This window comes from Rhinolophus sinicus, linkage group LG02 (assembly GCF_036562045.2).
Source record: "Rhinolophus sinicus isolate RSC01 linkage group LG02, ASM3656204v1, whole genome shotgun sequence".
In the NCBI taxonomy this organism is placed as follows: Eukaryota; Metazoa; Chordata; class Mammalia; order Chiroptera; family Rhinolophidae; genus Rhinolophus; species Rhinolophus sinicus.
This window is the reverse complement of record NC_133752.1, coordinates 6,232,094-6,520,451: the sequence shown is the minus strand read 5'-3', so window position 1 is coordinate 6,520,451 and position 288,358 is coordinate 6,232,094. Positions and strand designations below refer to the sequence as shown.

Sequence of the window (288,358 nt, the reverse complement as noted above, 5' to 3'; positions counted from 1 at the left end):
GATCAAGGGACTGCTTTCTTAGCAAGTTTCCAGTGTTTGTCAGCTAACAGTTTTTGTTGTTGAATTAACACTCACATCTAAATCCATCTTTCTATATTGAATCAGACTGAGACCCAGAAAGTAAAGGTGACTGATTCTGAGTCAGGCCGCATGCAATCCCCTTAAAAAACTTTATCCAGAAGCAGTGACAGATGCAAACTGCAGGTCGTCAGTCTTTAGCATATTAATCTGTTTGAGTCATTTAAATGGTCAGCTCACAAAGACTTTCAGATTAACTCTTAGAAAATCAATTGACTTGCAAGTTCTTAATTATAATTAATTCCTTTAATAATTTAAGACCATGATACTTTTGAGTCACCTCTCTCCTTTTTAAGTCACTAACTTAAAGTGGGTTTTCTTCTTCTTGGTCTTTAGTTCTATCCAAAAGCGTTCTGCAGAAGCACACATCTGAAATAAGCTAAGAAAAGGAGTGGGGTAGAACCTGCTGTCAGATGAAGTTTACGACATGGCATGGGACCTTTGTGACATTGGAATAGAATTGTTATAAGTAGGAAATGACTGACAGCAAAGCAAAGCAAATCTGGTCTCATAGATATCTTTCATTTTGCCTACCTGGGACATATTCATCCTCATTCTGTCTCCATCACTCTGTGTTTCATTATGTTGACTTCCCCTCTACCTCTCTTAGATCAAATCATTTGAATGAGCTATTCCCATGTAAGGAAGCCCCAGGAGGGGTGTGGGACTCCAGTCTTGGCTATAAGTGTGTCTACTCCCTGGTCATGAAGGAAGGAATGCTGGACTCACACTGTTCCAAAAAATTCTGCTCCATAGGCTTTACCCGGAACTCTAGCAACAGGACATCATCCTTTCTGCTGATCTTGAATATAGAAGTATACACTTTTAGCAGAACAAGTGACTTCTCTCCTGTTACCATTTTATTCCATCAGACTGATAGTTGAATTAAATACTTTGAAGCCAATGGATATGGTGACATCTGAAGCCAGACCACTGACAGGAATTCAAATGTAAGTGAGCTAACATTTCCCATTTTTTCTTACATGAGATTGAGTTGGCTTTCTGACACTTTCAAATGTGAGTGAGGTTTCTCCCTGCATCTGGGAGCTATCCAAGTAGGTGTCAGAAGCTTATGAAAGACAGCCCGGCCAAGAAGGGTGGGTTAGGTACTGAGCCTGGCAACAGGCATATAGGGAAGGCCCAGCAGGCAGGAGCTGGAGGTCCACAAGGTCTGATGGATGAGGGAGAGCTCAGCAGGGGATCCAACAGGGGAATGTGACAGACAGGAGATGACAGGAAGCAGAGAGCAGTGAGTCTGAAAGCAGATAATAACCCTCAACCCTGGGTGTGAATCTATAGAAAACATGAGCAGCCGAGTGGGACATGTATATTCAGGGATTATGGCAGAAACCTAGTTATTGAAAGTGGGAAACAAAGTGAGAAGTTGAACACAGAAATAGAGTAAGAAATTCCATTTTAAAAATTGTTGGATTACTAGGGACTCTGAGCCAATTTTTTTCAAAACTAAAGTGTTTAAGATATAATGGGAATCGAGGCTCATGATTTTTCCTGTAGAGCAAAAACAACGGAGAAATTAAAGGATTATCACATGCAAAGTTGCAGAAGGAGAAAGTAATATGGCAAAAGTTTGGGGAAGTGAGAAGTAGACTGGGTGCAAGTAAGGTAAAACACGTGAAAAAGAAAATGAAACATGACGAAGAAATACCAGTTGAGGCCGGGTGGTGAAGGTACATGAACGCACTGTTAAAGGGGTTTACTATGTTCTTGAGGAGATTGAAAAACATTACAGTTAATTTCTTTTTTTTTTCTTCCCTTCCTAAATTTAAGTCAGGGCTCATCCACATCAAATATAAATCATGCTTCCCCTAGGTCAAAACTGTCACTTTTTACCTGGTAGGAAATAGGGAGTTGGGTCATGAAATCATTTTGGCAGTTTTTCTTTTAATCATTTGCTTAATATAATGTGTTCTACTCATTCATCAAAGGGAACAGTAGAAGTTATTTCCTCATTTGGAGTCTATTTGTGATCCGTTGTGGGAAATCTAACAGTCTTCATGGGAGAATTTTGAAGCTAATTTTCCTACACAGCATAGTTCAGGTTTGCTGCAGAGATGCTGTATGATGTTGGGAAAATCATCTTCTCCTTCTAGACTTGAGTCTCATTACATCTAAAATAAAGGACTTGGATTCAAATGCGACCGCAATAAATGGTCCATTCCGTGTCCAATAATCTGAGCGCCATTGTAATTAGGAGTAAATGGAATTTTTGTTGTTAACGTGCAAGAATTTTAAGGGTGAAGAGGCAGAGAAACAGCCCCCAAGGTCCCTGGGCATATCAGTTAGAGCCACATGGACTCCTCTGTGTGGAGAGGTGATCCCAGGATTGTGTGCAGAAAAACAGCTGGCTTGTGAGGACCGTGGGGAACTGACTACACTCAAGGTCGATTCTTACTGAAGATTTGTCTTTGTTTGATTTTTTTGTTTGGCTGGTTGTTTTGTTGACTGATTGGATATATTGTTCATGTAAATGAACATAGATTTGTAGAAACAGGTCATATGGTATTTTGTTGTTATTTTGTTATGGCAGCCCACAATGGATAAGAGAGGTAACTACTCTACTAAATTATTTATACTTCCCCTTATTTTTTTTTTTCAGGGAAAATATATACTTTTGTTTGTTTTTAAATAGGCAACTCCCCTTGATTCATTTTATTAATAACCATGGGCAGACAGCTTTTAAAACTTTTATCAGTTTCCTAATATAAACTTTTTCCCATTTGCCGGATAGCCCTCTAAATCTTCTTTTGATTTGTTTATTTCTGTTTCTTAGTACCCATTACATTTTTGTTTGTTTGTTTGTTTGATTTTCTCTTACTCTCCTGTGTCCTAGACTGATGTTTGCAAACACTCCAGGGCCGAAAGATTGATTGCTTGTAACTCCATGATGGCAAGTCATGTTCAGCCTGCTTAGTTAGACCAACGCACTCCTGTGTTACAGGATCCTGTCCAGCTTAGAATTTGTCTCAGACTTGTGATTTTCAATGAGCCATTGGTGTTAATATTTTCATGAAATAAACTCACATTGGTTCCACAAATGTCCACATTCTACTTTTGGCTTCTCGCATGGTCTCCTCCACAGGTGTGTGAAATACAGGTACAGTGGAGAGAGTCTCACTCAGTTAAACCAATAACTCCGCCCCCTTTCCTTAGCCTTTCCACTTGAAGCAAAATGAACACCTCCTTTCCAGGACGGTTTGCAGGGCACTTGGTACACATGCCTAGGGACAGTTTTCATTCCTTGTGTAAGGTGGTGGAAGTTTTCAAAGTATGCACTTCTGCAAAGCCTTGGTGTAGCTGGGAATGTCGACAGCCTTAACCCTCCTTGTGGTCACTGAGAAGCATAACGGTGTCAGGCCATAACCCCATGGAACCTACAGAAAATGGGTAAAGCTATAGGTTACCTGTCTGTTACATACAGACAGAGATCAAAGGCTGAGAATCCCTACCATACAGTATACAAAGTATGCTCTGAATGTTCTCGCTACAGCGGTTATGTTTCCTTACTACACAATATAAATCTAAAAATATTAATCAATTAATGAGTTCATTGGTAGTACTTCTTTTGTATTTGTTGAATAAGCTGCTTTGATCTCACAAAGTGGGAAAATGAAAGTCCATTTTTAATGAAAAATTGATTTCTTAATTTCCATTTATCAAAAATGTTGACAATGAACCAGTAATTTGCATAAAATGTTTATCAAAACTGACCACCAAGGGGTCATGGTCTGTCTGTGCTCACAGGAATTCTGGAAGATGTGTCAGCATCTACTTCAAAGAATAGTTTTTCTTGTCCTAAAACTGCATCCAAAGACTTCAAATAAAAACTCAGGTAACTCAGTTCAATGGGTGTTATCTGTATCATGGAGTCAAGTAAAGCTTTTGGAATATTTTGTTTGTTTAAGAATAAGCACTTGACAATGTTGCAAATGCCATTGTAAATTCAGTGTAAACTGCAATGTTATAAATGACATTATGTTTTCATGGTAATGATATTAATATAAACATGGGTAGGATACCATGTTATAGTAGAAATATGCTGTTTCATAATTCGTATAATTAGGAGACAAAAATGTATTTGCAATGGTTTGTGGCACACCTGCACATTATACTTGCCTCCAAATAACACATTCTACTGAGTGAAATAAAAGCTGTACTTGTCAAAAGTACACATGTATACCATACACATTTAAAGCAATTGTACACATTTACACATTTACAGTAGTTGTACTACAAAATTTCTGTTGCAAAACTGGTATGGAATAAACAAAGATGTATCCTTAAGTGTGGTATATATCTGGTTTCTCTGTGCTACTCAACTTCAATCTGATTTTAGGAATGTTTGAATCCATTTTATAAATCAGTCCTAAAGTAAAAGTTAAAATGTTTAAAATAAACTATTTGAACTTTTTTTGCATGTTTTCTTTAAATCAATTAGACATTTGTATCCGTATTTAATCATTGGAACTTAAAAATGCAAACTTCGATTATTGGGGCTTTTAGCCAATGGTTACCTTGCAAACAAAAAAACCTTGAATTTATTTTCACAACAGCAAAGGAAGGCATGAATAAAATAAACAAGGAGTACAATGTTTAATGTTGATGTTAAATAATTGCACCCCAAATATTTCAATTCAGGGGAAGAATGTTTAAATGCAGCTCTTACAGTTTATTGGATGAATTTATATTCTTTATTGAATGGGGTGAATGGAAGTAGCCTATGCTTCCTTTTATAATTTGAAGTAATTAGAAAGGCAGTGGGTTCCCTTGGAGAAAACAAGACAAACGGGATAATGAAGGGTAGGAACAGTGGGGAAGGCAGCAGAGGCAGAGAAGTGCACGGACAGGAAGTCAAGTGGAGGCCAAAGCTTGATTGTTTTCAAAGAGAGAGAGAGAGAGGACTGTTACAATGTCACTCTGCGAGGTCCTTTGGGAATTATCAATGAACACTTTTCTAACTGAGTTTTTATTGACTACTCAAGAAAATCACTAGATTTCAGGAGGTTAACAAGCCTGTGCTGTTCCCCAGGACACAAATGCCCATGAGCCCTGTGGTTTTCCCATGAGAAACCTGGTGATGCTGGTCCCTTTTTTGAATTGACCAACAGGCTCCACCTGGGACCAGAATGATCATGGATCACAGACGCTCCTTTGTTTTTGATTTCATGGCAGGACTCACAGTATTTGTCTCTCCATCCAAGATGGAAAACGCCTAGACCTTCAAATGGTGAGTGACTTGACGAGGGGAGCAAACGAACTTGAAGTGCCTTTTATTTCATTTTATTTTTAAGAACGTCTCCACATGATGGGGGGAAAAATAGACCCTCTGCCGTAAGTGGTTCACTGGGCAGTTTTTCAAATTAATGCAGTTTAACTATTACATTAACTTAATGGCTATTTTCCCCTACTTTAACCATGTTAAATGTGCCGGCAATAATGAGCTTCTAATGCTGTCTCTGTTAAGTCTCAGAGGCATCTTTAGAGCTGCTGCTTATCTCCTGGATCATAAAGCTGCATAATTTAGTATCCAAACAATTCATTTAAAACTGAAGCCCTCAGAATTACTGTAAAATTAATCAGAACAAAGTCATCTTAACCCATCAGTTCGGTTTGTCTCCAGTTAGCAAGTTTGCAAATGAAAGTGAGATAAATAAAAATGTTGACTGAGCTCCAAATACATTCTTTTGGAGAGAGTTGTTACCCTCAGAGATTTCAACAAAGCTTTGAAAAAGGTGATGGCTCACAGTTCTAAGGATTCCTTCCTAATGGTGAGAAAACAAGACTTTAATCTTGTTCCCTGTTGTTAACTCCAGAACTACTTCTCAGCTGTGTATTGTTTTACTCTCACTTTATTTAATTTTTTCATTCATTTATTCATTAAATTTCAAATTTGACAACTAGGGGAAATTATGGTGCAAGTTGGAGTGATCAATACCTCTGAACAGCGTTTTTTTGTTTTGTTTTGTGTTTTTTTTTGTTTTTTTTTTTCTAAAACAGCTTTAGAAAATGTTCAAAATGCTTTGGGAAAGTTTTCTAATTGTTAAGTTCATGCTGGAGACCCATGGACTTCATTTTCTAGAATTTTCAATTAACAAAAGGAACTATAGTATAGTCATCTTAGAACGTACTGAATCTCTAAAGGTGTTCTAAACTGTTCCAGTGAGTTGTTGCTTTAAAGAAATTCTCCAGTTTCTCAAGAATATCTATAGTTCATGTTCAGTAACAGTTGAATTTCTTCGCTGAATTTTAAAATTCTATTTTGGAATGTGAGAAACAACCCAGCTATGAGTTGTATCTACATCCCAGGGAAGTAGGCTGGTCTGTTAATGTAAGCCCCAGAACTCAAGAGTGGCATTTCTCAGATCCCCATTGTGACAGATGGGATCTCCGTAGACATTGCAAAAATAAAGGAAAGGTGCATGTGCAGATGTAAAAGTGATGTGTTAAGCTTATTTTTCCAAAAATACTTTGGCATGCCAGATCCTTGAATTGTCTAAACCACAGGTTAACAAACTTTCCTAGTAGTGTCAGAAGAAAAGACTATTTATTCCCTGTGGAAACAACTCTCTCAACTCTGCTCTTGCAGTTCTAAAGCAGCCATAGACGGCGTGCAAAGGAAAGGTCATGGCCATGTTCCAATAAAACTGTATGTATAAAAAAGCTGGCACTTTGCCAAGTCCTGGGTTAGAGAGCATGAATCTCTTACAGGAAAAAGTTATTGAGATTCAACCACTGTTTACCATGAAATATTTTGTTTCTTTTGTTTGAGAACCCTCTTGCAAATCTATTGTGTTAAAGAGTATCCATTGGGATATGGAAGTATAATGGGAAGAACAGGCCTTAGGATCTAAATGGCACGTGCCAAAACCTTAGTGCTTCCACTTGATAACTCTATGACCTTTGACAAATGGCTCAATTTGTCCAGCTACAGTGGAACCACTTGTGAAGCAGGAATAACCATCCGTACTTTCTGTGGTAGGCGTAACGGTTAAAGGAAAATGTATATGTAAGGTTTATGGCATGTGCGGACCTTCAATAAATATTAATCTTCTTCTGATGGATACTTACCTCCTTTCAAAGATTTCTTTTCAAAGAAAATCCTTCATCACTTTCACCTTTTGGGTACTAGACTCATCAGAGTGATCCCTTTCTAAGGCATATAAATGTCTAATCACAATGTTGTACCCCTGAAACTAAAATAATTTTTTATATCAATAAGTGAAAACTAAATTTAAAAACAAGCAAACAAAAACACCCCAACGACTATTCTTACTGGATTTAATGCATTTTACTTTTACTTGTGGTCACTACTCTCTCCCTTTAGTGCCCAGCGAGTGAAGATAAAACCTCTTAACATGTACTTTGTAAATGAGTGAACCCATTCTTGTCTCTAGTTATGAGTCATTTGGCATTTCTCAGTGTGGATAAATTTCTGTTTGAGCAATTTGGACCTTTTTAAAGCTGGAGGATTCTCATTAAAGTGGTTTTGTTAGTGACAGCTGCAGGCTAAAATCAGGGCTCATGTCACTGTCTTCTCATTGTCATTTTCATAATAGTACCAAACATTTATTAAGGGTTCACTATATAACAAGCCTCGCTTTCAGGTATTTCTATGTATTTACTCATTTAATCCCTAAAATAGCCCTATGGGGTAGTTACTAATTTAAACCCAGTTTTAGAAATAAAGAACCTAAGGCACAGAGTGAGTGAGTGTGTGACTAACTGGCTAAGGCTACACCGCTGATAAGTGAAAGAGTCAGAATTCAGAACCAAGTGGTCTGCTCAAAGCCAGCTCTCCCAACCACCCGCTATACTATTTCTACTTTGGAGAAAAATTTAGCATCTTCCTTCAGAAACTACTTTCTGAGCATTTGCTAAGATATTTTGGCTCCTTTAAATGAGATCATTTCGGTACTCTGAGGCAGTGGTGTGTATTATAAAGGACTCAGGCTTTGAGATTAGATAAATCTTGATTGAACTTGACTCCACCACTCACTGCTTCAGTGACCTCGCACCGCTTAACATTTTGAAGCTTTAATTTCTGCAACCAAAGAAATGAAGTTAATTATACCTACCTTATGCATCTATTTCAAGAATAAAAGATCAGTTATAAAAATCACAGTTCCAGGTACTGAAGAGGTCTCATAAGTGCCCTTTGCTTTGCATCTCTTTCCTCACTATTACCTAAGGGGTCTCAAATGGATTCATGCAAGCCAATAACTGTTATTCAAGGATTGCACTTGAGAAGAAAAGTGGGCAGTCTGCCTCTGACATGCTTTCTTTTCTCTTTTAAATGGCTCCCTTCTTTTTTTCCCCCCAAGAGACTCAGCGTTTTCATGCCAATCTTCAGCGAATATTAATATTTCTTTCGTGTGATTAGTCCTGCACTTACAAATCTCTGTTGTAATGCCCTTTTGTTTCAGCCTCCCAAAAATTCTGTGAAGGAAAACATTGCTACCCTGTATGTAAATAAGAAATCTGATCCTTAATCACATAAGTTACTTACATGACCAACCACTAAGGAGAGGTGACACCAGGGTTTAAATTTTCTTCTCATCCCAATTTTGAACAGTAGCCATGATACCAAAATGGTAGTGATTGTTTCTGCCTACTAGACCTAGAAACTGTGGTAGGTGCTATGGTGGACACAAAGCTGGAAGACAGTTTTCCTTTATGAAGCTTTTCTTTCTGTTAATATGAGATCCCCATTCCTCCCTTCCAGTCTTCCTCAGGATTGATCTTTGAGACCCTTTTCCTATGTACGAGAGAGAGAGAGACATACATCCAAATAGAAGAAAGATTGACAATGCATATATAAACACAATATAAAGAAAAAGCCACAAAATAACGACACCTTGTTTTTTGTGGCCTTTAACAAAGCATATTCACATTTATTCATTTCTTGGACCGCATATAACAATCTGGTAGGATGAGAAAGGTGTATATTTTCCTATTTGCAGGGGTGAAACAGAGGTTGTGCCTTTATCCAAGGCCTCATACATTTTACATGTCAAAACAGAAAACAGAAATGGCAAAGGGAAAGAAAAAGTTAAAATTGGCTCATTCATCATCCATTCCCTCTTCTCTCAAGTTGGAAAAGTTGGGAAGCTATGAACTTCATTTGTACAGCCTCTCTTGCTGCTAGGGTTCTAGGGGAACTCAGGAGATAATTGGAGGGCAGCACTGGGTCAGAGGCCATCATCCTGTGGTCCAGGCTATGAGCGCTGACTAACAAGATAGTGGATGCACAAGGTCTTCTCACAGCAGATTGCCAGTATGGGTTTTCCAGCTCCCTCAGTGTTGAGAAGCGGAGGACACAGGGGTTTCCTCGTCTGACTTCCTGATCCCAGGGTTTCTTCCCTGCTTAGTGGTGTGTACTTCCTTCCAGAACAGCCCTCCTGCTGCTCACACAGGCAGTAGCTCCCCCTAGTGGATGAGTTGTGATCGCTCTGAAACTCACTCCAAAGTTGCTCCCTTAGGCTTTCCTGTTTTGCAAGCACCTAATTCCTTGAATTGAATCCTTTCCTGGTGAAGGCTTTCATGGTTTCTGTGTCCTGTACAGAAATCATATATGCTCCCGGCTAAGAGATCTGTATTTTTGCCAGCAATGCTTTGATGCATTTGAGATAAATGGAAAGCTAATACCTAAGTATATTGAGAAGCAAACACCTACTTTGCATTTTCTTAAAATCAGTCCAGTTTCTATTTGACTTGCCTGAAGAACTTAAAGCCTTGTTAGGAATATATATATATATATATATATATATATATATATATATATATATATATATATATGGGTTATATATATTTTAACCCTTGGGTTTTTGTTGGTTTGCTTGTTTGACTGAATATATAAGGTCAAAAAATACAGACATAAAGAAAAACATACAGCATGAACCTCTCCGATTTTGGGTACCGTATACTTGTAATAATCTTTAGCTTTATATACCATGTTATGTTTTATGAAGCATTTATAATATCTCATTCAGTTAATGCTATAAACCTCTGAGGTAAGCATAGCGGAAATTATAAGTCACATTCCACCCATTAGAAAGCAAGGACCTTTAGGAAGGTGTTATTTGCCCTCTCTGGGGCCATATATTTAGCCCCTGGTGGTGTCTAGCACACAATAAGCACATAATAAGAGCTCAATGAATTAATGAATCTGTGACTTAATGAATCATGCCATGATCACAAGAGAGTAAGTGGTGGAGCCTAGATTTCAGAATCCAAACCCTACACTCATGCGATTACATCAGAGCAAACTTGTTAATTACATTTACTTGATTCCTCTAGAGTCTGCATATGCTTTCAGACAGGAAAGAAAAACAAAAAAAAACTAGGGACCAGGTTTGGTGATCCCATTACAATCATTAGACTTAGAGTCAAATCCTGGCTCTGTCATTATTGGCTTGTGACAATTTCACTGAACCTCAGTTTCTACATGTATAAAATGAGACTGTTCATTGCTCCTTTACATTTAGTAAATAAGAAACCAGGTACGGTAGTCCTCCCTTATCCACATTTTAACTTTTCACAGTTTCAGTTACCTAGCCAACCATGGTCCAAAACTATTAAATGAAAAATTCCAGAAATAAACAATGCATAAGTTTTAAATTGAACTTTGTTTTAAGAAGAGTGATGAAATCTCACACCATCCTGCTTCATCCACCCCACTCCACCCCGGACACAAATCATCCATTTGTCTAGCATCTCCACACAGAATACACTCCCCATACGTTATAGTCACTTAGTAGCCATCTCAGTTATCAGACTGACTGTTGCAATATTGCCTTATTTGTGCTCAAGTCACCCTTATTTCACTCAATAACGGCCCCAAAGCACCAGAGCAGTGATGCAATTCGGACATGCCACGAGGAAGCCATAAGTGCTTCCTTTAAGTGAAAAGGTAGATATCTATGTATAGGAGAAAACATAATGTATATAGGGCTAGGTGCTATCCTCAGTTTCCGGCATCCACTGGGGGCCTTGAAATGTATCCCCTGCAGATAAGAGGGGACTTCTGTAGGGATTTGCTTATTGTTAGCCATGGACAAATCTTGCAATTTTTATCATTTGCATTTTTAAAAAGCAAATTTACAGTGCATAGATCCTCATAGGCTGAGTGCTGCTTTGGATGCACTGGCATTCTTCCCCAGTCTTCATTTACTGTTTATAATTTATATGGAGCACACGCGCCCACAGCATTTTGGAGCTTATGCAAATGTAGTTTAAATGTATCGCGTATATTGAGGAGGTTGCTCTCTCCCACATGTCTGTCTTACTGTAGCAGGGAAAATCACTCATCCTCGCCAACACCCTCACTTAGTGCCTCCCCGGAATGCCATCCACATTGTCGCAGAAAGTGAACTGCAAGGTCAAGTGACGGGGCACCTGGGGACAGATCTGCTCGGGTGTCCCAAGCACCTCAAATGCCTCGTCGGATTGAAATTTCATTCTTCGCAAAATGAGGATGGCGGAGTTGATCTCTAAATTCATGTTCTGCTTTGAAATTCTTAGATTGTGTGTGTGTGTGTGTGTATACAGTTTCTTTGTTTTTACTTTTTTCAGGGGTACTTTCTAGATGTCTTCATACAAAATTCATTTATTGGCAATCTCAGCGACCACCTGAATCTTACAGCAAATTCGAAATTCTCACTGAAACTGGAAACACTCTCTGAAAACAATGAGCAGTTCCTCTACAAAGGTATATACATAGGTGAACAACCTTGCCTAGGTTATCTGAGATTTGAAACCCCTAAATTATTATCTGAAACAATCACTTGCAGGGTGTAGCTTCTGTAAGACTGTACACGTGGAAGCTGATCTAATCTTCCAGACTCAGTTACGCCCAATAACCACCAAATCCCAAGTAAATGAGTAGGTAAAAATGTCTAAGATTACCGTGTTTCCTCCAAAATAAGACCTAACTAGAAAATAAGCCCTAGCATGATTTTTCAGGATGACATCCCCTGAACATAAGCCCTAATGTGTCTGTTGGAGGAAACCTTAATATAAGACCGTCTTATTTTCGGGGAAACACAGTATCAAATTCAGTGGTGTTAAACCCATAACTTTATTATGTTACATTTCAGCTTGTTCTCTTTTTCCAGTCAGAAACTTAGTTCAAGCAAAACTCCGACCTGGGTATTCTCACTTCCCTGTTGTATTCAGAATCCCATCTAACTTTTTGAGCAGATGAGCGGTAGGAGTTAACTTAGAATTTAATCTAAATTCCCAGGTAGTGCCGCGGCACTGAGCAGGAGCATGCATCGGGCCTGAGGTTGTCACATGTCCTCACCTGGCACCTGCTGAGGTGAGCGGTGCTGTCTGTTGTTCTCTCTCCTGCAGCTACTCGTGCAGACATCACCTGGGGCTTCTGAATTCCCATCTGCTTTCCCGTCTCAGAATGCATGTTGACATTCTCAGCGGGATCACCTTGTCCTGCTCACAAAGCCCCTGAAAGGCCACAGACTCCTTTTCTCAGCTAAGTTTGCTCCCTCCCCACAGACCTGGCCGCACCTCTGACCGAGCACAGCTGTCTCTGCCTCAGCCTGTCCCCAGGCTGTGATGGTAAGGATACTTTGTAAGAACTACAGGTGACAAGATGGTGTCGGCGCGTTCCACGTTCGTCCCCATTCTCACCCAGGGATCCCATACCCTTTCCCATCCTTGGAGCTGCATCCTGAGGTAGGAATAAGATAAGACACATTGCAAACTCACTAGGCAAATCTGGCTCTGCAGACTTCTGATCTGAATGTATCCATGCTCATTTTTCTGGAAAGGATTTATTTCTTCTTGGGCAAGAGAAGACCAGCTGTCTCAGGAACTATTCCAATTCTCTCGTGCGTGTCAGAATGTCTGCTGTATGAACGCAAAAGCCAATAATTGAACAATTTTGTTCTTAGAGAACAAATTCCCCCTGATGGAGGTAAAGTGTTCTCATAGACTGGGATGGCCTTGGGAACAGTTTTTGGACAGTGCTTTTGGGGTTCATTCCCCTACCTAAGTTCTCACAGTGTCCAGCAGGGCATGTGAAGAATCAATTGGTATAGGCTGGGGTGGGGGGTCTTCCTCTTAGCACACCCAGCCTCCCGTTTTAGTGAAGTTGAGCTCGGTTCCTGCTGGACCTTTTTTCCCATTGCAGCATTTATTGTGACTAAAATCTATCCTTAGCACTGCAGTGCCCGGCTTTGTTTATCTTGGACCCTAAACAAGACAGAGGTACAGATGCTGTGTTTAGAATCTCTATACGTACCTCATAGCCACCTGGTGTGTACCATGGTCCACAGCTTGCCTAAATTATCTGCCCAAGCTGGCACGCTAATAAGTGCCAGCGGGGACATGAGCCCACACAGTTGAATTCAGTCTACGTGCCGTCTACCATTCTGTCCCAGTGCTTGAACCCAAATGCTGCTTTAGAAACATACAGTCACGTAAGGACTTGGGATGTGGTGCTAAACTCTCCACCTTTGGGAACAATGGCTCCCAGGGAAAGCAGTCTCAGTGGGGGCTAGAGACAGGAACTAGGCTTTTACCTTGTCTGATGAGAGGGAAAGAGACAAACTCCATAGTAGTGTCTGGGTATAGGGGATGCCAGGCCAAAGGAGAGCTAGTGTATTTATTTACACTTAAGAAGGGCTACCGTATGACCCAACAATTCCATTCCTGGGTATTTATCTGAAGAAAATCAAAACACTAATTTGAAAAGACATATGTACCCCTATGTCACTGCAGCATTAATTACAATAGTCAAGATTGGAAGCAACCTAAGTGTCCATCGATAGATGAGGGGATAAAGAGTATGCGGTATCAATATGTATATACAATGGAACATTATTCAGCCACAAGACAGAATGAAGCATTGCCATCTGCAACAACATGGATGGACCTAGAGGGTATTATGACAAGGGAAATAAGTCAGACAGAGAAAGACAAATACCACATGATTTCACTTATATGTGCAATCTAAAAAGTAAAATAAATGAACAAACAAAACAGAAACAAACTCATAGATACAGAGAACATTTTGATGGTTGCCTGGAAAAGGGATTGGAGTGATGGAAAAGGGATTGGAGTGATGGGTGAAAAAAGTAAAGGGATTAAAAACTACAAAATGGCAGTTATAAAAACAGACACAGGGATGTAAAGTGCAGCATAGGGAATATAGTCAATAATACTGTAATAAATACATATGTATGGCGTCAGATGGATCCTGGAGTAAGGTATAGCAATGTCTAATCACTATGTTGTATACCTGAAACTAATATAATATTGTGTATCAATTGTAATTGAAACACTTTTAAAAATGCAACTAAAAAGGATAGCCTTGCTTTGAGAGAAAGACCATTTTACATCCCAGTGTATATACCGGGGGTGCAAAAAAATATATATATATATACACATGCCTTGTAGTCATCTTTTGTTATCGGTATATACCAAGTATTACAATTTTAATACAGTTTTTTCCTGTCTTAAAATGTGTGTACTTTTTTTTTGGCACCCTCTATACTTAACAGAATGGAGAAGTGCAGTTAGGATAGATGGACCTGGAGCAAGTCATTGATGACGCTTTCTGGGCACATAGCAAGTGAGGTCAAATTCTGATTTGCAGGAATTTGAAGAGGAGGGAAATTAGTAAATTAGTAAAGACTCAAGCTAGCAAGGAGATTAAGGTGAAGTTAAATCACTAAAGAAAGAAATTAAAGTTCAGATTTGAGAGCTTTGGTATCTCACCTGTTTCAAGACTTCCCGAATGCATTTTTAACTTGAACTACATTATTCTGCTTTTTCCATTCTATTTTTGTTGTCTGCTTTTTTCTAGATCAGCTGGCCATATATCAGCAATTTCTTGTCATTAAGAATTCTATTAATAATATTAACCCTTGCAATATTTTACCTTCCAATAAATTCTTGCTCACAAATTCATTATATAAAATAGGTAAAAAGGAAACCTTTTTTCTATATTTGAGGAGAAGATGGGTGACCGTGACTTCTGGGAGCCCAAACCATCTGTGATCTGCCGTATTCCCAATGCACGGTGGTGCCATTTCGATGGCTCCAGTCTGAAAGCACACTGCTGTGGGAGGTGAGTGTGATTTCTCTGGGGATGAGGCAGGCCGGGTCCTGACATCTGTCTCCACCTAACAAGTGAGTCACCTGGAACAATTCCTTATTCTGAGTTTGTTTCTTTGGTATAAACAAGAAGGGTTGGTGAGGTGACTTCCAGGGTCATTTTCATTTTCAAAATGTTCTACCTTTTGAGTAAACCCCAAGATGGAAGAAAACAGTATGTTGTGTATGAACATGTCTCATTGCTGTATAGGTTAAACTTTGAGTATTTCTCATTCTGATTTGGGGAAATGCAAATTGGCAAACTTCTGTAGAGGCTAATTTCAAACCCAGATAGGTGAACTTTGATCTAATTGAGCCTGGAGACTTTCCTGAAGTTAATGATTGTTTCTACCCTCTGAAATTGACAGAAAGGCTAAAGGGAGGAATTGTTACATATTTCTTCCAGTTCTACATTTCACCACCCTATGTTTCTTCTCCTCATCTATCCCAAACCCTTGTACTTCTGGGCGGAGTTACTCTACTGTTCACTTTGCTCTTTAATTCTCATAAACAAAAGATGGTGTGTGTGTGTGTGTGTGTGTGTGTGTGTGTGTGTGTGTGTGTGTGTGTTTTGATCCTGGTTCATGAAAATCCTCAACATCAATTATTGTGATGCCTTTCTATAAAAAGGAAAGAAAGCAAAAACAAAAACAACAAAAAAGCTCTCTCTGCTTTAACTTTTCACATTACACTTGGCAAAGAGAACATGTTTTATAGGAGGAAAATCTTTGTTACTGATTTCAAATTAAATGTGGACCAGGTTAAAGCTTGTTTTTCCCCCTAACCAGATTTGGGGGTGAGGAGAGAGTGTTATAATGAATAATTCATACCTGAGACCCATTTGTTTAACCCTGGGCGCATAAACACCCATTTCTACAAAGCATATTTTCCCATGCAGAGAACACATATTATAAGACTTGTTCTGCTCTATCAGTTATAGCAAATGTATGTTCTGAAAAATCCCCTGAATACCTAATTTCCTGGCAACAGAGACTATCTTATTAAAAAGTCATTTTAATTTACTGTGTATTGGTAGAAAAATAACGGTTATTAAATAAGCAGCTTACTGCTCAGTTGAGAATCCCTTTCAAAAACACAATTAATAGAGAGGGAGAGTTGGAAAGTGTCCCAGGGCCCCCGGTCACAGAGCCCTTGATGTGCTCCTTGGAACATCAATGTCTAAAAGGAACATCTGATTTAGTAAACCCGAAGGACCTTGGTGGGGTCTTGACAGGTGACACGGAACAATTTAGGTCATCACCTAAGCCTGCGTTTTCCCTTGTTCTCTGGAGCTTGTTATCATCATTATGCTTCGTGGGAATCACCGGGCTTTTAACTTTGTTTCATTTTATTTTCTAGGTAATGTATTTATAAGTTTCAAAAAGTCAACATTATAAATAAATAATAAAATACGTATAAAATATAATAAATATGTTTCTTCATTGTAAACATTCCCTGCCCCTTAGTTTCCTTACCTATATTGGAGATCTTCTCACTAAGAGCAAAAGTTATTCTTATTTTCCTTTATATCCCATTGTGTGGAGACACCATGACTTATTATAGTAAACCCTACGTACGGGTCTCTAGGAGGTTTTCAGTCTTTCATTATTTTTTTGAAGATAATGCTGCAATGAGTGACCTTGTACATATAACGAATATGCAAGTATATAAGCAAAATTCATTTCTAGAAATAGAAATCGGTTAAAACATTTTGCTCATTTTTCACTTTGATATTATTTTCAATATTCTCTCCAGAGTGGTTTTACCAATTTCCACTCCTACCGACACATTTCCCGCCCCGTGGCCAACAGAAAATGTTATCAAACTTTGACATCTCTGTCAGCCTGACAGGTGAACCACTGGCTTGCCAGTGCAGTTTGAATTGGCATTTATTTTATTTTTGACTAAACTGATAATTTTGTTAAAATGTTAATAATGTATTAGTGTTTTTTTAAATTGATGAACAGTCTACTCATATTCTTTGCATGCATGCTTTTCTGTTAGGTTGTTATTCTGTTGGACGTTTCATATACTATATTATGTTATGTTATGTTGTGTTATATATTGCATATATTATATATATTAAGAAAATTATTTTTTTGTTTGTGATATAAATTACAAATGCTGAATATGTCAAAGTTACCACAATCACTTTTTAATTTGATATAGTTTTAGAAGTTAAATGCTTTATGGCATATTATTTGCACAGTAAAAAATCATTTCAGAAATTATGCAGTAATTCTTCCATTGTTTCTTCTATTGCTCTTTAGATGTATTTTGTACATTTAACTTTGTTTTTCCATTTGGAAATTTTCTTGGTTAATGTTTGAAGTATAGGTACAATCGTTTTTATTTGTTTGCACATGTCTACCCAGTCAGGCCAAGATGTAATTTTGAAAAGCCAACATTTCTCCCTATTATTTTATATTAATACTTTACTTCTATGATACCTCATTTCTGTATAGACATGGTCTATTTCTTGGATATCTATTCTAATTATTCAATCTCTTAAATTCATGTAGCACATCTGTACTGTTTTAATGATAGTGGCTTTATAATAATTTTAATGTCTGGTAGGGGTAGTCTGTTCATTACTATTTTTGATTCATATTTTTTGCATGCTACTCTAAATTACTTTGTGTTACATTAAAAAAGTTTAGAATCATCCTTTCTAATTGCCATTAAAATACAAAAAATAAATAAAATTGGTATTTTATGAGTATAATATTCAAGTATTAAATGTATTGTCTAATTTTGAAAAATTTGACTTACTTACAATGTTTAATGTGCCCATCTAAAATTATAATGTGCCTTCCATTTGTCAAGCTTTCTTTTATATTGCTTCAAAGACACTTAAAGTCTTAAAGTTTATTTCTTGGCATTTTTATCTCGTTTCCAACATTAAAAGGATCTTCTGTATTCCATGTAATTTCTAATTGTCTATTATTTCTACTCATTCATGTGTATCTATTTTGTGTGCCACAACCTTACTGAATTCTCTCATTGGCTACAATTATTTTTCAGTTGATTATTTTGCATTTTCCAGATAAACAATCATTTTACCTGCAGGTAGTGACAATTTTAACTCTTACTTTACCATTTTTATACTTATAATGTATTTTCCTTTGTATTTATATCTGTTCATGTTTAGAAATAGAACAATTAATAGTCAGCATCCTTGTTCTAGACTTTAGTTCAAAAATATCCTCATTTTCCTTTTGTGTCTGTTGGTTTGGAGGCTGAGGTAAATATCTATTATGGTAGCAATTCTTACATTTCTATTTTATTGATTTTTATCTAAAACCAATAATGGGTGTTTAATTTTAATGTCACATTTTAAGGTCACTTTAATGTCTATAGATGTAATATTTTATCAAGATGTACAATTAATCATATTAGAACATCTGAATAATTCTTATCTCCTGAATATCATGCAATGATGGTATACTAAATTTTTATATATTATGTTAAAGCCGGCTTGCTGAAATTAAATTTATGATTTTTGCATCACATTATTTATTTCATTATTTTTTTGTTATCTATATTCCCCCCATTACTATACAAGGTTTATAAGGGAAAATTTTTATCTCTTGTTTTCTGCTAAAACCCCAGCACCTAAAACTCTGCCTGGCATATAGTAATTCTCCAAAAATAAATTGATAGTTATTCATTCAATAAATTGAGATTTTTCTGTTTTTCCTCTTTTGTTACATTAGTGTCAAGTTACATACACTTAATGAAAAACCCTGAAACAATTTAAATAGCATTGGAATTATTTCTGTTTAAACTTAGAGTTAGTTTAAATCAGTTGGAAAGCTTAACTTGGAATTCTAAACATGGTTACACAGCAGTTAATAACCTTTGTGTGGCTGGGTTAAGAGGCATTTATTTCCATTTAACATTTAAAAACAATTTCTATGTTATCACAGTTTATTTGCTATTATAAAAATGGAGTGTTTTTATTCTTATGTAATATTGAATTATATTGTCTATCTATCTATCTATCTATCATCTATCTACTATGTAAGCTATCTGGAAGTAATCTATACCCAATTTAAGAACAACAATAAAAATGATACTTATGTCTGATTAAACAATATAACAATGTCATAATTTGTGGGAATGAAATCATACTGCTTGTGGTCATCTATGATATCTTAGCTCAATAATATTTTTCTAAATTCACTCTTGCACTTGTGTATGGTTGCAATTCATTCATTTCATTGTAGTATACTATGCCACACATTGGGTTGTCAGCAGTTTCTTGCTAGTATAAGCTGTACTGCTGTAAATGTTTTTGCCTTTGTCTGCTGGTATACAAGAGTTCTCTACAGGATATTTCTATAAATAGGACTGCTGGTTTGTATTACACACCCATTCATGTGTATAATATAACTCCCAATTATTTGTCAAAATGTTTGTTTTGATTTACAATCCCATCAGCAATGTGCCAAGGTTCAATTTAATGAATATTCACAGCTAATATTTGATATTATTAGACATTACTTTTTTTCCAGTCTCATGGTACAAAGTGATATGTAATTGTTGTCTTAATTTAGAGTTCCCTGCTTTATGAATAAAGTGAGCATATTTCATAAGTGCTTTTGACCGTGTATGTTTGTTGCCCATTTGTCTGTCCTGTTCTGTGCAATTTTACTTAAGTACTAATTTATTTCATGGTTATTAATACTTTTCAGGCTTATTTTGTGTGTGTGTGTGTCAGTAATTTATAATTTCTAGAATTTCCTCTGAGTGTTAAACATATCAGCATATGGTAATTCATAGATTATTTTAGCTTTTATTTTAATTTGCTATGTCTCTATTTATGGTTTCCTTTTTTATTCCTAATATTGTTTATTTGTGCCTGATGTTTTTATTGACTCTCACAAAAATATTTATTTATTTAGTCTTTATTTTCTTTTACCAGATTTGATTTGCTACCATTGGATCTCACATGCTGATATTATCCAGAGGCTACTTTATCCCTCTTGAGGGTCCCAGCTTAATTGAAGAATCTCAAGTTCATCCTCCTACTTTGTATAAGGTGGATTAGATGCTCATAGTGGTGTCTACATTCAAGAAGATTCTACCTCATTTGATTGTTTATTTCTCACTGTCCTGTTTGATTCTACTTGCACTATTGTTGTCATCCTTTTTTCATTATTTCTCTATCTCTCACTTTCTTTTTTTGTATTTTTTTCCTTTAATTTCTAATGAGCCAAGGAATACCCTAGAAATCAATTTTATTATTTTTGCATGAACTAAGTATATCTTAAAAAGAGTTTTTCAGAGAATCCAGCCTTACTTGTTGTTAGAAATCAAATTACCCAAGCAATCATTTTCAAAAATTTATGAGTACTTAATTTATGTGCATGTGTTATAATAATCATAAACTTGGGTTTTGCTTCATTATAAAATAGTTTTTTTTCCCTTAAAACTGAGTTTGGTGTGTGTGTGTGTGTGTGTATAATTATTATTATTATTAAAGCTTAGCTTTGTTAGCTTTGTGAGTTCATTATATATTCTATTTGTGTAGACTTTTAAAAATCTTAAATTATGAGGCCTTTCTGTCTTTTCTTTTCTTTTTAGTTTGTTGTTTACCTCATATTTTGTAAGATTTGTATGTTTGTTACCTTAATAATTATAATTTGTATATGTGTATATGATATGCTTAAATTTACATTTCTTACTATATCTGAAATTCCTATTTCTTAAGACATTTGCACTTATTTCCTACTCATTGACTTCAACAAAAGATGAGCTTACAATTAGTAATTGTCAGACATGTGAGGCAATTGTCCATAATGACTGGGAGCAAGCAAAACTAATAAAGAATATATTTAAGCCTCCCGGAGAAATTCAGATATTGGAATTATCAGATGGAAAATATGGAATAACTGCTGTATTTAAAGGCTAAATATATGATTTGGAAGCAAAAAGAATGACTAAATAAAAAAAAGAACATCAGAAATGCAAGGCAAATATAAAAAAATAGATCTAAATGGGACATTAGAAAATAGGAAACAAAATAAAACTGTTGAATTACAAATTCGATGTATGTTTAGCAGCAAATGAGACATAGGTAAATAAAAAAGTTCAATGTTGTTTATTTATTTTTTAACTCAGAACACAGCACTGTGAAACAAGTAGGTAGATAATATGACAAAAAGATTAAGGATAGAGAGGGAAGACTGAGAAGGTATAAAATGCCCACATTTAAGTCTTGGAGAAAATTGAGAAAATGAGGTAGAGAAAATATTTGAGGAGATAATAAGTGATAATTGTACAGATCTGATTAAAGACATTATTCTACTTATAAAGAAAGTAACTATGAAAATAGTTTATATGTGGTGCCTATAACAAAACCTGAGCACTCGAAGACAGTCGGAAGCTGTTAAAAGCATTGATAAAGGTAAAATTCTTCCACATATTCAAGAGGGACAATTAGACGGACAACAGGCTTACAACACGCAGAAACAATGAGATCTAGAGTGTGGGCCACTATTGTCAGAGTGCTGAGAGAAAAGAACTATTAACTTAGGTACCCAATGAATTATAATCTATCCTTTGGAATTGTTAGCCTTATTTTTAACATTTTTAAGTTTTCGCAAAATCATTCTGAGAGGTATTTCCTGTTTGTATAGACAATAGTCTCTCTTACAGTAAACACTAATACAATACAAATGTCATGTAGAAAACAAGTGAAAAAGGACAATGACCTTTTATGTAGCACTTAGGCCATAAGATGGTTCCCAATGATCCCTGACCGAATAGCTCTGATATTTATGACCTGATGTAGTCCCCTCCCATGTTATATTCATCTGATGAGACATAGAATATGGCAGAAATGGTGATATTGTAGGTTATGTTTCTCTCTTTTGGATCAGTCACTCTGAGGAAGCACAATGTCATGTTGGAGATGCTTGTTTCTTGAGTATAGGAGACCCCTAGCCAAGAGCCAGCAAAGAATGGAGGGCTCTGAGAAACAGCCACACCAATGACTATAGACATTGATCCTTCAGCCTCAGTCAAGACTTCACATGACTGCAGACAGCTAGACTTCAACCTGAGCCAGAACCAACCAGATAAACATCTTTGGAGTCCCTGAGCCACAAAAACGGAAGATAATAACGTTTTGTTGTTTAAGCAACTAAGTTTTGGAGTAATTTGTTAGGTAGCAATAAACAACTAACATGTTGTGTAATATGTGCGTTAGCTCAGGCTGCCATACAAATACCATAGATGGGGTGGCTTACGTGATGAGAATTTCTTTCTCACAGTTAGTTCTGGAAGGTGAGAAGCCCAAGATGAAGGCCAGCCTATTGGGTCTCCAGTTAGGGCTCTCTTTCTGGCTTGCAGATGACCCCCTTCTCTCTGTGTCCTCACACAGTGGAGAGAAAAAGGAAGCAAGCTGTCCGGTGTCTCTTCTTATAAGGCACTAATTCATCATGGGGCCTCACCCTCACTACCCCATCTAAACCTAGTTACCTTCAAAGGGCTCATCTCCAAATATCATCACATTGGACATCAGGGATTCCACATATACATTTTAGGGGGAGGGCAGCACAGTTCAGTTCAAAGCAATGTGAGAAAAGCATTGCCGTTTTGGTGGATACATCAGCAGTATCTGTTAACTGCAGAAACTCCTTCAAAGCCATAAAATTACAGATGACATTTCAGGCTACCTGGGATATGACACAAATATTCTCTTCCAGAATCTGCTTGACGTCTTTTTCTGGAACAGACTCTTGTCTACTTCTTTTTTTTTTTTTTCTCTTACATACACAGATAATTTTATGTAAGGGACATTATCCCATTACTTTTCCATTCAAAAATATGTGATTCTCTCTAACTCAATGTAAAAAACAAATGTGCATCAAATTTTGTACATGTTGCAGAGTATCCCATGACTTGAATAACCATCATTTATGTAATCTATCCAATATTGATGCACATTTAGCTTGTTTCCATGCTTTGACTAACAAAACTGACATGAATATCTTTGTACATTCATCTTTGTAGTATTGCTCAATTACTGCCTTTGGAAAAGTTTCTAAAGTGCAATAGCTTTGCAGAGAAGTGGACACCACACTTCAAATGATTGATTTTCTTTTTCTATTTGAAATTATATGCTCATCTTTTCTGAAGTGATATGTTTATCCCCTGCCAAGAATGGGAACCAAGCTAAATCCCTCCCGACATCATCCCAAACATATCCTATCATTCTAGTATTTTCTAACTTACTATCGCTGTTTATTTAGACAAAGGAAGAGTGTTATTTGAATTTTTCTTAATGTCACACTTTAAAATCAGTGTTAACTTAATGTAACATTAGATTGATTTTTTAGCACAATCTTGCTTTCCTCAACTTTATTAAATTTCCTTTGAATTACAAAAGTAATACTTCTTCTCTGTGGTAAGTGTAGCTATTGAAGTATAAGTGACTTATATGTGGCTATAGGCACCTCGAGGCAAAGCTGCTGTTCACGGCCGGGGGTGGCACCTGTTCTCCAGCCACTGCCTGGACTCACCTTCAAGAGGGGCAGAAGAACCCGCAATCCTCATTTTTCTTTCTTTTTTTTCTTCTTTCTTGTTTCAGAGTAAGCATACACATGGTGGTGGGATAGCCTTGAACTCTTTTGACAGCACTAGATTGTGTTATCTCAGAAAAGTAAAGATGTGCAGAGTTTAAAAAGTGGACTGGCTCAAATTTGGGAATACCTGGGGAATGTCTGAGGAATGACAACGAACTGACTGCAGTCAAACACCACAGATCCAGATTGGGCCGACATCACCACGTGGGTGACTCGCAACCCTGGGCCCTAACACTGAGGCCATGAGAATGCAGGTGGAGGTCCCAGCAGCCAAACTAGGGAAAAGGGATTTGGAGATACCAAGCCCAGAGTCCTAAAGAATGTACTGTCACAGGACAGGCAGTGGTCCTTCCTCATTTCCCTGGGAAAATCAATGTCTAGGGATGGGAAAAGGTCCTAAACATTTTTGATTTGGGACTTTTTTTTTTTTTTTTTTCGTCCTTGGGTAGTGAGGACACCAATAAAATTGAATTTTATGTTGTAATGTTTTTTTTTTTGTTTTTTTTTAAATGTGGCATCTATTGCATCATGACTGTCATGAAATAACTGGTGCTGATAATGTTCAGATTGTTTCAATCATTCATTCATAAATTAATGTATTCATTCCTCCAGTTGTATAAGGCCAGCCTACAAAGAATAGTGTATAATAATGAACAGACATAGTCACTGCTCCCACAGAGCCTCCAGCTGACTATGAAAAGTAGACTTTAAAATATCACAGAAATACATATATTAACTATTATATTCTCCAGAATGAGAAGAGCATCCGATCAATCAAACTCAGTACCAACTGTGGCCAGGGTTCTCTGCTTAGAATGTTAGTTCTAAACCATTCGAGAGAGAGAGAGAGAGAGAGAGAGAGAGAGAGAGAGAGAGAGAGAGAGAGAGAGAGAATCTCTTTGGCGATGCTGGAGCACAAAAGGACTTTGCCAGTTCCTGTGTAAAATAGTGACCCTGTTAGTCATCCCTCAACTTGTCTTTATTTTTACCCCCTGCAAGTATCGTATCTGTGTTTGATTTAAATGCACGTGCCCCTTTGTTTATTGGCTCCCTTCATAATAAGGATGCCAGCTCCACGCGGGCAGGGCCCTGCTTTTGCCCACTATATTTGCAGCGCCTAGAAAAGTTCCAAAGACAGAGCATGTGCTTAGCAAAAGTTTGCTGATAAGCAAATGGATGAGTCAGGGCTGCTTAGATGTCATCTCTGGGCTGTCATGTAACAATGTGAAAATCCTGAGCACATATTGCATTTATTTCTATCAAAGCTAGATGTTATGACCCATGACACATATAACATTTGACTTCTCAGTCCCTTCTTCTCCTGAAATCCAGAAACATTTTTCTTCCCTTCAGCCAGTCAGAAAGTCCTGACAGGAAGACCCTCTCTAAGCCCTCAGAATCGGGGGCTCTTTGTGTCAGCAACTTCTTTCCTCTTCTCTGAACCCCATGCATTTACTCATCCCTCCTTTCCTTTCAGGTATAAACACTGCTGATACTATTTATATAGAAGCGCAGGGTAGCTTTGCTGTCATATCAATGTTTCCATTAAGGCACAGGAGAAACATATCCAAGGTCACATAGTGAAAATGCCTCTGTCCTTATCTATTAAGAAACCATTCTTCCTCTTTTCAAGTCTTGCGCTTAGAAGGAAAGTTTCCATTAGATATTCCCACAGCTTTAGTTATTTGCTTTCTCATTTAATGTTTTTGCTGAAATACAGGATTTCTCCAGGTTTTGCTCATATCTCCACACAAAAAAACAAACACACACACAAAAAAAGCAACAACAACAACACTCAATACAGTTGCCTGCTATCCATGGTCTCCCCTCTTACTCAGCTACTGTAATGAGTGACTCCTTTTCATGGTGGATGCCCCCTAAAAGGGACCCTCCCACTCCTTATACCTAAACTACAATAATTTGCATTAGTACCTTCAGTTGCTCACTCCCACCTCAGCAGCGGGAATTAAAGCTGTCTTCTTCCTCCCTGAAGTTTTGCTGTTTAACTCTTTCATTTCCTTTAGGCAGATATCATGACTGTACACCATCATACAATTAATAGACACAGTACTTATTTACCTAGTTAAGATTGAATGAGAGAACTTTCCTTTGATTCTGAATCCCTCTAATGCAACTGATTTCTTTTTATTCTGCTTCTGATTTTCACCCCTTACCTTTTCCAGTAGATGTAGCCATCCAATTTGATTCAACTCACCTTGACCACCACGGACATTGGTTGAATCTAGACTACAGATTCATTGTGATAAGTCTGATAGAGACATGTATGTACTACTTTCCTTCTTGATCCAATTAATATTCTTGGCCTCAAACCAGATTCACGCATATTAGCCAAAAGCTTTTTTTTGTTGTTGTTGTTGTGTTTTTAAATAAACACAGAGCAGCCATTTACTGGTCCTGATTATATTCCAACATTAACCACATAGTTATTATATACATGAAATTGCATTCATAGGCAAAACAGAGACGGGGCACCTATGCCAAACTTCAGGACTGAGGTAGTACCTTCATTTCTGAGTTAAACTTTGAAAGCGGTACATTTCTTTTCTCAAAACAACCAGCCTCTGGGAGTCTTCACAGTGTTTCTGGTACAGGATAGATGCTATGTCATGAGTACAGAGGATTTGTATTTCAGCCAGATTGGAGGCCAACAAAGCACAGAAATCCATGATTGTCTACAATGCCTTTTGTCCCTTAGAAGAATCATGAGCCCTAACCTCTGAGCACCCCACACTGTCAGCTAATCTCCAGAGAATAACACCAAATGCCCCAAATAAATCCATACAAGGGATGGTGATTATAAAGAGCTCCTTTTGCGTTCCCTTCACTTCACACAGAGTCACTCTCTGTTGTTCAGGCATTGACTACCCATGTTGTGAATGCGTCCCTCTTTCATCGCCTCATCTTCCCCTGGAAGTCTGACTTCTGCCCTTATTCAAGTCTTTAGAAATTTCACTGAGGTGGACAAAGAAATGGAATCAAGATTAGAGAGATGGGTAGTTCGTGCCTGTTAAAAGCAGATCTGTTAGGAAAAGTACTAATATTTTGGATAACAGCATCACATTTTTTAATATGTGTGGTAAATAAAGCAAGATAGTGAAAGTAATCAAATGAACAAAAGCAGTGTCTAAGATTTTCAGTCAACAAATATGTGTTACGTGTCAAGCATTAAGATAGTTGCATATTGTGGTTGATATGCTAAAAACTACTGGTTTGTACACTTTAAAAGGGTACATTTTATAATATGTGAATTACAGCTCAATAAAGGAGAGTTTGGTGATTTATGTGTCTGTTTGTTAAAAAAAAATAAAAAAAATTATAAAACAAAATCTGAATATGTCACTCACCAGTTTAAAGAAAGACCTCCTCTGGACCTGGATAAAATCCAAACATGCTGGGTCAACACACATGACCTTTGTCATTTGGCCTTTGCCTAAGTCTCCGGCCTAATCTCCAGCCATTTCCATCCAGCCATTGCCAGCCATTTCTATTGAGTCATAGAAAACACTTGCCTTGGCTTTTCCACACCACGAGCTCTTCTGCACTTTATACTTCCTCCCCTCATGGTTCTTAGAATAGTTTATGCTTCTCCTCCTTCACGAGTTAACTGCTCTTGTCCTCCAAAACAGAACGCAGATACGGCCGTAGTGACCTCCTTTGCACACCCCAGGCTGTTTTACAAACTCTTACCCTCTGGTCCCAGGGAGTCCTCTCCAGATCACAGACCCTCCCCAAATTGTGTTTTCAGTGCCTGTTTATCCATCCATATCCTCCTTGACACCACACGCGTTGTGAGAGCAGGGGTCACTCTTATTTCTATGTGTCCTCAGCCCTTGTCAGAGTGAGTGAGTTTTCAGTAAAATTGTTGTGACTTGAATAACATGTCCATTTTCAAGCCAAAAAAAGCAAATGAAGTCATAAATGGAGAGAGTTTAGAAAAATCGATATAGAATGTGGTCTGAACCTTGGTAAAAGCCTGGATGTATAGCAAGGAAGGGAAAATCTAGGCCATCAGGGTAGGAAAATGATGTTTGTCAGGAAGAAAGAGCGCTCCCGAACGTACTACGCATGGATCTGCTGTATGAAGGTTGTCCATACAATCGACTGCCCCTACCAGGCCATTTATGAAAGTAAAGTAGGTTACTGCTATACTTCTGGGTCAATAGGGTAAACCACAACCTTTGTGGGCAAACCAAAATGATGTAACCATATCAAATTTTATTTTCCCTTTGTATTATTGCTGGGTAATGGAGTGGTTTACAAAGTTTCGCTATTATAAGTGTTTCTCCCCCAGGGATCTCATGAATCGCTTCCTCATTTCATTCAATCTCTGCTAAAGTGTCATCTCGGTGGCAAGGTCTCCCCTGATATGTAAAATATCTACCACCATAAGATTGTGTGGTGGCACTAATGACTGTCAGACTCGCTGGCTAGAATGTGGTCTGTAAAAAATGGGTGTTCTTCAAATCTTAGAAGGGTGTCCAGCTCATAGAAGATGCTCAATAAATACTTGTTGAGTTAATTAATAGGCAATGCTGTGATAAGCATTCTTGGGTCTAAATATTGTGACTTCCATCATACAAAAGATTAATGTACAGTAAGTTGGGGAGCTCTCTTTCTTTCTGACAAATAATAACAGAACCAATAAAAAAATGACCTTTGTATTAAACTGAGGTCACACTACGTTGATCACAAAAAACAAACAAATGAAAAATAGCGTTTTTTAATTTGGAGACTAATTTCACATACATTAACCTTTGGGATCTATATGTGCTTATGAAATAAGCAGTTCAGGCGTGTATATCATTTTACACATAAATGGAAATGACTCTCCAGATGACAGTAGAGACGCCAAGGAAAGGGTAAGGCTAAAAACATTTATGAAATAGAAATAGAAAAAATTAAATCAGTTACTTGGGGAGAAATGTATTGATATTCCAGAATATGGGGAGATAGAAAGAATAAAGTTTATAATTGGTAAGAGTGAGGTAAACCAAAACTATAACAAAAAATATCATCAATTAAGTAACATTGATCAAAACTGTATATACCATCCTCAGTTTCCCTAGCAATGGGTTCCCCATCTGGCTATACTTACATTACTATTTTTTAATTATGTGACAATGTCGTAAACAGTAAATAAATGGCAGGGCTCTGTGGAAAAGGTGGTGGGGGATGTGAAACAAAGTAAAAACTCATGAAGGGAAGAGTTCGAGTTGTGTATATACAAAGGTTGTCTCCAGCTTGCATGTGTGAAAGAGCTTATGTCAAGTATGTCTTGACACTTCAATCATATGGTAAGAGCTCGTGGGTGTGGACTATAATCTGGACTATTTGATACAGATGTCTTCCCTCACCTCTAGCACAATCTCACCAGAATACAAATAGCTCTCGTGAGCTTGCTCATCCCATTCGGTCCTTGAAGTCACTAAAATCACACCTTGCAAGACCTGAGGACCCCATCCCTATAAGTGACTGGTCTGAGAAGAGCCATCCATCCCCATGTTAGTGGAAGAGGCAATGTGCAAGATCCTAGGTACCAAGTGTCTATCGAGCTGCCACTTTCCTATCCTATCCCTATTTCACGGGTCAGTCACCATGACCCACCTCTGCCCTTGACCCTGCCTTCTACTTCCCATGGTGGCTTCCTGCTAACACCGGAGCTTGACTTGTCACTTCATTCCATGATACTTGCTCTACCTAGCCACAGAGCCAGTGTCTACACAAATTATGCTATGCCCTTCAATTCACTAAGCAAACTTCCATCATTGATGGCTTACCTGCCACTGCTTAAAAGTCTTAATTTAGAAACATGTAGCTAGGGCTGCTTAGGTGGTGACAGTAAACAACATACATTGTAATAATAGTAAATAGTAGCACAATAACAATTTAATGGACACAACTCCTGCATTTGCTTGTGTGTCTGTGATGTGGTGTGTGGCTGCACATTTTTGTGGTCAGTTATAAAGTGTTTCCTCTCAAACTGAAATCTTTGCCCTTATTGAGCCAGTAAACAAAAACAAATGGGAAAACCTCTTACATTTAGCTCTCTCCTAGTTCTAGAATAAAACTGGAAGGCCACAGCTCAGCATTAATCACCCTCCATGACCTAGATCTCCCTTACCCTTCTAAGCTTACCTAATTACGATAAATAGGGTATAAATACCCTCCCTGCTTTTCGTTGGGTGGGGGAGATCAGGTATTCTAGTTGCCTTCTCTTCTCCAGGTACTTTAAACATAATAATCTGAATTTTTTCCTCCATGAAGTCTTACCTCACATCGTTCTCTTAACCTTTCTGCTCCTCACCATCTTAGCATTCTGCAAAGCTCAGCTCAGAAAACATCTCTCCTATTGTCCCTTTGCAATTCTCTGATTCAAATTAGTCCCGTGTACTGAGGCTTTTCACACCAGCCTGCCAAACCTCTCCCTAGGACTCGTTTTACTTCATCTTCAAGTGTGTTTGCATGTGTGCCTCTCCCAGTGAACTGAAAATTCTATGAAGTGAGAGATAGTACCTCGCCCATCCCAGGCGACATTCACATAGAAAGCTCTCAAAAACATGGCTTCTTTTGGAGTTAAGCAAATATAATATGAAAGTTTATTTTACAATAAAGAAAAAAAAACTAATGTTTACAAACAAATATTCATGTCAGGCATTTTATAATATACTATTCATCTCCCAGTAGGAATTTCTCATCCTCACGTGTATTTAGGAAACATAAAGGATTCCCTTGGCATTGAAGACGACTTGCGTTAATAGTCAATCCTTTTCCTTCCAGTCCATCCTCTCATGTTTTCACCATCGTATTTTCCTTACGAGGCACTGGTTGAGAGAGAACAGTATGTTCTCACATCATTCTTAGAAAGGTCCCCAAACGTCACTTATCGCTCTGGTGTGTGGGCTGTCTGGGGCTTTCAGCAGACAGCACTGTCTAGGAATTATCCGTTACTTTGCCACCAGTGACTCATCTGCCACAGACTGTTTCAATTCCAGCAAAAGGGTGAAGGGTAAAGTCCTCAAGATATGACAGTGTTTAAGTGTGGGCTCAAGTCCATCATGACCCACTAAGCTGAAATTTGAAGCAAGAAGCACACAACTACGACGCAGGAGATTGTTAGGTATGGCCAGCTGTCCTCTCATTACTGATAGAACTTAGTTTTATGAGGGAAAGAAAAATGAGGCCATTACCCTCCTGATGGAACGTCTGCACGTACCCCCAGAAGCAGACAGACATGCAGGAAAACTGCATTTCCTCCAGGCAGCTACTACTGGAATTATATTTCCCCAAGATTCTGCCTTCTCCCAACAAGACTATCCACTGGAGTTTCAAATCACAGACATAGGTTTTGGACTATTGAAGTATATTTTACCTAAAGTAATTATTGACCTAGTACATGCTGATGTTTTCCACCGAAACAGGATAAAGCAAAAGACACACACAGCCCCATGAAAACATGTAAGACTGTATCCCTTTTTATGACAGGGAATGCGAGGTATAGGTTTATGGATGACTCCACGAAAAAAAGGAAAATGGAAAGCTAACGGTTTCATTGCCTGATGGTGCAAAATCATAACGCATTTTCTGTTTTATGATGGAGGGGTCATGTGGCATTAGTACTCAATGTTCCTGCCAAAAGCATCGATCCAGATGGGAACATTAATTTATCTGACCAGATGTGTGACAATGTCACTCTGAAAGGTGGTTCCAGTATGCTGAACTGACATCTATCATCACAGAAATTGCACTGCTAATAGAATAGATCGAATTAGCAGCTCTCTAGTGGAACCTCAATCATCTTGAACCATAAAGAATGTAGGATTTCAGAGTTAAAAGAGACTTTAGATTTCATGCACTCTGAAAGTCTCATTTATTTGAGAGAAAGCTGCAGCTTAGGGAGTTGAAGTATATATGTCGCCGGAACTTCTTAACCTGTGTGTGGCCAAGTTGAGAATTGATTCTGGACCACCCCGGGACCACCTAACCAGACTTCTATGCTCTATGAACATAATCTCGTTTTCATATATTCCTCCATTTTAGTCAACAACTAAGTATTGAGCACCCACTGTATGAGAGACATTACACGATGCACCAGGTAAACAGTGGTGCAAAGACAAGCAAGATTCCTGCTTTTGAGGCGGCTTACCTTCCAGTGGCCAGCCTCAGACATACACGAAATATGTTTGATCAAAGAGAAGCACCGTGAAGAAATCCAACAGGAGAGTGTTGGAGATAGTGACCGGAGGGGGGCAGCAGGTTTGGGTAGGGTAGAGAAGAAAGGCCGTGTCATCCCTGCTCGTATTGATAACTACAGAAAGAAGACAATGGAGGGATGAAAGATGTGTGTAAGAGGTAGAAATAGCACGTGAGAGGCTTGCATGAGCTTGGAGGGGACAGAGGCTGCTATAGCTACAGCACAAATGGGCAAGGTGGCCAGCTCGTACAAGACCCAGTGAGCTGGATTTTATTCTAAGTGCAATGGGAAACCATTGGAGGGATTTACACAAAAGAGCAATAGACTCCAATGGTTAAGCACCTAATTGCACATAGTCTATCCCAGGACAGGTAATTGTTCAGGCTACAGAACACTCTAGTAGCAGCAATATCTACAGAGAGCCACTCATATCCAATCCTACATTCAATTAAAATATCACTCAGGTTCCTATTTGAGTTCACGGTAAGGTTGAGACAGCTCAGAACAACCCTCAATCAATCCAGTTTTTTTTAAAACAAATAGACTTTATCGTTTTGAGCAGTTTTAGGTTTACGAAATTGAGCCAACACTACAAAGCATCCTCACATCCCCCGTCCTCCCCCCACTGTCCTGCAATTAGTAACATCTTGCATTAGTGGGGTACATTTGCTAGAATTGATGAACCAATATCGATACGTTATGATAAACTCAAGTTTGTAGTTTACATTAGGGTTCACTCTCGGTACAGTTCTATGGGTTTCGACAAACACATAATGTCCTGTGGCCACCATTACAGTGTCACCCAGAATAGTTCACTGCCCTAAATATCCCCTGTGCTCTGCCTGTTCATCCCTCCCTCCTCCTCCCCCAGATCCCTGGTAGTTAATCCTGCTACTGTCTCTACAGTCTTGGCTTTTTGCAGAATGTCACGTAATTGGAATCACATAGTATGTAGCCTGTTCAGACTGGTGTCTCCAGGTAACGTGCAGTAAAGGCCCCTCCATGTCTCTTCATGACTTGCTGGCTCATTTCTTTTTTATTGCTGAAAAATCATCCCAGTGTACAGATGTGTCTCCATTTGGTTGTCCATTCATCTTTTAAAGTACATCCTGGTTGCTTACAGTTTGGGGCAAGTACGAGGAAAGGGCTATAAATACCTGTGTGGACATACATTTTCAGTGCATTTGGATAAATACCAGGGAGCATGATTCCGGGATTGCATGGTCAGAGTAGGCTGAACTCCATAAGGTACTGCTAACCTGTCTCTTCCACAGTGGCTGTTCCATTTTGTACTCACACCAGCAATGAATGCGTGTTCCGGTTGCTCCGCGTTCTCACCAACATTCAGTGTTGTCAGTTTTTTGTTTGTTTTATTTTTGGATTCTAGTAGATGTGCAGTGGTATGTCATTGTTTTAATTTTCAACTCCCTAATGATATATGACGTTGAATATATTTTGATTCGTTTTTAAAAAGTAATGTATATATCATTCATTACTATAATAATATCATATGTACACATATATGTATACGAACTGTGACCATAAAAACGGTGAGTGTTTAAATTAAAAAATATATTACAGTAAAAGACACATTGCCATTAATCCCCCTCAAAATACTCTCCCTCACTTCAAACACACTTAACCCATCATTCTTGCCACTTTCTGTAGCAGTTCTGGAAGTCCTTTTTCATGAGTGTCTTTACTTCATCTTCCATCATGACAATGCTCTGTGTCACACATCACTTCTGCTACAGCAATTTCTGTCAAATAAAAAGATTACGATGTGTCCTCATTCACCTTATTCACTGGGTCTGGCACCATGAAAGGTAAACATTTTGAATCCATTCAAGACTTTGAGGCAGCCATGACAGCGCAACTAAAGACACTCACGAAAGAGGACTTCCAGAATTGCTTCAGAAAGTGGCAAGAATGATGGGACAAGTGTGTTCAAAGCGAAGGGGAGTATTCTGAGGTGGATTAATGGCACTGTGTCTTTTCCTGTAATTTTTTAAAAATTTAAACATTTATTATATGTTTTGATCACATCTCGTATGCGTATACATGTATATATATGCATACATGTATTCATGTGTATATATGTACGTGCATATATATATATGCACTATATATACAGTTAGACTATGGTGATGCTCCATTCTTTCAGTTCACCCAGCATATATTTAGTACTCTGGTGTCTGGACCAAGCACTGAGGAAGCAGGTTATTCAGACTGCCCTTCCCTTCCTTCTAGCAGTTTCTGGTCTAACAGAGAGAACCAACCGATAAACAAAGCTGTGCTTAAGGAGAAGAGGGGGGCTGTGAGAGCCCTGAGGCAATATGTAACTCTTCCTTGATGGGATCAGAGAACTTTCTGAAGTACGGGATTTTAGAACTGAGTTAAAATAAAGCAGCTGATGGTAGTGGGTTGGAGGACTGGGTGATCCAGTCTTCTCTTTGAGGGAAACTAGAATTTTAGTTCAGTGGTGCTATCATTGAGAGATGACAATGGAGGAGTTGGTATAGACCAATATTAAGAAGATTTTATTATTGTAAAAAGCATTGATGTTATTCAGCTCTGAAGGCAATATTCCTAAGTCAGTTTCCCAATAACATAAGATTATTTGTTTGTTAAGCCTGGTCATTATACGAGCTCATAACATATAAAATACAAAGAGTTTGATAGCAGTTTCACATGGTTTTAATGATATTATACCACTTATTAAACACAGCTTGTGTTTCTACTTGTCTCTTTTAAAATCAGTTTTAAAAATTATTATTTTTTTACGTGGTGGAAACATAACAAAATACTAATATGTATATGCAGAGTTAGGTGATTTCACACTCATAAATCATAATTAATATTATAGTTTATAATATTTCATTCTTTCTCTATATATGTATAGGCATATGTATTAACAAAATTGATCACTAAATGCTATTCCATTTCATTAAGTGGAGGTTTGCAAAATCATTTTTAATGACTTCGCAGTAATCAGTCTATGAAATGAACAAAGTATGATTTATTTACCAATTCTTCCTTGAAGGTTAGTTCAGGTACTTCCAGTTTTTCATGTTATAAATAGATCTATGATGAAATTATGGTATTAAATTTTGGGGAATTGATCCAATTATTTTACTGGAATATTTTTATGAGGTTAAGTTTCTGGGTCAAAGTGTATACAACTATTTAGTAGGGCTTTAATAAATGTTGCTAAATAATTATATAAATCTATAAACTATGACAATAAAGTATGTACATATCCATATATATAAGTATATGCACAATACATATATATGAATGTCCATTTTTCACACTCTCTTTGCCAATATCATTAGTAGAAAATGTGTCACTTTATTCCGTCACAATAATCTCTTGTCTGCTCCAATGTTATACTTCCTAACTCTTTACCTTCCTTCAGTCTTGTCACTGACAATCCCTTCTCCACAGAGCAGCCAAGGGATCTCTTAATAAAGTGAATCCATTCTGTCACCTTCCCCACATAAAATCCTTCAATAAGGTCTTGCGGCTATTAGAATAAAATCTAATTGGTCCCATTAGATGGGGTTCCTTCCGACCTGCCTGACCTAATTTCATACTCTGCCTCTTAACTCCTTCTCATGGCTCTCTCCTGTCCCTGACACCACTCCCTTAAGCTTTATCCACACCACTCTTCATTTTCTTGAGGAGTTAGCCTGCTCCTGCCCTGCCTGAACACACTTCCTGTGCAGCTCACGAGACTGGCCCTTCTCCTGATTCAGTCTCAGCTCACATGTCACCACCCCAGAGACTCTTCCCTGGGGACCCTAACCAAGGGGTCCGTGCTCCAATTCTAGGGACTCCCGGTAACGGTACCCTGTTTTGATACATTAATAGTACCTACTATTATCTGAAAGGATCTTGTATTTTAATGTTTCCCTTTTGTAAACGGAGACCTGGGGCATTGTCCATGTTCTCCATTCTGCCTTATCTCAAGCGCCTTGGTTGTTCTCACTACATCGACAATTAACAAACACTTGTTGAATGATTGAACGGGCTGAATGTTCAATTTTTGTTCTTTCTATAATAAATTGTGTTCTCATAACTTTACCCCATTATTCTATTCGCTATTCATCTTTTCCCCCTTTTACTGATAAGAATTATCTGGCATATGGGCAATACCAACTCTTTTCCTGACATTTATTTTACATGTACTCTAATTAATTATAGGCTTTTAAAATTTTAAATAATATTTCTTAGATTTTTTACCTAATCAATACATTCTTTTTTTTTTTTTTCTTTCTGACTTTGGAGCCCTACTTGTAAAGTTTTTCCTTATATATTGTTTATATTATTTTATACAATTGTTTTACTTACATTTTATTAATATGCTAATAAATCTGCACATTGATTTTGGTATAGTGAGATATTAGTCACATATTATTTTTCCAGAACAATATCATCATTTCAAAGTTGTTGTTGTTTTTTTGTTTTTTTAATAATCCATTCTTTTTAGTCATGTGAATTACAACCTTTGCATATTCTAAATTCACAAACGTGGTTCAGTTTCTGAGTTTTCTTTTCCATTGAATCATTTTGTCCATTTGTTTCTGTACTGTTGTAACAACATTTTAATTATTTCAACTTTACACATTTTAACAGTAGTAAGACACGTCATTCTATAATATTTCTTTGCATTTCTGCTCTGTGTATTGAAGCAGAAATGAAGATATCATTGTCAAACTTGTCCAAAACCCCTGGACGTTTAAGATTCTGTGGTTTTTTTTTGTTGTTTTTTTTTTAGTTTTTTTTTAAGTGTTATTAATAGGGATAGAATTAAAAACTTTGTAATGTAATTTTCTCACTTAAATCCACAATATAAATATCTATTTACATCTCTTAAATGTACCTTGACTATCCCTAGTTTAATGCCTCTTTATATTTTTAAATGATAATCACTTATATAGTCCCTAAAGATTTCCCGATCGATTTATTCTTAATTATTTACATTTTTGTTTCCACTGTGTCTAGAATCTACTTATATTTTGTAACAAAGGAATATGTAACATAAGAAACAAAAGAAATGTAACAAAGAAAAAATCAATTTTTGCACTGAAAATTAACAATTTCACTACTATTAATTATTGGTCCAAATGTTTTTTAAGGTGAACTTATTGGATTTCCCTGATAAGCACCCATGTTCTTTCCAATAAATAGCATGTACCCAAATGATAAAGGTGATCTTTTTTACATATAATAATTATGCCATGTTATTTTTTCTTCATACTTGGCCTTAAATTTCTAGGAAAAAAAACAAAAACAACTGAATACCAGAGGTGATAGATTGCTTCTTTTGTAATTGTTAATTTAGTCTTATTTTGTCTCATTTTTAAACAATAGTTTCTGATCAGAATTATGCAGAAACACTTTATTATAGATTCAAGACCCTGATTATAAATACAATTTGTTAAAATCTGCAGATTTTTTTGAGGACTGGAGAGCTCTTTGCTCTTGCATTAAATGTCTCCAAACTGCTGTTTGTAAGGTTTTTTCCCCTCTCCTCTGCTTTTAGAGCTTGTTAGTCTTTCATCCATCTAATATCATCTGTCACAATCCTATTATGATTTCTTTACAGTGCTTCTAAACCCTCTCAGCTACTTCTCTAGGTAAAGATGTCTCCGCCTTAATGTAGACCCAAGTGCATGAACATTTGAAAGCCATTTACAGCTCATATTAATCTTAAAAATAAACTTAATTTCCTACTGTGCTTTTGGTGGGTATGTTTCTCAGATATGTAACATCAGATAAATGGAGAAGTGGTTATATGAGTGGAGATGACCTAGTATGTCCACATAGATCATAGATCAGTTGAGAAACATTGCTTTGAAGGCGGGTCTAAGTTCAAAAATCCATCCTCTGTATAATAACCTGGCCCGGAATCTACTCTGCTAGAAGGAACAATTCTGCCCATTCTATTTTCTATGGCACTCTTACTAGTGTACCAAAAATTAACTTTAATTTATGGCTTACCAATCAGAGTGGATAGAAAAGAGAAGTTTAAAAACAAAGAACACGTCAGTTTAAAAATGGGTGAACTGATGGGGGGGGTGGGGACAAAGGAAGGAAGAGGTAAGAGACAGAAAAATATAACATCATATTTTCATTTGTTGCAGAAAATTAAAAGACCAGTAGTGACTCTCTATTGAATCACCTTGATAAAACTAGCCTGAATAACTTTGAATTCATAAAAAACTAAATCAAGGCAAACACACACATACACACACACACACACACACACACACACACACACACAGAGCAACCATCGGAAGTTAAAACTGTATTCTTATGGGGAGAGCTCTCGGGTTCCACTGCCAAACTAATTCATTAAAAATCTTCATATCAGCATCTCTGTTAACCTTCTCTCAGTGCAAGTTTTTTTAAAAAGCTCACAAAGGAGATCAATGCTAAATACGACAAGTGCAACTTCGTACTTCTCTTTGAAATCTAACAAAACGGGTTCCTCAACAATGAATATACAGTAGAAACAATGCCAACAGATTGAAACAGCCATCTGGAGTAATTATTCATGCTCCCTAAAAATAGGCTGTTTGAGAACGTGCACAGTTCCTTGCTGATATAATTCAGTGGTCTCTAACAACACTGGAGCTGGCTGGCTGACTAGGAGTTAAAGATGCTTTCAATGGGCAAGCCTGGTTGTGTATTTTTATTGTCATGGGAAAAAAAAGCACCTGGAAGTTGAATCTCAAAGTCAGGGGTACATTTCCATCCTCCAAGATCAAAGTACTTCTGCCGGTGCCCCTTCTTTCTGTTGCTATCCTACTGCTGCTGATGTGGGTGCTTATTTCCTCCACATTATGCCGGAGAAACAGAGCCCTACTTCACCTCTGACCTCAATGAGCTACCTCTTCAGTCTCCACGTCGTTTTGCATTCACCACTTCCTTTTTCTGTCATTCAGCAACTTACATTGAGACCGTATTAGTAATACCTTTCTTTTTTGCAATAACAATTCTCTTTCTTTTACAATGGAGACAATTAAATATCACAAACTGATTTGGCCCCGGGTTCTTAGTTACATATTGGTAGAACTCCAAAGCAGAATACAAGTCTCCTGGCAGGTGTTGGTCTATTTCTAAAGTTGACCCTTTGGTTATTTGCACCCGGAACTGACAGAATGAAAATCACTCTCCTTGAAGCGGAGAGGCTAGACCCTCCGTGAGTGGATTCCACTCTGACTTCTAATGTCCTGTCACCTACTCTTATGCATGCACCGTTGCCATCTACTGTTTCCCTCACGTGCTTTCCTATGTTAATGAGTTTAACTGAGAAGACTAAACTCTTTAATAGAAATGCAGGCAGCTTTACTTTCTCAGGGCAGTCTTGACTTGAAGCTCCTACAGCCTGGCATCTAGATGGAGGCATGATCCGTTCTTTACTATAAGCCACTCTTTCTCTCTGCTGACTCCATTTCTAAAAGGGAGGAAGAAGTCACCTTAAAGACTCAGTCACATGGTGGAGGTGACAAGGTGTCTGCTTCTTCCAGGATGATGTCTAGCACCGCTGGCTTATCGCCTATGGATTCAATGTAGATGACTAAGAACCTCGTTGGTGGTGAAAGGTTTCAGCCCAATCCTTTCTTCTAGGTATCTGTGATGTTAAAGAAAAAATTGTTCATGACACTTGTTAAAGAATGGGCGGGACTTCACTCAAGAGGAGGCATCAAGACAAAATAAGGATGTTGACTTCATGTCATCTCTGCCATTGCAGCCGTGGCCGGCATTGCTAATCAGTCAACTCTTTTCTCCTTCTGAGCCAAGATGGGTCTTCTGAACACTGTACCTGACAGCATTCCACACAGCCCTTACCTACCCATCAGTCAGTGTGGAAGAAAGCACTCCTGAATACTACTTGGCCACCAGAAAACTTCTACTCTGCTGTCTAATAGTTGTGTCAAACTTGGTAAACCCGAAAATGAACTCCTGACCTCCCCTCAAGGCCAGCACCCCAACTTGCTTCCAAAGTTCAAATCTCAGTACATGGATATAGTACAATAAAATTGCAGTAACTATACATGGTACCAGATGGGTATTAGACTCATCGGGGTGAGCATTCTGTAAGTTATATAAATGTCTAATCATTATGCTGTACACCTGGAATGAATATAATATTGTATGTCAACCGCAATTGAAATATATATATATGAAAAACAGATTCAGATCTCATCACGTCACATCTCTGCTATCAATTCTCCTGTGGATTCCTCTCTCACCAAAGCCCTTGAGATGGCCTGCCTGGCCTGCAGGACCCTCTTTGTCATCCAACTACACTTTCATTGTCCTTCGCTCATCTCAGTTCAGCTGTGCTGGCCTTTCCTGCTTTGTCCTCTGCCAGGAAAATGTTTTCCCCCAGATAGCACGGGGCTGACCCTCGCCCTGCCTGACTCAGTGGCCCCCTTCTAAGACTGAACTTCCAGCACACCCTCCACTTACCCCTCACACTGGCTCTCGCCCAGGCTCTTAACCCCCTTCGTATTTTTCCCAGCATTTATTACCATCTGACATACCTTATATTATCATAGTCTCTGTTTACTATCTTCCCTGTCTCCCCAAAGCATATAAATTCCATTCTAACAAAGCAGAGATGTTTACCAGCAGTCAGTTCCCAACACCTAAAGGCGTCCTTGGCACATGGAAGGTTCTCAAAGAATAAACAAAAGGATCATTGAATTCGCAAACCCTGATCTAAGCAATGTCCTGAGCACCATTACTTTTGAAAACGCTATGTGCTTGTGGAGTTTGACGTGATCCAGTTTGCAATCAACTGAGCACAGAGTTTCCCTTCTGGAAGCAGTTGCATAAGCCATCAGCTCCCTTGACGGTGCTTTTATCAGCTCTGAAAGCAAGATTTGCCATTCCTCAGCTGTTTACAGGATTGAATGGGCCTCTCTGTGCTCAGCACTGGAACCCCTCCCGTCTCCCCCTGGGAAATGACCATTTCCAGGAAGACCTCTGCCTGCTGCTGAGTGCCCAGCAGTGGGCTGTGTCATCGGCAGCAGGAGAGGTGACCTTCAGTCACTTGTTATTCCAATATGCATCCACTTTGTCCATTTTTCTCTTTTTTCTTCCTTGACCTGAGTTAATCCTCTCATTATCTGTCTCCCACTTGGATCAAATCCCGCTTCAGCTTTAGTTCTTATTCTGACCCTGCTTTTGCCAGCCTCCCCAGGGACTTTGTAAGAGCTGCTGTTTAAAGACCACTCTTTCAGGCCCGACCCAATAGGCAGCCAAAGAACAAGAAAGAGTGAACCACTTTCCAAGAAAATAGCAGAGTCGCCCTCTTGACTGCGGAAATCTAAGCCTAAGTATTAAATAAGGGAAGGAGGCAGGCAAGAACCCACATTTGTAAAAATCTGCTTTGTGCCAGGAACAGGACTTGGGGCCATTTGCAGTCTGCCTCAAAAAATGGTGGCATGCAGCCCATAAATTAAATGATCTCCATGTAAAATGTCACATTTTAAAAAGAAAATAAGAATATGTCATCCCCACACCCCCCCAAAAAAATTGCTTAGGTGACTTCCCATCATGTACAGACTAAAACCCTAAGTCCTAACGTGACCAACTGGGCCTGCACACCGGCCAGTCTCATGCCCTGGTCTTCTCCCCACTCCATACCCTCCTATCTAGCAACAGAACCTTATGTCTTTTTGCAAAAACTCTAGGGTCCATGCATTTCCTGTTTATTCTGCCTGGCCTGCTCTCCCTTCCTTCCCCATATAATCACATGATTCCCAGTCTCTATTCATTCAAGGCTCTCTCAACTGTCATGTTTCCAGAAAGTTCTTAGCTTATCAGTCTATAGGGTGGCTTCTAAGTCTGGAAACAGGATAATCCATGAGGATAAACAGAAGATAGATGCATAATCCATGGCTTACTGACATTGCATTTCACACAAGATAAAATAATAGTATTTTAGTTACAAGTCTTTCTGGCCAGCTTGTTTGTAAGTTCCATTCCCTCCCTCACCCCCTGCCCTGCTTTATTGTAGACATTCTTTATATTTGAATGTATTTTTTTATTATTTATGTGCCCCCTGAGAATATCAGTTCCCTTAGGGTAAAGCTCAGCTTTGTTTACTGCCAGCTCTCTGGAGCCTAGAAAGATGTTGGTGAAGAATTGGCACCAGATGAACATGGTTGGGGGGAATGAACTGAGTAAGTGGACGCAAAGAAAACATAACGTATTCATGGTGACAAAGCTACTAAACGGTTTGGACAGAATTTGAAGACATTTTTATTTCAATGCCTACATTTGCCCTGCTGCTCTAAAATGAACTCTTTGTTTTGTCGTCAGGTCATTTAAACAGTGAAGGCAACAGGGGACAGGAAGGGGTTGAACCTATGACCAGACCATTGGCAAAGTAAAGAAAGCAGCCCTGGCAGCGCTGTGTAGGGAAGGGGCTCGTGTGGGCGTCCAAGGAACCACGTCCATCACTGAACTCGCCCACCTCCCGGCTTTTTTGAACTTGGATAATTTTGTTGAGCTTCTGTTTCTTAGTCATACAATGAAATTAAGAGGAATCTGTAAAAATGATCGTAATATGCACCCAGGCTCTGAAATTCAGACAGCCTGGAAACAAATTCTTACATCCTGGTATCATCCCTGATCTTGGGCAAGTTATTACCTGGTAACTCAGCTTGCTAACCCTCAATGTAAATTAGAGATAAAAACATCATAAGGTAACTGTGAGTTTATCCATCTAAATCCCTTATAAATTCCAAGCAAGGTGCTTAACACAGCCCTCAATATATGCAAGCAATTACTTGCTACCACTAATTTTGTTCCTCCTCCTCCTCTTCCTTCCTCTTCTCATTCTTTTTTTCTCTTTTTCTTCTTCTGTGTAGTAGTGGTAATTGTTTCTACAGTAGAGATAAAATCGTGACCCTTTCTCACCACAATGTCAATGCTCCTTGAAGACAGAAACTATATCGTACGTATATCCTTTGTCAAATACTCTACTGGGATAATTTATAAGTGTTGCAACATGCTTACAAACCTTTGTGCTGATGAATGAGAAGCAATTAAATAATAAAACCAATGTAGTTTTTTAATATGGCTTCACGTCAGCTGTTATCAATGCATACACCTGGCAATGTTAGTTGAGAAACTCCAGGAATTTTTCATGTTCAATACAAGTAATGAAACTGATTTTTTAGTTTTAGAATCACTCATTTCCACATTATTCTATTGATCTTCACAAAGCTCTGCATGGTCGGCAGGCAGCTGGGTGGCCATTATTTTCTGTTTGGTCCACACGGAAGTCTTGCTGTGCCTTACATCCGATGCCTGCCATCGTCTTCCTTACTTTGTAGTGTTGTGTCCTTCATTTATCCACCTGCTATGTTTCAGTCAACACATATTTACATTCAATAAAACATTTACTGAACATTTCTTAAGTGCCCAGCATAGAGGATCTAGAGCTCAATTAGCACAAATTTTGAAGCAGGAAGACTTGGATTCTGGGGAGAGAGGTACACAAACAACATGACCCAAGATTCCTCACACCGCTGTTGCCAGTGGGTACAGTTGGATCAATATAACAGTAAGAGCAGAAAAATCTCCCTGACTCACGTCCCATCTGCACAGTCACTGGAAATGCAGCCCCAGAGATTCTTAGTCCAGATGAGTCAGTCAGGTTTATAAATTCTGTGCACCTGGGCAGGGTGTTTTTGCAAAAGACTGAGCAAGGCATGGATTAGGGCAATGTGCAGCAATCCTTGAAATTCATGGAAAAGAAGGATAGTTCCTGGAAGCAGCATTTCAGTAAAGCACAGGCTGCTGTGTGGGAATCAGTTCATCAATCCAAATGGAGCTAGGAATATAGGAATAAAGAGGAATTCCAAGCAAGGTGCTTTCAATGATAGGGGAAAGGTAGAGGCAGAGATGTTTTTCAAGGAAAGTGATACCTATTGCTAAGTCAACTTCATTGCTACGTAAAAACTAGGTTTCTTCACATCTCCCCCTAGGACATTTTCACCTAGATAAAGACACATCTTTGTAGACTTAGAATTTGTAAATGTCCCCTTTAATAGAAATAAGTATACCCTAGGTCTTCTGGGATGGTGCTGTGAGTTCTGAGTTTAGAAAAGGACATAGCACAGTGCAGATTCAGTCATTTTTCCAAATCTTTAAGGATGATTTGTGCACAGAGAATTCACTTACTAGCATCTATGTTTTCAATATACTTGCCTCAAAATGTGGGAGTTTATTAGTATGTGTGTATGTCTTTCCACCAATCAGTGACACATCTGAAATGCCTTAGCAGCCAAGTAAGATGGAGATTAAGGGCAGCCACTGAGGAAAAACAAGGAAAATGATGAGGAACGAAGCCGCTTAAGGTTTACACAAGTCAGCAGCCAGCAGCAAATGTTCAGGGCAGCGTTTTGTCCTCGTTCTAAGAATGAGGACGGATTTAAAGCATTTCAACCAGCAGATGCCTCTTTTGTTTGTTGGTGATTGCCTCTGCCAGCCCTCCGCCATCATTTCACGGCTTCTCCCTTACCATCCTCATGTGATTTTCCCAAACCATTTGTGAGATTTGTATCATTACAGTATTTTATAAGAGAAGAGAACTGAAGTTCTAAGAGTCTTTTTAAACGACCCAAGTTTCCAGAAGACAGTTAATGGCCACATCTGGATTCGAAGCCCAGGTTTTTCTCACTATGAGCATCAATGGTACATATTTGTTCGTTGTGGAAAGCAGCCTTCAAGAGAGTCCAAGATGCCTGTCTCCTGACATTCACACGCTTGTGTTACCCCTCCCCCCTTGAGTGTGGGTTAGATGCAGTCATTCACTCCTGATGAACAGAATGTGGCATAAGTGGTAGCTTTCCACCTCATTATTAGGTTGGCTTCAGTGTTGGATGTTCTCTCTTTGATTATTTGCTCTGGACGAAGCAGTTTCCCTATTATGAGGGAACTCTGCAGAGAAGCCTGCAAGAGTCAACCTCAGAAGATCTGAGGCTTTCTACTAGCTGAGTGAACTAGAAGGATCTTCCAGGGCCTGCCAGAGCCACAGAAACACAACCTCTTCAGTCAAGGCTTGAGAAGACTGCAGCCAAGGCTGAGGTGGTTGATTGCAGACTCATGCAAGATCCTGAACCACGGAGACCCAGCGAAGCCACTCTCAAATCCCTGATCCACAGAAATTGTGAAATAATAAATACTTGTTCTCAGTGGCTGAGTTTGGGGTAATTTGTAACACAGCCACAGATAACCGATGCTCTGTTCACTCTAGGAACCAAGCTAGTTTTTTTTTTTTCTTGGTAGAATTAATGATATGTGCCATTTCCCAAGAATTGCATTGTTCTGATGTATATAAAGTCATACCACCAGTTTACAAATAAAATGAATTAACACATTATAAAACATAGCAGTAAATGGTATGATGCATAGGAACCATAACATGTTCAGCACAGACATTTTGATTTCCAAATAAAACTTGTTTTCCTCCTCTAATGGTTAATTCCATGTGTCGGCCTTCTCAGAGAGCTGGTAAACATTATTTTGGGTGTGTCTGTGAGGCTGTTTCAGGAAGACATTAGCACTTGTGTTGATAAGCTGAGTAAAGACATCTGCCCTCACCACTGTGGGCGCCATCGTCCAATCCACCGAGGACCCAAATAGAACACAGCAGTGGGGGAAGGGCACATTCACTCTCTCAAGGTGAAGGGGACACCCAGACATCGGCTCTCCAGTCCTTGGACTCAGACTGAACTACACCACGAGCTCCCCTGGTTCTCCAGCTCACAGATGGAAGGCTGCAGGACTTCTGGGCCTCTACAGTCATATGAGCCGATTCCTGAAACAAATCTCCTTAACACATATATACATATATAATCTCTCTTCGTATACTCATATATATGTATGTCTATGATCTCTAATTGATTCTGTTTCTCTGGAAAATCCCAATGAATACACCTACCATGATGATAGTGAAATTTAGAGCATAGGAATGAATGACAGATTCATTCAAAAAATTAAAAAAAATACAGACCTCAGAATAATTAATTTGATGGAAATGTAGAACGGAGTATTCCAGAAAAAAGAGTAGATTAAGGAGAATATTCAAATTTTGATCCTGGGTACCTGGGGAAATGGATTTCAGAAACAATGCATAGATAATTATGATAAAACTAACATGTATTATCTAGCGATCAATAAGGATGGGCCTATTTCATTCATTTTCCAATTACGTCCAATTTCTAAGGCTTCTCCCTCTCTTAATTATTATCTCTCAAGAAACCTAGATTGTAAGTATCCTTTTGTTGATTGAATAAAGTATGTCCTTTCCAAGAATTTCATCAAATTTACATCCGATCCCTGGGAGGGAGGTGACTACCTCTGCTGCACAAGCATCATGAGTCTGCACGTTATGAAAAAGTAACAAATGTTGATGTAATGTATGTGGATAAAGACAAGGTTAGCAGTGACATTTTAATTTCCAATTAAAGATTGTTTGTCTTTTATGCATATTTACATAGTGCATAGGCTGACTAGCTTATTAATGTATATCACACTGGAGGTTTGAAGGTCTCCGGGATTATGTTATAGCTTATTTCCTTCTTGGAAACCATTACTTTTCTTCCAAGCTTTAAGTCCAGCTCAATACTTGAAGTAAATTAGAACTGAATGGCTGGCCTGGCTCCTGTACAACATTCTCCTCACCATGCAAATTGAGTCAACCGAGGGACAGGTCCAAAACATTAAAACAATCTCTGGTAATGATTTTGAAGTAAAGAAACCCCAGGCTGGGACTCTGTCTAGACTTGGCTACCCAACCAGACATGGCTATTTCAATGATTTCTGCCATCTTGACAGTTGCCCCAATCAAATCCATTGTGTGATGATGTACTTTAGATAGCAAAGCCATCCAGACATTAGGGTAGCATTATTATTTTAATAGATGTTTTATTGAGGTAAAGTTCACATAATAGCAACCATTTTAAAACGTACAACTCAGCAGCATTTAGCATATTCACAATGTTGTGTAATCACTACCTCAATCAATTGACAGAATATTTGCTTCACTCAAAAAAAAACCCTCCTGTCCCCTAAATGGGTCACTCCCTAGTTCCCACTCCCACCTTCAGCCCCTGGCAACCAATATGCTCTCCATTTCTAGGGATTTACCTATTCTGGACATTTTATATAAATGAAATCAAACGATAGGTTGCCTTTGTGCCTGGCTTCTTTCACTGATAATTCTGTCAAACTTTTCTGATATAGCACTGTGTCAGTACTGCATTACTTATTACGATGAATAATATTCCAACGCATAGATAACATTTTGTTTATCCATTCATTTGTCAATGGATATCTGAGTTGTTTCTACTTTTCGAGTATTTTGAATAGAGCTACTATAAACATGTGTGTGCAAGTATTTGTTTGAGTATTTGTTTTCGGTTCATTAAAATGTCCCAGAGGATTAAAAAAAAAAAAAGTGGGAGGGTAGGAAGGATTGAAGAAGAAGCAGTGACTAGAAACGGCTGGAGGCTTTGGGTTGAATGCACTTTCATATGCTCGCTAATTGACTTGTATCTTTTATTTAGGTTTTCACCATTGCTTTATCAGGATCTAAGAGATCCATGACACATAGTAGGTGTTTCATAAATACTCTTGGAATAAACATTACATGCTTTATTTTGCTGCCTAGAGCTGTTAATATTAACAATCAATAAATAGTTTCCAAATATTTTTTCTTAAGATGAAAGGACACGAGTACTTCCAGAAAAATAGTTTCCACAATTTGCTTAAAATATTTACTTTTTTTCTCTCGCATTTATGAGTCTACACACTTGATTAGATCACCTACCACCTACTACTTTATTATTTGAAACTTTTTTTCTTTCAGGTCTTGGCATCTCTCTAAGAGAGTCTCTTACTAAGAAGTAAAGAAGTGTCTTGACGGGATTGAGAGAGAGATTTCCATATTTCCTGTTATTGTTAGTAATTTCCCTTGTTATTAGCCTGTTTTATATGTGTCTGTCAATTATGTGCCATGTGTTCTAAATTACACAAGCAGGGTTTCACAGCTACAACTACAACAATAGGAGAGCTACAATGTTCTGTTCTTATTCTGCAATTCATTTGTTATTTAAATTGATCCCAGTGGGGGAAAATAATTTGTATTATTTCCTCTTAGTTTTATATTGTCCCTGCATACTTATAACACCAAAAGATTTCTTTGGAATGTAAGACTATTATTAAAGAAGAAAAATAGCAATAATATTTAAGTTCTCACAAAAATACTTCATTTCAAAGTAGTCTTCCAATAAATATTCTTTTTTTTTTTTTTCATAATGGTTAAAATCTGCGCTTGGTAATTCACTTGAGACATAGGGAAGTAATTAATAATCTTCCTGCACCTTGGGCCCAAGGTTTCTATTTGTCAATTTTTCTCCTCTGGTTTGAATGGAAAGTCTAAAATGTGGAAATAAATGGGACTGAATCTTACAACTTACAGAATCAGAACTCATGGAACAGGTGTTCATCAAGCTGAAAAAAATAAGAGTAAATAGAAGCTTTTTTTTAGTACCTGTAGAAAAGCCAAGATTTGTATTTTAGACATCTATACGAGAACGATGTCTCAAAATACTTTGTTCATTTGTTGGTGGGTAAAAATAAAGGATAGAAGAGTGTTTTAGGTCTCTTTTTAGAGTGTCCCGTTGCTGATGCTGGGATGGGCTAAACATTTTAACTATGGATGAATAATGATTTGCATATTTCAACGACCTTGCCAAGTGGAATCTCCACAGACTTTAGTGATGAGTATTTAATTAGCAGAATGAATGTGTTCAGATGTAAATCTTCTATTCCAAGACCATCCCTGTTTTCTCTGCTTTTCATGGCAAGATCAATGAAGGTTTTATGAAGAAACTATTTGCCTCTAAACCACAATGGGCACAAAGCTAACCTTCCATCTGTCAGCTGCTGCCTTCCCCAGTGAGATGCACTGTGGGTGTGGAGGGGCTCCATCTGCACTGCAGGTCCACCCAGGTCCTACCCCAGCCCTCACCTGTGCTTGGAGAGTATTAGGGGCCCTACAAACCCAGTGTGTGGAGCCTGGGTGTTCCTGGCTTCTTGACACTCCTTACACCCTCTTACTTCAATTTAGAATGCCAATTTGATTTTAGATCTCCCTGGAAGGTGGCAATCCAGCCTGGAGGATTTTCCAGGAATGATGAGAAGGGCAATTGCTTCAGCTTTAAGCAGGCTGCCTACGTCAGTAGGCACTATTTCACAAAGTATGAAACATCTATCATACGTGTTCAAATTTCCTTGTCAGCTGTTTGAAGGCTAAGTTCATCAAAATGCTGTGGCTATGATGTAGGTATGTGGGCTTATGTTCCCCTTCCCGGAAGGCCCCATGTGTAGCCCATCCCTATTCTCCATAACCACTACTCCATCCATCTCCTACTTGTTCAGCTCTTTGTATTTTCTTTTGTTAATGGCCCTGTTGTTTTCTAACTAGTGTCCCTAAATTGAAGCCATCCTGACCCAGGACAGCTCCAGGTTGTCACAGGCGCTGCCCTATTATCTGTTCAGAATATTCACCCTTCTCTGGCTCTCCCAGCTTCCAACTTGGTTTTATGTATGGCTCTCCTGTGACAGTTTTGCTTGTCCAGTCATGCTGACAGTCAACCCTGTTTATTTGTCTTCTGTTCCAATCGTTGCCTCTTATATCAACACCTTTGCTTCGCATTCTGAAAGTCAGTGTTTCCCAAATGTCAGCCCAATTGAGTATCAGAACAACCTTCTTTGCTTGTACATGGTACCACAACGCCACGTCTGAGAAAAAGATGGGTCATTGCTGATGCAATTGCCTTTCCTTGCTCTCAACCTTCTCTTCCTCATCCCCTTCCCTCCTTTTTTTCTCCATCTATCTCTATTATGTACATTCAACAATTGCTATGTGTCAGATACTCTAAAAGACACTGGATAAGTAAAAACAAACACACAAATAAGTGAAAGCACAGTTCTTATCATTGTGAGTTTCCTCGGAAACCCAAACTCTGATAGAAAAGTATCATAAAACTTGAGCATTTAGGCCACAAAGGCAACACCCAATAGGTGGAAAGCTAGACATTGTTTTTGTGAGAAAAGAAGGTTAAGGAGAGTATAGAATAGTTCTAACCCAACCTGCTAATGAATCTCCACCTAGTGGGAAGAATAGAGAAAAACACATGGCAGTTTACAGCAATGTTTTAGAAAATTAAGTGTGGTTGAACTGGTGCTTAATAAGGAAATCTTAATATGCTAGCATAGATGAAAAGTGTTTCCTGACAAAGATAACATTTAAGCTTACTCTGGAAGAATAGATACATTGGATTTCATTCACTGAAGGAATGGGTGAATTTTCCAGGCTTGTGATTTCCTACATAGGTTTTTAAGATCAACTTAGTTTTAAGGTGTTTTAAATTTAATAATTCATCTGCAAAAAAAGGGAGATTGTTCTATTGAATAAAGAGAGAGTTCTGTTTCAGTTTATGCATCAAAGCAAAGTCTTTGGCGATACACAAAAATCAACTCACTGAAGGGTGGACGGGATACCTCGAGGAAATGACCATGCCTTACGAGGAAGGGATGCCTTAAGGAAATCGGTTGATAAGGTTTACAGAAGAATTGGGGCAGATCTTACTGTCGGGCAAAGCTATGTCATTGCGACTTGAACACTATGTGACTGTTTCTTTGACAGCAAACTTGCAGAGAAAATATTTTCATATCTAGTTCACGGATGAGAAAAGCAAAGCAAAAGAAGGTATGTTTTATTGTTTGGTTTTGTTTTGTTGCTGAAGGTCATAAACCAGTCTGGAGCAGAATTTACATTAGAACAAGCTCACCTCACATAGCAATTCAATTATTTTTAAACATAACCAATAGTTTGGGGTTTTCCCTTTGAGAATCAGTGTGCCTCTCTCCTTAACTCACATTTATTGTTTTATGCTACATATGTTATGCCCTTCCCTCTTAATTCTCCCTGATGAGGAAAGTGATGCTTGAAAATATGAAATGACTTTTCCAATGTCATCAGTCTTCTGCGGGACAGAAAAGGAAGGACGTTGAATACTTTCACTGCAATGCAGGATTCATTCAGAGCTTCATTTGCAGCAATAGTCATGATTAAGTTTCAGAATCAACTGACAACTTTTTACTTTATATTTAGACAAGCTTTACGGAAAAATTGGAACGGTAATACAAACGGTTCTTATCTATCCCCCGATGTAGTTTTTCCTGTTATTAACATCTTACATTAGTATGGAAATTTGCTTCAATGAACAAACTAATATTGATATATTATTATTAACTAAAGTCCATATTCTATTTGTATTTCCTTACTTTTTACTTAATGTTATTTTTCTGCTCTAGGATGCCATATTATGCGTAGTCTTCTAAGGTTCCTCTTGGCTGTGACACTTTCTCAGGCTTTGGCATGATGTTGACCTTGACCACCTGACTGAGGTGGTATTTGTCAGACTTCTCCACTGTGAGGTTATGCCTTCCCCCTTTCCACACTAGAGGCAGCTCACACATAAGCAGTAGGGGGTTAGGCTCCACTAAGGGTGGAGTATCTGCATAAATTACTGGGAATTCTTCTGCAGGGAGATTTGTCCCTTCACCCCCATTTGTTTATTCAGCCATTTGTTTGTATCAGTGTGGACGCCCAGATATTCATTTTATACTTTGGGCTATAATTCAACATTATTTTGTTGCTCAAAATGTTCCAGATTTAGGTAGTGGTATTGGTTTCTTTTCCAATCAAATTTTAATTTAATTTAATTTCAAAATCGTCCTTTCCTGGTAGATAGGCAATCAGCTGAATGATCTATCATTAATCTTATATTCTGCAATCTTGCTACAACTGTCTATTAGTTCCAGGACTGTTTTTGTTCATTTTTATGGACTTTCTTACATAGGCAATCGTGTAATCTGTGAATACCTTCTTTTATCTCTTACATTTAAATCCATGTGTTTTATCTTCTTTTATCATCTTATCGCCTTAGTAAGGACTTCCGGCACAATAGGGTAGGAGTGATGTGAAATTGAGAGGATCTCTTTGCCTTGTTTCCAGTCTTAGAAAGCATCTAGCTTCTCACTGTTCATTAAGATGTTAGCTATAGACTTTTTATGGACGTTCTTGTCAACTGGAGGATGTTTACCTCTATGTTTAATTTTCTGAGAGTTTTTCTCGTTTTCATCATTAATGGATGTTGGATTTTATCAATGCTTTTGATGTGTCAATTGATATTATCTTCTGTTTTTTCTTCTTTAGCCTGTTGATTTAATTAATGACACTAATTGATTTCCAAGTGTTGAATAACTTTCCATATCTGGAATAAATCTCACTTGGTCATAGTGTATAAAATTTGTTTTGACATTCTTGGATTATAGCTGCTACCATTTTGGGTACATTTTTGCACCTATATTTATGAGACATATTGCCCTGTAGTTTTTCTTTTTTTATCTTTATCTTGTTTTGATATTAATGTAATACTGGTCTCATAGAAAGAGTAAGGAAACATTCTGTGTAATTCAATTTACTGGAAAATAGTATGTAAAATTATATCTATCTATCTATCTATCTATCTATCTATCTATCTATCTATCTATCCCCTTAAATATTTGGTAAAATTTACTAATGAAAAATCTGGGCCTGGTACTTTGTTTTTTGTTTTTGTTTTTGTTTTGAAGGTTTTTAATTATTGATTCAATTTCATTAAGATATTTAGGCCTATTCAGATAATGTGTACCTCTTTGTGTGAATTTTGGTAGTTGGTGCCTTCCAAGGAATCCAGCCCTTTCATATAAGATATCAGATTTGTGGGCATAGAGTTATTCAGAGTATTCTGTTTTTATTCTTTTAATATCCATTAGATCAATAGCAATGATCCCCTCTTACTTCTGATATTGATAATTGATGTCTTCTCTCTCTCTTTTCCCCTTGGTTAGCTTCCCTAAAGGTTTATAAATTCTATTGCTCTTTTCAAAGAAACAGATTTTGATTATGTTAATTGTCTCTATTGTTTTCCATTTAATTGATTTTTGCTTTAATTTTTATTTCTTTTCTTATGGTTTCTTTAAGCTTCAATTGCTCTTTGTATGATATTGTTTTTAAATTTCAGTTGCAAATAAATGATATGTGATACCCCAGACTCCATTAGATGGCAACTCAATGCTCAGTTTTCAACAAAATTATTTTTCCTTTGATTAGTGAAGATCACAAGCCCAGTGACCAAAACCTCCTCTAAATTTCCAGAGAAGATGTCATCTCTCCTTTCTTGGACATGGATCAAACGTCAAATTCGATTGCAGTATTCCATAACTATATACTGTTTCTTGTATAAGATTGGTCATTTCTTCACTTAAAAAATATATATGTATCAAAATTTGCAGCTTCAACCACACCTAACACTGTGTTTGGAGTATAAAAGATACGCAATAAATATTTATTCAGTGATTCTGGATTATGTACTCTGCTGACCTTGATACAAAGTAAATCAAACAGTGATTTTTCCGAACTAGAATTAGCGTGTCTGGTCAGCTTATTTCTAGAGGGGGCAGAAAAGAAAAACCGAGCGAAAGAAGGAAAGGTTAATGAGGACAGTAAATTCAGTAAAATGCTTCCTCCTCTAGAGTCAGAGGAAACCTGTGCTAGGGTGATAAAGCCACCACACCTTTACCCCAGTCAGATAGTGATAAATATTTTGATATGTAACCCAGAGTTTGTTATGTTTCTTGTACCATGGTTCGGCCAACCCTTGATTATCTGGGCTGAATGTGGGTCCAAAGTCCATATCTGTTTCCTTTGAGGATAAGAGAGGAAAAAAAAAAAAAAAAGAAAAAAGAAAAACAAAACAAAACAAAAAAAAACAAAACTCTGCAAAGAGGAAAATCAGGCCATGTACAAAATCAGGGGCTTTTGGAGGACAGCATAACCTGTTATTTTACTTTTTTTTATGTTAATACTACCGTGTTTCCCCGAAAATAAGAGCCAGACAGACAATCAGTTCTAATGCGTCTTTTGGAGCAAAAACTAATATAAGACCCCGTATTATATTATGTTATATTATATATAAGACCCGGCAGTAAAATAAGACAGGGTCTTACCTTAATTTTTGCTCCAAAAGACGCATTAGAGCTGATTGTCAGGCTAGGTCTTATTTTCGGGGACACACGGTAGTCTGCTTCCCGCCTCTGGGAGGCTAGGAGCCTAATTTCATAAGCACCAGTGAGCCAACGCAGGTGGTCTAATCGCATTGACCAGGCCCCCTCCTAATAGCCATCGAGGTGTGTTTCTCCCCTCCGACGTAAACAGTACTGACACATAGATGGGGATCTATGAACACTTGTGGAGTGATTTATAAATGAATTATTTTATTACGGAACACTGCTTCTAGTTAAGTACATTTTGCTTTCTCTTCCAGTTTGGCTTTCTTTTGATAATTGAAATTTTGTTTCGCAAGTCATCATGCTGCCTTTGGTTGCTTTCACACGATAGCAGTTATAAACGTCAGCAGTTCCTACCAGCCAAAAAGGTCCTGCCTCCTGCGCTTTAGGAAATCAAACAAAATGATTTCCCCGTCAGTCATTGCAGTGGTGCTCATTGCAATCCTGATATTTCTCTTGGAGTCTGAGGTAATTCCATTAACAGGACACAAGGTGGTACATTGAAAGAGGGAACTGAGATGGGATCCCAGGGTTAACCTTTAGTTAACATATGCGATTACGTTTTCTTGGATTTTCTCCTGAAAGCCCTGGGTTTGTAGGCAGGAGCAGTAAGTGTCTTAGTTCTGGTGTGTGTGTATTTTAGACCAGGTGGTACACAAGTACTTGAAAGCTGTCTTTACTCACCCAGAGTGCCACCCCAGGCAAATTCTTGTCAAGCCAAGCCCTCCACTGGCCGTTAGAGAGACTGAGAAAGACGCAACACCTGCCCTCAAGGAGCTCGCAGGACGATGAGAGACAGGTTACATTAGAGAATGACAAGGACTATGCACAGAAGCCCGACAACCAAGACTGTCCCCGAGGGCCTCTGACCTTCTTAACGATTATTGTGTGATTTCGAATCAACAAGAGTCTGCACTTAGCAATTCCTTCAGGTAACAAGGTCATGTTCCCAAGCATCATCTCAGAAGGGAAAACCTTGCTTTCCTTCAGGACTGATCCATTATCTATATAAGTGTATCTGTTTATTCTGACTTTGGTTCCACACAGAGAAAGGAAGGGCACTCTTTCCATTCACCCTCTGTTAAAAGCTTTCAGAAGTGACCTGCTGAAAGGCGGGTGGCAGAGGAAAGGATCGGTTCTTTAGAATTTATAAACACACTGAAATGCACTTCAAGCTTTTGTCGCAGCACACGACAGACACAGAAACCTGCAGTTGTAAATAACGGAGATGTGGCACTCAGAGGGCCCTACGAATGATCCGAGGCAATTTTTTAAAAATTATTTTAAAGAAATGGGAACTATCTTATAAAAGCATTGATGATGGGAGTAAGAACTACTGAGAAACAAAACTGGCCGAGGTCCAATATCAGGGTGCACGAGAGGGTGGGGGTGATTCTTCCCCACATGTGACAGTTCCTTCCTAGTGGAGGGGTTCCTTCGGCAGGAAACCTCTGGCCCCTTTTTGACCCCCTCGCTTTCCTGCAGTGCATAGCCGACCGGTGCATGTAGAAGCAAGAACAGGGCATGGATGCACAAGGCACCCCTCTTACTTCTCCCTGGAGCAGGCCCGCCTGTGTGAGCATGAGTTTTGATAGCTCTCGCTGTGCAGTGAGCTCATTAGAGAGCCCCTGACCCCACCCCCACACTCCACTCACACCCTGGGGATGGACCTCAGCGCTGCAGTGCTGCCAGGATAGGAATGGGGAGTCTACGTCAAAGTTAGGCCACAGGATGCCCACTTACCAGTAATGCTCCTATTGGCAACAGAGCAGTGATATGGTGTCTGAACACGGGTGTGCTGGTAAGTGTTCCACAACTAACCCTCCAAGGGAAACAAACACGAAGCCACGCCTGTGGCATCTGCAGAGTTCTGTGGCATCTGCAGAGTTCTGTGGCATAAACAACCCCACCTGAGCTCATTTCAAGCTACCACTGTGGACAGCATTGAATGAAGAGTTGGGAAGGGATACGTATATTTGGCCCTTGTAAACTGGCAGGGGGTGGATTGAGCTCAGCACTATCTCTTTTTCACCTTGCTCGTTTACCCCATTTCTCAACGGCTGCAAACGCTGGTTGTACAGGAAGGGTCCATTTTATCAGTCTCGTTCAAACACCAATATTCAGGTTTCCTGATTGAGTGTGTTTCACACTATATTACAATGTCACTTGGAAATTAAGGTTCCAGTACACATTATATAATTAAATATATAGCATAAACAATATATATGGCACTTATACACACATTAAACATAAACAATTATATGTAAACAATATATATGTAATGTACATATGTACATATAAATAATGACATATCTAATGTATGTGTGTAGTGTGTGTATTTAAGTATATGCATATACATAGCGTGTGTTATGATAGTGGTTGCACAGGCATCTGTCAACACTTATGAAATACTTAAAATCAGTGAGTTTAATTTCATGTAAATTTGGTCTTAATAAAGTTCATTTTTGACAAGTCAATTTATTCACTTGAAATGAACACAAAATATGAGTAGTTTAAATCAGGCACAGAAAACCAACAAGATGATAGTGGTTGATTGTTTTACTGCACGCACATCTTCACCCTCATTAACTCTATGTTTTTGTTGTGTGGCTTTTTGTTCTTGTATTGATATTGAGTACACAGTTGCAATAATTTAAAAGAAAGAAGAGAAAGAGGTTAGAAAACAACAACCAGGGCACGCTGCCATTAAATTGCTATCTGAAAACATAAACCAAAGAGCCAAATTGCACCTGGTCTATCGGCGGCAGTCGTCTTAGAGCTATAACCTAGTCGTCTGATTTCTGGACTCGCATGTTTTAACGGACAAAATTACACACTGCTTGTCCTTGGCTGCAAGTATCAAACAGACGAAAGTTGCATTAGGTTTATAATTAAATATCACTGTGACATTGAAAGCTCTTAGTGGACTGGATCTCAATTAACGTCAACTCTGGCACCTTAATTGATCATCTCATTTTCTAGTTGAAACAGAAGTTTTTATTTCTTTTTTCCTCCCAGAGCTGTGGCTTCTGTTTTTCTCCTTCCCTTGGGCTACAGTGTCAAATTAATAGATACCAGTATAACACCTCTCCATTGCTGGAATTATAGGAATTATATCTACTTGGCTTCTAGATACACACACACACACACACACACACACACACACACACACACTTCAGGTTTTCAGCTTAACACATGGTGTATCATAAGATACTTTTATGTAACCTGAAATATCTACATTTATCAGTGAATATGGTCACCTGATATTTAAATTATATTTTAATGACATAAGAATAAACTCCAGAAATAAACATATATCTAGAGAGACACATTGTTTCATATACAGGCACACATGATTTAAGAAGGGAATCTATGTGATATTTTTAGCATCTCTACACAAATGAATGTGATCTGATTAGTAACTGTCCCTATGCACGCCTACCAAGAGAGTATCATTACTGAAAGCATTTCTGAAATTTCTTTTTGAGAACTGCCTCGGTGCTAACTCTTCCCAATACTAACCAGTGAAAACTCTTGGCAAAACCTGGGGCCTTTGAGAGTTGAGCGACCATCTCAAAACTGCCAAAAGCTTCTGGAACCAAGACTAATGAAGATGGTTGGTGGAGAAGCTGAGGGTACCGCCTGGAATCAGGCTCAGTGTGACTGGGACACAAGGAGGCTTTACTTTCCTCTGTGGCTTCTAACCTGTGCCTGAAATCAGGGCCAAATGGAGAGTTTACAACATGCTTTGAGCAAAGACATATGAAATCTTTTCTTGACTGTCTACTTTGGCTACACAAAACAATATATAAATATTGGCAGCACATTCACTATTCTTTGTGATTTTTAGTCCTCTCCTAGGAGGTCCCTATTTAAAGCCAGTGGAACCCAATAATTTCCCCATCCCGACAAAAGGCAGTCTCAACTTCCTATACCACTTCAATGGAATTTCAGGTTTAAGACTTAATTTACCTCATCTGTGAAGTGGGTACATAACTCCCACATCATGAGGCTTTTGTGAAGATTAAATGATAAAGTATGTAAAGTCTCTATTACAGTATCTGGATGAAATACATGCATACCATACATTAATTGTCTTTTTCCCACTCTCTTTTTCCCAACTAATACAATATTTGGGGTATTCTAACATGTTAAATGATTTTGTTAATCCAACAAATGGTATATGCTATGAAATGAAAAAAGAAATGGAATGCTGCAGCCAATTTCTACCCATCTGAAAGCAGAAATGCCAAGAGTTTTAGGGGTATTTGCATACCACACGTCACTCTTTTGTTTCGATACAGGCAACTCTTTAGCCTTATCTGATAAATTCCAAAAAACATTTCATCTTGAAGCAAAACATTTTTTAAACATTTTCATATTTTACATGTTTTTTAGGTGATAAAGTAGCAAAGAGGGTAGGGGCATTTCAGGCAAACGTAAATTTACAAAGACATATTTATTTTAGACACATTGGTTGAAAGAAGATCTTATTTCTCTTTTCCTTTTTAATTTTAGGGAAAAAAGAAAAAGAAGAAGACTGGTAACCAAAATATACGCGAGGCCTTTCAAACAATATTTTTGGCTCCCAGAAAGCTCAGCTGCAAAGAGAAAATGCTGAGATGGTGATGATGCTTGGGTTTGAATGAGCCTGTGCCCGCATGGAGGCTGCAAGCCCGAGGAGCCCCAAGTATGGCTGGTCCTCCATTTAGAGGCAACAGGGGCACGCTCGGGCTGGGAAGGGGCTACACACACAGTGAACACGGAAGCAGAACGACGGATCACCTGCCAGTCAAACTGCATTTTCTCACTCAGGTGCATAATAACCATGGGAAAATACTTCATCCAGACTCTTCTACAGATAACAGACAACACCTCTCTGCGGAAGGTACAACTCTCTTGAATGAATAATTATATAGTTTTTTGTTGTTTGCTTTTAAGTGGCAGGTATGGTTTTGAGATGTTTTCAGAGAACGTGGATCAGAACCTGTCATTAACTAGAAAGCGTTCGGATAATTTCTTGGCAAACGCCATACTTTTACACTACAATTTGCATTTACAGGAAGAACTTAGAATGAGCTTGTTGAACTCCTGCAGAGGAGACCCCAAAGACACACCATTTATTTTTCCTTCTGTGCCCTTGGTTGTAGGTGTAAGAGGAGTGCCCGCTGTCTTCGGCTGCCACACCTGTCCTACATCTTTTGGGACGAGTCTATCTGTTTACCTTAGTTGACACTGTATATTTCCTGGAATTATGCTGAGACTGTCGAAAAGTTTGCAAGGGATGAAATGTGGGAAGAAGATATGGTTTAAGAGTCAATCACAAGGTTCCTCAGGGAGAACATACCTGTGGGTTAGCAAAACTCATTGATGAGTATTTGGTATGGAAAGAAAGTCTGCAGGCTAAGACCCAGATGACCTGGGCTTAAAATGAGGAGAACTTGATTACTTTGTATAAAACATAGGCTTTCTATAAGTGGTCAAAGAAGGAAGCAGTAAGGATTCTGAGAAATAAAGATACTCAATAGCTTGTGATAGAAAGAAATGGCCTAGTTCAAGATAAGAGGCATGGACTCTGGAAGAATCAGGCATCCATGAGATAAATCTTTGGGCTGGATTCTTTGAGGCTACCTAACACTTAATTATTATAAAGTATCTGTTGATTGGCTCTTTGCTGTTATCCAGTTGGCATTAACCCCCTCCCCATTCAGCTAAACTCTCTTTGGCCCAATGACCTTGTCAGAGTAGTGCCTTGAAACACTAAATACCAAAGATTAAAAAAAAAAAAAAAAATCAATGTTCAATACAGGAAAGGGGACAGCTACAAGAAACAAGATAAGAAAAATATTAAGAACTGAGTAGAAGCAGAATATTAAATTAAGAAATTTTTATGAGAAATGTAAGGTCGTATAAGAATGTCCCAAAATATTGAGAAGTTGGTGAATCAGTCAGATTGTTCACAATCTGTATAGGAAGATTGGACTCATTTTTATTCAAATGCTATCATTCAGTAAAATCTCAAAGTTTTGAAAGGCTTGGGGATATCCAGGATACAGATACTTGAATAGAAATCTCAAATTTTCCAGTCCAGATTTATCAAGATGGTTTCTTCAGTTAGCTGTACTTCTTTGGATGTAGGCATGGATCCTTGCAAAGCTTTGCATAGAACCCAGACTCCTAAGTGTGGGCTGTGAGACCTGTAGCCCAAACTATTCCTCACTGACATCTCATGCTTTACACTGGGAGACATTTCAATAGCTCTATTTGCAAGAGAAAAATTGTCCCCAACTTGATCTGGGATAGGAACACCTTACAGGAATAAGTCATGACATAATTTCTCTAAAAGAGAAAGAGCCCCACCCTGGTAATGAGAAATATATATATATATATATATATATATATATATATATATATATATATATTTTTTTTTTTTTTTTTTAAGTGGTGTAGTTCACAGCACTCTCCTTCTGGGGAGAAATTAGTACCTGACAAAATGCTGAGTGATTTTCCGAGTTTTAACAGCATTAAACCTTATTCTGGAAACCGCCCCCCTACATACACACCCAGTGGACTCAGCTAATTGTCAGTCAGGAATCCAATGACCTTTCGGGAGATTTTTTTTTTTCCATTCTATATCTAACATGGTTATCTGTATGGAATAGATATTCCAACAAGGCTACCTATTCTTTCTTTTGTTCTATCATCTCTCCTGTAAGACAGTAATAAAACTCTGACCCATCCTTAGAACCAAATTGTCTGAAAAGTTCTCTTTAATGCTCCTACGTGCAAGAGAACATTTTGGTTACCATGAAGCAACCAAATACAAATCTGGGGCCCACTTGATGCCGGCAGCTAGAATTATATGAAAACAACAAAACAAAAGTTATAAGCCACGTAAGGACATTTTGGTCAACAAGCAACTACATACACGATGGTGGTCCCATAATGTAATCGCAGAACCACCCAAAGTGGTTCTATCCTCTTTAAGGAAATACTGAGTTGCTTTGCAGACACAATACACCAAAACCACGGGTCATACAGCAGAAGCAGCATACGCAGAGGGGAGAACTTGGACCTCCAGCTGCACCTGGTACTCAAGTCTGTTCCCATCGCCACGCCAATTCCTGCCCCCACATACCTGAAGGGAACCAATGGACCAGGACAAAACCAGAACTTGAATACTGGAAGTCTTTCAGAAGCTAAGGGTCTGCTGTCCAGAAATATCTGCTGCTGACACCCCCTACCATAAATGGCCAAGCTCCAAGTCGCTCCAATTAAAACTTGCCTCGCCATCACTTCCACATACCTGCTTCCCCTAAACCCTTATAACTGAGCTCCAAACCCTGGATGGGACAGTTTGGGCTTTTGAGCATTAATTTCCCCTTCTCCTGGGTGGCGCCATTCATAATAAAATAGCCCATCTTTCTCCACTGCAATTCTTGGTGTTTGTGTTTTGTTCCGCTAGTGCCTGGTGGAGGAACTCTTTCTGTTCTGTAACAATGATTATAAAAGAGCTGAATTTCTGTAAGTATTGGAATGGTATGTGGCTCAGGATGATTTTTTTTTTCCTGATGGGCTCAGTAACAGTGGGACTTGGCAATAGAGCCTCTCTCACTCAGGGAGCCTCCATTTTAACTGCACAAATTATATCTCAATTAGTCAGCCACTGACCTGTCTCAGCACAGAGGAGCCTGGCCCCCCAGTGTTACATATTCAGAGGGCACTACAGCACCCTAAGACGTAGCTTGGTGGTCTTCAAAGTACGCTGCTGTAAATTCTTTGTTGAGGACCTAAGATCCTGTACAAGGATACACGTCCACAGGAGCTCCCTTAACACATATTAAGTGCCACTGTCACTTTGCTGAAAGCTTTCTGTGGTAGCGTGGTGCCAGCCTGTCCCTGCACTCTGGAAATACGTCCAGGTTGTAATGATGTAAAGCATAAATAAGTTTTATTTCTTCCATTAATTCAATACCAGAGACAGCCCTTTGTGAAGACAGCACCAATGAAAACAAAGTTCCAAAGTTAAAATATTAGGTTCTCAGTCCCACATCCTCTGCACGTCAAATGCCCTTTTTTCAAAAATACCACCAAGTTCCTTAATCTGACCACTGCTCCAACATGCAATATCCAAAACCACACTGCCTTGACAATGTTTCTTTATCACTCCATCTTGATTTCTTATCTTCAATGATCCTCAGGCCGCCTTTGACTCCCTCCTGACACTATTACCCACTATCACCCAGCCAGTTTCTGCTCAACATTTCCAATCACGCCAACCCACATCCCTGTTCATGGAGCAGTATTGACAGCTTCAGCATTGCATTTCTGACCCTGTCGAAGGAAGCAAGGCGAGAGCTCCGGAACAGTGTTTATAACGTCTATAGTAGCATACAGTAATGTACAGTAATGACCCGGCCCTTGGCGTTCACTCACCAATCACTCTCACTCCCCCAGAGCAATTTCCAGTCCTGCAAGCTCCATTCATGAGAAGAGCCCTACATGGGAGTGCCAATTTTTTATCTTTCATACTGTATTTTTCCTGCAACTTTTCTATGTTTAGATATGTATACATACGCAACTATTTCCTATTGTGTCACATTTGCCTACAGTATTGAGTACAGTAACATGCTGTAAGGTTTGTCGCCCAGGACCAATAGTCTATCTCATATAGTCTAGGTGTGCAATGGGCTAGACCATCCAGATGTGTGCAAATGCTCTCTGATGTTTGCACGACGAAATCGCCTAATGGCACATTTCTGAGAATATACCCCCGATGTTAAGCAACACATAATTATTTACTTTTGACAGTGCTATTATAGATAATGAAAGGTTCTTTTATTTGGGGGGGTTGTTTTCATATTTTTGTTCATTTGACTTTTCCCTATGATTTCTAAGAGGGCCCACTGTACGAATTTTGGGTGTTTTTGTAACCCAACTTGGAATGAGATGATAGTGGATGAAGCTTTCCATCTGACGGCTAACAAAGTAAATAGTTTCTGAACTAAAGGAGAGCAATCATTTGTGGTCCCCTTTGTTTAACAAATGTTAACTAAATTTCTAGTATTAATATATACTGAGCACAGTACTACATTCGGGAGATGCACTAATAAACAACAACACAGGTGTGTTTTTCTCCCCTATTTTCAGAGTAAGTAGTTGACAATAATAACATGGAAACCTACAAGCATGGGGAATCTCTCATAAAGGATTTTAAGTGACACTGCTGGTAACTAACCTATCACAACTGATTCATAATCGCAGGACATAACTAGTCTGGAGAGTTTTGAAATCGGTTACCTGATTTAGTGTCTTTTAACCTGATATATATATATATATATATATACACACACACATATATATGCTACATAAAGAGGGATCCCAGGTGAGGATTCTCTCCAGTTAAGTTCCATTCCCAGGAAGGGATCCAGCTGAGAGCCTCCAGCTATTGGAGATGAGTGCCTTGCTCCTGAAGGGGGCATCTGGGCAGCATGCCACAGTGTCCACTACAGATTGGGTGAAGATTCAGGTGCTCTGAGGTATCCATTTGTAGCTGTTCACTGGGGCCAGAGGTAGATTAACTCTGAACTAATGAATATCAAGCTTGAGGAGCTTCCCAGGCATGGGTCCCTACTAAGGCTCCAGAAGGACACAGGCAACGAGTTTATGTTTTTGTAAGTTTTCAAAAGTAAGTTATTTTCAGCACTATTTCTTTCCTCTACAACTCTAACTTCCCTCACGCTGAATGGCAGGCTGTGGTCACAGGTGTTATTGGATCTGGCTAAAGGGGGGTTAGAGTGGGATTTATTACATTTGATTTTAGCGGATTATATTTGTGAAATTCAGAATCACTGCCAAGATTAGTCATTTTTTCAGTTATCCCCGTACAGGAAGGATTAATTCTCGTGTTCATTATGATGCAAAGCCGCAATACCAGGATGTTTGTGTTATGCAATGACATAAACATACCCTTTAAAGCCAGCATCGAGAAGGAGGGAGATAGTGGAGGAGAAATAAAGTTCAACATGTTAGGAACCATCACCTAATGTCTAAAAAATTATTCTAATGGTTGAATTAAATTGTAGAGAGAAGAAGGGGGATCCAAGATGGCAGAGGAGAAAAACACTGTGCTTGCTTCCTTCCATGAACATGTTAAAATGGCAACTAAATTACAGAACAATCAACCTGGAGAACCATCTGAAGTCTGGCTGAACAGAAGTTTTATAACTAAAGATAGAAAGAAGCCACACTGAGACCGGCAGGAGGGATGGGGAGGCGAAACAGGCTGGCCGCACATAAGATGTAGTGATTAAGAATCAGGAGGGGTAGCTCAGCTGTGGAGGTTCCCCTCAAAGGAACAAGGGACCCCAGTGCCTCACACCTGGCTCCCCAGCCCAGAGTACTGGTGCCAGGAAGACGAGCTCCGACAAAATCTGCTGTAAAAACTGGAGATTCTGACCATCCAAGTGGGACTGAAGGCTGTGGAAAGCCCAGACATCATTTTAAAGGGCTCCCGCACAGACCTAATCAATCTTAGGCTCTCACCCTGGGCTCGGGCAGATGGGCGGGTGACTCGGGGGGCATTGGAGGTATACGGGAGACAGACTTACGTGTGTGGCTCCAAGTTGAAGAGCTGCCATGATCCCTCTGAGAGGGCTACCTCCCACACAGCTGGCAGATGGGTGCCATCCTTCCTGTGTTGAGCCCACCCCCATACCCATGGCCAAATCTGAATCTGATTGGTCAGGTGAGCTCTGCTGTTCTACCCTTCAGGATCACTGAGGACCCACCCTACACAACTCCCCCAACACTGGAGGCACTTTCTCTGGGAGCAGCCAGCCCTGCCTGCATTGTACACTTTCTTGGAAAGATATCAGAGTCTGCAGGCTCCAGTCAGGTGGAGCCTCAGTCCTCAGTTTGCTCTGAGACTTGCTGAGTAGCTCCAAGCTCAGCACTGGCACCAAACTAGAATCTACATTAACCTAGTGAACACAGCTCTTTCCATTCTAGTGACTCCCTGAGACTCTGCCTCACCCAACTTGCATACCACATAAAGGTTTATCAGTGGCTGAACCTTAAGGGAGCTGGCAGGTGGCAGCAGGATTCAGAGTGTCCCAGCTTTTTGCAGAGCTGCTCCAGCCCCAGTACTGGTGGCAGCCATCCTCGGTTCATAGTGTAGCCTCTCCCACACACCTCCAGGTTTGGCACAGGCAGTGAACAACCAAAGAACACTTTGTAGCTCCTACTAAGTAGTCCCCAGCTGGTCATAGGCAGTGGGTGACCTGGACCTGCACTGGCCCATCCCAAGAGGCCCCAGAATCTACATACTTGGAGGTTGGCTTCAGACCACACAGAGCAATGCCCAATTAGCTCCACAATCAGCACACACAAGGGGTGGTCTCAACAGGCAACAGACCCCACTGGAGTGAATCCCACTCAATAGGGTAAGCCCTCAGCACAGCAGCCTATAAGCTGTGGATGTGGCCAAACCCTACAGCCAATCAGCCTGAGGGTCAATCCCCCCCACTGACGTGCCAACAGCAATCAAGGCCTAACTATAACAGGAGGGCACACACAAACCCACACAAGGGGCACTTGTGGAGCACCTGGAGCAGGCGACCGGAGAGATTGTGCCAGACCCCACAGGACACCTAATATAAGCCCACCTGGCCAAGACTGGGAGACATAGCAGACCTACCCAATATATAGAAACAAACTCAGGGAGCCAACAAAAATGAGGAAACAAAGAAATACATCCCAAATAAATGAACAGGAGAAAACCCCCCCAAAACATAACTAAATGAAAGAGAGGCAAGCAAACTATGAGACACAGACTTCAAAACAATGGTTATAGGAGAGATCCTAGATGGCAGAGTAGATAAACACTGTGCCTGCTTCCTTCCAGGAACACATTAAAATTACTGCTAAAGTATAAAATAATCAACCTAGAGAACCATCTATTGTCGAGCTGAACAGAAGTTTTATAATTAAGGAAAGAAAGAAGCCACATCGGGATTGGTAGGAAGGGCAGAGACGCAAAATAGGCTAGCCCACACCTGCTCGTGGTGATTGAGAATCAAGAGAGCCATCTCAGCCATGGAGGTTCCCCTCCAGAGGAATGCGGGACTCCAGACCCACACGAGGCACCCCAGCCCGGAGTACTGGTGCCGGGAAGAGCAGCCCTGACAACATCGGTCTGTGAAAAGCAGTGGGGATCCCAACCATCTGGGTGGGACGACAGCCTGGGAGAAACCCAGACATACTCTTAAGGGGCCCGCGCACAGACTCACTCGCTTGCAGGCATTCACCCTGGGCTCAGGCGGAGGAACGGTGACTCAGGGCACCTCTGAAGCATATGGGAGGCAGACTTCCTTATGTGGCTTTCAGAGTGAAAGCGGGAGGACAGTCGACATTTTCTCCATGAGTGAGCCTCTTCCCATGCAACTGGCAGGCAGGCGCCATCTTTTCTGTGTTAAGCCCGCCCCCACAGGCCAAATCTGAATCTGATTGGATGGGTGAACTCTATTGCTCCACCCTGCTGACTCACTGGGAACTTGCCCTACTCAACTTCCCCAATGCTGGAGGCACTTTCTCTGTGAGCAGCCAGCCCTGCACACATTGCACCCTTTCTTGGAAAACTATCTGAGTCCCTGGGCCCCAGGCAGGCGGCAACTGGCCTTGATGTGATCTGAGACTCTTGCCGAGAACCTCCAAGCTCAGCACTGGCACCAAACTAGAATCTACATTAACCTGGTGACTACAGCTCTTCCCATTCTAGTGACTTCCTGAGATGCTGACTCACCCAACTTTCATACCACACGGGGCTTTATCAGTGGCTGAACCTTAAAGGAGCTAGCAGGTGGCAGCAGGCCTTGGGGTTTCCTGGCTGTTTTCGGAGCTACCCCAGGCCTGGTACTGGAGGGAGACGTCCTCAATTCACAGTGTAGCCTCTCCCACGCGCCTCCAGGTTTAGCACAGGCAACAAATGACTGCAGACCACTTTGAAGCTCTTACCAAGTAGTCCCCGGCTGGTCACAGGCAGTGGGCCTTCATTGGAACCCCTCCCAAAAGGCCCCAGAACCGAAATACTTGGAGGTTGGTTTCAGATGACAGCAGAGCACCACCCAGTTAGCCCCACAAGTGGTACACACAGAGGGTGGTCTCAACAGGTAACAGAGCTTGCTGGGGTGAATCCCACTCAGTGAGGTAAGCTCCCTGCACAGCAGCCTGTAAGCTGTGGAGACGGCCAAATCCCACAGCCATTCAGCCTGAAGGTCAGTCTCACCCACTGCTGTGCCAACAAGAATCAAAGCTCAACTATAACAGGAGGGCACACACAACCCCACACCAGGACACTCCTGGCACACCTGGAACAGGTGACTAGGGAGATTGTGCCACTGGGCCCCACAGGACACCTACTATATAAGGCCAGCCGGCAAGACTGGGACACATAGCTGATCTTCCTATTACATAGAAACAAACACAGAGAGGCAGCCAATGAGGAAACAAACAAATGTGTCCCAAATGAAAGAACAGGAGAAAACTCCAGAGAAAGAACTAAAAGAAATGGAGGCAAGCACCCTACCAGAGACAGAGTTCAAAACAATGGTGATAAGGATGTTCAAGGAACTTAGTGAGAACTTCAACAAAGAGACTGCAAGCATAAAAAAGGACATAGAAACCATTAAAGAATAACATGTCAGAAGTGAAGACTATAATAACTGAAATGAAGAATGCACTAGAAGAAATCACCAGCAGACTAGATGAAGCAGAGGATGGAGTCAGCCATTTGGAAGACAAGATAGCAGAAAACACCCAAACAGAACAGAAAAATACATAAGTAAGTAAATAAATAAGGATAGTTGAACAGATCTCTGGGACAACATCAAGCACAACAATATTTGCATCATAGTGGTACCAGAAGGAGAAGAGAGAAAGCAAGGGATTAAGAACCTATTTGAAGAAATAATGACTAAAATCTTTCCTAACCTGGCAAAGGGAATAAACATATAAGTCCAGGAAGCTCAAAGTGTCCCAAACAAGATGAACCCAAAAAAATCCCACACCAAGAAACATTATAATTAAAATGGCAAAGGTTAAAGACAAAGATAAAATGCTAAAAGCGTCAAGAAAAAGGCAACTAGTAATTTATAAGGGAGCTCTCATAAGAATGTCAGCTGATATCTCAATAGAAACTTTATAGGCCAGAGGGATTGGCACAAAATATTCAATGTGATGAAAAGCAAGGACCTCATCTCTATGTAATTTTACTAACACTTGTCACCCCAATAAACTTTAATTAAAAAAAAAAAAAAAGTTAGGACCTACAACCAAGACCTACAACCTCTACCTGGCAAGGCTATTATTTAAAATCAAAGGACAGGTAAAGAGGTTCCCAGACAAGAAAAAGCTAAAGGAGTTCATCGCCACCAAACAGTACTTCAATGAATGTTAGAGAGACTACTTTAAGATGGAAAAAAAAAAAAAAAAAAGATAAAAAAATATGAACCATAAAATGGCAATAGTTACATACCTATCAACAATTAATTTCATGTAAATGGAGTAAATGCTCCAATCAAAAGACATAGGAAGGCTGAATGGATAAGAAAACAAAGCCCTTACATATGCTGCCTATAAGAGACTCGCTTCAGATTGAAAGACACACACAGATGCAGAGTAGAAGGATGGAAAAGGATATTTCATAAAAATGGAAATGAGAAAGAAAAAAAAAAGAACTGAAGTGGCAATACTTATATCAGACAAAATAGACTTTACAACAAAGCATATAACAAGGCACAAAGAAGGACCCAGTAATCCCACTTCTGGGTATTTATCTGAAGAAACCTTCAAAATGCTACTTCAAAGGGATGTGTGTACCCATATGTTCATTGCAGCATTGTTTATAATGAGCAAGATGTGGAGGCAGCCTGGGTGTCTGTCGATTGAAGAATGGATAAAGAGGAGGTGGTACATATGTACAATGGAATATTGCTCCTCCATGGAAGGGAATGGGTTCTTGCCATCTGCGGCAGCATGGATGGACCCGGAGGGTGTTGTGCTGAGTGGAGTATCAGAGAAAGACAGATGTAATGTGATTTCACTCATATGTGGAATCTAAAGAACAAAATAAACAAATGAAACAGAAACAAACTCGTAGATTCAGAAAACATTTTGATGGTTGCCAGATGGGAGGGGGTTGGGGGTGAGTAAAAAGGGGAGGGGATTAAGAAGTACAAACTGGTTGTTACAAAGTAGTCATGGGGATGTAGGGTATAGCATAAGGAATATACTCAATAATGTTGCAATAACTATGTATTCTGTCAGATGGGTACTAGAATTGTTGGGGAGCTAGATGGGAGAGGGTTGGGGGACAGGGTGTGAAAGGCAAAGGGATTAAGAAGAACAAATTGGCAGTAACAAAATAGTCAAGGGGATGTAAAGTACAGCACAGGGAATAGTCAATGATATGATGATAACTGTGTACAGTGCCAGGTGGGTACTAGACTAGTCAGGGGGGATCACTTCTTAAAGTATATAAATGTCTAACCATTATGCTGTACACCTGACATTAATATAAAATCATATTGAATGTCAACTGTAATTCAAAAAAATTTAAAGGGGTGGGGAGAAAGGTGAAGGGTAACAAAATAAGTAATAAAAACTAAAAATAAATAAATAGACTGTAAACAGAAAAATGATTTTTCATCAACACCTACTCACAAAAAGAGGTCTGTTTTGTTAAGGATGTACTTGAGTTGGAAAGGGTCTAGAAGAGAGGATTGTCCTGAAGAGAACCACTGCTATTCTCGATGCCCCTCACTGATCTTCACTAAGGGAAATGGTGGTTACAAGGGGACCTCTCAGAGGGCCTGACGGGTTGCTTTGGAATGAGCAGAACATAGGGCTGTACTTTGGTTCTGGCTAGGAAAAATCTGGAAGTGAGAAACAGCTCAGGAGCTGTCCTTTGCTGACACCAAAGCAAAGAGGAGAACAACGTCATCAAGATACACTTCGAGCATGCGCTATTGGCACAGAGAGCCAGTTAGAAAAGAAGCACCACCCCAATCAAGGAAACTGCATTGAGGTTCCAGGGAAAGGACCTCTGAGAAACCCACAAAAGCACTCAGTGAGAGAAAGAGCCATGTAAAAGACATTTGACATCTGAAGGGCAGTGATGCCAACTGAAATCTTTGCCAGCTGTGTCCCTCCAATCGTCTGTCCCTCTGAAAGCATTAGGAATAGAAGCTTCTTAAAAGGGCTTCTTAAAAATCCTTCTTAAAACGGCTTCTTAAAAATCCCTAGCAATACCTAACCAGTTTCACATATTTGGTCACATGTATGGTTCCCACATTTGGACTCATTCAGATCAGTGTCGGATGCGTACTGGTCACAGAATACATTTTTAATACATGGATAAATGCTGTGTGTGTGTGTGTGTGTGTGTGTGTGTGTGTGTGTGTGTGTGTGTGATATGTAGGGTTTTGGGAAGAGGAGTGCTTATAAAACGCCCTGCCTGAGCCTGGCACAGGTTAAATACAAGAACTCACCAGTTGGGAAGTTGGAGAGGCAATTTCTCACAGCTTATCAGCACTGATGAAGTGCTAACCCCAGGTAGGGTTCAGAGGTCTAAGAGAATGAAATTTCTTACACTTTATCAACACAGTGAGAGGATATTTAACAGCCACGCTAATCACAAAGGGTTTACATCATCAGAATTAATGAGGAGTTAAACACTCAGCGGAATCAGGGGACATTTTTCAAAGGTGTCTGCCATAGCCATTGTTCCCTCAGCGGGTCATTAAGCACCTAAAGCCAACATGCAGGACAGTGGAGGGGGCACAGGAGATTTACACCTGCAGCAAAGAGCTCGTCCAGCAGGTATTCTCTTTGTCTCTCCTTGTCCACTATGCCCTCCTCCCAGGCCTCTCCTCCCCTTTTCCCATTGTTCACGTCTTAGCCCTTTCCATCTCCTCAGAAGGTCCCCTAGTGATGGATGAAGTTAAGTAAATAGAAGAGGTTTAGAAATCATGTAACTTGATGGCTCCTTTTCCTAAAGCTGTATTTGGTCAGGGATCAAACTGTGCTTTCCATAAACCAGGAATTTATTCTTTTTCTAGTTCACCAATCTGGACCCACACACCCCCATCTTCTAAAGGTGAGGTGAGTCATGGCTCGTGCAGAAAATCAACCAGACTCTGTGCCTCACAGCCATATATTAACAGTTGCTAATTGCACGATATAGGGGCTTCTGAAAAATCCCTAGCAATACCTAAACTACCTAAAAAGGAAAGGGGAAGGGAAACATAAGCAAGAATAGAGGCTCAGTGGCATCTTAGAAAGCTGATTTAAAAAGTTAAAATTATTTAATAATTTTTCAAGTATAAAAAAGCCGATAGACATCAAATCTAATTAAATAATTGTTATTAAGAAGTACCTGGGAGACTAGATGGACGGTAGATATTAGATAAATAGATGATAAAAGATGATAGATAGATAGATGATAGATAGATAGATAGATAGATAGATAGATAGATAGATAGATAGATAGATGATAGATGATAGATAGATAGATAGATAGATAGATAGATAGATAGATAGATAGATAGATAGATATTTGAGTTAAGTTTCTCCCTTTCTCCTGGATCTATTCAGCATTTTTTTTATTAGCCACCTACACTGTTAGGAAGCCATGTAATGGGAGAAAAGAGAACCAATGCAAATCAGGCCATGACTTGGGAGACCACAGTCTTCAGGAGGTGACGACTGAACACAGAATCACAACACAGGTAACCCGAGCTTAGAGAGAGGCATGCATTGTTTGCCAGGAGTCTCAGTAGAAGAGACTTTATGAAGGTTGGAAGTTATCATGGGCTGAAGCGTGCCACCTCTCTCCCCAAATCCATATGTTGAAATCCTAACCACCAGTACCTCAGAATGTGACTGTATTTGGTGATAGGGTCTTTAAACACAGAATTAAGTTAAAATGAGGTGAATAGAGTGTTATCTAATCCAATGACTGGTGTCCTTATAAGAAGAGAAGATCAGGGCACAGACACAGAGAGGGACGACCATGTGAGGACACAGGCAGAAGAGGCTGTCTACATGCCAAAGAGAGAGGCCTCAGAAGAGACCAAACCTGATACACCTTGATTTTGGACTTCAAGCCTCCAGGACTGTGAAGCAATACATTTCTATTATTTAAGCCCCCAGCCCCACCCCAGTCTTTATTACAGCAGCCCTAGCAAACAAACACAGTGGGGAGTGTCTATGAAGGGTTGTCTAAGATATGAGAATACCAAGGAAGACACATTAGGGGGAAAAAGTGTTTCAAGTGTAGAGAACAGTACACAAAAAATCAGGGCACTTGGAGAGTATGGGGGCCACTCAAGAATCCTTAAGTGTATCTGACTGTACGACACAGTGGGAGCAGAGGTGTGGGGGTGAATCTGGGGCTCTAAGCAGGGCTCAGGTCTCAGCAGGTAACAAGTGATTGGTTAATAGGACCCACTGACTTTCCAGGAAGAGAAGAAAGAGCCCTACCCTGTTGAGGACGAGACACTGTCCAAGTTGAATTTTATCCTCTCTGCCTCATCCTTGGCCATTCTGATCGTTCTTTGCTTTGTGACTCATCATTATCTTCTCTGCAATGGGGAATAAATGCTGCATGGCAAAACCCAGGAGAGAAGTCACCTTTACAAAAGGATATTAATCTATTGGCAGAGATTCTGACAGGGGGCTAGAATGCACTGATCACAACAGACAGAGGTAAGTCACTTGAGGAAACGAACAGCTGCATTGGTCTATGGTGTTGTTGTTTTTTCTATGATGTCAACTTTATAGCAAAATAGATGCTACTCATCACCACAGATAAATGGCATTTCAAAAGCCATGGGTCACCACGTGGGTGAAACATTTTACTATATATTTGCATATGTAGTATAATTAGCATACATAGTACAATATTTATATTAATATGTAGTAAAACGTTATAGATCCCTGTATACAACATCTACTTCTATATAAACACAGGCATTGGTTAAAACAAAAATGTTCTTAAAACTATGGGATGGATGACTAGGTAAGTCAATAGAATTCAATCACTGACTACTATCATTTGATAACACAGTTGAAATTCTCCTGTTCTGTAAAGCAAGATTTGGTCATATTAAGGAAGAAACCTAAGTCATGTATTGAAAAAGGAAGTACTGCATAGTGATTAAGTACATGGTTTGCAGAACCGTACTTCCTCGGTTCAAATCCTATCTCTACCATTGATTAGCTGTTTAATCTTGGGAAAGTCACACAACCTCTCTGTACCTCAGCGTCCTCATGTTAACATCACTTTAAGAACAGTGATAACTGGCATTATGGCACGTGCCAGCCACCAAAATAAGTGCTTTACATATATCACCTTACTTAATCCCCAGAACACCCTTATTATGTAAGTATTATCATTAACCCCATTTTCTGATCAAGAAACTAAAGCAGGGAGGCATTAGGTAAGTAGCCCAAGGTCACAGAGCTGGTAAGGACAAAGTAAGACACGAACCCAGGTGATCTTTATATTGGCAGCAGCACTGGACACGCAAGCAGATGTCAAGGCGCATATGATCATGAATTGTCCCTGTTTAAAACCTGCAGAGGCTCCCAGTTACCTCCTATATGGGGTTCCTTCATAAGCTGATACCTATGTCCTCTTCTCTTTCACTCCTTAGCTTTCCACTTCTCCCCACACGCTTCCCACTCCAAAGGCAGATCACTTATGCTTCCCCCAAACAACCCCGTGTCTTTCCCTTCACAGAGTGTGCCTCTTAGCCCTAGAATCCCCACCCATTCATTTCCCTGCCTGGAAAGGTCCTGCTAAACCTAGTGAATCCAGCTGAAACACAGAGCCTCTTCCAACTTCCTCTGAGAGCCCACCCCATGGTCCCCAGTGGAAACAGAGCAGCCATTCTCTGTGTGCAACCAGTATACCTTGAAAACGCATCAGGCGGTCTGATTGTCCTGATACAAGTTTATGATGATATACTTACCATCCTAGGTCTCATCTAGATTCTGAATTTTCATCCCATTCACTGCAGTGTCCCTGTGGCCTAGGAAAAGCTCTTCTTACCAGGAGTCCAAGCCTCAAATGGATGAATGGGCGCCCGCGGTGAGTCACAGTAATAGGAACATTTTCCTAAGGCAATCTGCTAAGTCCCAGTAGTCACTACCGGAGATCACAGATAGAGGTCTTTCTTTCTATATATTTTCAGATATAAAGGTTCTGTGTTATCTCTTTTGTAATTTGAGAAATACCACATATTAAGCACATGTTTGATCTTCCTGTAATTGGCTTCGATTTCCCTTCTATAAAGTGTGGCAATTGGCATGAATAATACCGGGAGTTGCCGTCCCTGCCGTGCTGCAGCCATGTGGAGGCAGCACTGTGGAGGAGAAAGAATATGTGCTTTGGGTCCACGCTGCTTTCCAGCTGGATGAACCCAACTTACTTACTCTCGGAGGCAGTTTTCACCATTTTTAAAGAGGGTTAATAATCCCAATTTGCAAGACTTTGTTAAAAAGCGTAACATTATATACCCTAATGTGCAGAATAAAATAAGCAGAAAACATCAGTACTATTAAAGTAATTAGGGATTGCTAAGTATAAGAATAATATTGTAATTATATATATAGTATATGGGGTGGGGACGAGAGAGAGAGACAGACAGAAAGACAGAGAGAGGGAGAACCAGATGGAAGACTAGGAGGAAATTAGTTATTGGAGAATAAAAGTTTGTTACATATTGAATCAGTTAAGTTAGCAAACTTAGGGAAACAGAGCTTTGCATACTGCACAGCTCTAGGGGCACCGTTCCCATCACATTCTATCTAAACAGGCTCACTACACTAATGCAGTGCACAACCTATGCAGATGTGCTCAGATGCCTGCCTTCAACTCTTTCTAGACTTGGGCTGAAGAAATGATTTTCTCCCTGAAAGTTGACAGCTTTGGCTTAGTTCCTCTCTTTATCCTCTTGAAAAGGAGCTGCCCCCCGCCCCCAAACACAGTCTTGCTTGTGCCTCATGCCTTACCTTGTACAGAGTCGTCTGTCATGTAGGGTGACCTATGGTGGACCAGTGAGTGTGCCTAATTCAGACATCTAGTGTTGTAAGTCCAACTGTCCACATATACAAGCCCTGTCCTCTGCCTCCTCTTTAGTATTAACAAAGGGAATACTTTGCCTCCTATTTGCTATTTATCTCTCAGGTAGTTCGCAGCCCAGGTCACAGCAAAAAGAACTTATTTAGCTCCTTTCAAGTAACTCTCATGTGTGAACTGTGGCCTTTGAGAAATGAGCAAAGTGTACAATTTTGTAGAACAAATTTTGTCTGGAATTGTCTGGGCTTTTGACATGGTTTGAAAAGATGGCTGTGCGCTTTGGTAGTGATTTTAAAAAAAGAAAAAAGAAAAGAATCTTGGTGATTTGCAGCCTGCGTGGCACAATGCAACTAATTTTTCAGTTTAGAATTGGCTTTATGAATGGGTGGCTTGGACAAGAGGCCAAGCTTTGAAATATTTTGACCTTAGCTGGTTACTGCTGCTTATGGTGACAGTGACAAGAATTCGGTGATTGTTTACCTAAAAGAACACCCGAACTAAGGTCCTGGGGTCTTCTCAAACCCCAATGAAATTTGTGGACTGCCTCGGGGTGCAGCACCTCAATTTTGCCCTGTACTTAATCTATGTGTGTGGATAGCAGGGACCACAGCCCATAGAGACCACCCTCAGAGGCTTTGATAAAAAGAGGAAGCAAAGAATTTGATTGCAGACAACAGTTTGTCAACTACAGAACTTCCAGGCAACAGTGGCTGAAGACTATGTGCTGTATTTAGTCTGAAAAGGAGTGAATTCTGAAAGTGTTACACAGCACAAGGAAAGTTCTAGATTCAGGTAGGAGCTCTAGGTAGGAGACTGGATTGGCTGCTCCGATTTCAATAAGGATTCAAGGGCAAGGAGGGAAATATCAGGGCTAGAACCAGCACTGGCTTCTTCTGAGTGTCAGGCATTAAGCCACTCACCCTCCTGGTTCTCCCCACCGCCTGGTGTCACGCTGGCTCTGGGTTGCAGAATTACTTATAAGGGAGGAAATCCTCTCTAAGAAGTAAGACTTTGTAAGTCTTAAGAATTCCAAAGATAAATGAAAGAGAAACAGCCTTAGTCTGACAGGACTGAAATGCCTTCTCATAAAAGAGTATGGTGGATTCCATGCTGCTTTGTAGACACTCCATTCAATTAAGCACTTTCGCCTGAATTTTGAGGCTCAATACAGACATAGGAAAACAAGAAAAAATACCACTGTGGCCTACCAGGCAGTTTTCATAAGTGGATTTTATTAATATAGTAAATAGTGCCAAAATCAGCCTATTGCTGAGAGAGTTTTCCAACAGAGTTTAAATTCCAAGTATTAGATATGAGAAAATTGGCATCTAGTGCCATGTGTTCCAGTAAGGTCCCAACCAAGAAAGCCATCTTCGTTCAGGATGATAATAATTCTCTGCTGTGGTCTTTGGCAACACAAAGGATTGACTTGGAAACCATTTTGTCTGAGGTAACTCCTTGTTTTTTCCAATTCTGTGGATATGATGCCAGTGCTGTGATAATCTTGTTTTTCCTCGTAACAAGTAAGGGACATAAAATAGTGAGGAATCTTTAAAATAGTGAAGAACATTAGAGACTCAGTGTTAAACAAATACAAGTCTAAGGTCATCAAGGAGAAAATACATTCCTTCTGATTAGCAAGGACCCAGTCTTCAAATTCTGAAAGAACACTGTCTCCACCCACGTGTTGAAAATCCTACCAACTGAGCCTGAATGGAAAACAAAACAAAACAAACAAACCAACACGCAAAAATGAGGAGTACTTTTTAATCTTTGGAATTTTAACTCAAAAGCATAAGAAAAAAAAAATGATTTCGGACCCAATTCTATGGAAATGTAATGCATTTGGACTTTAACTTGAAAAAAATTGAATCTCCTTATTTTAATAATTCCCCAGCAACGTTATAGTAGCACAGTGTTTATATTCAAATTTGGACCATCTCTCCATTGACATTTTGTTATTGGAATATAATTAGGTTATCAATCAAGCTGAAAACAGATTACACAACAGGCTATGTTGAGCAATGTTTTTGGGTAGAAAAATGTGGACTGGAAAATCAACGAGAGATTAAATTTTCAGCCTTGGAGTTGATTTAATTAATGTGCTTCTCTGACCCATTTTAGAGTCTTTGGTGGGGGGGAGTTATGTTAGGGGCGTCGGTAGTGTTCACAGATACTCCTGAAGGGTCCACAAAGGAGCAGTGTCAGCAGTGGGGGACGGGCTTCACATGAGTGGGGGAAGAATGGACTTGCTAAAGATTTGCTCTCCTCCCTGGGCAGGGAGAATGCAATGCTAAGAGGACACAATGTGGAGGGAGGTGGGAGGGAACTATTTCTCCCCATTCCTCCTGTTCCTTTCCTTGTGGAGTCAGATCAGTTAGTCAAACTATCCTAGCTGCTCTGTGCTCTATTACTCACTATGTCATGGAGCAGTTAATGGATAATCTGGGAGTGATCTGGGAAATAATAAACTGTACATACTTGGCACAATTCCTTTTGGAGGAATCTGAGTTCTCTTCTGTTCCTTTATGTTACACATTTTACAGTTTTCTGTTCCAAGGGTCTGATGATACCCGTAGATGGAAGCATAAGTCTTTCTAATGTGGGGAGAGGACCAATCCCAGAGAACCTACCTGCCAGGACAAATGAGCTATATCCGCCAATCTGTGATTTGTCATTAAGAAAAGTGAGATTTTGCTTCCATGTAATCATTACCTCGTTCATTTTTGATAACTTTTTTCTTTGGCACCAGTCTGCATATATAAAAGGTATGAGGAATGTCAGTGTCTTTCAGGGTAAGAAAAGGTTCAAAACTGAGTGGAGCCTTGTCGTCTGGAATGATGTCCCTTATTGATGGGGCAGTGAGGAGAGAGACTGGAGTGGAATTAGGCCAGGATTGTGTGGGATGTGCTCTTCCCATCTGGAAATAGCTCTGAGTCAGCACCAATTGTCCCTATGTGTCAGGCTCAATTGAAACAACGTTGGGAATGGAACTGAATTCATTTAATTTCTATGTGTGACATCACCTCAAGCTGCCTTTCAGTGAGAAATAAATCCTGAGTCCGTTTCCTTGATGTTCCCTTCCCCTCTACACATTTCACTGTAGATCAAGTCCCGGAGGAGGTAAGTAAAGCCTGTCCCCAGGAAGACGTCTTTGTGACAGACAGCTCATGCACCACACTTAGGAAAAGAACCTGGAAGTACCCCAGCCATCCTCATCAATCAGTGCCTTTCTGCCGGAGTCCAAACTCATCCGAAGCAACAAGAAACTCTTTGTACCTTGGAACACATGAACCACAGGCCCCGAGGGATGTAGTTTGTGAGTGAAACAAGCAAAACAAAACCTTGTATCTCTCTCTGCTGGTCTGACCAGTGCAAAACAAAGCAACACTGTCACCTCTTGCAGTGTGAACATATTTATCTTAATTCAATCAAGCGTATCTCCCCAATCTTTCTGTATATCATAATACTGACAACACCCTCTGTGTGTAGCAAAGACCACTAGACCTGCAGGCTTCTGGACTCTAGTCTAGGTTTCTGTACGTACTATAGTAGCTTCCAATGAGTCCCCTAGCATATTTACGCCTTGATTCTTTTTGTTTTGTTTTTCACATATGAGAAGCATCATTTTAGCATCATATTTGTAATTGCAAGTCATAAGACTATAGACTCTGAAGCCAGACAACCTGGGCTCAGATCCTGGCTCTGCCTTTTCAGTGTCTGAACACTGCTGGTAACCGCTTTGAGCACTGCTTGTAATTGCAGAAGTCAAACAATTTTTTACTCTCTTAAAATGCATATACATTTTTTTGGCACCCTCTATATATTGAGTTAGGGAATTAATGTATGCCACACCCACTTCTGCCTTATTCTGTATTCTGTCAGAAACATCCAGGTTCTGTGGTCTGACCTTCACGAATGGCACTCTCTGGTTTGGCCTCTCCCAGTTCTTTTCCAGGATACATTTTACCTGGTTTTCCAGGTCCATTTCAAAAGTTAGCTGTTTAATGTACCTGGTAAGGTAAGAAGATGCTATAGTTAGAAAAGGCAACACTGTTCTGACATGAGAATAATATGAGAATCGGAAACGTAGCAACTCTCTCGAGAAGTTCTGTTGGCCTGGGGCCCAGAAACGTGGAGCGGTGGCTGCCGGGGTATGTGCGGTATGTGGTGGCCTGGGGAAGGCTCTGGAGGCTTCAGCCATGCCTTCAACTCTCCTTTAGCCCCCTCAGAAACTTGCTTTGATAGGAAGAACTGACAATTTCTTAATTATGAGTAGAGTTTGTAGAGCGATGATGCAAATACTTGGCTATATTTTTATCTCTAACTCCCACTCTAAGTTACAACAATGTGCTTGATATGCAAATAGAGCACATCTTAGTGCAACCACATGTCTTGTCTTAGCTCCTTTTTTAAAGGTATTTTGGAGCATGATTGCCTGAGGATGAGAAAAAAGCATTCTTTTAGCATGAGAGGCCTGACACTATGTCTATGGATACATCAAGACAAAAGAAAATATATGTTGTTCTCACATTATTCCTTTGACTCACACAGGAAAGGTATTAAAACCTTCACTGTAAAAAATAAAATAAAACCCACATTGCATGAATGAGAACATGGTGTCACAGAGGTTCAATAAGTAAAAGAAAATGTGACAAGTTGAGTGCAGGGCAAAAATTTGAAACCTGTTCTAATTATTATAAACTTAGTCTTGTATTCATGGTATCTTACTGTTAATGGAAAGTCATCTGTGTAGTTTAATTTCATGGCCAAGATAATTTAGATGAAAGCATTGCAAATCCTCGTTATTAATAACCACTCATGAATATTATGACAAGAATTAGTTTTTTTGCCCTGCAGTTACAGTTGTGTTTCCATTCCAAGATGGCCTTCAATTTCTTAAACACTTTTTTGGCTGTGGAGAAAATTATCAGAAAAAAAAAATAAATAAATAATACAGCTTTAGGAAAAAAAGTTTAATAATTATAGTATTAACCCATAAGAAAGCTTCGGGCTATTAACCTGAAAGTGGGCCTTTAACCCATATACCCATAGCATAAATATCTTTTTTTAAACAGATGAAAAGTTCAAGGAGCCGAAGTCTGGAAAAGTCAATTATTCCTAAGAATTCTCTGAAGGAGAAGGGAACCAAAGTTTCTACCACTTGGGAACAATTAGATGAGCCGGAAATGGAATCTTTTTTCAGTGTTTAAGTTCTAGATAGCATCAGTGTGATAATGTCCCTTTTGAGTCCATTTACATACACTGGGTGGATATTCTGTGCCAGCTACTTTTTAAAATACATGGTGTAGCCTTCTCCACAGCCATATCTTTCTGTATGATACAAACCCCACAGGCCATATTCACCAGCACAGGGTGGGCATCTGATCATCTGTCCCGAAAGATCTCTCAGGGATTTTCCAAGTGGAGCCAAGGACAGAAAATCAAATAGCAATAGCTACATTGCACGTGGCTTTGGGGTTAGCAGTCATCCCACATCCCAGCGTGTCTGGAAAAGGAGAGCGTGAAACAGACATGCAAACTCAGCAGAGACCAGAGATACACAGAGAGATCTCTGGTAGTTCTGGAGTTCCTGGCATCCTTCCAACATTTTTCCTTTCTGAATAAAATATTTCAAGTTTGAGTTCTGCCATGTTAAGTGAAAATATCTATTATTTATGCGACAATCTGGTAGGGTCAAGGAAGAAAGTACGCTGTGTGATGTGATAAATGCAATCATAGAAAGAATCTGAGGGTACTGTGGGAGCTTAGAAGGTAATTCCCTGTTCCAGTATTGAGGAAAACAATTAACCAGAGAGATGTACCAGCTATTATTTTGCTTTTCTTTTTAATTTATTTGTTTTAGCTAATTTTTGTTGTTGTTGTTGTTGTTTTGTGGAGGAAGTCTGGAGATGTGGGTGGAAAGGCTACAGGATAGCATACTCCCAGTTTTAAGAAGAAGGAGGTACAAAGATAAACAGCTGAGAAAGTATGAGACACAAGGAAGTTAGAAATAATTTACAATGGTTAAAGCAGAGATTCATGTTGAAGAATGGGAGAAGATAATCCTTCAAGACACCTTAGCAGATCTCTTATTTGTACGTGATGCAGCTAGATTTGTATATTGGATCAAGCAAAATGGCTCACTACTTGAAGTATAAGGGATCATAAAACCATGTTATGCTGGGTTAATGGCTGATTTGTGTGACTTCATACCATTGTTTTTGCTATAACTGGACACCTGTAGTTCCATGCTGGTCTAGACTATCACGGAACATTGTCCACACATCTCGAGTCAATTCAAGTCCATCCTGGGGCATCCTAACAGTCCCAGGGTTCAGGGAGGTGGGAAACTGGGGCAGCGTTTGACCACATTTCTCTATCACGTAGAGAATTTAAACCTGCAACAGGTGAGTTAAGAGCCTCAGCTCGGAGAAAAGTGTAGAGCTAGGAGAAAACACAGCCACAATACAAACTTCCCTGGGATCTATGTACCAATTCTTTGATTAATCCAGCTGAATTGTTTCTGTCACTTGCAACTGAAAGAATATCAATTATATGCAGAGTACGAAAGAATGTACCGCTACATTTTTCCCATTGTGTGTGTGTGTGTGTGTGTGTGAGTATGTGTGTGTGTGTGTGTGTGTGTGTATGTGTGTCTGTTTAGGCATGGGGCAGTAACTCAGTCATGTTGCTTGCCCCAAATCAAAAGGTGAATTGCTGGCAGAGCAATCACTTGATTAGCAATTGAGAGCCATTCTATTTCAAAACGTTATATGTGTGTCATCAGTTGTATGGTTATACACACAGAGGCACACATACGAGTATAATCACAAATCTGATGCAATTAATGTTATTTATGGACGACAGCTCCACTTGACTTTGGAGTGGCTACTTTTCACAGTGAGAACAGAACATATGAGAACTTTGAAATTATCTGTTTGTAGCCTCTTGGCCTGACCTGACACTAGAGCAGAGAGGGGCTTGGTCAGGTTTGCAAGACCCAAAGTCATACACCTATCATTTTATCTGTTTCTCTTTTCAATAACCTAAGGTTTGTTTTGTTTTTCCTCTTATTCTCTATAAAATGACTCACCAGGTTTCAGGTGATTGCCTAAGCTTATTATCTAGGACATCGTATCACTGCTGGGTAGAACATTTTATTGAGAAATGTCATTACCACATTCCGTCACTTTAAGTAGCAGATTTGGTTCAGATTTGGAAGCATTGGCCCCCCTCCCGTATATAAGCTGCTTATGACTTGGCAGGCTGACAAGAATGTAACGTTAATAAGGTTCTGGCGATGAGGGCAGAATGTCTTAATGCTCAGCAGTAAACACCCAGCACTTACCAAAGGGATCCAACCCTCCTTTGATACTAAGGTTATGATGACAACCTACTTGTGCTTTGTCCCCCAAAGATTCAAAGGGCTACGCTCCGGGCCCAGCTGTATGAAGGGGATGCAGAGAACTTCAAAATTGTGTTATGCCCTGTGGTGTATTAGGAAATACCTCAGACAGGAAGCTCAGCTAAAATTTAAGAATCTCAAATTTAAAGGATTTAGAAAAGTTGTACTTTCTGAAAGTCATGAGACTGTGGTACAGCAGGAAGAGTTGTAATATTTGAATGAAATAGTCCTAGAATTTAAAAAACAAAAATAAAAATCTCAATTTTACTACTTTTTCTTTCTAATTCCCAGAATGTTACTTAATTTTCTGAGCATTATTTTCCATATTTGTCTTAGATTATGGTACTCAGGAATCAAAACTTGAAGCAAAAGCTGATAGCAACTATTTCAGAAAAGCACCTGAGATCTGCGACACAGAGTGAAATCAAGAGAGATTGAGGAGGGGCAGGAGGGAGTGGTCTCAAGCTGGTCACTACTTGTCAAACTCAGCGGATGGCTCCTTCATGAGGCCATTTTCCCAGCGGCAAATGAACTGCCCTTTCTTAGAACAAGTGTCTCATATGAAAAGAGCTAGAAGACATTATCCATAGAAGAAGGAATTCCTGATAGGCTCCAGTTTCCCACTGGTCCAATTAATTCCACAGGGGGTAAACTCACGTGAACCTCTGGACTGCACATGTGGGGGCGCAGAGAAAAGCCTGTCACGCCTCAGTGACAACAGGGGAGGGGCAGGCAGCACCAGGAGTGGGCTGAGTCCATGAAAATCACATTAAAGCTCATAGACTTTGTGCCTAAGTAGTAACCGGATGGAACCAGGAGTCAAGTGGCCAAGGAGACACATGAAGGCAAAAATATTTGAGGTGGCGGGAGAGATCTATCGATCTGATCTTAAAGAGTGTTCTGACAATTAAGTAGGGTAACTCCTGCAAAGGACTTGATATATGTTGGGTATTTTGTTCATGTCATGTAACCAGAATGTTCTGCTTCCCCAAATTGAGTTCCTGTGTGTCCAATTTATAGGACGTCTTCATCTTGTACTCCAACTCATTTGGGGAAAAGAAATTCTTTTTACTCACCCCTGTTTCCTTCTATGGGCAGTTAAACTGAGAGAGGGAGCCTGGAGCTGGTCTGAAGCTGATCGGAGGTCTGCAAAGAGCAGACAGCGCAAACCAGGGCCAGCAGCAGACGTCCATGTGTAAAACAAGACTGGGGCAAAGGGAGGGAGTGTGCTTTGGCTACATCCTGAATGTCCTTTGATGTCACAGAGCAGTAGGAAATGAACAAATGGGAAGGAGAATCACATCTCATTATGTCACTGGGTTACTCTGATGAACATTATTACTGGGTACTGGTGAAAGTCTAGGGGACCCGAAATGTGATTTATTTAGCAAAATGTTATGTTCATCTTCTGATTTTGAGCTGGTTCTACAGCAAATCATAATTAAATGTTTGGTAGTGACGATTTTAAATTTGGGAGGCATACTTCATCTGAAAAACCCAAATGGGAGAATTGATTGTGCAGTTTTTAAAAATTATTCTCAGAAAGAACTGAGGTTTTAAATTAAAAAATGTTAAATTAAAAGGCAAGTCATTAAGCATTATGTACATAACTTTTTGGCCTTCGCTTTTTCATCTCAAAGGCGTACAATAATACTTTACCCTCAAATTTCCTTTGACGGATAAAGAAATTGGCATGAAACCTGACTGCCACTAGGTTCAGCAATAGGAAGTTGTGAGCCTTTTCCTTTCTATCTGTCAATCTTGAAAAGGAAAGATGTTTCTGGTCTTTTCATGCGAATCTTGAGTGTATAGACGTGACGCACATTTCACTTGTTGTGTGAATTACCCTCGATTTGATAAAATGAATTAAGACCATTTTGGGGAATGGATTTATGGTTGTGACTCAGTTATGACATGCATGACAAGTGTGTCTACTCAGAAATGCTCTCCTGGGGTCCACTCATTTCTCCCCAGAAGGGTGCTGGGGATGTCTCTTCTTGGGGTTCTCTCATTTTCTTCTCTGACAATATTTTGCAAGGTTTTTTTTCTTTTCTTTCCTTTTTTTTTTTTTGGAAAAAAGAAACCATGAAGTTACTTCTTTAAATTCTTGTGACTTTCTGCAGACCGTGTCTTCTAATAAATACAGTCTTCTATTTTAGGGAGCTAATACACGGACCAGTAACGCACACATCTGGATTTCATTACTAATTCAAAAGGTGACCTTCGTTGAAAGTTGACACCTTCATATTTTGTCCCTCTTCCTGAAACATGAAAGTTCAAGATACCTGCCATCAAGTAATCTGGCTAGAAAAATATCACTTTGTGTCTAATCCTATTTCACTTGATTATAAATGAAAAACAAGTTCCTTCTGTACCATTTACCTACGGTGCTCATGCACCTGGGGTTTCAAAAAGCAGAAGGAATGTTTGATATATCAATAGTCTAATTCACAAATTCTGATTTTAAGGTGCACTTACTCGATACAGTGGTGTGTCTGATGTTTCAGGGAAGCGAAGTAAGGATGGAGAAGCAAATTTTATCCCGGGAAGTCTCTAGTAAAATTTCAGTTACTCTACTTCTGATGACTAATCCTGAAAAAGAAAGTAAAATGTCTAAAGATAGTTTTTAGAAATGAAAAGATGGAAAAGTATAAAGGTGGTGAAGTATAATATTTAACTACATCCAGAGAGCTTTACATTTAGACTATATAAGAGCATATTATTGAGTGTAAAAGAAAATATTAGAATTCCCATTTATATATTTATTTTCTCAACATTTTTATTTCTGTCCTGCTTTGCTGTTGTTTTAGGCCGTACATAATATATTGGTATAATAGTCTATGTGTATAAATTATAAAAAAGTAAAGAAATACTTAATAAAATGTTTTAGCATGAATGATCTAAATTTAATAATTAAGCAAGATCAGTGAAAGTTTGGAGACCACTGAATTTAATTCAAAACAGATAGTAATATATTTTGAGAAAAATACAGTAATACCCGTGTTTCCCCGAAAATAAGACCTGCCTGGAAAATAAGCCCTAGCATGATTTTTCAGGATGACATCCCCTGAACATAAGTCCTAATGCATCTTTTGGAGAAAACCTTAATGTAAGACCCGGTCTTCTTTTGGGGGAAACACGGTATTTATTGACACTTCCTGCAGGGCAGCCATGCTGCCAAGATTCTACTTCACAGCCTCCATGTTTGCTATTCCAGTTGCCTAAAACGTCTCCCAAAACCCTCTAGGTTTCTTCAAATACTACTTTCAGTGCACTCATCACCTAACACATTTAAGCAAGATACGTAACTTGCTTCACTCATTCATTCATTCATTCATTCATTCATTCACTCATTACTCATAATTGTTTACATACATCACCCTGATTTATACAGTTTTCTTTTTATCTCTTGAATTATTTTCTGATTGTAAAAGAAAAATTCCCTTTGATGAACTTTGGAAAACAGAAAATATTCTTTAAATTACTACTGTGAGAGTACTTTCTCTCCCCAGTCAAGAAGTGTGTGATCTCAGGCATGTTGGCATAAATTTATTGGTAAACTAACATAACAACAGCAAACAGTTATATTGTACTTATTCTGTGGCTACACTTTACCTATAAAGCTCATTTTACCATGACTACAAATACAATATGCCGCTGTATTTCCATTTAACAACAGTGGAAACTGAGGCAAAGGGGTATTGAGTAACTTGCCCAAATTCACACGACTAGTGTAGTACTTAGCACTGGACTAGGATTGGGGGATTAATAATGATATGTCAGATGCATCATCACCTAGCCCTAAAAATTAAAACTTTGGAATATCTGATTATTCCATTAATTAATAAATGAACTAATGAATAGATAATCACTTGAGTAATTAACAAAAGAGTTAAAGTACAATGCATGCTACATAATCAAATGCTGTCTTTGCGGTTACTGAAGCGAAATGCTTTGAAACCTGCACAGAAAAAAATATAGAGTAGAATTGGTATTTGAGCTTTAGGAAAGACAAAGCAATGCAATTAATTCAACACATACATATTATTCACATAATGCTTGAGAGCCATTAGACTAGGTCCTGGGGATAGAGAAAAAAATGTGGCATTATTTGCTGGCCTCAACATCTTTCTAGTGGGAGAGAAAGATTTGTAAACAAATAATTGCAAAAGGGTTTGGTTTAGGCAATAATAGAATACAAAGGAGACCGGACAAGTGTTTTAGAAGAGAAAGGCAAGGCTGAGTGTTTTTCTGAATGTTGACAGAAAATTCATATGGATATCATTTGTAATTCCATTCAAATTACCATTCATTGAAAAGAGCCCTGGCGACAATGTCCTTGCTTTACAACTGTTGGATTTTTTAAACTTCACTGAACATTGCAACTAAATGCTGTACATTGCATCCCGTACATAGGAAATGGACCTTAGCTCTATTTTCTGTTTTTCTGAAGCCAAATGATATGTATGCCATTAGAGTAAATCAGCCCTCTAGGATTATTTCTTTAACTAGAAAAATATGCAGATGCCAAATTTTCACAAGGACATTATCAACAAAAACTGCTGATCTCTTTTCACAATATGTATCCATTCCAGGAAATCTGCACCAACTGCAAAAATAGGATGTCTGTTCTAAAATATGCATTTTTGTAACCGTCCAGATCTCCCCTTCCAGACCTCCTCATGCATATTTGAATAGTATTCGTCCTCTAAGAGGGTGGGAGCTTATTTGAAATTTAACATATTAAGTTGAGCTGTGTCTGAAGGACCCAGAACAAATGTTAAGTGTAACGCAAGTCTAGCAGCACAATGACTTGCTTAATGAGTGAGAATTTGTGCCCAGCAACGCATGCCCGTGACGGATGGAAGAGTTCAACATTTACAATGTAGTTTGCAGATGATACCATTACAACAGAAAATATTTAGACAGGTCTAGAAAGCAAAAGGTTTTTTACAAGTCATCAAAAATTGAAGTGGAATGAGGATTTACAAGGTCCAGAAATTAAAATTAAGAACTCTGAATATCCTCAGACAACAGAGCTGCCAGGGACAGGCTGAGAGTGGTATAGAAAAGAATTATTGCTGACAAGCCATCCTGTCAAGTGCTGTGCTAGGATTACTTTTCTGTGTTTAAAGTAAGTCGGTCCTCCTTTGAATCCATGATGCTCATTTTCAAATCAATTATGTAGCATGTAGGAGAGGTGGAGATACAGAAGGAGAATGACATTCCCGAGCTACTACTAGGGATCACACAAAGTCCCCAGCTCTTGACAATACCGTGAGTAAGAAGTGGACGCTGCTATCAAAGGAAAGAAGAAATCTGAAGACACTGTGATTTTATACACACAGAGTAATCATGTACTATGTTACCTATGACTTGCATGTTTGTAATGTATGTTAGCATAATATAGGTATGTGATGCCAGATAGGTCATAATTGTATTTTTATTGCTGGGCAAATTCATTGAGTGGACCTTGTTTTGCAGACCTACTGATGAGAAAACAACCCATAAATAAATCAGATGCTGGCACAGTAACCTGAGAGTTTGCCTCTCAAGATAGCAGGACCAACCAGGACTTTTATTTTAAGTTCAAGGGCTATGCCATATCCTGGATTATGTACAGTTTTAGAATATGTTGGCTTAAGCTTTATTTTTTCTTGATCGAGTCTGGAACTCGGACATCACACACTCAGCCCATTTTGGAAAGTGTTCCCCTTAACTGTTACCAAACCTGGTGAGTTTCACCAGTTCTTTTAGTTTTGCCACCTTCAGAAGTGCCATTTTTTTTTTTTTTTTTAAATAAGTGTTCAGAACACCTGCTTTTCAGAATGGTACCAAATTCACTGGTTGGCAGAGTCCCCTTTTGGCAGCCCCCTTTCTGATTATGCTCAGTCTAATTCTAAAACGCTTATATTAATAGCTCACCAACCAGTACAGGGAAGACCCCTGGGGCCTAAGTGAGAGTGGCCTCACCAACCCAGAAACACTTATAGACAGAGAGAAGTTTATAAAGGTATGGGATCCTAACCAGCGCTGTGCTTATGGGTTCTTTCTGTCCTGAATGCACGAGTTTATTTATGGCTGGCTTAGACTGTAACTGCGCCCCTACAGACGAGACCTCTCCTTTAATTGCTCCCCCACCCACCCTTAACACTAGCTGAACCATAGCTTCTATAATCTGTTTGTTCTGTTGTAACTCCAAGTTGCTTGGAACTCCAAGATCCTAAGCACAAGACTCAATACATTTGCAACAGGGTCTTGAATCAACAACCTGTGATCTGTCTGTTTCTCTAACAATCTTAGAGAAACTATAGATACCACCTTAACATTATGCCTTTGCTCTTCCTCGTAGAAGAAAGTAAAGAGGAAAAAGAACAGGGTTGCTTTGCAGAAAAGAAGGAGGATCAAGACCAGCCCTGGGGACATGTGTTCATCCCATGACGTCTCCAAATCTGCATACTGAGATTTTTCAAGGAACTGGAACCACAGAAATTACCCTACCTGCCCCTCCCGTTCCTTTTGGTGCTCCAAAGGTACATGGACTTCATTTCTGTAGCATGCACTCTGCTTTAACCCATGCTAGCTCTGTGTAGCCAGATAAAGCTATCACTCACTTGCATTCTTTCCCCAGATCTTCCTGCCTATACATATACTGTATGTCCGCCCCTTTCAATCGTTAAACCCTTAGGACATTAGCTTCTGGTCAACACTGAAGTCATTTAAGAATAAAGCTTCAGGTCTATCAACCATGACTAGGATATAATAACAAAACCTCAAACAATGAGTAAGGATTCAGTACAACAAAGCTGACACCTCGGCCTCAGTTATGTTTCAGCTCTAGACTCATGGCAGCAGAACAACCCCAAGGACCACATCCCCTGGAAACCTGACCAAACAATGTCATGGCTGACGCCAGGACCTGAAGCCATGACCAACTGCTCCCTGCCTTAGCCCCAGCCAATCCGTGGAGTCCCCCAGCCCCAGCTCCCACAGCGACCATGGTTCATGATTTTCCCCTTATGTAACCCAGCCATCAGGGAGAGGCCATCAGGGAGCCAGGTTTCTGAGAACACTAGCTCACCTGTGTCTAAGGACTTGGCGACAGCTCCTTAAATAAACCGTTACTTTCTTTGCTGCAAATTCCTGCTCGTGCTTTCTTTTGGCCTGGGCGCACGCAGGCAAGCAGACCCCTTTGGGTTTGCCATAACAAAAACACCTAACGCAATCCAAGGAGCTAGATGGATTTGAGGCGTTTCTACGTCTTCCATCTTCTCAGCTGGAGCCTCTCAGTCAATAAACCTTTTCTTGCTCCAAACTCTGACATTTTAGATTTTGGCTTTGTGAAGTGCCAGGCACATGAACGGACTTTAGTAACAAGGATTTGGCAAACCAGTTGGGCCCCAAACCAACATTTGCCTAAACTCAGTCCATTGCAGTCTCCCTGGTGCCCTTTTACCTGTCTTTTCTGTCTATGTAAACATCTTTATTTACTTCTCAAACAGATAAAAAGGGAGAGGGGGTGTGGGCAAATCAATATACCCTCCTTCCAGTTTTTCAATGCGAAAAATGCACTAAATTAAACCCTTAGGAAATATAAAAGGAGTCCTACACTAACCAAAATCTTTCTTTTGTCATGTTTCCTCAAACATTCAGGCCTTGGTCTTGAGACTGAAGAGACAGATTGTTTGGATAATAAGAGGATCCTTATAGGACAGTGGTTATAACGTGCCTTCACTTTACAGAAGAAGGAAGATTTTAAGACGAACAGGGGAGGCAAGAGGAAATGCATGATCAAACTCTGCACTTTTTAAAAACTTTACCAGTAATTCAAAGTTTTCTCATGTCCTTCGGTGGCTTTCCCTGTAACTCAGCACCCTGGTCTCCTACTGCAGCCGTAAGTATAACTCCGTAAGCAATTCAAGGGTCAGAAAAGCTCGTTTCTCATGAAGGCATCTTAAAGGCTAACATATATTCATTTAGTTTTGTTCCCATTTCAGTTTCCTTCTGGGTTTCAGTTCAACTTCTAATATTTCTATGAGTGTCTCTACAATGAGTCAAGTGAAGAAGACAGAAAACTATGCACGTTGTTCAAAGAAAATGAAGAGCACTTACTTCGATTATCTGCGTGTACGGGATACTTGCACACATATTTTTTTTAAATGGGTGCCTTATCGAAATGATGTAGACATGTATATTTTCACTTAAGTATTTCTTGTGTTTGAGAGAACCATTAAAGTACGTAAAAATTCACAGGGAGCTCTGAAGATCTAGGTTTAAACACCAACCGTCAGAAGAGGCACGTGCTTTTGAGAAAGCCAGTTAACCTCTCTGAATGCCACGTTCTTTTTCTTTAACTCCTCTCCCACCCAAGCAAGGCTTTCGTGGAACTATCAGCAGTGTGCCCAGAAATAAGGCCAGTTCAACTCCTGGAACTCTAGGAAGCACCGTCACCGACCGGTCACCAAACATAAAATGGGACCACCATGCTCTGCACCCTTTCCCATTGTCTCCTGTGGCTGCGGAAAGACTGTCCTTCTGTACTCAGGAGGGGCTCTGAATCCTATCTCTCCCCCTTCTCTTTCTTCTTCTTCTTCTAATTCTTCTAATTCTCCTTCTCCTTCTTCCTCATCCATCTCTTCCTCTTCCTCTTCCTCTTCTTCCTCTTCCTCTTCCTCTTCTTCCTCTTCCTCTTCCTCTTCCTCCTCTTCCTCTTCTTCCTCTTCCTCTTCCTCTTCTTCCTCTTCCTCTTCCTCTTCTTCCTCTTCCTCTTCCTCTTCTTCCTCTTCCTCTTCCTCTTCCTCTCCTTCTCCTCTCCTCTTCCTCCTCCTCCTCCCCCCTCCCTCTCGCCCTGCTCTTTCTTCTTCCTGTATACTTAAGGACACATACCTATTCCTTCACACCATTTTAATTTCACATTGCAAATTTTAATATGCTGTGTTTTCATTGTAATTCTGATCAATGTATTTTGCAGTTTGCATTGTCATTTTGTCTTTATCTCATTAGATTTTTAAATAATACATTTCAATTTGCTTTTTTAATTTCTATTTCAGTTTCATTATGCTTAGAGGACATGATCCATGGGATTTTTATTTTTAGAACATAAAAGAGGCCTATTTCACAGTGATGCGTGTGACCAAAATTTATAAATATGCTTAAAGAACAAATATGCTTTATTCTTTGTGTGAAAAAAATATATATTTCTCTTTCCCACTTTGTCAATATTAGGTCTAGCACTTGTATTTTAATATTTATATTTTTAATATTCTTACTTATTATTTTGTTGTTTGATCTAACCATTCCTGACAAAGTCAAATTTAGAAATTGTGGCCTTCATCATGTCCTAATGATCCTAGAAAACATTCCTTTGTAAATTATCTTTATATGTACATTTTTAATTTTTTTTAGAATTGAAAATATGACAAAAAGGGGAAAATGTGTTTTATTTATTTCTTTTACAGCATGATTTGAATTTTTAAAGTATAGTTTGAGTAGAAGCCCTTGGCCTTCTCCGGTTTGACAAGGAGGATATAAACTTTTGTGTTTATTTTAAGCCAAGAGGAGGAACTTTAGAGTCCAATATTCCAGAGTTTCAACCCCAGCTCATCCGCTTACCTATGAGACTTGGTCATATCACCTCACCACTGAGCTTCCTACTGTTTTCATCTGTAAAATGGGAAGAAAAGTAATTGCCTCAGACATTTATTATAAAGATTAGTAAGTTAATATACGAACAATTTCTAGTATATTTGCTGGCCCAAATAAGTGCCATTTCATTTACAACTACTATTGTGATTTTACCAATAGTTTTATAATCGAGAAACAAGTTACCAGCAATTTCATGATATCTTGTTTTTATAGCTATTGTCCATTTTATTCACACAGGAAATCTAGGGAAGTAGGAAGAATCACAATTTGTATCCAGATTCACAGGTGAGAAGCCTGGGATGCTTCCAGATGAAGTGGTTTTTCAAGGTCACTTAAATAATCCATGAACAATCAGACCTTCAAATGGGATCATTTGACTTCGAACTTGGTGTTTTTATTCCAACTTACTATATTTTAGTTCATTGCGGTTATTTGTCTTTTGCATTAGTACCCTGAAGGTACTTGGGGGAAAAACACAAATGAAATATGTAAAAGCATTAAAAAGTAATTGAAAAACTGAGGTCAAAGAGGACAAGCTCTGAAGAACAATACACTGATTCAGAGAAATGAAGGGGCAAGTCTAGTGACTGCTCTGGGAGGTGGGCAAAGAAGCACATGAAATGCAGGCACAAGAGGTCAAGCTTAAAATAATAAATGCCCGTGAGGCTGATTCCTCATTATTACCATTGTTTAAACAAAGACCCACAGCTGCTGCCTGTATCTTTGACACAAAGCACATACTTCTTTATTTGTCTGTTGTGAATTTCACTAAAAGGGTTGCTGTTAAATAACATTGTTAAAAGAAATAAGCATGGGGGAAAGGACATTGAACAGAGCTCAGATGTGTTCATAAATTTGTTAGATTAATAACTCAGTGTCTTCAGTTCCCCACATTTTTCTCCCAAAATACTAAAACTAAAAAAAATAAAATTAAAAAATTAAAAAAAAATGTTTGCTACAGATACGATATGAAATATCAGCTTACAGTATTCCATTTTGTAAGGGCCTCCCGATAAGAGAATTGGTGTGAGTGGAGAAGGAAGAGGAAAGAAATTAGCTGTCATTTTTAACATCAAATCCTCTGCCAAGCACTTTACACATCTTACTCAATACGATTCTTAGAACAACCTTATGAAGTACATATTTTCCCCTGTAAAAGGGTTGATAAACTATGGTTCATGGACCGAATCCAGCCTGATACCTCTTTTTATAAATAAAGTTTTATTAAAACACAACTACACTCATTCACTTAAATCTAGTCAATTCAATGGTCATTTTTGAGGAATCAAGGCAGGGTTGAGTAGTTGCAAAGTGAATAAATGGCCAGAAAAGCCTAACACAGCAAGATAGCTGAGCACTGGAAACTGAGACTCAGTGAGAAGTATTGGTATGTTCTAGGTCAGGTAGCTCTTGGCCTCCTATTTTTCCCAGATCAACATGAGAAGAAACAGACTTCTCAGGGCAAGCAAGATGCACATCTGAAAAGGTACCATTTCACATGCATTTGGGAACATAATTTCATCTTAGGGAAAACAATGTTGACATGGGGAAAGTTTGCAGTTCAGAATCTGAAGAAGTAATATGAGAACCAGGTTCTCTCATACTTGTCAGTACCTCCTAACTTATGAAGTGAAAATTAAATGAAGGAATGTCAGTAGTTATGTTCCGTGAACTAGGAAAGAAACAAAGATATGTGTAATACCTTTCAGTGCCAAGTCAAAATTCTGCTTCCTTGCTAAAAAGTTTGTTTCCTCTCGTAGGATTTCCTTTCAAATATGCTGGCTCTTTGAGGATTTCTTTTTCCTTCAATTTCCTGTTGCCCTACCCCGACAGGAGGGGTGAAGAAAAGTTGCTGACTTCAGCCTTCAGGCCAATAAAGAGGAAGAGGGCATGGTAAGCAAGAGGAAACATCTGGCCATAGAAATGTGAATTTGTGAACCAAGGGTGGGTCTCTTAAAAAGTTCCAGCTAATAATTGCCTGGCATGGTCACATAATCTCCCACTGCTTTTAGGTTTTTGGATTTTCACCCCATTAGATCATAAAGTCAAAAAGTCATGCAATCATCAAGTTAAAAAAAGTAATATTATATAGTGAGAAAAAGCCCACAACTGTTCACTCAAAAATACGGTTTCAAGCCCTGCTTCCATAGCAAACATACATGTGGCTGTGCCACCAGCAAAACCTCAGATTCTCGATTTGATAATGGGGGCACATTTTGCACCACCTGCCCCACAGGGTTACCGTAAGGATCAAAATAGATAAAACATGTGGAAATGCTTTTAAACTACAGTGGTACCTTGGTTTTTGAACGTAAGCCATGAGTTCTGAAACGTTCAAAAACAGGCGACAGCTAGGCCTCAGGATCTTGCACTTAGCAGGAGTCGCGTGACATGTTTGACTTTCGAGGCGTGTTTGAAAACGAAGCATTTACTTCCGGGTTTATGGCATTCATAAACCAAAATGTCCGTCAATGGAGATGTTCGAAAACTGAGGCGCCACTGTATTAGAAACTACACAAAGTGAAAATTCTCAGTATCACTAAGATGACGATGGTGATGCTGACAATGAAAACGGCACAGATGACCAACCCAGGACTTTATTTGAAAGAGAAAGAGGGTAGGTGCTGTTAAAAATTCTGCTAGGCCAACCCTTCAGACCAGCACGATATGGCCACAGCCACCTTCTTAAGCTTCAACTTCAGACCTTATTTCATTTCCAAGCAGCATAGCTTGGTGTGTGATGGGAGAGGGAGAATTTATGGTGTCTCAGTAACATGGCTGATACAAGAAAGGCATAACTTGGGAAGAAAGTGGAAGAGGGGGACAAACGGAGGAATTAAGTCCTACAGCCCTCCCATCACTGGTCTCTTACTGGAGAGTCATTTCTGACCAATTAAGGCTACCTGTATATGTCCCCCAGGCACCTTGAATCGATTGTCTCAAGCCCAGCTTTTCCTTCCCACAAATTCCTCCCTCTTTTAAATATCTCTTCCTTACTTAGGAAGTTATACCAAAATACACTTTCCCATTAATTGCTCCATATTTTTATCTGGCAGAAAATGTGATGCATCTAAAACTCATTAAAATCTGCCACTTTTTCAAGCCCACTTCCATTGATTCTGTCCAGATCTTTATCATATTTTACTTATTACAATAGTCTTTATCTGGTTTCTCAGCTTCCAGTCTTCACTATTCCACCTTCCCCAACTTCTCTGTCTCCCTCACGCCCCTTAGGGCTTTCGAGCTTAATGATTCCCCATCACCTTTTCTTCCACACTTGCACAGGATGGTGTAACAGGTGCTAATATCGCAGCACTTGAACTCTGTAATGTACCTGGATGTTTGCTGCACATTCATACACTACACTAGACCACAGAAGCCACCGAAATTAGTGCTGTGAATTACACAGTGTCTGGCACAGAACACAGACTCAGTAGGTTACCCCTGAACAGAAGGTTGAGAGGTCCCATTTGTATAAGTATTTACAATGCAGCTAGCAACATGTAGCTGCTTCGGCACCCCACCATTTGCAAAAAAGAACAAATATTCTTTAGGGGCCCCTTAACCTCCTCTCAGGTTTTGTCATGCTAAAAATCTTCTAGGTATCTGATTATTTATTTTTTTCAATTTGTGCATCTGGGAAGTATCGTATCTGACTGATTTGCTAGGACAGTCCTGATTTCAAAAAGCACATTGCATACCATGAACCACTATTGACATGGGAAATCTCTAATATCTCATTCAATGGATCACAAACTCATCTGTGAGACAACGCCACTGGAAATCAGGGTCCCCGTAGAATTATGTGCTATAATGGACTTTTCATATATTTAAATTCATCATATAAAAAGAAAGTATTTATTATCAGAAAATACACAAATACAATACAAAAGTCATATTGTTATAATAGGCTCTAAGGAGAAAGGAGTTGGAGGAATCTTTTCTTTTTTATTAAATCTTTTGGGGTGACAATGGTTAGTAAAATTGCATAGGTTTCAAGTGTACAGTTGTATAATACATCATATATATATTTGTGTGCGCACCACCCAGAGTCAGTTCTACTTCCATCACCATATACCGGGGGTGCCAAAAAATGGGTACAAGTGGACACTTTGGTCAACGTTGCTCAAGCAGTAGTTCAGTGTGATCAGAAGTATCTGGACATTTATGGTAACCACTTTGAGCACCTCTTGTAATTGCAGAAGTCAAACGTGACTTGTATTCTTCTTCTGTTATCAGTATATATTGAGTATTACAATTTTAACCGTTTTTTTCCTTTCTTAAATGTGTCTACATTTGTTGGCACCCTCTGTATTTGGCCCTCTTTACCCTCTTCTACCACCCTCCCTCACTCATATGTGTGATATGAAACTGGAAGCAACAAAGGAAGAAGACAAACAAAAACTCATAGACACAGACAATGGTTTAGTGGTTACGAGAGGGGAAGGGGGAATCTTTTCAGTGAAGTTTCTACTATTTTTTATTTTGTTTTTGTTGATGTCTGCTTACTCACTCCATGTGCACTCAGTTTACTTTTTGTTGATTCTTCACTGGAGCTAACCTTATTAGAAAGACATTAAAGGAGAAAGTCTCAAAATTGAGAAAATTCCACAACTTAACTTCTTTCTCCATAAATTTGGAAAAGATTTATATGACTGAATACCTTGTTCCTACATTTCCCAGGAATAGTATTTATGATTTGTTTGGGCCAAAATCTTCCTTTTAAAAGATGAGAACATTTTAAAAAATAAGATTTATTGCATGATTATCACACACTAAAAACTAAGAATTGAATTTTATGTCACACTTAGAGGAAAACTCTTGCCTTTTTTTTTTCTTCCTCCAAATTTGTACATAATAGAGATGGCACTGAGAGATCTGGGGAAAATAAACAACAGCAATATTATCCAGACACAAAGATGGACATTATTTGCCCGCCACATACAGCAGCACTGTAAGTAGAACAAATTCAGTCATTGGCACAGGACAGGGTGACTAAGGTTACTGGAGGATGTGACACAGGGAGGGGTTCTGCATTCCTGGAAGAATATTTAGGGTGAGAAGGAAAACAGACAAGAAAGGTCATGATAGGTTGCCATATATTGTGATTAAATCTTGATAAGGTGAAAAACAGGCCACATCAGTAATTCTGAAGAACTCAGGCTGTGATGTTAGAGGTGGGGTTGAATCACAGCTCTGCTGCTTACAAACTGAGCTGTATTAGGCATGTCAATTCACTGTCACCCTTCCTTGTGTTAACATTCACTTCAGTGATAATAATAATAATAATAATAATAATAGTTTTTAATATGTATGCATATATATATATATAATTTTAGGATCAAATGAATCAAAATTGTTTTATACATAAAATTGTTAGTAGCTACTCAAATGTTGACTCCAACAAACATGGCGACTCCCAGAGTGACGAGATCTAGCATATGATTGATCTTCATTTTTTTCATGCTAATATTTTACACATAAAATTCTGTAAATCAGGTCGGCACTTAAATATACGATAAACCCATTGCAGACACAGCCCCACTGGTGATGTGAATTAGACCAGATCTAAGGATTAGGAGATTCCAGATACGCCTTCTTGGATATGGAAGAGCCACAACTAGCTGTCACTTTCATTAGCACTACATCTGAACTTTATGTCCATTACACACTACAGTCTTTGCTTTAAGCAGTGCGACAATCCTTTTACTGAAAGTTAGATCGATGTAACTATTGTTTTCTTCCAGCATCTTTCTTCTGTGTATTATTCAAGTTGCACCAGCTCAGGGAATCATCAAACAACAGAGAACACTAAGTACACACACTAATGTGTCCCCTGCTGCCCTTTGAAGGTTTTATACCTGTAATCTGTGTTGTTTCAAATTAAGTGTCCTCATTTCACCGTAGATGCCTGTCCTGCAACATGTGTAGGTGTGTAAACAGGAAGGAAGGAACCACCTTTTCTGATCTACTTACGGGGTCCTTGCATTGTGTTTTCTCTCCCTCAAGTTTAAAGATACTCAATGAATAACAGACAAACATTCTTGGTCTATTGGCCTGAATAGGAAGGAAAGACTGGATTGTCGCCATAGGAAAGAGGTACTAGGTTTTCAAAACAACATTCAGTAGGAACAGTTGGCACGCAGGGATGAGCGAAGGATTGAAAGACGCCAGACCTGGACTCACATCACGGCTCCAACTTGTGTAAGATGCATGTTCTCTAAACCATTGAGCACTGTGTAGACAGTGGTTATTATTGCTATGACTTGTTTATTACTTCTATAGGAAAAAGAGTGCTGGGAGTTATAACTAAGAATTTTAGTCCCTTTATAATTCCATACACAATATGATGGAAACACTTAAGTGTTAAGATTAAGGATCATACATATTCAGGAGGGTTTATTTGTATGCTTTATATACAACAAAAAATATATGTGTGTGTGTGTGTGTGTGTGTGTGTGTGTGTGTGTATTCAGAGCAAATAATATGGTCACTAAAATTGGTTCCTATTTTAAACACTAAAAAATACATATCAACCCAGCATGTAAAAGAGCTGTATTAAATAAAATCTTTCTAGCTACATAATATCTAGAGAATATTATGTACACACACACACACACACACACACACACACACACAGGAAATAGCATCAAAAAGAAACTGAAATTAACACATTAATGAGTTCAGATGAAGGTGAAATTTCCCCTAACACAAGGGGGTAGGTTAAGTACTAGGGAGTCTGGAGCCTTCTTAGGTCTACAGCCTGAGGCCTGGCCACTCTCAGAGGGTCCCCTATTTCCAGGAGAAATTTAAGTGCAACAGACGAGATGCCAGGCCCACATTCTCCTGTATGGTGGGGATATTTTCAGATCAATGCTCTGTCCCTTCTTCCCCAGGGCAGAGAACAACTTCTGTTTCTGAAATCCCCCAGCAGCCCGGCTAGCCTGGCTCTGGGTCTCGATGTGGAACATGGCACTTACCATAAAGTGACAGCTGCCCCCCCCACCCATGGATGGTGAGGTCTTATATTCCTCAGGACTGTACACACAGATGAATGGGGACAATTCTTCGCTACATGGAGTGTCCTTTCACTTCTCTTCCTCCCACTGTCAAATTCTAGAATTTTTATTTAAAGCTCTCACACTTTTCCTAATGCTCCCTGTGGGGAGCCGTCCCATGTAGAAAACCTCCAGGCTTTCAGCCAGTTGTTGCAGAGGTTGGATTTTGAAGAGGATTCTGAGGACCCCTTTCTCATCTCTGAACTGATTAGAAGCAAAATAAGGTTTTCATGGTCAAAAGATGAAGGGCTGTGTAGTGGGCATCTGGCATTTAATTGGTTGCTCAAAACGTAAACCTCTTGGCTATGCATACATAATCCCCACCTGTCATTATAAGTTAATAGGGGCTCAGATTTCACTTTCCAAACTCCCAGGTAAATGAGTGTAAAGGTCTGCAACTCACTCACCAGCCCAGAAATCTGGTGTTAGCAATGGGAGTGAAGATTTTCATTTTCTGGTGGGCAGTGGGCTGAGCAGGACTGTCAAATAGCCAAGGGTAGCTCACCACACAGTGGGGGTCTCACAGGTCCCCCTAGACTAGTTCTATAACCCTACCTGCACTGTGGTCTGGCTGATGCTCCGCCCTTCATTTCTACCATTTTCTGTGTCTGGTTCTCCAGTCTTCCTGAAAAATCGATGAATCTCTCTCTGTCTTTTCAGTAAATACTGTTTTCTGCTTAAAGTAGCTCTAGTTGGTTTGTGTTATGGACTGCATGTCTCCCTTCCCCACAGTTCATATGTTGAAACCCTACCTGCCAGTGGGATGGTATTAGGAGGGGTGACCTTTGGGAGGAGATTAGGTCATGAGGGTAGAGCTCTCATAACAGGATTAGCGCCTTTGTAAGTACAGATGCCAGAGAGCTCTCCCTATGTCTCTCTGTCTCTCAATTACTCTCAGCCAGGTGAGGCTACAACCAAAAGACAGCCATCTGCACACTAGGAAGAGAATCCTCACCAGTACCAGATCTGCTGGTACCTAGCTCGTGGACTTTCCAGCCTCCAGGACTGTGAGAGGCACATGTATACGCCTTCCAAATTATGGTATTCTGTTATAGCCACCTACCCAAAAGGACTAAGGCCATTTGTGTTGTTTCAGTCTAAAGCCCTGAGTGGTGTGATAGTTGATGATTTCTAAGCCACTGAATGAAAGGGGTCCATCATGGTGGACTGCACGTGCTGGGGGTTAGTAGATTGTTTTCCCACAGAGGCACTCCTTCTAATTATTTAGTCACCATTGGCTGTGCGACAATATGTGCCAGGAACTGTGCTAGGTGTTGGGAATGCAAAAATAACCCAGAACCAGTTCATGTCAAGTTGCTCACCATCTCCTAAAAGGGGGGATGATAAGGAAATGTTTACACTCATGTGCCAGGTGCTAAGACAGAGCTATAGCCCAGAATTTTTATAAATTGCGAATCCTAGTCTTTTGTTGGCAATATGTATTACAAAGAAATGGCTATATCCTTATTTTCATTTTTTTATGGTGTCTTTGATATAGACTTCATTACCTTCTCATTTGTGTATCTGTATCATGGGTAAAGTATTCTCTTTCTGAAATCTGAATTATTAAAATACTTACCTATATATAATTTTTTTCTCAAAGTCTTATGTTTTTTATTAGTGTACTTTTCATTTATTTAAGTTAGTGAACATTTTTCCTGAATCTGTTGAAGGGATTTTTATGATGCATCCCCTTTAATGAATTAATGAGGTGAATTATTTTAAAATATTTTCTAATTTTAAGCCATATCAGCATTCCGGGAATGTACCCAAATCAGTTTTGATTTCGTTCATATATCACTGGAATAAATTTGCTGATATCTTGTTGAAAATTCTTACATCTATGTTCATCAGTGAGATTGCGATATAATTTTTATTCATCACCTCTCTTTAACTCTTACCTTGATTATTTACTGGAACTTACCTGTAAAATTTTCTGAGCAAGGTGCCATTTTCTTGTGGATGGATTTAGCCATTTCTTTCTTGAGAATCACTGTGCTGTAATAGTCATGTATTTTCAATTAAAAAACCACATTAATGATGCCATTCATTATTCTATGCTGCCCCTCCACACACACACACACACACACACACACACACACACACACACACACCCCATCCCTATTCTTCACTCTAATTCTTCTGACATTCCTTCCTCTCTGTGACCCTTTTAGGCATATCAGTTTTACATAGCTGTCTGAACTGATCCTGTCCCAAATGGCTTTCTTAAAGAAGTTTCAAGGGCTCTAGAGAATGGAGCATATCAGGGGTCAGGAAATGGCCCTTTAATATTCCAGGGCATTGAATGCTCCAGTTCAACTAAAATACCCACCACCTAGTTCCTTAGTCCCTTGGGGGAATGTTAGGTCTTTCCCGCAAAATCATTTGCCAAGCATTGAAAGAGCACTCAGGATATGCCAGGCTGAGGTCAGGAGCAGGGTAAGTGAAACAAAGCCCATGCCCTCTGCCCTCCCCCACGGGGTGTCAGTCTTTTCAGGAGGTGGACACTCTATACGCAAATGATAAGAGCCATGAGATACGTGTGGTGATAAGAACCAAGGAACGCAGACGAGGTGATACCTAAATGTCCAGGGATGGAAGGGAGTCGCTGTGGAGCCAGCTGGTCCCTCTAGGTCTTGGAGGAACAACTATTTGTCCAGGAGTTTATCCCACTTTCAGCACTTAGTCCCCAAACCTGGGACCTCCTCAGTCTGGCAAACCAGATGAGCTCGTCACCCGGTCTAGATCTTAAGTGCCCAGTTCTATACCCAGACAGAGTGAGAATCAAACATGCTGCCTTAGTTAGTTGGCCTGAATAACCACAGGCAGTAGATTTCATCAGGCGGAGGGGGTAGAGATGGCGGGGTGTTCCGATGGCAGATACAGGTGAGCTCGTGGCATGGCCCGGTTTGGAATTACCAGTCATTCCGTGTCACACAGGGGAGGGGTGGGGGCAACAATTGCTGGCACCCAGCCAGTAAATGTCCTCCTGAGGAAAGTGGGCTTTATTTCGCCCTTGCCCAATATTAAATCATTAATAAGGTGTTAAGAGCGTTGGCTCTGAAATACCATGAGCACCAGAAAGAAGAATCCAGATTGTTCCACACCTTTATGTACGCAGGATTTCACCACGCTGTGGCAGAATCGTCTGCATCTTTATGATTGGGCCCCAGCATCATGCAGTGTAGAGAGCCTCAGGCTCCTCCTGGACTCTCATCGGAGTGGGCTATACATTCCCTGCGTGACCTCAGGCAAGCAGCTAACATTCTGCCTGCCTTGGTATCTTCCTCGTAAAAGAGAAACAGTGATACTGATGCTATTGCTTTTGGAGGGAACCGGGGAGAAAATGCCTGTGGGTGGGCTCTAGAAAATATCAGGCAACCCTGCAGATCTAGATCTGGAATTTGTAGTTGAAATGACTGGATGGCTATGAGGTAAGAGAAAACCAACTGAAAAGAAAAAAAGGAACTGAACTCATCAGCGATTGAATTACCCCTCGATTGCCTGTGTAGCTCCAGCAAGGCTATATAACAGACCTTAAACTTGAGAGAACTCAGCAATAGCATCGCCTGGCAGATTTAACATTAACTGTCTAGAATTTGTGTGTGAAACGGATCAGCCTGCAATCTCAGTGCAAAGGAGAGCTATATTTAATCTCACATAGAAGTGGAGCTAACTTACAAGAGTTAACCACCCAGGAGGCTGATATAGCATTTTTAATTAAATGGCACCTATCAAGACCATTTTCAGTTAATTCCAACAAGAGACTGCATGCCTCCCTGCGAGGGTCTGAATACCCCTGGTTGCCAGCACGCAATGCTTCCATTGTTTCTATTTGCTTTGAGTTTCCAACTTGCTGGCCCATATGGGCTGCGAGTTCTCACCTATCTGTCTTTCCTCTCCTACCTTTTCTTCTCTGCCCCAAAGGCATATGGACCCACTGTGTTCTAGAACATGTGCCAGGCTCTTTCCAAGCCTTGCAGTGTTTCACGGTCTTCCTTGTGCTTGGTATTCTTCACTCTGTCCCTGCCAGCAAACTACAGTTTACTCCAACAGCCGAAGCTCACCCATCAGCTCTCATCGTCAGCCCCGAGCAGAGTTTCATAACCTTGCCTTGGCAGGTACCCACCACTTCTCGCAGAAACATCTATTTAAAGGTGAGTGTTCTCATGGCAGAGAACGCGCTCATCTCTTATCTCTAGCTCCCACCACAGTGCTTGGAAACAGAGAACATGCTCAATATTGCGTTTAGTGGGAGAATAGAAGAAAAGAACTTGCCTTTTCCAGGTGTGACGCAGGTGGTGTCCAGGGTGGGGATTTGGGGAAGGCATTTCCCGTGGACCTCTACACAGGGATCCCTGTGGAGAAGAAGGAAAAAAATAAGTACTTCTGCTTTGAACTTCTGAAGTTTGTCAGGCCTCAAGAGCTTATTTTCTATGCAACTTTGACTCTCGGAATTGAATTGGATTTTATCAAATAGTCATTTGTCACATGTGTAGTTTGTGGACGTTGGTGATTGATGTGGAATCTTCGGAAAATCACTCTAACATGTCAGAAGGACAAATGGATTAGTGGGAATTATTATTTATAGTGGCAGATGTGGCTTTGCATTACCCCAGCTAAATCAAAAGCCTACTTTAAAGGGAAGCTGTGTCATACCTGACCCCTTTTCTAACTGAATATTATGCCAATAAGGCCAGCATAGTCAAAACAACTCAGTTGTGTGGAACGTCAAGCTACTACATCTGCTTCCTTTGATTAATACTTCAAAACATTTTTTACTATAGTCATTTATTTTTTAAAAATGTGACCCTGAATATTATAACATCTTTATATCACTAGAAGTAAAAATTCCCGAAGAAAATAAATATACATTTCCCAATCTTATTTATTTTTATTTTTAAATTATTTTTTCCAGTTACAGTTGACATTCCATATTATTTTATATTAGTTTCACGTGTACAGCATAGTAGTTAAACATTTATATAATTTATGCAGTAAACCCCTGCTTAATCTAGTACACCCCTGGCACTATGCATAGCTATTACATTATTGACTGTGAGTACATTCCCTACGCAGTACTTTACATCCCCATAACTGTTTTGGAACTGCCAATGTGTGTTTCTTAATCCCTTCACCTTTTTCACCCAGCTCCCCAACACTCCTTCCCTCTGGAAACCATCAGTTTTTTCTCTGCATCTATGAGTCTGTTTCTGTTTTGTTTGTTCATTTATTTTGTTCTTTCAATTCCACATATAAGTGAAATCATATGGTATTTGTCTTTCTCTGTCTGACTTATTTCACTGAGCATGATACCCTCTAGGTCCATCCATGTTGTTGCAAATGGTAAGATTTCAGTCTTATTTTCATAGTGTTTTTTTTTTTTTTTTTCTCTTTTTTAAGTTTATAAGTTACTATGGTATACTGGATTGCCACCCCTTCCAATTAATTTGTTGAAGTCCTAACACCCCTCTGTGACTACATTTGGAGATAGTGCCTTTAAGGAGGTAACTAAGGTTAACTGAGGTCATAAGGGTGGGGTCCTAATCCTATAAGACTGGCGGCCTTATAAAAATAGAAAGAGATGACAACACTCTCTCTACATGCAACACAGGAAAGGCTATGAGAGGACATAAGGGGAAGGCAGATGCTACAAAGCAGGAAGACAGCCCTCACCAGAAACCAACTCTGACAGCCCCTTGATGTTAGACTTCTAGCCTCCAGAAAAGTGAAACAATAAATTTCTGTTATGCCACAGAGTCGGTGGTATTCTCTTTTGGCAGCGTGAGCAGTCTCTTACAAGCATATACCGTGACATATTCAAGGCTTAAATAGACATTGCTTTGTTTTAACATATGCATCTGCTCATGTAACCCCCTGCCCTGTCAGGGTAGAGAACATTTGCAACAACCCAGAAAGTTCCCTACTCACCATCCGAGAAAGTCCAACCTGTACCTCCCACTTAGAGGTGACCACTGTTCTGATTCCGACCACCACCGATTAAGCTTTGCCAATAGTAAAATGAAATCTTACAATATGTACTCTTTCTTTTTCGTCTGAATTCATTAGCTCACCATGGTGTTTTTCAATATTCATTCATGTCATTTTATGTATCAGATTACATATATTGCTGTGTGGTGTTTTATTGCATAAGTATATTGATACATCATCTTGTTAATGGATATTGGAGGTTTTGTTTTTGTTTTTGTTTTCTTTCCTATTGTGAAAGAAGCTGCTCTGATCATTGTCATAAGTCTTATTGCTGCATATGTTTTTATTTGTCTCGGGTATCTACCTAGGAGTGGAATACTTTGACCATTGGATAGTTGTGTGTTTAACTTTGTAAGAAACTGTCAAAAATTTTTGCAAAGTGGCTGCAGAGCTATTTTATACTCTCAAAAACATTGTACATGAATTCTGCTAGCTTCCCATTATCACCAACACTGGTGTAGTGGTTTTGGACATTCTTGTGGGTATTCTCTTATTAGGTTTAAATTTGCGTTTCCATGATGACTAAGGATGTTCAGCACTTAGAAAAAAAATCAAATGTGCTTTTTGACCATTGTATATCTCTCTTAACATTTGTTTTTCTTTTTTTTTAGTTGTAAGAATTCCTTATTCTGGGGGGAGGGGGGAACCTTTTGTTTCTCAGATATCTGTGCAAATGATGTTATCTGTCAGTCTGTGGCCTGCCTTTTCATTTTAGTAAGAGAGCCCTTTGATAAACTGGGAAGTTAAGTTTTATAAAATTCAATTTATTATTTTTTATTATATCTTGGGTCTATCCTCAGAGCAATCTTTTCTGTCCCTCAGTCACAAGGATGTCCCTCCTATATTTTCTTCTAGAAACTTTATAATAGCTTTTACTTTGGGTGTCTGGTGGATAAAAATTAATTGTTGTATGTAGTGTGAAGTAGAGATTCAGGCTCATTTTATTCATTTCATTCCGTACAGATATCCAATTGTTTGTGCATAATGCATTTAAAATAATTAGTTTTCCTCATTGAATTGATTTGTTGCCTTTTGCTGAGAATTAATTGACTTGATAATTATGGGTGTATTTATGGAAACTGTAATTTGTTACAATGATCTATTTATTTATCTTTATGCAAAGTTCACACATTTTTCATTACTGAAGATTTATATTGAATTCAACTTTGTTCTTTTTCAAAATCATTTTGGTAATTCCAAGTTTTGACTATTCTAAGTTCTGGCATGAGAATTTGGCTTACAAATTACAGCAACAAAATACTATTGTTATTTGCTTAATATTCCGTGGAATCTATTGACAAATTAAGAAGAAATGACACTGGATAAAATATCTTCAAAAGCATGAATGTGGTGTATTTCTGCATTTACTTAGATTTTAAAATTTATTTCAGCAATATTTTATCATTTTCACTGAGGTCTTACAAATCTTTTGCTAAGTTTATTTCTAAGTATTTTGCATGTTTTAAACCATTGCAAATGTTTGTATGCCATTTTTTTTGTTGGTTTGTTTATTGTCTCATTGCACTGGCCAGGTACTCCAGCTCATAGGAGAATGCAAGTCACATGAATGGACATCCTTGTTGGTTTTGGTTGTTTTCCCCACTACATAGCATGTTAGCTATAGACTATTCCCAGATGGCCTTTATGAGTTTGAAAAAATCTCATTTCTTCTCCATTTGCTGAGTTTGTATCAAGTTGTTTTTACATTTATTAAAAGGACTATGTATATATTTTTCTTTATCTATCAATAATAGTGAAGATATTGATTTATTTTATAATGCTAAGCCAACCTCGCTTGTTTTGGAAAAATCTTACTGGATCATAGTGTATTATCATTTTTATATATTGCCAGAAATAATTTTTAAATAATTATTTTGTCGAGGGTTTTGTCTCCGTACACCAGAGATATCAGTCTTGCGTTTTTGTTTCTTGTAATGTGATTTTCTGACTTTGGTGTCTTAGTAATGATGCCTTGAGTTGGAAAGTGCTTTCTTGTCTATTTTCTGAAGACTTTGTAAAGTACATTAAGTATTTGCTAGAGTTCACCAATGAAGCCATTTATGCCTGGAATTTCCTTTGTGGAAGGATACTTAAATACAAATTAACTTTCTTTAGTAGATGTAGAGCTATTTCAGATATTCTGTTTCCTCTGGAGACAGTTGTGGTAGTATGTGTCTTGAAGGAATCTTCCTTTTTAACTGAAGTTTGTTAGCATACAGCGTTTCATAATCATTTCTTAGGGTTATTTTAATATTGGTCAGATTCTTAGTGACACTCCTTCATTCCTGATACCGGTAGTTTCTGTTTTATCTCTTTTCTTTCTTTCTCAGTCCGTCTAATGAGGGGCGTATCAATCTTATGGCTCTTTCCAAAGTATCACTTTTTGCTTTTGTTGTCTTTACTGTGTGTTCTTTTTTATGTGTTTCTGCTTTTATCTGTATTATTTCCTTCTGTGTACTTAATTTGCTTTTACTTTACTCTTATTTTTCTAGATTCTTAATATTTAAGATTAGATTGTTGATTTTAACCCCACGTGCTTCTCTAAATGAATCATTTGAAGTTGGATTTCCCTCTAACCAGTGCTTAGCCGCATCCCACAAATTCTGTCTCTTTTAGTATAAACATTCATTACGTAATATTAGCAACTATTTTGCATTTATTATTTTAAATTTATTTTTATCTTTTATTATTTTGTATTTAGTAATAACTTAATACTAAATATTACAAATTATTTCTTTGATCCATAGGTTATTTAAAAGACTTTTCATTTAATTGCCATATATTTGACATATTTTTAGATATTTTAAATTGGTTTCCATTACAATTTTATTATGGACAGACTCAGAATGATTCACGTCGTTAAAATTTTGTTTAGTTCTGTTATGGTTCAGGGTATGGACTACCTTGGAGAATTTTTACAACACTGAAAACACTATGTATTCTGTACTTTTTGGGTAGTGTTTTTCAGTCTTTCTATATCCTTAGTGATATTGTGTCTACTCTTTCTATCAATCTCTGAGAGAGAAATGTTAAAATCTCAAACTGCAATTGTTATTTTTTTTTAATTTGTGACTTTAGTTCTATCAGTATTTATTCATGTATTTTAAAGCTCTATTATTAGATGCATCTATGTTTTCTTATATCTCCTTGAAAAATTGACACTTGTATCACTATAAAATCCTCCTCTTTATCACCAGTAACACTGCTTTTTTAAGATCTACATTGTCTGATATTATTATAGCCACTCCAGCTTTCTCATGATTAGTGTTTTCAACATATATCTTTTTCTATCTTTTTACTCTTAAGCTATTTATGTCTTTCTATTTAAAGTTTGTTTCATGTAAACAGCATGCCATTAGGTGTTGCTTATTTATCTAGTCTGCTAATTTCTGCCTTTTATTGGCATGTTTAGTCCATTTACATCTAATGGAAATATTAATATGACCGGATTGAAGTCTACCATGTTGCCATTTATTTTTTATTTGTCTCATCTGTTTTGTTTTTTCATTATGTTTTACTACATTTATGGAACACAGCCCTGTGATCTCTGCTGCCAAGGCCTGAAAACATTTCCGTGTATTTATCCAGTTTTTGTCATTGTTGTTCCTCCTCCAAACAAAGAATAAGTGCAGTCTCCATTATCCATCATAACCAAAATGGAAGTGCTTTCCTATCTGTTTTGAAATTTCATATGAAATCATCAACATTTCCAGTGACTAACAAGTGCCCCATAACCGCTGGGCTCTTCTCACAGGAAGAGATGTGCTTCACATGCTGAGTTATCAGCTCTATGAGTAGATTTGGAAAAGAAACTTGAATGATGGACCAGCTCTAGAGGAAGTGGACCTGAGGGAAAACGGGTCAGTGGTCAGAACAAGAAATGCATCTAAAATCTTAGTTTCAGGCAAGTTTTCAACCAAAAATCAACTGTCACGTGTGTTTTCGCTGACTTACATACCCAGTGCCAGAAACAAGAAATATGATTGATAGTGAAAAACACACACTGGCCAATTCAAGGAAGCTTTTATCAGCACAGGGGGAGGAAGCCTGGCATGGAAGCAACAGCTGGCTAAGATCAGGGTTCCTACACACGGCCAAGGCAGAAATCTTGTCAGCCGTGTTTGGAAATGTATGAGTTATCCATTGCTTAGTAACAAATTATGCCAAAAACTTAACAGCGTATGACAACAAACATTTATAACTCCATTCTGTTTCTGTGTGTCAGGAATCCAGGAGTGCGCTGTCTGGGTGGTTCTGGCTCAGAAGCTCTCATGAGATTGCATCAGGCTGTTGGCTAGAGCTGCAGCCATTGTTGGCAAGCCCAGAGTCTCCCTAGCTGTGGCCGGAGACCTCAGGTCCTCAACCCTTATGTCTCTCCCTAGGTTACTAAGTTACTAAGTGTTTTCATGATGTGGCAGCTGGCTTCCCCCAAGGCTAGCGATAGATAGATAGATAGATATCCATCCAAAAAATGTATACATATTTTAAGAAACAAAAAAACTGTATTAAAATTGTAATATTCAATATATATATAGGTAACAAAAGATGAATACAAGTCATGTTTGACTTTTGTAGTTACAGGAGATACTTAAAGTGGTTACCATCAGGATAATTTTAATACAGCTTTCTTTTTCCTTTCTTAAAATGGGTATACGTTTTTGGCACTATATATATATATATATATATATATATATATATATATATATATATATATGAGGGGGGGGCTGATGACATGCTGTTTTCTATGAACTTCTATCTGCCTCACACACATCACTTTGATCTTATTCTATTTATTAGAAGTGAGTCCCCAAGTGCAGCCTGCACTCCACAAGTTTACACAAGAACATTACTCCCAGGAGGCTGGGGACCGACTGTGGGGATGACCTCTGAGGCTGACATCCAGAGGAACTGTGCTGATAGTACTCAGTGTCTCCTGATTTTTTCTTGCTGGGGGTGGGGTTGGCAATGAGAACTGGAGCCACAGAAAGGCTCTCTGCTGATGGAAGAATGCTCTCCAGTTGTGTGCAGGTTCCAGCCGTTCAGCTATTTTATGTCAACACCTGTTTCCATCATCTGCCTGCAGGTGATTCCAACCTCTGAGCCTATAGTTTAAGAGGTACTTCTGTTTGCAACTTCACGTAACCACCTATTGTATGTTGTTTTTAAAAAAATAAAATATATGTATTCCTTAAAAAATAGAAAGGAAATAAAATTCCTCTTAAATCACCCCACCCAGAGATAGCCATTATTAATATTTTGATGAGCATTTCAGCTGTTTCTAAATTCATGTAAACACATTAAGTATGTATTATGTAATTCTAAATAATTTTACAGGAATATGGCACCTGCTTCTCAGCAACTGCATTTTTTCAAGTGGTAATATGCTATGAGCAATTTTCCATGTCAATAAATACAGCTCTATACCGTCATCCTTGGTGACCGTAGTGTGTCCCATTGAATGGATGCTCTATAATTTACTGCACAGTCCTTTATTATAAGGATATTAAGGCTGTGTCATATTTGTGTTTTCAGAGGAATTGAGCGTGCAGCTGTGGGGATGCCCAGCTCAACCCAAACCCAAAACAAAGGGCATCCATTATCCTGGTTTTATTTCCTCTCTATATGTTTGTAGAGTTTAGTGGAAATGTCAGTGTTTCACAATTATTTGTGGGAGATGTAAAATTTTCTATTGAGGATTTCAAGAGGCCGCAGGTTGCCAAGAAATATCTGATTCAGGAGGGCTTTCCTATTTTCTAGGCGAACTTAACTTTGGTAATTTCATGAGAAGATCCACAGCGCACACCCACTCCATTCATTTTTTTTTTTGGGGGGGGGGGTTTATTGGGGACCACTGTGCTTCTCCAGGGCCCATCAGCTCCAAGTCAAGTTGTTGTCCTTCAATCTAGTTGTGGAGGGCGCAGCTCAGCTCCAAGTCCAGTCACCGTTTTCAATCATATTTGCAGGGGCGCAGCCCACCATCCCATGCAGGAATAGAACCAGCAACCTTGTTGTTGAGAGCTCATGATCTAACCAACTGAGCCACCCAGCTGCCCTTCCGGAAGGAAGCTCAATGGCAGCTCATTGTCTTCAATCTAGTTGTGGAGCGCGCAACTCACTGGCCCCTGTGGGAATCGAACTGGCAACCTGGTTGTTCAGAGCTTGCACTCTAACAAACTGAGCCACTTGGCGCCCTCTCCATTCATTCTTAACATGGCACATTGGAGACAGAGAGAGATGTGAATCAGATCATTGGTGAGATAAGCCCTAGAGGGAAAGTTTCAGTGTTAAAGCACACAAGGGAGAACCAAGCCCCTAAGTCACGGCTGTGCCACTATTGTACCCATGTTCATTTAATTCTCCCCATGAAAGTAAAAGAACACTGCCCCTTACATCATGTAACTAAGGTGACCACTTAATTTTCAACCCAAATGAGTACTTTAGAAAGTGAAATAAGATATTATTAACAATTGCCTGACAACTGACATAAAGCAAAACTGTCCCAGTCAAACCGGACACATTGTCAACTGTAATATAGCAGTTAAGGAAACTTGAGATATAGATTGCTAAAATGACCTATCAGCGTCCACAGCAAGAAAATTAGCTGGGAGTCAAAGACAGACCTCTCCTGTTCCAGATCCATTGTTTCCTTGCACATTTTCAGGTCCCTGAACATCCTTGCATGTTTGTTTTCTGGTTGATACCACTTCTCCAAAGGTGAGATCTCATAAATACATTTTTTTATTTGTTGGAATTGCTTACATTTCTACAGTAGCGAAGTATTTATTCTTAACCAAGATTCAACAATTATTAAATACTTGTTTATGTGCTGAGTATCTTCACTGCAAGATCTTACTCTGTTTTTATAATTCAGGGAACTGCAGAGGGGTAGTTCGTCGGCCCACCACTAGAGAGAGTGCTGGCCAAGATTTTGGGTCCATAGGCTGCAAGTTCAGGGCTTTGTGAAGAAACAAGGGGGATTTGCTCCCTTATATCTCTACAAGAATGGGATGCTTTTTATGCAACCATGAAATGCTTCCCCCCACTTCCGCCTCCATTTTCTACTGTTTTGGTTTGTTTTTAGTTTCTGATTTAATTTTAACATCTATCAGAGACTTTGCTGCTCTATCTATGGCTTTTTCCCCAGAATCTATTCTCTCTTTTCCCTCATAACTCCCATGTTTACCTATATCATTTAACTCATCATACTATATTGTAATTACTTATTAATGTTTCTGGGTGCCCACTTTATCAATTATTATGAAGGACAAGAACCATCTTATTAATTTTGCTCTTTCTAGCACAAAGTTGGTGCTTGGTTAATGTTAAATGAATCAGTGAAGGAATAAATGAATAAATGAATAAAAGGATATGTTACGATCCAAGAGAAATCTATATTTTAGGATGGCAGTCTTGAGATGGGTCTGCTTCTGATTGAGATATTAAATTCGGATTTTAAAATATCAAGGAAGGGAGGCCTAACCAGAGAAAATATAGCATATAGCTGACTTCTTAAGCTTATCTTGAACTTTAAATCAAAAGAAAGAGAAGGGAACTATCCAATGTTTATTTTCTTTTCTTCTTTTTATTTTTTTTAATTTCAGGTGTACAAAACAACATAATAGTTAGACATTTACACTTCTCACAAAGTGATCACTCCCCTCCCCCAATCTACTACCCCTCTGACATCATATATACCTAGATGTTACAATTCCATTGACTCTATTCCTTATGCTCTACTCCACATCCTGTGACCACATATATATATGACTATAGTTGACATTCAGTATTATTCAGCTTCAGCATCAGGTGTACAGTGCAGTGGTCAGGCAGCTACACCGTCCATGAAGTGGTCTCCCTAATGAGACAAGTGTCCATCGGCTACCCTACCAAATCTTTAAAACTTTATTGATTATATTCCCCAAACTGTCTTTGGTATCCCTGTGGCCATCTTGTAGTTATCAATTTGTGGTTTCTAATCCCCTCACCTTCTCCCTCAACCCCACCCCCTCTCATCTAGCAACTCTCAATTTTTTCTCTATGTCTCTGAAACTGTTTCTGATTAGTTTGCTCATTTATTCTATTCTTCAGATTCCACATATAAGTGAGATCATATGGTTCTTAAGAAAAGAAATCATCAGTGTGAGCCAAAAGAAAAAAAAATAATAAATCAGGGCAGATCATATTTTACAAATTAATGAGAAGTGTACATAGGCCTAATTATCACTTATTTTCATGTTGCTGTATTTCTCAGACACCTGAAAGAGATAAATAACATTCAGGAGAGTGAGGGGGCCCAACAAGACCTCATGAATTCTTATTTACAATTAAAAAAAAATTAGACATGACATTTACCCTTCCTTCCTTCCTTTCTTCTTTCCTTCCATCCTTCCTTCCTTCTCTTTCATAATTATAAGACATCACGTCAGGACCTTGGAGAATCTTCATTTTATCATCCAGGTTAGCTAACACTCCGTATTGTATGTCATGTACAACTATCCATGTGTCTGTAATCAGATCAGTGCTTAATTAAAATGTTGAGTAAAACACGGTTAAAAACAAGACCTTCAGAGGTAACTCTAAGGACCTCTGTCGAGTTTGACATTGATTCATTCATTCTTTCTTTATGATTTATGCGATCATCTATGAGATAAATTATTTTACGGTCATGTAACCCACATTTCTATCTCTGGAACATAATGGGACCATGAGATTTTTGCCAAATGCCAAATCCAAGTAAGAAATATGCACCTATTTCTGAGTCTAACAACCCTGTCAAAAATAGTAATAAGTTTAGTTTGCCCTGACTCATCTTTCACAAACTAGTACTGTTTTCATTGACTCTTGTCTTTTATTTAAGTACCAATTTGTTTAGTTATTTAACCATTTTTTTTTTATGTTTTCTCTGTGATGAGCATTTTGCCAAATACTTGTGTCAAATCACTAACTTTTAATATTTTACATATACCTTCCTTTGGTTTTCTTTTTAGAGGACAAGGGGGAAAGTTTGGTAGAAGAGGGTAAAGGGGGTCAAATATGGTGATGGAAGGAGAACTGACACTGGGTGGTGAGCACACAGTGCAATATACAGATGATGTATGTTAGAATTGTACACTTGAAACCTATATATTTTTACTAACCAATGTCACCTCAGTAAGTTTAATATATTTTTTTAATTCTTAAATTATAAAAATAAATGAAAATTAAGCAGTATTTGCCTGACTCCAGTGTTCATGAATCTTGTTTCTTCTACCAGAATTCCAAGCTAATCACTGGCAATGCAGTTGTGATACCAACTTCAATACTTTTTTTTTTTTTTAATTAGTATCAGCTAAGTAATTTTTCTGGCACAGGCTAGACAACTGAACTCAAGATCATCTAGAGCAATTCTCTGTTTTTACTTCCTATGTGATGAGTTTCACTTCCTTGGGACCTTGTTTTTCCTGTCCTGCCTCCCCTGAGGACCATCTACTTGTTCGTTGAGCCCTTCTGTAACCTACATAGTTCCTTCTGTAACATATCCTCAGTTCTATGTTCTAGGTTCTTTCTTTCATTCTGTAACCTACGCTCAACATTTGGCATTCATAGAAATGGGAAAAGAACAGAAAATTTTAACCCATTTGGTATTGTCGCATTTCTGTCTTGCTCACAGTTAGTGACATTGTGTCCCTTTCTATGACTTTTCATGGGAAGGGGCGCCTTTGTCCAGTATGTCATATGGGAAACAATATTTCTAATGAGTTATAGACATTGGGGTTTCTGTAGCTCAACCCTATGTCTTAGTCCCAGTTACACTTGTCCCACCTGCCTGTGGCATCTTATTTCATATTTGTGATGCTTACATTGGGGGTCCTACTGGAGTAGAAGATGATAGCATTATAAAAATGTTTAGGGATGAGACTACCTGAGTCTTCAAAGTCATTGGGTCATTTAATCTTAAATAGATCTAAATAATGACTAGAAAACATATGTATTTGTGTAATTCCAAGTACCATGATTTGGAGTTCTCTCTGCATGATCTTTGCCAATATTCCTTAGTAAAGTTATCTCTTTTGTTCCTAAGTCCTGCCTTTGTTACATGACAATGGATTTTTTTTTAAATTGCAAAATTACTATGAAGAATGCTTGCAGCCACATGCTCCATAGTGAATATTGATTGAGTGTCCACATTGATAAAAGCTGTGTCTTCTCTCAGAAAACTTACTATGAAAGACTAGAAATAAAACCAACAACAATTAAGATATGAAACAGAGCCAAGAATGAGGGCACATCTCAGAGCCCTAAGGTTATTTTGTTTTCTCCTTTTCTTTCCTTTTCATTTTCCCTCCTAGAAACCTTTTCTCCCCAGGAGAAAAAAATCCACATTGTTGCAAGATTTATGGAAGAAGTGGACTCTTGTGTTTTTGCTCTTCATCCATTTTCTTTCCTTTTGCCAAAACAAACATTCTAATATCAACAACCTCAGTCCACTGCGCTTGCAATAGACTCACCTCTGTAAAAACTTTCTTTGAAACGTTTGGTGAATTGGATGAGAAACTGAAAAACCCAAGCTGTGTCCCTACTTAAAAGTGCTTGAGAAATTGTGTTGCTGGAGATAACGCATGTCAGTTAGTCTCTTGGCTTACTGGCTTTGTGTCGATTTCATCAGTGGTTGAATACATACAGATAATACATATATCTATATTATATGAATATATAATATAGATTATATATTATATTTATTACATATTATAATATTTATACATTTAAACAGTAGCATTTACATCAGCATCAAAGCATAAGGAAATGCTATGTTAAAATTTTTCAAAATATGTTTGAGTCTTATGCTAAGAACTATAAATATTAAGAGTAACCAATGTACCTCTAAGAAATACAGAAATATACCATGATCATGTGTCCGAAGACTCAGTATTTTCAGGATGTCAATTCTAAAAACAGATTCTCTATGTGGGCCATAGATTCTCTGTCACAAGTATTGACGGTGCCACCGCAGTGTGAAGGCAGCCGTAGATCACGGGTATGGCTGTTACTCTAAACCTTTATGGAAACTAAAATTTGAAAATCATGTAATTTTCAGGTGCATAAAATGTTATTATTTTATTTTTTTAACCATTAAAAATTCAAAAACCGTTCCTGATTTATGAGCTGTATAAAAGTAGGCAATGGGCCAGATTTTGCTAAGCTCTAAGGTAAAAGATAGACATATGATTGATGGAACTGAAATAGACCCAGTCATGTAAGGTCAATTTATTTTGTATAAAACAATTAAATGGAGACTTGTTAGTCCTTTCAATAAATGTTACTAGAACAACTAACTGTTCACTAAAGGGAAAAAAATCCTATACCCATACCTCACTCCATATACAAAACCTACATTCAAATTAATTATATATATATATATATATATATATATATATATATATATATATATATATAATATGAAATAATTGGGCCATTCCAAATGCTGGCAAAAGTATAGAGCAACTTGACCTTTCATTCACGCCTGTGGAAATGGAAAATGATACTGTGACTTTAGAAAACAGCTTGGCAGTTTCTTACAAAGTTAAACATATACTTACAATAAGATGCGGTAATCCTACTTATAGGTATTTACCCAGAATAAATGAAAATACATGTGCAAAAAAAGGTCTGTATGCAGATGTTTATTCATAATTGCCAAAACCTAGAAATAATCCATATGTCCGTCAACTGGTGAATAGCTAGGTAAACTGTGGTAACTCCAGAAAATCTAATATATTTTGCAATGAAACAAATACGTGCAACAGCATGGATGCATCTGAACTACACTATGATAAATGGGAGAAGCACAACTCAAAACATTACATATTGTATGATTCTGTTGATATAGACATCCTGGAGAAGGAAAACCATAGACACAAAAGATCTATCAGTTCCTCGCAGAGGCTTGGAGAAATGTAGAAGATCGGTGACAAAGGGGCGTTAGTGAAGATTTTGGGGCGATGGAAATGTTCTAATCTTGATCGTGGTAGTGGTTACATAAATATATGCATTTGTCAAATTTTGTAGCCCCAAGTGCCAAGGAAGGGGAAGTTCTATTGCATGCAAATTATATCACAATAAATCTGATTGGGGGAGGGAAGAGATAGGAACAGAAAGACAGAGATACCAGGTCTAATTCTCTAAGTAGTTAGAAACTAGAGAAAAAAAAAAAAAAAAAGCTAGTAGAGGTGAGTGAGGAGGAGAACTGAGGGTGGAAACTTGACGGCCATGTAAAGAAAATAGTCTGAGGTGAGATAGATCATCCTGCCCTGCCACCGAGAGGGCATGCCAGGAGAGTATCCGCTGACGGACTTAGCAATCGGAAGGCCATTGGGTAGACACTGACAAGAATGTCTTCATGATCTGGTGGGTTACTGGCGGGCTCAAGGTTAAAAAAAAAACACCAAAAAAAAAAAACAGTGAAAATGAGTCGTGAGTAAAGACAACACTTTTAAAGACTTTTACTGTAAACAAACACAGTGAAATGGGAGTAGCCAGAAGTTAAGGGATCAAAGATTGTGTCTTGTTGCTTCATGATAGGTACTGAATGCTTGTGTGTTGATGTGAATGACCCAATAGAGAGGAAAAACAGTGATGACATAGGAAAGACAAACACTTCTAAAGCCATATCCTTGAGTAAGTGAGAGGAGATGGGATCCTGTGCAGAGTTATAGTCGAAAATATGACAAAAGGTTCAAATCAGGGAGAGGGCCTGGCGAGTTTGGTTATCAAGATAAAGTGGATTCCTGCTTAAAGTGGCGTATCTAATTTGAATGACAGGGCCTTCTCTAAGGGATGCCAGGTTTACCAGATGGGCTATGAATCCCCAGAATAAAAGGGGAATATGAGACCTAGACTGGAGGTTCCAACCACAGTCAAGTTTATACTCGGATAAAACATGAAAGGTAAATCAGAACTACCACGAACTACTGAAAATAGAAGTAACACAACCCAGCATTTCCCCTTCTGGGTATTTATCCCAATGAAACAAAATCATCATGTTAAAGAGATGTCTTCACCCCTATGTTCACTGCAGCATTATTTATAATAACCAAGACGTGGAGACAACCTGAGTGTCAATCAATGGATGAATAGATAAAGAAACGTGGCACCTATACCAACAGTGGAATCTCATTCAGCTATAAGAAATAAGAAAACCCTGCCATTTGCTACACTGTGGATGGACTTTGAGGGCATTATGCTAAGTGAAATTAGTCAGACAAATATTTTGTGATCTCACTTGCATGTGGAATCTAAAAAGAAGCAAACTGATGTAGAAACAGAGAACAGATTGGTGGTTGCCAGAGGCGGGGAGTAGGGATGGCAGAAATGGGTGAAGGTAGTAAAAAAAAAGGTACAAGCTTCCAGTTATACGATCAGTAAGTTCTGGGGATAAAGTGCACAGTACATACAGCATGGTAACTGTAGTTGACATTACTGTATATTTGGAAGTTGCTAAGAGAGTAGATCTTAAAAGTTCTCATCACAAGGAAAAATATTGTAACTATGTGAAGTGTTGAGGTTAACTAAACTTATTGTAGTAATGAGTTCATAAAATATACACATATAAAATCACTATATTGTACACCTGAAAGTAATACAATGTTACATGTAAATTATATCTCAAGAAAACTAGAAAAAAACAAAGGTAAATCAAGAAACCCAAGGAAAGTACATTTGGAGAGGTCTGGGGAGATGGGCCCAGGAAGGTAGGACTTATTCTGGGTGTTGGAGCCATAAATACGAAAATTAATACCACATTTCTGGACTTAGGACAGACAATCTCAAACCCCACGTTGCCAAGTCTCCCACTATAACTCTAGGCTTTGCCAAGTTTATCTTGGGAATCAGGAGATCCTGGGCCTGAGGTTTGAAGGTTAAATGTGACTACAGTAAATGAGGGTGTGGTTGACAGCAGCATTAAGAAACCATATTTGTTGACTTGGTTTCATTTGTTTTCATCGGTGTTTAAAATATGTGCAAAGTGCAAGTGGATACATTTTGAATGTGATTATTTCTTTGTTAAAGCACGGAGGGAGAGTAGCAAAACTATGAACTATGGGACCATGACAAATCTTTTTTGAATCCAGAATCAAACCATTCTTAAATGTTATTCTTCTTCCATGTTTCAGCCAAGATTATTTTGTTTTTCCCTTTTTGAACACTTCGTTGAAACGGTGGAATGTATGGTGGGGGGGCAAGGGGAAATGTGATCTGATAAGAAGTTCCCTCTGACCGGTCAGGCATCCTAATAGCTATCACTTGTATTTTCCTACAGGTTGTAAAATGCTTTCAGAAATTTGATCTCAAGTGATCCTGACAACTAAAAGATTGTTGTTGTCATTTCAAATGCAGATGCAAGACCTGAGGAGATTAACCATCTTGCTTAAAAACACGCAGCTCACAGCAGAGCCGGAGCAAAACTCCTGGCTTTCCGATCTCAAGTCAACTGACCATTCCACTGTCAGCCCATCAGGGTGTCATGCCCTTAGCCAAACATCTCTGATATGTGGGCAGAAAGTTCCCTTACATTCTGATTTGGTTGCGAGGGGCTGAGACGTCTATTTCAACCTCCTCAGTTGTGCTGCTCATCCTATGGATTGATTCAACTGCCCTGCGGCACGCAGGGCCATTCACTGCCTCCATGGCAAGTACCTTAATGCCGGCTGTGCAGGACCAGAGCCCCCAAGAAGCAGCACCAGCCTTGCACCAAAGAAGCATGGATCCGATGCCCCCTTCTGCTCAGTGGCCTGCAGTAAAATAAGCTACTTCTGTGAGCCTCAGTTTTCTAATCTCTATGAAGTTGAGCTAACCTACAGAATTGCTACAAAGATGAGAATATAGCACGCTCAATCAATGCCGTCTGTCATGATGACTAAAACTAAAGTTTTAGAAAGTCAAGTTTGGTAAAAATAAATAAATAAGTAAATAAAATACCCAAAAATATCTAGGGTAAAAAAAAATAAAAAAAAAAAATATCACAATCAAAAAGTCACCAGCAGAAGGAATGCAGGTTAAAGCAAACCAGCACTGCTATTTATCTGTAAGTTCTTTTGGTTTAAAGGTCATTGTAATTCTGGCACAAAATTAGCAACCCATTGAAAATACTCTGCAATACGTCATATTCAGAGTTATTAAGAAGGTTGCTGGGTTTCCCTTTCTTTCTCAGTCTCACTTTCTCTCTTTCATATACACACACAGGCATGCACACCCCTGCAAGTTATGCTTTTTTAACAGACCTAAATGTAAACTTCTGGAACCCAAAATAAACTCTAAGTTGGTAAGATCTAAACTTAGCCCCAGTATGAAACCGTCTGCAGTAGAGGACTGTGAAAGTCTGTTCCAAAGATAATGATAGTGAGTGAAAACCATCTTGGAAGCCAGGCCTTCTGTGGGAGACAGAAGCTGCCAGTAATACGGGGCGCTGTCCTGACAATACAAAGCTGAGATGTCACTCCAACTGAAGCTCGTTAGCTCTCTTTGCCCCCAAGCCTGAAGCTGATCAACGTCTCTCTCACATTCAGCTTTAAGGGAAGCGTCGTGACACTTCTCCACAGTGAGTTCTTACTTGCTCGGACCCTTGTATTTTGCAAGTGGAGGGCACCTGCTAATGAATGATTCAATAGACACAGGTGGCCAGGGCTGGGCCTGGCAGGCAGGCGCCTGGGCTGGGCAGGATTCTACAGGCCGAGGAAGAGCCTGCCAGCAGCCAGATTCTTGCTTAGTTAATTATACAACATCGCTGTCAGTTGAGTTCTGCTGCGTGTGTGCTGTGGATGCTGTGGACGGAAATAAACAAGGCTGTTTTTTTGCTTAAGGGGAGCCTCTGACTGTGGTGGAAGCAGCGGCACAGGATGTGTAGCCTGCTCCTTCTTTCGAAAGAGAACACACTCCTTAAAGACGATAAGCCAGCTCTCTGTGATGCGCCCTTGTCTGTCTCTCTAAATACATGTCCTGCAACTTCTCTGCATGCACTGGATGCCTCAACAATTCTGGATGACTGCTACAGGTGAAGTATATCCCTATAAAATTCAGATGTTGAACTGCTAACCCCTGTAACCTCAGAATATGACTGTATTTGGAAATAGAATTTTTATGGATGCAATTAGTTAAGATGAGATCATACTGGAGTAGGGTGGGCCTTACTCCAATATGACTGGTGTCCTTAAAAATTTGGACAAAGAGACACACACACACAAACAGGGAGAACTCCACGTGAAGATGAAGGCAGAGATGCGAGCGATGCATCTACAAGGCAAGGGACACCAAAAATTGCCAATCAACCACCAGATGCCAGGGGAGAGACCTGGCACAGATTCCTCCTCATAGCTCTCCAATGCAACCAACCCTGCCGACTCTTTGATCTCAGACGCCCAGCCTCCAGAACTGAGACAATGCACTTCTCTTGGTAAAGCCCCCAGTTTATAATACTTTATGTCAGAATAATAGCACAATAATAGAATGATCTCCAAAAGGATTACTCTTAAATTCTGGCCTTTGCAGTTGTGTTTCCAAAACAGCAGAGGAATTAAGGCCTCACCTCAAGGTTTGAAACCAGACAGTACTTAGTGTGATTTCCAGCTTGACCCCTTTCTAACTGTTTGATTCTAAACAAACAAACAAACAAAAAACTTCTGGGAGCTCCTCCACCTGGAAGTTTTGAATCATAGTGGAAGTAACATGGCCCTGGACTTCTGATAGGACAGGTTACAAATCCTGGCCATCCCCCAGCTGAGTGATCAGGCAGTCACTTTCCTGATCTCACCGCTGTCCTGTTTCCTGTAAACCACGGACACAATACTACTTCCTCATGAGGATTCAATGTCTTAGTGCACAGAAAGCACCACCTACTAAAGGCATAGTCACCACATGGAAGGAGACAGCAGGAATGTGTTCTCTTGGGAATAATTCTGCTTGTTCTCTCTGGATTATTCTATTTGTCCTGCAGATTCCACGGATGGGTGGACTTCTTGGGAAAGCCTTGCCAATTTGGTTAGCTGTGACCTATAATCTCATAAGAGCCTGTTCTTAAGAAGTGCATGCACCCACGCCCACACCGCCCCACAAACACACATATTAAACTGTTCTGAGGTCGCTTATTTACATGCAGACTATATCCCTACTAGACTACCTCCTTTGAGGCAGACACCTTGGTTTTTAATTCTATATCTGTAGTTCTTCAGAGGATAGGTTTTCATTAAATATACGATGAATGAATGGATGGGGGGATGGATGGGTACATTCCAGAAAGGAATTCTGTCTTTCCTCCCCAGTCGCAGGGGGGGACATAGCTGTGGCTTCTTCTTCCTCAAAGTTCCATGTCCCAGCGTCAGGAGACAGAGGAGACCCTCCGGGCTTTCCCCTTACACATGCCTAGATCTTTCCATTTATGACACCTCACACTTACAAAACAGGCTCACGCATGCTTTCTCATTGAGATATCACATCAATTTGTGAGCTAGGACAGGAGACTTGTATTTCCCCATGTACCAAGGAGGAAACTGAGGCAGATGAATTGTCCAGGATCACATAAGCTAATCAGAGAGACCTGGGGCACGACCATCATTTCAGATCGCTCTTCTTAGTACTAACCCTAGACCCTCTGAGTCATGGAGTTGTCTTCTGAAATAAGAGCTTACGTTTCTCACTGAGAACTATCCAGTCAACATTTTGGTAAGAGCCAGCATGTGTGGGATCTATGGACTGGTTTTCTGGGGGACAGCATGCCCCTGGATGATATGCACCTAAGCATAACTCACTCAAGTGGAAGATGAAACCTCCAGGACTGAGAAGTGACATTCTAGAACAGAATATCAGACAGGGAGTGAAAATACTCCCATGAAATCCTGGTCATGGTCTCAGTTCTTCTGATCATCACTAATTGGCTGAAAATCCCCTTATCTCCCTGAGTCTCTTTGTTCTCATCTTCACAATGGAAATATCATTTGCTCTAATTCAGAGTTCATGGCAATCTGTGGTATTATTAAACATGAAAGTCACCCCCAAAATTTGTGGCAGACATGCCAAAGGCTATTAATCTGCTCTTAGTAGGTTGGTTCTGAAGTCAACACTTAAGATTAAAATTACGTCCAAATCATCCTCCAAAATCCTTTGGGAAAGTCTACAGTTAAAGACTAACGTGATCACTCATTCATCTCACACATCCAACTATCCCTCCAGTGTACAGACAGGTTGCTTCTTCTTTTCTTGAGAGGGGAAGACATTGCTGATTTGTTTCTAAGGAATATGTTGTGGAAAAAACATGAATATTTAATATGAATAGTTAATAAAAACCAGACTCAACTGAGGCAATGTTGGGTTCCTGTCTCCCATGTCACATGCAGTCAAGGAAAGAGGAATGGAGAAATGGGGGTGGAGTTACCTGCACTCTTTTCTTTGTCATGGTCTATCTTCCTCCTTCTTTCATTATAATTATTACCAACATCATTATTATTATAATGTCGTTATTTGCCAGCATGCAGGGTTGGAACATATAAATCAAATGTGTGTATGACACAAGACATGGGTGATTAGAAATCAGATTCACAGCCCTTGGTTGTAACTGAAGTAGCAATGGGTCAATATTCAGAATCATGTCACTCACTCCGTGCTTTCCAGCCTTGGAGTACCCAGCCCAACCCTATCTGTGAGCTGACTCTCAGGTCTATTACTTCCATCTGTGTGTCAGCTTCCCAGAGAAATTGGACTCAGTTCCCTCCCTGCCCTCATCCCATTCTGTTGAGAGACTTGCAATGACTATTAGGGAAAAGATCCTAGAAGGCCGAACTGAGCCTAGGAATTGGCCAGAGTAGCAAACGCCAACTTTGGCTCTAGTTGTCCTCCCAGTAGGTTCCATATTTAGCTTACAATGCACGTGGACTTGAATGTTGAGAAGGTGTGTGCCTGTGGAGTCTTAGTGATCTCGAAGTAGAGTCAGTGAGTATCAGAACTGAGTTCCTCTGGCCAAGCAAAGACTCAAGATGATTTACAATTTTGTGATATCAAAATTAGATTATGACCAGTTTGCTTGGCTTTTATTATACCCCTCCCCACTGTGGGGTGTTAGAGCTTTGGTGGGTAGCAATGGGAGAGGGGGGCATACTAATCAGAGCCCAGACCAAGAAAGGCACCAGATCCGCTCAAAAGCCACCTCTACGACATCTCCCCAGTGCCTGATCTCTTTCCCTGCCCTCTTCTCAGCATCTCTGCTCCCTATTGAGTTACTCTGGTTCTAAAAGACAGGGCCTGCAGGTTCTGGAATCTTCTTCCTGCTTTTAGACTCAGCTTACTCCAATTCATCCCCCTCACTGTAGCCAGAGGTAGCTTTTACATTGTAAAATTCACAAAGTAATTTACTGCCTAAAGTGCGTCAGTGGCTACCAGTCACCCTTTAAGACAGCATTCAAAATCCATCAGAATGTTTTCAAATCACTTGGCGAGCCAGCACAAACAAACGTGCACAGTTTATCTCTTACCACACCTTCACAGTGTCTCTAGGTTAATTTAAGGACAAAGGGAAAGGGGACAGTAGCACATAGAAAGATACACAACAATTTTTTTTTTGTTTGTTTGCATTCTCCAACTCTATGGAGCGCATATGTAATCTATGTCAAACTCAGTGCCTCCCCACCATGGTCCTCAATGTTTGACTTTGCCTTGGATCACTTACATTTAAGGATGGAAAAGACACCCGGGGGGATTTTCTCCACATTTGGTGAAGCTTTGTATCTGTGTAGCCTTTAGGAATCTAGCTTTTTAAAAATCATATTTAAAGATGACCCTGAAACGCCCCCCGTCGCTATTCTTCTGTGTCCTTCAAAAAAACTGTGTTAGGTTCAGTAAGCATGAAATGAACGCTGGGGGTTTGTGCCTACCTATTACTTACTGGTGCTGAAATGGGTTCTGAGTAAAATCCTGACCTGCTGTAGCTGGAGTGAATGTTTGAGAGTGTTCCACCGTGCTGCGGTGTCTATGCTTCTCTGCAAAAGGCAATCTGCTTTCAGCTTAAACTCAATTTGGCAAGTGCATGTCCAATAAAGAAGAGCGGCCCTTGAACCTGACTCCCAAAGAGCATGAGCGAGGGAGCAACACACAGACGACTGACAACTACAATCTATCAAGCGAAGACTGCTGCGGTGGACTCACTCGGCAGATATGCAGTTGGCCAAGCACGCTCTTGTAAAGAGAACTATGATACCCGAATAAGCAGAAATGGGACACTTTTTGTAAACAGTGTAATTAAGGCTCTGGAAGAAGCAGGAGACCATCTCAAGTAGAGAGAAGCCCAGAGGACACAGACGTGAATAAACATACCTAGAATGATGAAAGGAGAAATGCTTATTCAGAGCAGAGAAAATGCAATTCCCAAAAGCCATGCTGAGCTAAGGAAGAAAATGCAAGTGAATATCAGAATTCCACAATATATTACATGAAATGTGTCGTGAATGATTATGCTCAAATCAAAAGCATAATACACAGTTCTCGCTCAATAGTTAAGGGGTTTTCAATTAATCTCTGCCAATGTCTTCATAAAATATTAGATATTGTAATAGATATGTGTTCTTTGTTGAATGATATGAAGGTAATATTTCTAATCCAGATTCTGAAAATTTAGTGGTCAGAGCAGGTAGACAGCAGCATGCTCACCTTTGCATATAGGGTGAGATAATATTGTGCATTTCATTCATTCCACAAATGTGTACTCGTGATAATATAGGGCAAGCCCATTGCTAAATAGTGAGGAGCTACTATCAAGCAAATCAGAAAATAAATACATTGATATCACAATGGATCTGACGGATAATTACGAGGCAAAGATAGAAAAGAACAAGGTAAATTCAGATTGTGATAAGTATCATAAAGAAAATGAAGCAGAAAGTGAGGACAGTTCATTTAGATAGTAGGGCCGGGGCAGGAAATAGCACATGTGAGACACAGAATGAAGAGGACTATTTGGGATGAAAAGGCCAAGAGGCCCCCAACAAACTTCTTTCCAGCCCTAAGTGAGAAGCAATAACCATAGTTTCCAAGAAAGGTACAAAAGACAGCTAAGAGAACAGCCAGGACACTTGGAAAAAATACAGTGATGGCAGCTAACGTAACCTCACTATAGCACAATAGAGATCTCCGTGGAAATCCACAAGTGTTTCCTGTAGCTTCTCCTCCACTGGGAATGTCCAAGAAGCTGCTACTATTAGTCCCATTTTATAAATACGGAGAAGGAAGCTCAGAGTTGCCAGAGGATTTCTGTCTGCGTCCCAGCACTAACCCATAGCAACGCAAGGCCTAGAACAAGAGTCAGCAAGTGGCAACCTGTGGACTGAAGCCAGGTGGCCCCTTCCTTTTGTTCATAAAATTTGAACGGGACACAGCCCACTCGTTCATTTTTGTAGCTTCTGTGGCTGCTTTCACTCTACAAAGACAGAACGTAGTAGTTGTAACAGTGACTATATGGGCCTGCAAAACCTAAATTATTTACTACTTGACTTATTACTAGGGTTGCCAGGCAGGGATTCCCGCCCGTTCTCAGGAATTTTCTTCACTTTCCCATTCCCGAATCCTGAGAAAAGTTGGTCGGGAAATCAGGAAAATCGGCTCCTTGAACTCAGGTGGTTGGTAGTATCAGCCGTCACTTTGTGGAAACGATTCATCATGGCGAACAGAGAACAGTTTACATCTTGCGATTCGGAACAGGAAAGCGAAAAAAGTTCCTGAGAATGGGCGGAAATTCCCTCCTGGAAACCCTACTTATTAACAAAAGTTTCCTAAACCTGAGTCCAATACACTTTCATGTACATGGTCCTGTATGAACCTATTTCATGTCTGTTTATCCCTAAATATACGATTGAGGCCTTGAAGGAGGGACCACGTTTTAAGTGTTGAATCCCGGAAAAGTGAATGAAAAACATATTCATTGTCCTGCTTTGGTTTAAGCTAAAAAGAAAGAAATGGGAATGAGCCATATAAATTATTTCCGTGTGTGCATCTATTAACCTAATGGCTATTCTATTAAATCCAGCTAGTCACTTGTGTTGTTTCCTACTGCACCCAGATTACATTACCAACATTGAAAGAGGAGAACCAGTCTATATTGCTATGCTGAGAACAACAGATACAATTCTGAGTCAGTGCTTCATTTCGTGATGAGGGAGTCCTACTTATCAGTGACATAGTAGAAAGGAGACTGAAATGGAAAACTAAAGAAGGTAACTTAACTCTAGAAAAACAATTCCTTGAACTCTTAAGTACTCAAATTCTTCTCTAGGACATTACTTCAAATATGTACATACTCTGCAAAATGTGATTAGTAAACAAAATTTTCCTGCGTGCATCATGAATTATTCCATTCATTCATCAACCATTATTTGATTCGATTCGATTCGATTCCAGCTATCTACTGTAATAAATGTCTCCAAAACTCAAGGCTTAAAACAACAACCATCATTTTATTTTATTATTATTATTAATTATTATTATTATTATTATTATTATTATTATTATTATTTCTCAGAATTCTGGGGGTTGGACTAGGCTCAGCTGGGTGGTTTGTGCTCCTCATGTGCCTGCAACTAAATCGTGGGCAGGACAGGACTCATACAAAGACTTCCTCACTCATATGTCCGGGGCTTGGTACTGGCCATTGGCTGAGACCCCCGCTGGGGCTATCTGTTGGAACACCTACCCATGACCTTGCTATGGACCCTCGGCTCCCTCACAGCATGCTGCCTGGGTTACAGGCACAGCTGTCCAAAAAGCAGGAGGTGGAAATGGCCAGTTTCTTACAGCCTGGACCTGAAAACTGGCAAGACATCCCTTGTCCTGAAATCTTGTAGAAGGACTGTCACAGAGCTGAGTTCAAGGGGAAGAGTCATTGACCCCACCTGTCAATGGGAACAGTATTAAAATATTAAAGGATGTCAGGGTCTTTTTCCAATACCTCCATAGCCTGGTATCCAACCTCAATTATGGACATTCTTGCAAAATTCAAAATGCATTCACTCACTACCAAGATTCCACAAGAATTTTATCACATCGTGGCTCAGCCTTATTTTATCATTATCCCCTCAGAATTCTGCATATTGACTGAACTCAGCTATATATATATACATTATATCGGATTCTCTATATCAACCGGAAGTTCTTACTACGGGCCTTTCAGTGGTTCACCTCAAGCCATTGCAAAGGCCCCCACATTCACATGTCCAGCAGTTGGTGCCGGCTGTCAGCTGGGACTTTGGCTGCAGCTGATAGCTGGATTGCCTACATGGTCTCACCACATAGCTTGGGCTTCCTCCTGGCATGACGGGGTTTGAGAGCAAATATCCCAAGAAGCAAGAAATGAAACGTGCCTTTTCCTTAGAGTCTGAGCCCAGAAACTGGAACAGTGTTGCTCATATTGTACTCTATTGGTCAAACAGTAATAGATCCCAGATTCAAGCAGAGGGTACATAGGCACCACTGTATGTAAAAGAAATATAGATAGATAGATAGATAGATAGATAGATAGATAGATAGATAGATAGATAGAGACATAGACATAGATATAGATGATGATATAGATATAGATATAGATTTACCTTTCGGAAGTTCCTACTATGTTCCAGACAGAAGGTTACTCACTTTTAAGGTCTTACAAAACTGAATAAGACATGCAGTGTCTCCTTGAGGAGATCACAGTCTAGGATGGCTTTATACTATACCATGTTTTCCTGAAAATAAGACCTAGCAGGACAATCAGCTCTAATGCATCTTTTGGAGCAAAAATTGATATAAGACTCGGTCTTGTATTAATTTTTGCTCCAAAAGATGCATTAGAGCTGATTGTCCAGCTAGGTCTTATTTTTGGGGAAACATGGTATCAACTTATGTAAGTAAAGTGGTCCTTCACAGAATTCCCTTTCCTTTGTGAATCCAGATCAGGGTTTGACACAAGAAAAATTGAGCATGATTTGTAATGGGGCAGAGCAACCTCAGTGATTATTTTCCAATGTTGGTTTAAGGTGACAAAAACCAATGTGCTTTCACACGTTGTTGTTGATGAGCTGATGTAATTGCTAACATGGGAGAAAAGGAGTGGCTCCATTTTGCACTAAAATTGCAGGCCCTCTGCCTCCTGCTGGGTTGTCTTTTTTAGCTGCTCCAAATCTGGAACCAGGCGAGCATCTAACCTTGTGACAAAAAGCGTCAGCTTCTTCTACAGGCCACCTGTGTTGTTGAGGTGGGAGCCAGTGACAGGTGTGGCATCATTCAGTTTGTCTCATGTGTCCTGGTTTTCTTTACAGATCCCAGTCTGTCCCTGCTGCCTGCAGTTTCACTTCCAGCTTTTTTTCTCTAACTGCTGGCCTTGCTGATGTTCAGCAACTCTAGCTCTGCGGCCAATACTGAGGCAACAATCTTCCCCAGCTCCCCAGTTATTACGGCTTAACCCCTATAATACATCCTTTTCTTCCCATTACTCACAGTGGGCCTGCCTCCCTGGCAGAATCCAAACAGAATATGATAAGTTAATTATCATACTTACAATACAGAATAATATGCATGACCATGCAAATATATGTAAACAAGTAACTAACTAGCAGACGAGTAAAGCTTTTACAGATGTGACATTTTATCCCAGTTCTTTAATTAATGGATGTATTTTTCACAATGCAGAAGACACTATAATCACACTCAAGATAGAACACACAGTATTGATTCCATTGGACCTAAAGGGTCTAACTCTGAATAAATCACTTCTACGGACCATAGCTGGTACCTCCTCCAGTCACATGCCTTGGTTGCCACTGGGCTTTCTCCGTTTACCCTGTTCATGAACTTCCCATCTGGTCAGCACTGCTTTGGAATTCGACACGTTACTCATGGCCCTTCCTTCTGATTGTTTCCTGCGGGTTCTACAGAAAGCCGTGACTTATCCCAGGCCATGGCAAGGTCAGGGTGGAGAATCTGAATAACTTCCGCATTCACCCTGAGCTGGCTCCTTGTGGCTCCACTTGATTAGCCTATGTGTAGTGCCTTCCCAGAACTGCACGCACACCAGGGAACAAATGTGTGTATCTTTAAAAAGCATTTTCTCAAAGGGAACATCAATCATTTCTCAAGCCAAATATAGAGCCCTGCTGTTATGGGAAGAGGTAGATAGGAAACTGCCATCCTTGAGTTTTAGACCCCATTAGTCACAAGTAAACTCTTGGACTCTGAGGATCTCATATACACGTAATATCCAGGGACCTCAATTTCCACAACTATAAAATAAGCAATGCCATCTTTAAGATTTTTTTAGTTGTTGTTGGGATTGTTGGTGGTGGTGTTGGTTGAATGATAAATAAAATGTATCACTTTGTTCAAGCCCTTGTTTCCATCCATTAGTGTTCGGAAGGCAGAATACTTGACCATCTACTGATCTAGGATTTTACTCTTTAATCTGATTTTATTTTCTTGCACGGTTGTTGAAGGTTAGAAAGAATGTACACAATACAACTTGAATACTGTCTGGTACACATTAGGTGCTCTCACTGGGTATCCCTATTGGGGATGCCATGTTAGCTTGGCATCCGGTTAAGATGGTGGGAAAACTTTGTCCACAGGATCCAGGGATAGTAACAACCTGACTTGGTCAGCCACTGCTGTTCTCTGCCAGGACATCAGGGAGAATAGGAAGGTGAATAAAAGACAGGGCAACACTTAACTCCTCGCTGGGTCTTTGTCTCAAGCAGCCGGTTGATGAGAGGGAGCCCCGAAGACCCATGTGGAGTCTTCATCTTGTCTAGTCTAAGACGAGAGTAGCTTTCATCCCTCTAGTCTCTAACCTATATCGTAAAACTCACCATTCAAATTATGGTAAAACGTTTTGCTGAGCAGAGATGGAGGGAAAATGGATGCAAAGAGGAGTCAGCCCGAGAGAGTGTATTTATGGTGGGGTCTAGACCCAGACTGGTCCATGCCTTCCCATAATACACGCAGAAACCTGTATCTGACATTTATTTAGAAGAACAGAGAGTGTCTTAAAAGAAAGAAATACCTAACATGGCTGGAACCCTTTTTACTTCTCTGTCCACATGGAAACAAAATTTCAAAGCAATACCATACTTACATGTCTTCCACCTTACATCTATTTTAAAGCTATACCCTTAGGAAAATGAGGCTCATTCAGAGGTTTTAATTTTAGGAAACCTCCCCCAATTGGGAAGAGGAGAGTAGTGGAATTTATGCCTGTATCCATGACTTATCAATAATATCTCATGAGTAGTTATATTCACTCAATTGTTACTTTATTTTATTTTATTTTTTGAAGTGGACTAAGGCTTTGTGGGGTTAATCTGATTTCTGATTGTAGGTAGCTGTCTGATCTTAAACTTAAACGTTGCTTCTTTCTGGTACTCAATTTCCACATCCTTCAATAGAAAGGGTGGATGAGATCATTTAAGTCCCACTCCCAGCTCTAACATTCCAGTAGATAACCTAGTTATCTAAGTTTCTTTAAACTACTTAAAGAAAAATTTTAAATGCAAGGTTTCGTTTTTCAGAAAATAATTTTGCATCCCACTTTTTAGTCAAAAGATCTCTGCCACGTGAATTTATTTTAACAAACACAAAATCTTGGTGATTCTGCTAAAACTAAAAATAAAGTCTCTTTAGGGAAAAACCAAAAAAAAAAAAAGAAGGAGAGTCACGTTGTTTATAAATAGCAAGGCTTCAACTCTGGGGCTCGTTCAGTTAGAAAGAGCAGTTTAAACTGAAATGCAGAATCAAAATAAACCTACTTAACTGGTTTGGCAAGAGTCCAGGTACAAGATTTGGAGCTCTTCAGTCGGCTGAAAGAATGGTACAGAGATAAAGAAACAAGAATTACTCAGTGCGCTGTGAGGAGGAGGAGGATGGGTCTGCTTTAATAATTACCCATTTTATGGAAGAGGCTTAGAGGCCTTAGCTGTCCCACCCATGGTCACAGAGAGAGGGGGAGGGGCTGGGATCAGATTCTGCCTGACTTACTCTTGGGGATCCATCGTCTCCACTTTTTGCAGCCATTCTGACACAGACATGAAGCTTTCTTTATCCAATCCCTTCCTTTTACTCAGCTGATCCTAAGCCCACATGTGGGAATGGAAAGAAACGAGCACAGAAGCATGACTAGATCGAGGCCTCTCATTGGTTACTGAGTCAATAGAATACTATGTTTGGCGGAGGCTACATGCAGGATCCTGGGAAATGAACTTCAGGAGAAATGCAGCCCTTGATTTGGAACACATACTCTCTAGCAAGATGTGATCAATTAAGGGTTGGAAATGAACAGTGGCCAGAGAAACACACAATATTCGTTTCTTGAACATTACCAGACACAATGGTGCTTGTGTCAGGGAACTGGTATTTCGCGAGAATTTTCTTTTCTGCTTTTCTAAACATGTAAGACTTTTACAAATGATACGAAAATTCTCCAAGGGCCAATTTATTCAAACGTCAGACTGTAATGGCATGACTGATTTACTTACTTGTTTGTGGTTTGTTTTATGGTGAATTAGTTGGTAGTATTTTATTAACAGAATTTATTTTCTTAGAGCAATGTTAGACTTACAAATAATTTGAACAAAAAGTACAGGCTCACCACTACTACCCTCAAAGAGAGGTTTTTCCTATCATTAATGTTTCAGAATAGTGTGGTACACTTGTTACGATGGAGAAGCCAATATTGAAATATTGTTATTAACCAAAGTCCATAGTTTACAGCAGGATTCACTCTTTATGTTGCACATTCTACAGGCTTTGATAAATATCAGATATTTATCAAATACACACACACACACACACACACACACACACACATACACACACACACACACCATATAGTGCCATATAGAATAGTTTCACTGCCCTAAAAATGTCCTGTGCTCTACTTACTGATTCCTCTTACCCTCCCGCCAACCCCTAGTAGCTACTGATCTTTTCACAGTCTCTATGATCGTGCCTTTTACAGAATGTCACATGATGGCAGAATCTTCAAATTATACAGACTGAAGCCTTTTCAAATGGGCTTCTTTCACTTAGCCATATGCAGTTAAGGTTCTTCCATGTCTCTTTGGGGCCTGATAGTTCATTTCTTTTTTATCTCAGAATAATATCCCAGAGTCACATGGTTCTTTATTGGCAGAGCTGAGAATCAAAGTCAGGCTTATCCTCTGTGCTTTCGAGCTTTTGATCTTTCTGTTACCCCACGCAGCCTCCCAAAAGTGGCTGGGCGTTCATAACCGAGGTTTCAGTTGAGTTCGCAACACAACACCACTTTGTAACATGCTCCATGGGTGCCCTGCCCACTCCCCCTGGCACTCACCATTCCTGTACCTGCCAACAGTCTACTTGTGGGCATTTCACCAACCTTCACTCTAGGCCAGAAGTACTGAGGGCTACCCGTCCACCCCTGACAAATGGGAATTACAGGGAGAGAAGCTCGGCCTCCTCAATTTCCAGGCAGAATGTCTGTGCTGTGTGTCCCGCACGGCCTCCCAGGTTCCCCGTCCAGGCGGAGCTCAGGTGCCCACACTTGTAATCTGCCTGAGAACACACCTTTTATTTGCTTCCTTCCCTGCCATGTCTTCTCTGCTACCAGTGCTTCCTGGGACCACCTCCCGACTTACAAAATAAACTCTTTCACTGAAAGTCTAGTCTCTGGAGTCATTTTTGGGTGAACCCAATTTAAAACACATTTTCACCTTAGAAATAACAGGTAAAGGAGAACAGTAGTTGTGAATGGTCTTTAAAATTACAAGTATCTCTATAGGTGAACTTCTCACATTGTCTTTTTTTTTCGTTTCTCATTGCTTTACCTTAGAATTAGTATTCTTTTGAAACCATGAATGCTTGCCTTATTTGTATAGAAAAGAATAAAATGAAAACAAAAAAAAAAGTTTGACGCAATGCTAAGATCGGGCACCAAAGAGTTATAGGTTAACGGTGTCCCCAAGAGCCTGGGACTGACAGAATGGGTCCACCATGGGAGATCCCAGGTGACAAGGACCTGGGGAGGGTGTCAGACTCACCCCCATGCTCCTACCATGCTGTGGTTCAAAACTGGGAGAACCTGGGAAAGATCCAAGAATGTGTTTCTCACTGTATCTTCACAGATGATATCATCAGAAACCACCACCTCCTGGAATTTGGCCTGTAGCTTCTATAATCCATAGTTATACACGTTCAGTAGTTATGCTAATGCAAGCCTTTTCAGAGGGACATTAATGGAGGGTAGGAGGGACCCTATCAGTCATGGCAAATCAGCTGCCATCTTCACCTGAGGAATTAGTGGTGCCTAGAGGTACCAGTTGGTCTGACCAATCTGTCCATAAGTAACAGAGGACCTGTGTCCAGGTAGGGAGCTCAAGGTAGGGACTCAACACTTGTAAATAAAAGGGAAGCAACTTGAAAACAAGACCTCAAATCCTGTCCACCTAATGGAGGATGACAAAGACACTAGGACTTGCCCCATGAGAGAGGAATGGGAGCAGCATAAGTACTTCTGTTTCCAGGCCGTCTCAGTCAAAATTAAGTCAATAATTGTGGGGTAAGAAGACCAAGCACGCATAGGATATCTGAGAAGATCAAGAAATAGCGTGGCTTGAGCTGATATGAGTGGGAAGCACAGAGCACTGGTGCTGCCTGTGGTAACTCAGCATCTTTGCCAGAAGGCAGTGGGATGGATGCCAGTGAGCAAGGGACCAACCCTTTGCTGAAAGGGGTTTTGCTGCTGGGTCTGTGCAACCAGAAGACGTTGCTGAAGCCCCGTGCCCCCGACTGCCCTAGGCTGTAAAAGGAGATCTTAGTATGTGACACATTAGAGGAACGAAGATGAGATATTGGACACATTGATTAAAAAACGGGCCAAAGGCCTTAGCAGACACCTACCAAGGAAAAACATGTATATATATATGTATATAATATTAATGTGTGTATGTGTGTAGTCCAGATACCATGTACTACTGCATACTATCTGCAATACACACATACTCATATACAAAAATATTAATGTATGCATTCCAGATACTACAGATATTATGTATCTGGAATACACACATATACACAAATATTAATATATATACACACACACACGCACACACATGGTCTTATATATTGCTGACATAAGAAACATCCTAATCTATAGAGAATTTTATAAGTTTATTTGAGCCGAAATGGACGACAATGGCTGAGAAGCAAGATCTCCAATGCTCCATAGAATGACAGTTTTGCATTTCCTTTTATGCATTTGACATTAAGGAGGGAACATAAGTAAAATTAAATGAAGACGGGAGAAAACAAGGTGGGACTGGATTAACAAGACAGTTACCAAGATACTGTGTTTTCTTGAGGGTGGCCATGCCTTTGAGGGGTATTACTTCTGGCATTTTAAAGATGTGTTAACCTAGATGGACAAGAATATAGTGAGGACTGGCTTATAAACCTTTCACTAAAGACACAGGCCTGGGTCATGAGTATCCACCATGACCTGCCCAGTTGGGAATATATGATTTATCACAGTACCCCTTTCTGTCCACAGTATCTATGTGTCCATGGACAGTGTGTGTGTGTGTGTGTGTGTGTGTGTGTGTGTGCACGCAAACAAGCATATAAAAAGATGTTTCACATCACACATCATCAGGGAAATGTGAATTATAACAATGAAAAACCACTGCTCACCGTTTAGAATGACCCAAATCCAGACCATTGACGACATGAGGAGGAGAGGACATGGAGCAACAGGAACTCTCATGCTTTGCTGGTGGGAATGCAAAATGACCCAGTCACTTTGGAAAACAGTTTGGCATTTTTGCTTTTTTTATAAAACTAATTAAAATTTTAATATACAAGCCAGCAATCATGCTCCTAGTATTTACCTAAAGGCGATGAAAACTTATGTTCACACAAAACCCTGCACACACGTTTATAGTAGCTTTATTCATAAATACTAAAACTTGGAGGCAACTAAATTAGCTTTCAGTAAGTGAACACATAAATAAACTACTGTATGTCCGGACCATGCAATATTATTCAGAGATTAAAAAAAGATCAATAAGCTATAAAGCCATGAAAAGACATGGAGGAAACTTAAATGCATATGACTAAGTGAAAAAAGTCAATCTGAGATGGCTCCATACTCTGATTCCAATTATATGACATTCTGGAAAACGTAAAACTATGGAGGCAGAAAATGGTCAGTCGCTGCCAGGAGTTGGGGCTGGGGGGGGGAGGGGATGAATAGACAGAGCATGGAGGATTTTTAAGGAAGTGAAAAGACTGTATAATATTATGATGAAGGATACATGTCACTATACATTTTGTCAAAACCCATAGAATATAACGTGTGAGGTGTGTATTAATACAACAGCATTATTTTATAGATTAAATGCATGAAGCTCACGTACATTTGCTCAGCCATTAACTGGTAAAGCTGAATTTGAAAACGTTATCTTTGATTTTTAAACCAATTTATCTAACTTCTTAGATGTAGTTTCCTTGTGAGTAAGTGGACCTAATAAAGATAATATATATATAAATATACTGACATTTAGAAAATATACAATATATGTTTTTGTACACCATGGATAGTGAATCCTAAGAAAAACTATGAACTCTGGGTGATTGTGATGTCTCAGTGTTGGTCCATCCTTAGTAGAAAATGTCCCACTCTCGTGACAGATGTTGATAATGGGGGAGGCTGTGCAGGTGTGGGGACAAGGGGCATATGGGACATCTTAGTACTTTCTGCTCAAATTTTATAAACTTAAAACTGCTCTAAAAAAAGTCTTAAAAAGTTTTATGCAACATTGTAGACAATAAGTAGTTCCTTCATCATACATAATAGCCATTCTAGTCGAACTGAATAAAATCTTTCTTTAATAAGTTGATACAAAGATTCAATTCTCAGCTTATAGACAAAATGCTCTCAGTAAATGATTTTTAAAAGCCGGAATGGGACAGCAGTCATTGTTTTGCTCAGAATTTATTAATGCTCACACTTAACCATGTTAGACAAAACCTTCTGCTCCTATAGCCCTTATCATCATAGGTAGGATTTATTCTGCCATAGAGGCACAAGGCTTAGTTCAGGGAAATATGTCTCATTCAAAAAAAAAAATTGCATAATTTAACAAAGTTCATTTTAGTAATGGATGGATACAAGGACTGGAGTTTCCCATGGTGCCACAGATTTATGAAAAGGAATTTGCAAGAGGAATAAGTCTGCAGATTGCAGAGGGAGTCACTGGAGACACTTGCTGAAGACACCTCTGCTCAGGGAGCATGTATTTCAACCCTCGGCAGACCTGGCCCAGCGCATTGCGGCATTCCCCAAAGATGGCATCAATGGCACACATTCTCCCCTTACCGCTTCTTCTCACTCTTGTGTCAACACCAGGTAGCTGCTAAAAGTCCACATTATGTTCCCTAATTTCAATAAGAATGCATTTAGTCCAACTCCTGAGAGCATCTACATTTATTGCATCATGGAGAAATTAGAAGTCGACCTTTCTATATTCATTGCTCAGAAAATGAAGCATGCAGCTAGAAGCCTTGCCTCCCGTCCCTGGCAAAAAATAATTTTATGACTATAACTCACAACCTAAATTACTGAAAGAATGAGGATCTATCATTAGTTTTCTGATGCAATTGTTGATCCTGGGACTATAGCCTTCCCCTCCCCCCAATAAAGTAATTACCAAAATAATTGTATTGAGAAATAAAGTTGTCCCTTGCAGGTAAGGTGCTGCCTCTTCCACTGAATGCCAATCAGTCAATTTGCTTTTTTGCTGGAAAGACTCAAAAAAAAAGTACAGACAACAGAAGAGAGGAGAGGAGGGGAGGGGAGGGGAGGGGAGGGGAGGGGAGGGAGGGAGGGAGGGAGGGAGGGAGGGAGGGAGGAGGGAGGGAGGAGGGAGGGAGGAGGGAGGGAGGAGGAGAGGAGAGGAGAGGAGAGGAGAGGAGAGGAGAGGAGAGGAGAGGAGAGGAGAGGAGAGGAGAGGAGAGAAAAAAAAAAGAAAAGAAAAGCTGTTCTACAATACTTTGCATGATTCCCTTAGGAAAAGGCCTTCAGGAAGCCACTCAATTGAAGTTCATTGAAAGTTTAATTGAAGTTTTTAAGCGACTGCTTTTGGGGAAAAAAAAAAAAACTGAGCATAGTTTTTGAGTAGGGTGTATAGGCAAATTTTTATCTCTCTGTTACTAGCTTTATCATTTTTGTTCCCAGACTCATAAAAGATATAGAGATGCTGCACTGAAAATAAGGGGCAGGTTTTTGTTTGTTTATTTTTAAAAACGAGATACACAGAGAATATGAACTGAGGATATTAGCTGGCTAAAGTTATTAAAACGTATAAAAGTATATCTCATATATGTACCGGGGGTGCCAAAAACATCTAGAAAAGTGGACACTTCAGTCAACATTGCTCAAGCAGTAGTTCGCCATAATCAGATGTGTCTGGACGCTGATGGTAACCTCTTTGAGCACTTCTAGTAATTGCAGAAGTCATGTGACTTGTATTCATCTTTTGTTATCGGTATATATTGAGTATTACAATTTTAATACAGTTTTCCGTTATTAAAATGTGTATACATTTTTGGGTACCCCCTGTGTGTGTGTGTGTGTGTGTGTGTGTGTGTGTATATATCAACTACTATGGAAAACAGTCAATTTTATATATTGTTCAAACTGAGGCAAAGATACCATCTTTTCTCATTGATAGTAGAAATCTAAACTCTTTTCCTTCTTCCATAAATCATTTTTTTAGATAGGAACTATTTTTTAACTTTGATTCTTGAACTGCCAGCACACATTTCCTACTAGACCATGCTAAACACCGCAGTTACAGATTCCGGAACCTCTATTTGTGCATGAATAATTCAGTGTCCCTTTGGAGAACTGCTCATGAATGGTTGATGGACAAGATCTCATTTGTGCTGGGTACATCTGAAAGATGGGATGGGGGATGACCTGTTCCCTCCCAGGCTTGAATCCAGTCATAAATCAGAAATCAATGCACAAAAAAGCCATAGGGCCTGCCCCTCATGTAGCCCTCCCCCACGTGGTTTTTGTGGTGAGAAGAAAGGTGCGCAATTCAACAGGGACACCGGCGATTCCCCTGCTCAATCCTGGACCTATTATCAGGTCTTTGGATGGAATTCTTGCCTTCAAGGAGAGTAAAATTATTAATCTACTGTGGGGATATTTGATGGACAGTAATCTAGTCCAAGGACTGAAAAAAACCTGATGTTTCATTTTATTGTAAAAATCACTTTGCGGGGGGTGTGTGGTAAAAGTCCTATTAATTCGAGATTCAACTTCTATAGCATGTAAATCAGTGATCTCAATATCTGGAAGGCTGTGTGTGCCCAAAAAGGTTCATACACTTGAACCTGGAGTTAAATGTTAGTAGCACATACCATTTTGTTCTCTCTTTTCCCCTCCCCGTTTCACTCCCACAAGAATGTGGGAGCTGGTTATAAACCCAGGTTCTACCGGTTCCCACTGAGACACCCTGACTGTCAGGTTTATAAATGTTCCAACTCATGGCCTGATGGGTTTCCTCACATATAGTGTCTAATTTCATGTCCACAGTAATATTTGAGGTATTAACAGCATTATCTTAGACTTTAAATATGTGCAGCTCAGATAGCTTTGTTCAGCCGTTAGTTGGTAAGGCTGAATTTGAAACCAATAGCTTTAACTTCAAATGAATTGATTTATCTTCTAGGATGTGGTTTCCTTGTAAATGGACATAACAAGGATAAAGCATATATAAATTCCCTGGCATTTAGAAAACATATACTAGATGTTTGTTTTCTTAGAGCAATACAGTATGAGGTCCTGGTTAATGACAGGGGTTGCATAAACTAGAATTCCAGAGTAATCAAAAAAGCATCATAATTAAAAATGTAAACCCTGTTTAGAGGCTATTACTCTAACTTTATTATTAGATAATTTAAAAAGTTATCACCTCCAACTCTGAGGTTGTACCTAAGTGAGCTGAGTCAGTAAAATCACGGAATCACAGTGAGACAGACAGCAGATTGATTTTGATCACCCAATTGTGATATTTGGCAGGAATGAGATGTGGGGGAGAGTGGGCACATTTGAGGTGACACAGGAACAAGTGATTTCTGGAAAATGAGGGCAAGATTTGCCATCAGCATTAATCCTCAAAGTGCTCTTTTTCCAGCAGAAGCCAGAGGGGTTTGCAATGCCCCCACAGAAGACATTTTGAAGGAAGCAATCTCCAAACATTTGCAGAAGGCATGTTCACATGAAAGCATTGTCACAAGTTCATTGCTTCTGGAATATGTGGAATAGCAAATGCAACAAAAATAGCCAATCATAATTGTGATTGATTGCAACACTGGCCACCAAATCTCCCTGGGCCTGAGTGCACTCCACGGTGCTGTGTGACAGAGTGGATGGTGTTTCCCCAGCCCAGGAAATGCAGCTGGCCACGGGACTCGCTTTGGTAACTGGGATATTAGCCAAGTAGCTCAAGCAGAAGTTGAAAGCACTTGTGAGTTGGGGCTTACCCACTTCCTGTCCTTGGAATGCCAAGATTTCCATGTGAAAGAGCCCGAGCTAGTTTCTGAAGCCAAGGAGCCCACATGGAAGAAAACCACAGCCTCCCACCTGACAGCCAACCAGCTGCCGGCAAGGGAGACCATCTAGCTCCAGGTACCAGCTTGTCTCACAGCTAGTCTCCGATGTACCCGAGAGCCCAGCAGAGATGAGACAAGAAGAATCATCTATTGAGCTCTCAAGACTGTAAGATCAGTCAAAGAAATCACTGTTGTTCACACCTCTAGTTTTGGGGTGGTTGGAATGCAAGCACCAGCTACCTCACACAACACTGAAAGTACAAACTGTGAAGACTCAGCCAGCAAAACAGAATTTCTCAGTCCTCCAAAACATGCCTCAGAGAAATTGCAGGCAGAACGAGAAAATAGTGTGTTGGACTAGGGTCCTTCATAGCAACTGGGTCCCGTAGATCTTCTCCTCATGGGGGACAATATTGTGTAAAACGTCAGCAGAGGCTGAATACAAGCCCAGACTGCCTTGTATGGTAGCCTCTCTGACCTTCCTGGGAAGGAAAGCTTTATTTCTGAAGTGATAACACATGCATGTATTTATGATGTTATCCTTCATAAAAATTTCATACTTAGGAAATGTTGCATAATCTTTCTTTGTAAATGGACTTGAAAGGCACACACCAGTTAGACCAAATTCATACTAGTCCTTAACCCTGGGGAAGGGAAAAGGGACTGGGTTTGCAGCTAATAGGGAAAGGAAAATCTTTTGATGTCCTCTAAATGGAAGGCCTCATTCCTTAGCTCTGTCTTGCCCCATCTACACACCCTCTCTGGGTGGGTTCATCTATGGGAGTGCCTTAAACACATCTGTATTGCAGGGAATTCCAAGTTACACTGCTGCCTCTCATGTCTCTGGAATTCCATCTTCTGGTATCCAGCTGCTCATTCATGTCCTCCCCTCAGATTTGTAATAGACGTCTTAACTTCACCACTCCCAGAGGAGAGCACATGAGTACTCCCCGCCCGAAGGGCTCGGTGACCCATCTTCTCCACCTTGTGGCAGGCACCACCCCAGGGCCATGCCCTTCCAAATCCAGGAGTTACACACATTTTACAGTCTATTTCCCTCTCTGTGTTCTTACCCCACCCAGCCCATCAGCAGTTCTGGTCAACGCTAGCTCCAAAGCGCACCCCACATCCACCCACGTCTCCCAGTGCCCACTCAGACTCCTTCCAGCAAAGTGCCTGCCCCTCATCTGTCGGAGGGATTGTTTCACTGCAAATGTGCTCATGACGGATCTCCAGCCCTTTCTCTTTGTGCCCCTATGAACCTTAGAAGTGCATATTGGATACCGTGTTTCCCCGAAAATAAGGCCTAGCCAGACCATCAGCTCTAATGCGTCTTTTGGAGCAAAAATTAATATAAGACCAGTATTATACTATATTATACTATATTACACCCAGTCTTATATTATAGTAAAATAAGACTGGGTCTTATGTTAACTTTTGCTCCAAAGGTTGCATTAGAGCTGATTGTCCAGCTAGGTCTTATTTTTGGGGAAACATAGCAGTAATTTTTCATGAGTTTACGATTACTGTCACTGGTTCAGGTGACAAGATTTTAGGTGGCACATGGATGGACCCCATTTTCATTTCACTATGCATTTATGTTTGCTTTAATGCAATAGAAACAATAGAATGCATCTAATGAATAACAACGTCTCTTATTCACAAAAGCCTTATGATCAAACTGATATAAAAAGTTAAGAAGCACATAATAAGATTGACTAGTGAATATGTCCAAAATTATCTCCAGGATGACATATTGGTGACTTGAGTTTGCAGAGCACCATCTCATGTAGTCGATTCGTTATATTTTAGCTGTTCTCAGGGCCAAATCCCCTGCCAGGCAAGGAGCGCCAAGGTACAGGGACTCCTTTGCTTTCTTTTCCCTAGAATATATTAAAAACCTAATAAGTTTCACAGGAATGAAAAAGCTGAATGACTGGACATATTTACTCCCCCCACCCCCTTTTTTTAACTGAACATTTGTTCTGTGCCTGGTATTGACTAAGTTTTGGTGGATAAGAAAGAAGTAAAAAGGAGACATTTGTGAGGGGTCTTTCTTCTCTAAAAGTCTTAAAAGTATTTGAGGATCTGCCTCAAAAACCTTGTCTTTCCCTATCTTTTTACTTGTATAGATGGGCATCATAATTTGAGATTTTTCAGCGCATCCATTTTTAAATAGTCAAGTATGTTACTACTAATTAAGTTTGAATTCTGATTACATGTATTTGCGGATTATTTTTGGAGAGGACAACATTCAATATCTTGATAAAAATATAAAAGGAGCTTGAACTCTGTGTAATCCCATTAACAGAAAACAACCCACCTCTTATTCATTTGCCATCTCCCCACTGCATTTAAATAGTGAGGGGCTCCAGGGGCTTAGATTGGAAACATACGTTTGTATGTGGCAGAGAAGAGCACGTCCTGTGTGTGGAGCCACAAATATGGTGAAAAGTAAAATAACTCATCTAGAGCATTACGCATTTCAATGTCTACTATGCAACAGTCCCTAAAACAGTGATTTCTGGATTGCACAAGACTCAGCTCAACTCTGAAAGGAGAAAAAGACTCAGCAGCTGGCCAAGCCCCGATCCCTGATATTTCGCTGTTAGTCAAGGTTCTTTCCGTTGTAAGTGACAGAACAGAAACACAGCTCAAACTGGTTTAAGCCCCAAGGAAAATGTTGCCTCGTGTAATTGGAAAACCCAGTGGTAACTTGGGCTCAGGGCTGGCTGAATCCAGATGCTGAAATGATGCGATGGGAATCCTTTTTCTCTCTTTCTGTGGACTTAGGCTTTAAAAAAACTTTTGTTTGTTTGCTTTGGCTTTGCTCTCACACAATCTCTGTAGATGATAATCCCCTAGCTCCAGGCTTCTGTTACTGGCACAAGGAACATTCAGGAAAGAAAACATCAATTTCAATAACTGCAGGTACTAAGACTGGACGGTGACCTTCAAATGGAGGGTCCGTTTGAAATTGGCTCCTTTCTCGAAATACGTGTTCTGTTGTTTTCTTTACTCAACACACATTGCTGAACACCTAATACGTCCAGGCGCTCTCTGTCACAAAGAATCCTTAGCTGTAGCTCCAGCACTCAAGTCATTTTTGGCATACAGGTAAGTATACGTATGAGAGCATTACGTTATATTATGTTGTTATGTTACGCTATGTTACATATTATAGCTGTAGATGCATGAAGGTACGGCATCTATGTCAGTCTCAGGAGATCAGGAAAAGCTGGAGGGCATGTTGGTGTCACTAGATAAAGGACCTTCAGAACGTGACCAATCTGTGTATTAATAGTTATCCTGTGGTAGTGTTTGTTCTCATTGCTGCCACTATGGAGGTTTTTTTAGAGTCTGGGAGGTCTCTGGGGACAATATCTCTATAGAGAAGGCATGGTTTTTCCTAAAAGGCCATTTGTCATTCCACCCATGAAAAGCAGCATTTGGAACTTAAAAAATAATTTTTCCAAATACTTCTCTAATGTATGTGAATTTATTTTACATTGTATTCATTATTTATTTTCTATTAATGAATCGTTTGATTATTTTCCTTGGTGAGCAGAATTTTCCAGCAGTTGAAGAGCTGAATAATGCAGAGATAACTAATTATGTTATTGTCTTTTTTTTTTCAGTATGCACATTTCAGATGCAGAAAAATTCTTACTGAAGGAAATTCAAAATCAAACATTTAAAATTGTCATTGTCTAGAAAATATGGTGGGAAAATGCTCTAAATTCACTTGAAAATTAATGATTAGGCTTGGGGGATAAAAAATAAAACAAAGCCTGACATCTCTGCTCAAGCAGCAGCGAACTGCGGCAAGTCAACAGATTGGGACTGTAGCATTGGCCACCCCACCATTTAGTGGGTGAACTTGAAATCGGCGCTCTTAGTTTCTCTGCCCCATCCCTTCACTTTTGTAAACAAGGCCCTTTCAGTGCTGACAGCTGAGAGATCTATGAATCCATGAAATTAATTTAAAAATAAAAACAGACAAATTGTATTTCATTAGAATAAATAACTACTGTGTGTTTTTTTCAAAATCTCGAATCCCCTACGCACATAATCAGATCAACCAAGGAACACACTCAAACTCTAAAAACCATGCAGAAAATTGATTTATGGAACATTATAACAGAGAATAAAAATAAGAATTGAAAGAAAGGAAAAGAAATAATACTAATTGTTGGAATACTGTGTGATTTTTTTACACTTATATAAATGTTTTCATTTTTTATAATTCTCTATTTAGACAAAGGATTTATATCAGAGGCTCATGCTCAGACAGTGTCTGTTCTACTCTGTCACAATTGGTGCCACTTTTAATGTCATCCCCGCTCAGACGCAATGGGAAATTTATAGGACTTCCTTCTTAACTTGAATAGCAAAGAATATGTCTTACCTCCTCTTCTCTGCTTTTGGTTTCCATAACTCTTATTGCATTTGTTAATTCATTGTATTGTAACATAGGATGCATGGAGGGAAAAAATAGCAGAAAACAATGGTGCAGTCTAATCAATAAACAATTATAACATGAACTCCACTGCAACCACGTGACTATTATCCAGTAGACCACCAAGATTCCAAAGCCCCAAAGTGCCTTCTTTCCTATAGACACCTTTCTCACCCCGGAAGTGAGCACTATTCCAATATCTATGATAATCACTTGCTGCTTTTCTTTAGAGTTTTAGTACCTATACACACCCCTAAAAATATAGTTTACTGTGAGCTGCTTTCTGACTGTATATAAGTGGACTAGTTCCATATGCAATCTTTCTTTTTCTGCCTTGCTTTTATTTCTCAAAATTATGTGTGTGAGATTCACGTTGTGGGAACATTCCTTTTTCTTTGCTGTATAGCATTGCATTAAACAGAGGCATCCCAGGTTACACATGCTTTCTGCTGTCGATAGGCATTCGTTTTGTTGTCAGTTTTAATCCATTATGAGCAATGCTGATATAGACCGTTTCATGTATGTCTCCTGATGCTCGAGTGTGTGGATTCCCACTAACGGAGAGAGCAAGCTAAGGATGTGGGCAAGTCCACTTTCTCCAGGAAGGGAAAGCGAGGGAGCAGCGAGAGCGGTAAGGAAGACACCCCCCCACACACACACACACACACACAGCCCATGGAAGGACGCTCATTGCTCAGAGGCTGAGCCGAGTAGCTTCAGAGCTCTCTGAACTTAAGGCTTCCTATTTTCTCTTCAGGTGATCCAGTAATTTATTAATATCCTGTCAGCTTGTAGGTGGCTTTAACAGCTTTATGAAATACTTTATTCAGCTTTATTAGTTGTGTGGGTGGTAGACTCTTTTCAATAACAATAAATCCCTTGCTTGTTTTTTATCTCGCTTCATAATAGTATTTTCCCCCAATCGTGTCTTTATTCAGGGACAGGTGCTGTCATAACAGCGTCAGGAAAAAAAAAATTATAAGACATATAAAATGTGATATATATAACATATGTGTGTGTGTGTGTGTGTGTGTGTGTGTGTGTGTGTCTGTATTATAGAGAGAGAATAATGAAGTCATAGTTGTGATATTCTGGTTATTTTCTTAAAGTAGAATCATCTCTACATGTGCGTTGCTCTTACTGAGCTTGGAAAATATTGCAGATCACTTTTGTAACCTGAGTGAGGGCAGTGGGGCCACCCTCCTGTGTGTGCACGACTTTCACCACACGTACAGTCACTTAAGAGGCTTAAAATGAGTATTGTACAACAAGCCTCTGATTTAGTTTCTACTTCAGTACTGCCATGGAAAATGGGAATGATAAGATCTATTTTTTTTTTCCTAAAAAGAAAATGTTCCCTGTTCCTTGGAGGTACACCCACCATTGGGGTGCCCCTCCTCTTCCCCTTATTTTTCTTGGTTTAAATGATCAGTGTGTTATGATTTTGAACGGGAAGTCAGTTGGACAGGATAATTAAATCCTTCAGAGAAAATTAATTTGAGACTACATATCATTTATTAGCTGGCTAGGGCCTTGTTTTCTCTAACATAGGTACGTGAAAGAGTTGGCATTTAGATTTGAATGCATTTGGAACTGTGTTTGCCTCCTAAACATTGTCTTTTAAGGTATTTCCTCCACGGGGATTTCTTTTTAATAAAGCTAAGATTTTATCCAAAAGAAATAAAAACAGAAAATGTTCCATCATATTATGACATAATGTTTTAAAATTGAGTTTTCAGGCTCTCCGTAGTGCACCAACTGCCTACGTAAAAGACTGGGCCTTCACATGGCCAACCTCCATGCTGCCTGTAGCCAAGTTCTAAATGCTGCGACTCCTAAAGTGAGCACCAATGATGGCAGCAAATAGCTCCATGGACTGAATCTACACGCACTTCCCCACAAACGCCTCCCCGGCCAGTAGCACTGCTGTACCTACTCCCCATCTCAAATTGTTGACGTTTCAGGACACCTGAAAGCAAACGCATCATACATCAGAGTAAGTCAGCCAAATGCCTGGTGAGCTGATGATAAGATTTCACCAAAACGCAGTACTTTGCTTTATTCTATATTATTGTTTATAGAGACACAGGAAACCAGAATTCCGAACCATTAACTTTTTTCTTTTCCTTTTCCAAATTGAGCGTCAGTAGGCCCTAACAATCTTCTCTTTTCCTTAATTATTAACTTCCTTAATTTCCTGAATTATTAATTAATTTCCTTTGCACTGTTGTTACAAGAAGAGAAACAGTGGGCAGGCGACGTGTGGAACACCTGAGTTCACCCACTCTGGTCACAGGGCCCCAGAACTACTCATCGTGGGCCTTTGAGATCATTGAATGAATTACAGTTTAAGGGTTTTTAATGAAGGAGCTTATGGCCTACATGTGGACAGCCTGACCCTCAGCTCCCAAACAGTAGCCCGAGACATGTTATGTTACACTATGGTACTGTAAGGTAGCGGAATGTGGAATCCAGGCAGGGTTCAAGTTCAAATTAATCTACAAGTTCTATGAAGAACTTTGAGCAAGGCACCTACGTTCTCAGCATTCCAGTTTACCTATTGAAAATGTGGTATTGCCTGTCCAATTGGAAGGTCATTGCAAATGGCAGTGTACTGAAATAAATCCAGATACTGAGGATTTGCTTCTTGCCACTTTCCAGCAATGCGCTAATTTTCATTTCATCCTTACTCTTCACGCAGCCTTTAGGGAGATAGTGGTGTCACCTCACTACCACTTTTCACCTTTCACAGAGCAGCTCAGTAAAATAATATTGCCTGTGTTGTCATCACCTCTCACCTGGACAACACCTGGGCTCTCACCTGGGCTCTCTTTGTCCACACTTATTCCCAACAGTGCATTCTCCATGGAGCCACCACAGAGATATTTTTACAATCTTCATGTTACTACCCTGCTTAAAACACCTCTGAGGCTTGTCATCACACACTCAGACTGACACCTGAAGTCCTTGCTGAGTTCAGAAGGTTCTGCAAACTCCCACCACCACCTGCCTTTCTAACCTCACCTCCTGCCCCTCTCTCTTTCCCTTCACATTTCAAACGTGTTCACGTCCTTCCTCTCACACACACCAAGCTCTTTTCCAACCTGCCACGGCATTTGCACATTTTAGCCCCTCTTCCAGGTGTGCTTTTTCCTTGGTTCTTCACATGATGGCTCCTCTTTGCCCTTCAGGTTTCATGTCACTTCTCCAGAGAAATGGGCCTTTTCAGAAGTCCCCTCTCCCCAGCCGCTGTCACTTTCTTGGCATGACCCTATTTGTTTCTATCATAGTACTAATCACAATTGTAAAACGTCTCCTGGGTCTAGATTTACTTTTGACCATCTGTCTCCTCCCATTCCAGTGTCAGCTCCAAGAGAGAGCTCATCTACCACGTTCATTGCTGGGTCCTTGATTTCTTCGAGTGTCTGGCACATAATAAGAAACATTTGGGAAGACAAGGGCCTTGATGCTCTGGTCCAGGTTACCTCCTCTTTATCACTAACCACTCAGCTCTAATTCCAGCATCACCAACATGGTTTATCACTTTGCCTTTGAACATTTGTTTTTGCTCAAGAGAAATGTTTTGCATTGCCTAATCTTGCCTACTCATCTTTGAGATGTGCTCTGTCAGCACCTCTTCCGAGAAGCCTCTGTGACCTCTTTAAGTGTGGTAAGTATTCTTTCTCTAGAACTTGCCCAAGGCATAGCTTTGTCATTTCCTTACCAAGGGCAATTAGAACGCTTGTGTGTAATTCGGTCTTCCCCGCCCCTGAGTTCCAAACTCTGCCAAAGGCCAGCGATAGATTTATCTCTATAGTTATACTACCTAGCACCGTGCCCAACATATAGTAGGTGCTAAAAGAAAATGTGTGATGGATGAAGAGCTGAATGAGAGACTAGCCAATACAGTCACGTAAAACAGCTTGGAATAAGTCAAAGAATTAAACGTATGAAAGTAGCAGGAAAATAGACTTCTTTATTTCTCTAGGCGTTCATGCATCCTGAACTTAACTCTGTGAGAGTCTGTCCTATTCTAAGGATGAGGGGCAGGGGCGAATATAAGTGCATTCATGACACTCTACAGACTTTCCTTCTTTTTTTTGTCTTAAGGCAGATTCATGAGTTAGAGTTCTAGCTGAGTTTAGATGACACAAACAAGTCACAATCTATTGGTCAAGATCAAACCACCACAGAAATGGCAAAACTGGAACTTACACTCAAGATTTCTGATGCAGACTGTGCCTGTGCATGACTACAGAAGGTGCCAAAAAAAAAAATGTATACACATTTAATAAAGGAAAAAACTGTATTAAAATTGTAATACAATGACTGACACTAGCACTCATTTGATTGACACCATCTTTTGAGTGAACATCATACTACGTTTATTGCTACGTAATTCAATTGAACTTCTAAAGTAATACATAGATAACATCTCTTAAAATGTGCATACTTTTTTTTTTTTTTTTTGGCACACCCAGCATATTGTACCCTGTTCCCCAGCCTGGAAAGGAAATTATGGAATATTTAATACACATGCTCTAAGTTGAGGCATAAATGCATTACATCTTTTTCCTGTTGGATAGGTGAACAAGGTTACATTTATTTGTTGGAATTTTTGAAAGATGATTCTAATATGAGTTGGTACCCATCTCTCTACCAAGGTTAGAGAAGATACAACACAATTCTCAAATGACGAAAGTAGGAATACCTAATGAAATGCCTTACTCAAATCATAGTTAATGCTTGAGGGGACTTTACAGATTTTCTAGGTGAGTGGTTGTTTTTTTTTGTTTTTGGTCAGGTACCAAAACCCTTGGGATTTAAGATGTTTCCTCCAGAACACTATGAAACACAAAACTTAACATAACTATTTGGCAATTGTGTATAGACAAGCAGCAGCATATGCCAATTGCTTATGAAGAATGTGTGTGTGTGTGTGTGTGTGTGTGTGTGTGTGTGTGTGTGTGTGTTTCCTGAGGGGAAAAAAAACAGGTCCTTTATTCCACCTTCGAATGCTTGATCTTTCACTAGACTGCTCCCTCAAATGCCAGCTAGTCGAGGTGTAGGAGAAGGCCTAAATTGAAGGTGAGCTAGCAGACTTTCACAGAAGCAATAATACGAGTCCATGTCAGCAACGCTCATCTAAGATTCCCCACCCTGCCACCCTATTTCCAAGATGCCATCAGGTCTAGGAAAGAGTTCACTGCATTCTCACAGAAGCTGTGGGGTGAGGGAGGTCCTTGGGGCCACACTGTGTGTGCTTTGGATCCTTGGTGACCCGTGACCATGATGATTGCATCAGTTCCTTTCATGGATTAGTGTCCACTGTGATCCACCCTCTCTGACCACCTCTTGGGACATACTGTCCCCATGGTCCATGATCCTGAAGCCCAATCCTTAAGTTCAATTAGTCTTGATTCTTTCCTCTCAGAAATATCAAGTCTCCTTTCAGGCAGGTGGGAGCACCAGGGTCTCCTGCCACTTGCTCACTGTCCAGCGGCCACCATAGGTGTGTGTCATCACACTACATTGGCCAGCGTGCAGAAGCTGCAAGCAGATGACTGCAAGCAGAGCCTCTACAAGGGTGCGGTCCACTTGGTCTGTGTCAGAGGAAGCATGTCATCAGCCACTTTGTTACCTGGTTTTCCACACCTACTTGGAGTTTTGGAAGTCTTCACCAACTACTTAGGCCCCTTATTGATGGTGGAGGGCAGAGAAACAAGGAATCTAGAACCTGGATTACTGATTTTCCCAAGTCATTTTCTTTCTTTTCTTTATGGGAGTGGAAAAGAAAATTCAAATTTAAAAATCCTGTGCACTAACATTCTCTTTCTATGGTTAAAAAAATCCATCAAGATTTTTTTTTCAGTGAGAAACCTTATTTCATCTTATGAAATTTCAAATTTCTCTAATATTACAATTTGAACAACACTGATCTATTCTATCAACATCACTTCATAAGAGAGACCATGTGACTTTCCTAGAATTTCAACTCCACTGCTTCTTACCAGCTGTGCCTCTCAACAATTCTAAGGGCACTATAATTTCATCTCCTAAATTCAGAGTAGATGGTCATATAAATAGTGAGAATTGGTGGTTGGATAAACCATAGGCCAATACAATTTCCAAGAGTAGCTTGGGTCTCTGAATGCCTCTCCTTTTTGACTTTAGGTAACTGAGTTTGTATAACTAAAGACCAAAACCCAGGAACAAGACTTCATTCCACTGTTTACTCATAAGTTTATCCAACAAGATATTCATTCATTCATTCATTCAACAAAAATATGTTAATTACCTACCTACTATGTTTTGGGCACAGTGCCAATAAATATTTTGAGTCGTTAACATGTAAATTTCATAAAACAAGGCCTCTTCCAGCAAAGGAAAGTAGGGGAAATAGAAAAATCAATGCATGCTTCTAAGTGCTATAAGGGAGACACTTAGGGGGTGCTGTGGGATCACAGAAAAGAAACATTAACTGTAATACCAAAAAAGGGGCCATATAGGAGGTGACATTTGAAATGAACCTGAAAGAAAGGTTTTACTAAACATTGAAAGCAATACCAGTCATAGCATGAGCTGAGGCATACAGACGTGAAAGGTGTGACACTTTGTATTGAGATTATGATGCTGAGTGAATAAGTCAGACAGAAAAAGCAGAGAACCATAAGATTTCACTGATATGTGGTATATAAAACTGAAAACAACAAAGGAACAAGACAAGCAAATGAAGAAACAAAAACTCGTAGACACAGACAATAGTTTAGTGGTTACCAGAGGGTAAGGGGGATGGGGGGTGGGAGATGAGGGTAAAGGGGATCAAATGTATGGTGATGGAAGGAGAACTGACTCTGGGTGGTGAACACACAATGGGATTTATAGATGATGTAATACAGAATTGTACACCTGAAATCTATGTAATTTTACTAACAATTGTCACTCCAATAAACTTTAATTTTAAAAAAAGAAATGTCCTTATTTCTTGCTGTTTCTCGTAATACCCGGTGTCAGTGGGTTGCTTTATACAGCAACTTACTATTTAAAGCAAATAAATGGCATAGTGTGATGGGAATAAGAAGTGGATTATATGACATAGGTCCTGAATTCACGTGCATGTTATGCCATTCACTAGTTATAACGTTGATTCATTTAGCTCTTCTGAGACTATTTTCCCCAGATAAATAAAAATGCTTTAAATCATAAGGGATAAAGCAATCATAACAATTACAAGTGTTACTGTGAAAGCATGTTCCAACTTACTGAGATATGTTTTTCACCATAAATCCTCACATCACTGCTATCATGAAGATACTCTTATTTTCCCCATTTTAGAAATAATAAAGAACAGTCAGTGTCAAATGTTTTAGACATATGAAACACTTGGGGGGGATGCTTGTTGAAATGATGTTTAGTGAAGTTTTTCCACCCCCTTCTAAGAAATGTGATTCACAGAATTACTGGGAAAGCTTTTCAAATGACTGAAGCATGACCACCACCCAGATAAATTCAATCAGAATATCTGGGACTGGGTCGTCCCAGTTTACATATCTCCCCAAGGCTTTCGAATGTGCAGCTCTGATTGAGAAACCCTGATTTAAATCTGTTCATTCAGCTCCCCCAGACGATTCTGACCCCTGTGGAAACTCTCTGAGTGTGACCCAAAGGTGAGAGAGGAACAGGGAGGATGAAGTATGGAGACGAAGGACAGCTGAAAAGTGCAGGGGAAGCCAATTGTGGAAAGAGAGATAGAAATAGGCTGCATGTTTAGCAGATGAAGGCAATTAAACAGATAATGCAGTTTTAGATTATTTACGTCAGCAATTTGAGCCAGTGTTGCAAATTTAGATCAGATTTCATGTTGCATTTACCATAAATAAAATTTAAGTCATTACAACCAAGACCTGACTAAGGTTAAACCAAATCCTTGAGAGTTTCTCTCTTCTAAGATGGTGCAGTAGGTAAATGCTGTGCTTACCTTCTCTCACGACCACATCAAAATTACGACTAAACACAAAACAACCGTCATTGAGAATCTCCTGAGGTCTAGTTGAACTAAAGCCCTACAACTACAGATGTACAGAAACTACCTTGAGACTGGTAGGACGGGCAGAGATGTGGAACTGGCTGGTCCCACACCCATGTGAGATCTTTAAAAATTGAGAGGGATATCTCAGCTTCAGAGATCCCCACAGAGAAGCAAGGGGTCCCAGCCCAGGGTTTCAGTGCTGCAGAGAGAAGTCCCCATAATTTCTGGCTGTGAAAACCAGCAGAGATTATGGCTGAGTGAGATGGAGGGCAGCTTAAGTTGAAACCGCTCCTCTTAAAAGGACCATGCAAGGACTTACCAACAGAATTACTGGCTCTGAGCTCCAGCACTGGTTCAGCAGCTAGATAGGCGACAGGAACATATAGTAGGGCACTGAGTTGTCTGGCTTCAGGACAGGACTGGGGGAGCTGCTGTCTCTTACATGGAGAAACTAATTGAGACCATTGTTTCTTTGTTAAGCCGTCCCTCTTCTGAGCGTGCATAAGCAGGTGGCCGCCATATCTGAATCTCCATCAAGCTGGCTAATGTCAATCATTCACCACACCCTGATTCAAGACCACGCCCCACCCCGCCCCACTTTCAGACACACCCAAGCTGCTCTTAGTGGTGTTTTGTACAAACCGCCTGCCTTAACTCATGCTGCAGAATTTCCTAGGGTCTTTCAAAGGTTCTCCAAACCCAGACACGCAGCATCTGGCTTGAGCATGTCCTGTACCTCTGGCTGAGCAGCCCTAAGCCGGCACTAGCGGCAGCCATCCTTGGTTCACGGCTTGGCCTCTCAAGGTGCTTCCAAGCACAGCAAGGGTGGCAGCCATCTGCAGATTTCTTTGTGGCTCCTGCTGGGTGGCCCCAGGTGGGGCACAGGCTGAGGTTGAACTTGACCTGCCACAGGACCCTCCCAGGTGACCCTGGGCCTAGTGCCCTCAGTTGCCAGCTTTGAAACAAGCTAGAGCATCACCCAGCCACCTCCAAGGATGACACACCCAAGGGGAAGATTGGATAGGCACCAGAGCCCTGCTGAGGCAGATCCTGCTCTGTAGGGTCAGCCCCTGCACCATGACTCCTGAACTATAGTCATGACCAGTCCTCACAACCAATGAGCCTGAGGGTCAATCCCTCCAATTAACATGCAAACAGCAACAAAGCCTCAACTACAACAGGAGGTCACACATAACCCACACAAAGGACACACCTGGAGTGCATGGCTCAGGTGACCAGGAAGACTGCACCACTGAGCCCCACAGAATACTTACTACGTAAGGCCACTCTGCTAAGACTAGGAGACATGATAGTCCTACCTAATGCATAGAAACAAACACAGGGAGACAGCCAAAATGGGGATACAAAGAAACATGTCCCAAATGAAAGAACAAAGCAAAGCTCCAGAAAAAGAACTAAACAAAATAGAGACAAGTAATCTACTAGATGCAGAGTTCCAAACACTGGTTATAAGGATGCTCAATGATCTCAGGGAGAACTTCAAGAAAAAGATATGAAACTTAAAAATGGAGATAGAAAACATAAAAAGAACCAGTTAGAAATAAAGGGTACAATAACAGAAATGAAAAATGTATTAGAGAGAATCAACAGTAGATTAGATGAAGCAGAGGATCAAATCAGCAATTTACAAGATAAGGTAGCAGAAAACACCCAATCATAACAACAAAAAGGAAAAAAAATCGAAAAAAACTTGAGGAGAGTTAAAGGGGCCTCTGGGACAAAAATCAAGCATACCAACATTCACATTATAGGAGTACCAGAAGGAGAAGGGAGATAGCTAGGAATTGAAAACCTATTTGAAGAAATAATGACAGAAAACTTCCCTAATCTGGTGAAGGAAATAGATATACAAGAAGCCCAGGAAGTGCAGTCCCAAATAAGATGAACCCAAAGAGGCCCACACCAAGACACATCATAATTAAAATGTCAAAGGTTAAAGACAAAGAATCTTAAAAGCAGCGAGAGAAGACCATCAGCTGATTTCTCAACAGAAACTTTGCAAGCCAGAGGGATTGGCAAGAAATATTCAAAGTGATGAAAAGTAGGGACCTACAACCAAGATTACTCTACTCAACAATGCTATCATTTAGCTTCAAAGGACAGGTAAAGAGAATCCCAGACAAGAAAAAGCTATGGTGTTCAGCACCAAACCAGTATTACAAGAAATCTTAGAGAGACCTCTTTAAGACGAGAGAGAGAGAGAGAGAGAGAGAGGAAGAAGAAGAAGAAGAAGAAGAAGAAGAAGAAGAAGAAGAAGAAGAAGAAGAAGGAGAAGAAGAAGAAAATGGTAATAACTACATACCTATCAACAATTACTTTCAATGGAAATGGGCTAAATGCTCCAATTAAAAGATGGGGGAGGGGCTGAATGGATAAGAAAACAAGACACTTACATATTCTGCCTGCAAGAGACGCACTTCTGATGAAAAGACATGCAGAGACTGAAAGTAATGTGATAGTAAAAGATTATTTCATGAAAATGAAAACAAACAAAAAGTTGGGGTATGAATACTTATAACAGACAAAATCAACTTTAAAATGAAGGCTATAATAAGAGACTAAGAAGGATCTAGTAATCCTACTTCTGGGTATTTATCTAAACAAACCCAAAATGCTACTTCGAGTGGATGTGCTTATCCAATATATTGTAACATTATTTACATAAGCCAAGATATGAAGGCAACTTGTGTGTCCCTGAATTGATGAATGGATAAAGAAGAGGTGGTACATATATACAACGGAATATTACTCAACCATAAAATAAAATGAAACCTTGCCACCTGTGACAACATGGATGAACCCAGAGGATATTGTATTGAGTGCGGTAAGTCAGACAGTGAAAGACAAGTGTCGTATGATCTCACGTATAAGTGGAATCTAAAGAACAAAATAAACAAACAAACAAAACAGAAACAAACTCATACAAAGAACATTTTGATGGTTGCCAGATGGAAGAAGTTTGGGGGTGGGTGAAAAGGGGAAGGGATTAAGAAGTAAAAATTGGTTATTACACAGTAGTGATGAGAATGTAGGATATAGCATAAAAAATACAGTCGATAATATTGTAATAACTATGTGTGGTGTCAGATGGTTACTAGATCTATAAGGGTGATAGATGGAAGTGGTTTGGGGGCAGGGTGAAAGAGGTCAAGGGATTAAGAAATACAAATTGGTAGTTACAAAATAGTCACAGGGATGTAAAGTACATGGAATATAATTAATAATATAATAATAACTATGTATAGTGCCAGGTGGGTACTAGTCAGGGGTATCACTTCCTAAATTATATAAATGTTTAACCACTAAGCTGTACACCTGAAACTAATGAAAAATAATATTAAATATCAACTTTAATTGAAAAATTAAAAGGGGGGAAGATAAAGAAGAAAAAGAGATTCAAGTTTCCAGATATAAAACAAATAAGTCTTGGGGGAATACAGAGTATAGGGAATACAGTCAATAATATTGTGATAACGTGGTACAGTGTCAGATGGTCTCTGGACTTATCATGGTGATCACTTCTTTAGCACAGGGAATATAATCAATGAAGTGGTGAGAACTCTATAGTACCAGGTGGGTACTATTGACTAACCATGATGTACACCTGAAACTAATATAACATTGTGTGTTAGCAGTATTTTAATAAAAATCTTTAAAAACTCCTTGATAAAAGCTAGAAGTTCCATCACATTTAGCTACAGGCAGTGGTGCTTGGAGTGAAAGGAGGAAGAAGCCGAGTAATAAAGCAACATGAGGTCAGCTTTGGGTTGGAGCTTAATTAACATTTTTATTAAAAATCATGGAGAAGAAATTAAACAGAAATGAAAACAAAGGAAGAGAAACCTCCTGTTGATATTTAATTGTAAAATGCGAAACACGCAGATGTAGAGAGCAGAAATAATGCAAATATGACCAAACCATTTAAAATTCAAAATGTGGCATGATTAGTGGTTCCATCAAACCATAAAATACAAAACCAAGGGGTCCATCTGTAGAGTGACTGACTTTAGAAACAAAGAGAAGTCAATATTTGTGTTGGAGATGCAAAATCCAAGAATTCTAGCCTCTTAGTTCCCTGGTCATAAATTATCTTCATTTCTTCATGCCTGAGGCTAGTTTAACTCTGAGAATGGAGGGACCACATATACTGCATCCGGGTTTTAAAGTAGTGTGTAGCTTACCTCGATTTATATAGATTATCTTGTTTAATGTTCAGCAGATGGGAATTATTTGACCCTTTGATCGATGAGAAGACTTGAGCTCAGAGCACCGTCCAAGGTCACACAGGAAGTTTAAAGGTGAAATTTGGACATAGACCAATTCCAAAGCCTGAACTTGGTCCCCTTCAGCAATGCAACCACTTTGGATTTTGTGCTGGAAAGCGGAGTTAGAATGTCACCTCTTCCACCTAACCACCATGTCCCAATAGATTGCCACACCTGTTATCACACACACACACACACACACACACACACACACACACACACACACACTTATGGGAGCCTCAGTTTCCTCCCGAAGGAAACGAGGGACATGATCGCTGGCTCCCAAGGCTGCAGAGGTAATTGCACGAGGTCAAGTCTGTGAAGTCCCTTTTTTCCAACATTTTATTATTAAATTTTCAAACCTACAGCAAAGCTGAAAGAAATTTACAGTAAATACCCATGTACTGTAATACCCATAGTGGAAGTTTATGATTAGCATCTTACTACACTTCCTGGATTATATACACCATCCATCCATCACTCTACAAGTACTCACCAATCCATCTTATTTTGGGATGCATTTTCAAGCAATTTGCAGACATCAGTGCACTTCCATTTACATATCGGAAGTTGGTTTTAAACTGTCAAAGAACTTTACAAATGCATGGATCATTCTTATTAAAGTTATGCTTCTTGTTTTAATAGCTTCCTCCCATTATCTCTGTCAAATTGAGTGGTAACCTAGACCAACCGCCTCTTTTCAATTGTGACAGTATTTGGCTATTCTGCTTTGTTAGTGAACTGTACTTCCTAATAATTGAATGAATGAATGAATGAATGAATGACTAGATAAATAGATAAATAAATAAATAAATAAATACATACATAAATAAATAAAGCCGTAGTTCATTCTGTTCCCTCCTCTTGGTTTGCTCAGGGGCCACCTCTCTTTGGAGGATACACACATATGTTCTTTCAGGTCTCAGCACCCCCAATCCAGTCTGTCTCCCTTTCACTCCACTTTCTATTCCCATATCTGACCACTTCCCCAAACATGGTGAAAATAATGTGCCCCATTTGGGGAATTTATTAAAACATCTCTATGAGGAGTAGAGTGGGGGGAAAAAAGGAGAACCCAGCATTTGCCATGTACTGGCTCAGCTGTTTTACATTTTATCCCATAACATATAACTACATAACACATCCATGTGTGTTATATATAATGTGCAATATAATTTTCATAATTTTATTATTTACCTATTGTAGAATAACTATATGTACTGATACATTATATCTGTATTGTAAACTATAAATATTGTGTGTAATATTTATATATTATCGAACAAATATATAGTGATACTTGTAGAGACTAAATATTCAATAAGTAAATGTATCTATTTACCACTAATTTATATATAAATGTTTCTTTATATGACAGTCAATACATTCAGATGTGGGCTTTATTTCAATGAAAAGTTGAAAAAGAAAAAGAAAAGGAAAAAAAGCAAAGAAAAGAATCAACAGAGAATTGCCAAATCTCAAGAACAGATCGCTGTCTGTGCATTCACTGGGAAAATTTGAGCTGCTTACACGGGACAGGTGGGCGAAGCTACCGGACTTGCAGGAGGGAACTGGCATGGTGCGGGCATCTCCACGCAGTCAGGAGAGGAAGTCATGGCTGCTGCCAGCCTGATCCACGTGCCACACGCTATCACCATCTGAATGGGAAAAAGAAAACACACGTCATTCTCTCCAAATATATATGTTTCGCTTCTAGGGAGTTGCTAAAGAATAAAGTGAACAGTCACGAATTCTAGAGAATCGCTCTGATTCACACACTGACATCTGTCCTGGCTCCGTGCAGTTTTCACGAAATGTACAGCAAACTCCCCAAAAGCTTTCTCCGTGTTGGCAGTGGCACCCGGAGCCAAGCACGAAGCAAAATATTAACATTTCACACAGCAAGGGGGTCACACCATGTGAGCTCCGGGAACAAAGTGCCTCTGTTTCCCCAGAGTTTACGCGGATGACAGAGCCTCTTTGGCACAGCTCATTACGAATGCTCTGACTGCTTCTCCCAGAAGAATGTATTGACTTTTGTTGGCATTGAAAAGATGCTCAAAAGATCAAAATAATAAAATCAAGTGACAACAATCTCCACAGGAATGAAATGCTGCTGCTCAATGATGCCTGAGCTGGTTGAATCCAAGAGAGGTGCTTCCCATGGAGAGCCCTGAGTGAATGGTGCCTTTTGCTGAGGAGGCCCTGGCCTCTGAGACAGAGGAGGTGTTGGTGCAACATATGCCAGATCTCAAGGATGGCTACTTCTCTCCAAGGGAAGGCTGGTGGTGCAGAAACACTCGGAGGCTTCCTTGGGAGGATATTGGCACAGTCGCAGTGACAGTCAAATCCTTCTAGCTCTTCAGGTCATAAAGTACCTCCTCCGGGAGGAAATTTACAAAGAAAACTCCTTGACACCCTTTGAGATCTCGGACCCCCCTTGGAAAATCTGATTTCTTTCTCCACGGTGATTAACTAATCAGAAATGAAGGACCAGAATGGGCCCTGGTGAGCAATTCAAGATCCCAGGCCTTTTTTGCATATCTAATATATGTCTATTGGTTCACATACATTATTTCTAGTCTTCTTCTAGAACCGGGCAACTTAAATACTATTGTCTCCCTTTTAGAGGCTAGGAGGCTGAGGTGTCCCAAAGCAGGTCATCTTGTTTGGACATATGCCACGTTAAGTAACTATGTGGTGCATATGGGATTAAAAACCAGATCCATCAAACTGTAAAGCTTGGGCTTTGTCCAACATTGCATGCCATGGCTGAAAGAATGTTTACTAATTACTACATTTCTTTATGTTCTAGCAATATGAATTACATGGGAAATGGATTTTAGAGCAGTTCCCAAAGTTTGACATACAGATCACCCGGAGATCTTATTACGTGCACACTCAGATTCAGCAAGTCTGGGCGGGCCCCGGCATTCTGCATTTCCAGTAAGTGCCCTAATGACACAGATGCTTCTGATCAGAGGACCACTGTGTATGAATGTTTAGAGCATAAATCTAAGGAGTAAGACCTAGAGCCCTTTTAGGCACAGTATTTGTATTTACATCAAGCAGCCTTCACTAGGTCCTCTCAGGATTAGTGTTTTGGGGGTCATCAGTAAGGGTGGTACCTAAATATGTTTCACATCAGGAACATTTAATTTCCCTTTATTCAACCCATCCACAGAGATTCATTGGCTGTCTACAAAAATAGTCATAGCTAACATCTGTCAGGTGCTTTACAGCTTAGAAAAATTCTTTACATGTGTGACCGTATTCAATTCTCAGAAAAAAGTAAAGAAAACAAAATAGACACTGTTACTGATATAATGCTAATGTTCAGAGAGATGAGGTGACATGTAGCTGACCCGTGTCACAGATTTTATTAGAATATTCAGTGTTTCTGAATCCCAATACCACACCGAGGCATTATTTGCATGATGTTGATGGGACGTGAGTTAGTTTGCTAGGCTACAGTCACAAAGTACCACACCCTGAAGGGCTTAAACAATAGAAATGGATTGTCGTTCAGTTCTGGAGGCTAGAAATTGTGAGGGAGACATTGCCCCATCCCCCACTCCCAATTTCTGGTGGGTGCTTGGCAATCTTTGGTGCACTGAGCTCATAGCCCCATCACCCTCCTCTCTGCCTTCATGTTCAAATGGCATTCTTCTTGTGTGCATGTCTTTCCAAATTTCCTCTGTTTATGAGGACACCGATCACTCTTTTGGTTTAGGGTATCACCCTACTCCAGTATGAACTCATGTTAACTTAGCTACTTAGTTCAATGACTTTATTTCCAAATAAGGTTGCGTTCTGAGGTACTAAGGTTAAGACTTCAGCATAAGAATTTGGGAGAGGGTGGGGGATGCAATTTAACCCATACGGTAGGTGTCGCTTGGTCCCCATTTGGGCAGACAGCAACTATACACATATCCAAATCATTACACATAAAAGATAGGACAAGACAGGTTTCCAGTGCATCTTGAAAAGTCCTGAGGTGAAGGCGATAGTGGTCTCCTGCTTTCACCAAGACTGCATTTGTAGGTTGGTGACTCCCGGTGACCCTTGGCATACCAGTGAGATTTAGAAAGGCAGAGTATTTCAGTCATCAAGAACAGAGTTTGCCAGAGAAGGAGAGTCAGTCCCCAAACGTGTTCTGAGAACAGGAAGTAGAGATATTTCTTCTAAATTATAAAACAAGAAAGTAAGATTAGAACTAATTAATGATGATTTTATATTTATTTCAGGAGACACAAATAAAACAGCTCCCCAGGTCCAGTCTTAGTCTGTAAAATGAGAGTATTAAGTCTAATATCACAGCAGGTGGCTTTTTTCATTTTTTAGTGTAAAAAAGTGTTTGTCAAAGCATGTATGCTAAGGCCTCACTGGATATCTGCGGTATACTGCTAACCATTGAAAAACGATCTACTGTGTGAAGCAAGAAAGAACAATTATTGTCATTGCATTCTAGTATCTAGGTGACTTTTAGACTGGGAAAGAAGTGAAGGTTTTGTTAAATTAAAACAAACCCAGGCCTTGTTTACAGGCTTGTGGATTTAAGAGAGCAGGTTGTCATTTTAATTGACAGAGGATTCTGATACTCTATCAAGAGGATTTATTTAAACTCTTCTGGACCATCTCAGAACTCACAGTCCTGTGTATGAAAACACCCCTTTCTCAGCTCAGAGAACGACATCTTTGAGGAGCTGACGTTGAAAAAATGTAGTCACCAACATTCAGGGAGAAAGAGATATTCACACCCTGACCAGAGCTTATCTCACAAGATAAACAGCAAGGCCCTGATTCCCACAGAAACACATTTTGACAAGGTCACGGACTCTCCTCCTTCCTCGGGCCTCAGTTCCCCAGCACACGACAGGAGTCTTGTCTGAGTCCAAGAGCTTAGGGACTGGTGGAGAGAGAACTCATTCATTTTGTGAACCCTCATCTCTCCCTTAGCTTTTATAGACTGTCTAAAGTAAAAGATGAGCTTTGCTCCCTCTTCTTATTCCATTCACAGAGTGATTTAAAAATGGGCCTTTCTATTTTCAGCTAATATCATCCTCTTTATCTAATAGTCAGAGGCCCCATAAATCTACCCCTTCCCCACTCCACCCAACATGCAATCGGTTTTCCCCCAGCACACAGCCCCTCTGTAATCACACTGGTTGTAGTGCTCTCATCACTTTCAATACAAGGTGCTTTCTGGACTTTTCACAGTTGTTTTTAAGCTCACCTCAACTGAAAGCTCTCACCATGACCTCTCTCCCCTCTTCCCTTTACATCTATCTCACCCTAGTATAGGGTGACCAAAATCTCGCCCGTGTCCACTGTGACCTAGGCCAGGCCCATGGCAGGCATCACCAGAGGATCACAGCATTCTGTCCTGCTAAGTTTGGAGAGGTGCCAATGCCGTGTGGGGCGATCTGCGGGGTCTCTGGTCCCGCTCCCCACATAAGAACGCAGGATATGGTGAGGCCGAAAGGAACACCCACGGAGCCATAGGTAGGGGAGTCATACCACTGTATTCTCTCTGGCGGCACTATACTCTCACTGGAGGCTGGGTTGGAGACACAGGAAGCAGGAGCCACACAATTCTCAACCCTCACTGCACCACTTGCAGGCTCAGCCACCATCTTCTTGCTAGACCCCATTTTCTGCTAGCGTAGCCACAGCAGTTATATTAGTGGCCAATGGCTCACCGGTTACAGCTGACGGCCGACTAGCCACAGTTGATGGCCATGCAATCACAGTTGATGGTCATTTACTACCTGAGCCAGCACCTTTCTATGTGAGGCCGAGAGCCTGGAAACTGCTTTCTGGGGCTCTGTCCCCACAGCCAAGAAGCATTATTCTTTTGCCATTAACACACATGTCTAACTCTCACAACCCCTGCCCCTCCCACAAAAGGGAAGATTTTAAGTTCACAGAAAGATACAAGTGAAAGGATAGTGAGGGGGAAAGTCAGCTTAGGATGATTGATGTGCAGACGATTTCGTAGGACACTGAGGGAGCAGACATGGGGTAGAGTGAGCACGCGTGTCAGACTCGGGAGAAGCACAGTGAGGGTTCAGTGGGACGGAGGAACTGAAGCAGCGCTCACTAGCATGTGTCACTACCCATCACAGACCAGACGGTAACCAGGAGTTTCACGCATGCATCCTCATCTCTCCCTCCCAGGAACTTTATAGGCTGCTGTTGCCCAGTTTGCAGATGTGGAACCGATGTGTCACACTATTTGATGACTTCGCCCAATTAACAAGAAGTCAATAAAATGCCGTGTTCTTCCTTCTGTAGGGAAGTGGAGACGACGGCCAACAGTTAAGTGCACATTCTCGTACTTTCTTGTAACAGCTTGTTAACATTCTTGCTGCCATTTTGAGACCTTCATTTGGGTCATCTTCTCCTAAATGTTTTCAAAGAAATCTTTAGTCAAACTAAAGAGTGAAGTGTGTACTTGAAAGACGGGAGGGGAGACAAGGGATCATTTGCTAGAATTCTGTTCATGTGAACCTCCAGTTTTCGAAACCAGAGAAACTGTTTTACTGTTGGTCAAATCTCAGGGTGGAAAATATACCATTTTCACAGAATAGAATTCTTGTTCACTGATAGGCAAATCTACAAAAGTCACATCTGATTAATCATCCACTATTTAAATTAAACTCCTTCAATAGCCTTTGAGAATTGCAGGCATTCATTATTTTTTTACTCAGTACAGCAGAGAAGGTTGACATAAACAGTATTGCATGCTTTTCGGTCATATTCTTGGGCATGAGTTTCTACATGGAGACTCACAAACTTCAAAGAAGAAGCAGAAGCCACCATGTAGCTCAGTAAGAGGGACACAGTCCAGAACTCTAGACATGTCATTCAGCCATTGAACAAATATTTATTGTCTGCCTGCTATGTGTCAGGCATTGTTTTATGTTCTTGGAGTACAAGAGTCAGCCTTGCCCTCATAGCATTATATTCCATCAGGATAGTACAGATGATAAAATATTGACATAATAAATTTATAAAATTATATCATACATTTGAAGGCAATAAACGGTAAGGGAGAAAGAAAATTCAGACCAGGATAAAGGTCATCAGGATTTGCTAGGGTGAGGAGATTGTTGCCATTTTAAGCAGGGCAGTCTGGGTAGGCCCATCAAGAAGATGATATTTGAGTGACGTCTTCGAGCTCATTTAAGTTAACTATGCCTGCAGGGCACATTGTTAAACTTCTCTTATAAGCTAGCGTAGGCTCCGTGGACTCTATGAGGGAGACGGCTGGGTTTGGGGATGGATTATGAGGGGATCTCAATTAAGGCGTAGTGAAAAGACTGGCCTCCTGGGCAGTGGGAGCTGGTCATCGCCAGGAGCCTGGAAGGGTAGAATCACAATCAAGTGGTGAGAAATGAGTTGTGATCCAGAAGGATATCAGCGGTCAGAGCCAGAGAAGCTAGTGCCAGATACTGGGCCCCAGGACCACACCTGGTTTTAAACAGTAACAAATGACTTGGGATCAGAAGCCAAAAGAATTAGGGGCAGGTCATGAATTAAAATTTAAAGTGAATCGGAGAGTTCAAGGAGCCTGCTTTTAGACGGACATTTTTGGGCTGTTAAAGGTGAGTTGATCAGGTTAGTTGGTGGCAAGCGTAACCCCAGATGCCCTGCGTGGCCTGCTGACTTTCCTTGTCTACAGTAGCAGGATGGGACGCACATGCAGACGGGTGACTGTTGTCCTCTACAGAGAATTCAGGATAAGGAATGGCACACCTGGTAGAGTCATGTGCTAGGGAAATGGCACAGGTAGATACGAGGCTAAAGCTATGATTAGATTTCCCTGGAGTATTTTACGATAACCCAGTTCACGCTTTTAAAGGTGCTGTAAAATGGAGTTGTATACCAAAGAGAGAGAGGGAGAGAGAGAGAGAGTGAGACCAGGCCACACAAAGGCAGGGAGGTGAACTAGGCACAGGGCTGAGGTAAGAGGGACAAAAGGATGGCTGGTAGAAACATACAGATAAACAAGAATTCTCCACTGAAACTCTGCAGCATGAAAAGAGTTAGAGGATAAGTATCACAGAGTAGATACATTTGGTGTTTCTATAGTTAGTTCCTTACAATGTAAATCCATCACCTTTTTAAGGTAGAATTTCTTTTTTAATCCTTTCCATCTCCCTCATGAGAGTGCTAGTAACCATCTAGCAACCATCAGTTTTTCCTCTATATCTCAAAGACTATTTACTTTGCTCATTTATTCAGTTTCTTAGATTCCACATATAGGTGAGATCATATGGTATTTGCCTTTCTCCGTCTGACTTATTTCACTTAGCATAATGTTATGACCCAGCAATTCTACTCTTAGGTATCTATCCAGAGAAATCCAAAATGCTAACTCAAAAAAAATACATGCACCCCTATGTTTATTGCAATGCTATTCGCAATAGCCAAGACATGGAAACAACTGAAATGCCCATCGGTAGATGACTGGATTAAGAAACTGTGGTACATTCATACAATGGAGTATTATTTGGCTACAAACAAGAATGAAATCTTACCATTTGCAATGATATGAATGGACATAGAGAATTTTACTATCGTATCTGCATGTGTGCAGTTCAGTGGTGTTAAATACATCCGTAATGTGCCACCATCACCGCCATCCATGCATAGAACTCGTTTCATTTTATGAAACTGAAGCTCTATACCCATTAAACAATCTTACTGTTTGAACAAACTGGAGTGAATTCTGTTTTCTGCAACCAAGAACTCTGACTGATAAAATGGCCATAGAATCTCAGAGAAGACACAACTGGGCAAGGCAGTGTTGACACCTTGTTCTTTTTTCTGCACTTGGCCCCTGAGTAGCAGTCCTAGTTTGGTAGTTAAGTCTTTTGGTTTATGACCAAGTCAGGACATAGGCCTCTCCCAGGAATAAAATGCCTGCATGGGCACCTTAATATCATAAAACTGTGGTAATCAAAGTGATACATAGGATCCAGAAAGAAAGGACTGAGGAAAGAAATGTGTGTGGGCATTGAAAAAATTACTTCTTGGTCCCATAATTCCAAATCACAAATATCCTTCTATGCATATTGTGGATTTCTGAATCATTGCATGTTACTCAAATGAGATCATTCTTTGGCTGACTCACCTGTTAAGGTTTTAGAATAAGAATAGGAATATAAAGAAGGAAAAGGAGGAAAATTAAGAGAAGGAGAAGGGGAGGAAGAGGAGAAGAAGGAGGAAAAGCAGCAGCCATATATGCAGTCCTCTAGGAACTGGAAAATGGGCCTGACCATTATTCTCAGCAAACATATTTCAATTTTCCTTTTTACAAACAAGGCACCCAAGGTCCAAAGCACACAGTTAAGTAGCGGTAGAAGGCAGCGGTTTTTTTGGAGTGAAAACAGTTCTGTTTAGTACAACAACTTTTTACTGCACACCTGGGAAATTCCTGCCATCATGGGGGATACCAGGAAAACATGACCTCTAAAGAACTTGCAGATGCTGGGGAATATGGGTACATGAATCAGGGGCCATTTGGGGGCATAAGTGGAGGGAACACAGGGTTTTTGAGATGACAAAAGACATCAGTTGAAAGTGGCAACATCCCGGTTTGCTCCAAACAGTTCTGTTTTTTTTTAACCCATTGCCCTAGCTTTATTAACAATAGTGTTCTGTTTTATTCTCAGTGTTTTGATTTGAAGAATAAATGACATTTCACCCCATAACAGATAATCCCATAGGGAAGAAAGAATTGCGACCACTCTGCTAGTTCAGGGCACATGGGAAGAGCAACTGTGATCCTCGTACCGTCCAGTCCCCTACTAGCCACTTGCATTGGGGGGGGGCGGGGGGTGTGCAAGTGTGTGGTGTTCTCCAAGTTTCACTTGGTGAGTGAGGAGTTTACTGCCTTGCCTGCATTATGTAAGGGGCACATTCTATTCTCTGTCTGAAGAAAGTTCCTGTGTTCAAAGGGCCAGCACTGCATCATCTCATTCCCTTTGTTCATTTCCTACATCTGTGCCTGAAGGGTTTCCCTCTCTCATGATGTAAACACACCGGACCGGGTCCAAGTGTGTCTTCCAGATGAAGGTCTGGCCACTGGGACAGTCTCTTAGCTTCAGATTTTCTCTGAGTTCCAGAGGCATCTTGAGAAGTTATTTCTCTGAGCTATATCCTTATTTTTAATGATAAATTCAGGATACTGGTATTCACATCATGGCAGATGTTTGCTGCACAGACGCGGGCAACTCTTTCTTTGCAAGTCACCTGAGTGTACAGGTCCAAAGATTTATATTTGGGCTGAGAACTACCAGCAATATTTTGCCCCCAGTCAGGATCCATGTTATCCATTCCAGTTTTTACCAAAATGTGTCTAAAAGGGTACACATTTCTCATTGCTGCACTTAAAACAATTACCTTCCTTCCCATTGGTTGAGTTTAAAACAAGCAAACATGAATTTTATTAAGTCAATGTCACTACTGAAATACTGGTTCTCTCCATTGTATTCATTGGGGTTCTACTTCTCTTTCAAAAAGAAAGGGGTTCTGTGTTATGCTTTGGACATCATTAGCACAACCTCCTAATTTTGCTATTAAGAAATGTGAAACCTCAAGAGCTGAAATGCTGCTACACTGTCACACAAGATATAGTTTACGTTGGTTCCCAGCGGAAGTTGTTTTTGTTGTTTCCCCTTTTTCTTTATTTCTTAAAAAAAATAAAATAATAATCTGTGCTTATTTACACTTCATGGGAAAAGCATCATTAGCATTTTGTACTTTTCTTCTTCCCTGGGGATTATTCTACATCTGAAAGGGCTTCGTTCATTAATGAATAATGAGAAAGTTTTCAGGAAATTTTTCCACTACAGCCCTGCTCCCATCCCGTTCTCTTCCCCCAATGTAAAGAGTGTGTGATCCAGGCCAAGAAGTAACCGCAGGCTTTGTAGGCACTTTTTTTTTTTTTTCCTGGCTTCAAAGTCACATATTCCCCAATAATGACAGCCATTCCTGCTTGCCATGGCTGCAAGAGATGGTTGTTGCCACGGACTCCCAAAACGAACATGGTAACTTTTATTAAACAGTGGCCTTCAAATAGATGTAATTGAATATGTAAATTGGATTTACACACTCAGATTTGGAAAACAGTGACTCTAAATACAGAGTAAGACTTACATTCACAAAATGATACTGGATTGTACATACAAATCAGCTCTCATTGAATCTTTGAAAATGAGAGCACATTTCTTCCAGATTTACCACACATTCCATCCTGGATAGCTAGAGCAAATTGTCACCAAACTTAGCTGAAAAATATGAAATGCTCACGATAGTTATTTCTTCCCCCTCCTCATGAGGGGCTTTGCAGGTAATGTATTTACAGACTGTTTAAAATGTGATACAAACTAAGTCCCTAAATTTCCCTCCCACTGATGGTGCCGTTTGGGTAAATCACACTCTTCGGCATTTGCATCGATACAAGAAGAACATACCACGCAGCACAAATAACCTCATTTCCATAAAACGGCCTTTTAAAATTAGAAAATGTATAATTCATTCGGGGTAGTTATTACCACTTTTGGACTGGAGGGATTTAGACTTGTATTTAAATGCAAATAACTATTTTTTCTCAGTTACACATAGGAAGCCACAAAACTTAGGAACTCTGATGTACCCTTATCCTTCACGATAAATTCAGTATAATAGTATTAACAACAAAGGAGATTCGCATGACTCATTCCCGTTCACACCAATCTCTCACATCTCAGATGTGGCCCTCCACACTCCAGGGGAGACACCTGTCATTTTACATGTAAGGAATCTGAGGCCCAGAGGAGTTAAGCGACATGACAGAAAGTGGCAGATCCATTGCTTAAGCCCTGACAGGAAGACGGAATGCACAGACAGTCACCCAGAGAGGGTCAAGCATGGGGACAAGGTAGCCAGAGAGAGGGTGGAAGTGAGAGAGAGCACAGGAAGAGACACAATTTTGAAAGAGCAGAAAATGCCCAGAAGAGATGGGTCAGGCAGACTCTAGCCAACGGCCTGACTGCCTCTGATCCCCAGCTCTCTGCGTGCTGGGCTCCAGCTCCCAGATATTTAAGGCGACTTGTGGATATTCACAACCAAGACGTCGGACCCTGGAGCCTGGTTCCTTCCCTGCAACCTTGCTCCTTGTGTTTCTTTTATTCCAGAAGGCTGTTGATCCTGTAGTCACTTACGCAGGGAAAAGTATCTCTATGCCTTGCTTTCTCATGTGTTAGGCATCAGAGCTGCGATTCCAAAAAGGAGTCTGGTTTCTGGCCCCTGGGTCTTGCACACCTTAAGAGTCCTCACTTCTTCCCTGCACCAAGCCCTCACTACCCTAATTCCTCGTTCCTCAAACAGATTTCAATTTGCTCCTCTATTCTAATCTAATGCAGGAGTCTCCTAAGAAAATGTCCTGAAATCTCATTCCACACCAACCCGTTTAGATGACACATCTCTTCTCTCAGCCCCCATAATTCAGTGAGAGCCCTCAACCTACACTCAGTATGTCTGCTTCATAGTAGCCTTCCCCACTGGGCTGAGGTCCTCAAAAACACGGCTATTTTCTTCTTTATCTGTATTTCAGCAATAGGTGTTACTGAGAATGACATATACAAAGAAATCTATACGGATTCAATGAATCCCAGTTCTGCTAACACATCTGTGCAACTTTGGACAACTACTGAACTTCCCTGAACCTCTGTTTACTTATTTTAAAACTAAAACTATTCTATGGACAGAGTGAGGGTTACATAAACTAAGAAAGGTTACATGCCTGGACCACAGTTAGGTATCGACAAATGACAGCTCCCATAATTACCATTGCTAGTGTTAAGTAATAAATGTGTATCTGAACACCAGAGACCCTGCCCTCATCTTTATCTCTTTGGAATTTGGACATCAACTTGGTATTGATGGTATTTTCTATGCTAGTTGCCTCCCATGCCAACCACATCCCCCATTATGACACTGTTACCCACCCTGTCCTCCAGAATAAATCATAACGTTACCCAGGACCTTCTTTTCCTGTCCAACCTCAATGTCATTTCCAACATTAACACTCTACAATAAACCAACTTCGCCAAAGTATGCATTCCCTTGGTAATGGTGCGTTATCGCCGTCCTCCTACAGGCTGCATTTAATCCACCAACTTATCTTTTTCTCTGGCCTTCGTTTTTTCAGTGGCCGAAGGAGGAGGTTGGATCAGATGGACTCCGAGTTTCTTTACAATTCTAACTGCTGATTCTCAAAAAGGAATTAGGTTTGATCAAAGGACTTAATACTCCTAAGTACTTGCTAATACGAGACGTAGCAGTGAAATTGCAGAGCTTCCTGGTTGAAAAATTAAGAGCAAGAGGAAATAACTGAACTTGAATAAGACACTTTTCTGAATCTTCATTCCTCATCTGAAAAATAAGGGTCCGAGAGGAGAATCCTCAGGCAGTAGCCACAGGGGGCGTGTAGGAAGTGGAGAGGCATTTTTCACTGTCACCGTGACATTTAGTGAATGAGGATAAGGATGGTAAAGAGCCTACAATGTGAGGAACACTTTGGGATAATGAAGAATTATTTCACCCAAATCGTCAGGAGTATCCCAATCGAGGCCACCTTAACAATGTTAAGATGATCTCTATACGATGTTCAGTTTTACCATTTTGTGACAGGCTACTGGAAATAATACATGCTCAATAAATTTGTGCTTAGAGAATGTTTAGTTTTGCAGTGTGCTGACTTTCATGATGTAACATATAACTCTAATTAACCTTGTAATTCCCTGCTTGACCGATAGCAAAGAGCAACAGTGTCTTCTTTAAGTATGTGATTTCCAGAAAACATGCTGCACCCTCATTTCCTGTAACTTTCCCTCATTTTCCTATATCTAAGCCCCATCACATCTCAGAGCCCCAACTATTACAATCAGGAGACGTGTAGCAGCATCTATCTAGGACTCATTTAGGGCTTTCATTCTATCAGGCTGTGTGTAACCTCAGTTCTAGGAAGAAAAACTAAAAATGGATCATTTCTACCTCTAGAATCACTGATTCTCATATTTATCAATTGGCATTTTTAAAAAATAGGATTGCATATTCTGAGTTCCTGCTCTGTGCCAGACCCACACTTATTGTTTGGCAAACATTACTGCTACTATTATGACACTTTTTAGTTATAGGTTATTTCTTCATTTTCAGAATGAGGACAATAAGTTTTAGTGAGGTTTGTAAATGTCCCCAAGGTTAGATACTAGTGGAGGAACTAAGTTGCAACACACCCGTCCAATTCACAATCCATGATTTCTAACTGCATGCCATTCTTCTCTGTAACTGAGGCAGGTGGTACAAAGGCTCTCTGAGGGGAGTGGTGTGGTGTCTACCTGAAATTAACCAAGTGCAATATTGATGTCCAAGGAGAGCCAGCTAAAGCTATGCAGACAAGAACTGGGCAGCACGTGTGCTGTGTGTGTGCTGCCCCCTCATTTCCATCACTGGCCCATTTCTCCACTCCTAAGATCTCTCATTTTGGGGGGGAAAGAAAAACTTTAAAAAAAAAGGACTTCCTAGAAGTGAGAGATTTTCAGCTTTCAGATCAATATGAGAAACAACTTTCCGATGGTCAGAACTGGTGATAGAGTTGAAACAGCTTGGAAGGTGGAAATCCAAAGATTGCTGTTGTTGTTTTGTTGAAGGCAGGGGTAAATGCCAGGTCTACTGGTTATTAGCTTTATGACCATGGGCAAGTCCCATAAGATTTCTGAGGCAATATTTTCTCATCTATAAATTGGCTCATGACACTTGTTTCAAACCATGTTGTAACTAAATAAGATCTGGAAAAGGCACTGAATGCCTCGACCACCTCTCATGGGATGTTTCTCCTCCTCCTGCCCTTGAAGGGTTGAGAGTTCTTAGAATTCCACTCCTCCACCTCCATTCTTTTCTTTTCACACACTCCCTCTGGGCAACCCCATGGCTTTCTGGTATTTCTTGTCTCCAGCCTTGAACTTGAGAATTGAATTGCCAACTAGACCTTTCCATTTAGTTATGCCAAAGGACCTCAAACCTGAAACGCTGATATGTGACACACCCTCTTCGCCTTACCTTTGTTTATCTCTATCCCTCAATCTCAAGAATGACAAAACTGTAAGCCCAGTCCTAATTGTAGACTCACAAGATCATTTTCTATTACCAGTTTATTCCTTGTGGACATAGAATCCTACAAGGTACTCAGTCTATGTAAGCCTGAACACCTCCAACAGTAAGAGAACACAGATATTCACAGTACAGCGTGGGTGACAGGAAACAAACATGTGTGAAATAGTGCATGGAACTCTGGAAAACACTAGTTGTTCAGTGGGAGAAACTGACTTGACTTCAATTAATAATAATCTTCTGTCTTCAAAAGTAATGTTTTCTTTAACACTGGAAGTATTCAACTTTAGGCCGAACAACCATGCTTATCCTCTACAGAATAATAAATCCTTGTAATAGACATACTCAAATTTTGATTCCATGATAAAAATAAGAAATAGTATGTAAATTATAATCTTTTGTCCCAGAAGAATCATAGATGGTAAAGAAGATTCTAGAATTTAGCAAAAAAGTATAAATCTATATCCTTAGGATTTGACACACAATAAGCACTCAATAAATATCCGTTAAATTAATCACTTAAGGAATGGCATGATTTTAAGAGAAGATAGTGATAATCCAAGTTTCGGACCAAATTCTTCATCCTGACACTTTCTCACCAGTATCAGTTCCTAATCTGCTCGTCCCCGTTCACGCCTCTGAACCTATTTCCTTTCTTCTTCCCTTCAGAAACACACACACACCCTCAAAATTAGCTCACTGGTAAGACCAGAGTTCTCCATGCCTTTCCATTGCCATCAGCAGGACTTGACGATTTGGACAGACAACCGTAAACCATATTCAGATATCAAACTCCCAGTTTGACATCCCTCCTTAATGTCTCATGAGCATCTCTTTCATAACATGCTTAAATGTATCTCTATAATTCCCCTGCCAAAACCTGACCATTTTCCCATATTCCCTAGCTCAGTAGATGGCAATACCATTTTTTAACAAAGCTACTCAGGCCAAAGCTGGGAATGATCCCTGACTTATATTCTCTCAGACCATATCCAATCCATCAGCAAAGCTTGTCCATTCTAGTCTCAAAATGCATCCTACGTTTGTTCATTGTTAGTCACCTTCACTCTCAGCCACACACTACCATCTCCCCATGGACTTCAGCTGTTGTTTCCTCACTGAATTATCTCCTAAGTGACTCAGTCATCTGGTCAACACAGATTGGGGCAGAAGATCACTGTCTTAGTGAGTCCAGGTTGCTCTAACAACATACCGTAGACTGGGAAGTTTAAACAACAGGAACGTCTGTTCTCAGTGCTGGAGGCTAGGAGTTCAAGATCAGAGCACGATCATGGTTGAGTTGTTGGTGAGAATCCTCATCCTGGTCTGCAGACATTTGCATTCTGATTGAGTCCTCACATGGTAGAGAGAGGGAGCTCTGGTCTCTCTTCTTTTTCTTGTAAGGACACTAATCCCATCATGGGGCCCCATCTTCAGGAACTCATCTAACCATCATTTCCTTCCAAAGGCCCCATTTCCAAACGCCGTCACACTGTGAGTTAGGGCTTCAATGTAGAAATGGTGGGGTGGGGGAGGGGCACAGGCATTCAGTCCATCACAATCACTTTCTCACAGGCTGTGGAGAAGAGCAAGCCGCCAAGTGGGTTCTTGAAGCCAGGATGAATGTCCAAGACTGATGACCCAGTGAAACCATGGATCCCAAAGAGCTTACAGATACAGGAGTCAGAGCGTGTCAGAGGAATTTTGGGAAGAGAAGGTGATGCCTACTATAGAGCTCAGAAACGCTCATCAGCATTGGGAGGGGTGCCATGAGCACTCTTGTGTGCATTTTCCATATCAGGGAAGTGCTGAGAAATGTTCAACAACAAGGGAAAACAACAACAACAACAAAACAACCCCGATTAGTAGCATTTGCTAATTTAGCCATGTCCACCAATTTGGATCTCCACCCTGCTACCAGTCTTCAGCCACTGGCCTGTGCCACCAATCCTGAGGACACTGGTTTCCTAAGAGAACCTTAATGAAGAGTGTGAACCACAATGGGAAAAAGGCACATTCAGTGTGATGGGGAGAAAAGCAAGCTCCTCCTTCCTACCCTGTACAATAACGACAAATCTATTAATTATAGTAATAAGATAATAACTTATCATTAAAAACCATAATCAAAATTCTCACTTATAAGCATGTAGAATGCATCCTGTACTATGAAAACGACTTTCTATGCATGGTATTATTTACCCTTCCTAACTGTTCTGTTAGGCAGTTATCAGCATTGGTTCATTTTACAGAAGGGAAAGAGTCTTACGAAGGCTGAGGGAGACACTGCTTTTCAGTTGGTGGCAGAGCCAGGGTAGGGATCCATCCGTCTCTGTGTCTAGAGCCCCCAGTCCCCCACCACACTCAGTGCCTCCCCCAGAAAGCCAGGTTGGAAGACCTCCCATGATTCAGCTGCCTGCTGTTCAGTCCACTGTGTGGGTAGGACAGCTATCTCCCTGTTTCCTGCATTTCTTGGAAGAGTGTTGACTTGCTTCTGATGCACTCTAATTATTGCTGCTCCAACAGGAAATTCTAGCCTTGTATGTTTTCACAGTCTGTGTCGTGGGCTGAATGGTGTACACCAAAAATTCATATTTTGATGTCCTAAGTTGCAGGACTGCAGAATGTGACCAGATTTGGAGAGCATGTCATTAAACAGATCATTAAGTTAAAATGAGGTTAGATGGGTGTGCCCTAATCCAATAGCGTGGCATCCTTACAGGAAGGGGAGATGAGGACCCAGACACACACAGAGGGATGACACAATACGAAGACAACCACCTACAAGACCAGAACAAAGGCCTCCGAAGAAACCAACCCTGTTGACACCTTGGTCTTAGACTTCTAGCCTCCAAAATTAGGAGAAAATAAATTTCTGTTGGTTAAGCCACCACCAAGTTTGTGGGTACTTTGTTATGGCAGCCCAAGCAAACTGATACAGACAGAATTACCCATAATCATAGCAAGCTCCTTCTACAACAGAGTTAGCCCATCCCAGATGTGAAACTTTTGGCGGAGTGTTGCACTCAGTTCAACTAAAACATGCATGACGCTCTCAGTCAGGGCGGGGACAGCCTCAAGGGGACACATGGAAGTGTAGTGAGGTGCCCTGACCTGAGGGTGGACTGAAGTGCACAAGGGAGGTGAGGTCAAGATGAGGGCAAAAGGAGTCACATTTTGTGCAAGTCACATCTACTCTCTTTGTGCCAAGCGCTGTCCTAAGCACTCAACATGAACTCTCTCACGTAATTCTTAAAGACAAGGAAACTGAGGCACAGCAAGGGCAAACGACTTGTAGTCAGTGTAGGAAGTAGCACACACCTAATGGCATCCCGAGTGCCCAGAAACCTGGTTTTGGCCATGACTCCAGACTTCCCCAGAACCACGTGATGGAAGCAGAGTTCTGTGTGAGTGTTTGCAGTGCCTGAAGGCCAGGCAGGAGGAGATGTGCGGGCACTTGTGAGACAGACGGGACCACATTAGCTCTGCACCCAGGGATCCGAGAAGGATGCCAGATTAATGTGGCGTGGGAGCTGGGCTGTCCAGTAACAGCTCACTCGGACTGAGAGAGAATGGGAAGGGGCATCTCTGTGAGTCGCAGCCCAGAGATGGCCCCACACCGGGGCTGTCTAGGGAATGTTCGGCCTCAGCGGGGCTGGTTTGAACAGTGGATAGAAAGAGTCAATGGAGTGAGTGAGGTGGCTAAAATGTGAAGATGCTCTTCCCTCTCCTTCTCCTTCGTCTGAGCACCTACCTTTATCACCTGTCCTGTGATCAGCCGAGGAGGATTTAAACCCAGTGTTACCCTCTCCCTACCAAGTGGCTTTGCTTGCAGCTTTTGCTCTCTGGCCTTTGTCTGGGACCTTTGCCCGATGATTTGTTTTCAGGCTTCCCCAGTGAGTGCCTTAATTTCTGCTGGGCTCTCCGTCCACCTCCAAATCTCTGACCCACAGGTCTATGTTGAGCTGTAATCACCTCTCACAGCAGGACGTTGTGCTGTAGTCATTTTGATGAGGCCGTTTTGGTGCAGGGGTTACTTGATGTCGTCTTTATAATGTTGCCGTGAGCTTCATTCACTGTAGCCCTGGTGAGGCTCCCAGGTGGGATTAAGGATGGGGGACGTAAAGAAAGCTGCCAGAGGGTCAAGGTCAATGATGGGTTGAGGATGGAGTGGCTGCCAGGATATCTACTGGGTGTAGCAGTAATTATTATTTTTGAAATTCCAAACATGTAACGGTTTGTTTTTTAGGCTAAATCACATCATTGTTTTTTCTTATTTTGTTTTGTTTTGTTTCCCTTTTTTGCCATTACGATGGCTTTATTAAAATCTTATGCTGTTCCCATTACCTCTGTTTGGGCATTCTGTGACAACTTGCTTGGATAACCCTACATTTTTTTTTTTTTTTCCACTTACATACTCTGGTTACAGTACTACTAAGTTCATGTACCAATTTAAGAAACTCGATCCTAAGAATATCATTTCAACCTCTGCCTTTTAACGGATATCTGAGGCCGAAACTCTTCCCATGAGTAGTGACTTGCAGCCCTTGCGTTCCTTTCCCTCACACACCCTTGGGCAGGAAGGTGGCTCGTCAGAACCAGGGTGTTGTCTTGGGTTATAGGAGGAAAGCATTGACTAACTAACTAACCAACCAGACCTTTCCCTCAATGGAGGTCATTTCCTGCTTCACTCCAGCTCTCAAAGCCCTGCAGAAAGTGCTACGTCCACCAACGAGAAGGGATATGCTCCTTGCCTAAGGATTTCTGGAATAAACAAATTCCTGTAAAGCAGCATTAGCTTGTCTCACCTCTTCCACAACCACATTTCATATCGCTTTTTGCCTCATCCATATTTGTCCTACAATCATTCAGTTTGGGGACAGCCTTGAGCAGTGACATAGCCAGGTTCCTGGACAGACAGAGCTGGGATGTTAGGTTGAGGTTGATTACTAGCTGTAGGATTTCGATACATCCCATAGACTTGCTAAGTCCTGGTTTCCTCTTCTGTAAATGATATTAACTGCACATGTTCCACAGACTGACCTGAGTGCTAGAGGAGATAATGCAGATCAAGGCCGCAGGTGATATTGTCTCAACACACGAGCATGGCTCCGAGATGAGTAATATGAGCCATCAGCCTAAAATAGCTACCAAGAGACCTAATGTAACATTGGGCCACATTAATGGAAATGAGGTGACCAGGGAAAAGGCAATCAGAGTTAGGTTTAACGCAAGCTGCTCAGATTAAGGCTAGATCCTTGTGTCACCTCCAAGAACCATGCATTAAAAATGATGTTGGCAGGCAGAAAAACGGTCAGAGGAGTGTGTCCAAATTTGCGGAGAGTCTAAAAATGAAAATAAATTAAAAATGTTTGGGGGAATGCAGATGGTTACTGTGAAACAGACAATACTTGAGAGCACATGAGAGTTGTCATGGATCATGGAAAGTGCCGCCATGAGGCCCATAAAGCAAGGAATGGGCTCAGTGGGTAACGGAGACAGATGCACAGATTACAGGTCAAAATGTAAAAGGAGTTTCCTAATTTAATAATCCCAATCAAGCCAAGAGTTTCCCTTACACCAGTGAGTCATACCTCTGCATGTTTTTTCTTGTATCTTCTCAGTCAAAAGAAGGCAGACATCTTTTTACTGGGCAAAAACATTCCTGAATAGTTTTACATACATCAGACATGGATATGAGTCATCTTTTATCATTGACCCACATTAATCTGCTGAGAAGCCTCCCAATCAATTCTGATTTTCCTGGGACCAAGTTCAATGAGTCAGGTGCTCTGTTGCCCAGTGTTAATGTTATTCTTTTTCTCTACTCAAGAACTCAAGAACGTAATTGGCAATTTCCTCCTTCTTTTCTGCACTATTACTTTCTCCTTTATTCCAGATCAGTATGATTAAAATTATATATGCAGTATTTTTTCCATTCAACAAATAAAGTCCTCACTTGATTCTACATCTTAACTTCTAATTAGCACCCCTTGTCTTTATCCAATTTACAGTTACATTTTCAATGAGTGGTTGACATTCACTCTGTCCAAATCCTTTTCTCCTATCCCCTTTTGAACTCAACCATCAGTTTGATCACCCCGCTACTCCACAGATATTGTTCCTGTTTCATTCTCCAAGGACCTCCATGTTGCTAATTTAATGCTCAATTCCCAGTCCATCTGGCTTGAATTATTAGCACTTAATGCACTGGATCACACTTTTTTAACTTGACTTCTTGGACACCTCATTCTCTGGTTTTCTTCTAGGCAACCCCTTCAGTTTACTTGGCTTGTTTCTCCCCATTCCCAAGGCATCTAAACAAGCCTCAGGCCTTGTGCTTTCTTCATCTGTACTTGTTTTCTAAGGGATAACATCCAAATGCACGGTGTCATAATGCCATCCCTGCTCTGGCAAATCTCAGAAGTGCATCTCTAGCCAGGACTCTGGAACCCTGACTTGTAGCTTCACCTGCCTCCCTGACATTTCCATTTGGAGGAGTAAGAGACATTTCTAACCTGACATCTAAAACTCATTTCCTGCTATGTCCTACCCCCACCTCATCTGTGTCTACTAAAATCTCTCCATTTCAAATAATAGTGACTTTATTTTCCCAATTGGCCAGGTCGAAAATTTTAGAGCCATTCTTAACCCCTTTGTTTCACCCTTCAGATATTCTCTGCCTTACTTTTTTTGAGTTGGGACATCAACCTCCTCCTACACTTGGACAGAAAACTGCATCATCTGCTCTTCTGGTTCTCAGGCCTTTGGACTTGGACTTCAACCATTGGTTCTCCTGATTCTCAGGCCTTTAGACTCAGATTGCAACTGTGCCACCTGTGTTCCTGGTCCTCCATCTTGCAGATGGCAGATCACAGGACTTCTTAGCCTCCATAATCACATGAGCCAATTCTTCATAATAAATCTCTCGATAGATAGATGATAGATAGATAGATAGATAGATAGATAGATAGATAGATAGATAGATAGATAGACAGATAGATGAGAGAGTGAGAGTGAGAGAGCAAGAGAGCAAGAGAGAGAGAAAGAGAGAGAGAACCCTTGGTTCTGTTTCTCTGGAGAACCTTGACTAATACAAAAATTCTGTTGAATACCCCTTCTTCATAAATCCAGATTCTAACCATTTTTCACCAGCCACTCCTTGACCCAAACCATTATGGTCTCTCTCTGGATTATTGCAATAACTCTTAATAGTTCATCTTTCTTTACACATGAATGAAAAATGCTCTGTAGATAAAAGTGAGAGTGACTATTTTAAATAGTAAGTCAGATCACATAACTCTTCAGCACGACTCCTCCAAAGGTTCCCATCCTTCAAGATAAAAGCCACATTTCTTATAGTACATGAAATGCCCCCAGTGACTTTCTGCTCTCCACTGTCCCCTCCTTCACTCTCCTCCAGCCACACTGACCCCTTGCTGTTGTTTGGACAGCCCAAGAATGACCTTGTCTTTGTGTTTTTCATACACTCTCCCCTCTCTGAGGACTGCTGTTATGTCCCATATTTTCATAGCTGCTTCTTCACCTCTTTCAAGTCTTTACCCAAATGCCACTCATGCCTCCCCAAACACCTTTTGAAAATAGGCATACCTTCCCTGCCTCAGCACTATTCCACTTCCCCACTTTATTTTTCTTCATAACATTGGTCACCATCTGGCATATTTTATTTTTAATTTGTTTATCATCTGTCTTTTTCCCATTAGATTATAAACTCAAGGAAGGAGGGATTTTTTTCCCCTCTCGTTCTGTACTCCATCTATTGCACCTAGAATAACTTCAGTGAGAATAGGTAATCCAGGCCACACCTAGTGGGAAGGAGAGGAAAGCAGTTATGGGAACCCAGTGAAAGCTAAGGCTATAGGAGAGGAACTCCCACAGGAGATGCTGTATTTCAAAGAGGGACATGGTCATTATTGAGCTGCTGCTGGGCCAAGAGGAAACCACAGGAATAAATACTCCCCCCGCCACATACCTCTCTTTCCTTTTACCTCCATTTCCTTGCTGATGCATCCCATTGACCAAAGCCAATGAGAAGCCAGAGGATAAGAAGCCCATTTGATGCAGTTTATACAAGACAGTCTTCTAGGATACTTCCCAGAGAGGACAAGGTGGAAAGTGAATCCAGAGGGGTAAATGGAATATACCGCAAACATTCGGACGATAAGCAATGAAACAAAAAGAGAAACAACACCTTAATTTTAATTATAGAACTCATTACTTATTGGGTTTTCTTCACCTGAATAAATTCCAGGTGCTTCTATAATGACAAAGAAGACTTGGCAGGTAGACATTGATCTAGCGGTGTTTGTTTTTCTGCTTTCATTTTCTTTTCATCAATGTCTTTCCAACAAGAATGACATTGCAGGGTATGCATTTGACTTGGAACACCGGTTCCAAAACAGATTTTTGATGGCTTGACTAAATGCTCACAGTGCAATAAGTAGAAACACAAATAGGCCTTGGAAATGTATATTGCACTTACATAGACAACTGCTGGGAACAGAATTGAGCTTCTGCTGGGAGTTTCTGAAGAGCAAAGATGAGGTTAATATTGGACTTTGGCTTTACTGCCTTTCCAAACAACATCAACCTCTCTGAATAGAAATCTCACAAACTTAACCATTTTTATTGAGCTCATAATCACCTGGGACTTCAAATCTCACTCCCTGGTCCCTAACTCTCTGAGGCGGTGGCTTTGGGTCCTACCTGAGCCTTCATGGTCCTGACTTACTTATTGCTTAGACTCACTGAGTCCCATCTAATGATAGTCCGATAACCTAAACCAAATCCTAAAGTAAATTAAATGTTTAGTTAAACCATGACCCAAGATTTCTTCAGATTCACATTCCCCTTACTAAGTAGTTTTTAAGAAATGCTGATAGTCATTTACTCCAGCTCATATTTTTCAAACTAAAGGTTGCAGAAATTTCTAAATGTTATCCTATAGTTGAGTACTCATTGAGTCTTGGTCATTTTGTCACTGGAGGAAGTAAGCATAACAAAAGCTTAAAGGAGAGAAGAATGTCTGAAATGCTGTTTTGGGAATCAGCCCACCACTTTCTAATTGATAAACGCGGGTAAGTTATGAACTTCTCTGGACCTAATTTCTTATCTGTAAAATGGGAAGAACATTATCAGTTCATTCATTGGGCTGTGACATGAGGAATAAATGAGGTCACATCTTTGAAGCGCTCAGAATAACACCTGACACAGGGTGAGCGCTGTATGTTTGTTGATGAGAATAAATAGTCATCTTTTCAACTTTCCCTTTAAACCTCTTTCCCACTGATTCTGATAAAAACATTAAAAGTTTAGTGACAGCTTTCAGACATAATGCAGTATGTTATACAAGGATATTTATTTATATCACATTAGATAAGTTTGCATTGTTTTCAGAGAATCAGCTTTTAAAAAATCTAATTCATGAAAGAAATAAAGTAGGAGGTGTGGTAGGAAGAATAACATACACCAAAGGTCTATTTGTGCTCTAATGCCCAGAACCTGTGAATACATTGCTTTACATGACAAAAAGGGCATTGAAAATGTGAATAAATTAGGATCTAGAGATAAGGAAAGTATCATGATTTTCCCGGCAAACTAAATCTAATCCTTAATAGGGGAGAACTTTTCCCAGCTGTGGTCAGAGAGAGACAGACTGCAGAATGGTCAGAGAGCTGTAACATTATGAGTTTTGAAGACAGAAAAAGACTGCCATGAGACCTGGATATGGGTAACCTTTAGGAACTGGAAAGGTCAAGGAGACAGATTCTCCCCAAGGACACCCAGACATCTTGACTTTATCTCAGTGAGAACTGTGTCAGACTTCCCACCCAGAACTGAAAGATAATAAATGGTTTAAGCTGCTAAGTTTCTGATCATTTGTTATAGCAGCAAGTAGACAATGAATACAGCAGGTAAGGCTTGACTTAGCAAGGGATTCTCACTTTATATATAGTGTTTCCAGCAGCATTCGTGTAGCTATATTAATTTACTTTGATTGGGAGGTGTCTGTGGATGATGGTTTTGGTAATGCGTCTGCCCTATCTGAATTTCACTGATCCTTTAAAACTCAGAAAGGGAAACACCCCAGCACAAAAGGCATGGGCTTTAGTATTACCAACACCAGCTCTGGACTTAAGAATTGCCAGATTTATCAAATAACTTTTTGAGTATGAATATGTTCAGTATAATAAGGGTGACACATATATAGTGTTTTACAAAGTATTCATTTTTATCTGAAATTCAAATTTAACTGAGTGTATTTTATCTGGCAACCTTCCCTGTATTGGAATAACTGCCACAAATGTAAGAGGACCCTAGGTGTGGGTTTCCAACTGGGCTGAATACTGCAATGTCCTGTAAAGCCTTTACAAATTTCAACGCCCACCCCCCAATTTAATGATCATTTAATCCTTATCTCTGGAGTCCACACAGGCATGGGTATGTTTCAAGGTCCTCAGGCAATTCCCAATGTACAGGTAATAACGCAAAACATGGTTCTCTAACTATATTGTATAAGAATCGCCTAGGGAACTTACAAAGATGCAAATTTCCGGTTTCATCCCAAGAGAAAATGATTCAGTGGGACTGGAGGGGATGCAAGATCTCCTGTTAACAAGCAACCCAGGTGATTTCGATGGAAGATCTGTGAGTCACACTGTATGAAACAGAGATTTTTACCTCTCGGAAACTGTGGCAACAACATGAAGTAGAGCGAAACTCACTGCACAAGTTTTATGAGGGTTATGGGATATATGTGAAATTTACTTAACACAAATGGCCGAAAATATTGTCATCTGATTCTTTTATTTCTCCCATCAGTTCCACCATACCCCCTGAAGTTTTTCTTGATTTCTTTAGCTGTTCTGAGCCCCACCTTTCACCTCTATTTCCCTAGAGCACCAGGAGTTTAAGCTGCATAGCTTAGTCCAAATTACACATCTTCAGTTGTTCATTCTGATTTCAGGAGTGTTGATCTTATCTTTCTCATGTTTTCCTGAGTTTTCTATTTGTATAGAAGTAACAAGGATCACTTATGTTGTTTTCTGTTTAATCATCCAATGATCCTGGAAGCTTGGTATTTTTATCTCCATTGTCCAAGAAAATGCCGTGTCTCCATACCATTCCCACTGGGCATGGACAGTTTACAGAGAGTTTTTGTGGCAGAGGCAAACACACGAAGCTCTGTGCCTGTCTGACTCTAGGCCAGATACGCTCTCCACATACCCATCTCCTGAAAACAAAGTTGGGGCAGATCCTGTTTCTCTAAACCTTCAGTGCACTTCCCCGACTCCAGCCGCAGTTCAGTAAACAGGCCAGGCCAGCAACACTGAACAGGCCAGGCCAGCGACTGAACTACCACACACTCTGGAAAACACACTGAGAACAGAAGAAAGCCTTTTTCCTCCTCTTCCTTAATTCCTGGCACCAGCACTTTCTTTCACAATTCCTGCTTGGAAGGACATGTATCCAAGCAAGCAGGCATCTTTCTATGCCAGGGGCCCCCTGGGGCTGGTCTGAATGGCCCAGGCCCAAGGGGTTTGTGAGTCAGGAAATTACTGGCTGCGAGGTCAACTAGAAAACTCGCTAGCATTGTTCTGACCACAGGGAATAAATCATATCTACATGTGTCTGAAGGCCACTCTTGGAGGAACAATGGCAGCCCTGATAACCCCGTGCCCCCACCCCACCAAAGAGAACGGCTTCACACGGTACAAACAACGAACAGATTTTTCAGTTGCTACAAGGAATATTTCATACGGGAAACATCCTGGATTCGGGTGTGGTTTTCATTATTTAGCATCCTCAGGCTAATGTGCATTGTGTGTGGGCAAAAGCAGAGACTCCAGAGTTAGAACAATCTGGGTTCCAACCCCCACTCTGTCCTCATAAATATAAGATTGTGGGTAAGTGTCTTAAACTTTCTTGAGTTTCTATAATCAGGGTGCACTCGAGCAGGTGCACTGCCTGGTCTTTAGTCTATACCCAGACACTGAAATTCTGAGCAGTGCATTTCTACTGCTCACCATCACGAGGCCACCTATGGTGCCAACCTTGGCAAGCTGGGGCTTGCTGGCACAGGCACCAGCCCTCCTGGCACGTGTAACCAACACAGTCCATTACCAATGAGTCAACTCCTAAGTCATCTCGAGATCATTGGAGAATGGGGTAACCGGGCTATATCGACATCTGAGGTCACCTCCATGTCACCAGGACACTCCCTTGAAACAAGAAGAGTATGAAATATGCTGAATGTAGTGACCAAGCCCTGGGAGGCGCCTGGGGAAAGGTGAAGGGCCGGACCCCGAGGAGACAGGCCTTGTGCCACAGAAACTCAAGTTGAGCAGCTTGGCAAGTTATAACTCAAAGCTAAGGCTAAGGTCTGGCAGATCCCTAAGGCAACTCTCTTATCCTCTCCATCTCTCAGTTTTATTATCTTAAGTAATTAAACAATGTGCGCCTCACCAGATGGTTGTTATAAAAGGGGGTAGGATTTTTTCTTATAATCATTGAAGTCTCGTCCAAATCTTTCTGCTCTAGGAATATCAAGGGCTGATTGTGAAAACAGGGAGAATTAGCACCAAGGCATGGAATGGGTTGGTAATAAGACAGCCTAGTTTCACTTTCCTTATGTCTAAACTGGTAATACAATTACAATATTCACAGTAAATATTAAATTAGATTGGCTATAGAAAACTGCTTTGTAAGCTGTAAAGGACATAAGAATGTAATTTTGTTTTTGTTATCGTTGTTGCTTTCTTTTCTCTCTCTCTCTCTCTCTTTTTTTTTTTTTTTTTTTTTTTTTCTGTCTTCTATCCTAATACCCAGAGAATAACTGAGTCAAAGAAGGTAATCTCTGTAGCTGTCAGAAGCAGTCTAAGGAAGCCGGGGGTTGGGGCAGGGAACAGGGAGGTGGAGCTAATTAGAATCTGCATTGGGTAATGGAAGTGGAAGCAAGTCTCAACAAGCGGGTCTAATATTAGGCATCAGGTAACTCCACACAAGCAGGGGATTTAGAGCTGGTTTGTCAGCTGGACCACGAGTGTCCAAGACCCAGTTTCTGTTAATGTCAGCACAATACAGGAGTTCTGTAATTAAGAAAAATCATGTCTTGGCCACCATAAATAAATCTGCAATGAGTGGTAGATGAGGGTAAAGGGGATCAAATATATGGTGATGGAAGGAGAACTGACTCTGGATGGTGAACACACAAGGTGATATATAGATGATGTATTACAGAATTGTACACCTGAAATTTATGCAACTTTGCTAACAATTGTCTCCCCAATAAACTTTAATTAAAAACAGAAAGAAAAAGAAAAATCAACTGAGTACATTGTCATAATTGATTTCATTTATTCATTTTGAAATATTCATTAAGTTTCCAATGTGAGTTGGGCAGTGTGCTCAGCATTTGTTAATAGAGGGATAAGCAAGACCTCCAGTCCTCTTTCCCTCATAGAACTAACACAGAAAATGTTAGGAAAACACACACACACACACACACACGCACACACACACACACACAAAAGGCAACAAAGATGTGGGATAATCGTGTGCTATGGGCATATCGTGTTGCTCAGCATTTTTCCTATAACCTTCATCAGTGCGTGAAGTTCGGATGGCTCTGACCAGCCCTGCTCCCAGGGTTCACACGTAAACAGCAGGAACCAGAATACATTTGGTTTCCGCATGTGCACATTGCTTTTCTCCTGAATCTGTCGAGATTCCTCTAGGAGTGTCAGCTGTGGAGACCGAGGACTGTTGGTGCTAGGCTTTCCTTCTACAGAGAGAGAGCCTGTGTGATAATGGAGTGTATACACACAGGGAAGCGTTGTCACAGGGGCAGAGAGAGACAGAGGAACCTTGCATTGTCATCATTTGAGCCCCTGCTCAAGCAGTGCCTGAAGCCAGCAGAACCCCAGGGCCTTTCTCCTAAACTCATTGGGATTGGGTTTCCGTCTTTCACAACAAAAAGAGATCTGAATGATAGAGGTATAATAGTGGAAATGGAAGGTTGTTTAGGAACAGAGATTCCATAGTCCGAGAAGGTGCCAGAGAAAGCTAGCTTTTAGAGGAGGGCTAGTTTCTTGGGAGCGGACATGAGGGAATAGTGAAGGTGCAGATCTGAAGCGGGGCATGGGGAGTGTCAGGACCTTAGAAATTGTCATTATGGCTAGAACGACATTTGTACTTAGTGCGTGCATGTGTGTGTGCATGCACGCTGGCGGGAGGGAGAAATCAGGCCAGGGGTGACACATGAGGATGGACTATCCACTCTCATTTCGTGGCCGTGAGCAGGTCACAGTTCCTTTCTTCTGTGAATTAGAAATCCCCTTACCTGATTCGTAGGACTGGTGTGAGGTTTGACTATGATTAATGAGGTAATGCATGTGAAAATCCCTGTGCACTTAGGGGACAGGTTAGATAAAGTCTGAAGCCCCTGCATGCTACCATCGGTGCTTGCTGCCAGATGATCAGGAAATGGGGGCCATAGAACCCCAAATATGGGTCCCAGCTCTCTAAATAGCCTCTGCTGCCTGGGAGAGACCCTAGGGAGTACATCCAGTGTCCCACTAGCATAGAGAGAGCACATCTGAGCTGACCACCTGGCTCAGGCCAGGCAACAGATAACCAGGACAATTGACCACTGGCCCAGCATCAGCAGAGCGGAGGTACCAGCCACTCAGCTCCTCCAGGTATGCAGACAAAGCCTGCAATGCCAGGCTGACCACAGAAGCCTCCAAAGGGCTTTCCCATGTCAACAATGGCACATTATACCATTCTCATCTCCCTCAACCAGGGTGAGCGTAGTAAAACCCCACTCATCAGATAATGTTAATGCCCTCAGCACAATGCCTAACATACAATAAACAAGTAATAAAAGTTAACTATTACGATTATAGAACAATGATATGAAAGAACAACTTAGAAAGTTCAGCAGTGATGTCAAACATAAGGACTCAGGGCAAAAACTTCATTAATGCAGCCAGTATTTATTGAGCACCTAATATATGTCACATCCGTGTCCATGCATTGGCCAAATAGCTGTGCATAGAAATTATAAACAAACCAACCAACTGACCAACCACATGATTTCAGAGGGAAACAAGTGCTACGAAGAAAAATAAATCAGAGTAAAGTGAGAGAGTGATAAGAGGCTACATTGGGAGAATCTGTTTTTGAAAAGGCTGTTGAAGAAGGTCTCTAAGGAAATGGCCTCTCTGAGTGAGGCAAGGGTATGAGCTCCACAGAGGGGAAGTCGGCACGGTGAGAATTTATAGAACCGAGAGAAACGCAAAGATCCTGAGACTGGAGGAATCTTGACTTATTAGGGGGACTTGAGTGGTAGCAAAAAGTTGGTGAAAGGGGGTCAGATCTGCCCTCTTTCAAGGGGATAAGAGGAGGGAACCCAGCAAAAGGAAACAGAGAAGTGGCCACTGAAGGAGGAGGAAGAGAAAGAGGCAAGTGAAGAATATTGGAAAGAAACACTGGTTAAGTGTGTCTTATGCTGACCACAAAGAGAGCTGGAGAATTGACCTTTGGACTTGGCCAGATGAAGATTATTAATGACCTTCGCAAGGCTGGCTCCAGACAGCAGTGGCAGTGAGATACAGAGAGACCAGAAAGAGAGAAAATGAATCCAATGCATAAATTTGTGGAAGACTTTTGCCCTAAGACCAAGCAGAAAAATAAGCAGTGGTTGGAGGAAACAATGGGAAGCAAAGATTATGATTTTGCTTTCTCAGATGGGAGATACAATAATTCAGGAAAGAAGGATAAACCAAGGGTGTGAAAGTGTGGATGACTTCATGTGAGCGGAATCTTACTCCAGTGCCTCGATCTGAGTGGGCACTTGTGTGTGTTAGTTTCCTGCCATTGTCGAGATGTAAGAAGAACCTCTTGATTTTCTAACCATCCACAGAACTCACAACAAAAGCCTGGAATTAGAAACGTGTCCTGTAACCGAAGAATTAGCACTTAGAAAGCCATTAACCTTGCTCTGCTCTGCAAGAGTTTTCCACAAGTCCTTTGTCTGTGACAAGTAGACTTTATTTTAGCTAGTAAGTTTGCTGGTTGGTTTGCTCTTATTGAAAAAAAAAAAAAAAGGAAGTCTGTCAATCCTGCGTTCCACGTGGGGTCTGTCTATGAAGGGTCCAACAAGAAGCACCGGGAGATGGTTGGTTGGAACTAACTGCAGAGTTCTACAATTCCCAAGTAAAGAAGGGGACATGGAGAGAAGCAGGAGTATCCAGGTTTTTGTTTTGTTTTGTTTTTGTTTCAATTTTTGTCTATTAATTTTATTGGGGTGACCTCAGTTAATAAAATTACATAGGTTTCAGGTGTACAAGTCTGTAATACGTCATCTATATATCGCATGTGTGTTCACCACCCAGTCAGTTGTCTTTACATCAACATATACTTGACCCCTTTTATTCTCTTCTGACACCCCCCACCCCCCTTACCCTCTGGTAACCACTAAACTGCTGTCTGTCTCTATGAATTTTTGTTTGTTTGATGGTCTTGTTCATTTGTTGCTTTCAGTTTTATACCCCACATCTGAGTGAAGTCATATGGTTCTGGCCTTTTTCTGTCTGACTTATTTTGCTTAGCATGACAATCTTGAAACCAGTTTTGATGAGTACCCGTCCTTGAAATCCAGGTCTTTGAAAATTAGCTCAATAATTACGAAGTGTATTCTTCTACGAAGAGCTCATGCTTTAGAGAGAAAGGCCAGGATCTGGAAACCAGCTCCACTACTGTGACCTGTGTGTCAATGACTCACAGAGAGTTTCCATCGCTCTGTGGGTAAAATGCTACTAACAAGCATCCCTCAGGAGGAGGCGAGGAGAGGTTCCAAATGCCCACAAGTAGAAGTCTGGGCCTGTGGCAGGTGCTCAATTAAGGCCTCTTTCATTTTAATTAATCTTTTGATTTTTAAGTTAATTAAGTGTATTGACCATTGGTCAATGGGTCAATAAACTGAACCTCAACAGGCACTTACTGAATTCCAGACAGTTTCAAGGTGCTATGTGTAACACAAAATTGCCCCTGCTCTCCAAGGCATGTATGCCTGTGTACATCATCTGTTAAGGTATGTTTGTCATTATGTTATGCTATGCTATGTTATGTTATGTTAATATATCTAATGTGCTAGTGCAGTTACCAATAGCATTTACCTTGTTGGCTGATGGTTGAGATTTTGATCATTGCAACCGTAGGCTAAAGGAGACTGTATTCATTCTGCAACCAGCTAACTTGCAGGGAGAGCTTTCTGTGTGAAAGTCCCTATCGAGGTGCCGTGGTAACATGTATAAAGTGCATTCCTCTCCCCTTACAGGAACATAACATAATGAAGAATCTCAATCACACGTGATTATTAAGTCATTCAACACTCTTCTGAGCACTGGGGTACAGCCGTGTATAAGAGAAGAAAACCGTTCCCTGTGGTTCTCACATGCTAGTGGCAAAGATGGATAATATAAACAACTAAATATATACAATTTATATGCTTAAATAGATATCATAGCAAGAATAACAGCGTTGGGATTCAGGCATATTTTGTGTAACTCTAAAATCCGTGGCTTTTCATTATTGCAGGGTTTGAGAAACTATTGTCTGCAGGCCATACCCAGCCCAGGTCTTAGTTTGCAAATAAAGTTTGTTGAAACACAGTCACGCCTATCTATTTGCATGTTATCTGTGACTGCTTTCCAGCTGCCATAGCAGAGTTGAGTAGATGTGAGAGAGACCATGGGATCCACGAAGCCAAAAGTATTTACTAGTTGTATGTGGCCCTTTAAAGGAAATGGTTCCTGATTCCTGTTACACTACACTGGGCACAATGCAAACAGAGCTGCATAACCTACTGCGTCCATGAGGTCAGTTTGGTCTGTAAACACCAGAAAGCCAACAAAAAGGAGAGAAAAGGATACATCTTACAAAATAAGGAGTTTGCAGTATGGAAGCCCCAGAGCAAGTAATTTAGCAGCCAAACATCATCACCAAGAGCATAGCTTCTTTCTTCCCTTCTGTTCTGATACCTTCAGCGAGGCTTGCCCTCACTGTCCCAGGATGGCTGTGACATCTGCCCTTGTTCTAGATGTCAAATGGGATGACAATATGTAGATGGGGAAACACAAGCATCCATGTTCTGTGTCCCATTTTTATAAGACAAGCCTTCCTAGACAACCCCCCCACCCCCGTAGACCTCTCCTCATTGGCTGAATAGTGTAACACACCCAGTTCCAAACCAATCAGTCACCACGGAGACAGGACCCACCCCACCAGGCTGAACACAGTCCCAGCTCAGTCCCTGAGCTGAGGAGGGACTCACTTTCTCTTAAAACAGAAGACGACCCTCCACCTGAGGAAAACTGGGGGGAAAAATTGTTGAAATGAAAACAGGAGCAGTGATGAACACCAATAATATCTGTGACATCAACTGCAATAATAAATCATAGACATGCTTACAAACTATTACATGTTTAGGCACTAAAATGTGATCTCTCTGAAAGCAACATTTTTTTCTGCCTCGTTCACTGCCATGCACCAGTGTTAGAGTAGGGCTCAGCATACAGCTGGGACTCAATATATATTTGTTGAATTAATTATTGGTTAAACACATGACTGTGGTTTGCAGAGTTGGGTAAGGAACCAAGAGACGTCTAAATGAAAGGCCATTAAACAATGAAAAGACAACAGTGGCAAGGTCACGTTGCCAACACTTCGTTCTGAGTGATCTCAGCTCTCCTCACAGGAGATCGTGAGAAAACTGAGCACAGGCAGAAGAAAGTTCTAGGAGATGAGAAACGATAATCCAGCTATGGAGTCACGGAGCTCAAGTCCAGGTAAGTCCATTTAAGTCGGGAAAATTTCTCCCGACCTTCATCCGTGTCCAGAAAAACAGTGACCTGAAAGAAGGGTTAATATATTGTGATTGCTTACCTCTCTTCTCATTTTCTAGCAGTGTAGGGAAAGCACAAGAGACCCCAGGTAGAGAAATAGTTGCAAAACAGGCCACTTTCAACAAGCGTTTATCATAGCCAGCTTTATGTGTACTTTTGTAGGTCATACAGAATTAAATAATTCAAAAGTTTGAGAACTTCTCCCGCACATATTCGATCTGTCAGACCCTGGGATAAAGGAATAAACAAAACAGACAAGGTCCTGCCCTCAGGAAGCACATAAGCCAGAAGGAAGGAAAGATGCATCTGGGAGGGGCTACTGGAAGTGGTTACATCTTCGCTGAGAATAGCAGAAAGATTAGGACGTTATCCAAGGTAAGAAGGGTGGAGGTGTGATTCATGCCAAAAGAGTGCATAATCCACATGGGCTCAGAGAGGAGCTTGTGGCATGCTGACTCCTTGCATGTACCCTCAAGACATTGAGAATATGGATTATGAGTCAGGAGAGCCAGGTATGAAGCTTGACTCTGAGTGAGAGACCAAATTGCTTGATTCATTCATTCATGTATAGTCTCTGAGGTTGAGAAACACCCAAGACTCCTTAATTTTTTGATGCTCCTGATACATTAAAAATGAAACGCATCCTTAAAAATATTTCTATGTAATACTGACTCATTTTACTGAAGAAGATATAACCATAATAATTATCTCAAGATCAGGTTTATAAAAATAATTCACTAAGTCACTACATCAGGAGTGGTCAGAAAATGGGACATAATTTTAAATTTCTATGAGATGCATTTTTTTTTCCAATTCTGTAAGTTTATATGTCCCTATATATGCAATTTTATTTGGAGGCAATAACAAAGGTTATTGAGAGCATTGTTCATTGTAAGACTCGGATCTAATGGTCCTCATCAGAGTATCCAGTCCCTTCACTAATATAGTAAATATTTACTACCAGCCAAGAACATTCTAGAATTTAGTCATAGAAACATTGGTGACAAAATAAGTAGGACACTGACTTTGCGGTCCTGGCAGCCCCTTGAGGAAGACGGATATCAAAGAAATATAAGAAATTCTATTTTACCGTATTATGTCGAGTGCTTTGAAGGAAAAACAATCTCTCTCTAGGTCTCATTCTACATGTATAAAAAGAGAAGGTGAACAATTTTATGTCTTAGTCAACCTTGACATTAGACAGTCTACCAGCTAATCAATATATGGCAACAAACCTGATCAGAACAAGTTCAATAAAAGGCCTAAGGTGATGACCATCAAAGGGACAGACAGATTGCTCAGGACACACACACACAGCAGAGCCAGAAGCAGCCATTCAACTCTGAAGTCAGAGGGGCAAGAGCAGAGAAACACGGGAGGAACGTCAGAACCTTCTCCATGGACATCATGTCCAGAGAGCTCTAAAAGCCAAGGGGACATTGGGGAGCACCCATTTGAACCCCATAACTTCAAAGATGAGAAGGCTACAGCTCAAGGAGAAGTTAACAGACCCACCCAGTGGGGAGAATGAACCAGTGACACTGGAATCTCAGCATCAGCGTTTGTTTGTAGAGTCCTGCAGACCCACTGATTTTCCTGAAATTCAGGTTTGCTGAGTCAGAAGGGATGTGCCAAGCAAAGCCCTGCTGTATGTAAATGTTTCTCATCCAAGAAGATAAACAGAAACAGGAGTGGACTCAGCCTTGATCTTTAAGAGGTGATTAATCTAAACCCCCGAAACGGTGTATTCGGCCAATGAATAGTGTAGCGATAAACAAAAGCTTGGAAGGGGGCTGAGGTTGTGAAGATGGGGTGAGGGAGGAGGACACTTGTTTCCTAGAATGAATTACAAAATGTATAATCAGCTTGAAGAGGGCAAGTTCTCATGGTGGGGGCTCCCCTCTACTGGGCAGAGCGGTTTCCTCTCGAAATGTGCTCTTGCCTGGAGAGAGTCAGGGTATCTGTGTTTCTCTCCTCCCCGTGGTCTCTCCACACCAGGTTTTGTGTCTTTAACTTCTCAGAGCTGGATCCCTGGGAGAAGCTGAGAGACCCACGGTGGACATCACTGCTCTCCAAGCAACTTATCCTGAGCCTTCAACTAAATGACAGTAAGTTGCACTTTCTGGAAAATGAAGAGAACCTGACTCCTTTTTATCCCTCCACAGATTTAAAAGGGAGATATTTCATTTCCCTTTCACACTGAAGCATAAACTTCTTTAATAAAGATCTCATGCTGCTTGACAATGAAATGACACTCAGGAAGTAGGTTTATTCAGTAGGACTCTGAGGGTCTGTTAATTTCTGCCATCAATTGCCACTTTCCTCTTCATTCTTTCCAAACAGTCCTGGTTAGATATTCATCCAAACACACGTATATGTTTTGACTGTATACTGTGTGTTTTTTTGTGTCTTATTTTTCCACTATTCCAATTTGTACCAACAAAAAAATATCTAGATAACTTCTGCACTCCCTAACATTTTTCAAATTCCTTTTTGGAGAAAAAGCATGCTCGTGTCATTACATTTTTCTACTACAGGTCGTGTGGTGTGGTCAGGAGATTGCCCTGGAACTTAACTATGCTCTTTTGAAATAAACACGTGAAGCACGTATTATTAACACAAAGTTTTTCTTAGCAGGTCAGAGTTCTCAAGTTGCATTCAGATCTATCATTTCACCTCATTCACTCCATGGTTTTGGAATCTGACAAGTGGTGCACAATTTACTTAGGAGGAAATGGAGGCCCCATCTTTCTAAACGACTTAGGAAACTGAGGCCCCAAGTAGCTCAGCTATTTGCCTAAGGCCGTGCATCTCCTAAAAGCATGAAGATAAGCAGGTCATCACTAAGTGTGGTGAAGACCATGCTGTACATTACATGGCAGCTTGTTAGGGAGAAATAAGGAAATCAGCACATAAATAAATGGGCAAATAAAAATAAACCCAAGAACTACCATTTGAATACCTTCCATCATTACAATGAACCATCACACATCTCATTTCAACCTGACAAAATGCCAATGAACCGATAAAAAGAGAGAAAAAAAGGACTTCGTTTCCAAAAGATAGAATTCGGAATCCAAAGTTCGTGTGAGATGAACTTTTAATACCGTACTTAATATTATTTGTGTCTTTCCTCATTGAAGCCATGGCTGTCTTCATGTAGGTTGTTTTATGAAGTTCTGTACCCTGTGATCAACAAAATAAGTAAATGAGAGGATATATTTAGAATGAGGAAATAATTTAGTATGTTGAGGCTAGGGTTTCCAGGTGGGAATTCCCACCCATTCTCAAGGATTATTTTTTTACTTTCCCATTCCTGAATCCCAAGATATAAACTGTTTTCTGTTCCCCACAATGAATCGATTCCACAAAGTGACAGACGATACTACCAACCACCTGGGTTCAAGGAGCCGATTTTCCCAATTTCCCAACCAACTTTTCTCGGGATTCAGGAATGGGAAAGTGAGAAAAACTCCTGAAATCCCCTCCTGGAAACCCTAGTTGAGGCTCTAGGAAAGACTGGCTAAGACCTCATTCTTTCCTAATAGCTGGGACCATGTGCCATGGAACTGATCCGAACACCCTGTTTGAGAGAAAAGCAGGAGTTTGGAGTCCAGAAAGACTCAAAGATAAATCCCACCTGCAGCTCAGAGATAAATCCCATTTAGCAACTCGCTAAATGTCCCTGTAAGTTTCTTGATATCGACCAGTCCCCAGCCTGTTTCTTCATTTTTTAATGAAAATAATACCCCCTCATGGAAATGTTATAAAGATTAGAGATAATACATGTAATGCATCTGTCTAACTGACAGGTATTTGTACACCTCGCCCCTAACATGGAATCACAGGTTAATCCCAGGGCAACAGTCTTGCCCAAGTCTTTTTCAGAATCTAAATCCACTGGATCCTGATTCCTTCTGCCAAAGGCATCGATCTGATGTCCTCCGCAGACATTATTATGAGATCTTACACATCAGGGTGTTCTGGGCTCAGGTTCTATTGCTAAACAAGAAGGAATAAAAAGTGGAAAGAAGGAATTTTATGACCTCCACCACCTCTTTCAGTTCCCAACGTCATTACTATATAATTTTGGTGCCTATCTCTAGTTTTGCATGTGGAATGTATTGGGTGGAGAAAGTTGTCCCAGATGTTTGCACTGTGCTTCACGGGCGTCTACACTTCTTTTCACATCGTCACATATGTCTGACAGGAACTGGGCTGGTTAGCTGTTCTCTGGAAGTTCAGAGAGATGGTGTTGATAGACTACTCAGATAAGATGGCAATGTGTTAAGGCATAAAATAGGAAAGGACGGAATCGGGAGCACGCGACATGACTGAAAGGAATCAAACACTTTAGCTAAGAGAATAAATATGGGACATGGGGGGAAAAGTCTGCTCAACTATGTTGATGAGTATCAACGAAGAGAACGAGTAACTAAAAATTGACACGAAAAATGACCGAGAAGGGCATAAGTTATCCACCTTGCTCTACCAGGAAGCAGACTTTTTCAGATTATCTTCCCCACTAGCACTTAACCATCTCAACCATTGGTAGAGCCTTCTCAGCAGCAAATTTATGATGCAAAAGGAATGAGGGTCATGGAGCTGGAAAATACACATGGAATTCTGATTCTGTTACTCCATATGTTCTTCCCAATTTTGAGTCATCAAATGAAAATTTCCTTGAGTGTCTGCCCCATGCAGGCCATACTATCTGATAGCCACTGCAGCAGGATATTGGTTAAGGTAGCAACCAAACTTTGTAACATACATACCAAAAATGTAATACCTCTACAGAGTAAAATTAGTCAAGGGCAGTTTTAGGTCAGGGACAGGTTTAGGGTGGAAGAGTTGGGGTATAACTTTGCTCCATACAGTGGTTCAGGGACCCAAGATGATGGCAGTCTGGCCGCCTCTAATAAGAAGCTTGCCTCAGTGGAAAAAGAATATGAGGGGCATAGGTGGCAGTTTTCCACGGACCACAGCTGGACACAGCCCACGTCAATTCTTCCACATTCCATCTTGTGACCCCACCTAAATGCAAGGGAAGTGGAAAGGTATGGCTTGGCTCTGTGACCAGGAAGAAGATAATGACAGTATATAATAAGCTAGCCAGTTGTGCCTGGGTCAGAGGCACAGACATCTAAAGGAAGGTTCAGGACAGTCATGAACACAGGCGTGTGAAATTTCTTTTATGCGTGGCACAGTGCCCCCCACCCAACTAGGGAGACCTATAAACAAAGGAGACTGAGAACAGAACATAAGGTGGGAGATAATTAATTTCCAACAAAGTATAATCAAGGAAACGCTTCCTAGAGCAAGTCAGAACGAGATGGACCTAACAGGATGTACTTGATATAGTACGGTTCACTGAATTGTCCACAGGTGATTTCAGTAAAAGACATCTAACAGACTGCTCTATTAGGTTTCAAGAGAGCCAGAGGAGAAGAGTAAGCAATGCATTTATCAGACACATCTTCACGGTCCACCCCTTCCAGTAGCATGCCTGCCACGCTCCGTCCCCAAGCCTGCTCTTGGTACAGAGGCACCAGATGGCGTGTTTTTGTCTTTCTTTCTTCCCCAAGTACTCTGCGCAAGAACTTCTGTCCTGTTTACTGTTCTATCTCCAATACCCAGAACAGCACACAGCATGGTGTTCAATGAATATTTGGTGAATGCCTTGTACAGACAGAAGGTCTAGCTGATTGATTGAGTGAAATCATTCTGTGTGGAGCTGAATAACAAAGATGAATAGAAAGTCAAAGATGGAACAGCCATTAAGGGTAACTGAGTCCAAACCCTCTATATTGAAGACATGGAGTTTCGGGGAGGGAACAGAGTTTTTCCAAGATGACATAACAAATGTCAAAACACATTCTCAAACGCAATGTAGTGACTTTCCAATACGTTATTGCCAAACTGAACTATCAACTGTAAACAGATTTTTGGAATTTTTTTTACACTTAAACTGTTATTTGTTATGTAATATTGTTCTGTCCTCTTATTGGGAAAATCCATGTGTTGTGCATTGCCATTCAGCATTCTACCATCACATTTCCTTTTGCAGTGCTCTGTGCCTAACACGGAGAACAAATCTGAAAGCTATATGACTGACAAAATACCCTTAACATATGAAGATAAAATATAAAGAGGTAGCAAAACTGACTAAATCGATAAACACCTCCCCTCACTCCCATAGACAAATGAGAAAAGGATGTGAGTACAAGACAAGAAATGCAATGGCCCTAGAGGGAGTTCAATTTCCTGTGAATCAAAAAGATACAAAAGCGAGATTTTTTTTCTTAGCAAACTATATTGATTTAAAAGGAGAATGGTACAATGTTGGCAAAGATTCAGGAAAACAGGTATTCTAATATCTGTGGAGATATGTATCCAAGACTCGTTTTGTTTTCATTTTTATTTTTCTCTTTGACTTAATTTCATTTCTAGAAATGCAGCTTAAGGAAATAGTCATGGCTGAATAAGATGTTACTTCAAAACTATGAATATACATATAAAATATCACCTATATTTATATGTAACAGTATATGCTATATAAATATATATCTAAGTGATATCTATTTAACTGATATAAAATATATAATTACATAATATATAGTCTGTATAAGTATGTTATATAGAATAGTAAAACTATACCATATATTATAAATACAAACAATAACATCCGTGGTATATTTTGAATGGTCTGTGAGAAAAAATGTTGAAAAGACACTTCAGAAGCTAACAGGCAAATGATAAAGACAGTGGGAATGGGAGACTATATGCTTTAGTAGAAATAGCACCTCGGTTTGAATCCCATTTTAGACATAATGACATTGCAGAGTCTTAAGGACTCAGACAATTCTAGGCTCTGAGACAAGGCCACTCCTTGCCCTGGTGTGACTAATAACCAGCTGAGAGAGAGAAAGCTCTTAAACCTGCATTTGACAATATGTGCCAGGAAGAAAATGTTGTGAAATTACAGAGAAGGGAATTATATTGGATGAAAGAATGAGCTAAGTCCTCTGGGCCTCAGTTTCCTCACCTAAAACATGGATGTGGCAGGCATTTTCCAGTGACATGTGATCTTAGGAACCTTTTAAAATTACATTTCATTCAAGGGGTACAGAAAATACATTCATACACAGCAATGCATACTTTTGATTTAAATACTCTTTTAGCAACAATTACAAACAAAACAAAGCAAGACAAATATTCTTAGAGCTTAATCCACAATCAGCACTGAATAATATACCACTATAAACGGAGCATATACAGTAAGATGCACAATTGAGACCAGAGACTCGTGGGTAGATTGCACGTGCTGTGTGTGGTGACAGGTCAAGTGCTACATGTGACCTTTTGGATTACTTAGAAATGGCCTGCCTCTTGTTACAGATTGTCACATATGGTAAAAATATTCTCTTCAAACATTTAATGTGTTTCCTTACATTTTATAAGAGAAAAAAGTGCTACCACTGAACGTCTTTTCCCCCTAAGATCTACTAACATCTCTGGAATCCAGATGATCCACCTCCATCAGAAAGAGCATGACCAGGTCTTTTCAAATTTATGTTCCACACAAAGTGACATGTTTCTCAAGTCTAAAAAGCATAAGGTCTGGCATCTGAGTGCTCAGTCAAGTTTTGTTGAATGAATTCATGCACAAAACCCCATCATTTCACAAATGCGGCAGCTGAGGGAAATAGGTAGGTTCAGAGTCTACTCTAGAAAATACCAATCATCCATCTGACCTCCTGTATTTTAGGTGGTTCTTGATTAAAACGGGCTCCTAAATGTGTCTCACACCGGAATCCCCCTTGGCCAGCCATACCCCCAGATTTGTCTCCTCCCCTGCAGCCAAGCTCTGCACACCCAGCAGCAGGGACAAGCACACAAGAAGAAATTAGGCCTCCAAGGGGCAGGTGAGGGCTGCAGAGGGACTAAGAAAGGGCTGCAACTTTCCAGTGAGGTCATGGGGCCTCGGGGACACACGGGGTAGGTTTGTGGCTGTGCTGACACATGCACAGCCCCGTGGGGCTGTGAACAAACTGCTTTCTGTCTCTGTTTCAAAACCCCGTGATGCTCTAAACGTCTCTCAAAAGTAAGAGCCTGCTGAGCTCAAGTTTTAAACCGGAAAATGATTTGGAACATGTGAAATTAACAAGCACGTTAAAGTTTCAGGCAATACTGAGGCTTAATGAGTCATCTTCAGCGTGTTCTGCGAATTTCAAGATGACGTTTGATTGGGGCAGGTTTGTGGGAGAGGAAGATCACTGTCTTCTTTTCTGAATAAATGACTCTTTTCTGACTAAAAGAAATGCCAGCATCTCTCGTAGGCAAAAGATATCAAACCATTGGGTAATTATTACTTTCCGTTCCACTGTCTATTATCTATCTATCTATCTATCTATCTATCTATCTATCTATCTATCTATCTATCTGTCTATCTCTATCATCTCTTTCTGTGTGTGTGTAACTGTGTCTCAAACATATCTTTTTTTTTTTTTTTTTATCACTGTAGACTCAGCACTAAGTGCATTACCTGACACATAATTTCACTTTATTTAGGACATTAGAAATATTTGTAAACCTTACAAATGAATGTATAACTATTAAAGAGAAAACAAATAACAGTACCCGAGGGAGGAGCTTGCAAGGACAATAGAGCGCTTCCTCCATTCAGTGGCTGGTAGTGCACAGAACGTTACTGCTAGAATATTACAGAAACACAGTCATGAGGACTGCTAAACTCCAACATTGCTTAAGCCTACGAAGACAGAATGAGTGCCGCGTGGAAAGACTTAGACTATTGTCATGTGATGGCTGAAGAGATGAAGAATAGATGCGTTTTTGTCAACTGTCCCTTCAGTCATTGTCCTAAGTTTCTGGTAAATATTTCTAATATTTAAATGTGCTAAATATTGGTCGCCACCTGCAATTAGAAAGAGGTGGCAGTTATACATCCTTTTCCTAACACCTTGACGATGACGCAGTGTATTACAACAGAAAGCAACCTTAGGCCAAATTCTTCTAAAGGTGCAATAACAGGCCCTTGGCGAAAAAGTTCACTCCAAGGTTAATGCACTAATAATTTGCAATGGGATTAAACCGTCTTACCATCTCTCCCATCTCACCGTCTCTCTGTCAGATCATGCACTAGAGGCCCTCAGTATGTGGGATTGCAGCTCTAGACACAGACCGCTGAAGATGGTGGGTCCTCCAGTCCCTGGTTTGCTAGATTTTTATCTCCTGCTTTTCTAAGGCACTGCAGCTCACGATGCCTTTCTAGTCATCCTATATGTTGAATACTATGTGTTTCACTGATGAAAAATTATGTCTAACTGACTTATGCTGATGAATAGAACCTCTTGTAAAAATTTTGATAATGATATCCGAAGAATTTATAAATAGCTACTTACTGTTGTTGGTTCCTGATCCAGTGCTTCTAAAGTGATTTAGCTGCCATTAGGTACAGATGAAAGTTAATTTGCACATATATGCTATATATATATGACATTGTTTATACTAAAGTGTTTTAAAGTAAATTGCCACATAAACGGTAAAATGTATAAAATTTCAGGTTAGCTAGAAAGAGCTCAAATTGAAACAAAACCCTGCATTAGATTTAGCTGTAATCTAGTTTTCATTCATTCATTGATCTGATATATAACAATTACGTGTCGATACAAAGAGTAACCCCAGCACCTCAAAACGTGACCTTGTTGGAAGCAGGGTTCTTGTACATGACGTTAGTCAAGTTAAGATGAGGTCATCCTGGAGTAGAGTTGGCCCCAACCTAATGTGACTGGTGCCTGCACAGGAAGACAGCCGTGTGGAGAAACAGACTCCCAGGAAGAACACTATGTGGCAATGAAGGCAGAAATTGCAGTTACGTGATTGCAAGCCAAGGAACACCAAAGATTTCTGGCAAATCAGCAGAAGAAAGAAAGATGAATTTTCCTAGATTTCGGAAGGAACAAGACCCCGCTGATACCTTGATTTCCCACTTCTAGGCTCCAGAACTGTGAGGCAATACATTTCTGTTTTGTAAAAACCATCTAGTTTGTGGCACTTTGTTATGGCAGCTTTAAGAAACATATAGGCATTTTTATCTTTTTCTTGGAGGAGAAGAGAAATGGCAGCTATCTTATCCCCGTGAGGGCAGCAAACCTGAGGACCAAGCAGACGTAGAGTACGAAGAGGAAGGAAACAGAGAATGATGATGGAAACCTGAACTTCCAGCCTTGGTATCTTCTCAACTTCAGGCTTCTTGTATGAAACGCTACCCTTCCTTGTGGGACAAGCCAGTAAGAATTACATACTTTTTTTTCTGATACTTTCATTGGAAACACACACACACACACACACACACATACACACACACACACTCATGTAGCTGGATGGATGGATGGATGGATGGATGGATGGATGGATGGATGGATAGATAGGTGTGGTGTTATATATGTAAATATATTGCCTACATACACAAGTCCTGGCGGTTGGTTTATTCATGATTTGTGGTTGCATATTATCTGTCATTCCATTTTAAACAAGAAAATAAAGTAAAGTTGTTTTGCAACTAACTTTAATTCCTTTGAGGATCAGTGTCAGACTTTGTATTACAAAATATGCAGAGCTGTGAATATAGCTGATACTCTCTAAATATACGGATTCAGTTTTAGCACCGAGCACCCTAGTTTGTAATTACTCATTAAATTCGGGTGTCCCTCTGGCTGCTCTTGAAGCCAGGAGCTATGTCTTCATAGCACTAAGCTCATAGCATTCAAGACAGCAACGCAAATTAAATGAGTGAAGAATAGTTATGGTTATTTTTAAATATCATGAAAGATCTTGAAACAGGTCTCCTCTCGTTTTTTTTGTTTGTTTGTTTGTTTTTTTAAAGCTCTCGTCTTCTTCCTTCGGTCTGTCACTCACAATGACACAGAAACAACAATGTCATGCTCCATTGATTTCTTCAATCTTATGCGTCAGGTTTTCCAGGTAGACGCAGGATGGGAATAAGGATGAGACGTCTCCCTCGGTAATCGCATTCACGGCACCACATTAGAATTTTGCCATGAGGAAGAAACACTTTTCTCTTACTGAGTTTGATGAATGTTCAGTTATGGATATATACTAGTGATAATATTGCAAAGCTTTCTTATGCCCTTCAGGAAAAAAATATATATATATATTTGATAGCATGCTACAATAAAGCACACCAGGTCCCTGCTGATCTAGACCACTTAAATCTTCCTACTTTCCTTGTTCTCCTATTTGTCTGTCATCCTAGTTTCCCTGAAACTTTTCTGATTTCATCACAGTCCCATGCCCCGGAAAACCTTTGGACCCAGGCAAACTGATGACCCTTCTTAGTTGGTCCACGTGCCTTTACTTGACTCTGAGATACATGCACAAACTGAGTGTAACATTTATTTCTGCCCGGCACATGGTTGGCGTAAAGTTTAGTAAGTGGATAAATTAGTGGCTAAATAAGGCATTGTGACATAGAAGAGCGTCTGGGTGAGAAACATGTGGACTGGAATCTCAGCTCAGTCATGCATTACTGTGGAATCTGCATCGGCATATTTTACCTCTGGGAGCCTCAGTTCCATTCTGAGCAAAAGGGTGGGAAGACAGGGGTGAGAAGAGCCATTTCATTGACTTGGGATAGGAATAAGACCAGGCCATCAGCTCACCTGGAGCCTTTAAAATCCTTGTTGAAAAGGTTGTGCTGTGTTAATTATGGCAAATGGAGTGTCTTGGCAGCTCAGGCTGCTGCAACAATAATGACATAGAATGGGTGGCCTAACCAACAGACATTTATTTCTCATGCTTCTGGACACTGGGAGATCCACGGTCAAGGTGTTGGCCAATTGGGTCCTGGTGAGGACCCTCTTTCTGGTTTGCAGAGAGTTGCCTGCTTGCTCTGTCCTCGCATGTTGGAGAGAGGCATCATCTCTTTCAAGTTCCCTTTCTCTTGACAGGCATGGTTTGCTCAGTTCAATCCAAGTGAAGCATAAAATGCAGATGGAGGCAGCCTTTTCCTGTTCTAACACTTATAATAGATTTCTGTTGCCGTAGACTTTCAGATCTCTGCAGTCACAGGGGTTCCTCAGAAAACCTGGCTCAATACCTTTCCTTATGGATTGGAAAATTAAGTTTTAGAAAGGTTAAGAGACCAGAAAATTAAATAACATCACATAACATGCTGTAACATAATAAAATATATGACAAAACAAAACAGATGCCCTTCAAAACTAGTTAATACTAATCTCTAGAATATTGGAGGATATTTCCATAAAAAAAAGTCAAGTAGCATACACTGACCTCTAGGAAAGTGGGTTGCAAATCTTAGAGCAGCAAGAGTTAAATATCTTTCCCAATCACCAGAATGGGACACACAGAAGAATCAGGTGTCTACACGGCCCAAGTCGATGCTACTGCACCTGTTGGCTGATTTGAGGTTCTGTCAGTTCATTCTTATTTTTGTGACAGAGCATAGTGGCACAGCACTTTTTTTTTCAGAGCACCATTGCCACACATCCACTCAAATAAATGAATGCTCCCATCTCCATTGACCCATTTGTCAGAAATGCCAACATGTAGGCTGACCCATAGGACCTTTTCACTGAAAAGTATACGTGAAGAGTGCCATTAGGCCTCACACTGACAAGCCTGAAGTCATGGTTATCTTTTCTTTCTCTTTTCCCTCTTTGTCGTAATAACACAAATTGAATCACACCTGCCATTCATTCTGAGAAGAAGGATGCTCAGAGTTGGTGCTTCTGATTCTGTCATTATTAAGACAAAGAAGAGAAGTGAAACTTCTTGAGCACCTATTTTGCACTCAGTTTGGAACATAAGTAATTTCATGTAACATCCATAACCTCCTTTACGCAAATGAACCTCAAAGCAATTAACACACCCAGTCTCAGATAGCTGAAATGTTATAGTCGGGACTGCAACCCAGGTCCGTCAAGCTCAGGGGACAGTTGATTTTCATTCTATGGTGTCACCAGAAGGAACCTATCTACCTAGCATCCTTCCCTGGATATCAGTTGCTCATCTCTGGGAATTCACTCTTTTTTAGAATATTTTAGAGTTAGCAACAATGCAGCTACATTGGTGAAGACAATGATTTAAGTTTCTTGGAGGACATTTTAAAAAATAAATAAAAAAGGAAGACATCATTCACTTAAATAATTAACCAGGAGCTAAAGATTCTGTTCAAACAAAACATGCCATTTTGGTGTCAGGCCAACACTATTCCAAGTAGGCTGGTTGCAATGAACTTGTAAACACAACAAAGAAACCGAATGCACACAAGTCCTCTGAGAAATTGTCCCACGTTGACACTGGAACATCCAGGCTATGAAATATGCAGGAGATACAAGGTGGAATCAAAGTGCACTCGTTAATTTGCACCATACCAACTGAACAGTAAAATGTGATTTAATTTACTATATAATTTGCTTGTTCAACAAAGCTGAAAGATAACTCACTTAGTGCCACTCTGTTTGTAAGTAAGCCGGTAACTGGCTGCGGTTCTTTCAGTGAATGGCTTGGTTGTTGATGCCAGAGAAAGCTGTTTGAGTGGAAAATACACAAAATTAAGGGGCTGCTGCTGTACTATTTGCAGTGCACTCCTTTTGTCCTCATCAAGTTTATTTCTGCAGAGAGGCAATAACGTCCCTTTGTTTTCCTAACTCTATGAAGTCACTAAGTCTTGCTTGGTGGCACACGGCTAGAGAAAAATGCACTCAGCCAAATTTAGAACCATTTGGAACTCACGAGTTGTGAATTTTGAACCAAACTTGAATCTTTGAAAAGCTCATCTGTTCCACAAAGCGTGCCAGCTCGGCTAACAGCCCTGAAGCAGGGCTGTCCTCTGGGGACTGAGCTAGGGGTCCTCAAGTCCCTTGTGTTCCTCCCAAGTGTTTAGTGGGGGTGTTATGCGATGCAAAAGCTTAGACACAGTGAGTCGGGTGTATCAAAAAGCCCTGAAGCCTATACCACGGGAAGAGAGATTTCTGAAAGCTGAAAACAAAGGGGTCTCTTGCATTTTGCCAAATTTTTAATATTTTGTCATGTCTCTTGAATCTCTTTGTCCTTTTTGTCCACTAACACCATTCTGGGGTCGACCATTCTATCTCTCACCTGCAGTCCATCCTGCATATTCTAATCAGATGCATTTCCTGGAATCTCTGCTTCCACTGCCTCACCCACACGGGTGCTCTAATCCCCTCCATGCTACATGTGCTGTCTTGTTGTTTCCTTCATGAGCCTTGCCTGACCAGCTCCTGTACATCAGGCTCCTGGGAGGGCAGCCCTGAGTGGACAGAGGAGCAAGGAGCAGTTTTGTCTTCATGCAGGTTGGTTGTGAATGTAATACTAAATAATCCTGGAATGCTATGTGCCCTGAAACGGGAGCTGCCCTGGAGAGTTAGGGATGCAGGGAGGTCTGAGGGAGGAGACTCAAGGCACGGATCTCTCAGGAGTGGGTATTCCCAGGGAGATACCGGAATTTAACAGGTACTCAGGGAGGGTGAGGAGCACCGGCTCAGCAGAAGAAACAGCTTATGCAAAGGCAGGGAAGAATGAGGGCGCATAGCAGCTCACGTAACTACACCTGGGTCCCATACATGTCCTGAGGGGGAGGGTCGGCGGGTGGGGGGTGCTAACAACAGGGAAAGTGGTGTCCACGATTAAGTGCTGCACCGAGACTGAAAGAAAGTGAAGCTGGAGAGGAAACAGGTGCCAGCTCATGAAGGACTCAGCACAACCTGCTAACGACTTTGGACCGCGTCCCGAAGACAAGCAGCTATTTTACCTGATGACTCTTCCTCTTTGACAAAATACAACCCAGATGTCTTTGTCCAATATCCCAGGCTCACCATGATTTGTTTCCAGCCGACCTAGAAAATCTAACCTCTCGGTGGTTCCCTGAGCGGACTTCTTACCTTGTCTAACAAATATACGTCGAACGTGTCGCAACCCCCTGCCTTCTGGCACCTATGTATTTACTCATATTACTGCCCTCCACCTAAACCCCCGGCAGCCTCCTTTCATCAGAGATGGGTGGCCTCTCTATGTTTCCTGTGTTTATTCATTAAATAAGCACTGCATTTAGCTGGGCATAGGACTAGGGGGTGAGAATTCATTTACTCATTTAATAAATATTTACTGAGATTATGCAGAACAGAAACTGTCCTAGGTGCTGAAGTGACCATGATAAACAAGACAGATGAGGTCCCTGCCCTCATCATGCATTTTGAGGAACACAAACAAGTATATGAACAACTCACACAGAGCCCAACAGATCGTAATATGGTGGGAGAGGTATAGGGAGCTATGCTTATGTCTCTGTGAGAAACCTAGCTTGTACCGGAGCAGTCAAGGAAGGCTTCCTGGAATAGATAGTATCTGAGCTGAAACCTAAAGGATTAGTAGGCGCTAGAGAAGAAAGGAGAAGGAAAGAGCATCGTAGGCTCAGTGAAAAACACATGCAAAAATCAGGGACCAGAGAGATGACGGAACACTTAGGCAATAGAGCCAAGATGGCTGGAGTACGGACTACAAAGAGAAGCCTGGAGTGGTAGGAAAAGGAGAGGGAAGAACAGAGTGACCAGATGACAAAACTGCCATCGAGGATGAGATAGCAGACCTGGGGTCCAATGGGAGACAGTGACAATTGTCTAGAGAGGAGGTATCCGAGGCCTCAACAATGGCAGTGACGGTGCTGAAAGAAAGGAGACAGTAGATTGGGGAGACATTTGGGAGGACTTGGTCACGCCTTGTTGTGATGGCACGAAGCCCTACCTCCCCCTCTGGAAGAGTATGACTGACGTGATGAGAATAATAATCGTGTAGGGAGAGTCATGCCAATGGCTAATGAACCTGCTCAGGGTATGCCCAGGAAATCAATTTCCTTGGAGTAAGTCAGGCAAAGCAAAACATACAAAGAGTGCTAGGCGCTAAACATGCAATTACAGTTTTCTGAGTTTAAAATTGTGTTTGGGTATGTGGTGCACAATCTCTAAAATATAATTACTGAGGAACATAGTTTAATTTGTATCAGTCACAATTTACAGCTTGTCTGTGTTTATAGAAATGATTATGGTTTGACGCTTCTTGTGCCTTCCTTGATGCATAAAAAAAATGATTATCAGACTTCAGCAGCAGCCGCCTTCCCTGAGAATTGGCAACAACGTGTCCTTTAATCAGGCACAAGATCCTACAGAGCCAACATATGCAAATACGCAATCTCCAAACAACCGCTAAGTTTTCATATTGCGTGTTGGAAGAACCGGAGTGAGCCAGAGAGAAAGTGCCCGGTGAACACAATGCCCTGATCAGTGGGTCCTGAGCACGGAAGGCCGAACTCCCCCCTGCATCCGTTTTCCGTATCAGAACATCGGCCAGTTTCTGCCACTGACCTCTCATTTTAAGACGGCCATTGTTTCAAATAGACTAGCATAGGATCTGTTGCCAACCTTTTGTCAGAACACCTGATCAGAAGGGACCTTAAGAGGCTTTCATGTTGAATAGACAGTCAGTGATGACCCATCAACACTGCCACGAACTTATCATATGACCTTAGGCAAGTCATTTAAGTGCTCTGGGTTTCAGGTTTTGCATTTTAGTAATAAAAGGGTTGGACAAAATGGTTCAAAGATGCCACCAGCTCCCAAGGACGGTGACTGTATATGAAGGGAAACCTGGTAATTCTTTGAAAACCATCCTGCGTGGACACACACACGCACACACACACACACAGTTTTTTGGCTATGAAATTTTGCATGATATGTGATTCCTTTTATGCATAAGAAAAGAAATGCAGACAATAACCTCACATTCAATATATCATTTTTACAGAAGTTTGATGGTGGAAAATTATCAACAACTTGACCTGAATGAAACTGGTAGAAAAGAATATGAGTCTTAGCTATGTACATATCATAGAGTAGCGGGGCAGCTCCCCACCCCCGGAAAGCAGTCTTTCTGATCAAGCAGAAAGCTGCACGCCCCGTTCCTGGGTGGGTAGTTAATGTTTTAGCTTTCAGACGCCTAAGAGAAACAGAAGAGGAGAATAACTGCTCTTAAAAGGACACCCAGCTTTGAACATCATCGTCAGGAGGCATTTAGATAGCACTCCACAGGTACAAATGCTCCCCGATCATCTCATTATCTTTATGTGAGCTAAAAGCTGCTGAATTTGTCATACTGTGCCCCAAAGTGGGCTTGAAGACAGCGATCACTTTCTTGCAGAATCATTGCGTAACGAGCCACTTCTGTATCTGTCCCTGAATAATAATAACACACTGAGGGGTTATGGTGCAGCTGCCACAGGAGCTCTGAGAGCAGAAGGGGCGGGGCGGGGTGATAGGGCTGGACACACAATTTTAAATAGAAGATGACATCTGAGCATGGAGACTTGGCGTGAGGATTCCTGGGGCGAGTGCGATGCCAGCAGTGGGAAGATGTAAACAAGAACCCTGAGAGGGAAACCTGCCTGATGAGTTTGAGAAACGTCATGACCCAGGAGGAAGGAGCAGAGTGGGTGAGAGAAGAATAGGAGATAAGACAGGAAACGTAACAGGAAAGTCATATTACATGGAGTCTTGAGCGTTGTAAAGGCTTTGGCTTTTACTCTGTGTAAGAGGGGCAGTCGCTGGAGGTTTTAAACAGTGAGTGATGTGATCTTTAAAAGGCATCACTCTGGCAGTGAGACACTGAGAATAATCTGTAGGGGGGCAAGAATGAAAGCAGCGACCCCAGTTAGCAGGCAAGGGTGGCTCAGAATGGGTGGAGTGGGGAGAAGGGGGGGACAGATTCTGGATACACGCGTAGATATATTTGAAGATAGAACCAAAAGGATCCCCTACAAGTCTGAATGCAGGATATGAGAGAAAGAATCTAAATGGTCCCAAGATTTCTGGCCTGACCCCCGGAAGGGTGAATTGCCATCAACTAAGATGGGGGAAGACTGTAGGTCCTGGAGGAGAGGGCAGGGGTCAGATGTGCACATATTAAGTTTGAATTGACAATAAGACACCCAAGCAAACATTTCAAGTAGACAGTTGGATGTAGCCCTAGAATCTGGGGCTAGGCTTAAATTTGTCATCACTGTAAGCATCCAGGTGGCATCGAAAGCCGTTAGACTGGAGGAGAGCAACAAGGGAGTTAGGTGTGAAAGGGACGGTCAAAGTTCAAGGCTGGAACCCTGAGCAAGGCCAAAAGGTGGGGAGGAAACACCAGCAAAGTCAGCTGTGGAAGACTGGCCACTGGAGGCAGAACTGAAAGCAGGAGAAAGTGGCGTCAGAGACCACATGGAGAAAAGATTTATAGGAAGAGGGAGTGAAGGACTACGTCAAATGTTGCCTAGTGGTCAAGTAGGTGCACACCAAGAACCAATCATGGCATCAGATTGAGCGTGGAGTTTATCAGGAGGAGTGGGGCGATGGGGCAAAAAGCTGCATAAGAGAGAAAGAGGAGAGGAATCAGACACAGGGAGTAAAGACAATTTTATCAAGTGGTTTTACTGCAAAGGAAAAAGGGTTGGTATCTGTTGGGGAGAATTTGATAGGGGAATGTTCTGTTTTATTTCTGCTTTGTTTATAAGATGCTATAAATAGTGCATGTTGGTCCACTGATGGGGACAGGGAACATTTAACTACGCAGAAGAAAGAAGGCAGACTGGCTGGAGCAGTGTCCCTGACTCCGTGACAGGTGATGGGACATTGTATATGGGAGGACTGGCTGTTGATAAGTCCATGTGTGGTCACACCCAAGAAGTCAGGGTGTCCGGATGCAAAGGTCACTAGGTGTGTAGACCTGGGGGTGCCACTGGCTGACATTCTTTATCGTATCAGCCATTCTGACTTCACTCTGCTTTACAGCCACTGTCTATTGTTCTCCACTGATTCTTCAATACAATCCACGTATTACTTTATTGGAGGCTGGCGTGTCCCATCATATTTTGGTGTGATTGGAAAAACCCTAAAGTCTGGCTTGACTTTTCTATCAGTTCAAACTAACCATATGTGTAAGGCGCAAGCAAAGCAGGTATGAGAGAAGATGGAGACATTCAAGGTCAATAAACTTCTCTAGATCCATGAACACAGGGTATCTTCCTATTTGTTTGTGTTTTCTTCAATGGGCCTTGAGGGTGTTACACTAAGTGAGAAAAGTCAGACAGAGAAAGACAAATACTGCATAATATCACTTCCACGTAAAATCTACCAAACTCATAGAGAGTTTGAATCGTGGTCCCCAGAGGCTGAGGGGGTGGGGGGAGGTTGTTTAAATTTGTGACTAGAAGATAAATTAGCCCTGGAGAGCTAATGTACAGCACAGTGTTTATAATTAATGATACTGTAGTATAAACTTCAAAGTTGAGGCGAGCCCGGATCTTAATTGGTCTGACCACAAGAAAAAAATGACAGTTATGTGACCTGATAGAAGTAGTTGCTAACATTACACTGGTAATTACGTTGCAATATATAAATGTATCACATCAACACTTGGTACACCTTAAACTTACACAGTGTTTGTTATATGTCGCATATATGTTAAACAAACTTTTCTAGAGTTGTACAACTTGGCATATTTTAAAAAAGAAATTTTTATTTCAGAAATTCAAAATACTAAAATCTTATTTTGAACTGCCTATAAGAAGAGAGACACCATGTACTTTCTGTATCAGGAAATTCTGGAAGGCTTAATTTTCCCCTGCTCCAAGGCTCATGTCCCATTCCCAGGTAGCAACCTAAAGACAGCACAGAAAAAGGCACGTCTCTGTAGCTGGTGGCAGAAAAAACCCAAAGCGCAAATCTGAGTCTTGTCAGAGGAGAGAAGCTGCAAACACTATCAAAGGAATGAGAGCTTCTGTCAAACGTAAGTACTTAGCTGTGAATGGAGCCCGGAACACCAGAAGCAGGTCAGAAAAAGCCCAGAAAATTCTGAGCCTTTGAATGTCAATCCTTCGGTAAATAACTGCTAATTTAGATAAAATCCTACACCACCACCCCCCCGACACCCCAGACTCATCGCCTGCTTACTTGGCAGGCGTCTCCCATCTCAGGGTTCTCGAAGTCCATACTCACCCGATGCTTTCACCTGGAGCTCTAAGCACTCACTGCACTGTCTCTGCCTGGCACGCCCGTTATGCTCTGCTTTGCCAAGCTAACTCCCTTACCCTCAGGGCTCAGCCAGATAGGGACCTCCAGCCGGAAGTCTTCTTGACCTTCAGCAATGTTGGAACAGCAGACGCTTCTATAGGACCTACTCTACATGACTTATTCTCCTAAGAACTTTACGAACTCTTGATCGCATTGAATCTTCACAGACAGCCATTTTGTTATTGTTGTTATTATCATTACAATTATTATTACTATTTTATCCCCATTTTACAGGTGAGACACATTAAGCACAGAGAGGGCAAGTAATTTCCCCGAAGTCACACAGCTCATGAATGTCAGAACCAGCATGACCACAGTCACACTGGCCAGTCCAGTTCCAGAGACCCACTCTCGAGCCTCCTCTAGGTTGTCTCTCATGAAAGGGTGTGGTGTGTAAGTTATATTTTTCAGAATTTTTATTTTATTTTGGCATGAAAGCAGCATTCTCACTGGGCTTGAGTTTGGTTATAAGCAATTAAAGTCTACCCCCTAGAAGTGGGCTTGGGTGGCCTCCCATACTACCGTAGGTCAGGTAAGAAAATACGTTTAGTTGAAAATGTTACGCAATGATGGAAGTGTACACTGATTGCTTTGTCTTCCTATTACCCAAAATAACCAACAACTCCACAGGTCCCGGTTATTAGTATTGCGTTGCCTAAGGAGAAAATTAGTTCAAGCATACACCTCTTCATATATACGTTGGTTAGATTTATTTTTCCTTAATATATATAATTCTATTCATTCATTCATTCATTCATTCATTCATTCGTGAGGAGTGCAGTGCCTGGCCAAAATCCTGCGATTTTAAAGGTCCTACTGACTCAGCTCGCTGGGAAGAAACCCTGTCACATGCAACAATATGGATGAACCTGGAGGATGTTATGCTTCAATGAAATAAGCCAGACACCAAAAGACAAACCCTGCATGATCTCGCTGAGAAGTGGAAGCTAAAACAGTGAACCTCATAGAAGCAGAGAGTAGATGGTGGTTACTAGTGTCTGGGGGCTGGGGGAGATGGGGAGATGTTGGTCAAGGGGGACAAAGTTTCAGATATGCAGGATGACTGAGTTCTGGAGAGCTGACGTACAGCACAGAGACTATAGCTAATAATATGATATATTAAAATTTACTGAGAAACTAGGTCGTAATTGTTCTCACACACAAAAAAAGGTAACGAACTGAGGTGGGGATTATGTTAATTAGCTTGATTGTGGCATCATTTCACTCTATATATTTCAAAACATTATGTTGTACACTTTAAATATATTCAGATTTTATTTGCAAATTACATCTCAATAAGGCTAGAAAAAGTAAGGGCCTTACAATTATATAAAACAAAGGCAATCGTAAAGGCAATTATGAGGCAGGCCTTACAGAGGAAAGCTGCCTGCCCCATTCCAGAGCTGGGGTGCAGCCCCTGAAACATGGTGTCCAAAGGGGGTTGCAGTCAAGGATTCAGACCCCTTCTGGCTGGTCAGCCTTTTAGCACGTGTGCATTCCTAGCCCAGGCACCCATATTCACAGGCCTCTTTATCTGAGGACTTGGGCAAAGTCCCCGTCTAGCACGTCTGACAAATCGTCCTTATCCAAGAAGGCAGGGACAACCTGGCAGACAGGTTCCCCAGCCTGAGTCAGTACTCAGTGCTCTGTACACTGTCACTCTTCTCTTGCCCCTCCTCCCGCCTCCGGCCCACAGGACTGTAGGAGCCTTTTGTTTGGGGCTCCCTCAGCAGTGAGACAACCCTTCCATCTATGCTTATCCACCTGAGCCTTGGCTGGTGTGCTCTTTCATGGCGGGAGGGAAGTGGACCGGGGGTACTGGCGTTTACTCTGATGTGGATCCTTGCTTATACCATCCCAGCAAGTGACTGAAGCCTGGATTGTCACTTCTATTTTGCCTTTTGCCTCATTGTTTTCATCAGCCACTCTGACAACTGACAGCTGAGTTCCTGAACATTCATTCAACTAACATTGTTGAAGTCCTACTGGTGGGGATTAGAAATACAGAGCTATCTATACAGCCAATCTAGTCTGGCTTACACAAAGTCAACAGTCTAGGACAGTGTTTCTCAAAATCTACATCATTACCATTTTGGACCAAATGATTTTTGTTGAGGGACGAAGGAGGAGGCTGTCGCGTGCACAGTGGGCTGGTTCATTTCACAGAATCTACGGCCACTACCTACTAGATGCCAATATTAACTCTCTCCCCAGCTGAAAGAACCTAAAATATCTCCAGATATTGTTAAATGTCTGCTGAGGGGCAAAGCATCCCCCAGTTAGGAACCATGGGTCTAGAAGACCATGCTAAGCTTGGATCTCAGTGCCCTATAGATAGCAATCCATATTAATTCTAACTTCATAGAATCCCTTTCATGAAGCAAGTATCATTATTATCCACTTTTCATGTGAGAAAAAAAAATGGAGTTGTTACATAAATTGCCCAAGGTCACAGCAAGGAAGAGGTAACGCCTGGATTTAATCCACGCAGTACATCTCAGTTTCAAAGCCCTCATTCTAAATTATTGTGCTGCAAGCTATGAGACAATGTTCTGGAGACATCGATAAAACGAGACTGACTCTGTTAGAGGATCAGGGAAGGCTTCACGGAAGAGCTAGGGCTTCGTAGGATTACAATCCCACATGCCCAAAAGGTTGTGCATACACTCAGCATCTGGAACCAACACAAATATCTGACTACAGCTTCCTCACCACAGCAGCTGTACACCCTCTCTTGGCTTGGATCCACCTTGCTCACCTACCTTTCTTTGCATGCATGGAGTGAGTTCCACTTTCTCTACGAAGTTGTTCCTGAGATTCCTTAACAGGAAACTCATGACATAACTTGTGTGAATTATCCCTTTGGCAAGGACCAAGTTCAGCCTTCTGGCATCTCCCTCACTGTTTTGTAACTTTTGTATAACTTGGTTTGTCATCTCTCATCAAATCCCTTTAGGTCAGGCACTGCGTGTGGCCTGATGGAAAGAACACTCGCTATGAAGATGAATGTCATGAGTTTGAATCTCTGCTCAGCCATTGGTGAGCTACATGCCCCTAATCACGGCATCCAGTCTCCCTGAGCCCCAGTTTCCTCCTCTACATAATGAAAATAAGAATACTCAACTTATCATATAAGACACAATACTTGAGCATTATCCAGTGTACAGGTCTTTCACAAATCTCATTTTCTTTCTCTTCAACACTTGAATTTCTTGTAATATCTTGACAGTACTTGGTGCCCAAATATCTCGTGAAGTGATGACAGATTTGCTTAGACATTGTCAGAACAATTCAGATAAACCCAAACAAAATAATAGCAAAACAAACTTCATGATAAGGGAAAAGACAGAGGGGGAAATAAAATACATGCAGTGACCTTCTCAGGTCCTCCTGGTGAAGCATCACCTAGGCCTTGCCCATGCTTACAATGGCAGACTTGCCCCATCTTGCGAGCACGCTCACGGCACACCTTGAGGTGTTCATCAAGAGGGGAAGAGTGAAGCCGGCGGCTCAACACTGTAAGAAACAGTTAATTCAGAAGGGCAATAGGTGGCTCAGCACTTCTGAAAATCAGTGTGACCCAACGGAGGGAGTGATAACGGCCAATCTCACTCTCTGTTGACAGGAAAGTTATGGTTGGCATTGATTTTTTATTATTACTATTAGTTATATGTTCTGTAGCGAACATTCAAGAGGTTTTCGAGGACAGATCGATGGTAAATCTTACTAGCTATTAGATCTTATACAAATTAACTAACTGCCCACCTCAGTTCCCTCATCTGTAAAAACGCCCAAAATAGAGCAAGCAGATGCCATCCATGCCCTGCCCCACTTCCGCTCAGCCTCCACCTTTGACAAAGCCCTATAAACACCATTATTGGAATTCCTGCCTGGGTCCTTTTCCTGGGTAAGGGGTCGCTGGGCTCGAGAGCAAAACAAGCCCTGAGTGCAGCCGAGGGAATGTCCATGGAAGCTTCCTTACCCAGCAATGGCTGGAGAGTTGGTGGATACACGTTTCTTCACACTCATCCCTTGGCTGAGATAACTCTGAAGCAATTTACATGGAATCCCAGAATTCTGCCTCGTTACCCGCAGCGCTAACTTGCTGGATCACACACTGTTTGCTCACTGCCTTCCTTTTGTTATCTCACTCCCCCTCTCCCCCTACTTGTACTTCCTGGGATCACCTTTTGAATAACCCACTTGTCTCGGAGTCAGCTTCTGGGGAGACTCAGGACACAGAGAATGATGATGTGTAACCTGAGTGATTGCATATCAAAGGCTTCGCACATTTCCTAGTGGTTATATCAGTCAGGGTCCAACCAGAGAAGCAGAAACAGTAGGAGAAATATATCATCTACAGTAAGAGATTTAGTGCAAGGAATTGACTGATTGTGATTGTGGCTTAGGCAAGTCCAACATCTGGAGGGCAGCCCACCAGAAAGGACAGGCTGGAACGGTCAGGCAGGAGCAGAAGGTGCTCCCCACGGCTGGAATGTCTCCTTCCTAAGGGAGGCCTCAGCTCTGCCCTTAAGACCTTTTAACTGATGCAGTGAAGCCCACCCAGAGTACTTAAAGTCACCTGATTATGGACTTTAGTCACTTCTACAAAATGGCTGCATAGCAGCATCTAGATCAGTGAGCGAATAAATAAGTGGGGAATGAAGTCCAGACAAGTTGACGCATTAAAAAGACCATCATGCCCATGACAAAGGCTCAAAAATGTCAGAACAGTAGTCATGAATTTTTATCTGATAGCAAAAGTAAGAACGATCCATTATGTAACATTTGAAAAAGAAAAATGGTATGAACAAAATAATACTCATTCATAAACGCTCCGTGAAAAGATCACCATGGCTTTTACATGTACAGTGATGCCTCTGTGTTTACTAAACTAAGCACTAAACTGCATGATTTCTTCACTCCAATGATAAGCCTTTTCTTATCTCATGTGATAGTTCAAGACTTTATTTTAATTGCTGCAAAGTAGTTTATCCTCTATAGGTATCCTATTTTATTAACGACATACCCTTTTGTTGGGCACGTGGGTCCTTTCCACTTTTTAATTCTTTCATGGATCTTTTTGTATATACCTATTTGCCTGCATATTAGTCCTGCATGTTATTATTTTATAATCTCTTAATATAAGTTCCCAACTATTTAATAATGAATCTGGCCGGTTCTTGCAATTGGTTCTGCAAAAGAAGTAACACCTGGCACCCTAAGGTATCATCATGCGCAGTGAGTTAGTCTCTCTCCTACACACCTAGGATGGCACTTTCTGTGGATGATCCTTGGGAGAAATTGGCATAGAGGGTACCCACTGGAGAAAAGCGGGAAGATTTGCAAAATTGATCTTGTTCTCGTAAATGTCTGTCGATGCTGGGGTTTCCACCCTGTGCCATTTCTTTCAAGAATTTTTAGAAGAAATTTGTATTATTTTTAAACCTAGAGAATAAAGAAAAAGGACAGGGCAATGCTCGTTAGCTATTAGGGATGGGAGAGAGTGTGACTACATAAGGGTAACACAAAGGAGTTTTCAGGTTATGGAACTATCCTGAATCCTGGTTTTGGTGGTGGTTAAACAAACGTATTTATGTATTAAAATCCATAAAACTGTCCACCAAAATAAGTCAATTTTACTGTATTTTTTTAAATGGGAGAAGTAGAATGATAAATTTAAAAATGGGGTCATGGAGGGGATTTTGTGCAGAAAGATCAAGGTACATATTCTTCTGAAATTGTAATGCCATGATTTGGGGCAGTGTGCATTTCAGATCTTCCATCTGATTCCTTAGACTTGGTTTTTATCATCTTTTACAACCTAACAGAAATTAAGTTTGCACTTTATAAAAGAGCTCTCCAAACACACAGTCTCAGTAAAAAGATCAATCTTTTCTACCTTGATTATTTTCAAGTGAAGATTTATGTACATTTCCCATATTCATTTATTAAACTTTTTCTGCATTTATGCTTAGATGAAATTTTTTTGCTAAATATTAAATCATACAATATATTCATCAAGAATCACATAAGGAATTTCAACATCGTGTTAACACATGGAAACTCAGTAGAAATTTTAGCATTACCTTAATGCAAAGTATGATCTCTACATTTTATTTTATGAGTATAGTCAGCAGAGACCGAAACTCAAGGGACCCTGGTTTAGACCCAGGAGACCTGGTCCCTTCTTTGGCTCGGACCACTCTCCTGGGGAGACCGCAGGCAAGGCCACTGCAAATCAATGCAGCCAATGCTAGTGATCTCGCTAACCTTCTGGATTCTGCATCCACATGGCAGAATGTGCTCCTCACCTGTTACCCAGGGTGGCTGCTACTGATGGTTCCGTGTTCCTGTTCACATGTGCATTTTTTTCCTCCATCACGGACAAATAATTTTTGAAACAGTTCCCGACTTCTGAGGGTTTTGGGATCTGGGAGACAATGAAACTAATGCTTATGGCACTTAAGATTCACAATAAATAGATCTTGGGTATTCCATTAACCCTTCGGAAACACTATTCAGATTTGTTTTGGTAGCAGGAGAAAGATGACCACAAAAGAAAGATTTCAAGTTAGCTGTAAGATGACCTTTAAGAGCTAGAAAGTCACTTGTATCATTCATCTCTGCCTCCGTCTCTCACGGTCCAACCCCCCTCACCCCATCCTGCAGCAATCACCTTCCACACAATGGGATTTATAGATGATGTAATACAGAATTGTACACCTGAAATCTATGTAATTTTACTAACAATTGTCACCTCAATAAATTTAATTAAAAAAAAAAGATTAATGCTGACCTATAAAAAATAAAAATAATAAATAATTAAAAAAAATAAAATCAGCTGAATAATTGTCCATGGCTTTGGCTCTCCAGCAGGGTGTCACAACAGCCATAAAATCTCCTAATCGATTACCTTTGAGACCAGTCTTTTTTCTTATTTCAGGACCAGAATGCTCAAAAACACTTCTGAGATAAATGATCTGAAAAAGACAGAGGGACAGAGAGAGAGAGAGAGAGAGACTATAGCAACACATGCACATAGTCTAACATACACAGTAAATAATAACTTATATAGAAAATAAAGTCCCCTTTTCACCATCTGCACCCCTTTCCACCATGCCTGCTTCCCACAGGCAACTTATTTTTATCAGTTTGGATTTCAGCTCTTTTGATGCTTACCACCAGGTTGCTAAATATTTTTAAATTTTAGACATTAATATTTTCTCCCCAATTAAAGGATGAGTTAAATTTTACTACCTTGCCCCTCAGCCATTTATCTTCCTTCAGGATTCTAATAGTTATTTTGTGACTCATTCTTTTGACTGTAAGTTTTATTTAAACAATATGCTTGGTGTTTCCATTTTCCATAGGAGTGAGAAAGTGGCCTTGAGCCGATTCTCTACTTCTTCACCTAAAAGCAATAGATAACAACAATGGGAATGAAAACAAGTCCCACAATTTACACCATGAGTGAGATGGAGGAGAAGAATTCCAGAAAAGTTCTAGTAGGATGTTAGGAAGAATGAGAGGTATCTCCTAGCCTAGCAGAATTATTGCAAATAGCTGCCATAGTGTGACAGGTTTTGTGGGGGGGAATCTAGGAACTCAGCAGACAGATAAAGCAGCAGTCAGAAAACACCACAGCTAGGACTAACACCCCTTTTCCCCCAAATGACAGCATCTCACCCTCACTCCCAGGAGAAACTGATTTAACCAATTCTGTGACCAGTATGGTAGCCAAGGAGTGCTGAGAGTGGCTACGGGGAAAAGGCATGATAAGGTGCAGACAAAATGATGTGAGAGGTACTTAACGTTTAAGAAAATGCACATCATGGGCGCCATGAAAAAAGTTTTTGAGCTATTTAAACTTCTCCTCCTCCAAGGTATCCAGGAAAATCTAAAACATATACATACAAATTATTTAAATATAAGTACTGGTTTTAAAAACACTTGTGACCATGTAGAGATAGTTTTTAAAACTAAAAATAAATTCAGATTTTTTTTCCTCAGCAAATAGAAAAAAGAAAAAAAAAAAGAAATCACCAGAAAAAGGCTAAAATGAAGCAGACGAAGTGAGAATGTTCTGTATTTTGAAGTTTCAGCATATAATCATGCCAGTAAAAAATAAAAACTAATATAAAATAAATATTAAAGATAAAAGTAATGGATCCATGGTTCTAAAACACATTCATGACTTTGTCTTGATAAAGAGTAAAAAGGAAACACCTACATGTTGATTTGTCCTAGCAATGTGACATTATCGTTCCTGCTTTTAAGCCTTACTTTCTAAATTGTTCAGTGATTTTATGTTTATTAGAAAATATAGTTTACATTTATTTTCAATGATATGTATGCTTATTAGAAAACGTAGTTTACATTTTATTGTATCTTTACTAGTAGTTGATCAAACAACATTTTGAAATAATTTTTAATATTGAATTGTTTTTAATGTAAAGCAATAGATATGTAAATTAATAGGAAAATATTGTAAAGATGAGTTTGGCAGAGATTCTGTAAATTCCCATTTCATAACAAATTCTAGAAATAGCTAGTAGAGCAAAGTCTTTGTCTCTATGTCTTTGCTTCTTCCGGATTGATTTCCATGGCTTTTTTATATCTCCAGGGTTTAACATATTCTGTTGTAACAATTTGGCAATTAAAAAAATAATAATAAAAAAATAAAATAAAAAAAAGAGAAGTTGAATTCTAATCTTGGGTTTTATGTTGTGACACCATGTTGGAAATAGGAGTGTCTTAACAGCAGAAAGGTAGAAATTAACTTTCTATCCGACCACACCCCAAAGAAAGAAGGCATTTTGTTACTGCTGTTTTCATAAGCCCCTCTGAGTGTGGGGTGGCTTAGTCAGGAGCCCAGGACCCCAATGGGGTGCCTGCCATCAGTGGGTCCCGTATTAATGACAATGCTGTAGCTCCCTTTGAGCAGTCCTGGGCAAACTTTTCTACCAAAGTACAGATGGGGGCCAGCTGGTGCCTGAGGAGTGATGGTGTCAGAGGAGGAGAACACAGCCTTGAAAGGTCTAAGACAAAGATGACATTCCTTTAAAGTCCTTTATTTGTTCTGTCTAAAAAATGTATGAGATTCTAACTCTCTCTCCCACAATGCTTCCATTTCTACTTTGATATAAAAATGGAGCTCAAATCACCTACCATTAAGTAAAATGTATGCTTTCTGGGAAGGTGTGGTATGGTTGCCCTTGAATCTGCATATCCCAGGCAGGTGACTGAGTCACCCCCACAGCTCCATCCACTGTGCACACTCTCAGGTTTGAGATGCTCTATTTGTGTGCAGTCTTCATCCATCCATCCATCCATCCATCCATCCATCCATCCATCCATCCAACAAATACTTACTAAGCAATAATTATTTCCAGGTCTTCCATGTCATAAGACATAGTCCCAGTCTCAAGGAGTTATACTTCTGTGAGAGAAGTTTACAATTTTCATTTATAACAAGATAATGTTAAATGCCTGTTTCAGTGATTAGTACCTGGGTGGCATTTTTTAAAGTGCTTTATATCATTATAATTGCTTTTATTATTATTTTAAGAGTATATTAAAAAGAAACACAAATAATATTTGCTTTCTGCTTGGAAAGACTGGGAAATCTTGGAAGTCTTGACCAAAAAACAAAACAAAAATACATTTTGTAGTACTCTATTATCCTGACTTTCATTAGGCTGAAGATGTCTTTTAGTTAAAAAAGAAAACAAAAATCACATCGCTCAGTTTCAATTAATACTACACGTACTTTGGAGTGTGGCAATGGATGGCCATATTCAATAACATTTGGATATAGTGAATATTCGTACCCCAACAAGACTGTAGGTTCCTTAAAACAGCCATTGGTCTAGAACAGTACCATCCAGTAGAAATGGAATGCAACAAACATATGTAGTTTTAAATTTTCTAGCAGCCACATTAAAAAAAAAAAAAAAAAAAAAAAGTAGATTTCTAAAATCTACTATACTTAAAATATTGCCGTTTCAACTTGTAATCAATATAAATATTATACATGGGATATTTTACATTCTTTGTACTAAGACTTCAAAATCCAGTGTGTATTTTATACTTACGCACACCTCCGTCTGAACTGGCTACATTTTAAACGCTCAATAACCACATGCTGCCAGTGGCTGCCATGTCAGACAGTCGGGTACAGACTCTAGAGCTTTAGTTGGAAGTCTGAGAATATCCCGTGTGAGGAGATCATCAGCGTGAATGTGTAAGTGGGCACTTATTCTAATCCTGAGCCCTGATAATAACAAACAGACTCAGTGGAAGTCTTTCTAGATTTATTGATCACCTCTTAAACAGCATAAATTAAACAATGTAAATTTTGGCGATAGTAGTGGTTTTTGAACATGAAAACGAGTAGGTCTGAAGTAATGGATTATTTGTGCCTGCCCTGAGTGGCTCTGTATGCTACGATTTTTGGTTATTGATGCTACTTAGTTTTTATTTTCTGTCCCCTTCATCTATAGAGGCTCTCGTGTGTCCTTAGACTAGTGTCGTAATGCCACACTCCTTTAATGCAAACACACCCAACCCACCCCATACACACACATTCACACCCCTACAGAAAATGTTAATATGGACGTTAAAAGTGTACATAACAGTGGCATGTTCTTGGATTGAGGAACTGGAATATTCTCTTGTGAATAAAAATGCTGTTATTTGCCTCCTGTCGTCTCAACTAACCTCAAGATACCATGTTTCCCCGAAAATAAGACCTAGCTGGACCATCAGCTCTAATGCATCTTTTGGAGTAAAAATTAATATAAGACCCAGTATTATATTATATTACATTACATTACATTATATTATATTATATTATATTAGACCTGGTCTTATTTTAATATAATATAATTTTTGCTCCAAAAGACACATTAGAGCTGTGGGTCATTAGAGCTGTAGGTCTGGTTAGGTCTTATTTTCGGGGAAACACGGAGGTGGCAGCTAGATGATATATAAGGTTCTTCCAAGTGAAGAATCACTGTATTAATTTATTCTATCACTTGCTTACTTTGATGCATCACATTAAAAATACTAAGACTGTGGTTTGAAAACCCATGCAAAACATCAATGCTATTAAAAAAAAAAGTCATTTGACTAATAGAGATTTAATTATTTCTCAAAGTATTAATTACTTTTGTATAAAGAAACAACCTAGGGACATTTAGAAAGCTTAGTTTGAGAAATATAATACCCATGGAGGTACCTAGTTTTCCTCAGAGTTTTAACATATCACTGTGCAATCACAAATTTAACACTGTCACTACAAAGAAAATTTCAAGGAATATAGTGGTTCTCCACTGAACACCACTAAAAATGCAAGTTAAATAAAGCTGTACAATATCAATCATGGAAATATATTTCAGGTAATGATAACAATATTATAATAGCATACTCGTAGAATAATATAACTTCACTTATTTTATTAATAATATATTAATCACTTAGTATATTTTCTGTATAGTACTAAATATATTATGTTCATTGTCACTTAATACTAACACTAACATTCTGAGGAATACACACCTGTTCTACAAATGAGGAAACTGAGGCACAGAGGGAGATGCTTCTTCAGTGATGGAGCTGAAATTAAAGACAACGCACCCTCCCTGACTCCAGAGCCAAGCTCTTGACAGTCATGTCACACTACCTCCTTTTGTCACATCTCGTTTTCTAGAGGAGCAAACTGAGACCCAAAAAAGAAAGTGACTAATTAGCATCATAACCAGACGCAGGACCCAAGTCTTCTCATTCCAGGACCATGAGTATTCGAGAATGATGGTCTGAATTTATCCTTAATCAGAGAAGTGTTTTAATCAAATATCAGTTGTTCTGCAGCAATGAAGAAACCATTCTTGGGATCATCATTCACTCAAAGCCCCAATCGTCCAGTTACCTGGGCAGAATCTATGGTCTCTAAGAACGGGGCCCGGACAGGATGTTCAGAAGCCTCTATCCTGGCTGTTCTCCTAGCTTCACTCTTGTGGACCATCTGCCTCACTCCACACCCTCCCCAAGGCTGTTTTTATCCATTTCACCGCCTACTCTTTGGTTACCTTACCCTCACTTAAATTATTGCAGCAGACGGTTACCTTGTCACTGATGTACATGGGGGTCAGAAGTCCTGGACTTCAATAGCCTTTCTGCCACTTGTCTTTACAGGCAACTCCCTGAGAATGTGTCTCTTCACCTGTATGTGGAGATAAGAACCCCTCCTTCCAGTGCTTCTCATGGTGTGTCTCTCTAGATTTATTCAATCTAGATTTATTACACGAATGAATAAATAAAGGAATGAGTGTTTATTAATTTGTAAACTATTCATCACCAATGTTAGTTGTTATATGCATATGCCTAGGTTTATTTCCAGTTTTGTGCCTTAACCTTGGGGAACGTTCTTTATCGTCATTCACCAACCCAAATCCCACCCACCCCTCAACACCAAGGTGCTATGGTGTGAATGTTTTTGGCTCTCCCAAATTAACATGTTGAAATCCTAACCCCCAAAGGTGATGGAATTAGTAGGTGAAGCCCTTAAGAACTAATGAAACCATAAGGGTAGCACCTTCAAGAATGGGATTAGTGCCCTTCAAAAAGAGACCCCCAGAAAACTCTTCATCCCCTTCCACAATGTGAGGCTACAAAGGGAAGTCGGAAGCAGGGAAGGGGTCCTCGCCCAACCATGCTGACACTCTGATCTCAGACTTCCAGCCTCCAGAACTGTGAGAAATAAATGTGTCTCGTTTATAAGCTACGCAGTCTGTGAAACTTTTTTTATAGCAGTCCCAACAGGACTAAGGCACAAGTAATTCTGTTCACTTTTCCAGCCAACACCAAACAGCCTTCTTCATGCCCCTGTTGTCCATTATGAGGTGCTCACTTGGATGCATATCTGCCCTCCTCTGATGACCACGAGCCCCGTCTACGTGCGTGTGATGCCAGCTCATGTGTTCAGCCTACCTGATGAGTCCAGCCTCACGAAGGCTGGCCTTCTGTTGACAGACAGCTAGTCAGGTGTACCACCGTGGACAGGGTTTAACCTCTGAGGCCCAAATCCCCCAACTATAACATAGAGGTCACTCCTAGGTAGTGGAGGGTTAAAGGGCCAGCGAAATAAAAGGCAGAAAGCAGATAGATAGCTCTCCAACCCTTTCCCATCCATTCCCCTGCCACCAGCCGATGATTGCCCTGTGACCTTCTTGAGAGCATAGACCATGGTTTGTAACTTGGTACACTCTTACACGTGCAGTAAACTCAGATTAAGTGCCACTTGTTGGGTTGAATGGATTTGACAGAGACGCACCTCCAGAAGCAGAATTCGGTTTTAACCTGGGCATATTGTCAGCAACCCACTCAACGGTCATTCATTTTAAGCCTATCACATCCAGGCCCTTTGCCACGCTACCATGAGAAATGGAGCCCTTGACCTCAGCAAATCCACAGAGTAATGAGAGTGGGATAAGCACAGTTGTGCTCACCCAGTGCCCACTGTTGGTGTAAGGTACTCCAGCACCTTTGTGAATGTCAACATCAATGTGTGAACGTGGGCAAGACACTCCCTTCCCAAACCTGGGTCACTGAATCTGTAAAATGGAGCCCTCTTTACACAGTGGCTGGGAAGCTTAGATAAACTAATGGCATGAGAACGTGATAAACTGTAAACACTATATCATGGGTCAGCAAACTACAACTACAGGACAAATCTGACTGGCCACTCATTTTCATAAAGGAAATTTACCGGAACACAACTATGCCCATCTATTTACATTTTACCTATGGCTGCCTTCGTATGACAAGGGCAGAACTGAGTAGCTGTGACAGAGTCCATCTGGCTCACGAAGCCTAAAATATGTGCCATCTGGCCTCTTGTAGAATAAGATCACTGATCCCTGCTTTATAGAAAGGTGAGGTATTAAGGTAATTACGAATATTGTTCTCATCACCACTTATGGAGAGATGTCATGATACAGTGGCACAAGCAAAGGTTTTGTAGCTGACAGTCTTAGGTCACAATGCCCTCTCTACCCTTTGGGAGGTAGACGACTTCAGATATGCCCATTGACCTCTCTGAGCCTTTTTCTAAATGAAGATAATACTCGCCAACCAACATGACATGAGGTTGACACCAGGCCATGTTTGTAAGTTGTCCAATATGAACTTCTAACCAATTGTTAGTTCCCCTCCCCCTTTGAATTCAAGGCCACCATTAGCATTTCTTTCTTTCTTTTTCTCATCTTGTTTCACTCCTATAAATGTCTCACACCTCTCGCAATATGGATCCTTAGTGCTTTTCTGTTGATTTAGTAACTGATTCTCATACTAGCAAATGACCAAGACACATATATTTGAATAACACTGGATTAAAGATAAATTGGTTTCTTTGCACCAGAACTTGGCAGAGCCTTTATTGTCCTAATGCACATGGTGAATATGTAAGAATGGAACAGAGTATATTCTGTCTCTAATCTCTTTGTCCTTGAATACTTTTCAATGAAGACCAGGAAGCATCTCAAGGGACCAGTATTCCTGTTCCATAGAAAAATAATACTTTATAGTCGCAAAGTTCCTTAATGCTGTGTTTTCATACCAGGTACTCTACTCTGCCTCTTCTGATTACGAGACTTACTGCTGTTCTTGTAATTCAAAAATATATTCATGTCTCAGCACCTTTTCACTGCCTGTCCCTTCTGCCTCTCCATTATTTACAGGTCTCTGATCCTTAGTTTCATCAGACATTCTCAAAGATATCCTCCTCAGAGAGGGTTTCATTCACTAAGACAGGCAAACTGGTCCCCAGCTCCCATTAGTCTCTATTCCTTTACTCTCCTTTATTTTCCTTCACAGCATTTACCTTCGAATACCACTATTTATCCATGTGACTATTTATTGCATATTCACTGTACAGTAGTCCCCTCTTTTCCGTGGAGGATACGTTCCAAGATCTCCAGTGTATGCCTGAAACCACAGATAATACTGAAGCCTATATCTACTATTTTTTTCCTATATATTCATACCCAAGATAAAGTTTAATTTATCAATTAGGCATAGTAAAAGATTAACAACAATAAATAATAACAAAATAGAACAATTATAACAATATACTATAATTTAAGTTATGTGAATGTGGTCTCTCTTTCTCAAGATACAGCATGGAGATGGTAGACAGAGGATTCATTCCCCAGGCCAGATGCAGGGGTTGTTGGGAGATTTCATCACACTACTCGGAACAATGCACAATTTAAAACTTATTGTTTATTTCTGGAATTTTAGTTCAATATTTTTGGACCGCAGTTGACCATGGATATCTGAAACCATGGAAAGCAAAACAGCATACAAGTGGTGGGGGGTTGGGGGGAGGGAATACTATACTAAAATAAATAAGTTCTGTGGAAAACAGAGACTGTATCTTTTGAACTATGTTAACATCACCAGCCAGATTCATTCATAGTGGGTAGTCAATAAATATTTGTTGAATAACATGATAATAACCAACTGTGTGCCAACAATCTCTACGATGCAGATTGACAGCAGTTGCAGCATTTTATTAGATGTGACCATTCTGACGTCTGTGTTCCTTGGTTCGCTTTGAGGATGGGGGCTGTGACTTGTTATCCCCAGTGACTTTGGCAGTTTGTGGCATCAATCAGGTAATTAGTAAATATTTAATGGATGAAATTATATTTATTGAATTTTATGCTTTGTATCACTTAAGTCTCAGCAACCCAATGGGAAATTTAGGGAAGTTATAATTATTTACCCTTTGCAACAGAAGAAAAATATCAAGAAAATAGAACTAACTGTTTGACTCCTGGCCTCATATAAAATAGAGAGAAGGGGACAGAACAGGAAATGCCAGATGCAGTTCGAGATAATAGGCTGCGGCCAGATGGGGAAACCCTTTGACCACTGTGCTGGGAAATTTGGACTTTATCCTGCAGTAGATTGCCAAGCAGTTGCACAAATTACCAGTACAATAATCACATTCAGTTTCTTCTACTATGAAACTGTACCAAGTCTAAACTGCATTTATGACATCTGAACAATCCATTCAGCTGAAGAACTGACAACCCTCTCATTGATTCTCTACCACGTGGCTGAATGAGAACTTCCCTTACTTAATTCGTATGAAACTCTGAGGGCTTTCTATCTGTGCAAGGTCTAAAACAACTAAATCAACTCAAAACATTCTCTTTTATAAAGCTACTAATCATTTATTCATCCATCCATCCATTCATTTGTTCATCCATTTATCTAATCATTCATATTTATTGAGCACCTATCATATGTCTGGAACTGTGTTAGAAGTCATGATAAGTTTTAAAAATGGTTACATATATATATATATGTACATATATATTACACATATTATATATATACACATATATACATATATATATACTATATAGATGCTTGTATATATACATTAACAAATAGTTGACTATTTTAGAGAGATAAAAATTATATTCAATAGCTATCACTCACATGGCATTTTATAACTTACAAAGATTTTCTTAATATAATTCACTGATTCATGATATAAAATGTACGGAACGCTTGCTGTGAGCTAAGCATTGGGTGTATAAGGATGAGAAAAAGCCCCTGGCTTCTAGGAGTAGGCTTATCTGTGTCAGCGTGGCGGGAACTGTAGGTGAGGAAAGGGCAGATATTAGCATCAGTGTTCACAACAGCTTCAAGGGGAGGCACCTTCATTACCACCCACACTTTGCAGAGGCGGGAACCGGAGGCCCTGGTTAAGCAGGAAGCCAAAGAAGACACCGTTTGCAGGTAGCAAAACCAGAACCTAAATGTGATTTGTCCACTCCCAATACTTATTCCTCTTCTTCCCTCCTCTTCCCTTCCTAAGCAATTCAACCCCAAAGCCATGAGGTGGGGCAGAGCAGCGCTGGCATCCACACCTGATTGGGAAGAGCCATGATGGCTCAGAACAGAGTTTTGAAGCAATGACTTGTCTCTGTCCCATGATGTTCACAGATAACAAATGAAGACTGGATTCAGTGGCTGAAGGCTGGACCCAGCTGAAGAGACACTGGAAGTTAATGCTCACTGTCGGTTGGGGTCTCAACTGCAGCTCTCACACAGAATCCCTACACATGCCCACTTCGTATAGTCTTCCTGTTTCCATAGAGTATGAGAACTGCGTTCCAAGTGTAAGTGTCCCAAATAGATCAGGAGGAAGCTGTATTGCTGTTTATAACTAGACTTTGGAAGATAGATGGCATGGATGCCTCCATAGTCACAGGTCCATATATCAACGGGAGACAACACAGATCCCACCTCCAACAGGAGAAGCATCAACAACACATTGTAAGAGCAGTATGTTGCGTGGGAGATATTTATGGAACCATCTTGGAGACTACAATCTGTTGCACATATATTGAGAGGAACATTATATCAATTTTGGATATTCCTGATAAAAATGTAATGTGAATCTAAACATGAGGCAATATTAGACAAATCCAAATTGAGGCACATTTTAAAAATAACTGGCCTGCAATTTTCAGAAGTGTCAAGGGCATGAACTTTCCAGAAAGAGTGATGAATTATTCCGGCGTGAAATTGGTTGAAGAGATATGACAAATAGAGGCAACCTGTGATTCTGAATTATATACTTCCACCATAAATGACATTATTGGGGCATTTAGAAAACTTTAATGGAATTGGAAAATTAGCTGTTAATACTGTATCAAGGTTACATTCCTGATTTTGATGAGATTATTATGGTTATGTAGAAGAATATTCTTGTTTAGAAGAAATAAATACTACATTATTCGGGGTACATAGGGCATCAGGTCAATAACATACCCTCAAAGTGTTTTCTTCTACATCCAATTCCACAAGGTCAAGATTTCTTAATAAAAAAATCTTTTTTTTTTCTTTTTTTCTTTTGATTAACGAAAACAACAGCTGGATGCCCAAGGCCATTTCCACGAACTCTATTAAAGCAATTGAGTGTATCTGTCTTCAAACCAAGCAAATGTGTACCAAACCTCTACTTCCCTTTGAATATACAAAGACCAAATAAAAGAGGAAAATTAAATAAAAAACTTAATGTATATGTTTTCTATCAGATTCTTTTGTGGGTTTTCTGTTGTTGTTGTTTTAATCAGTTTTTCTTTGTTTTATTTTTGTTTGTTTCTTTTTTACTTGAAGGAGAACTAATGGCTGCCTTGTGCTCCTGTAAGGGAAAAAACAAATTGTTTCCTAAATAAGTCACACCTCATATTGACTAAGATCACAGCAGGTAGTTTAGAATAATCAATCCATATTGTGTCATAATAAGATCTTGCTGGGGGATATACGCAGAGTCAGGAATTTTCAGCAATCTCTCTATTTGTGTGAGTTTTCTATTTAGATGTTCTGCTATTCAAGTCAAGATTATGTTTAAACTTTTCCACTTCTGAACGTCACCTTGTCACTATGGATAAATCTGGTTCCTAACTGTTAATTAAATTATTTGTTCTTATAAAGCCTCACAATCACCTAATCTTTTAAAAAAAAGAAATCATGAAGAAAAAGTAAAGACAGTTTGAAAAAAATAATAAAGAATGATTTGTAAAGTCTCCACTTAACACACTTATTTACACATAATGCTGTAACACTATAAGAACATGGACAGGGAGATCATACAACAAATTCATGATACAGCTGTTGCTAGTCAGGGTGAGAGCAATGAGACTAGAGAAAACAATTAAGAGACACAATGGTATTTATTAAAGTCACCTTAAACATTATTTATATATTTTTTTCAAAAATATGAAGTGACTATGACAAAATATTGCTATTTATTTATTGTGGGTAGTGAGCAATTAGGTATATTTTAGGTAATTCTCTAAGTTGTCTGTCTGTGTCTGACCTCCCTACTTCCTGACAGCCTTCAGCCTTCTCACATCTAAGCATGGTAGATGTGTAGATTGGCAAGTCAATCCTAAAAGTCATGAGAAATTGCAAGATACCAAGAATAGCTAAAGCCAACTTAAAGAACAAAGTCAGAGGACGAACACTTCCTGATTTAGAAACTCAATACAAATCTAAACGATTTTAGACAGTGTGGTACAGGCAGAAGACAAACATATACGTCAATGGAATGAAACTGAGTGTTCAAAAATAAATCCTTGCATTTATACTCAATTGATTTTCAACAGGGTGCAGAGAAAACTCAATGGAGAAAGAACAGTCTGTTTAGGTTTCCAGGACGCATGCAAAAGAATGAAGTCAGACTCCCACATCACAACAATATAGAAATGAGTTATTTGCTATAGGTAATCATTTACTATAGGTCTATGTAAGTGGAAAAGCAACACCCATAAAGTTATTAAAATAAACCATATGTCTAAGTCTTCATAGCCTTAAGTTAAGCTATAATTTCTTTGGTATTATATCAAAAGCAAGGGCAAAAAATGAAAGAATAGATAAATTGCAAATCACCAAAATTAAAGACTTTTGTGATGTGAAGAACAATATCAACAAGTGAAAAAGGCAGCCCAAAGATTGGAAGAAAGAGTTTATAAACCATATGTCTGATAAGGAACTTTTAAGTAGACTATATAAAGAACTCCTACAACTCAATAATAAAAAGACAAGTAAATAATTTAAAAATGGGAATGGATTTGAATAGTTCTTTTTCAAAAGAATACCTATATTCTATTCAATGTAGAATGGAAAATAAATGCTAATGGGTATGGGATTTGTTTTAAGGGGGACAAAAGTGTCCTAAAATTACATTGTGGTAAATGGTTGCACAGCCCTAGGAATACCTGATATCCATTCAGATATCTAATAACTACAAGAGCATATTCTTTACATCATAAGTTATTAAAATGCAGAGCAAATAATAAAGGATATCACTTCGTACCAATGGGCGAACTGTAGTCAAAAAGACATATGATAAGTGTTGGTGAGAATGTGGAGGAACCAGAACCCTCCTCACGTTGCTGCTGGGAAAGTAAAATCGTGCGGCCACTTTGAAAAACGGTTTGGCAGTTCCTCAAAATGTTAAACATAGTTACTCTATGACCCAGCAATTCCTTTCTGGGTACATACCTAAGAGGAAGAAAATCGATGTCTACATAAAAACTTGTACACAAACGTTCACAGCAGCATTATGTATAATAGTCACAAAATAGAAGCAACCCAAATGTCCATCAACTGATGAATGGATGAATAAAATGTGGTATATTAATTCAGTGACATATTATTTGGCAATATAAAGACATAATGTAGTAATAATGCCATGGGGACAGAGTCCCACAGAGCAGATTCCAGGCTCTGGGCCTCCCGTGGGGAGGTGCTGGCTTGGGTGGTAAATGACCATCAACTGTGGTTGGTTGGCCATCAGCTGTAACCGGTTAGACAATTGGCTACTGATGTAACTGTGGGGCTGCGTTGATTGGTTGGTTGGTTGGCAGCCAGAGAAGTGAATGGAGAACTTCCAGTCGTGTCCTACTTTGCTACTACTGCGTGTGTCTTGCCAGTTCACCAGAGAGAATATAGTGGTACGACTCCCCTATCCATGGCTCCGTGGGTGTTCCTTTTTGGCCTCACCATATCCTGCGTTCTTATGTGGGGAGCAGGACCAGAGGCCCCACAGGCCGCCCCGCACGACAAATGGCGCAGAGAGCAGGGACCCTCGCACAACAAATGCATGCTATAACAAGGGTGAACCTTGAAAAAAAAATCATGCTAAGGGAAAGCAGTCACAAAAGAACACATATTGTTTGATTCCATTTCTATGAAATGTCCAAATGCATAAAAACAGAAAGTGCATCAGTGGTTGCTTGGGGCTGAGGAGGAGAAGCAAATGGAAAGTGACTTCTAATGGGTATGGGATTTGTTTTAAGGAAGACAAAAAGTCCTAAAATTACATAGTGGTAATGACTGCACAGCCCTGGGGATATACTGAAACACATTGAACGATACACTTTAAATAGGTGCATTGTATGCTATGTAAATTATACTCCAATAAAACTGTTTAAAAACAGTTGTAGTGAGTGGCTGAAATGGATGATAGATCTTAATGAAAAACGACAGATAAGGAGTCTAACCTCATTATCAATAGATGAGTAGAGTTTAGTTATTAAGACTGAATTAGCCAAATGGAACAGTCTGGCAAACATCTAACACCTTGATTGCTCCTCCATTCCTTAAGCTTGGTTTCACTCAAATGACATTTCTTCCATGAAGTCTTTAGTGGCTTGTCCCTGCAGAGATTGTGTTTTCTTCCCACACTCCCTGAGGTCCATTTCCACAGACTCAAAGCAGCGTGCCCCATGGTGAGTGGCCCACCTGCCCCAGTGGGTGGGGGAGCAGTCAAGCCACTTGTATGTTTGTTTCACTTGTATCCACCAGAACATAGGAGTTTCTCAGTAAATGGTTATGCAGAAGCAGGCAACCAGCGGTCACAAATCTGGGTCCACTCAGCTACAGCGAGACAGAAGACATGCTTTGCCTCATGTATACACCATGTGTTTAGTAAAATAAATGATGTGTCAATGTTAAAATATTGGGCCTTTCTACATAAAGTTTCTAGGTCTCTAGACTTGAAAATTTGCAGAAAATTGGGCCTGGATTCCTGCATAACATTCAATGAACAGCTGCTGTGAATGCCACACTGTGGTGACAATGACCCTCACCCCTCCTGTCTACACACTCAGCCATTTACATTTATTTACATTTTCTGCCTGGCCTAAGCATGCACTTGGTTACGTGATTTCTGAGTTAACCTGTCAAGAATTACTCAGCTTTCAGTGGAGAAGTTTTTTTATTTTATTGAAATTGACTCAGAACTAACACTGGCATTAAAAGGGCCCCAGAGTTCCCAGATGACTCATGATTGGGGTAAGTGGATGAGTCATCAGAACATTCATACCTTTATTACGAATACCAATATCAAGGCTGTAAGGTGCACCTTCCACCTGGGGTTACCAAATAATTCAGTAAATAATTTATCTTACTTTTTCCACCTTAGTAAAATTCCCCTAAAGTGATTTTTGTTGGTTATAATGTTCTTTCGGTTCTGCTGGGAAGTCCAAAAAATTTCCCCTGGGAAATGTGCTGCTTCTGAGACTATTCTCCATTCAAAAATTATTGTCCTTCAATCTGACTCGTTCCCTTCCTGCCACAGTACCTGTGATTCAACCACCTTGTTTGCAAAAAAATAAGTGGTCGCATTTAGTCTTAGGATTTCAAGTACTACCTGTACACGGATGACTTCTAACTGTATCTTCCACAAACGTGTTCCCCAAACTTCAGGTACGTATGCATTTAGACATTCAATGGGCATCTCAAACTTGAGCTTTGGGTATTCCCCCAAGCATACTCCTGTTGCTCTTCCCATCTCAGCAGACAACTCTGTTCTTCAAACTGCTCAGGCAAAACTCCTCTCTTGTTCTCAACCCCCACATTTTGTTCATCAGCAAATCCTACTGGCTTTACCTTCAAAGTATATTCAGATTTCGTCGCATCTCCCACCCCTCATCCCACCTCCTTGTCCAAGCCAGCCTTATTTACTACCTTAAACACTGGAAAAGCCTCCACCCTGGCCTTCCAGCTTCTGTCCCTACCCTTCCCCCCAAGTCCCTTTCAGAGTATACTCACAACAGCACTCTGGGTGATTCTTCTGAAATATGTCACATCTCACCCCTCATGAGCTGGCCTCTCCATTGCCCTCAAACTGTAAATAAGCAGACAACCTTCAACTGGCCTCTGAGACCGCAGATGACCCCCAAAAATCTGTCCCCTCGCTGTTCTCTTCCCCTGTGATGCTCCACCCCCCACTCTAGCCACTGGCCGCCTTGAATTCCATGAGAATCATGGTTGTTCCTTCTCAGAGGCAAGTAGCCTTCCTTCCTTCAGCTCTACTAGAAAGTTCACTCTGAGGTATCTATCCCTGGACACCACCTTTAAAATGCTTCTCCCAGCACTTCTGGTCCTCCCTACCTAACTTATTTTTCACTTTAGCAATTATCACCATATTTATATTTTGTTTTACATTAGCTCAGACAATTAAGTTTGCGAACTTAATTGTCTATCCCCCGTATATATGTATATGTAGAAATAATCAATAATAGTTAATATTAATGATATATTACACTATTATCAATGCATATTAATAAATATGTATATTAATATTTGTAATATATACAAATATAAGTAAAACTATATATGTATATACATATATACACATATGCATTATATGTATATACACACATGTACATATGCATATTTAGTTTTAATTATATTTAGGAAATTATACCTAAACATTTGTACTTTTACTCATATTTAATACATTATGTATAAATTATATACTGTATCAATTACATATATGTATTTATACAAATTTTACTTATTTTACACGTTCTACTATACATGTTACTTATTTCTCATGTTTGTTGTCTGTCCCACCCTCCCAGAATATATAAGGACCGTGAGGGCAGGAATTTATGTTGATTGTGATTTGTGTTGGATCCCCAAGGCTGAGAATCGGGACTGGCACCTAAAAATGTGCGCGAGGCACCCATTAGTCACTTCCATCTGCACTCCACTGGTCTGAGCCCAGGTGCATGGGCCCCAGCCTAACTGCCAGGGACCCTGGGAGATAGAGAAGAGCAGAGAGAGGCACCACCTCCAGCCACCTCTGCCACATCCAGGACGCAAGCATGAGCACTGCTGGTCCAGCTTGTCTCTCCAGCCCCACTCACACTGCCATCCACGTGGATGCTGTGACGCCCTTTTGTGGCTTCTAGCTCCTTCCTGCCAGTAGCACGCACTTTTCTGCCTTCTGTTCTCACTTACCCTGGAGGTTCTCTAGGGTGAGGCCTGCTTTTGTCACTTTGGTTCCACACCCTAGCTACCTTTCAGTCACAGAGGAGCCAGCCTTTTCTTCCTCCTTTGTAAGGGAAAGTACCATTTCCTTCTTTCAATAAAGGCAAATTCATTAGAAATTTGGCAGCTCCCCAAAGGCTCCCACAAAGGAACTCTCTTTGAAACATTCCCCGCTCCCCCCCACCTCATGACTTCCTCAAGCTTGAAACTACCTCTGTCAACTTCTTGGCTTTAAAATAACTGACTCATCTAAGGCACGCTGAACTCCAAAGTCACCTGCATGGCCAAGTACAGATATGAAGCGGCCAGAGACCAAAAATTGTAAAGCACCCCAGACAAAGTAATGACAGGGGGTGTGAAAGTTTTCGTTTTCCCTTAATTTACATTTATCACATGCCAGTAATCCCAAATTCCAAGAGAGTGGGGCACCTCTTCTCTGCTGTCACCTCGAAGGGCTCAGCACAGTGCCTGGCAAACAATAGGAGCATAATACATGTTTGTTGATTGATTACAATGAATGCTGGTCTCTGCTCTTGGTTCTATAGATGCATAGTCGCATTTATCTGTGAATAAACTTTACGGAGATCAATGTTATCATTCTAGTCTGCAGATAAGAAAACAGGGATTCACAGAGGTAGGGTAACCGGCCCAAGTTCCACAAATACTCATGGATAGAACTGGGAATGGAACCAGCTCTTTCTGGAGCCACTTTCCTTCCTCTTTCCATGACACCCCACTGCCTGGTCAGGTAGCGTGAGCTCCCGGCCAGTGCTTACGAGAATGATGCAATCACTCAGCGTGGACAGAGCCTGTGGGCCGTCACACAGGATATGCAGGAAAGGACTGGCAGGTCCTCGTCCTAGAAAAGAGAGGTGGGCACCCGCAGGGATGCCGCCCACAGAACCACATCACCGTGGCAGACGCAGCCACAGACCCACCTCTGCTCATCTACAGAGAGACTGATAATGATGGCGATACACATGGTAATCTGTTTGCCCTGGCACGTAGCCCACACCAACCGTCATGACTTTGCGTCTTTTGTCTCATATCATATCAATCCTCTGAGATAGGTATTAGCATCCTTGCTATTATTCAGTTGCAGTTAAACAACTTCCCTTTGGTCACACACATCGAGGTATCCCGTCAGGGACTTCAGTCGGGAGCTGGCTGACTGCAGAGGCTGAGACCGTAGCCTTGGTGCTGGACACTGTCCCACATGGACAGAGACGCAGAGACACGTGCAGAGACACTCCTAGCTTCAACTCCTTGCGGGTTGTATAGGCCCCTTTCTGAGGGATCTGAGATTAGAGAAGAGGACTCACCAGCTGTAATTTCCCATCTCTTAGGAGAGTGCCCGGCTTTGGGCACCCAGACATGTGGCAGGAAGAAGGGAGCCCTGCCCGCGAGTTGGCTTCCAGCCACTTCAAGGAATCCAGAGAGTGCACAGCTTCCTATGAAACATGTCCTTATTAGGGCCCCGTTTTCTCCCTCTTCCAGTCATTCTACTGGTTTTCCAGGGATAGGGAAGCTGAAAAGGAACTAAGCTTTATCAGACATCTAGTTTGTGCGTGAAGCGCTACAGAAATGATCGCACCTAAGAACCTTTAGGAAATATGTGTGATTATCCCGTTTTACACATGAAAGAAATGAAACTCCAAAAAGCAACTCGACAGGGATCACACAGCTACTTAGCGGGAGAGAACGGTGTGTGATTGTGGAGCCACGCCCTTCCTTTTACACCTTGTCAAAGTTGTTAGCTCCCTTACAAACTAAAAAGGACAAAATTAACTGGGTCCGGACTGTTTCACAGCATTGTTCTAAGCTCTTGGCCTGAAGGATTGCCTCCCATCCTTATAAAACCCTCCAAGGTAGTTCCTATGATTCCTGTGACGGTGAGGAACATGTTGGTGAAGTAACTTAACATCATGCAGCTGGGCAGTTGCAGAGTTCACGCCCAGGCAGCAGATTCCAGCACCCAGGCCCTCAGGCATTAGGACGCACTCACTCCCGAATTCCAGGTGTGCAGCACAACCAGCACAAAGCCTGCTGAACAACGGGACTAGTTCAAAGCAACGTTGACCTCCATTCTCCCTGGACATCAAAACAGCCAGTTCTCCGGAGAAAAAAGCAATGATGTCATAAAATATGGATGTGTGTCTGTAACTGTTTTTGCACTTAAGAGAGCCACATGAAATGCAACTCTAAATAAATGCTGTGTTAAAACGATGGTCCCTTTGGGGGCAAAAATGGAAGGCAGACGTGTTGGATAGTAAGAAAGATTTTGCTAGATGTCACTAAACCTCTCTTTGCCCCAATTATTTTGCTATGTCCACATGAACTTTTGGTTGTAACAATATACAAGTTGTTCTAGAATATTCTTTATCATCTAAATAACGTGTTGTTTATGTTTTGCTATTTGTTTGGCTCTATGAAATGGTGTCCAAATTATTAAATTCTTATTGATATTAAATTGAATTACAGAGTTTCTGTTCTCACTCATGATGCCAATTCCCTCTTATTTTCACTATAAAGAGATTATCTAGGATCATCCTAGGGAATGTGCAAGAGAGAGGTCCCTCCAAGGACAGAATCCTAAGCAGGGTCAACTCAGAGCTTGCCAAATGGAGGCGATGTTAACAGTAGATCTAGTCAAATAAATCTTGTCCAGAAGAGCTAAGCCAAAATCAGGATAAAGGGAGGCAAAGAAAAATGTAATAGATAAGAACAAAATTTGAGTACCAAATATTGTGAACCCAGGAAGAAACGGGCTAAAGATACACAGAGATTATCAGATGAAAGATAGTGGGAGTGGGACCCACAGATGTCTGATGGCCCAGAGCAGAGGCTACTGGTATGGAAATTCCCTTTGGGAATGGCCGACAGGAAAAGAATTCAGCCCGTGCAGGTGATGTGTTGAAGAAGCACCAAAGGGACACAAGAGCTTTCAGAGTTTGTCTTGGGTGAGTGACTGCCTGACACTGGGAAAAATCCAGCTTGCACCAATCAGAGCAGAAGCCATTTTAGAAATTTAGAATGATTTTTGGAAGGTAGATATGAGAAAACAAAGAGGGAAAGATCAGAAGGAAATACGTGGAGATGGGTCTGATCAGACCTTGTTTTCCTGCTGTCTAGAAACATGACTGCTGACCACTGGAAGAAGCGAAGCCCTCAATGGCCTTGGCCTCTGAAGAATAAAACAGCCTCAGCTAGGCCGAGACTAGCCTTCTCCCGTAGGAGAAAAAGTCACCTTTTCTCCCTCTGCCGTCTGAGGGTCTTTGCCACGTGCAGCCAAACTTTCTTCTGGTCTTGGCCTGACAAAGGAGAAGAGCTGGGTGCATGAAGCAGGACTGACCATCACTAGTAGTAGTCGGTAAGGGCTGGTATACTTTTATCTGTTGTGTCTTTGGCCTGAACAAATCTTTTTTCAAGTTATAGTTCCTAAGGTAGTAATTACTGAAAGCAACATAATGCAGACCCCAACTCTATGATTGTGTCAATGGAAATGCTGATAAGAAATAAGAATATAGTCAATAATGTTGCAATAACTCTGCATACTGCCAGGTGGGTATGAGATTAATTGGGGGAAATTACTGCATAAATTATATAAATGTCTAACCACTATACTGTACACCTGAGACTAATATAAAATAATATCCAATGTCTACTGTAACTGAAAAAAAAATAATTTAAAAATTATTGGTCCAATTTTTTTTTTTTTTTTTTTAAATACTGCTTACCTTACTGACTTAAAAGAGCTTAGTGGTTACAGGAACTGGCCTTGTAGGAAAACACCCAGGCTGTATTTCCATTCAGCCGTGCGTATTATAATGATCCTGGGAAAGGAACTCTTCCTTTCTAAGCCCAAGATTTCCCGTCTTTAAAATACGCTGTGAAAATGCTAAATGAAGCCAAAGTAAACCTTCAGTACCAAGGAAAAGGCTACAATTCTGCCTTGGTGATTTAGCAACCAATTTGAGTCGAGCTTCCTGGTAGTCAGGACAAAAATGTCACATGATCAGCTCTATGATTCTCATTTCTAGAAATGAAAGGATATTGACTCTTTTATAAATTGTGTACATGGCAATTTCTGTAGAGGCCAGAGAACAATTAAATGGATAATGAAGAAGAGTGGCACTTCAGAAACATTTTTAATGAATCTGGGTGTTCTGCTCCCTTTTGCTGCTGATTTTTGGTGTGTATAACAAAGTTTGGTAAATTGTCGGGACAAACCATGGAAATCTACTTCTGGGGTTCAGGAACATATGGAAATATCAAGGGAGCTGTTCTATGGCCTTATAAGTCAATATAAAACATAATCATAGGGATATAAAATACAGTACGGGGAATATAATCAGTAATGTTGTAAAGATTACGTAGGGTGACATGGGCACTGGACTTATCAGGGGCATCACTTCACAGACTGTGTAGATGCCTGACCACTGTGCTGTACACCTGAGGCTGATGTAGAATAACACTGAATGTCAACTGTAATTAAATAACACACACACACACATACATACATCACAGTGTAAAGTACAGCATAGGGAATGCCGTCAATTGTACTGTAACAGAGTGATAGCAGATTGGTGAGGGAAGTTATCACTTTGTGAGGGTTGTACATGTCTAACTCTTATGTTGCTTTGTACATCTGAAACTAATAAAAAAAATTACGATGGGTAAAATGAAGATTCCGCCTAAGAAAAAGTGTATAGGATGGTAAATTTGACTCAAAAAGGGGAACAAAGCAGTCTTCATCCCTAGAGAACCATGAGTGTCTCAATATCACATGTTCCTATCCCTTAATATGAATCTGTGCAAAGTCCTATAAAATATGCAATGTCTGGATGATTGGGGAACAGATATGGTAGGTTAAATCTAAAAACCCAGCTTAAATATTAATCAGTGGAATACAATTCAGCAATTAAAACAAATGAACTAGATTTATACACACCAACATAGATCTTTAAAAACATCATGTGGCATGAAATTGAAGCTAATTACAGAAAGACAAACATCGTATGGTGCTATTGGCATAAAAATGTTTAGGCTTCAGAAGCTGGTTAACAATGGTTAATCTTGGATTGAAGGTATAAATAGTTGACTGATAAATGATGCACTGAATTCATCCTACCAATTATCTCTTGAGAAATAAGGGATGATATTGAAAGGGACCAAGCAATAAATGTCAGCTTCATGGTGATATTTTATTATTAACAAAAATGTGTGAAGCAAATGTTATAAAATGTGAATGACCATTCATTAGGAAAGGCAGGGACACATGGTTGTTCAAATATTCCCTTTTTGCTCCTTTATCTTTCAAGTTTGGCTTTTCTGAAGAATAAAAGCATACCTATTGGATAGGTTTACATGAGAGCCGAGCACAACTGCTCCAGGACGCTTGTTATGTTCTAAACCCCACATCAAGGAGGGGTTCCTCCACCTGCCAGGGACTACACAGCTGGGGCCATGCTCAGGTTCACAGTGGTCCCAGAGGGGACCTCAGTGCCAGGAGCACTGGGGAAGTACAAGTCTTCTGAGCCTTCATCTGACTTGCCATTGAAAGGCCCAGAAATATTTCAAGGCTATTTTGAAGCAGCCTGGGTTCTTGTTGTGACCGCATCAGAGATCAAGAATTTTTCTGGAAACTTCCTTTTGTAGACTCTATAGAATAATGGGCAAGGATGGGTCAAAACCATCGATTGGACCCTTGACAAATACTTAGTAAATTCTTCAAAATGGTCATCGTTAACCAGATTCTGAAACCACTTACCTCGTTAAAGAAGATATATGAGTATATACATTGAGAAACTGAAATCATCCACTTTTTTGAGGAAAACTGGAGTGTGGGATGCGTTTCCCCATTTCTAACTACAAGTGTTTACCTGCCAATAATATGGGTGCATTGGAACGTGCCATCTTCTCCCTGGAAAGTAACCCTGTCCCACTGCCACATTTGCTAACCCAAATAAATTTTATGCCCTCTTCAAATCTTATGTGATCACCTCCAGAGAGCTCCCCTTCTGCTACCCGGTCCCCAAGTTTGGTTAGAGGAGCCATTACAGTCTGTGCATGTCCCCTTAATATTTCTCGGCAGGCCCTTTTCTTTTGCTAGTGAATATGTGAGGGGAAAGAGAAGAGTTTTTTGTTTGTTTGTTTGTTTGTTTGTTTGTTTTAATGGATTTTTCCAAAGTTATTTTATAGTCATCCATGCATATATTGATTTGATTACATTCTCTCTTATATTTATGTAGCATTAAAGGAAACAAAAATCCCATAATCTCTTGAGTAGATGTAGATACAGGAAGCCTGGCCTGCTGACATTCTTGTCTTCGGAAATGACCCAGGGCCTCTGCTGTGCGGTGGCTGTGACTAACTAGCCAAGGGAGGGCACCTGACAAAAAGACAATCTGTTCTTAGGTTGGCCTCTGCTCCATGGCCAGAACTGACACTAACGGTATTTTAGTGCCTTTTTATGGCTCAATACATACCCTGTACCGGACTAAGCACTTGTCATACATTATCTGATTTTTTTCCTCACAAAATTACAACAGGAGTGCGAACCATAATTATCCCTGTATGACTCTAAGAACATTGAGATTCTGAGAGTTTCACAACTTGCTTAAGGTCACAGACTTCATCAATGTTGGAGCTAGATTTTTATCTGAGGTCGGTGGGACTCCAAAGCTAAATTCATATGATCCTGTGCGAAAAAGATGAGTCTGGACATCAAATTCCTCTCACAAATGTGAAATTGGGCAACATGGACAGACCACAGCCTTTACAATGGGGCCGCAAGGCGAGAGAATGGCTTTCGATAGAGCCTTATTTAGTGAGATCAAGGGAAATCAGGAGAGAATAGTAAAGGAGGGCAAGCCCAAAAGTCTGATGCTAGAGACATGAGGACTGAGAAGATGTGTACCGGTAGGAAGAGGAACCAAGCCCATCACAAATGAGCATTAAGATCCAGAAGTTTCTCCAGCTGAGGGTACTGGGGCCATTTTGAGTGAGTTCTGTCCCAGCACTGGTCTTCATGAGGACCTCTCCCTGACTTTTCTAAGATTTCTGTGTCTCTTACTGTTCACATATATGCATCATTCCAAAAATTAAAAAAATAATAATAATAAAGTCACTTTAAACAGAACCAAAAGGGCATAGAGGAAACGCATATGTCATTGCATGTAATGCTTTCATGCCCACGAGGCATCTTCACTACCGATGTTTTACAACCAAAAAAACTGAGGCTCAGAGAGAGCTGGTCACTTGCCCAAGGTCCTAATTCAATTCTCAGTGTGACTGACTTTCACACCTACTATTGCTGTGGCTCCCAAAATGCTTCCAAAGGATGATCTAAAGAACGGGGTGCCAGGACACCCCGGGTGAGATAAACGCTGTGAGATGGGGAGATCAGGACATGTCTGCCTCTCACTCGTAAAGCAGGCTGGGAACTGACCATGAGAGTCTCTGGGTCACTGGCTGACGGGAATTGGATCCACTTGAGAGTGAGCAGGGCATGTGTGTAGGTGTTTGGTGCATGTGTCAGCACATTACTACGTGTGTCTCTGTGGAAATGCGAATACTAAGACATGGATGGGCCAGGATGCTTCCATAGGTGAATACATGTATGAACATATGTGTGTACACCTCTGAGGAATGTGGACTTTTTTGAATCTATAAAAGAAACTTTGTGATTAACAAAAAGAAAGTCTATGGAAAAACATCTAAATTCCCAGCCAGAGATCTGGCCTAAACCCATCTCTCTAAGGTTTTGTTTTTATAGAATACATCAACTCTACATTTGCCAAGATCTCGGCCTAGATTAGATGCAAGAATCGCTTATTTCACTGACCTTGAGCTTTCTCAGGCTTTTTATCTTCCTGCTGAGATGTTCAATTGTAAAGAATTAGAAAAATTTCCAGGGACCTTTTGTGAACATCTAAGAAAACAGACTATAGCAGCATAACTATCATACACACAGGGCTAGTGGCTCATAGAGAAGTTTCACTTTTGTCATTTTATTTGACCCATATAACAAATCTGCAGAGAAAGCATTTTAAAATGGAAGAAACTGAGGCTTTAGGAACATGAAGCTATGCAGCCAATGGGACCTATTGAAAGGCAGGGGGTAGAAATGGAATTTTAAACCCAGGCTCTTTCTCCCAGGACTGCATTCTTGAAAATAGGACCCCAAAATGTTCTCTTAATTTACTGACTCTCTTCTCAGTAAACCACCCTCTCCTCATTATTTTTAATTAGTTTCTTCCCAAGAGTTTTATGTGCCTTTTGGTAATTGCATGTTTCTGTCTTCATTGGTAAGAAAATCTCTCTTATCTCTTCACGTTGTACCTACAGGTACCATTTGGCCTGCGAAGAAATTCCTCTCAGGCTCCCTCCGAGTTTGCCTGGTTTTTGTAGCCAGAGCCGCGTTTCTGAAACTTGAGTAAGCACAGATTCCATCTGCAAGAACATTCTCGCTGGACCCCCTAGTGTTGGCTGGATAATTTTATCATAATGCCACTTAAATATGAGTACTTACAAACTCATTAGCATTGCCTTATGTTTGTAGCTCTTATACTATAAGATCTAAAAAGATTTGCAAAGTGATGACAGACAGAACTGTAAAACCACTGTAATCCAAATGATCAGCATCAGATTCCCATATCAGTAGATGTCATTTTGCTGAAACTAAAGTGCTGTTTGAACTGTGACTACAGTGATGGCTACTTTGGCAAAGAGCGTGAGTGTGAGTGAGTATGTGTGTGCGTGTGTGTGTGTATTCTCTTTATCATGTTGGTGTGATTTAAGAATTCAATTCTTCCAACATTTGTCTCTATTCAACTTATTGTTATGAGTTGTGATGTTATTTGGTTTTTATTTAAAATAAATGCATCATTTCCATGTAAAATTCTACTTTGGTTGTTTTTCCACAATTAAGGTAATACTACTTGATAGCAACACAATAAAATCACACAAGCATGAGGAAGGAAATTGCTTGGAGTATGTAATTTTAAAGTTGTCTTCCAAATGATCTAGAATGGACTTAAATTATTTTAAGAATCCTCTTCAAACTTAGCACAAAAAGTTTTTTTGGGTTTTTTTTTCCAAAACTAATCTTAGAAAGAACTCCAGAACAACTGCTGGAGAAAAACAGCTCCAGCAAAACAAATATTGAGGTGTGTGGATTTCTACAACTTAAAATCATTTGGTAAATGACATGGAGATGACGGTAGTTACTTTCCAATAAATTATCATAGATAATATCCCAATTGTCCTGTGACGAAGGTTTTATTGCCATTTGCTTATCAGTTCTTGAGAAGTATGAAAACATGTCTAACATCAAAAACCAGCAGATAACAGATCCAGGACGAGAGCCACATTTTCTGGCTCAAAGAGCAGAGTGGAAAGAGGCCTACCGGAGGTCAGGTAGAGCTGCTTCACAGAGTGGGTGGGAGCTGGCAGAGAAAGGCTTCTTGGGAGCTCTTAGCCCCCAAGAAACCAGAGATCTGTACAGGGCATTCAAAAGAAGCAAATGTGCCTGCCCTTGCAGGGCTCCATCTTTCTCAGAGGTCAGTGAGGCCCAGGTGTGGCCCAGAAGAGGCTTCCTAGTTGACAGCTTTGTAATTTGGGCTGAAGATTCAGGGGAAGAAGCAGCGTTAAAGCAGGAAGATCTAGAACAGGGGTGTCCAAACTGCGGCCCACGGGCCAACTGCGGCCCATGATCCATTGTTAATTGGCCCGTAGCAAATTCCAAAAATATATTTAGCTTACTTAAATAAACCAGGTGAGGCAATACGTACTTCACCTCGAGTGAGTGGCCCGGCTGTTTGTGTATTTTACCGCATATGGCCTTTGGTGAAAAACATCGAAAAAAGTTTGGACACCCCTGATCTAGAAGAATACATACGACCTGGGTAGAACTCCTGGGAATAGGGGCTAGCCATGAGCTACTCAGATATGCTTTGAGAAAAACATATGCTTAAAGGGGCCAGTTCTTGATCTGCCCAGCTCTCCAGAATGAAAATCCAGAAAAGGAAGGGCTCAACTTCCAGAAGGGTAGGGGAAGGGCCTCTGAAAATCTACTCCTCTAAAAATCAATAAGAACACTGGCACCAAAAAAAAAAAAAAAAAAAAAAAAAAAATCTGTTAGAAGCTACCTTTTCAGAATATGGGCTTTTAATAAGCAAAGGAGTATTTATTCAGGGAAAACAGCTGAATCTGTAAGAACAAAGATCCTCCTGCATTTTAAATTATCTTAATACATCACCCTCCCCCTGCTCTTGAAAGCCAACAGTCTTGCAGCTACAGTAACTGTGAAAAGCAGCAGTGTATGAGCCATGGGAGGGGGACTCACAGATTCAGACCTCCCCCACAACCCTTCTCCTGAGGATTATGACTATTTGTGCTGCCTAGAAGCTCTCTGAAAAGCTCCATTCTCAGAGCCCATCTTTATCTGGCCTGCCTCAGAGCTTGCTCTGTGACAACAGCCCGACCCACAAGGAATTTGGCAAAAATAATCAGCCCCAGTTATCGGGTATCACAGCTGCCCCGGTGGCCTTACCAGGTGGTGCTAATAAGTGACTGACCAAAGTACGCGTAAAACTCAGTGGCTTAAAACAACTCTCACTTATTATCTTACTATCCTGGAGGTTAATGTCTGACAACCGTCTCCCTAGGCTGAAATCAAGGCATTGACAGGACTACATTTTTTTTCTGGAAGCCACAGGGAGGAATCCATGCTCGTTTCTTTTTCTGCTACTAGAGGTCATTTGGCTTATGGCTCCTTTCCGCCATCTGCAAGTCCAGCCACCCTGATTTCTTTGTCCAGTCTTCCATTAGCACGTCTTCCTCTACCTCCTTCTTCCATTTTTAAGGACCCTTGCCATTGCATCGGTCCCTTTCCGTTAACCCAGCGTAATCTATCACAAAGTCAGCTGATTAGCAACTTTAATTCCATCTGCAGACGTAATTTTTCTTTTCCACATAAGATAGCTTATTCACAGTTTCCAAGAATTAGAGTATGGATATTTTTGTGAGGCCATCATGCTTGCTACCACACCATATGACTCAGCAATTCCACTCCCAGGTATATCCAAGATAATTAGAAGCATGTGTCTGTAAAACATGTTGTACAGGAATGCTCACAGCAGCATTATTTGTAATAGCCAAATAGTACAAAGAATGCAAAAGTTCATCAACAGATGAATGGATAAATTAAATGTGGTGTACCTATACGGTAGAATATTATTTGGCCATAAAAAGGAAAGAAGTTTGAATTCATGGTATAAACTTCAAAATAATTATGCTAATAAAGCCAGACACAAAAGGCCACTTACTGCATAACTCCGTTTATGTGACATCCAGAACAGGCAAATCCATAGAGAGAAATTTACCGCTTGCCAAGGAATGAGGGAGGGAAGCATAGGAAGTGAATGCTAATGGGTACAGGGTTTCTTTATGGAGATGATGAAAATATTATGAAATTAGTGATGGTCAACGTACACCTTTGTGAGTATATGAAAAATCATTTAACTGTACCCTCTAAAAAGGTAAATGTTATGGTATGTGTCTTAAATCTCAATAAACAAAAACTAAGATAAGAAATATACAGACGCAGATTTGGAGCCAAAGCCTCCATTGGCAGTCGTAGGAATGGATTTCTCTGTGGGTTTGGGAAGGGGGCTGTCTCGAAACATTTCTCCCTCAAGAGCCTATCACACAAACTCAGTATGTGCACGGAAGGCGCATGAACTGCTTCTCCTGGCCATCCTCTCATCTCTCCACCTCGTCTCCACTGAACCTGACATTGCTTCCTTGACTTTGCTGAGAGAGATGGCGGGGAGTTTGCTCATAGCAAGCAGTACCTGCGATGGGAACCCAGACCCTGCCTTCACAGCCTGGGCTGTTTCCACCACAGAGAGCAGCTTCTGAGGCGGCACAACCACCCCCTCTTACCAGGAACCCCAACCCCAACAACAGCAACAACAGAAGACAGTTGTGCCACTAAAAGAGCACCTCTCTCTTCACCACACGTCGCTGGGCACGTGACCATAATACACATTAATGATGATGAAAGTTGATCACGTGCAGCTCCATTCTGAGTTTAGCCTACAGTCTTATTTGGTTCCTGCTTCCAGGGTTATTATTCTAACTGAAGAGGGTTTCTGAGGGCTTTCAGACACCAAGGCAGCACTACACCGGGCTCTTGATAACTTTTCCACTTGTCCCTTTATTATCAATTAATATGTATGAGTGTCTAGAAGGTTCACATGTCGGTATTTCAGAGAGGCTTTATGAAGTGACTTGTGTAGAAGGCACCAGATGTGTGTGCATGCATGCAATGCTTACATCTGAGGTTCCTTTCTAAATTTACTTGATTCACATTTCATTAAGCCATGGGCAGAATGGGACAGGGGTGTGTGACCTGGGTTTGCAATCCCAAGCATTGAGTATTAGTATTCATTGATTATGTGGGTAGGTCACCCGGGTGGAATGATTCTGTGTCATTATATTGCAGGGATGACAGACAGTAAATGAATAAAACACAATCTTTTGAGGGACTGACTGCATAAAGGCTAAAGTTTCTCTCACCAGCAGTAAAAGTGACTTGGCCACCTTGGGCAAACAGATGTTATCAATACTTTTGGCATTCCTCCAAAGCTTTTGGACATAGACATTCTATAATGATTTCTACTTCAAAAGTTACCTCTCCCAGAGTGATAAATCATTAACCAGGCCCTGGTTTGTGAGCAAGGTATTCTCAACAACGTGAGACGAGTGAATCAGTCACCTTAATCCAACAGCCAGAGTTTAGACTTTAAATGGACTTCTGAGATAATCTATTCACAAAACATCAGGGATCATAACAGTCATCCAAATGCCAAGATCCTAATTAAATGGTTGAGATCCAGAAAGGTTTGCACATATGTCCGAGGCCCATATCTGGATAAGGACAGAGACAGTTTGGAATCTGTTTATCAATTTATTTCCCAAATATCACTGAGCATCAGCTGGGTGCTAGGAGCTGGGGGTGTTGGCGAGCTCCCTGGTCCTTACAGTGAACTGGGAGGACGGAAGGTAAATCAATAGCCATGTGGCAACGCTACACAGCTTTGACTCAGACTGCCTGGGTTCAAATCTCAATAAGTCTACTTCCTAGATATGGTACCTGAGTTCCATGATCTGAAGAATGGGTGTGAACATTGTACGTACATCTTAAAACGGTTGTATGAGATAGTTAATATAATACCTATGAAATTCTTAGAGCAGCGTCCAGTATACTGTAAGCAACTGACATCTCTTAGCTATCATTAACATGTCATCATCATATGTACCAGGATAAATTAAATTCAAAGTTGTAAATCAATAAGCGGTTCATAATCCAGCCTGGGAAGGATAGCTAGAGTTGGAGAGAAAGAACAAGGAAAGTACAACAGCCTGAATAACGGCCCCCAAAATACATCAGGTCCTAACACATGGAAACTATACGAGTAAATGTTCCTTTATTTGGATAAAGGGGCTTTGCAGAGGTAAGTTGGGATCTTTAGATGGAGAGATTGGTCTTTACGATCCAGGAAGGACCTGAATATAATCACAAGTATCATTAGGAGAGAGAAGCACAGGGAGATTTGACGCACATAAGAGAAGGTAATGTGAAGATGGGCCAGAGACCGATGTCTGAAGACGCTTGTCTTGAAGATCAGAGCGATGTGGTCCCAGGCCCAGGAGCGCTGGCAGCCACCAGAAGCTGGAAAAGACAAGGAACAGATTCCCCTCTAGGCCCTCGGCTTGGGCTCGGTGATGTTCATTTCCGAGTTCTCACCTCCAGAACTATTATATAAGAGGACAAACGTGTTGTTTTAAGCCACCAAGTATGTGGTTTGTTACAGCAGTCACAGGAAACTAATACCGAAGACTTCCCAGAGGAGGGTTTTTGTTGAGATGTATACAACAGGATGAGTGAAAAAATAGCTGGGCAAATAGAAGATTGGTGCCTGGTAGGAAATTCTCTGAAGAGGCTCTGAGCTCATAATCTCGTGAAGCTGGAGGGAAGATTATCTCTGGAAGCGCTGCTGAAGATGAGGCAAGGGAGGAAGCAGAGGAAAAAGTATCAATGTCTTTGAGTGCATACCTTGAATTTGCACTCAAGGTAAGTTTACTTCCAACATGTGATGTTAGAGCAGGATCACGTAACAAAAAATGAGGCATTCGGTGCCCAACGGTTCCTGAAGAAGTAAAAAGAGTCCAGTGTTCTCCTCGAAGAGGCAGCACATACGGCCCGGCCTTATATGGGGCACAGAGAGAGGGATGGGCAAGCTGGGTGTCTGAGAATATGTGCCTCCCCCTAAATTACTGTCACTGGGAAATTTCTTAGGAAGTGGGGACCTTGAGTCTCGGCAATAGCAACAGCTGCGGAAATAACCCAGTATCCCAGAAATAGCTTCTTTCAGAGTCCTGTCTGAGAAGAACGTGCATCTTGGTGATGACAAGTTCATATGAAACAGCATTTGGTGCCCAAGTAAAAGAAGGAGACGACCATGAGGCAAGTACCAGCAGTACCTCAGATTAATTAGGAGAAAAGCAGTTGATATTTTCCTCAAAGGCTCCACTTTAAACCTAAGTAGAAACACAGTATGTGCCCTTTCTGGGTTCATTTCATTATTATTATTTTAAATTTAGTTTGATTAAGAAACAAGGATATTTATAGCATTAGGAAAAACCCGTGGATATTGTTTATGCTGTTTATAATTTCACTCTGCACTATCAGAACCCTCCCTGTGCTGTGTGTGTGTGTGTGTGTGTGTGTGTGTGTGTGTGTGTGTGTGTTAATCCATTCCAAAAAACAGCATTGATTTTTCTAGAGGTTGTAATCCCCTTTAATTTGATAGAAACCAAGTTTATTTCCAAAATGACCTTTATTGGACTTGAGGATGTATTGTCAAAAGCAGGGATAGACACACATTGCCAGTGAAAATCATGTCATCAGAAATCAACGAGCAGTCACCTGTCATGTTGCTCTTTCGATAACTAGTGTGGCTCAGAAAACTCTCGGTATTGGTTATGACTGTGCTGGAAGTGAAGTAAAGAAAGATCAGCTGACATATGCTAAGCCCTACAGGAGTGTTTCCTCCACATCCCCTCTGAATCTCCTAGCAACCCTCCCTGTAATAACTGTCATTTTATCTGACACAAATCCCCAAGAAGAGTTTAACAGCACCTCACATAACTCTCAAGGAAACCCTGGTTTGGGGAGTTTGGTCACCAGATGTTATTTACTCATCTCTTTGCTTATCCTTGTAGTATTTAACTGTTTCTTTAAATCTTTTTCTTGAATATATAAGTTAGTTCTGAGGTTTTGACTACATTAAAATCTAACTTCTCTAGGCAAAAATATCTCACATGTGCTGCTGGGTCCTCCATTTTGCCCACAATTATGAGATGGGGGAAGATCAATGCTGCGAAACCTGCCCAGTGGGTTCAGGTGGGACTTACTGATTCCTTCATGTAACGCTTCCCATCAGCCTTTCCTCCAATGGTTTCATCCAGAGTCAATTATTTTATCATAGTTTGCAAATACTAACTTCATAATTTTATAATTTCATCCACACTTCAGCTTGAATTCTTCTCAGAAGAACTTTTATTTGCCATTTAGTACTATTTGATTATACTTAAATACAAATCCAGACAGTAAAGGCAAGAAGAATGCATAATTACTTGGGACAGAATCGCCAGATTTCCAAATAATGGCTCGGTGGCCTGGTTTCTTTCCAGAGTGTACTGAGAGTTTTGGTTTTATAGAGGGGCGGGGTATGTAGCAAAAGGGAAGTAAGATTTTTTTTTATTTCCTTTTTTTTTTCCAATGGGAAATATTATCATAAACTCAAGGGTTTTAAGAACTCAGTATGCCTCAATTGATTGCATTAATTCTTTTGTTCAATGCTCAAATTGCCCCATCTTTCACCAGCAGAAATTCTTTCAGGTTGGATTCTAGATCCTTCTGAGAGCTCCTGGCTGATGAGGCCCTGTACTGATTGTACTGAGCTAGAGACAGATATGTGCCCAGTGAAAAGTGCCTTAAGAACACCAACACAAAGAAAACGGGTTAATTGTTCGAAGGAAATCTTGGGTCCCCTTAAGGAGCCTCAGAAAGGATCGTCTGGTTTTCTGAGGGGGGCAGAGAGTGTCTCATCTCCTGGTGCCTGTTCCCATCTTTGTTACCATCTGGATATCACGCTGTTTTTATTCTTTCCACCTCTACCAGTGCCGCCCTGAGTTCCATTTCAGGGTTCTCTGCTGGTGATACTCTGTGTGACCTTCTGAAAGCTAATTAAACCCCATAGCTCAACTTCCTTGATTGGCTTAAATAGCAGTTAATTGATCAGAGGTTTTCAGGGATTAAAGAAAACTACCCATTTGTCACAAGGAAGAGGCTCTGTGATTAGTCTGATGACAGGAGGCTTTCTAAATGGAGGGCACGGCTAACATCCCTGACACTCTTCCTTTCAGACACCAAAGCCAGCCTGTTGCCTGAGCAGACCACCGCATTTCTGATTTGTGCTGACAGCCCCAAATCAGTGGAATAGCGAGGTGTCTCTTGTGTGCCATTTAAAATACAAGGTCTCCATTTTCATGACTCATTACTTCACTACTAAAAGTTGGCTCAAGGGGAAACCATCCCTTCCTTCCTGGCTAATCCCTGTCTCCGTTTCCTGTATCCTTTTTTTTTTTTTTTTTTTTTTTTTTTTTAGAGTCTCTTGTTTACGTCATTCCAGGACTTACTGTATTTGTGGGGTTTCTAAAACACATTGACTGCATCACATCATGGGTTCATGGGTTATTGTCCACTGAAAGTAATCAGATTCCCTACTTGCAAAGGGCTGTGATAATAGTAAGGAAAGATTCCAGGATGAGACAAAGAGTTTCTCAAAAAAAAAGGATTAGCAAAAACGTGTCAACCAAGCCTGGGTTGCAAACCCAGAATCACAGAAAACCCAACAGCCTTAAGCGACATAATCTATCTCTGCTTATGTCTCCCTACATACCTTGATGGAGGAAACATGAATGTTAAACAAGAAACTGCTATGTTCTAAGTAGGTCTTGGTCTACAATTTTTTTGTGCTATATTTTATTGAAGTTGACTTAGTTCTCCCAACAAGCTCTCAGTAAGCCCATGATGTAAGTGCCGTTATCTCTGGTTTGCATTTTTGAGACTGTGGTTTCGAGAAATTAAGTCACATCACTGATAAGAAACAGATTTTTGAAACCATATCAGTCTGATGGTGAATCCTGGTCTCTTCCAAAACATCAGATTGCCTCGAAACACTGTACAAGTCTGGTATCAACATTGCCTGGGCTTCAAAAAAGAGGGCACCTACCCAGGCCAGGAACCAAGGGAGAAGGTTAAGCCATTCCTATGTAAGACCCCAAGTAATTCTCAGAACAACCTCAGTGACAAACACGTCAATCTAATTTTATAAAGGAGAAAGCTAAGGCTCCGAGGACGCCAGGCCATGTGCAGGCACAGGAAGTAAGAGCTAATGCTGGGTATTTACCATACCCCACAAACCTGTTTTCCCACTTTTCAGTTTGACATTACTCTTCATCCATTGCACAGCCAAGACACCCACCTAGAGTGGGCTCCCTTCTTTCAGTCTTTAAGATTCAATCACCAACACACCAGCGATCCATTCCTTGCTTTTGTCAGGCCAACCTTGCGTCCAACTGCATCACTGAGAAAGAAAGTGAGGCATGGATGGAGTCCTGAGTCCTGGGACACTGTCACTGAGTCCAGGCAGCTCAACATCCCAACCGTATCCTAACTCAAGAATGGCTCATGAATTTGTCTTTTATCCGAACATTCCACATAAAATCCATCTCCAAATCCTGATTTCTTTACCTTCAAAATGTATCCTGACGTCACCACTTCCACCCATGTCCACCCATGGCCACCATGCTATGAGCCTCCAGACGCTTCCTTTTTAAAAAACATCCTGCCTAATCTCCCTGTTTTTTCTAGTCTTTTCCCCTAAGGGAGTCCAGGCCAGTGTTCTATCCATTATCCACCTCTCCTTACTTGTTCCCTAACAGCAGAACCTGGATTTTGTTTGAAGCAGTAGCATGTCCATAAGAAGGACCCCCCTCCAAACTCTAATTCACAGCCTTCCTTGATGCTAGGAGTAGACAGCTGATACGGTTCTGACCAATGACACAAATGCTGTGGTCTCCTGCTGACTCCTCAGAAAGCTTTTTTACCCAAGACTAGGAATGCCCCTTTCCTTATTACCTCCTTCTTTCTGACTGGTGTAAGGCACCAATGTCTGGGAGAGGAACACCTATCTTGTAACCCTGATGATAACCATGTGCTATAGATGATGGAATAGAGAGACAGAAGACCTTGGGTCCTTAGTGACTTCATTCAGTGATTGCACAAGCTCTAGGCTGCTTTGCAAACCCAAGTTTAATTTGCCTTCAGGTTAGAAGTAGGGAGAATAAATACAAGATAATTCTGTGGCTTCATGATCCCCACATTAAGCGTTAGAAACCCTCACATTCTAAGATTTGTCTTCTAATTCTAATTGGCTGTCACAATGATCATTTAAATTACAGGTGATACAACTTTAAATTGGCTTTGAGTGTTACCAAATTAGCTAACATTATTTGGTCTGTCATTGTCATCGCTTTGTCATCTGTCAACTCAGCTAGACTGAACTACAGTTCCCAGGACTCCGTTTCCGGCGTGTTTCCAACTAGGGTCATCCACAAGAAAGATTCCTGAGATCTGCTGAAGGGCGGGAAAGAAGCAGCAGCCATTTTGTAGCTCACACTCATTATTACCACCAACCAGCTGACTCACTTTGTTGACAGGAAGCAGCATCTGTGTCTGCAAATTCTCAGCCTTCCCTTTGGTCCCACCTTCAGCGTCGCTGATGCCAACGTCAGGTGTATCTTTTCCTCTGTGAGGAATGGCCCTGGTTTCTGCAGGACACCTTTGCCAGGTCAGAACCAACAAGAATTGGCAAGCGTCTCAGTCCATCGTTGTGGGGTTCCAGCTCATGCATGTGGGTTCCAGCCGGCTTGCGATCTTTCCTTCCTGACTGTGTTCCTTGAGAGCTTCAAGTTCCAGCATCGGATGAGACACAGGCTTGCAGACACTGCTTAACCAGTTATACAAGTACATGCAAGTCTGGCTCCTTCAGACAGATAGATAGATAGATAGATAGATAGATAGATAGATAGATAGATAGGCAGATAGAGATAGATAGATATAAAGAGATCTATATAGATATAAATGCTATATAAATTATAATATATATGGCATACATATATCATATAAATATATATATGTTTATATTATAATTTATATAAAATATATATAAATTATTATAATATATATTTATATGGCATATATATGCCATATATATTATAATTTTTGTACCCACCTCTTCCTAGAGGTGGGCGCTCTATATGTGTGTGTGTGTGTGTGTGTGTATATATATATATATATATATATATATATATATACACTATATAATATATATATATATATCTGTATATATATATATATATATATATATATATATATATATATATATATATATATGTATATTTACAGAGAGAGAGAGAGAGATTCTAACAAGTGGTAGGGCTATGTTCAAACCTGGAGAGGTGTGTTTTAGAAAGCACACATCACCTGAAATCAATCTCATGTAAAGTTAACCAATAGAACCCATCTTTCCACTGAGGGTCATGTCTTGGAATCTTTTCTCAAAAGAAAACGTAGGTTTGTTAGGTGAGGCAGGACATGTATGAGAGAGAGAACAAAACTCAGCGTACATTAAGCACTCCCTGTGTTCAGAGAGCCTTGTTTATTTATACGGCATATACACAATAACTATAACATATTCCTCTACCTGGAATTTATGATGTAGTGGAGAAAGCTGGCCTGACACCTGCTGAGATGCTGCTTCCATCTCAGGCTAACCAGCCCGGTACCATCTGGCCAGCCTCAGTCCTCTAACACTGTGCACGTGAGGTCACAAATGCCTTTGCCCTGCATCCTCTTTCATTCATGTTTCCTGATTTATTCCTGTGTTTACCTGGCTCCTGATACTTTGTTTCAGTCTTTATTTTTGTTTCTATGAGGCTGACAAGGGTTTGGCAAATCTGCTAAGACCCTTGATGATCTCCCTTGGGGCTAGTTTTACTCTGGATCACCAGGTCCACCTGCCCTTGGCTGACCTGTATAACCAATCAGTGTGTTCAGACTCTGACCCTCATAACTCAGGGAAGGAGTGCTGCTCCCTCAATCTTCACCCCAACCAGAGAGCTTCAAACATCTACTCATGAATAATGTCAAGGAGCACAGCTAGGAAGAGGTGGGTACAGTAGGAAAAGTGCTACATTCAGACTGATTATAATGAGCCAACCTCCAGCTTCCATATTTGAATATTCTGTGTGGAGCCAATTATGAAGTGAGATTGTGGGCCAAGAACAAAACCATGAATAGGTGCTGTTAACAGGAGAAACTATGATATATAGTGGGTATGTATAATAAAAAAAGAACAAATTCAATGCAAAAAAAAAAGCAGAGGCAAAGGAAGAAGTATAAAAGGAAGGACTCAGCGCAGAGCTTGGCAGAGTCTATCTTAATTCAGACAGACTGTCTTACTGCCTCTGGACCACTTTTAAAGGATCAGACACATGCCTTTGATTTAGTGGGAGTGTAATTTTAAAAGCCCCATCATGTGTCTGCCATTTTGTTTGTATCGCCGCTTTTAAACTCCATGGCAACGGTTAGTAGTATGAGGAAAGAGGAGTCCTATCAATGGGTAACTGGGCGGGGGAAGCTGAAACATCACTTTGAACTCCAGTCACAATGCCATGGCTGAGAACTGAGTACCCCACTTGAATTCATGGGAGCAGTACAGCAGAGTTTTGTCATTACCTAGTCTTCAGAAACCTTTTTTGTTTTCAAGTTTTTAAGGCTGTTAATTCTATCTCTTTGATCAGCATCCTATATCCTTGAGAAAGAATGTATGTCACACAGAGAGAACAGTGTGGTTAAGGAGATAGTGCGCTAGGACTCAGGAATGTAGATTTTATTTCCTGCTTTTACCTCAAACTCCCACAGTGACCTTGTGAAAATCACTTAAATTATCTGTGCTTCCGTTTCTTCCCTTCGCAAAGCAGGTAAACCTTAGCCTATGTTATGAGGAGCATGAAGGCAAAGAAGACTGCAAGGACTTTAGGTTTAACAGGAAGAAAAATACTGCAGGAAAATAAATTACCAAGCACATACACAAAATGTAATTTGTGGTTAACCCTGAGAAAGCTGGATGTAGTTCCCATGATCTTATATACAAAGGTACCAACTGGAAGATTCTTAACCCAGTTTAGGACTGATTCTGCTTCTAGATTTAAATTTTAGCCAAAATATGATTGAAATGTATTTTTACTCAGCCTTATGTAATAACCCAATCACAAAAACAAGAGAACTGAAATATCTCCTTCCTTATTTGGCAGCTAAGGAATGTTGAGGTCAGATTGTACATTTAGATCCGAGTTTCCCTAAGCAGAAAGGGAAACATCTATCCATGTCCCATCTTTCCATGTTCAGTCTCTCAATATGCATTTGCCAAAAATCCACATTACATCAAATATGGTGCAAGGGGAGCATACCCTAGACTCCTAGCATCTGGGTACTCAAAGAGCGGTCCATGGAGTAACACCAAGAAGATCCAAGATGGTGGAGTAGATAAACACTGTGCCTGCCTCCTTCCCTGAACACATTAAAATTACAACTAAATTATACAAGAATCAACCTGGAGAACTATCTGAAGTCTAGCTGAACAGAAGTTTTGTTACTAAGGATATAAAGAAGCCAAGTCTAGACTGGTAAGAGGAGTGGAGACAAAACAGGATGACCCAAAAACTCCATGTGGCAGTTGAGAATCAGGAAGAATATCTCAGCTGTGGAGGTTTCTTTCTGGAGGACACAGGGCCACCAGCCCCACACCAGGCTCCCCAGCCTGGACAACTGATGCCAGGAAGAGGAGCCCCCCACAACACCTGGCTGTGAAAAACAGTGGCAATTCCTACCATCTGGGTGGGACGGAAGGTGGCAGGAAACCCAGACGTCCTCTTAAAAAGCCCGCGCACAAACTCACACACTTGCAGACACTCACGCAGGGCTCCAGTTGAGGGATGGTGACTCGGGGGCATCGGAAGCATACGAGGGGCAGACTGGGTGTGTGTCTTCAAGGAGAGGGCCGAACGACAGTCGCCATTTTCCCTGTGTGTCGTCCTGGTCCTGAGCAGCCGTCAGACAGGCACCATCTTTTTTCTGTTGAGCCCACCCTCCCACAGGCCAAATCTGAAACTGATGGGTCTGATGAGCTCCCCTGTCTACCCTGCTGACTCCGCCCCACCCAACTCTCACAACACAGGAGGTACTTTCTCAGCCAGCAGCCAGCCCCACCCACATTGCTCTCTTTGTTGGAAAACGATTGGAGTCAGCTGGCCCCAGGCAGGTGGGGAATGACCTCAGTGTGCTCTGAGACTTCTGCTGAGTAGCTCCAAGCTCAGCACTGGCACCAAACCAGAATCTACATTAACCTGGTGACCACAACTCTTCCCACTCTAGAAACTCCCTGAGACCCTGCCTCACCCAACTTGCTTACCGCACAAGGTTTTATCAGTGGCTGAATGCTAAGGGAGCTAGCAAGTGGCAGCAGGCCTCGGGGTGACACGGCTTTTTGTGAAGCTACCCCAGGCCCAGTAATGGTGGCAGCCATCCTCGGTTTGCAGGTGGCCTCTCCCACATTTCTCCATGTTTAACAAAGGCAGTGAAAAACTGCAGATCACTTCTGGTCACAGGCAGTGGGTGACCTGGGCCTGTACCGGAGCCCCTCCCAAGAGGCCTCAGAAGAAACATACTTGGAGGTTGGCTTCAGAACACAGATGAGCACCATCCAATTAATCCCACAAGGAGCACACACAATGGGTGGTCTCAATTCACCGGAGCCTGCTGTGGTGTATCCCACTCATTGGGGTAAGGACACTGCACAGCAGCCCATATGCTGTGGACGTGGCCAAACCCCACAGCCAATCAGCCTGAGGGTCAATTCCACCCACTGATATGCCAATAGCAATCAAGGCTCACGTATAACAGAAGAGCACAAAAACCCACAAAAAGGACACTCCTGGAGCACCCGGAGCAGGTGACCAGGGAGACTATGCCAGGGCCCCACAGGACACCAGTTACATAAAGCCACTCAGCCAAGGCTTAATGCTATCCTCATCATTTCATTTTGGTTTTGTGTTTGGTTTCTGTTTCTTCCTCTAGATTATAATCTTTTTGAAGACAAAGATCAGGTCTCTCTTATTTTCACCAATGCCTACAACCTTTTCTTGCATGTAGTATGTACTTACTATATATCTGCTATCCAACAGATCTCTTTCTTGAATGTGCAGGCTCAGCCTACTCTATTTATGCTGTCTCGTGTCTTAAAGTGGCTGCCCTGTGTGGTTAGCTTAAGAAATAACACTTCAGGGTAATTAGGGAGCCCTCTAGCTTCTTTATCAAGAGCTAAATGTTTTTATGAACCATTTGAAATATGAAAACAGAGCTTCATGTTTACATGCCTTAGTTGTGCTTTTCTTTAAAACATTTTATATAAAATTTTTTGGCACAAAATAAAAAAAGATATATCCAATAATAGATTTTTTAAAAATTGCTCTGTGCAGGATTCATCAAAAGTAAGAAACCATGTGTTTCATCGTATTCAATATGTAAGCATTATCTCTGCTCAGTGACACGTGTAAGACCAGGAATTGGAATAAAAACTATTCTTGGAATAAAAGCAGTGAGCTGAAAAATTTTAAATCAAACATTCTCATTTCCTGTTTCCCAGAGACAGTGTAGAGAAACCAGCATTGAAAACAATCTATATTGTACAAATCTGGGACTGGAGTGTAAGCTTTATGAAGGCAAGGACATCTGTCTATGCTTCACCACCATGTTATCCCCTGGTTATAGCTTAGGGTTTGGGAAACAGCAAGAGTCTAATAAATCTTTATTGAATGAATGAAGTGAAACCCATTCTAAAGGGTACTGTTGGTATTGTTAGCATGGAATCATTTATTTCACAAGCACCTACTATGTACCAAGCACAGCGTTAGTGGTTTGTGATAAAGAAAGCAATAAAAGAGCAATGCTTTATGATAGAGATCTTGAGGGGATTCTGTAGACCTTGACCTTGTGTGAGCTCTGGCTCTGTGTAACTGGGAAAGTCACATAACCCCTTGGAGCCTCAGCTCCCTCATGGCAACAAGGAGAGTGCAGGACTAGGTAACAATATTGGCTCCAGTGTACTTGGCATGAACTGTGAATCTGACATTTCACTGGGTTCTCTACACGTGTGATTTAATTTACTCCTCACCACAGGTGTACAAAGTATGTGATATGCCCTCATTACTAACATGGCCTCGGAAATGTAATGGCCTTGGAAAGGTAATGATATTTGCCCACTGTCTCAAGTTCAAGCAGTCTGAGGTTGAACCCGGATCCTCCTGACTACGAAGGCCGTGCTTTGGGCTCTCTCCCTCATGCCTCTCTACCTAGGATGACCACATATTTGCTAGGGACAGTCCCAGCCCTACCTGGTCACCATATGCCGAGGAGTCTCCACTTTGGGACTCAGTGGCCCCTCTCCTTTAGAGAAAGCTATCACGTATGTTCCGTTCCGCCTCTAATTTCTTCCATAGCCTAGTGAGAGTGAGGGATCAGATGCCCATAGAGAAACTCAAACTCAAGTGGGGGTGTAATCACTTGCCTTTGCTTAAATGAATTTGAATGATACCCGTTCTTCCAGAGCCCAGTGTCCTTGAAATGAACAAATCCAAATTCACTTGACAAACTGAGAATGAGAGTGCTAAACTTTTACAAGGATGATGTTGACGATGGTAACAGTAAACACAACACTCAGAACATTAAACAGTTTTCTCACATGGATTATGCAATGAATTAAATGTGTATTCAGTAAACAAGCCTTTATTGAACACTTACTGTTAGAGAAAGTGAGGTGCTCGATGTGCCATCCTTTTACCTGAATATCCTAACCTCTTTTTTACTTTTTTTTTCTGTAATATAGGAAACATCTCCAACCTGATGGAGCAAAGCGGTTATCATTCAGACAGCAAATGTATGGAAGGGTTCAGCTTCTAGCTCACTGAATGTTTGTCCCATGCCCTTTAGTCCAAGTACCAGAGTGTTTATGCATTCTTTCATTCAACAAATATCTGTAACATGCACACTAGGTATCGGCACTTTTCTAGTGCCGAGCAAAACAAAGAAAATCCTTTCCATCTTACTGCTCATATCCTAGTGGGACAAATCAGGCAGAAGATACAGTTAGTATATAACACAACAATAAGGTCGGAAGAGACAAATGGAACAGACCGAGAGGATGAGAAATGATGGGATGATGAGGGAAGGCTCCCTTAAGGGGGTAACGTCTGAGTAAAGATGTGAAGCTGGTAAAAGCACAAATTATACAGAGACACACAGGCTGAGTTCCAGGCAGAGAGAAGAAGTGCTCCAATGGGCTGAGGTAGGAGGGGGGTGGGTAGGTCTTCCTGAGCAGGAGAGGACGTGACATGGTCAAGGGACGGAAAGGTGGGTAGGTCAGCAGGAAGGTCTGTGTTGTAACAGCAAGGGAATCAGAGACTCATCAGGGCTGTCATGCATAGGGTGTGTGGGCCATGGCAAGGAACTGAGGGTTGTTTAGGTATTATTCCAAGTGTAATGGAATGTTCCACTGAAGATCAGTTCATAGGTAAAGAACATGAAGCCAGAACAGAGGTTGCGTCGATATTAGATACCGGAGAACATGAACTCCATGCCAATAGCCACTCCCGGAAGCAAAGTAGATTAACAGGGACCAGATGAGAAACCAGGACAGCACAATGGGAAATGTCAAACCCCAAAGAGCACATTTGGAAATGTGTTTCCATGGGGTGGGTCTGAGGTCCCAGTTTGTAGACCCATCCATGATCTAATACCAGGGACATGACGGGTGACAGGATCACAGATGAATCGAGCTATTGCTTTGGAGATTCCTTTCTAGGCGGGTGCCTTGAGTAAGAGGAAGCCCAAATCTACTGAACGCTACCGGCCAGGCATCCCGTTCCACTGGTGTTTCACAGACATGATTCCATTTAAATCTCACAACAGCTCCGTGGGGTAGAGGTTCCAATTCACACTTGACAAGCGAGGAGCCTCAGATACGGGGCATGGCAGTGACTTGCCCAAGGTCAAAGGAAGCCTTGGTTCCCAGACATGAGACCCCATCTTTCTCCTATGCAGGGAACCTGTCTACACTTCATCATTGCCTCTTCCATCACTCAAGGAGAAACCAGGCCAGAAAGTGATGTAATGCCAATAATAACCACCACCCAACTACAGAGGCCTTTGCCGTCTGCCCAGCTCTTTCCATTCATTATCTGGTGCTTCCTATAAATGAGTTCACACACTCGCTGCGTTTTATTTTCACAGGAATGGCAAATACAGGATGTGATAAATACTCTGAACGAGGAAACATTTAGCCTAAGCTAACTGTTATCGGCAGCATCTATGACAAATGATTTAATAGAACCCTGAAAAGCCCAATGTGATGACTAATTGGTGGTTAAAGGTAGATGGAAATTTACTTTGTAAAAAATTACAGGGAAGTAACTCGATTAACTTTGAAAGAGAGGAGGAAAAAAGCCAAAAAAAATACACACATAATGATTTACTCCTCCTTGCAGAAATAGCAATAAAGATAAGAATTACAACCCCAAGAGCAGTTACAGAGGGAACGGGCATGTTTCATTTTGCATGCTGGATGTAGAAAATGTGTCAGCACAGGCTATATGAATAGGTAAGCGCTGGGATTTTATGAACCCGAGCAAACCCCGCTCTCTAGGCCAATCTCTTCAATGGGAGGCATATATAGGGGTGTCTGATTTGGGGCCCACTGAATCAGGACCTTCTCCCTGGCATGGAAGGACATACAGCTTGGTACTGAGGTCTTGGGAAAGACATTAGCCTTGGGCTCCAGCTGCCCTGGGCTGCTGGCTCCATTCTGGGTGACTGGGGACACATCACCTAACACCCTGAAAGTCAGGTTCTTTATATAATAATGATAATAAAGCCAACTCACTAGGATTATAAAAGGTAAGTGGTTTTTGTATGTAAAATACCCAGCACCATGCCTACTGGGATACAGTAGGTTCACCAAAACATACATTTCTTTCTTCCTCTACCTAGTTATTGCCAAGCCTCACCCATCCCCTTGAAAAGCCATATCAAGTCTTCCCTAATCCTCTCTCCAACTCTATCCCCCACTGAAGAAAATCATAAAGTTGATATTGACCCCATAGGAAAAGCACGAAGCCATATAATCATTGTACTTGCGTTGGTAAATATTTAAGCCCAGGACTCTATTAATTGTCTGTAAAAATGTGTTGATTGTAAACCTTCTTGCTAGCATTGTTTGACCTCCACGGCTGTATTTGTCTCCCCTTTCATGACATGCAGGTTGACGAGCGTCCACAAGCATCTTGCCTGTGTGGGGGATGGAGGAAGGAACTGGAAGGAGCAGTTAGTGACAGCTCTACCCGGACGGAAGTCCCACCCAGCCATAAACTCGTCTGGGAAGATCAAACTGCCTTCTCTCTGTGACTCCTGCTAGCTCTACAAATGCTGGCGCTGTGTTGTCAGGACTTCCTCCACACTTAACCTGCAGCCTCTCTGTCCCATCTCCCTTTCAGCATCACTCCCTTTTCTCTGAAGAATAAAATGCAAACTCCACACCGTGGCCGTCAAGTACCTGGCCGCTGTCTCCAGCCTCCTCGCCAGCGCTGGCCCCACTGTCCTTTCTGTCCCTTGAACATGCCATGTCCTCTCCCGCTCACGATGTTTGTCGATGCTGTCACTTCCTCCTAGAATGCCTTCCCCAGAACTATCACTTTCACCCGCAGGAAGCTGCTCAAATGTCATCTCCTTGGGGGACCTTCCCTGAATGGCTCATTCCAAATAGTGCCTCCTTCCACCTCTTCCTTGATCACATCCCCAGATTAGCGCTTAAATACAGCTTAACAAAGGTCTGTACGTATGTGGCCATTTATTTACTTGCTTACTGGTTGCCTCCGTTACTAGAATGTAAGCTCAGAGGGTGGGTTAGTCTGGCATCCAGCTGTCAGCAAAGTGGGTTCCGTGCCTCTCTCCAGCATCTGGTGGCCGTGGGTGGTCCTTGGTGCTTCTGGGCTTGTAGCTGCATCTCTTCAGTCTGTCCCCATCTTCACAGGGCCCCCTCCTCTGTGTCTGTGTGTTGGGGTCTCATCTCTCCCTCCTCTTGTGAGGATACCAGTCATTGGATTTACAGCCCACCCTACATCCGAGAGGATCTCTTCCCAAGATTTTTAACTTGATTTCACCTGCAAAGCCCCCATTTCTATTACTAAATAACTTCACCTTCAGAGTCCAGGGGTTAGAGCCAGAGCATCCTCTTCTGAGCAGGGTGCATAAGGCAACCTACCACCGGCAAACACCTCTCTCGGGGAACCCCCGAGCCTGGGAGCCTGGCACAGCATCATCCCCTACCAGGCTTTCATTAAACGTGTGCTGAGTGAATGAATACTGTCACGTTAACACGTCCCCTATCTGACCCCGAATCCCTGCCAGATGGCCCCCCAACCCTGAGGGCGGCAGCTTCCCCACTGTCTGAGCTTCCCACTGTTTCTGCCTTCATGAAAACTCTGCAGGAAGCCAGCCCCTGGAAGGAGCAGCCCACAGGACTGCGTGGCCGTCTCCCACAGGCTGTGTGGCATGTGCTGCTCAGAGAGGCAGGGCCCGGCCTCTGCTGGGCTCCACAGTGACAAATGTCAGGGCTGTCGCTGCCGCTCAGATGGCCTTCCTTCCCACAGGGATTCGTGGTTACAAATGCCCCCTCCCACGCCCACCCTAACTTAACCTATAGGTTTTCCCTCTCTCCTGAATCATTGTTTCTCCCCATCCTGTGGCTCCTGTGTTGTCATCATCAAAGTCATCCCCATCTTAAAATTCCTCTAGTAATTAGCCCCCAAACTATAGCCCATCCACTTCCTGCCCGATTATATATGTTCATAAAGCATACATTTCTCCTTCTGAAGACTTAACACAACGGTAACCACTATTAGTATAGCTATTGAATAATATCTGACTTCCTGAACAATCTATAAGCTACTGGAGGGCAGACCTCTGTCCAATCTACAAGGAGAAAGCAGCCCCAACGTCTGGCAGCCAGAAGGCACCTCCAATCCTCTCTTTTACTCTTCACCTTCCCAACGTCCGCATCCTGGATTCAGCCCCCCACTCACCGTGACCTTGTTACAGAGAAGAGCTCGCTGCCCAATATGCAGAGCAAACTACACCACCGTGTTTCCCCAAAAATGAGACCTAACCGGAAAATAAGCTCTAGCATAATTTTTCAGCATGCTCGTAATACAAAATAAACCCTACCATATTTCCCCAAATATAAGACTGGGTCTTACATTAATTTTTGCTCCAAAAGACACATTAGGGCTTATTTTATATTATGAGCATCCTGAAAAACCATGTTAGTGTTCATCTTCTGGTTAGGTCTTATTTTCGGGGAAACAGGGTATGTCATCAGCTTTGTAGGAAAGAAGTCTTTATTTTTAAATGGACCAGCAAGGAGTCAGGGGACAAGACTCAAATCAATCTTCCCAACCCAGAGTTCAGGATGAGAAAATGAGAAAGGGAGAAAGAGGAAGCAGCAATCTTCAGAGGGAAACACTCCTGGACAAAAACAACAACAACAACAACAAAACACAGAAAAACAAAACAACAACAAAAACAAACAAAACCCAGAAAATTCCTGCACCCTAATCTCCATCTCCACGATCTCCACGTCTGCTACCCAAGGCACCCGTCTGTGATCCTGACTATTTGAGGATGCCGTCCTCTCTGCCTGCACAGCAGTCCTGTTCTGTCCTTGGCTGCCAAACTCTCACACATTCTTCAATGCCAAGTCAAATGCCATCCAGATGCCCCAGACAGAGTGAGCCCCACTATACTCTGGACCACAACAGCTCTTGTTGACTTTCCTCAACAGCATATATCACACTGCACTGTAATCATTACTCAGATAGTTTCCTTTCCTGCTAAACTAATTCTGTGCTCTACAAGAATATTGTCGTAGTTATCTATGGCTGTGGAACAAATTGCCACAATCTTAGTGGCTTCAAATAACCTCTAGTTATTGTCTCACCATTCTGTAGGTCAATCACCCAGATGAGCACGGCTAGGTCCTCTCCAGCGGGTCTCCAAAGATTGAAATCAGGATGTCCGCCAGGCCGGCCTCTTAGCTGGAGGCTTGGGGAGAGTCCGGTGCCTTGTGGTTGTAGAACTGAATTCCATTCCTTACTGGCCGAGATCCAGTTCCTTACTGAGGGCCACGTTCTGCTCCGAGAAGCTGGCCACGCACTTTTGCATGTGGCTCCCTTCACCTTCAAAGCCATCAGCAGTGCATGGACTCAACTCCTTATGCTTTGAAATTCTCTGACTTCTACCTGTGTCTTCTTCTGCCATCATCCAGAGAAAGATCTTTGTGTTTAAGGCCTCATATGTTTAGACCAGGCCTACCAAGATATTATCTCTTTTTTAGGGTCAACTTTGCCATATAATCCAATCACAGGTTTGGGAGCTCACATTTACAGGTTCCAAAGATTCCTGGTAGCCATACCTAGAAATTTTGCCAAAAGCATAGGGAAAGAGCATCTTGTTCACTGACTATGCCTCGCAGCTGCTAGCAGAGTTTCTCATATAAAGATAATTGATACATATATTAATTTTTTGGCTGAACTGACTTCAGCTGCAATGATTATGCTGCTTTCAAACTTTCTGTTTTAGCTGCATGCATACAGGAAAAAATATCTGAAATAGCAAATAAAGACATAAAACAATAATACAATAATAAAATGAACTGTAGTCCTCTCATGATGAACATTGGTCCATAGGAAAAGAGATAGACAATGGAAGAGAAATGTCACAAAAAGGAAAGAAAGAAAAACCTCTTGAAAAATGAAACCTATGTACATTTACCAACCATTGTCATCCCAATAAACTTCAATTTAAAAAATAAAAATAAAAACGAAAGTGCAGTTTTGCATATACTACACTCGAGTTCATCAACTTTCAAGCTCAACAACTCAATGATCGTTATAAGTTACTAAGGTTGCTTTACTGTTAAAACCCCTGGATTAGATTAAGGGCAAGAGGTTTTCTAAACGTAACTCTGCTTCAGCTACAAGTAGCAATCTAGTTTGGAGCTGTAGGAAAGTGATGCTCGCCAGTCGACCCCTAGAGTGAGCCATGATGAATCAGTGGTTTGGATTCAGAGATGAGGCTATTTTGCTGCATGTATTTTGCATGTTTGTTTATGTAAATCATTGCAGCATTTCCAGGTGTGTTACCTCTCTACATATAAGTCAAGATGCTAATGCTGTTTGGTGATTAAGGCTTCCTTCTTTTCTGCTGGTTGCAGCCTTCGCTTCGTTTTGTGCTTAGGCCTACAGAGTGATGACAACGGTGGACAATTGTTTCTGGCTGCAGCTCACCTGAATAAAACTGTTTCAATTGACTCAGAGAGCTGATGTCAGCCAAGACCCTATACTTCTTGACACTGCATTTTTCCCAGTGAATAATAAATCACCGTGTTCCCACCAACAGCCTCTCTCCCTCTGCCTTTCTCTTTTCTTCCACAATTAGTCATGCTGGTCTTGCTCGCCACCTGTCACTTGGCATGCTTCTGCAAATACTTTTACCCACGTGGAGGTGAATTTGGTTTCATTGAAATTTGGAACACACATGTGCTTCCTTGGGTCTGCAACTCACCAGCTGCAGTCCTTTTAAAAGTATTTTTTGGCTATATATATATTACAATCTGCTATTACTTTCTGTGGCTTTTTCAAACATTTCTATCATTAGAATTTTGAATTCCAGGTAATGGAAATATGCTTCAGATCAAAATCTATAAGTACTTAAATGCATACTGAGGAATCTTGGAGGATTGATGTTAACTCACTAACTTGTATGCAATTCATATATTACAGCTCCTTTAATTCTCCCAACAAATCTAATAAGGGGAATTATGCACCATCCTCATTAAACAGGTGAGAAAGTTAGGCTCAGAAGAGGCAACTTACAAAGATTACTCACCAACTAAGAGAAAGATCATGGGCTCTGCATAAGAAATGCCGGATTGCAAAGCCCTTATTATTTTCCTTTTATATGTTGCATTTCCTACTTTATGCTGCTTCCTTTCACCTATTCATTCCACATTTAAAGAATCCCTGGTATAAGCTAGACACTGCGCTAGTGGCAAGGATTTGTACAGTCAAACACACAGTCCTGACCCACAGGCGCTGGTAGACCAGCAGCACGAATGCCCACGTAAATGAATTACGAGGCAGTGTTTTAAAGTACTGTAATGGAAGGAGGTCTCAAGGCAGTTCTATCTAGAGATGTTCTTCCAATGCAGTAGTCACTACTCATGGATGGTTATTTCAATAATTAGAATTGTTTTATAAATAAAATTAAAAATTCAATTCCTCTGTTGCACTAGTCACATTTCAAGGGCTTGACAGTCACACGTGGCTGGTGTCTATGGGAGTAGGCAGGACAGATTACAGAACACTTCCTCCATGCACAAGGTTCTTTTGGACAGTGCGAGTCTAGAGGATCAGAAAGGCATCGGAGAGCAATTCCTGAGCTCAGACTTTAAGACGAAATAGAATTTTCTAGGCAAAGCAGCAGAGGCAGGAGATTCCAGGTGGAGGAAACCAAATGTACCAAGGCAAGGAGATGGCGTGAGAAGACACAGGTTGTCCAGTGAGCTGCACATAAATGAGAACAATTCTAAACATTTAAAGGGTGACCTGAAATTGGGAGGGTTTCTCTCACGAACTCCTCTGGGCCCCTGAGATACCCTCAGTGAACTCTAGGGAGATGCCAGAGAGCCAGGAGATGTTTGTTTTAATATGAATTGAGTGATCTGAAGCAATGTGTTGAGAGAATCACTGTCCAGTGTGGATGCCTGGTGGGTGGAGATGAGATGGAAGCAGGGATGGATAAGTATAAGGACAGGGAAATAGATGAAGATAGTACCGCTGTTAACTAGGGAAGAAAGAATGATCTTAGGATCTGAAGGAATCTTATATACAAGGAAGAGAAAAAAACAAAAAACATACACACTCTTTTTTTTTTTTTTTTTTCAGTGTTGTTTTTCTCATGGACAATTTGATGGCGGGTGGTATCATTTTTCATGATGTGAAATTCTAGAGGGACATTTTACTTATTGGATGATTGGTTTAAATTCTCTATTCTTCAAAAAATAGCAGGATGGGGAGAGGGGTGGTTTACATTTAGACCTTGAGTTACTGCTCTGTCATTCTGTCAAAGCCAGAGGGAATATCACAAAAATTTTTCTACTCACTTCAATGAATAATGGATGTCTTATTTTTCTATTCTTCCCCATAGCAAACACCAATCAGAAGCATCTGAAACAAACAAACCATGGAAACTAGAGTCAAAACCAGCATTTTGTCAACTGATTAGATAGCAGTTAGCTTAATGCTGACATTAATCAAGGTCTGATTGCTCCATTGTGAGGAGCAGGAACTATGTGCAGAGATTAATATGCAAGGTCTGGTTCAGACTGTTTCTGCAGAAGCCCCCACACAGTAATTAAGAAGAACACAAAATGAAGGTTATTGATCCATTGTGTTACTGAGAAACAACATAATTGATATTTTGAATCTTAATTGTTGGTTCCAAAGTAGAATTGACAGTTCATACAAATCATTAGTAACCGAGTTTTTTGTTTCTACCACTTAAGCCAAAATATTGAATTCAAATGTTACCCTGCTTCAAATAAACATTGATTTAATTATCAAGAAATCTTTATTTGTAAGTGATTAAAATGATCATTCTTTGGACAGATCTGATGCAATATACTATGTGTTTTGGAGTCAGACACTTTCTACTCATGAGCTTTGGAAAATTAGATTTGTCATTCAGCTTGTCTGCACCTCAAAATCCTCTTTTGTAAAGTGGCATTGACAATGCCCACCTCACAGATATGTTGGAAGGATGTGGGGAGAAAGCCAGTGTCAATGGGTCAACAGCATACTGTTCAGGAGCAAAGACACTGGATCCAAACTGCCGGGTTTCAAACACAGATTTGCAACTTATTGCTGTGCAGACTCAGACACCTGAGTTAAATGCTTTGTTCCTCAATGTCCTCAACCTTTAAAGTGGGTCTATAGTATCAGGCATCCCTGACAGGATTGTTGTGGAATTAAATGAATATATAAAAAGTTCTTAGAAAATGGTCAGACAGATTTTAAGCACTATAGAACTGTTAACTTTTTTATTGTTATAATTTCAAGTGTTTAATCACATAGTTAATTTTTAATAAATATTAACTGTATCCCTGTTCCTTGTATAGGTAGACAGTAGAAAAAACAAACCAGAGTGTGTAACTTTGCTTTACCTGTCACAATGGGTAGGAAAGCAGACAACTTGAGAAAAGACTTTTGACCTGCACAACCTATCCATTTGCATGTAGAACTCCCAGAAAACGTCCTTTTGCCTAATTCCTAAATGTGACTAAACAACACAGAAACACCTGAAATGTGAAGAAACTATGATGGGGAAAGACCAAGATTAACTAATTAAAAAGTAAAGACCCTAGAAGAAATAGATTGCTTTAACCAGGAAACAGATTTTAGCTAGTATTCTGACAGAAATCTAAGGACACATTGCTTTCCAAAACCAATAATTAGTTTCCATTAAAAAAAAAAAAAAAACAGGAACGAGTTCTTGGCAGTTAAAAAACATATATTTGGCAGACAAAATTAAAGAAAAAAACAAATACACGGGTTGAAAATATAGTCAAAGAAATGGCACAGAACCAAGAGCTAAAATGATAGAGAATAATTTAAAAGAAAACATTAGAGACAAAGCAGTGTGCTCAGCATCAGACTAAAAGAAATCCTGGAAAGGTATAACAGCTATGAGAGAGGAGAAGCTATTGCCAAAGAAATAATACAAGAAAACTTTCCTGAACTGAAGGAAATGTAAATCCTCAAAAGGGAAGTGTCCAAATCATGAGATATAGCTGTACATGCATTAGAATAGCTCACATTAGAAAATAAATAAACAAAAGTGGAAAATACTGAGTGCTGGCAAGTATGCAGAATAACTAGCACTCTCATACACTGTTAGTGGGAAAACAAAAAGGCTCATCCACTTTGGAAAACAAGTTGGCAACATCATATAAAGTTTAACATGCAATTACCATATGACCCAAGAATGTTACTCTTAGTTATTTACCTAAGTAAAAAAAAAAAAAAAAAATGACCACCCAAAAAAACCTGTAAATAAATGTTCATAGTAGCTTTATATACATAACATCAAAAAGCAACCCAAATGACCAATTTATCAAATGCGGATTGGATAAACAAATTGTGGTACACCCAGAAACAGAATATTATAGCAACCAAAATAAACAAATTACTGATATATTCAACAGCGTGGATAAATCTGAAAAGTGTTATGCTAAGTTAAAGAAGTAAGACTCAAAAAACCCACACACTGTTTGATACCATTTGTATGACCTTCTGAAAAAGACAAACTGATAGAGATAAAAATAAGATCAGTGCTTGTCGGGGGCTGGAGATGAGCAGTTGGGGATTAAGAAGGGATATGAAGTGTTTGAAATATTCTACATCTTGATATGGTGGTGAATTTATAATGGTAAATATTTATGAAAACGTATCAAAATGTACTTTAAAAGGATAAAATTGTTTGTGAATTCCTCTTCAATAAACTTGAATTCAATGAAAGGAAAAGCCCTACTGAATAACAAGCAAGATAATTTTTTTTAAAGGTCCAAAAATTAGATATGCCATTAAGAAATTTCAAGAGTGGTGCCAGCAAGATGGTAGAATAGAAAACCCTGGAATCTCCTTCCCCCTATAAACACACCAATTTAGCAACAACTCACAGGTAAAATTCCCTTTATGAGAAATCCAAAATCTAATTGAAATGCCCCTGCGTGTTGAAAGAATGTGAAACCAGACTCACAAAAGCCAGTAGTAAGATAAAGGGCAGACATCTTCTTACTAGAGGTTCCATCCCTGGCACAGCACCATACGATCAGATCTTACTCCAGGATAGATAACATGCTAGGTCACAAAATAAGTCTTAACAAATTTAAGAAGATTGAAATAATACCAAGTATTTTCTTAACACAATGGATTAAAAGTAGAAATTAATAGCAGGAGGAAAACTGAAAAAAAAAATCACAAATATTTGGAAATTAAACAGTACCCTCTTGAATAACCATTGACTCAAAGAAGAAATCAAAAAGGAAATTCTGTGAAACCAAAGTAAATGAGAATATAACATACCAAAATTCATGGGATGCAACAAAAGTGGTATTAAGAGGAATTTCATAGCAATAAATGCCTACATTAAAAAAAAAAAAGAAAAATCTGGACTTATCAAGGGTATCACTTCATTGGTTGGGCAGATGCAGGATCGATGCACTGTACACCTGAAGCTGAAGTAGAATAATATTGTATGTCAGACAGACATATATATATATATATATATATATATATATATATATATATATATATATAGAGAGAGAGAGAGAGAGAGAGAGAGACAGAGAGAGAGAGAGAGAGAGAGAGAGAGAGAGTAAAATGGTGATTGTCAGGGCTGGGAAATGGAGAGTGACTACACACTCGTAAAGTTTCAGTTAAACAGGATAAACAAGCTCTAGAGATCTGCTGTAAAACAGTGTAACTATAGTCAACAATAATGTATTATATACTTAAAATTTTGTTAATAAGGTAGATCCCATGTAAAGTGTTCTAATCACAATAAAATTAAATAAAGAAAAAGAAATTTCAGAACACTAATGACTAAACAAATGACATACAAGCTTTCAGAGAGAAAAATAGCTTATTTACAAAGGAGTGAAACCCAGAGTGTCTTCAGATGCATTTGGAACACTGGATGCCAAAAGACAATAGAGAAAGGATTTCATAGTTATGAGTGAAAAATCAGTTTCCAATCCACAGTTTTATATGCAGCTAAACTGTCACGACAGATAAAAATGAATGAAGTTTATAACCCACATAACCACTCTTAGGAAGTTACTGAAGAATACATACCAGCACAAATCAAAGTGGAAACTGAAAGGAAGACATGGCTTCCAGAAAGTGGTGAATTTAACCAGAGACAGCAGCAAAAGGAAGCCCAGAGAATAGGAGCAATGAAGCCATTTTAGGGAGCAAACAGTCCAGACTCAATGAAGATCATGGAAAGCAGGATCCTGGGGCCAGGGGTGGGAGGGGGAGGATTAATCAGAGTGAGAATAATTTAAAAATGTAAAATGGAAGCAGTGACATCACCAAGATGGCGACATAGGTCATTCCCAACTTCACTCCCCTCACAAGGACAACTAGCAACTATTCATGGAGACAACACCAGGGAGAAAATCCTTGAACCTGGGTGTGAAGCTAAAACACCCCTGGCACCACGGACACTGAGAAGACTTGGCACAAGATGAGGGCACAATGTTCAAGAAAAACATTACAGGAAAGAAAAAGCCATTGAAAACTTTCAGAAAAACATCACTGATTAGTTTGCTCACTTATTGGATGTCAGAAGGGTAGTAGATTGGGGGAGGGAGGTCATCACTTTGTGAGGCGTATAAATGTCTAACTATTACATGGTCTCGTACACCTGAAACTAATAAAAAAGAAAGACTAAAAAAGTAAATAAATAAAAGCTATATAAGGATATCATGTAATATTGGAACAGAAACCCAGGAGGCTTCAAGAAAATGCGAGTGGATCCCAAACACAGATCCCCACACATAGCCACACAACATGGGGAACGGGGCAAGACTGAAGATGCTTTGATTTCAAGAGGTAAATGAAACATGATGCGAAGTCACAAAAAACAAATCCCCAAACTCACTCAGAAAACTCAGTGAGACAGGAAATTAAACTTAGCAGAATTACATGTTTGGAAAACAAAAATCAAATTTTACTAATTGCTATAGGAAATTGATCTGATGTGTAGGAGTTAATATCTTTTTTTCTTTTATTATCACAATGCAAACAAAACACAAAAAATAAAATAAACAAGAAACTGAACAGAATAAAAACAAGGATTTGGTGGATATGATATACACTTTGGAAAGCATAAACAGCATGTTTCCCTGCTTGTCCATCATTCCAATTAATTGTTCCTCAGGAACGGATGCCAGGTTTATCCCTGAGCCTAACACATCACGTTCTCCAGTCCTCCCTACCTCAGCACACAGGCCTACCTGTACCTTTTGGATTTAACAGAGGTTGAGATGCTCATCTTAATGTAATCTTCAATTACTGACTCTCCTTGCATACTGGCACTGATTCTGTGAGTAGATATGCTCTTTTCTCAAAAATCTCTAGCTGGGTCTCAAGGTGTTATATTGGCCTGCCACAATGAAGATTATTTTAAGACCAGAGGAAGGTTCCTGTTTCTTTATTAAATTCTTTAAGAGAGATCTATTATCCTGGAAAGTAAAATTCTTACTGAATTAAGTAGACTTGCTGGTCTGTGGTACTTCTCACGTGTATCTAGGTCACAGATATTATGTTTCTCAATCCACTTGAATAGTATGTATCCCAATAGTCACCTCAGGTAAAGAAAATGAAGGTGAAATTTGCCTAAAATGCCATAGTTTACTAATTCAGCCATTCATCAGGCATGCAATGATTAGTTATGAGTAATAGGTGCCAGCAAAGTGGTGCGTAATGGGGATACAATAATGAGTGGGTCATTACCTGATAAGATTTGTGTTTGGAAAAACACATTTGGCTACCAGATGAACAGGTGAGAAGCTAAAAGGACAGACAGCAGGAGATTGGACCCTAATTTATGAGTTACGGAAATGTGTAAAGCCCACAGGACTTGATGCTGGGGAGAGGAAGAAGGAGGTATCAAAGACACCTCCTAGGTGTCAAACTTCTTACCTGGATGATGTTCTAATGAGATCTTCTAATAACAATCATTTAGGGGTACTGAAGAAAATCCTTTTCCAGGAAATCCCTGAAAAGACTCTCATTAGGATGGGGTATTGCCACAGGCACTTGGCTTATCTCAAGAGTTTGCATGCTCATAAATTCATTCAACTTCAAGACTCACTAATTACACTCTCATATTTTAAGCTTATTATGGAAGAAATTCAAACTATAAGGGTGTTTGCCTACAAGCCAAAATTAGCTCAAGATAAGGCAGTGGTAATAACTGAACCACATTTAAACCTTGATGATTTAAGGGAGAAGGCAGCTAATAAACATCTCAGAGTTCTTTCCGGATGGAAAATAAAGATTTTATTTTCCTTATTGCTCCTTAAAGTTGACATTATTTGGCAGAAATAGTCAAAATAAATTCACCGTGCTTCAAAGGACCCTGCACATAAGAGAGCAGATAGCAGCAAGACGAATCCACGTGTCCCCACAGACAGCTGCTGTGAACGCAGATGTTCAGGAAATGAAGGGTGGGCACTGCTGATAATGTCTCCCATCATGTCTTTGACCTCAAGATAAAAGCAAACAAGAGAAGCAAAATGTGCTGCTCACCAGGCTATAAAATGAAACCTGCCACTCAGGTCTGACCTATCGTATCAATTCTGAATCAGAGAAATGCAGTGCTTCCGTCAGGATTCCAGCCAGTCCTTGCTTTTTTGAGAAAGAGAAATGAATTTAAGAAACAGGAAAGAAGGGTTTTGTTATTTAATTTAGTTTAGCTAATACATCAAGTCACAGTCACCGAGCTATTCCACTCTTCTGAAAGAATACAGAAAAATGAACGCTCACCCAGCTTCCACAGGGACCAACTTTGGGTGTGTCCCGTTACTCCTGCTCACAGCAGCATTGAGAGAATGTACTTATTCTCCAATTTTCAGATGAGGAAACCAGAGCTTGGCAAGGTTAGTAACTTACCCAAGGTCACATAGCTAGGATTTTGGAGGGCCGGGATCTCAATCTAATTCTGCAGTTTGTGCAATTCTCTACCTCTCACTGCTTCTCAGTACAGTAGCCCTCCCTTACCCATGGTTTCACTTTCCGTGGTGTCATTTACCCAGCACTCAATTAGAGTTGGAACATATTAAGTGGAAAATTCTAGACATAAAAAAGTCATTAATTTTCAATTGTGTTCTGTTGTGAGTAGTGTGATGAAATCTCATACATTCTTGCCCTGGACATGAACCCTCCATTTGTCCAGCGTCTCCATGCTGTACACGCTCCCTGCCCGTTAGTCACTTAGGAGCTGTCCGGGTTATCACATCAACTGTCACAGTGTCGCAGGGCTTGTGTCCTAGTCACCTTCATTTTACTAAATAATGGCCCCAAAGCACAAGAGAAGTGATGATGGCAACTCGGATGTGCCACAGAGAAGCCACACAGTGCTTCCTTTCAGAAAAGGTAAAAGTTCTCTGCGTAACAAGGAAAGAATAACAGTCATATGCTGAAGTTCCTAAGATCTGTGATGAGAACGTATCTTCTATCCACGAAATTGTGAAGAAAGGAAAATAAATTGATGCTAGTTTTGCTGTCGCACCTCACACTGCAAAAGTTATAGCCACAGTGTGTGATAAGTGCTTAGTTAAGATGGAAAAGACATTGAATTTGTGGGTAGAAGACATGAACAGGAAATGTGTCCCGATTGACCGCAATGGTTGTACCAGGAAGTGTTGGGTCTATACGAAGACTTCAGCAAGGGCTTCCCTGAGGGAGTGACACCAAGCCATTCACTGCCAGAAAGGGACGGTTACAGAGATTCAGGAATAGGTTTGACATCTTGTCATCTCACACATCACAAGAAGGGTGAGTATAGTACAATAAAATATTTTGAGAGACAGACAAACCACATTCCCATAACTTTGATTACAGTATATTGTTATAATTATTCTATTTTATTATTAGTTGGTATTGATAATCTCTTTCTGTGCCTAATTTATAAATTACACTTTATCATAGATACACATGTACAGGAGAAAACATAATGTATATAGGGTTTGGTACTATCCATGGTTTCAGGCATCCCCTGGAGGTCTTGGAATGAATCCCATGTGAATAAGGGGCCACTACTATGGTAGGTGCCATATAAATATAAAGCTGTATGGTCATAATAAAAATAAATTAAACATACAGAGTGACAGATGATGGCTCATATTTGAATACTGGCCATGTGATACCTCGTCTAAAGCTGTAGGATTTTAGAAATGAATACCCAGGAGTGTGTAGTGAAAGGTATATGATCTTTGGGACCAGATAGACCCCCGTCTGAGTGTCAGCTGTCACCCTTACTTGCTGTGTGACCTTCAGCAAATGGCATCACCTCATATCTGCAGGTTCCTCAACTGCTAAATCCAGCCTTCCCCATCTCATAGAATATTTGTAAGGATTAAGTGAGACAATGTGAGTGAATTACCTGACAATATGCCTGGCACACCGTGTCTGCTCCCAAAATGTCGACTCACGTCACCTCAAGTTAGAGACACTGTGAGATGGAGAAATTGAAAAGGAATCCATTTGCCAAGTGGGTATCTAAATGGCAAGTTGAAAGAGTTCTCGTGATAAAATTATTTATAGGCCCACATATATGTCGGTACATATATATACACACATTTGAGTTTTATATTTGATGGAAAACAAGTTCATTTCCAAACCCTACTACAGTTATATCAGAGACCTAGTTATTCACTGCTCTGCCAGGAAAAAAATGTAAATTTCCTCTTCCTGTCAGCAGCACGATGGGTGATACACACATGTACATTTCCAGCCCAAGTCCCAGGGAGAATGAATGCAAATTAGAAGAATGTCACAGCAGGCTCCAAAATCTTATCTGCCATTCTTACGATCACAAAATTGACACTCGAACACAATTTTGCAGTTAAATAAACATTGGTTAAACGAAAACTATTTTGCACTTAAAAAGTGATAAGTTCTAATTACAAAAAATTACAACATAAAAAAAAAGAAAAGAAAAAAAGGATCTTAGTGCTTCCCAGAAATATCACATATTCCTGTAACAGTGGCCTTGCAGAATCTGTTCACGTTGCTATAATTTTATTATAGCAATCCTGCCACTTTAGCAATGCTTTTCCTTCAACACCACAGAGTATTTCTTAGCAGGGTGCTTAAATTTCTGTAAAGAGACTGCTATATCCAGGATATCCTGCTAAATAGCTCTGTCCAGTCTTTGAGCTGGACACTCAACTTCTTTAACCCTCAAACCATGACATACGAAGTGAGGATAATAAAAACCCTCACCTATTATAAGGCTGTGTGAGGATAAAGTGAGACGATCTTAGCATTGTACCATGTAGAAAGTGAGAACTCAGTAAAATTAGTATTATTACAACCTGGTTGATGTTTTCAATTGCAAGTATAAATATATATCTTCAATGGACTTCAGCAAATAAAAGCACATTTACCTTCAAAATGCAAAGTCCAGCTGCAGACCTGGCTAGCCTCTCAATCAGTGGGGCGACCTTGCTCGGGCACAAGCTCTGTCTGTGGGTAGTAGGTTGCTGAAGTGGAACAAGAGCCCAACTCCCCCCAACCCCAACGCCAAAGCCATCCGAGAGAGCCTCTTCCTGTTGGCCTCTGCACTAGTTATATTAATACGTTACCTTACATGGCAAAAGAGACTTTGCTGATGTGACTAAATGAAAGACCTTGAAGTGAGAAAATTCCACTGGATTACCTGAGTGGGCCCAATATAATCACAACGGTCCTTAGAAGAGGGAGGCAGGAGGGTCAAAGGTCAGGCAATATGACAATGGATTCAGAGATGGCAGTAAATTGGCCACAAGCAAAGGAATGCCAGCAGACTATATAAGCCTGAAGTGGTAAGGAATGTATTCTCCTGGGGCCTCTGTAAGGAACAATCTCTGCCTGTAGCTCTGCCATAGTAGGCCTACTTCAGCTTCTGTGTTTGTACATTGCCTCCTTGAAAGGGAGTATCGTTCTTCACTGGTCCTGGACACACACGATGTCAAGATAACAATAAGGTGGGATGACCTGTGAAGGTAGCTGCCATGTGACTTCCCCATTAGAATTGATCACATCACGAAAAGGTATCCGATAGTAGTAATGCACATGGTCAGAAAGATGCAAACCAAGCCCAAGTAAGTCAACCTAAGTACTAGGACTTCTTCTTTCACTAGCAGGTTTGTTCATCTTGAAGACCCTGCTTTCCTTCTTGGACTCTTGATTTCAGAGTCTACAGGGTATATCAGGAGTTGAGTGAACAAAGTGAGTTCAAAGCCATCTTCTACTCTCACGATTCTGTAAGTCACGTCACAGTCATGGCCAGTGATGATAAGGGAAGTTCAGTGCCTTTGGGGGGCACAGGGAGAACGTGGGGGCAGTGAAGTGTTCTGGTTTTGGGAAGTTGTGACAATATTAAAAATAAACTTGATCAAGAGGTCAGAAACACTAAGTCTCAGAGCCAACTCCACCATCACCCAGTTTTCCCTTCTACGCAAAGCATCAACAGTGTAACTGAGTCCATAGCCAGCACAGCTAGGAGGTGTTGGGTGAGAAAATGGGCTGGGAAAATGGTTATCTTTCTGGCAGTAGTATATTAAAATCACCTGGGAGATCTTTTTAAATTTCAAATAGAACAATCTCAGAGTACCACTTTGCCACCCCCCCACCCACCCAAATTAATTCTGATACTTTCCTGTAGACAGACCTGGATAATCTGACAAAAGCTTGCCGGTGATTTTGATACACCGTCATCCGCCAAGGCCACCCAGCCCCACCTCTGCCCACTGAAGTTTAGATTACATTGAACTTCCATTGCTGTTCTCTGACTTGATTCTATTTCACCATTCTATACACTCTTTTGCCATGTGTAGGAACTCAGTGAACACTGCACCTAGATGTAGAATTACTGCCATCACCCTACTGTGTTTCCCCAAAAATAAGATCTGGCTGGACAATCAGCTCTAATGCATCTTTTGGAGCAAAAATTAATATAAGACTCGGTTTTATTTTACTATAAGACTGGGTATCATATCATATCATATCATATCATATCATATCATATAACATAATACCAGGTATAATATAATACAATATAATATAATATAATATAATATAATATAATATAATATAATATAATATAATATAATATAATATAATATAATATAATATAATATAATATAATAATATAATATAATATTGAGTCATATTAATTTTTGCTCCAAAAGGCACATTAGAGCTGATTGTCCAGCTAGGTCTTATCTTTGGGGAAACACGGTACTTCTCACCCATTGCCTTTTTCTGGGCCAGAACACAGACAGGACCCTAGACCACAAGGCGTGTCCAGAATTGAGGCCACTATCCCAGCCCCAAAGCAGTTTCATCCTGGCAGGCCTATGTGACAGGGGCTGTCCCAGGCCCCAGAGATAGAATTCTGACTTTCCAACCAATACAATCAAGTGAGACATCAAATTCTGCAGCCACAACCTGCTGTCTCCCATTGTGAGACTCTGACCACTACAAAATAGGGCAGGCTCAGAAACTCCGTTTTCTCTGACAGCCCACCATCAGGCTCTGACGAGACAAGCTGCTTCATTATCTGTGTGGGAAAGAGGGACAGACACTGTTGTCAAGTCAGTAATGGCTGATGCTGGTAGATGCTTTATCCAGGGAAATGTTTGTCATCTAATGCCATGTTGGGCCATTAACAAGTCATTTCCAGGACTGCTCTAAAAATAAAACCATCTTTATTTGATGCGGTGTCATTACCACTATTTATTACTCAAGCAAAACATACAAATCATCAGAAGACTGAGCAATTCAGCAAATGAGAAAAGACTAGAAAGCTGAATAAAAAAGACAATTGCAGTGTAGGAAATCACTGCTTAATCAAAGACATTAACTTTCAAAGGGAAGAATAATTTAAAAATTAGAAGAGTGTATCACAGCTTTTACAAGAAAAGGAGGGGTCAAGAGAGTGGTATTGAGTGATTACTTTATGTCAAAAACTGCTGCATTCCTCATATTCACGATGTCATTTAATCTTCACAACAAAGCTTAGCACCGTGTCAATGGTACAGATGAAAATGCTGGAACCCAAATGCCAGAACTCATTAAGTAGAATGAGTCTCCCCAAGTTCTCTGGGTGTATAAATGGGAAGAAGAAACTCTCCTTCTTCTGTTTCTTGCACAACCTTGATATGTCCCTTGGTTTAAACTGAAGGGTATTTGCCCTCCCACGCAGAACCTTCTGTGGACTCTTCCCTGATGAGTTGAGGTCATGGTGGTTGGTATCTAGCACAGAACTTTAGTCATAACCACAAGTCACCGTGCACCAGACCTCACACATGCTGGTCTGGGACTCTTTGACTAGCCATGTGTGTGGTTTGGGACTTTCGTTTCCCACTCACGGACACCTACATCACATTGGCAAAAGTAAGAGGGGAATTTGGTGGACACATAGTGAGGCATTTGAACAAAGGGCTATATGACCTAATGGGAGAAATGTAGGGATCTGTCGGTCTGTAAGAGAACTGGAACCAGAGGCTCAGAATGCTGCCAGGATACACACTCTCTCTCCATCTCTACCCCTCCTTGTTTCTCTGACCTCTGTGTTATCCTCACTCTCTTGCTCTAGACTGGCTTGCTGCGTGTATCCGGTAACATATCTCCTAACCTTCAGAGAGGGACAAACTCCACTCATTCTGGTCACAGATGCAGCAATTAGCTCACCTGTATCAGTGCCCACCTATGGACCACCACCCAAGGCCAGAGAAGTAGCTCTGTAGGACCAGGTAGCTCCTATGCCAACAACAGAAATGAAGTGGAAAAAGAGAACTTTCCAGAACATGGAGGCTATTGGACTGACAAAACCATTGGCATCCAGGTCACAATGGATGGTGCCCAGTCGTGTGGCAAGGAAGAAGCTTCTGGGAGGTCTAGTGTAAATATTTCGATGTCCCAGGAACTCTGTTACATTTTTAAACTCCAAGTAGATGTCTGTCGAGACATCAGCATGTACATGTACTCACTTCTTCGTTCTTCAGACAGTTACTGGTGCTAAAATAGAAGGGAAAAATAATAAGAAGATACGATCCCTACCCTGAGAGTTCACTGCCTGCCGGTATGACGTCAGTGTTGTGAGCGGGGCATGGTGATGAAGGTCTGCAGAGGGCAGTGTTTGTCATGCTGTGTGTTGAGACCCATTGGCAGGTCATTAAATCAATAGTGTGGGCTACCGACAGCGCTTCAAAAAAAGAAATAAAACAGCCCAGAATACACCAGCGTGCATTGCACAGCAGTCAAGTTGTGAGAATCTGGTGAAATGAGTGTGTTTCAATTGCATGGCAGGCTGTGTATATGTAGGTTTGTGGACCAAGTCATGGTGCAAAATACTTTCCTTACTTTACATCATCCTCAAGAGTCTTTGAAAGACACTAATACGATGGGAAGAGGAACAGACACATGTGGATGACACTGATGGGAGACAGAAGAGGAAAAGATTTCGAGGGAGCTCTTAATCGGAATCTTGGTGAGAATTCCAAGAGAAAGAGCAGCTTGTGAAAGAGGCACAGAGGCCTGAGAAATCAGGGCCCACTGATGACGTCTTGTGGCTGGAGAGCAGGAGAAGGGGCCTATGATGGGTCATGCATTACAGTTTATCCCTAAAGCCACCATCCAGGACTAAGAGCTGATGGTGAAAACCAGGGAGATGGGGCACATACTTATAACAAAAAGTAGAGAGTCATGGATGATAATTAGAATAAAAAGCTGTACAAATGTAGAGGTATCAAAGATCGCGTTTGTTTAGAGAACCAGAGCAAATTTCCTGAAGGAGGGAACATTTTGGAGTCACCCAAGGACAGTTTATAAATTTGTCTCAGTAGTGTTCTCTTTGTGTGATTGACTGCGGCGAGATGGGTGAGGAGGAAGGAGGAGAAGGAAACATTCCAAGAAAGTTTGAGAGCCAAAGAGAAGAGGGAGACTTTGAATAGGCACATGCTCCGCCCCCGTAGGAGTCTCCCCCAAACCTATGGAGCAGTTCTTTAAGTGCATTCTAGGTACAATGCCAAACAAAATTTAGTTCACTCTTTGACACTCAAATATGCACAGTGGACGGAAGCAGTCTGGCATCGCAGTTAGGGGCTAAGATCTACACTCAGGCTGCCAGGGTTCAAATCCACTTGCTTGCTGTGTGACTTTGATCTAGTTACCTAACCTCTCTGTGCTTCAGGATTCTCGTGTGTCAGCCAAGAAAGTGTGCTGCTTGGATCTTCTTCATGAAAGAACCTGGTATTTAGCTGAGAATAGTGTTGTCAGCTATCAGCTTTCAGTTACAGCACCACTGGGGTCCACGGCAGAATTCAAGCTGAGGTTACACTCTTCCCAAGAGCCCTTAGTCAATGGCAGAGCATGAGAGAGCACTACCGTGTTTCCCCGAAAATAAGACCTAGCTGGACCGTCAGCTCTAATGCATCCTTTGGAGCAAAAATTAATATAAGATCCAGTCTGATTTTAATATAATATAAGACCGGGTCTTATTTTAATATAAGACTGGGTATAATATAATATAATGTAATGTAATATAATATAATGTAATATAATATAATACCAGGTTTTATATTAATTGTTGCTCCAAAAGACGCATTAGAGCTGATGGTCCGGCCAGGTCTTATTTTCGGGGAAACACCGTACGTAGGACTCTGCCAAAAGGTGAGCTTTGTTTGGATGTCGCCCTGCGGTCGGCTAAAACATTGTCAGAGCTGCATCAGAGTCGGGGCTCACTCTATGCAATCCTGTTTTCTCCAGACGCTTCCCTTTTAGATCCACTTTGTGGTCTAAAAGTTTTCCTCACCCAATGCTGCTTCCTTCCTCTTTATCTTTCATAGGTGAAATGCCCAGGAAGCGCCTTGCCCTGTCTGAGCACCTGTTTCTCTGAATGGACGCGGCACCTAAATGTCAGGTTGCCCCAGGTCTCAGTCTTTGAATCTCTAGTCTTTCTACACTCGTTTCCTAGATGAGCCCACTAAATGTCTAGAGTCTTAATGCCATTTCTATGTTGAAAGCTCACACTTGCAACTCCAGCCCCAAGCAGTCTTATGAACTCCAGACACACGTGTCCAGTCCCTACTTAATAACATCTCCATCGGCTGTCAGAGAGGAACCTACGAGGTAATGCGTCCGAGTCCAAACTCGGGTCTTCCTCCTAAACCTGCCCCTCCTTCCATCTTTCCCATCTCAGATATAGCGACTCTGTATCTACAGTTGCCAGCTAAGGGCAAGCGTTGCGGTGCCATCCTTGCTTTCTCATTCTCTCATAGCCCGTATCTAGTCCATCAGCAGATGCTGTGGGTGCTACCTAAAAATCTACACCGAACCTCACCGTTCTCATCACCCACACCAGCACAACACTCTTTCAAGCCCCACGTCCTCCTCTCTAGATTACCGTAGAGGCCACCTATTTGGACTTCCTCCTTCTAGCCTGGATGCACGCGCTCTATTCTCAAGAAAGCAGCCCAAGTGCCCTTTAGAAAGACAAATGTTGCATGATATCTCTTATATGTGGAATCTATAAAAGCCAAACTCATAAAAACAGAGTAAAATGGTTGGTTACTGGGGGTTGGGGGATGGGGTACAGAGCAGATGTTTAAAGGCACAAATTTACGAGTAGTAGTGAATAAGTCCTAGAGAGTGAATGCACAGTATAATGAATATAGAAACAGTATTGTATTATAAGCATCAAACTTGCTCAGAGACTAGATCTTAATTATTCCAGCCAAAAAAAAGGAAAGGATTGTGTCACGTGATAGAGGTGCTACCTACCTCTACAATGGCAATATCACAGTATATTGACATATCAAATCAACATGCTCTACACCTTAAATTTACACAATGTTAGATGTGAAATAAGTTTCAATAAAAATTTTGAAAAAATACACCCTTAATCCTCAAAATAACCTGGAAGACCCCATCTCTTCTGCCCCCTCCTTTATAGTTTCCCTCGGGCTCATTCACTTCTTTTATTCTGACCACATGGACTTAACTCCTGACCCCCAAATACGGCGACATGTTCCTACCTCAGGATGTAGTGAGTGAATTCCGTTTTCCTGGAATGTTCTTCCCCAGAGATCTGAATGGCTCTCTCTCTCTTACCTCCTTCACTTTTCTTTTTTTAATTAAAATTTATTGGGGTGACAATTGTTAGTAAAGTTACATAGGTTTCAGATGTACAATTCTGTAATACATCATCTACATATCACATTGTGTGTTCACCACCCAGAGTCAGTTCTCCTTCCATCACCATATACTTGATCCCCTTTACCCTCATCTACCACCCCTCTCCCCCTTTACCCTCTGGTAACCACTAAACTATTCTCTGTGTCTATGAGTTTTTGTTTCTTCATTTGTTTGTCTTTTTCCTTTGTTGTTTTCAGTTTTATATACCACATATCAGTGAAATCTTATGGTTCTCGACTTTTTCTGTCTGATTTATTTTGCTTAGCATAATAATCTCAATATCCAACCATGTTGTCGTAAATGGCACTATTTCATCTTTTCTACTGCCAAATAGTATTCCATTGTGTATATATACCACCATTTCTTTACTCAATCATCTATTAAAGGACACTTTGGCTTTTTCCTTGTCTTGGCCACTGTAAATAAAGCTGCAATGAACATCGGAGCACACATATCTTTACGGATACACGTTTTCAGATTTTTGGGGTAGATACCCAGTAGAGGGATTGCTGGGTCGTATGGTAATTCTATTCTGAATTTTTTGAGAAATCTCCACACTGCAGCAATCTGCATTTCCGCTCACATGTCCCTTATCAGTGACATCCTTCCTGAGCTTCATATGCAAAATCACACACACCCTAGTGCTCCCTTTTTCCTTCCCTGCTCTACTTGTTTATAACACTTTTAACATCTAACATCACTGATTTTTATCTGATTTCTCTCTTTTCTTCCAGTAAGCTGCATGGTCCAAGACGGCAAATTTTTGCACTTGGTGTCTTCCCTACTGTATTCCTAGTGACTGTTTCACTTCTCTTCTGTGGCAGGAACCCAGTAAGTGTCTGGTACATAAATTAATGAATTAGGATGATAATAGTGCTGACCTCATACAGGGGTTGTGATCTCCAATAATTGATGTAATTACTCAGTCCAGTGTCTGACACCTAATAAGTACTCAACAACCATCAGCTTGTGTTAATGATATTAGCAAGTTTTAGTCATGACTACCTATGGAAGGCACCCACTTACATAGTAGTTTCCATTCCGGGGACAAAATTTGACAGCAACCACCAGGTGGGGATGACAGAATCTAGACATCTCTCTGTAAACCTATTTGTACAGATTCTCTAACAGGAAACTTCAGGATAGGTGAAAATGAATGCAATTCACCCACAAAATAAGAACTCTGAATAGTTTACTCTCTTCTTAATAAATACAGTATACTGTAAATACTGTAATGTAGATATATGGTGCAAATGTCAATCTCTTTCTAAAGAGTGGAAACAATTTTAGCCAGGTGTAACTGAAACACAAGACTCTGGTTCAACTTGCGTGGACTTTTCCTCTTTATTGCCTAAGTTTTGGGACTGTGTTTTTTTTCAAGAAATATTTGTCGGCGTGCCTGCTATGTTATGACACTGTTAGGCAAGAGGAATTCAGCAGCTCACAAGTTAGGCTTGGTTCCTGTCTTCATAGAGCTGACCCTCTATCAGGGAAGAGGAATCACTACGTCAGGAATTACGTCAGGTAGGTGTTAGAATACTGGAAGTACCGGAAGTAGAGACTGCATGTGAAAGAAGTGACTTAGCTTGGGATGGGGAAGAAAGATGGAGGGAAAAACCATCCACTGCTTCGCACAAGAGGTGCTATCTAAGGTGTGTGAAGTAGGCAGGCCATGGGCACCTTCATACTTCCTTCCACTACCAGAACCAAACCAGGCAGTGGGTAGACTCCTTGACTCCAGGAAATGTACAATATAAGGGAAAAGATCAGCCATTGAAACATACAAAAAGGACAATACAATAAAAAAAATGAAAACTTCGTGAAATGATGAGTAGTTACCTAAAGAATATAATAAGAAATCAAAAGATGGAGAGACCATTGCAATCAGGAAAGGCAACCCTCATCAGCAACAGTTTGAACTGAACTGTGAAGAATGAGAAAGACTCTGGTAGACGGTGAACAGCTGTATAACCAACAGAGACAGGGAAGGCAGTGGGGTGGGAAGCCAGGAGGAAAAGAGCGTAAGTGAAGACAGACTATAGAAACCTGTACTCAGTGTTCTGGGGATGGGAAGAGACTCCCTTGAATCCAGCTTTCTCTCTACTTGCAAACTTAGACTTGCTTTCTCATTTGAATGGGGACATGGTTATTTAACATCTAGGATTCTGCAAACTTTTAGGACAGGATTTTACATCAAACCAAGGAAACAAAAAAAGCCAACAATGTTTAAAGAGTAAAGGCATGAATCATAATCAAAAGCTATTTCACAGTTTAAGCTCTTTAAGTTTGCAACTCAAGAAATTACAAGCGTAAATGCCTAAGTAGTCTTCAGTTGACTTTTAATTAACCTCTTTTGCCATTTCTCATCTAGGGTAATTGAAAAATATTTTTATAGTCCAGCAAAAACTTACTTCATACAAGAATTACACCAATTTGAAAGTCACATATAATAATCTTTCAAAACATGATATTTGCTGCTAAATCAAGCCAAGTTGTATTTATTCCTTATCAGTCCTCGTTATCTTGATATCGCTCTCTTCTTAATAAGATTCAGACAAAGCCTAGCCTTCCAGGGCAAAAGTGAAAACCCACAGCGATTTAAAAATGATTTTCTCTAATCAGGCCACATCTCATTAGTTGTGATTCCTTTCTCTTAGATTCTGATGTTTGCAGATGCGTTTGTGGGAACATTATTTAAAACATGTGCTCCCAAGTGAGCACATGCCTCTTCCTGCAGATTATTTGTCCTCTGTCCTTCTGAGTTGGAGGAGAGGATTTTCGTTTTATTCAGCTTAACCTAAATCTCAAAAAAAAAAAAGGTAGAGATTATTTTTTTTCTTTTATCCTCCCCTCTTCTCAAAAGAACAAGACACTGCTAGATTTGCCTGAAAACAATTACAGAGGCCACACCATCCATTTTTCATTTTGA

The 288,358-nt window shown here is 40.5% G+C and overlaps 2 long non-coding RNA genes across 2 annotated transcripts; both read right to left on the bottom strand.

Moving 5' to 3' along the window:
• Positions 1–76,624: 76,624 nt before the first annotated feature.
• LOC141569181 (uncharacterized) lies at positions 76,625–101,487 on the bottom strand. Its single transcript, XR_012492634.1, has 4 exons — positions 101,412–101,487; positions 92,397–92,447; positions 85,263–85,376; positions 76,625–79,389 (listed from the first exon to the last, which is right to left on the bottom strand). It is a non-coding gene; the product is annotated as an uncharacterized LOC141569181 (long non-coding RNA).
• Positions 101,488–159,259: 57,772 nt separating this feature from the next.
• LOC109452138 (uncharacterized) lies at positions 159,260–278,741 on the bottom strand. The gene is made up of 3 exons (XR_012492631.1): positions 278,637–278,741; positions 269,562–269,625; positions 159,260–159,535 (listed from the first exon to the last, which is right to left on the bottom strand). It is a non-coding gene; the product is annotated as an uncharacterized LOC109452138 (long non-coding RNA).
• Positions 278,742–288,358: the final 9,617 nt, after the last annotated feature.